General features: G+C 46.1%; 3 protein-coding genes across 3 annotated transcripts; all 3 read left to right on the top strand.

Moving 5' to 3' along the window:
* The first annotated feature begins 42,558 nt into the window (after window positions 1–42,558).
* On the top strand, window positions 42,559–183,444 carry PTPRQ (protein tyrosine phosphatase receptor type Q). The gene is made up of 45 exons (XM_054173787.1): window positions 42,559–42,612; window positions 43,678–43,789; window positions 45,629–45,855; window positions 47,861–47,930; window positions 50,294–50,493; window positions 51,662–51,911; window positions 53,642–53,770; window positions 55,725–55,871; window positions 58,880–59,052; window positions 62,999–63,209; window positions 65,415–65,567; window positions 65,702–65,881; window positions 67,289–67,396; window positions 70,159–70,440; window positions 73,178–73,360; window positions 73,846–73,947; window positions 77,908–78,028; window positions 83,884–84,044; window positions 88,353–88,498; window positions 93,683–93,848; window positions 94,666–94,959; window positions 95,543–95,818; window positions 97,441–97,592; window positions 99,295–99,436; window positions 101,062–101,331; window positions 116,701–117,033; window positions 126,037–126,158; window positions 133,752–133,938; window positions 137,246–137,490; window positions 139,362–139,428; window positions 140,610–140,768; window positions 142,512–142,734; window positions 143,299–143,372; window positions 146,696–146,795; window positions 148,083–148,211; window positions 156,509–156,535; window positions 157,228–157,309; window positions 161,778–161,868; window positions 166,237–166,313; window positions 170,030–170,164; window positions 170,277–170,402; window positions 173,894–174,042; window positions 176,458–176,593; window positions 181,516–181,639; window positions 183,219–183,444. Exons 1-45 carry the CDS (start codon window positions 42,559–42,561, stop codon window positions 183,254–183,256), a joined length of 6,933 nt encoding a protein of 2,310 aa, XP_054029762.1. The 3' UTR covers window positions 183,257–183,444.
* A 26,242-nt stretch (window positions 183,445–209,686) lies between these two features.
* Window positions 209,687–211,009, top strand: MYF6 (myogenic factor 6). The gene is made up of 3 exons (XM_009899429.2): window positions 209,687–210,272; window positions 210,523–210,613; window positions 210,831–211,009. Exons 1-3 carry the CDS (start codon window positions 209,754–209,756, stop codon window positions 210,947–210,949), a joined length of 729 nt encoding a protein of 242 aa, XP_009897731.1. The 5' UTR covers window positions 209,687–209,753; the 3' UTR covers window positions 210,950–211,009.
* A 6,500-nt stretch (window positions 211,010–217,509) lies between these two features.
* MYF5 (myogenic factor 5) lies at window positions 217,510–219,373 on the top strand. Its single transcript, XM_009899430.2, has 3 exons — window positions 217,510–218,093; window positions 218,583–218,658; window positions 218,812–219,373. The coding sequence occupies exons 1-3, from the start codon at window positions 217,587–217,589 to the stop codon at window positions 219,003–219,005; spliced, it is 777 nt and encodes a 258-aa protein (XP_009897732.2). The 5' UTR covers window positions 217,510–217,586; the 3' UTR covers window positions 219,006–219,373.
* The last annotated feature ends 7,459 nt before the right edge of the window (window positions 219,374–226,832 follow it).

The following is a 226,832-nucleotide window of genomic DNA, read 5'->3' as shown; positions in this document are numbered from 1 at the left end:
CTTAAGTCCCTAGCAGCCCTCCAAGCCGTTCCTAACCTAAGTCCCTAACACCAGTAACTTGCTCAGAGTGGCTGTTTCGATACTCTTTGTTATCAATCACTTAATCAGTAAAACCCAACCACATCTATAAGCTAAAATCTTTTCCCAATGAGAGGTTCCAGTGTGCCAAGCAGGTGGCTTCTGCAGCATGTTCCAATCCAAGGCTGCCAACATGAGGCTGCTGCTCTTGGCACCCATGGAATGCGATTGTTTTTCTCTAGGCAGTGTGCTAAGGACTTGGTCAGCTAAGGAATCCTCCACTCTGCAGGTGGCCAGCAGCTGCAACACTGAATTATGCTTTAAAACGCCACTTTTCACAGATTGGGTGGGAAGGGTGGAGTTTGTTCTTCACATTTCCTTTTAAAACATTGGCATGGGTGGAAAGAAAAACAGAAAGAGTTTTGAACAGGCTGTAAGTCAGCCATCATGGGGCTTTCTGGTGAGCTTTTGAGAGCTGGGAAGTGTCTGCTGCCAGTGTTGAAAAATGTTGGGTTGTGGCCACCTATCAACGTTCAGAATTTCTCAGTGGTTCTTTTCCTTAGAACCCTCAGGTAGAGAACCATCACTGGTCCCACGTTTAAATGGGAAAGGAGAATATTGGGGGGGTTGAGAATGACTGGGTTCATGTATTTTAAAGCAGTGGATGCAGCTGAAACATTATTTGATCTCACTGAGAAGTCCATTAAGCTGTTGTCAATGACTGAGCACTGGAACAGGCTGCTCAGAGAGGTTCTGGAACAGGCTCCTTGGGGAGATTGTGGAGTGTCCTTCTCTGGAGACTTGCAAAACCCACCTGGATGTGTTCCTGTGTGATCAGCCCTAGGTGACTCTGCTCTGGCAGGGGGGGTTGTACTGGATGAGCTCTGGACATCCCTTCCAGCCCCTAACATTCTGTGATTCTGTGGCTGGACTCTTCTTACACTGTAAATCACCAAGAAACACCACAGCCGTGGTCTGTAAGTCCCTGTAGTAAATCTCCAGCATGTAATAGAATCAGAATAATGTCTTTAAACCTCAGACATTCATTTAATCTTTATATACAAATAGGAAGTGTGCCTAGGCAAAGGCTGATGAGCTCGGGTCTTGGTGCCTTCATTAAAATGATCTAACAGCTGCTTCTGCTCTGAGGGATTTTATTTTCTCTCCATTTTGCAGTCTTCACAAATAAAAATCTCCCTGCCTACTAGCTAAAGAATAAGATTCCACCTCTGTCTGTGTGTGGGCATATATATATATAAATAAACAGGATACTGCACATTTTAACTGCTGGCAATGGGTCTCTTCCTTTCTTGTCCAGTTTGAAGGTTTGTGGTCAGTATACACAGTTGCATTATCGTGGTCTTCCAGTATTGATTGTGGCCATCCAGTATCTGAAAAGGGCATAGAGGAAAGCTGGGGAGGGACTTTTGAGGGTGTCAGGGAGTGATGGGACTGGGGGGAATGGAGCAAAACTAGAAATGGGGAGATTCAGATTGGATGTGAGGAAGAAGTTGTTCCCCATGAGGGCGGTGAGAGACTGGCACAGGTTGCCCAGGGAGGTGGTGGAAGCCTCATGCCTGGAGGTTTTTCAGGCCAGGCTGGATGTGGCTGTGAGCAACCTGCTGCAGTGTGAGGTGTCCCTGCCCATGGCAGGGGGGTTGGAACTGGATGCTCCTTGAGGTCCCTTCCAACCCTAACAATTCCATGATTATGTATAAACTTTGTGTACTCATAGAGCAAATGAACAGCACAACTTGAATGAGAAAAATACATCTTCAGGGCCCTTTGACATATCAGTTCAGAGACAGGAACCCTACATCTGCATCAAGGCAGTTTGCCCCCAGTCTTATTAGTGAGTTGAGCATGTGATAAATCACTGACATTCCTACCAGACAGCATGTTTGCCTGTACTGATTGAACACTTTGTGTGTTCTTAGGCAACAGCTGTGCTTTTAATAAGCCAGGTGCTTTTCTGCAGTCTAGAACTGTTCTTGAAATGAAAGAGAAAGCCATAAATGTCATTTGACAGAATGCTAACAAGGAAGTGTTGATGGAATTCATTTACCTGTGCAGGTAAAAAGAGTGATGCATGAAGATGCAAAATCTCTACAAACCTGCCATGTATACAAGCAGCTATGCTTAAGATGAGCTCATGATAACCTCTGATGTGAAGGATGCCATCAGAAGATCTTTTTGCCACTTACCCAGCTTTGCTTGGGAAAGGCAACCATCAGGAGGAACTGTTCTGGGATCCTTCCTGAAGCCTACAGCAAAAACTTACCTCTTCAGTGGAGCTGGAGGGAACTTTGATTTTACAATTAAGTTTCAAATCCAGGCTGCTTTGGACTGGGCAGAAAGTGAACCTCTATTAAAACTTGTGACCCAAGGATCAGAGCAGGGACCAGAGCTGTTCAATGCCCTGGGTGAGAGCACACTGGAAGCAAGGCTGCTGAGGACACCAACTGGGTGGCGTGGCAGACACAGGAAGGTTGAGCTGCCATTCAGCCAGACTGAGACAGGTTGAGAGCTGGGCAGGGAGAAATGGAATGAAGTTCAGTATGGTAAAGGGGAGAGTCTTGCACCTGAGAAAGAACAACCCCAGGGAGCAGTATGAGGAGAGCCTGAGGGAACTGAGGGCTCTGTAGCTTGGAAAGGAGCAGCCTGAGAGGGGACCTCATTCCTGTTGATAAAAATGTGCAGGGTGAGTGCCCAGAGGATGGAGCCAGGCTCTGCTAGGTGATGCCCAATGGCAGCACAAGGGGCAGTAGTGGAAGCTGAGGCAGAGGAAGCTCCATGTGAGCATAAGGAAGAAATTTTCCTAGTGAGGGTGACAGAACACTGGGAGAGGCTGCCCAGGGGAGGTTGTGGAGTCTCCCTCTCTGGAGATATTCAAGACCTTTGCTTAAAGGAGGATGCCAGTGAGGCATTCTCAGGTTTGTATCCTCACTACTGAATTCATTAATCATCTTCTCTTGTCTCCACCCTGCTCCCATGAAGACTCCTTACACTCATCTGTTAATCTAAGGGGTCATGCATGCTCTTCAGGAAGGGGTGCATTTAGGAGGATGTGTCAGGGGACAGCCTTTGGTTCGTTTGGAAAAGGCCTCATTTAAAAGCTGTACACAGAAACACAGAGCAGGGGCCTTGAGGAATGAGCATGTGTGATCACAACAGTGCTTGCTGGACACAACTGGAGACCTTCAGCTTCCATCGAGGAACAGAGACAGCTCTATTAACTCCATCTGCCAAAGAAGTGCCCAGCAATTAGCAGCCAAGAGCTAGGACTGTCTTTACACAGCCTGATGCCAGCACCCGTGGAGGATATTGGAGCAGTCATCAATCAGTGCCCTAACAACCGGGGGGCCAGCAGGCCCCCCGGCCTTTGTTGTCACCACCACCATCACCCAGTGTGCACCAGGGGCACTCACCAGTGATGAGAGGAGGATCCTCAGCCCAGATGGGCTCAGCTTAGGGCTGCTGCCCTTCCTGGTGGGATTAAATAGAGCAGTGGGTGGGCAGGGCCAAGTGGCCACACCTGGGGTGGGAGGAGACTCCAACAGAGCCCAGGTGCTCTGGGATTTGAGGGGAAAAAGGGGGGAAATGGGGTGGCAAAGGGGCAGATATGGTGGGAAAGGAGAGGTGGTGATGAAAGAAGGGGATTCTAAAATAACTTTATTTTCCATCAGTCTTCTATAATGCACAACTGCAGCTCATGGTTTGCTTTGCCTCCATGCAAAAGGAGCAAACCCATCAATGCTTCATAAAATAAAGCACAGTGGTGTCTATTACAATGAGATCTTTCCAGCAGTACCATTCTGCCTGGGGGGAAAATCTGTGCTTTGCAGATCAAGATGACAAGTTTCAGCAAAAAAAGAGTTCTGCAGGAGGGATTTTTTTCCCTAGATACCACCAGGATGACTGAGGGACTGGAAGACTGCCCTATGAGGAGAGGCTGAGAGCCCTGGGACTTTTTAGTCTGGAGAGGAGGAAACTAAGGGGATTTAACCAATGTTTATCAATATCTGAAGGCTGGGTGGGCAAGAGGGAGGGCACAAGCTCTGCTCACTTGCACAAGGAGTAATGGATATAAACCCCAGCCCAGGAGGTTCCACCTCAACATGAGGAGGAACTTCTTCACTGGGAGGGTCACAGAGCACTGGAGCAGGCTGCCCAGAGAGGTTGTGGAGTCTCCTTCTCTGGACACTTTCCAGCCCCATCTGGATGCCTTCCTGTGTGACCTGTCCTGGATTCTCTGGTCCTGCTCTGCCAGGGAGGTTGGACTTGCTGATCTTTGAAGGTCCCTTCGAACACCTAACATCCTATGATCCTATGACCTGCCTGGATGTGTTCCTGGGTGATCTGGCATAGGTGATGATGCTCTGGCAGGGAGCTGGACTGGATGATCCTTCAACATCCCTTCCAAGCCCCTAACATTCTGTGACTGTGTTTATCTGGCAGCCATCCCACCCCCATTTCCTCCATTGAAGTGACATTGCCATGATGTGTTACATTTTATATCATGTGAGTTATCCCTTGCGGGCCTTGAGGTGGGTAGAAGGCTTGAAAGAGCCAGCAGCATGGCAGGACTGTTCTGCTACAAACTTAAGCATAAACTTAATTATACATGTGGAAGCAGTTTGTAGTTCTGCCTAGGTTTCATCACCTCTCTTCAGCGCTGCTTTCCTGCCTCAAACCCCAGCCTCAAACTGTGTGTGAACCTGCCTGGCTTGTGGGCAGCTTTGGGAAGCTGACCCAGCTCAACCCCAACCCAGCTAAATACCAAAAGTCATTAGTTTGTTATTGACTAGAAGAACTTTTAAACCCACAGAGTTCCCTCCCTTCTACCCTCTCTGAAAGTAAGACTCAAGTAATTTCTCCTCCCCCAGAAGGATGGCTGAGAATGCCTGCCTCTCAGACTCCCACACTGGCACTGGAAGAGGGGAGGAAGCGGGGAGGAGCTGTGTGTGACGGAGCGCACATCCTGCTGTGCCCTGTCGCTTCCCCCACTCATCGCTGCTCCTTCACTCCGACATTTCTGCTGCTCTGCTCTCCTACTTGTGCTTGCAAAAGGAATTCCACAGCATAAAGACTTTCCCACAAAACTATGCAGATTGTTTTTTAAAAGGGATTAATGCAAATCTATCTCTCTACTTAGAATGGGATTGTAAGTGAATATGGTCTGGAGCCCTCAGTATAGGAAGGACATGGAGCTGATGGGGAAGATCCAGAGGAGGGCCACAGGAATGATCAGGGGGTTGGAGCAGCTCTGCTACAAGGACAGGCTGAGGGAGCTTGGTGTTATTCAGCCTGGAGAAGGGGAGTCTCCAGGGAGACCTAATAGCAGCCTGCCAGTACCTGAAGGGGGCTACAGGAAGGATGGAGAGAGACTGTTTGCAAAGGCCTGCAGGGACAGGATGAGAGGCAATGGCTTCAAACTAGAGCAGAGCAAATTTAGATTGGATGTGAGGAACAAGTTCTTTATCATGAGGGTGGTGGAAGACTGGCACAGGTTTCCCAGGGAGGTAGTTGAGGCTCCTTCCCTGGAGATCTTCAAGGTGAGGCTGGAGGAGGCCCTGGGCAGCCTGATCTAGCTGGGAATGTGCCTGCTGACTGCAGGGAGGTCAGACTGGATGAGCTCTGGAGGTCCCTTCCAACCCAGACCATTCCATGATTCTATGACTCTATGATTCTATTCCACTGCCTTCTTACCAGGTAATTTCTGAAGATCAATTCTTGCCCCAGGATGCAAGCCGAATTTAAGGCACAGCTTTGAAAATCGGGCTTCAGACAATTACTGAGTGTTTTCATTAACACAAGACCTTGAGTCTTGTACACACAGCTAATACTCACTTTTTTTAGCCAACCACATTTGTATACTAAAATCTGTAAGCAAGATTTAATACACATCCATGATTGTTTACTTTTCCAAGTTGCAGGCAGAGGGGGCACCAAGAAAGCAGGGGAGGGACTTTTGAGGGTGTCAGGGAGTGATAGGACTGGGGGGGAATGGAGCAAAACTAGAAATGGGTAGATTGAGATTGGATGTTAGGAAGAAGTTGTTCCCCATGAGGATGGTGAGAGACTGGCACAGGTTGCCCAGGGAGGTGGTGGAAGCCTCATGCCTGGAGGTTTTGAAGGCCAGGCTGGATGTGGCTGTGAGCAACCTGCTGTAGTGTGCCTGCTCCAGTCCCTCAATCATCCTGGTGTTGTCTGCTGGTATCCAGAGGAAAAAAATCCCTCCTGCAGAACTCTTTTTTTTTATTGAAACTTGTCATCTTGATCTGCAAAGCACAGATTTTCCCCCCAAGCAAAATGATACTGATGGAAAGATCTCATTGTAATAGACACCACTGTGCTTTATTTTATGAAGCATTGATGGGTTTGTTCCTTTTGCATGGAGGCAAAGCAAACCATGAGCTGCAGTTGTGCATTATGGAAGATTGAAGGAAAATAAAGTTATTTTAGAATCCCCTTCTTTCATCTCCACCTCTCCTTTCCCACTATATCTGCCCCTTTGCCACCCCATTTCCCCCCTTTTTCCCCTCAAACCCAGAGCACCTGGGCTCTGTTGGAGTCTCCTCCCACCCCAGGTGTGGCCACTTGGCCCTGCCCACCCACTGCCCTATTTAATCCCACCAGGAAGGGCAGCAGCCCTAAGCTGAGCCCATCTGGGCTGAGGATCCTCCTCTCATCGCTGGTGAGTGCCCCTGGTGCACACTGGGTGATGGTGGTGGTGACAACAAAGGCCGGGGGGCCTGGTGGCCCCCCGGTTGTTAGGGCACTGATTGATGACTGCTCCAATATCCTCCACGGGTGCTGGCATCAGGCTGTGTAAAGACAATCCTAGCTCTTGGCTGCTGATTGCTGAGCACTTGTTTTGCAGATGGAGTTAATAGAGCTGTCTCTGTTCCTCGATGGAAGCTGAAGGTCTCCAGTTGTGTCCAGCAAGCACTGTTGTGATCACACATGCTCATTCCTCAAGGCCCCTGCTCTGTGTTTCTGTGTACAGCTTTTAAATGAGGCCTTTTCCAAACGAACCAAAGGCTGTCCCCTGACACATCCTCCTAAATGCACCCCTTCCTGAAGAGCATGCATGACCCCTTAGATTAACAGATGAGTGTAAGGAGTCTTCGTGGGAGCAGGGTGGAGACAAGAGAAGATGATTAATGAATTCAGTAGTGAGGATACAAACCCGAGAATGCCTCACTGGCATCCTCCTTTAAGCAATGGTCTTGAATATCTCCAGTGAGGGAGACTCCACAACCTCACCTGGGCAGCCTCACAAGGAAAAATTCTTCCTCATGCTCACATGGAACTTCCTCGGCCTCAGTTTCCACTACTGCCCCTTGTGCTGGCATTGGGCATCACCCAGCAGAGCCTGGCTCCAGCCTCTGGGCACTCATCCTGCACATCTTTATCAACAGGAATGAGGTCCCCTCTCAGGCTGTTCCTCTCCAAGCTACAGAGCCCTCAGCTCCCTCAGGCTCTCCTCCTAAAGAAGATGGGCCATGCCCTTCATCATCTTTGAGGCTCTGTGCTGGACTCTCTATAGTATTTCCCTGTCCCTCTTGAATTGAGGGGCCCAGAACAGGACACAATACTCCAGATCCAGCCTCACCAGGGCAGAGTGAAGGGGGAGGAGAACCTCTCTCAACCTTCTCACCACAGCCCTTCTAATACTCCCCAGGATGCCATTTGCCTTCTTGGCCCCAAGAGCACATTGCTGGCTCATGGTCAATCTCCCATCCACCAGGACCCCCAGGTGTTTCTTAGTGATTTACCGTGTAAGAAGAGTCCAGCTACAGTACCACACAATGTTAGGGGCTGGAAGGGATGTCCTGAGCTCAACCAGTACAACCACCCTGCCAGAATGTCTTCCTAACATCCAATCTCAATCTCCCCATTTCTAGTTTTCCTCCATTCCCCCCAGTCCTGTCACTCCCTGACACCCTCAAAAGTCCCTCCCCAGCTTTCTTGTAGCCCCCTTCAGATCCTGGAAGGGCACAAGAAGGTCTCCTGGGAGCCTTCTCCTCTCCAGACTGAACAGCCCCAACTCCCTCAGTCTGTCTCCCTAGCAGAGCAGCTCCAGCCCTCTGCTCATCCTCGTGGCCCTTCTCTGGACACCTTCCAGCACCTCCAGATCCTTCTTGTAATAGGGGCTCCAGAACTGGAAGCAGTGCTCCAGGTGTGGGGAATGTGCAAGCTGCCTACAGAACTCAGAAACTTGGGAAATTATCTATTACTATTGACAACTCATCACAGTTTAGGGTAGTCCTATTTAGGACTGAAGCACTCCAGCAACTCCTGATGTGATTTACTGCCTCATTCTGGGCAGCCACATGCTGACCATTTCACACCTGACTTTTTGTTTTGCCTGTCTTGAATAATACTTCCACATATAGACCACCTGGGTGGTGATATGCCTGCTGAAATGAGTGGTGAAAGACTCCCTGAGCTCAGAGCTTTGGGAATCTCACTTCAAGGATGGTCTGGGGAGGAAATAGAAAATAAACCACAGTATCACCAAGGTTGGAAGAGACCTCAAAGATCATCAAGTCCAACCTGCCACCACAGACCTCATGACTAAACCATGGCACCAAGTGCCACATCCAATCCACTGTTGAACACCTCCAGGGACGGTGACTCCACCACCTCCCTGGGCAGCACATTCCAATGGCCAATTTCTCTTGCTGGGAAGAACTCTCTCCTCACCTCCAGCCTAAACTTCCCCTGGTGCAGCTTGGGACTGTGTCCTCTTGTTCTGGTGCTGGTTGCTTAAGAGACCAAATTATCCTAGACAGGTAGTTTCTCTTTTTACAATCATTTTGTGTATGAAGAATGAGGGAACCTGAGGAGCTGCTTCTGTGCTGATGTTGCCTTCTGGAGAAAATCAGTAGTTAATGGCGTTAATCACTGCAAGGAAAGTGGTTGTTTTGGGGAGTGTTCTTTTGATTAAGGTGGAATGTGCCATCAACACCTAATTTAATGAGCTTGAAACGGAGGGGTTCCTGCTGTTGTCTGGAAAATTGCCCACAATGAAGCCTCCCTTCTTACTCAGTGATTACAGAATACAGTGGGGGAGGGGGGGGGAAGGGAAAAAAAAAGGTCATATCTGCTTTGCAGAACAGCTGAATAGGCTGCAGCTCGCTTTTGACATCAATAGCTAAAAGTGCATACAGGGAACACACAATTGTGTGTGTTTCACAGGGAGAGACTGGCTCAGTGTTTTGAGATCAGAGGTTTCACATCAGCAGCTTTTGATTCACTATATCTGTCTTTGAGCCTGAGTAACATAAAGGCTCCAAGGAGGCGTTTTTCCTGGGAGATTAAGCCTGCCTTGTTTACTACAAGTTCCAGTAGGGCCTTAAGTAAAAATTGCACTCCTTATTTCAGAATGAAAGATTCAGTTGGATACTGATTTCTAGGGGAAAAATGAGGCACAGCCCGCTGAAGAAGAAGATACTATCTCAAGAGGGAAACAGTGTGATGAGAGTGCTTAAGAAAATGCACATTAAATAATAAAAGCATTGCTTCTTGTAATGCTACTAATACAGTGTGTGCCTTTGTGGGCAAGAGAGCCAATGGCATCCTGGGCTGCAGTAAGAGAAGTGTGGCCAGCAGGGCCAGGGAGGTTCTGCTCCCCCTCTGCTCTGCCCTGCTCAGACCACACCTGTGTCCAGTTCTGGGCTCCCCAGTTCAAGAAAGACAGAGACCTGCTGGAGAGAGTCCAAGGGAGAGCCAGAAGGATGCTCAGAGGACTTGAGCATCTCCTCTGTGAAGAGAGACTGAGAGCCCTGGGGCTGTTTAGTCTGGAGAAGAGAAGGCTGAGAGGGGATCTGATCAATCAATAGCTGAGGGGTGGGGGTCAAGGGGAGGGGGCCAAGCTCTTTTGGGTGGTGCACAGCAATAAGCCAAGAAACAATGGAGACAAACTTGACCAGAGAAGGTTTCAGCTCAGCATGAGGAGAAACTTCTTTGCAGTGAGGGTGACAGAGCCCTGGAGCAGGCTGCCCAGAGAGGTTGTGGAGTCTCCTTCTCTGGAGACTTTCCAACCCCCCATGGATCCATTTCTGTGCAGACTACCCTGGGTGATGCTGCTCTGGCAGGGGGGTTGGACTCCACCACCTCACTGGGCAGCACATTCCAATGGCCTTACCCATGAAGTGTGTGGTGCTGTACTGCTGTGCACCTGTCTCATGATGAGCAAATGTAACACATCCTCCCCCTCTACTCTGCCCTGGTGAGGCCACATCTGGAGTATTGTGTCCAGTTCTGGGCCCCTCAGTTCAGGAAGGACCTCAGAGAACTGCTTGAAAGAGTCCAGCACAGAAGCACAAAGATGATGAAGGCAGCGGAAGATCTTCCTTAGGAGGAGAGCCTGAGGGAGCTGAGGTCTCTGTAGCTTGGAGAGGAGGAGCCTGAGAGGTGACCTCATTGCTGTTGATCAAGATGTGCAGGGTGAGTGCCCAGAGGCTGGAGCCAGGCTCTGCTGGGTGATGCCCAATGCCAGCACAAGGGGCAGTGGTGGAAGCTGAAGCAGAGGGAAGTTCCATGGAAACAGGAGGAAGATTTTTTTTCCCTATAAGGGTGACAGAACACTGGAACAGGCTGCCCAGGTGGGGTTGTGGAGTCTCCCTCTCTGGAGCTATTCAAGACCCTCCTGAATGTGTTCCTGTGTGATCTGCTCTAGGTGATGCTGCTCTGGCAGGGGGGTTGGACTGGTTGAGCTTTCAAGCTCCCTTCCAGCCCCTTGCATTCTGTGAAATCATAACAACAACATGTACCAACAGCTTCTGTAGGTCTGCTTACAGTGTTTTAAGGCTTATTTTGAAAGCTGAGAAAGGGACATCTTGCTAGAAATGTGTCCTGTGGAATACAACCCAAGGGATCAGACAGATTTCAACACATTTTGAGCCACCAGTCACTAGCAAAATGTAAAAGCCCCTGATATATTTTTTTTTCTTTACACTAAGAGGTTTTTAAGTGACTGATGAACAACAGACACATCCACAGTGCAGTGAAGCTAAAGGGTCAGCCTGCTGCTGACCTTGGGAAACTTTCTGGGAGGCATGGGAAGAGGGAGGGCCAGTGCACACCAACCTGAAGTGCACCATTGGCTGCTGCTGTGTCTGTGTCAAGTATAAATATGTGTGCTAGGTTTTCCCTCCACGGCCCTTAGACATCCCAGCACAGTTTTGGTTTGGAGCTGTTGTGATCCAAACACATCAGAGGCACTGAAACTATTATCATTCTTTCTCTATGGATCAAGTAATTCTCCTCCTGCTTGTACTGGAATATTTGTTTAAGGTAAGAAAAGCCTTTCTTTGGTGGGGGTAGACAGATTTCCTGATTGAATTGATGTTTCATGATTGATTGTCCTTTTTTGTGGTTTTTGTAGTACAGGAAGGTCTCAGTTATTGCTACTGAGCATTCCCAGCCTGCCTTCTCTTCAGACCAGGGGCAATGGCTTCAGACTAGAGCAGAGCAGATTTAGATTGGATGTTAGGAACAAGTTCTTCACTGTGAGCGTGGTGGAACACTGGAAGAGGTTTCCCAGGGTGGTGGTTGAGGCTCCTTCCCTGGAGATATTCCAGGTGAGGCTGGAGGAGGCCCTGGGCAGCCTGATCTAGTCGAGGATGTCCCTGCTGAGTGCAGGGAGGTTGGACTGGATGAGCTTTGGAGGTCCCTTCTGGCCTGGACCTTTCCATGACTCTATAATATGAGAGTTAACCCATCTTGTGTTAATTTCCAGCCTCTTGGAGCTTAAGGACTTCTTGAAATGATGTAGTTGCAGTGCACTATTGTAAGCTTCAGTCTAGTTCTCTTTTGTGAAGGTGCCTTGCCCCCTCTGAAGTCCAGTAGATCTTTAAATACTCATTTTGAGCTTTGCCAGATGAACTGTTGCAAACTTTTGCCTCTTTTTGGATGTTTTGAATGTGGAGCAAACCAGCTACCTTTCACCCTTCACAGTTCTTGAAGAGACAGAGAGAAATCAATCTCTGCTCAACTCATTTGGCTGGTCAAGATATTATAGACCCCTGCTGCACCTCCCTTCAAGTGCCTCTTTTTTCAGACTGAGAAGGCTACTTGAGTCCTATGTTGAGAAGTACTTTGTACAAGTCAGTAAATGTTTGTTGTTTGGGTTTCCTGGTGGGTGTGTAACCAGCCTGAAGACAGGTGTGAAGCTTTGGTCTTTGTGGCCAATTTATTTACTTATTTGCTTGTTTGTTTGCTTAAATTGTTGCAGTCTTTGGATAAGGGCCTAAAAAAGTCCTGTTTACAAAATAGAGTCCAAAAAGTCAATGGTGCTCAGTGCAGCTGGAGAGCTGTAAGTAGTGGAGTTCTCCAGGGATCAGTGCTGGGTGCAGTGCTATTCAACATCTTCATCGGTGACATTGATGAGGGGACAGACAGACTGACTGACAGAGTCTGCTCAGCAAATTTGCTGCTGGTACCAAACTGGGAGGCTTGGCTGAGACACCTGAAGGCTGTGAGGCCATTCAGAGACTGGGACAGACTGAGAGCTGGGCAGAGAGGAACCTGATGAGGTTCAACAAGGCTCAATGCAGAGTCCTGCACCTGGGCAGGAAGAATAAACTGCACCAGTACAGGTTGGGAGGGGATCTGTGCAGAGCAGCCCTGTGGAGGGGGATCTGGGAATGCTGGTGGGCAACAAGTTCTGTATGGGACAGCAATGTGCCCTGGAGGCCAAGAAGGCCAATGGGGACCTGGGGTGCATTCAGAGGAGTGTGTCCAGCAGACCCAGGGAGGTTCTCCTCCCCCTCTACTCTGCCCTGCTGAGACCTCATCTGGAATATTGCATCCAGCTCTGGGCTCCCCAGTTCAGGAGGGACAGGGATCTGCTGCAGAGAGTCCAAGGGAGAGCTATGAGGATGCTGAAGGGACTGCAGCACTGCCTGGGGAGGAGAGGCTGAGAGCCCTGGGGCTGCTTAGTCTGGAGAGGAGAAAACTGAGAGGGGATTTAATAAATGTTTATAAATATCTGAGGGCTGGGGGTCAGGAGGGAGGGCACAGGCTCTGCTCACTTGCACCCTGGGATAGGACAAGGGACAATGGATAGAAACTCCAGCACAGGAGGTTCCACCTCAACATGAGGAGGAACTTCTTCACTGGGAGGGTCTCTGAGCACTGGAACAGTTGCCCATAGAGGTTATGGGGTCTCCTCCTCTGGAGACTTTGAAGCCCCATCCGGATGTGTTCCTGTGTGACCTGTGCTGGATTCTAAGTTACTAAGTTACACCCATGTGCGTTTCTGTGGCAGGGTTCAAAGTGTCTGGAGTGTGAGCAAGTGAAAAAGTCTACCAGAGTAGTTCTGCTGGAGTGGACTGAATTGCCTGAAGGAGAGGATCCAGACCATTACTTTGTAACCTATCAGCGTGCAGATGCCTTCAGTGTAAAAGTAAATCTCAGTAATCTCATTCATAAGTAGTGCCTTGTGGATCTAAGCTGTGGGTACCAGCTGTTAAGAGCATTGTGTGTTGTCTCCCTTCCCTCCCTTCCCTCCCTTCCCTCCCTTCCCTCCCTTCCCTCCCTTCCCTCCCTTCCCTCCCTTCCCTCCCTTCCCTCCCTTCCCTCCCTTCCCTCCCTTCCCTCCCTTCCCTCCCTTCCCTCCCTTCCCTCCCTTCCCTCCCTTTCCTCCCTTTCCTCCCTTTCCTCCCTTTCCTCCCTTCCCTCCCTTCCCTCCCTTCCCTCCCTTCCCTCCCTTCCCTCCCTTCCCTCCCTTCCCTCCCTTCCCTCCCTTCCCTCCCTTCCCTCCCTTCCCTCCCTTCCCTCCCCTCTTTCTCTCTCCCATCCTTCCTTCTTTTTTTTTTTTCTTTAAATGAAGTAAAACAGCAAATAAAGAAAACTGTTAGAACAAAATGTGCTGAATTCTGTAGCTTGTGTTATTTAAGTGCACTCTTGCAGGGTCCTATTGAAGCCAGTGGGACTTAAAAGACCCCCGAGTCTCCCATTTGGATAAGGATAGCCAGGCGTGTGTTCAGCTGAGAATATGCAGGTTCTGCTGGGCACATTGATTTGAAGGAGGAGTCTGACTTCTCCAGGAGAGGCAGGCATTATCCCCAGTTCTCTGTGGAAAGGCATTGCTCTTATTTTGTGCACAGGATGCGCTGGGACTTAAAGAGTACGTGAGAATTTTAATGGGATGGCGCTTGCTAAGAGTTTCATTCCTGAAAGGTTTTGTTATAAAATGCATTGAACATTTTGCAGTTGAACTGCAGCCTCAAGCTGGATGTGCTGCAATCTAAGCTGCCTCTCAAGAAACCTTCAGGCTGGGTGCCTCCTGGTACTGCCACATAAGCTACGCCTCCAGTGTCCCAAATGTCTAACCCAGTAGGTGGACACAGGAAGCAGCCTATTTCATACCCATAAATCCTGCACCCTATAAATCCATCTGCAAAGTCTTTCTCTTCCTCTTTCTTCCCTCTCTGCTCTGTGGGAGATGATCCCCATGAGGGAATGCTGGGGGAATATCACAAGGCCTCCTAGGCCTGGCTAAGCCTAATGCCAGGGGAAGAAGGGGGGGGAGGCAGTCTCAGACCTGGCCAGCCTGAGACCAGCCTAGCAGTAGGGGGGCAGAAGAAAGTGCCCTGGGGGTTTTGGGTATACCTTCAGGAGGGCAGAAGGGAAGGGCTGGGAGGTCTTTGGGTGTGCTATAGGGGACTCTGTAGGCTTTGGGATACTTTTGCCACTGTGCTTTGTAGCTTCTGTAAAACACTTACTGCTTCACATTTAAACTTTCCATCACTTCTGCAATCCATTTGTGTGATGGATGTCATTCTATTGCCCCTCTCAGGGGCAAGAGAGGATCTGTCCAGTCTCAGACCAGGACACCTTCACAGCTCACTTATGAATTGGTGTTGTTGTCGCTTTCACTACCCCTAGAAATTGTTCTAACTTGCAGAACGCAAGAAACGTTTCTAGAGGTGAAGAGAAATCTGTCAGTGCCACAGTGCTGCTGGAGGAAAATGAGAAGTACAATGTGACAATAGAGTCCCTGAAAAAGGGCCAAACCCTAAGTGAGAGATCATTTCAGACACGTAAGTAGAGGAGCGCAAAATAGTTTGGTGTCGTTACAGTTGAGCCTAATGCTGAAGATGAAAGAAGGAGGAGTTGAAATGCTGAGCTTCACTCATGCATTTGGAAACCTTGCAGCAATGCATTTTCAGCTATGAAGAGTAGAAGGAATAATTTTATACAGAATCACAGAGCTGTCTATCTAAAATTAATGTCTGTTCTACTTTGACCTTCTGCTTGAGTTTCCTCCTTGCAGCCTTTCTGTCACCACCTATTGGGATCATTCCCTAGCAGTCATGGTTTAAGATTTTTTAAAGTAGGGAGCCCTAAAATTAAATTCCTGAATCAGTCTGACCTGCTTTTTGGAGATACTGAGCAGAGACTTGCAGCAGTAGCTGAGGAGAAACTCTGCTGACAGGCAGCTCAGGATAATTTGGGAATATGGATTTAAGAGGCTGAGTGTAAGTGCGCATTTAGAATCATAGAATTGTCAGGGTTGGAAGGGACCTCGAGGATCTGCCAGCTCCAAACCCCCTGCCATGGGCAGGGACACCTCACACTACAGCAGGTTGCTCACAGCCACATTCAGCCTGGCCTGGAAAACCTCCAGGCATGAGGCTTCCACCACCTCCCTGGGCAACCTGTGCCAGTCTCTCACCACCCTCATGGGGAACAACTTCTTCCTAACATCCAATCTCAACCTACCCATTACAAGTTTTTTTCCCATTTCCCCCAGTCCTATCACTCCCTGGCACCCTAAACAGTCCCTCCCAGCTTTCTTGTAGCCCCCTTCAGAGACTGGAAGACCACAAGAAGGTCTCCTAGGAGCCTTCTCTTCTCCAGACTGCACAGCCCCAACTCCCTCAGTCTGTCTCCATAGCAGAGCAGCTCCAGCCCTCTGCTCATCCTCGTGGCCATTCTTTGGACACCTTCCAGCACCTCCAGATCCTTCCTGGAACAGAGGCTCCAGAACTGGACACAGTGCTCCAGGTAGTGTTTCACCAGAGCAGAGTAGAGGAGGAGAATCACCTCCCTGGCCCTGCTGGCCACACTTCTCTAGCTGCAGCCCAGGCTCTGCTTGGCTCTCTGGGCTGCAAGTGCTCACTGTTGGCTTCTGTTGAGCTTCTCATCCACCAGCTCCTTGTTTGGTTAGTGGAATACTTGTGCATTATAAGACTGATGCAGTAGTTTGGGAGATTTTGAAGTGTTAATGGCTTAGCTGTAAACAGAAATTTAAGGATGTGCATAGAAACCCTATCTTTAGGAAATAAATAAACTGGAATCACTGAAGCAGCTATTGACTGCTGAAAATGCCTTCAGCAAGCTACAGGAAGTAATTCATGGTTATGTTACTAATGTGTCACTGCACTTGGCATCTGTTAGTTAACTGACATTCTTCCAAGGCATGCATTTTTAACATGCTTTTTCACTTCTTGAATTGTGCACTTTCATTTCTGGTTGCTTCATACAGAAGTTCACATACCACGATTGGAGGGCATGTCTCCTGTGAGGACAGACTGAGGGAGTTGGAGCTGTTCGGTCTGCAGAAGGGAAGGCTCCCAGGAGACCTTCTTGTGGCCTTCCAGGATCTGTTGGGGGCTACAAGAAAGCTGGGGAGGGACTTTTGAGGGTGTCAGGGAGTGATAGGACTGGGGGGGATGGAGCAAAACTAGAAATGGGGAGATTGAGATTGGATGTCAGGAAGAAGTTGTTCCCCGTGAGGGTGGTGAGAGACTGGCACAGGTTGCCCAGGGAGATGGTGGAAGCCTCATGCCTGGAGGTTTTGAAGTCCAGTCTGGATGTGGCTGTGAGCAACCTGCTGTAGTGTGAGGTGTCCCTGCCCATGGCAGGGGGGTTGGAACTGGCTGGTCCTTGAGGTCCTTTCCAACCCTGACAATTCTGTGATTTTATGGTTCTATGACAACAGATCAGAGTTTTCATAATTGCTCAGTAAGACATTTTCTGTTTTCAGACTATTGTTGTGGTTTAAGCTTTCCCAGAGTCCAAAAGCCCAAATGGAACAGATTTAGATTGCCTCTCCTCTCCCTTTATCCCAGTACGGGGAAAGCAGACTAGTTAGGAGAGAGGTAAAATCACAGAAGAAAGGGTCTTGAATCTATTTGAAAGTGAAAAAACCAAAATATCTATGGCATTTGAGTGAGAGAATGGTTACAAAGATATAAGGAAAAAGGGTAAATGAAAATATATACAAACCCAGGCTCAAGCTGGCAATGGATTCTCTGGATGCAATGTGGATTCTCTTCAGATGCAGTCCTTGGGAGTTTGGATGCAGCATAGAACAGGCACCACCATGTGGTTACAGGAGCAGCAGGGAGCAGCATCTCAGGCAGGCCAGGCCAGGAGCAAAGGGGTTAAGATAGGAGCAAGAGAGCTAAGGCAAGAAATAGCTCCCCTTCAATAGGCTTGGGTGGCCAGGAAGTGAGACTGAAATAGACTTTAACTCGGGGACCCCTTCCCCTGGGAGTGGGGAGCCAAGTCTCTCTGCCCACCTGGGTCAGGTTTCTTTGTCCACCTGAGGCTAGGTTCTTTTCAGCCCACCCTCTCTTGGGCTGGCTGTAACCTGACACAACTACTATTATTTCCCTACGCCGTGCGTCCCTTGCCGCTTCTGAAGAGAAAATGAATTAATGAACAAGTTATGCAATAAAACTTTAAGATAATTATTCTCCTGTGGTAAAGTCCGTGGTTTTTGGTTGGGTTTGTTTGTTTCTTTCTTTCTTTCATGCCCTACTAGGTGCAATTTCAAGAAATGACATCAAAACAGTTGTGACCACCACTACAGTGTCTTTAAACTGGAGTGCAACGACCAAGGAATTTTCAGCTTCAGTTTCACTCGGTGATGGCTCCAAGAATATACAACCCCCCCAGGGATTCTTTGTATGGACCAACCTGACACCAGCCACCATGTACACATTTCAGTTGGTATTTGACCAATGGCATCTTCAGTTTATAAAAGTGTCTCAGTCACTGGATGTTGCAGCTGAAACAGGTACCTGCTAGAGTTTCTTGGCACAGTGAATGTGAGGAAGCACTGTGTATTTCTACAGAATACAGAATTAATCTGGTTGGAAAAGACCTTTGAGATCACAGAGTCCAATCTATCACCCAGCACCATCTAATCAACTAAACCATGGCACCAAGTGCCTCATCCAGGCTCTTTTAAAACACTTCCAATGATGGTGACTCCATCACCTCCCTGGAGGTCCCTTCCAACCCTAACTGTGAGCCTGTGATTGTATTTTTCCCTACAGCAGGGTGTGGATGTAGTCTACCTGGACTTCAGCAAGGCCCTTGACACTGTCCCCCACAGCAAACTACTGGCCAAGCTGTCAGCCCATGGCTTGGACAGCAACACTCTGTGCTGGGTTAGGAACTGGCTGGAGGGCTGAGCCCAGAGAGTGGTGCTGAATGGTGCCACATCCGGCTGGAGGCCAGTCACTAGTGGTGTGCCCCAGGAATCAGTGCTGGGCCCCATCCTGTTCAATATCTTCACTGATGATCTGGATGAGGGGATTGAGTCAGTCATCAACAAGTTTGCAGATGGCACCAAGTTGGGAGCAGATGTTGATCTCTTAGAGGGCAGAAGGGCTCTGCAGAGGGACCTCGACTGACTGGACAGATGGGCAGAGTCCAACAGGATGGCATTCAACAAATCCAAGTGCCAGGTGCTGCACTTCGGCCACAGCAACCCCATGCAGAGCTACAGGCTGGGGTCAGAGTGGCTGGAGAGCTGCCAAACAGAGAGGGACCTGGGGGTGCTGATTGACAGCCACCTAAACATGAGCCAGCAGTGTGCCCAGGTGGCCAAGAAGGTCAACAGCATCCTGGCCTGCATTAAGAATAGTGTGGCCAGCAGGAGCAGGGAAGTCATTCTGCCCCTGTGCTTAGCACTGGTTAGGCCACACCTTGAGACCTGTTTCCAGTTCTGGGCTTCTCAGTTTAAGAAGGGCATCGAAACACTTGAACGTGTCCAGAGAAAGGCAACGAGGCTGGGGAGAGGCCTTGAGCACAGCCCTGTGAGGAGAGGCTGAGGGAGCTGGGGTTGTTTAGCCTGGAGAAGAGGAGGCTCAGGGGAGACCTTATTGCTGTCAGGAGGGCGTTGGTCTCTTCTCTCAAGCAAGCAGCACCAGAACAAGAGGACACAGTCTCAAGCTGCACCAGGGGAAGTTTAGGCTGGAGGTGAGGAGAAAGTTCTTCACCGAGAGAGTCGTTCGCCATTGGAATGTGCTGCCCAGGGAGGTGGTGGAGTCACTGTCCCTGGAGGGGTTCAAGAGAGGATTGAATGTGGCACTTGGTGCCATGGTTTAGTCATGAGGTCTGTGGTGACAGGTTGGACTTGATGATCTTTGAGGTCTCTTCCAACCTTGGTGATTCTGTGATAAAAATTAATAGATCCCCCTTTTCTTTTCTTCTTTGCCTTAATAGGTTGTAGCTGATATTCTTGGGATTCAAGTGATCCTATTGTTTAGCACCCTGAGGATGTTTTAAGTATTGATTCATAACCCCTGAGTTTGGGGGCTTTGCAATTGCCAGTTAACCAAATGTTACCCTGATAAAGAAGTCTGTCTCATTATGAAACAACTTAAATTGCAGCAGTGCCATGAGTGGTACAGACTGCCCTTAAAATCCTGTCTTCCTCCACTCTAGGCACCTGTTCCCAAGGGTGGGTGGCTTTTCAAAGCAGCTGCTATCAACTGAGTAAGGAGAGCAAGCCTTGGAAGGTGGCACAGCAGATCTGTGAAAGATCTTCACGAGGGGCACATCTTCTTGACATAGGGAGTGAAGAAGAACACGGCTTTGTTTTGTCTTACCTCCAGATTATGAGTCAAATAATCCTGTTATGGACAGGTCTTAACGACCTAAAGGTCAGTCTGTTTTATCTCCTTTGCTATTCCATCTGTGGAACCAGGACAATGTTGATACATAAAGCCTAATCCTGTGGAACAAAAAAAAAAAAATATTACTTTCACAGTAAATTTGTTATTTGTTTTATCTCCAGGCAATTAGTCAAATAATCCCATTATGGATGGGTCTTAATGACCTAAAGGTCAGCCTGTTTTTTCTCCTTTTCTCCTATGGAATCCTCCTTTCCACCTATGGAATCAGGAGAATTTTGATGCACAAAGCCTGATTCTGTGGAATAAATAAGATACTTTCAGAGTAAATTTGTTATTTGTTTTATCTCCAGGCAATTAGTCAAATAATCCTATTATGGATGGGTCTTAATGGCCTAAAAGTCAGCCTGTTTTTTCTCCTTTCCTCCTATGGAATCCTCCTTTCCACCTATGGAATCAGGAGAATTTTGATGCACAAAGCCTGAGTCTGTGGGATAAATAAGATACTTTCAGAGTAAATTTGTTATTTTATTGGTTTTAATAGCTATCAATAGTTAGAAGAAGAATCATTATTTCTTTTTATTAAGAAATACTGAAAATCCTCAGCAGGCCATAGCTTGGGGGGGGAGGGGGGAAGAGACAAAGGAGACGTAATTTACGCATAACCTGTTGAAGTTATCTTTTGTTGTGAGTACTCCCCAGGGCTGTTGTTTTGCCTGCAGATGGTGCTGCATTCCCAGATTTTAAATCCCATTACTTCACTGTGGCTATCAAAGGCTGGGGTTGGCTTTCTCAGTTTTGAGGCAGGTCACAAATGTTGCTTGTGGAAACCCTGAAAGTCCGATGGAATTATGTTCATGCCGTTTAAAATCTTCACTCTCTTGGGAAGATGAAAGGCATCACAGTATTTGTGTCCAGAGAAGGCCCACAAGGATGAGCAGAGGGTTGGAGCACCTCTCCCATAGAGACAGATGGAGAGAGTTGGGGCTGTTCAGTCTGGAGGAGAGAAGGCTCCCAGGAGACCTAATTGTGGCCTTCCAGGATCTGAAGGGGGCTACAGGAAAGCTGGGGAGGGACTTTTGAAGGTGTCAGGGAGTGATGGGACTGGGGAGGATGGCAAAAAAAATAGAACTGGGGAGATTCAGATTGGGTGTTAGGAAGAAGTTCTTCCCCATGAGGGTGGTGAGAAACTGGCACAGGTTGCCCAGGAAGGTGATGAAAGCCTCATGCCTGGAGGTTTTAAGTCCAGCCTGGATGTGGCTGTGAGCAACCTGCTGTAGTGTGAGGTGTCGCTGGCCATGGCAGGGGGCTTGGAACTGGATGCTCCTTGAGGTCTCTTCCAACCCTGACAATTCTGTGATTAATTGAATGTATTTTTTTTCTTCAGTAAAACAGATTAATTGGAAAAACAAAACAGGCTCTCTAAACACACAGAATTTTGGGGGTTTTCTCAGAGAAATGTATAAAAATCCTTTTCTCCTCCTTCTCTCTGCTTTTGAGTGTCTTAACAAAATAGAAAAGCAATGGAAATCTTAAAATCACAGTCATGCCCCAGCTTTTCTCCTTCATGGTACTTAAAGCATTTGCTTAGGTTGTAGGAACACAGCGTTGCAAGCCCTGAAAGCACTTAGGATATTGGAGCTGAGAGTGCCCCAATGTCATGCCTAAATGTGTTGGATTTTCCATCAACCTTTTGTAAATGTTAGGAAACATTAGTACAGTGTAGGCTGGAACCTGGCTCCCACTAGAGGAGTCTCCTTTGCAAAGCTCTGAACGTGGTCTACAAACATCTTCCATCCAAACCACCACGCTGCCCCAGTTCAGTATGTGCAGAGCTCTGATGGAGAAACTGAAAGCAGCTCAAAGGTTAGGAACCTGGTGACAGGTCTGAGCGAGTGTCCTAACTGCTGAGCAGCCAGCAACAGGAGAAAGGGGGAAAGAGCAGCAATTCCTCATCTTATTATCAATCTAGCCCTGGATTTTTTCCTGCTCAACTATTTTTGCTTTCAAACTGAATTCCTGATTATATTTCACTGACTGCATTTTCCTTCAGTAACATTGTTCGAGAATTATCCATCCATGATTAGTAGATTATTTGATTGATCATCTGGTTTTTAATCAATTAGATTATTTGATTAATTATCTGGATTTTAAACAGTGAGTAGACTAATTGATTAATAAGCTGATGTTTAAACAGAGTAGATTATTTGACTAATAACCTGACATTTAAGCAATGAGTAGATTATTTGATTAATAATCTGGGCTTTAAACAATGAGTAGATAATTTGATTAATAACCTGATTTTTAAACAATTAGTAGACTATTTGATTAATAAACTGATATTTAAACAATGAGTAGATAATTTGATTGACTAATAACCTGATATTTAAGCAATTAGTAGATTATTTGATTAACAAACTGATATTTAATCAATTAGTAGATTATTTGATTAATATGTTTAAGCAATTAGTAGATTATTTGATTACTAAACTGATATTTAATCAATGAATAGATTATTTGACTAATAACCTGATATTTAAGCATTGAGTAGATTGTTTGATTAATAATCTGGGTTTTAAACAATGAGTAGATAGTTTGATTAATAATATGTTTAAGCAATTAGTAGATAATTTGATTAATAAACTGATATTTAATCAATGAGTAGATTATTTGACTAATAACCTGATATTTAAGCAATTACTAGATTATTTGATTAACAAACTGATACTTAATCAATTAGTAGATTATTTGATTAATAATATGTTTAAGCAATTAATAGATAATTTGATTAATACAATTAGATTATTTGATTAATAATCTGGGTTTTAAACAATGAGTAGATAATTTGATTAATAATATGTGTAAACAATTAGTAGTTTATTTGATTCATAACCAGATATTTAATCAATTAGTAGATTATTTGATTAATAACCTGATTTTTAATGGATTAGTAAATTATTTGATTAATAATTGGATTTTTAAAGGCTTGTTTGCAGCAGTCACTCCACAGTAGCCTCACGTGGCTTGTGTTGTCCTATTACTCCCTTGTAAACTTTTGTAGTAGAAGGGATAGAATTTGACCCTGTAGCATTTGCTTTTCCCTGTGGGCACAGTTTGGGTGTTTCAGAGTTAGGCTTGCACTGAGGAGAGCCTCCATGAGTCATCCAAAGAATGCTAAAATATCTGCAGCTTTTATTCTGGTTTGGTTTGGTTTGGGTTTTTTCAATGCAGGAAGAAGGTCAGCTCTCGTGGACAGATGGATCTCCTTATCTTCTCAAGGCTGATATCTCAGCGCTGGCAATGGTACCAAGGAATGAAACAGACTGCTATGCCCTTCAGAGAGATCCCACTGGTCCAGGCTTTGTCTTCACAGCCTTCTTCTGCTACATACAGCTACCATATATTTGTGAATATGAATGTAACTAGACATTTTTTCTCCCTCTCAATGTGGTAGTTTTAGGCTATGCCTTTAACATTTTTAAACAGATGTTGAGCAGAAAAGCAGTGAAATGGAAATAAATCACTCCTGGGTGTGAAAAGGAAAACAGAGATAATTCTAAACAATTCCATTGGAGAGATATCTACCAGAAGATTACTTGTACCAAACCAATTCTCTCTCTTTTCTTCTCTCTTCTTTGCTCTGGAGAGATACTAACTTGCTGCTGCTTGACCTTGGCTGCATTGTTTTGGCTAAGTCTAACAGCAACTCTCTCTGCTCCTTTCTCTTCTCCCTTTTGGACAGGGGGGTGGGGGGGGGCAGTAAAATGAGGAGCTAATAGCTTCCCCTGGTCCTTGACAAGGGGGGTTCTTGTACTCATTATTAATTGTAAATCCTTGTCAATACTGTAACTCCTGGATATTTTGTACACATTCATTGCATTCCATTGTAGAGTGTAGTCCTGCCTGTAAATACAGCTTCCATTTGCTTCCATGCTGAGCTGGTCTGGCAAAGTTCACGTTGAGGGGGAAATTTCCACCCACCACACCCAATCTTCTGCATTTATTTTTGAAAGCCTTTCCCTGATTACATTTACCTTTGAAAATACAAATATTAAAGGGAAAGGGAATGGAAAAAGGAAAGGGAATGGGAAAGGGAAAGGGAATGGGAATGGAAAAGGGAAAGGGAAAGGCAATGGGAAAGGGAAAGGGAAAGGCAATGGGAAAGGAAAAGGGAATGGGAAAAGAAAAGGGAAAGGGAAAGGCAGTGGGAAAGGGAAAGGAAAAGGGAAAGGGAAAGGCAGTGGGAAAGGGAAAGGGAAAGGCAATGGGAAAGGGAAAGGAAAAAGGAATGGGAAAGGGAAAGGGAACAGGAATGGGAAAGGGAATGGGAAAGGAAAAGGGAATGGGAAAGGGAAAGGGAATGGAAAAGGGAAAGGGAGAGGGAGAGAGACAGGGAAAGGGAATGCAAAAGGGAGAGGGAGAGGGAAAGGGAACGGAAAAGGGAGAGGGAAAGGAGAGGGAAAGGCAAAAAGGGAGAAGGGAAAGGAAAAGGGAAAAGGAACAGGGAAAGGGAAAGGTTTTCATGATTTTTTCAATGTGTGGGATTTTAAAAATCATTATATTTTTGATGTTCTTTTTCAGTACCCCTGGTCCCAGAAAGCTTCACCTTCAGTGTCCATGAGGTCAAGACAACTGAAGCAGTATTTATGTGGAGTAATACAGAGCGGTGGCTTAAGTCAGGCTTTGCACTTACAATGAAGTACTATTTTGATCAGCAGAAACCAATCACAATGAACTTGCCTGTGAATGCCACTCGAGCACACATAGTGCAGTTGTCTCCCGGCCTTTGCTATAATGTTTTACTGGCAGCACGAAACCCAGAAGGGGCACAGACTGTCTTAACTCCAATTCTGAAGGTAGAAACAAGTAAGTTACAAAACTTAATAGCAGTAAGAACCAGATGATGGGCTTTTAATTTTTTCCCCTTTAATTTCACTGTTCCTTATGTGATCAGAGTATCACAGTATCACAGAATGTTAGAGGTTGGAAGGCACCTGCAGAGAACATCTAGTTCCAACCCCCGTGCCAGAGCAGCATCACCTAGGGTAGGCCACACAGGAATGCATCCAGGTGGGTTTGGAAAGTCTCCAGAGAAGGAGACTCCACAACCTCTCTGGGCAGCCTGCTCCAGGGTTCTGTCACCCTCACTGCAAAGATGTTTCTCCTCATGCTGAGCTGAAACCTTCTCTGGTCAACTTTGTCTCCATTGTTCCTTGGCTTATTGCTGTGCACCATCCAAAAGAGCTTGACCCCCTCCACTTGACCCCCACCCCTCAGCTATTGATAGACATTGATCAGATCCCTTCTCAGCCTTCTATTCTCCAGACTGAACAGCCCCAGGGCTCTCAGTCTCTCTTCACAGGGCAGATGCTCAAGTCCCCTGAGCATCCTTCTGGCTCTCCCTTGGACTCTCTCCAGCAGGTCTCTGTCTCCCTTGATCTGGGGAGCCCAGAACTGGACACAGGATTGCAGCTGTGGTCTGAGCAGGGCAGAGCAGAGGGGGAGCAGAACCTCCCTAGCCCTGCTGGCCACACTTCTTGCTGCACCCCAGGATGCCATTGTCTCTCTTGGCCACCAGGGCACATTGCTGTCCCACGCAGAACTTGCTGATACTTCATCTGAAGATAAAAATACACCTGAATTTAAATTCAGAATCCAGGATTTGACAATTTGTCAAGTGGATTCCAGTGTCTTCTCACTTGGGTTAGGGACTTAGGTTAGGAATGGCTCGGGGAGGTTGGCACTGCTAGGGTCTTCTGCTTATGTCAGTTAGCTACTTCTGGCTTGGGCTTGGGTGCAGGGATGCTGCTAGGGGTATGCTCAGGACTTCTGTTAGCTGCTTTGTCTGTTAAGGGCTTCCAGGACTTCTGCTGAGACTCTGTAATGTTGGGGATTCTACAGTGCTGCAATAAAGGACTTGTGGGGGGACTTCTGAGATCCTCTGCTCTCTGCATTTCTGGAATTTCATTGCTATAGGCAACAGGGTTCCTGCCTTTGTTCATCACCTAATGGCCCCTGAATTGAGGACAGGACAACAAGGACCATTTTTAAACTGCTTGTCTTAATCTTGTTTCTGATGTGACTGAAGTACGATGGAGGGGACCTAAGTGAGGAGACCAAGCTCTGTATAAAAACCTGGGTGATTCAGAAAAGCTCTGTTAGTGCCAATATGCCCCTGGAGATCAGTATTGGGTAAATGGCCAAAAGTGCTTTCTTTCATTTAATTTAACACTGTGTACCACTTCTGTAAGTGTGCACTGCTAACTCTTTTTTAGGCTGTACTTGAAAAAAAACCACAGCACATTTGACATTGCTTAAAGATACTAGAAGCTATTATCCCCTTCCTATTCCTGATCTTACTCAACAGGACCACTGCACTCCCAGAAGCTGGAGGCTACACATGTTTCATCTACAGAAATACACTTGAAGTGGAAGCCTCCTCCACATTCACCCAGGGCTGCTTTTCATCACCACCTCCTCAATATTCTGGATGCTGAAACAAACATTTGTGAACAGTTTCCAGTTGAAAAAAGCAAGGCTTCAGTAGTCGTAGGAAATGTAAAACCTTACCATCAGTACCAAGTATATTTGCAGAATGTAGCTGAAAAGGGAGCCCTGAGCTGCCATGAGGAGCCTGTGTTAATCACAACAGGTGATGTATCCGTTTTCTGGAGGTTTCATTTCCCTAGGCACAGTTTCCATTGAAAATACAAGGCACAGATGTACTTTTAAGGCCATGCACACGCTGTGGTTTGTTGTCACGTAGTTGGGGAAAGCAAGGGGAGTTATTTCCTATTTCTATCTACTGATTCAAACCTTCACAACCCTCCAACAGAATGAAGATAGACTTCCCCCTACTTGTTTCTACACTTACTTAGAGCATATCAAGACATGATAAAGAAGGGACATTCCATTTGATGAATATTTATGCTTAGTTCATTTAATTTTAGTAGAGTGGAAACATGGCCATGTTGTCTCAAATTCTGGAGGTGAAGACAGATGAATCATTTTTCTGATCACAGCCACTCTGGCTCAGATTGTGTCACCTTTGTTGCTCTGTATGGATCCAGCAGAACAGAAAAAGTGCTTGTAAAAGAAGTCCCTGTTTGTTGTAACACAATGCAGGATCTGCTTGTGACAGGCAGCTGTCTGCAAACCCATTTTAAGGAAGAATTAAGTGAATTAGGAATTTAAAGTAACCCAAAAGGCATCACTGGGGAGTGAATTTGATCCATGGCTTTTTTTCACTGACATCTTTTTCTTTGATCAAGCTGTCAGTCCACCTACCACTGTTTATATTCAACCAGAGGACATACAAGAAGAAAGTGTCATCCTTCACTGGAAGCTGCCACAAGAAGGTCAGGAATCCTACATTGAAGTGAAACCTAAAGCAGACATGGGTGAAACTAAGAAGTTTTTATTAAACAATACAGAAGAATTTAAAGTTGACCTCCTGATTCCTGGAATGCTTTATGAAATAGGAGTGGCAAGTGTGAATAACAGGAATATCAGTGAACTGAAGATCATTCAATGCACTTTAAGTAAGACATCAATTATTTCTCTAGATTATTATCAGTTCTCTTGACTTACCCTCTTGGTGTGGTTGTGGCTGAAAAGGTAATTCACTGATGCCTTTGGAAACCTAACTTGCTTTGATTCATGAATCACAGAATCACAGAAGCCTTCAGGTTAGTAGAGACTCTCAGGATCACCAAGTCCAATCTAGAACCCTACCGTACATGGGTCATCCCTAAACCATAGCCCCAAGCACCACATCCAAACCACCTTTCAATACATCCAGGCTTGGTGACTCTATCACCTCCCTGGGCAGCACATTCCAATCCCTGACCACTCCTGTCCTGAAAAAATGTTTCCTAATGTCCAGTATAAAGCTACCCAGTGACAGCTTGAGGCCATTCCCTCTTGGTCTATCACTAATTACCTTTCAGAAAAGACCAGCAGTAGTCTCTCCACAAGGTCCTTTCAGGTAGCTGTAGACAGCAATGAGTTCTCCCCTCAGCCTCCTCTTTTTTCACACTAACCACTAACTGAAGCTCCTTCAGTTGCTCTTCATTAGATTTATTCTCCAGGACCTTCACAGCTTCCTTGCCCTCCTCTGCCCTGGCTCCAGCACCTCCACATCCCTCTTGCATTGAGGTGCCCAAAATTTGACACAATGCTCCTCACAGTGTGGCCTCCCCAGAGCTGAGTCCCAGGGGACAATCCCCTCCCCGCTCCTGCTGGACACAGCATTTCTGATCCCAGCCAGGATGCCTTTGGCTTTCTTGGCCACCTGGGCACACTGCTGGCTTCTCTTCAGCTGCTTGTCCCAGGTCCCTTTCTGCCAGCATCTTTCCAGCCACACTGCCCCAAGCCTGTAGCATTGCTTGGGGTTGTTGTGCCCCAAGTGCAGGACCTGGCATTTGGCCTTGTTGAAGCTCATCCTGTTAACGTTGGCCATGGATCCAATCTATCCAAGTCCTTCTGTAGAGCCTCCCTACCCTGGTTCAGATCAACACTGACACCTAACTTGGTGTCATCTGCAAACTTACTGCTGATGTTTGCCAGGTGCTTCAGGCTTCCAGCAATAAGCACCTGAGGATATCAGGTTGTTCCTTGTTTCCAAGCAGTGACATGATTTATTCAGTTGCTATTCTTTTTCACCGGGCACACGTATTTCTCAGGGAAGCTGCTTCAGATTTATTTTGTGGTTTCCAGTGAATTTATTTTCAACTGATCTAACACTTGGCAAATTTTCTTTCTTCTTTCAGAGCCCAAGCCTGTTCAAATTGTAGTTCCTTACGAGCTTCATACCAAGGCTGTGGTGTTATTTGTTCGCATGCCGGACGTCGGAGTATTCGACGGCGTCTCTGTTACAAGTCAAGGAGGACCTAATGCAACCTTCAGTTTAAAAAGTGATGGGAAAATCACAGTTGAAAACCTTACTGCAGGGACAGAATATGATTTCTTTGTCTTCACAAAGAGTGGCAAGATGCTGAGCTCCTTTTACCATGTGTCTGGGGTGAAAACATGTGAGTATTGTGAGCTTACTCCAATGAAGCTGCACCAGGTTACATTTTGAACTTAACCTTATTTCAGTGCAGTAGGAAAGGGCAGGTGGGTTAAAAATCACCTTGATGCGTCTGTGCCAGCCATTAGTAATTTACTAACAATAGCTGGGTTTTTAAACAAGCTTATGATGAGCTCTTACCAGTTCTAAACTTTATAATTTGTATTTTATCCTTTTTTTAATGTCTAGCAAGTGCTATAGAAATTTGGGCTGTGTTAAATTGTTGTCCCTGTAGGAAACAAGACACATTTTGGCTGAGGACATTAGTATCAATGGGTTTACTTCTGTGTCTTGAAATCAGTACATATAGTGCTCCTGGTACACCATTACACAAATGGTGGGTTGGGGTCAATGGGATGGAAGTTAGTTGAAGACCTCTGTCTAGTGGCATCCCTCAGGAGTCAGTGCTGGCACTAGTTCTATTCAGTAGAACCATCAGTGACCTGGATGAGGGCACAGAGAGCACTGGCAGCAAGTTTGCTGAGGACACAAACTGGGTGGAGTGGCTGACACAGGAGGGTTGTGCTGCCATTCAGCCAGACTGAGACAGGCTGAGAGCTGGGCAAGGAGAAAGTTCAACAAGGGTAAGGGAAGAGTCTTGCACCTGGGAAAGAACAACCCCATGGAGCAGTACAGTTTGGGGAATGAGCTGTTGGAGAGCAGTGAAGGGGAAAAGGACCTGGGGGTCCTGGTGGATGGGAGGTTGACCATGAGCCAGGGACCTCCAGAAATCATCCAGACCAACCCCCCTGCCAAAGCAGGATCACCCAGGGTAGTCTGCACAGGAATGCATCCAGGTAGGTTTGGAAAATCTCCAGAGCAGGAGACTCCACAACCTCTCTGGGCAGCCTGCTCCAGGGCTCTGTCACCCTCACTGCAAAGAAGTTTCTCCTCGTGTTGAGCTGAAACCTTCTCTGGTCAAGTTTGTCTCCATTGCTCCTCGGCTTATTGCTGTGCACCACCCAAAAGAGCTTGGCCCCCTCCACTTGACCCCCACCCCTCAGCTAGTGATAGGCATTGATCAGATCCCCTCTCAGCCTTCTCTTCTCCACACTAAACAGCCCCAGGGCTCTCAGTCTCTCTTCACAGGGGAGATGCTCAAGTCCCCTAGCATTCCCCTGGCTCTCCCTTGGACTCTCTCCAGCAGGTCTCTGTCTCTCTTGAACTGGGGAGCCCAGAACTGGACACAGGATTGCAGCTGTGGTCTGAGCAGGGCAGAGCAGAGGGGGAGCAGAACCTCCCTAGCCCTGCTGGCCACACTTTTCTTGCCACACCCCAGGATCCCACCTTGGCCACAAGGATGTGCTTGGAGGGATTAACTTCATTATAGAGGACTATGTCCCCTTGGAGTGGCAGCTCTATACTGGTGGAGAAATGCATGTTCAGCCCTATGTAATTTTAAGGTAAACCAGCAAGCCATTCCCTTCAGTTAGCAGCAATGAGATCTCTTTGGTCAGTTCCCATTTTCCTGTTTTGCAGTGTCTCTGTGTTTGTGTGCCAAAGAGGGCAGATTTTACCCTTGATTTGGCTGGGTCTTACTGATTGTCTTCAACTTTTCTGTCTCTAGAAAGCCTTGGATTTTTCAGTGCTATGTTTTATGTCCTCCTGTAGGTCTGGCAGCTCCAACCAACGTGTGGGAAGGCAATGTTACAGACACCTCAATAGAGGTTGCTTGGGACCGTGCTGAAGGAGATTTTCAGCAGTATGAAGTCACATGTGCAAACTGTGCAGCTGCTCCCAGGGTATGGTTTGTAAAAGACCACTTGTGTATGGGCAATGCAGTTCACTTTTCAAAGCCTTCTATTTACTAGCCAGAGAACTGTCTCCCATTAAAATACGTAGGTGGAGGAAGGCAAATTTTGCAAGCAGTTTTCACAGTATCACAGTATAGTATAACAGTATCACTAAGGTTGGAAGAGACCTCAAAGATCATCAAGTCCAACCTGTCACCACAGACCTCATGACTAGACCATGGCACCAAGTGCCACATCCAATCCCCTCTTGAACACCTCCAGGGACGGTGACTCCACCACTCCCTGGGCAGCACATTCCAATGTCGAACGACTCTCTCAGTGAAGAACTTTCTCCTCACCTCCATCCTAAACTTCCCCTGGCACAGCTTGAGACTGTGTCCCCTTGTTCTGGTGCTGGTTGCCTGGGAGAAGAGACCAACTCCCACCTGGCTACAACCACCTTTCAGGCAGTTGTAGAGAGCAATGAGGTCTCCCCTGAGCCTCCTCTTCTCCAGGCTAAACAACCCCAGCTCCCTCAGCCTCTCCTCACAGGGCTGTGCTCAAGGCCTCTCCCCAGCCTCGTTGCCCTTCTCTGGACACGTTCAAGTGTCTCAATGTCCTTCTTAAACTGAGGGGCCCAGAACTAGACACAGGACTCAAGGTGTGGCCTAACCAGTGCACAGTCCAGGGGCACAATGACTTCCCTGCTCCTGCTGGCCACACTATTCTTGATACCGGACAGGATGCCGTTGGTCTTCTTGGCCACCTGGGCACACTGCTGGCTCATGTTTAGTTGGCTGTCAATCAGCACCCCCAGGTCCCTCTCTGTTTGGGAGTTCTTCAGCCACTCCAACCCCAGCCTGTAGCTCTGCATGGGGTTGTTGTGGCCAAAGTGCAGCAGTTTTGTGAAAGCTGTCTTTGGTTTCCTAGGTCCAGAAGGTCAAGCAAGAGTCAGCAGTGTTTTCCCACCTTACTCCTGGTAAGCTGTACAGCTTTACAGTCCGAACAGAAAAGGAAGGCTTCAGAGACAGTGTTCTTGTGACAAAGGAAATAGAGACAGGTGAGAACACACTGCTGTCAACTGCAGCATTCATTGTACCCCAGTTGTATGTCTTGCTTTCTTCTTGAATTCTGGCCTGCAAGTGCATTCTTTGTCTCAACTAGAGACAGGCTGCTGAGCTGGGCCCAAGCCACACCTGATAACATGAGTTCTGTTGATGAGTAATGTATTTTAAATAGATATTGAAACTAACAGTTTGGGGATTTTTGTTTTGTTTTGGTTGGTTGGTTGGTTTGGTTTTTACTTCTCTTACAGTGCCAAGCGCGGTTGAATATCTGAACTACAGCAGAGACTCTGAATCAATAACTGTTACCTGGCCACCAGCCCAAAATATGTTTGATGGCTATGTTATTGCCATAAAAAGTGAGGTCTTCAGTGAAGACAAAATGTTGCCTTCTGGTGTAAGGTATGAGGACTACATGTAAAGAAAAACTATGGCTGCCATGAAGAGATGTTTCAGTGTGCAGTTAAATTAAGTGCCCTGTGGTGTCACTTGTATGTGATACTGCTATTTTAGTTGTTATGCATTACTACACCCATGTAACAAAACAAAGAAGATCATTTTAGGAATTGTATTTTCTCACAAATGACAAATCTCAAATCACAGAATTAACCAGGTTGGAAAGGACCTCGGAGAACATCAAGTCCAACCTATCACCCAACAGCATCTAATCAGCAAAACCATGGCACTGATTGCCTCATCCAGCCTCTTCCTAAACACTTCCAGGGATGGTGACTCCACCACCTTCCTGGGCAGCACATTCCAATGGCCAATTACTCTTGCTGGGAAGAACTTTCTCCTCACCTCCAGTCTAAACCTTCCCTGGCACAGCCTGAGACTGTGTCCTCTTGCTCTGGTGCTGGGTGCCTGGGAGAAGAGACCAACTCCCACCTGGCTACGACCTCCCTTCAGGTAGTTGTAGAGAGCAATTCTGATGTGTTTGTACAGAGAAGAGAGAATGAAATACTGCACTGGAATGAGCATCAGTAGAATCTACAACTCTATCTGCCCAGGGAGGTGGTGGAGTCACCATCCCTGGAGGTGTTCAAAAAAGGCTTGGACATGGCACTTGGAGCCATGGTTTAGTTGTCAGGAGGTGTTGGATGATAGGTTGGACTTGATGATCTCCAAGGTCTTTTCCAACCTTGTTGATTCTATGATTCATTCTGAGTGTTCAATCTTTTAAGACTCTCTATACTTGAACTTGCTGAGAACCACAGTGAGCTGCATCCTAGTTAAAATTTTATCCTACTAAAACAGGTTGGGGTTTTATTTATTTGCAACATATATGAATGCACACAGAATGTGTAAATAACACCCATATTAATCTAAAGAGTCAACATTGTGAAGATACAAGCCTATAAAATCCTAAAGAACACAATCTCCTTTCTTAATCTTTGTAGAGTTCACACCTTTGAGAGTCTTCTGCCAGGCACTGATTTTTTAATCACTATTGTGACAACCAATGGATTAAAAAGGAGTCGCCCCACTGCCCTCAAGACTAGCACCTGTAGGTTCACATTTATCACTGACCTTTTATGTGTGTATTCATGTTGCTATCATTAGAGTTGTTACACTTTAATCTATGGTACAGTTTAACGTATTAGCTAAGAAAACTATTCCCTATTAGATCAATGCATGTTAACAATGGCTGGTTGAATGTATAGGTGTCCTTCCTTTCAATATAAACATCCTTGAAAGTACATGAAAGCTCTTAAAAACCAGAAAAGTTTCTTAGGTAGCTAATGGAATGATGCTAGAAATCAAATCAGCATTAATATCATAGAATCATAGAATCAACCAGGTTGGAAAACACCTCAGAGCTCATCAAGTCCAACCTATTACCTAATACCTAACACCTCATGCCACATCCAATCCTTTTTTGAACACCTCCAGAGACGGTGACTCCACCACCTCCCTGGGCCACAAGGATGAGCAGAGGGCTGGAGCACCTCTCCTATGAGGACAGACAGAGGGAGTTGGGGCTATACAGTCTGGAGAAGAAAAGGTATCTGAGGAGACCTAATAGTGACCTTCTAGTATTTGAAGGGGGCTACAAAACAGCTGGGGAGGGACTTTTGAGGGTGTCAGGGAGTGACAGGACTGGGGGGAATGGAGCAAAACTAGAAATGGGGAGAGTCAGATTGGATGTTAGGAAGAAGTTCATCCCCATAAGGGTGGTGAGAGACTGGCACAGGTTGCCCAGAGAGGTGGTGGAAGCCTCATGCCTGGAGGTTTTTCAGGCCAGGCTGGATGTGGCCATGAGCAACCTGCTGTAGTGTGAGGTGTCCCTGCCCATGGCAGGGGGGTTGAAATTGGATGCTCCTTGATGTCCTTTCCAGCCCTGGGTATTCTGTGATTCTATGACAATGAATGACAGCAGTGTCTTCTGTAGTGTTAATTACCTTCAATGTAATAGAGATGATTTTTTTTGGTATTAAATTTTGTAACCCTTCCTGTCTTTATCTCAGATCCTGATCCACCAACTGATCTGCAGGTGTTTGGGCAAGAAGAAAACACAATCTATTTCTCTTGGAAACCACCAAGAGGAGGGTTTGATATGTTTCAGGTCAGAGAAGAACGGGAAGAAATCAATGCAATTCTCCAGATTGTTGAGTTCTGTTCTTGGGGTTTTGTTTGGCTGGTTTTTACTCCTCCATGGAATGACCATCCTGCATTGTACAGAAAGCCCAACAATAAATATTGGCCTTTATAATCCACATTTTCCTGTGGGAGATGATCAGCTAAATACACATTTCATTTATGTAACTTTTTTCTTTTTAAATATAATAAGATTCTATTTTTACAAGGCTTCAAAGAAGGATTTTGCAGCTAACATCCAATAGAAAAGAAGATTACAGGCCAGGCCAAGGGTGTAAGGCAACTGCAATGTCATTTTATATTTTTTTAATTAGCCTTCCCAATTTCTGGAGTCACCAAATCAACCAGGTTGGAAAAGACCTCAGAAATCAGAATCGTAGAATCAACAAGGCTGGAAAAGACCTCAGAGATCATCAAGTCCAACCTATCACCCAACACCTCATGACAACTAAACCATGGCTCCAAGTGCCACGTCCAATCCTTTTTTGAACAGCAATCTCGTTGGGTAGGACAGCATGAAAAAGGCAGAGTTAGGCACAGAGGAAAGCAAGAGAAGCCGCAGCAAGGTGAAAGCTATGTAAGGGAGCACAGAATGTAGTCGGGGGGGTTGCTAGGTGGATCACAGAGCAAAGGACACCAAAGGAACAGTGACCAGTTCCAACCTCTTCCAGCAGCAACCATGAGCCAGCTGGGATTGTCACCATGATCATCAAGTCCAACCAATTACCTAATACCCAACACCTCCTGACAACTAAACCATGGCTCCAAGTGCCACATCCAATCCCCTTTTGAACACCTCCAGGGACTGGTACTCCACCACCTCCCTGGGCAGCACATTCCAATGGCAAATCTCTCTTTCTGGAAAGAATTTCTTCCTAACATCCAGCCTAAACCTCCCCTGGTGCAGCTTGAGACTGTGTCCTCTTGTTCTGGTGCTGGTTGCCAGGGAGAAGAGACCAACCCCCACCTGGCTACAGCCTCTTTCATTAATTTCATTTAAAATTATTCTGGTTTGGGAACATCCTTGACCATTGTAACAATTGGACACAGTCTCAAGCTGTGCCAGAGGAAGTTTAGGCTGGAGGTGAGGACAAAGTTCTTCACTGAGGGAGTCGTTCGTCATTGGAATGTGCTGCCCAGGGAGGTGGTGGAGTCACCGTCCCTGGAGGTGTTTAGGAAGAGCCTGGATGAGGCACTTGGTGCCATGGTTTAGTTGATTAGACGGTGTTGGGTGAGAGGTTGGACTTGTTGATTTCAAAAGTCTTTTCCAACCTGGTTAATTCTGTATATATAAAATATATTATTGTGTGGCTCATGTGTCACTATGACATTCAATCAGTGTCACTATGACATTCAATCAGTCTCTCTTTTGTATCCTGTCTTTTGCAGTCTGTCTCACATTATCCTTTGCATTTTTCAGCTGCTCTGTGGACACAGCCATGGGGTCAATAAAACTTTGTGACCGTAACCTGTCCTTTAAGTATAGCATATGAACCAGTTAGGATTACTTACTTAACTTGCTTGTCTGGGATGTTCTGCAGTATGCAGCACTACCAAGAGACAAAGACTTGACTTTAATGTTCTCACAGAGTTTATACCCTGATATTACACTCTCCAGTTGTTTTCCTCCCCATTCTCCACAATTTGAATTATATCCTTATCCAAACCTCTGAGTTCTGAGTAGTCTTAGTATAGTTTTGTGAAATTTCTTCTCTCTTCATTGGTGCAAAGCTGCATTGATCTGAGTGGATGAGCAGTCAGTTAACCCATTCTTACAGTTTGAAGGGGGAATTTTAGCCTATATCCTAGCTGCAAAGAATGTCCAGTTCTGGGCCCCTCAGTTTAGGACAGATGTTGAGTTGCTGGAACGTGTCCAGAGAAGGGCAACAAAGCTGGGGAGGGGTTTGGAGCACAGCCCTGTGAGGAGAGGCTGAGGGAGGTTGTAGCCAGGTGGGGGTTGGTCTCTTCTCACCAGAACAAGAGGACACAGTCTCAAGCTGCCCCAAGGGAAGTTTAGGCTGGATGTTAGGAAGAAATTCTTCCCAGAAAGAGAGATAGGCTACTGGAATGTGCTACCCAGGGAGGTGGTGGAGTCATGATCCCTGGAAGTGTTTATGAAGAACCTTGATGAGGCACTTGGTGCCATGGTGGTTGGTTAGATGGTGTTGGGTGATAGGTTGGACTCAATGATCTCAAAGGTCTCTTCCAACCTGTTTATTCTATTCTATTCTATTCTATTCTATTCTATTCTATTCTATTCTATTCTGTTCTATTCTATTCTATTCTATTCTATTCTGTTCTGTTCTGTTCTGTTCTGTTCTGTTCTGTTCTGTTCTGTTCTATTCTATTCTATTCTATTCTGTTCTGTTCTGTTCTGTTCTGTTCTGTTCTGTTCTGTTCTGTTCTGTTCTGTTCTGTTCTGTTCTGTTCTGTTCTGTTCTGTTCTGTTCTGTTCTGTTCTGTTTCATTTTGTTCTGTTTCATTTTGTTCTGTTTCATTTTGTTCTGTTTCATTTTGTTCTGTTCCATTTTGTTCTGTTCCATTTTGTTCTGTTCCATTCTGTTCTCTTTCATTTTATTCTGTTCCGTTCTGTTCCATTCCGTTCCAAATAGAGCTCCATTTGCTTCCATCCCAAACTGGGCTAAGTCTGGCAATTCTATTTTGGGGGTTGGTTCTCTCAAATTATTTGAGGGTGGTGGCAATTTCAACCCACCACAGCAAAAAAAAAATAAATTATAATATCCTGGAGTATATTTACAGAGTTGAAAACAACCCCAAATGATCTCACTCATGTTTTGGACTGGTTCGAATGCACTTTGGTACGTGGGCAGGTTATTTTTACCACCCTGTGGAAAGTAGCTGTCATCTGGAATATTGATCTTTATGGCACACTGTTATTGTTTGGCATCTCATAGAAGGAGCAGGCCACATTAGACAGTGCTTTGTCCGAAGAAATGAGCTTATCTTTAAATCTTTAATGAGAAAGGCTTCGGTAGGCTGGTTGCTTAGTGAGGTGCACCTGCATAAAAAGGATCCTTTTACTAATCATTTAAAATTAATTGTCCCAGCTCAGCAACTTTCTATGCAATATAGTATAGTTTGTAGAGCAAAGAATGCACAAAGGGCGCTTCCCTGACAGGTTGAGTACTAGAGGTAGACCTTTAATCTGCAGCTTTGCTCCTACCACTTTATAGTGCTGTAATTCTAATGTGGTGATGACAGTCTTCAAGATTTAGTGTGTATTAACAGGTACTGTGCTGGTAAAACATACAGAGGAGAGATGGCTCATTCCTCCTCAAATGAACAGCAGCTGAACCACAGTGCTTTCAGGTCACTGCCATGTGTAGACTATGCCTCTTCTGCTGGAGGAAAGAACTGGTGGCAGGACAGGACACACTGATGTAGACCTGAGTATTTTTAGAGCATTTAACATCAGCTTAAATTCTCTTGCTTGTGTTTTGAACCAGCTGCAAACCTTTTTTGACCTGCCAGATCTGAGAAACCTGTGTGTGTGTGTGCTGGAGATGCTTGTCTAGAGCCCTCCTCTTCGAGGCAGACGTGGTGTGCATCTTGCCTTTCACCAGTACAGATACGAAGCAGTCTGCAGTAACTATTGTCTGTGCCCAAAGATAGAACTATCAGAGAATTTATTATTTTTTTTCTTTCCTTAGAGTTGTCTGGGGAGTTCAGAAGGAATCCTCAGAGCCTCTAGGAGCCAGGTGCTCAAATTTTCATTACTTGGTCTCCCCAGCACTATTACTCTCTGCGGTGGCTCTAAAGAAGTGAGTTTTCAGGGCGTACCAGAGGGCAGAGCTGAGTGATTCCTTGGGACTCTTTTCAGAATCTCAGCTCTGAGCACTGCATAGGTGTGGGCTGGTTTGGTTTGGTTTTGTTCTTTGGGTTTTCACTTTGTGCCAGAAAGGGAACACAGATTTTGGAAGGATCTCCCTTTTAGAGTACAAATGTGTTTATCTCATTCACTGATTCTTCTTCTTAGGCTGCTGCTCTTCTCCTTGGCTGTTCTCATTCCTTCTGTCTTATCTTGTAGTTAATTATGCAGCTCATCAACACAGCTGTGTGCCTGAGCAGGCAGAGTACACTACATTATCCTTCCAGGAGCAAAGAAAAGGTCACCTGTAAGGTCACCTTAGCCTTGCTTCCTCCATCTTCTTTTAAAGATCAAAGCCACCGTTTTCACTTCTGGGATATTAAGGACTCTTGAAGGACTGGAGCCTTGTGGGACACAACATAAAACTTAAGCTATATTCTTGGTTTATTCAATTAATTTTTGTCTTTAAAAGTATTTCTATAAGAATCTCTGGACATTACTTTTATGTAGCAAAATAATCTGATATAAGGAATAATTTTTCTTCCATAGCTTTCACATTGTCTGTTGAATAAGGAAAAGCTGCTTACCAGAGCTGTTCACGAGAGCAGAGCTGTAGTGCAAGACCTGGCCCCTGGGACAGAATACCTCTTTCAGTTAAGGACAGTTAGAGGCTCGGATTCCTCTGTGGCTGTGGAGAAAAAAGTCATCACAAGTAAGGAATTACATTATAATTTGTCCTGGGTTTGGGTTTCTGTCTGTTTGTTTGTTTACTGGAAACAGCAAATGTTAGGAGGCACTTAACTCACTTGATCTCAGTGGCTCAAGAGGATCACTTGGAGGGGGAAGTTCCACTTCCTGTTGTGAGAGTTGTTTGAATGGGAGCCTTGTGTGTAAATGCCTGGATTCATGTTGAGGAGTGTCAACATGCTAGCAGGTACCCCTTTGAGAAAAGAAATTGACTAAAAAAATGTTCTAGGTCTATCAAGACAAGATCTTGCCAGAATAGCATCCTATACTTAAAGAATTACAATTCATCTTGTTTCCAGTTGTGTCTGCATGTCCGAAATCCTTGCAGCCCCATAGCCTATGGTTCAAGGATTGCTGCCACATCCAGCTGGCAGCCAGGCACTAGTGGTGTCCCCCAGAGATCAGTGCTGGGCCCTATCCTGTTCAATGTCTTTATTGATGATCTGGATGAGGGCATTGAGTCCATCATCAGTTAACTTGCAGGTGACACGAAGCTGGGGGCAGGAGTTGATCTGTTAGAGGGTAAGAGAGCTCTGCAGAGGGACCTTGCCAGGCTGGACAGATGGGCAGAGTCCAAGGGCATGAGATTTAACACATCTAAGTTCCAGGTTCTACACACTGGCCACAACAATCCCATGCAGTGCTACAGGCTGGGGAAAGCCAGGAGGGGGTTGGTCTCTTCTCCCAGGCAAGCAGCACCAGAACAAGAGAACACAGTCTGAAGCTGTGCAGGGGGAGGTTTAGGCAGGATGTTAGGAAGAAGTTTTTCACAGAAAGAGAGATTGGCCATTGGAATGTGCTACCCAGGGAGGTGGTGGAGTCACCATCACTGGAGGTGTTTAGGAAGAGACTGGATGAGGCAATGGTGCCATGGTTTAGCTGATTAGATGGTGTTGGTTGATAGGTTGGACTTGATGATCTCAAAGGTCTTTTCCAACCTGGTTAATTGCATTCTATTCCATTCCATTCTATTCCATTCCATTCTATTCCATTCCATTCTATTCCATTCCATTCTATTCCATTCCATTCTATTCTATTCCATTCTATTCTATTCTATTCTATTCTATTCTATTCTATTCCATTCCATTCCATTCCATTCCATTCCATTCCATTCCATTCCATTCCATTCCATTCCATTCCATTCCATTCTTTCAAGAGTGCTGTGAATAGATCCAGTTATGTGGTTATATTATGGAGAGTTAATCATTTTAACAGCAAACTTCTCTGCTCTTTCTCATGCTTTATAATCCAGCCCTTACTGGGCTTATGCTCATCAGTATTTTACAGATGCCTTCCAACCAGATAAATCAATAAATCTAAAAGATCCAAAGGTTTTGAGTGGAATGGAGGCATTTTTTTCTTTTCTAATTGCACCTGTGCTGCACAGATGAATGGTGGTGTTATTTGTGAACAATTAACTGTGATTTTAGGAATCTTAGGATAACCAAAAGGAATATTTAAGACAGAAGAAAGGGAAAACCACTGAGAACATGCAATTATCCTGTGTCACCAACTGAACTGACTGAGAGTTTTCTGAAATTGTCTGGCCTGTGGTGCATTTTAGAAAGCATTTCAGTGAATAAAATCTCTCCTTTTTGGTTAAATAAAAACCTTTATTTGAATAGATGGCATTTGTCTTTTATTTTATGAACCATGCATTGTACAGGTTAGTTATTATTCTAACTACTTTTTACTGTAGAACCAGCTGGGATATGTGGTCTGGCCTTAAAAATGGTGAATACTTCATCTGCGACTCTGCTGTGGAATCCAACCAACACAAACTTCACTTTCTACAAAGCAACTTTGTCCAACACCACCTTTGTCAACCATTTTGAGATTCCAGGAGTGTTGACTGACTTCATTCTTACAGACCTGACTGCAGGGGGCAGGTATAATTTCACACTGCAAAGACTAAGGGGAAATATTGGAGGAGCTTCTGGTTTCATCGAAATCATTACAGGTCTGTATGGTTTCTGCCTTTTCTCTCCTTGCTGGAGGGGAATGAACTGTCAATAACTATGCACAGTTTGCTATGTACACCTATCTCACTTAGAATCATAGAACCACAGAATGGTTAGGGTTGGAAGGGACCTCAAGGAGCATCCAGTTCCAACCCCCCTGCCATGGGCAGGGACACCTCACACTACAGCAGGTTGCTCACAGCCACATCCAGCCTGGCTGCAAAAACCTCCAGGCATGAGGCTTCCACTACCTCCCTGGGCAACCTGTGCCAGTCTCTTACCACCCTCATGGGGATGAACTTCTTCCTAACATCCAATTTGAATCTACCCATTTCTAGTTTTGTTCCACTCCCCCCAGCTCTATCACTCCCTGACAACCCTAAGGCAGTTACACTTCATGTAGCAAGCAAGCTGTTTTTGAATGCTTTCTTATATTCAGTATACTAATGTATTTGGAAAGAAGATTATTTCATTATTTCATTTAATGCCTTTTATTCCACAATTCTCTTCCAGAACCTGAAAAGCCAGAAGGACTTCAATTCTTCAATGTTTCATCACATTCCTTTTCACTGTATTGGAGACTACCCTATGGACATGTAGACAGATTTCACGTGGATCTTATTCCTAATCATGGTTCTGTTGTTATCCTAGATCTTGGAGTTAGGGAGTATCAAGTATGTGCTTTTATACCAGGACTTGCATGACCAGCTTTTCCTTATGCACTGTGCTGATGAGAAATTCAAGCTTGCCTCCTTAGCTACTTGATGCAAATATGAGCGTTAAAGTGTTACTGAAAAATTGGTGAGAGCAAACTTATTCATAGAATAAGAATTGTTAGGGTTGGAAGGGACCTGAAGGAGCATCCAGTTCCAACCCCCCTGCCATGGGCAGGGACACCTCACACTACAGCAGGTTGCTCACAGCCACATCCAGCCTGGCCTTCAAAACCTTCAGGCATGAGGCTTCTACCACCTCCCTGGGCAACCTGTGCCAGTCTCTCACCACCCTCATGGGGAAAAACTTCTTCCTAACATCCAATCTCAATCTACCTATTTCTAGTTTTGCTCCATTCCCCCTAGTCCATTCACTCCCTGACACCCTCAAAAGTCCCTCCCTAGCTTTCTTGCAGCCCCCTTCAGATCCTGGAAGGCCACAAGAAGGTCTCCTGGGAGCCTTCTCCTCTCCAGACTGCACAGCCCCAACTCTCTCAGCCTGTCTCCACAGCAGAGCAGCTCCAACCCTCTGCTCATCCTCGTGGCCCTTCTCTGGACACCTTCCAGCACCTCCAGATCCTTCTTGTAATAGTGGCTCCAGAACTGGACACAGTGCTCCAGGTGGGGTCTCTCCAGAGCAGAGCAGAGGGGGAGTTTGTTGCACGACAACAGGTAGCGAATTCACTTCTTTAAACACCTGCTGGAAGGATGCAGCCAGGCATCCAAGGGTTCATGAATAGTTTAACAAAGGAAGGGCAGAGCTATTGAGTAATACAGACTCATTAATTGTGTACTCGCCGGGAAGAGCTGCGCTTAAATCATTCATGCAGGCAACGTTTCAGTGCTAAAGCCATCGAAAAGAAACAGCAGCACTTTTTTATTTTTTTTTTTTGCTTCTGCTCTCTGGGAAACAGAATAATATTAACAGAAATGATGCTCTTTCTGCTGGTTTTGCCTTTGTTTTTTATTGGAGCTGCAAAGATACAGGTATTTGGTATAAGTGCTTTCTAGAGAGTGGTTGATTGTGCTTATTGCAAGAATTGGGCTAGCTTAAGGCTCAGGCTCTTGTAACTTTTCCAGGCTGCTTTTGTGTTTATGCTTGCAAGAGAAGGAATGTTATGGTGCTTCATATTTACTTTGATGACAGGGATGATAGAGGTAGACCTCTAAGGATACACTGGTAGGTGATTCTGTGATGACATGCATAGTTTGTTTTGTTGTTCTTTAATACTGGATGTCGCACAAATCCAATGGAAGGTAGCTAAATAAGATGTCAAAAGGCCCTACTGCAGCTGACAGGTGTAAGCTACCATTTTTACTTTGGCAAATGCTGTTGTATTTCTAACAGCTTATTAAGAGATCACTTTCAGTAATACAATGCTTAAACTTTTGAGGGCTTGGCGTGGGGGGTTCTTGCTTTGCCTTGCCTTGCCTTCTCCTTTCCTTTTGTCTTCTCCTTTCCTTTTGTCTTCTCCTTTCCTTTTGTCTTCTCCTTTCCTTGCCCCTTCTCCTTTCCTTGCCCCTTCTCCTTTCTTTTTTGCCTTCTTCTTTCTTTTTTGCCTTCTCCTTTCTTTTTTGCCTTCTCCTTTCTTTTTTGCCTTCTCCTTTCTTTTTTGCCTTCTCCTTTCTTTTTTGCCTTCTCCTTTCTTTTTTGCCTTCTCCTTTCTTTTTTGCCTTCTCCTTTCTATTTTTGCCTTCTCCTTTCTTTTTTTGCCTTCTCCTTTCTTTTTTTGCCTTCTCCTTTCTTTTTTTGCCTTCTCCTTTCTTTTTTTGCCTTCTCCTTTCTTTTTTTTTGCCTTCTCCTTTCTGTTTTTTTGCCTTCTCCTTTCTTTTGTTGCCTTCTTTCTTTTTTGCCTTCTCCTTCCCTTCCCTCTTCTCCTTCCCTTCCCTCTTCTCCTTCCCTTCCCTCTTCTCCTTCCCTTCCCTCTTCTCCTTCCCTTCCCTCTTCTCCTTCCCTTCCCCCTTCTCCTTTCCCCTTTTCCTGTTTCCTATTGTTTGCTTGCTTGTTGTTACAATTCTTGGTAAAAGACTTAACCAAATGTCCTCTTCCAGGCTGATTTCTCTAATACTGTTCCTGGAACAACATACAACGTTACAGTGTCTGCAGTTTCTTCTTCAGTATACAGCTCACCTGCAAGCAGAACAGTGACAACAAATGTGACAAGTGAGTTAATGATGACTGATGAAAATGTGTTGATTTTTGTTTCCCTGGGAGTCTTTTTTTGCAGGGGGAGTATTCATTCTATGCATAGCAATATCTGACACAATGTAATTCAATGAGGAACAGCTGTTAGCATTTTTAATCTTCTTAACCATAAAGGAGTGCACTGAATCTGAGGTGTTCTATGACAGCGTGAGGGTTTGTCAGGTGATTTTAAGTGGCAGCCTTGCATGTGAGCTGCACTTGTGTTCATCTCTTCCCTGTGCTATGTAATATGCTTTTGAAATAACTTTTCAAAGGTTTAAAAAGCACTAAGGAGAACAATTTTATAAGTTTTTACCAATTTGTTGTGTTGTATCATGTAGTAAATATCACAGAATCACCAAGGTTGGAAGAGACCTCAAAGATCATCAACCTGTCAAAGTCCAACCTGTCACCACAGACCACCGACTAAATCATGGCACCAAGTGCCACGTCCAATCCCCTCTTGAACACCCCCAGGGATGGTGACTCCATCACCTCCCTGGAATATCCATACTCCAATGTACAGGAAGACTTTGGAGGTGTTGCCAAAAAGCCAGCAGCCAATCAGACACGTTTTGGAGGAGAATTCAGTTTGGTTCTGAGTGATCTCAGGGAAAGGAGAAGAAATTAAGCGGGCTAGAATACCTGAAATGTGAAAATGGCTTTAAACTCTGTTTTGTTCATGAAGCTTCTAAGTTGTTCTTATAGAAGGATGCCCCTGGTGTTCCAGAATTCATGGAATAATTTACTTACAGAAAAACAAAACCCAAACAAACAAACAAAAGGAACAACTAGCAGCTAGTTTATACTGGCAGATAGTTTAACTTTTTGTAGAAGCTGCCAAAGTGTCTCAGTTCTCTAGAAACCTAATTAATAACTGGAGTGTTTAGGTTCAGGCTGGATGTTAGGAAGAAGTTCTACACAAAGAGAGTGATTGCCCATTGGAATGGGCTGCCTGGGGAGGTGGTGGAGTCACCATCACAGGAGGTGTTCAGGAGGAGACTTGATAGGGTGCTTGGTGCCATGGGTTAGTTGTTTAGGTGGATGGGATTCATTGAAGGGTTGGACGAGATGATCTTGAAGGTCTCTTCCAACCTGGTCTATTCTGTTCTGTTCTGTTCTGTTCTGTTGTGTTCCGTTCCGTTCCATTCCGTTCCGTTCCATTCTGTTCTGTTAATACTTATATACAGAGAGAGAGACCAGAAAGAAGAAGGCCCTGGGTGGCTGGGAGTCAAAAAGCAGCTCTGCAGAGAAGGAACTGGGGGTGCTGGTGGGCAACAAGCTGCCCGTGAGCCAGCAATGTGCCCTCATGGCCAAGAAGGTCAATAGTCCAGAGAAGGGCAACAAAACTGGGGAGGGGTCTGGAGCACAGCCCTGTGAGGAGAGGCTGAGGGAGCTGAGGTTGCTTAGCCTGCAGAGGAGGAGGCTCAGGGGAGACCTTGCTGTCTACAGCTCCCTGAAGGGAGGTTGTAGCCGGGTGGGGGTTGGTCTCTTCTCCCAGGCAACCAGCACCAGAACAAGAGGACACAGTCTCAAGCTGTGCCAGGGGAGGTTTAGGCTTGAGGTGAGGGAAAGTTCTTCCCAGACAGATTGGCCATTGGAATGTGCTGCCTAGGGAGGTGGTGGAGTCACTGTCCCTGGAGGTGTTGAAAAGGGGATTGGATGTAGCACTTGGTGCCACGGTTTAGTTGATTAGATGGTGTTGGGTGATAGGTTGGACTTGATGATCTCTGAGGTCTTTTCCAACCTGCTTAATTCTGTATTCTCTATACAAAACTATTCACTTTATTTTTTTTTTTTATTTTTTTTTTTTTTTAGACCCTGGGCCCCCCATGTTCCTTGCAGGAGAAAGAGTGGGCTCTGCTGGGATTCTGCTGTCATGGAATGCACCACTGCATCCAAATGGGAGAATTCTCTCCTATATTGTTAAACACAGAGAGGTCTGCCCGTGGATGCAAACAGCTTACACACAGGTGGCAACAAAGCCAGACAGTTTGGAAGTCCTTCTTACCAGCCTTAATCCTGGAACAACTTATGAAATTATGGTAAAAGCTTTACAAATACCTTTGAGTGCTTTGATTTTGGATTCATTGTAAATTGTGAGAGTTTGTGTTAGGTGCACGCAGGGTCTTCTGGAGGCTCCTGCTAAGGTATCGAAATGGCATGCTCTCCTCTGCTGGGGTAGCCTTGAGCCCTAAAGAGAAAATTAATTGGCAGCCAGCTCTCAGTGCAGCACTGCAGGATGCTCCAAAGAGCTGGAAGTTCTGGGTAGGAGTTGGGACTGTGGCAGTGTGCTGGGTTGGACCAGCTGGGGAAAGATGTTGCTCCTTTAATGACATTGAGACACTTGAATGCATCCATAGAAAGGCAACAAGGCTGGGGACGGGTCTGGAGCACAGCCCTGTGAGGAGAGGCTGAGGGAGCTGGGGTTGCTTAGCCTGGAGAAGAGGAGGTTCAGGGCAGACCTTATTGCTGTCTACAACTCCCTGAAGGGAGGTTGTAGCCAGGCGGGGGTTGGTCTCTTCTCCCAGGCAGCCAGTAGCCAAACAAGAGGACACAGTCTCAAGCTGCGCCAGGGGAAGTTTAGGCTGGATGTTAGGAGGAAGTTCTTCCCAGACAGAGAGATTGGCCATTGGAATGTGCTGCCCAGGGTGGTGGTGGAGTCGCCGTCCCTGGAGGTGTTCAAAAGGGGATTGGATGTGGCACTTTGTGCCATGGTTTAGTTGGTTAGATAGCGTTGGGAGATAGGTTGGACTTGATGATCTCTGAGGTCTTTTCCAACCTGGTTGATGCTGTATTCTGTAAGTTTATCTCCATAAATTCTACCAAAGTCTCAAGGCAGTGCCCTTCTGCACAAAGATTCTGCTATGATTGTGAGCATTGAGGTACATCCACCACGAAGTGCATCTATAGTTCCCTGACCTGTTGTCTTTCTGCCAAAAGTGGGACTTTCCTTGGCTTCCTGTTCACAGGGAGTTTGACCTGCTCAGGCTATTCTTCAGGAGATCAAGAAATAGAATGTATTGTCCTTTTTGCTCTTTTACATTGTATTACGAGTAAAATGGGCATGGGAAGCTGGTTTAAGGGAATTGTGGTAAGGAAAAGGATTGTTACTGATACTATTCTTGCTGGTTTTAGTATGAAAGAGGGACACAAGCAAGCAGTGTGATCTTGCAGCACAGAAGGCAAATCTCAGCCTGGGCTGCATCCAAAGCAGCACTGCCAGCAGAGCCAGAGAGGTGATTCTGCCACTTCGCTCTGCTCTGCTGAGACCTCACCTGGAATACTGTGTGCAGGTCTGGAGCTCTCAATATAGGAAGGACTTGGACCTGATGGAGAAGGTCCAGAAGAGGGCCATGAAAATGATGAGGGGGTTGGAGCAGCTCTGCTACAAGGACAGGCTGAGGGAGCTGGGGTTGTTCAGCCTGGAGAAGAGGAGGCTCCAGGGAGACCTAATAGCAGCCTGCCAGTACCTGAAGGGGGCTACAGGAAGGATGCAGAAAGACTGTTTGCAGAGTCCTGCAGGGACAGGACCAGGGGCAATGGCTTCAAACTAGAGCAGATCAGATTTAGACTGGATGTTAGGAACAAGTTCTTTCCTATGAGGATGGTGGAAGACTGGCACAGGCTTCCCAGGGAGGTGCTTGAGTCTCCTTCCCTGGAGATCTTCCGGGTGAGGCTGGAGGAGGCCCTGGGCAGCCTGATCTAGTTGGGGATGTCCCTGCTGACTGTGGGAAGGTTGGATTGGATGAGCTCTGGAGGTCTCTTCCAACCCAACCCATTCTATGATTCTATGACACAGAACTTTCAAAGTTTGGATATCCACATGGGGTTTAATTTCTTACACAGTTTCACAGTTTTTCCACCTCATTTTTTTTATTCACAGTCAAACATTAAGTATAAATTAAACACCACAGCCATAAAAGGCAAGTTTGCTTGTATAGTTAGAGTTTAAAAGCTAGAAGGTCAATCTGTGTGCATCCTTGTCACTGAAACCACACATCCTATAGATTTTCTAATGTGGCACTTTGTTTTCCTCCCCCCCTGTAGGTTGCTGCTGAGAACAGTGCTGGTGTTGGAGTGTTCAGTGATCCTTTTCTTTTTCAGACTGCAGAAAGTGGTAATTTTTAACAGAGTTGCCAATTTATTTATGTATTCATTCATTTATTTTAATTGAGGCTGCTCTCATTTGTTCAGGTAAAATGTCCCTGGCACATTTGATACTTGAGCAATTTCTGATGCATTTCAAAACACAAGCCTAATTGTGTTTTTCTCCTCTCACTCGCTGGAAAAGGTGCACTTGGTCCTACTGCCCTGTGACAGCATTTAGGGTGTGCACCTGCTGGGGGTTTCCTGTGTCATTTTCTAGGTAGGCTGCTTCCAGAAAGCCAGGTCACAGGCATGCAGAGCTGCCTGGCAAGTGGACCCACCTGCTGTATCCTGCAGCAGTACTAGGAGACAGTTTGCTGTGGGATCAGCTCTGGCATTCACTACTTATGTCAAGCCATGTTTACTTGGTGCTGGAGTCAGGTGTTTTCTCCAAGAAGCCCAGCACAGAACTTATTGAGAGAGGTTCTGCTTCCTCTCTACTCTGTCCTGGTGAGGCCACATCTGGAATATTTGGTTCAGTTCTGGGCACCTCAGTTCAAGAAGGACCTCTGGGAATTGACAGGAGAGTTTTGCTAGCACATGCAAGCTCATTTAGATAGAATAGAATAGAATAGAATAGAATAGAATAGAATAGAATAGAATAGAATAGAATAGAATAGAATAGAATAGAATAGAATAGACCAGACCAGACCAGGTTGGGAGAGACCTTCAAGATCATCGCATCCAACCTATCATCCAACACCACCTAATCAACTAAACCATGCAACCAAGCATCCTGTCAAATCTCCTCCTGAACACCCCCAGCAATGGCAACCCCACCACCTCCTTGGGCCAGCCCATTCCAATGGGCAATCCCTCTGTGTAAAACTTTCTCCTAACCTCCAGCCTAAACCTCCCCTGGTGCAGCTGGAGACTGTTTCCTCTTGTTCTGGTACTGGTTGCCTGGGAGAAGAGACCAACCTCTGCCTGACTACAACCTCCCTTCAGGTAGTTGTAGACAGCAATAAGGTCACCCCTGAGCCTCCTCTTCTGCCGGCTAAGCAACCCCAGCTCCCTCAGTCTCTCCTCATAGGGCTGTGCTCCAAGCCCCTCACCAACTTTGTTGCCCTTAATTATGCTTCATCCCGTTGACTTTGTGCTGTTTGACACAGATGCTCTGACAAAAGGCCCCCAGAAGCTGTCACTGATATAAAGAACACCACCTTCTGCAGTAAGAGTGAATATTCAAATTGAATAGAGCTGCTATATAAAGCTACCAAAAAAATCTATATCCAGCTGAAACGATGACACAGGTAAAGTAAAATAGAGCACCCAGAGCTCCATCTGCTCTTAAACAAAAGTGGGCCACAATTGCTACTTCCAGCACAGTTATGATGAGTTGCTTCTAGAACAGTATTTTTCACTTCACAAAACCAATTACTGTATTATTATGAGACAGATATAATTCTATTTCTCACTTAAACTAGATCAGAAAAGAGCTGCTTGCATGTCAACTACTTTACATGAGTTTATATCACAGAATTACAGAACATTAGAGGCTGGAAGGGACCTCCAGAAACCATTTAGTCCAAGTCCCTGCCAAAGCAACATCACCCAGGGCAGTCTGCACAGGAATGCATCCAGGTGGGGTTGGAATGCATTCAGAGAAGGAGACTCCACAACCTCTCTGGGCAGCCTGCTCCAGGGCTCTGTCACCCTCACTCTATAGGAGTTTCTCCTCATGCTGACACCTTCTCTGCTCAAGTTTGTCTCCATTGTTCCTTGACTTCTTACTGTGCACCACCCAAAAGAGCTTGGCCCTCTCAGATCCCCTCTCAGCCTTCTCTCCTACAGACTAAACAGCCCCAGGGCTCTCAGTCTCTCTTCACAGGGGAGATGCTCAAGTCCCCTAAGCATTCTCCTGGCTCTCCCTTGGACTCTCTCCAGCAGGTCTCTGTCTCTCTTGAACTGAGTAGCCCAGAACTGGACACAGGATTGCAGGTGTGGTCTGAGCAGGGCAGAGCAGAGCGGGAGCAGAACCTCCCTAGCTCTGCTGGCCACACTTTTCTTGGTGCACCCCAGGATGCCATTGTCTCTCTTGGCCACCAGGGCACATTGCTGTCCCATGCAGAACTTGCTGTTTGCTAGGACTCCAAGGTCTTTCTCTGTGGAGCTGCCTTCCAGCAGGACAGCCTCTAACCTGTACTGGTGCCTGCAAACGGTTGTTATTTACTTCCCTCAGGTCTCAGAAGGTAGAGATAGCATTGTCAGAAAAAAAAGAAAATAAAATAACCAAAAAAAAAAAAAAAAAAAAAAAGAAAAATAAGGATCTTTTTTTCCCTGTGCTGAGAAGAAGAGAATGTCTCACTGCTTTTGTTTTGTTTTGTTTTCAAGCTCCAGGCAAAGTAGTGAATCTCACAGTTGAAGCCTTAAATTCTTCAGCTGTAAATCTGATCTGGTTTCTTCCTCGACAACCAAATGGCAAGATCAGAAGTTTCAAGATTAGTGTGAAACATGCAAGAAGTGGAATTGTAGTGAAAGATGTCTTGGTTAAAGTAGAGGACCTGCTGTCTAGGAGGTTACCAGAATGTAATGTAAGTGCTATAAACCTTTTAAATTAGACATAGGCTCAAGCCACAGGATACAGTTTGCATTTGAATTTTGAGACACAAAACATTGAAGGTTTGAAACCAGTTCCAAAGACTTCACAAACTGAGGCCCAAACTAGAATATAAAGGCTGAAGGAAAACCTTTCCATTCAAAGCAGTTTAAATGGAATACTTTTCCTCTTCAAGATTAGATTTAGCAAAGTAAAACTGTTAAGAAAAAAATAAATTGGACATCTTTTTAAGAGAAAAAAATGACATAGATAATTAATTAATAGTTTTTGCTTTCAGTTTTCTTTTTTTTAATATTTTTGGGTTTTTTTACTATACAAATTTCAGCTAGGGAAAGCAACAAATGGTGGCATTGTTTTGGTCACTGGAGACATATAGTAATGTTTATTGTGGTGTGCAGTATTGCTTTTCATCCTTATTCTGGTGTCAAGTTGTCTAACTCCCTCTCCCTCTCCCTCTCCCTCTCCCTCTCCCTCTCCCTCTCCCTCTCCCTCTCCCTCTCCCTCTCCCTCTCCCTCTCCCTCTCCCTCTCCCTCTCCCTCTCCCTCTCCCTCTCCCTCTCCCTCTCCCTCTCCCTCTCCCTCTCCCTCTCCCTCTCCCTCTCCCTCTCCCTCTCCCTCTCCCCCTTCCCTTCCCTTCCCTTCCCTTCCCTTCCCTTCCCTTCCCTTCCCTTCCCTTCCCTTCCCTTCCCTTCCCTTCCCTTCCCTTCCCTTCCCTTCCCTTCCCTTCCCTTCCCTTCCCTTCCCTTCCCTTCCCTTCCCTTCCCTTCCCTTCCCTTCCCTTCCCTTCCCTTCCCTTCCCTTCCCTTCCCTTCCCTTCCCTTCCCTTCCCTTCCCTTCCCTTCCCTTCCCTTCCCTTCGTTTAAATTTACTATTTCATTTATTTTATTTTATGCATTAATTTTATTGTTTCATTATTGTATGAAGTTACTTTATTAGTTTATTGGTTTCCTTTTATTGATTTATTTCTTTGGTTATTTTAATGTTTCATCTTTTATTTACATATTCTGTGAATGTATTTGATGGCTTCATTTTCTTATTCAATTTTTAAATCAGTTATTTAGTTATTTCATTTTAACCTCTATATCTTTACAATCAGGGCTTCTACATGCAGCTCTATCACGTTCTGCATCTTGTCTTTGTAGGATAACAGTGAATCGTTTTTGTGGAGCACTACCACTCCTTCAACAACTTTTGGCAGGCCCACTCTTCCTTCACAGGCTACAGCTACCCTGAGCCCAGAGGCACCAAGTCAGATGAGCTCTGCATGGAATGAGCCAATTAGCTTTGTCATAACTAACCTGAGGCCATACACCACCTACCTTTTTGAAGTCTCTGCAGTGACCACTGAAGCAGGCTACATCGACAGTGCAATTGCCCGGACACCAGAGTCTGGTATGTGCTGCTCCCAAATAGAAACTAAGTCCTCAGAGTTATAGGAAAACTACAAAAATATTAGGTTGAAGTTAGGTGGTAAGATACTTTAAACTGAATCCAACTTTATCTGTATCATCCTCTTAGTTTTGCATGTTTACTTGATTTTACCTGATGGAGTCAGCTGAAAGTGTATGGAACTATTCAAAGAATCATAGAATCATAGAACTGCCAGGGTTGGAAGGGACCTCAAGGATCATCCAGTTCCAACCCCCCTGCTGTGGGCAGGGACACCTCACACTACAGCAGGTTGCTCACAGCCACATCCAGCCTGGCTGCAAAAACCTCCAGGCATGAGGCTTCCATCACCTCCCTGGGCAGCCTGCCAGTGTCTCACCACCCTCATGGGGAACAATTTCTTCCTAACATCCAATCTGAATCTACCCATTTCTAGTTTTGTTTCATTCCTCCCACTCCTATCACTCCCTGACACCCTCAAAAGTCCCTCCCCAGCTTTCTTGTAGCCCCCTTCAGATACTGGAAAGCCACAAGAAGGTCTCCTTGGAGCCATCTCCTCTCCAGACTGAACAGCCCCAAGTCTTTCAGTCTGTCTGTCTGAATTATATCATGATGTAATCCATGTTAAACTTGTTACAGTCCCTGCCACCTTTGACTGCCAGAGATTATTTTCACACTAACTGCTCTCTTGAAACCTTTTGTTGGTGGGTGAGAAGCTCAACATGAACCAGCAGTGAGCACTTGCAGCCCAGAAAGCAAATCTCGTCCTTAGCTCCAGCAAGAGAAGCATAGCCAGCAGGTCAAGGGAAGTGATTCTCCCCCTCTGCTCCACTCTGGTGAGACCCAACCTGGAACTCTGTGTCCAGTTCTGGAGCCTCTATTACAAGAAGGATCTGGAGGTGCTTGAAGGTGTCCAGAGAAGGGACCCAAGGATGAGCAGAGGGCTGGAGCTGCTCTCCTATGGAGACAGACTGAGAGAGTTGGGGCTGTTCAGTCTGGAGGAGGCTCCCAGGAGCCCTTCTTGTGGCCTTCCAGTATCTGAAAGGGGGCTCCAAGAAAGCTGGGGAGGGACTTTTGAGGGTGTCAGGGAGTGATAGGACTGGGGGGAATGGAACAAAACTAGAAGTGGGGAGATTCAGAGTGGATGTTAGGAAGAAGTTGTTCGCCATGAGGGTGGTGAGAGACTGGCACAGGTTGCCCAGGGAGGTGGTGGAAGCCTCATGCCTGGAGGTTTTTCAGTCCAGGCTGGATGTGGCTGTGAGCAACCTGCTGTAGTGTGAGGTGTCCCTGCCCATGGCAGGGGGGTTGGAACTGGATGCTCCTTGAGGTCCCCTCCAACCCTGACAATTCTATGACTCTATGATACCCTTAAAAACCAAATGATATCCAAATACCATTTTAACATGTAATATATTAATGCACATTATAATATTATCATCATAATCAAATTATGGTAGGTTGGACACGATGATCTCGCAGGTCTCTTCCAGCCTGGTTTATTCTATCCTACTCTATTAACAAAATTGTGTAATAACAGAATTAATATTATAATATATCTATATCTAAAAGAAGACATTTTAATGAGATGTGTTTTTAACATATCTTCCCTTCAAGAATATTTAATGTTTCTATTTAGAAATGAGTTGTCTGTTTCTTGGAAATCTAAGGATGAATTATTTGATGTTCAAAGACTTATTTGCTTTTCTTTCCTTTTTTCTCTTTTCTTCTTCAAGTTCCAGAAGGTCCACCACAAAACTTTGCCAAGAGCAACATTACAGCAAAGACTTTCTTAGTGCTCTGGGACCCACCAACCATAGCAACAGGAAAGTTTAGCTACAGAGTTGAGCTATATGGACCATCTGGTAAGGTTTGAATTGATCTTTCTGTTTGCTTTTCTTCTTTTTTTTTCCCCTCCTTTTTTTTTTGGTCATTGTTTCCTTCCCATTGTATTCTCAGTGCCCCTACCAAACAAGAATTAACATTTAAAAGCTGTGCAATGCATCCCTTTTCCTATCAGACTTTTTATTACATTTGTGGTTACTTCTAGGGGGGAAGTCTGTTGATCATGAGGAAGAGTACATAATTAAATTCACTTAAATTAGAGTGGAGGAAACCAACTTTCCTCACTCTTTCAGAGAGATGACAGGCTAAGCTGGCACCTGAATTACAGTGCTTATGTATCCAATTCATCCTTTATCTTACCTTGACTCCTTTTCTTCTTCTTGTTGTTCTTCTTCTTCCTTCTTCTTCTTCTTTCTTCTTTTTTAGTTCTTCTTTTTCTTCTTTTCTTCCTTCTTCTTCTTTCTTCTTTTTCTTTCTTCTTCTTCTTCATCTTCTTCTTCTTTCTATTTTTCTTCTTTTTCTTCTTTTCTTCCTTCTTCTTTTTCTTCTTCTTCTTCTTTCTTCTTTTTTCTTTTTCTTTCTTCTTCTTCTTCTTCTTCTTTTCTTCCTTCTTCTTCCTTCTTCTTCCTTCTTCTTCCTTCTTTTTCCTTCTTTTTCCTTCTTCTTCCTTCTTCTTCCTTCTTCTTCCTTCTTCTTCCTTCTTCTTCCTTCTTCTTCCTTCTTCTTCCTTCTTCTTCCTTCTTCTTCCTTCTTCTTCCTTCTTTTTCCTTCTTCTTCCTTCTTCTTCCTTCTTCTTCCTTCTTCTTCCTTCTTCTTCCTTCTTCTTCCTTCTTCCTTCTTCTTCCTTCTTCTTCCTTCTTCTTCCTTCTTCTTTTTTCTTTTTCTTTCTCTTCTTCTTCTTCTCTTCTTCCTTCTTCTTCCTTCTTCTTCCTTCTTCTTCCTTCTTCTTCCTTCTTCTTCCTTCTTCTTCCTTCTTCTTCCTTCTTCTTTCTTTCTTCTTCTTTCTTTCTTCTTCTTTCTTCTTCTTCTTCTTCTTCCTTCTTCTTCCTTCTTCTTCCTTCTTCTTTCTTTCTTCTTCTTTCTTTCTTCTTCTTTCTTCTTCTTCTTCCTTCTTCTTCTTTCTTCTTCCTTCCTCTTCCTCTTAAAGATTTCTGCAGAATATTTCATTCCTGCATAATGTGCAATCAACTCTGTGAGTCTGTTGTGATGGTTTTGTTGGTTTTTTTCTAACTCAGACATAGAATCATAGAATAGTTTGAGTTGGAAGGGACCTCCAAAGGTCATCTAGTCTAAACTCCCTGCAGTGAGCAGGGACATCCTTCACCAGACCAGGTTGCCCAGAGCCCTGCTGAGCCTCACCTTGAGTATCTCCAAGGATGGGTCCTCAACCACCTCCCTTGGCACCCTGTTGCATTGTTCCACTACCCTCACAGTAAGGAACTTCCTCTTAACATCCAATCTAAATCTGCTCTTCTCTCATTTCAAACCATTGCCCCTCATCCTGTCACTGCAGGCCTTTGTAAACAGTCCCTCTGCAGCCTTCGTGTAGGTCCCCTTCAGGTACTGGGAAGTCTCTATTAGGTCTCTCTGGAGCCTTCTCTTCTCTGGGCTGAACAACCCAAACTCCCTCATCCTGTCCTCACAGGAGAGGTATGTAACTGCCTGTAGCTAAGTCAGAAGTTAATGAACTGTATACTAATTGCACCACATAGGAAAAGCAATTGCAATTAATTTAGAAACAAAGAAAACCCCTTCCTCTTGAACCCCAAACTTTCCTGAGGTGGCTTTTTTAGTTGCTTACCTGTTTTCACGTTTTTTTTTCCCCCCAGATATTCAGCATTACTTCCAATGAAGTTGGTGCCAAATTAGGGGTTTTTTAACAAATAAATTTGGCTTTTCATTGTTGACCATCTTGGAAAGCAGCTGCAGACTGTTCTCATTTTTGAGATAGAACCTCTTCATTTTTCATTCCAGGGCACATTCTGGAAAACAGTACAAAAGATCAGAAGTTTGTATTTAGTAACCTCGTGCCTTTTACCACCTATGATGTGTATGTCAGTGCTGAGACGAGTGCTGGAGTTGGGCCAAAGACTAACCTTACTGTTTTCACTCCTGCAGATGGTAAGTGAGCATACAGAAATGAGGTGAATGGGCTGTGCATGCTAATAGCTTTCACTACTCTCTTCAGGGTCTTTTAAATTCAGTCCATCATCAGTAAGTTTGCAGATGACACTAAGTTGGAGACAGGAGTTGGTCTGTTAGAGGGTAGGAGAGCTCTGCCGAGGGACCTTGACAGGCTGGACAGATGGGAGAGTCCAACAGGATGGCATTCAACAAGTACAAGGGCCAGGTTCCACACACCGCCCACAACAACCCCATGCAGTGCTACAGGCTGGGGTCAGAGTGGCTGGAGAGCAGCCAGGCAGAAAGGGACCTGAGGGTACTGGTTGACAGCAGCTGAACATGAGCCAGCAGTGTGCCCAGGTGGCCAAGAAGGCCAATGGCATCCTGGCCTGCATCAGGAACAGTGTGGCGAGCAGGAGCAGGGAACTCATTCTGCCCCTGTGCTCAGCACTGGTTAGGCCACACCTTGAGACCTGTGTCCAGTTCTGGGCTCCTCAGTTTAAGAAGGACATTGAGACTCTTGAATATGTCCATAGAACGGCAACGAGGCTGGGGAGAGGTCTGGAGCACAGCCCTGTGAGGAGAGGGAGCTGGGGTTGCTTAGCTTGGAGAAGAGGAGGCTCAGGGGAGACCTTATTGCTCTCTACAACTCCCTGAAGGGAGGTCGTAGCCAGGCAGGGGTTGGTCTCTTCTGCCAGGCAACCAGCACCAAAACAAGAGGACACAGTCTCCAGCTGTGCCAGGGGAGCTTTAGGCTGGAGATGAAGAGAAAGTTCTTCCCAGCAAGAGTAATTGGCCATTGGAATGTGCTGCCCAAGGAGGTGGTGAAGTCACCATCCCTGGAGGTGTTCAAAAAGGCTTGGATGTGGCACTTGGAGCCATGGTTTAGCTGTCAGGAGGTGTTAGGCATTAGGTGATAGGTTGGACTTGATGTTCTCTAAGAGTTTTTCCAACCTGGTTGGTTCTGTGATTCTATAAATACTTTGCTAATGAAAAACAGAACAAAACAACAAACCAAACCCCAAGTGTGTTAGTAAGAGTTTCCCAAGACAGGGATAAAAAGCTCATTGGGTAACATTTATTTTGCCAACTGATTAATCTATTTGTGTGCAGTATATCCCACGATCACTAAATTTGCTTGCTACCAGAAGCCTCCAGAGATTGTGGCAGGATTGTAGTTCTTACCTGGAAGCAAGTAGTTGCGTTCGGGTACTGTAATTGAGCTGCAGACCTCTCCGTTCGCCGTGAGATGGCAGCAAGTGGAAAAGAAAGAAGAGCGCAGGATTCCCCATGGCTGGCCGGTGCAGCCCCAGCGTCGTTATTAAACTTCTTGTTTGTCTAATTTTCACCAAATCCAAGCACCCCTCCCGTCTCTGATGGAGCCACCTGTACCAGAGACCTTATCTCTCTACAACTCCCTGAAGGGAGGTTGTAGCCAGGTGGGCGAAGAAAGAGCCCTGGGGTCTTTGGTGAACCCCAGGTGGAGAGAAGGGAAGTGCTGGGGGTTTGATCTGGTGTGAAGGAGCTTGTGTGTTAAGTTTAGACTGGGGATTTCGCTGAGCTTTGTAGGCTTTGCTGTGCTCACCACTATGCTTTGTAGTTTGTGTAGTACATGAATTGCTTTTCCATTGAAACTTTCCATTGCTATCCAATCCATTGGTGTGAGCCTTATTCTGTTGCCCCTTTGGGAGCAATGGAGCAATTTGTCCCACTCCAAACTGGAACACTGTTTGATGTGCACTTTTCAGCTATGCACTAAAACTATGGGCTGCTGTTTCTTGCTTGCACCCATCCTGACAGATTCTGACAGCCTCTCTCTCCCTCCCATGCTCTCTTTTGATTTTGAAACTACATTTTCTTCACTTTCATATATTTGGGGTTTGAGGTATTTAGTGCTAAGATTTCATTTTCAATATACTTAAGATTCCACCCAGGTAGCTAGCAAAGAGATAGCCAGCCATGCTGGCACTGACTTCAGTGGAGCTATCTTGATGGACATGATCTGAGGATCTGACCATAGTCATACATGTGCCATCTATGTCCAAAAAAAGGTGTGCATATTTTTAGAACTGTAGTTTGTTTGCTAATTAAAAATCCCAACACCTGAAGTAACTCTCCAGCTGCACAGAGGATCAAGAAGACCAAGTGCAAGGTCCTGCAGCTGTTTCAGGGCAATCCCAGGCACCAATATAGGCTGGGCAGGGACTGGCTTGTGAGCAAACCTGAAGAAAAGGCCTTGGGGGTGCTGGTGGAGGAGAAGCTCAACAGGAGCCAGCAGGGAGCACTTGCAGCCCAGAAAGCCAAGCAGAGCCTGGGCTGCAGCAAGAGAAGTGTGGCCAGCAGGTTGAGGCAGGTGATTCTCCCCCTCTGCTCCACTCTGCCGAGACCCAGCCTGGAGCATTGTGTCCAGTTCTGGAGCCTCTGTTCCAGGAAGGATCTGGAGGTGCTGGAAGGTGTCCAGAGAAGGGCCACGAGGATGAGCAGAGGGCTGGAGATGCTCTGCTAGGGAGACAGACTGAGGGAGTTGGGGCTGTTCAGTCTGGAGGAGAGAAGGCTCCCAGGAGCCCTTCCAGTATCTGAAGGGGGCTCCAAGAAAGCTGGGGAGGGACTTTTGAGGGTGTCAGGGAGTGACAGGACTGGGGGGAATGGAGCAAAACTAGAAACAGGTAGATTGAGATTGGATGTGAGGAAGAAGTTGTTCCCCATGAGGGTGGTGAGAGACTGGCACAGGTTGCCCAGGGAGGTGGTGGAAGCCTCATGCCTGGAGGTTTTTCAGGCCAGGCTGGATGTGGCTTTGAGCAACTTGATCTATTGTGAGGTGTCCCTGGCCATGGCAGTGGGGTTGGAACTGGATGATCCTTGAGGTCCCTTTCAACCCTAAGAATTCTATGAGTCTCTGATGTGACATTTGATTAGATTGTCTGTTTTACTTTGTACACAGTGCTGAAAAAGTTTGCAGTAATCAGAGGCTTGCAATTAAATCAAGTTTCTTGTCAAATATTTAGTCCCAGGTGCTGTCTCAGATTTACATCTAGCAGAAGTGGAAGCCACACAAATAAAAATCATATGGAGAAAGCCACAGCAACCAAACGGAATAATCACCCAGTACAGGGTTAAAGTACTCGTGCAGCAAACAGAGGAGACTCTGGAAAACACAATTCTTCAAGGGAAAAATAAGGTATTGGGTTGTTTGGGGTTTTTTTTTCATTCAGCTTTCTTATCTTCTCTGCCTTATTCAATAGGTACAGAATATAGAATTATCCACTACAGATGAGTGATCAGGGCTTTTGAATGCCACCTTCCTCACCTTACCTTCTGTCCACAACATAGAAACAAGAAATTGTTCTGGTAGAATTATCCATACTGTCTTAGCTACTGAAGGGAGGAAGCCATAGCCCATGGTGTTATCCTTTCTAGCCTTTGAGTTCTTTATAATACAGCCTGACCTAATAGCATGAATAGAGTTTTAGATTGATGCATGGCCCCTCAGGCAAACTCCTATGAAAAAGTAAATTCAACAGAAGGTCCCAAAGGCTTATTTAAGGGTTGACACCATCTCCCACAGCATCCTCACAGCTAAGCTGAGGCAGTGTGGTATGGATGATCAGGTAGTGAGGTGGATGGGAACCGGCAGAAGGAAGGAAGTCAGAGAGTTGTGGTCAGTGGGGCAGAGTCTAGTTGGAGGCCTCTGTCCAGTGGACCCTCAGGGGTCAGTACCAGTTCTGTTCAATATATTCACCAATGACCTGGATGAGGGCACAGAGAGCACTGGCAGCAAGTTTGCTGAGGACACAAACTGGGTGGAGTGGCTGACACAGGAGGGTTGTGCTGCCATTCAGCCAGACTGAGACAGGCTGAGAGCTGAGCAGGGGGAAATGGAATGAAATTCAGCAAGGGCAAGGGTAGAGTCTTGCACCTGGGAAAGAACAATCCCGTGGAGCAGGATGGGTTGGGGACTGAGCTGCTGGAGACAAGTGAAGGGGAAAAGGACCTGGGGGTCCCAGTGGATGAGAGGTTGACCATGAGCCAGCAATGTGCTCTTGTGGCCAGGAAGGCCAATGGCATCCTGGGGTGGATTAGAAGGGCTGTGGTGAGTAAGACAAAAGAGGTTCTCCTCCCTCTCTACTCTGCCCTGGTGAGGCCACCTCTGGAGTATTGTGTCCAGTCCTGGGCCCCTTGGTTCAAGAGTGACAGGGAGATACTAGAGAGAGTCCAGCACAGAGCCACAAAGATGATTAGGGGAGTGCTCCTGTGTGATCTGGTCTGGGCAATCCTGCTCTGGCAGGGGCTTTGGATTGAATGAGCTTTTGAGGTCCCTTTCAGCCCCTGGCATTCTGTGATTCAAGAATCAGTGCTTTCTGATCTGAATGTTGGACATAGGTGCACTAAGTTTGCATAATTCCTTTTTTTTTCCCCCTTTATTTTAGAAAAGTGCATGTTTTCTCTGAATCTGACACAGAATCTAGGCTTTTGATCCAGAGAGCAATGAAGGACTTAACTTTCAAGTGGAATGGTAAACATTAGTTAGAGCCCTGGAGCCAAACATTAAATGAGGAATAAGGGGGGAAAAAAGCCATAAGGATAAGGATCCACTCATTAAAGCAGGCAGGCATCCTTGGAGAATGACAGTATACAGCTCTATAATTAAAGATTGTATCTTTCTGTGCAGACACAGAATGTTGAAAACTGCCTGCACAGGCATGTTTTAATTATGGGATTTCCTAATTTCTGAGTTCTTAGTGTAGCATCATTGCTGCTTTGTTATAGTTTATTAGATGTAATTTTCTAATTAAAACTCTAAATGAATCATAATAAACACCACTTTATTTAGAGCCCCATTGACCCATGCTTACAGGATTCGAGCACTCAGATCCAGAATGCTGGCAGTACTCAGTACCTAGTGGCAGCAAAAAGATGTTGCCTTAGATGTGGGAAAGCCTCAGAAGCAGCATTTTCACCTGGGTTACTATTTTTCTGTGAAATGCTGAGGAAGATGAGACATATAGAGCTTCCACCTCTTGGTACTTACAGGATGTTAAAGGGTTGGAAGGGACTCAAAGAGATCATTGAGTCAAACCCCTCTTCCAGAGCAGGACCATACAATCTAGCTCAGGTCACAGAGGAATGCACCCAGACAGGCCTTGAATGTCTCCAGAGAAGGAGACTCCACAACCTCTCTGGGCAGCCTGCTCCAGGGCTCTGTGACCTTTACAGTAAAGAAGTTCTCCCTTGTGTTGAGGTGGAACCTCCTGTGCTGCAGCTTACATCCATTGCTCCTTGTACTGTCACAGGGAGCAAGTGAGCAGAGCCTGTCCCCTCCCTCCTAACTCGTAGCCCTGAGATATTTATAAACACTTATTAAATCCCCTCTCAGTCTTCTCCTCTCCACACTGATCAGCCCGAGGTCCCTCAGCCTCTCCTCACCAGGCAGTGCTCCAGTCACTTCAGCATCCTCATAGCCCTCTGCTGGACCCTCCCAGCAGGGGAGCCCTAAACTGAACGCAGTACTCTAGATGAGATCTCAGCAGGGCAGTGTAGAGAGGGAGGAGAACCTCCCTTGATCTGCTGGACATACTTAGGAGAAATCTATGTTGTATCTCTGCCCGTGGTTAATCACCCCCTAGTTCAAGCAGTAAAGAAGCTGTTTTACCCTCTCTCCACACAGAGTCTATAGGGAGAGAGCTAATGTGTATTAGTTACACCACTCTTAAAGTATCTCTTTCTGGCAGTGGAGAGCCTGTGTGTGAGTGGGGAGTGTTCACAGGTGACAGCAGAAAAATTTAGAAACACCAGAGTCCTGGATTTAGTGCCAGATTCCAAAGGAGCATAATGATGTGGTGCTTGCACTTCATTTTGTACCTGCACTCTAGCCTCTCTCTCTTTTGTCTTCTGCTCCCCCTGCACCCCAATCTCTTTGCACTTCTTGCTCCCCTTGTATCTGCCGCCATCTCGTTCCAACATTTGACATCTGCCCCTTCTATCCTTTGGAAGTTGAAGGTTGAAATTACCACCACCACCCCACCACCACCCCTCCCCAAAATGAAATTGCCAGAGCAGCTCAGTTGGAAAGCAAATGAAGCTCTATTTACAAGCACAACTACAACCTAAGAATAGGAAGTGCAATGGATATGTACAGAATGTGCAATATTTACATAGATTTACAATTTATAAACAGCACAAGAACCCCCCTGGACAAAACCAGGGGGTTGCCAACAGCTTACCCTTCCCTGCTCCCTTTTCCCACCCTATACAAGAGAAAGAGAAGAGCAGATGGCAGCTTGCTAGTACTTAGCCACAACAAGAACGCAGCCAAAGACAGCAACAGCCAAGCAAAAGCTGCCAGCTGGTATCTGCTAGAGCAAAGAAAGTGAAGAGAGGCAAGAGTGAGTTTATACAACTAACTTTCTGTTAGTTACCAGATCAGTGAGATTATTTAGACCTTATCATTACTTTCCCTTTATCCATCCACTGGTAATTCATTTACATTCTACCACTTTTCAATCTGTGGGAAATTTTCCTAGGCATCAGCCTAAAACTGCCACAGACTTCCATCTCTCTTACCTGCACACACACACACTCTATTTTCCCCTCTCCCCTTTCTTTCTGTTTTTCTCCTTCTCCCCTCCTTCTCTCTCAGTGATCTGGTCAACCTGTCATTCTGAGACATTTGAAAAGAGGAATGTGTTGTTTGTTTAACCAAAGAGAGTGGGTAGAAGGTTATAGGCTACCGGCAGCTGGGCTTTCAATGAGAAATGCTGTATGTTGCAAAGCTTATTGTGGTTGTAATGCAAGATAATGTTTGCATGTCAACATTTATATATATATATATGTGTGTGTGTGTTTTTAATACACATTTATATATATATAAATACATTTATATATATATTTATACATTTTTATATATATATATAAATATATATATACATTTATACATCTGTATATACATATATATAAATACACACACACACATATATATAAATACACATACACACACACATACATATATTTATATAGTGTGTATATATGCTCACATATGCAAGCCCTATTTCTCTATTCTCTATGAATGTCAATAATTTAATGATGACCAGGTCTGGTGATCTGTTTCAATACTTCTAATTCTTTAGTATTTGATTGATTCTTTGGAGCCCTTCGTGATAAACGACAACGTCCAACCTTCTCCCGCCTGGAATTCGGTGGAAGCAGCCGATGACTTATACGAAGGTTCAGCTGAAATGTTTCCCAGCAGGCAGACAACTCCCCCAGTGAAGTTTACAAGTGTACCAGGGGGTAATTTGCCTGCTGTAAACGGAGGTGCAGAATCACATTCTGCTTCGGGTAAGATATTTTCGGATCCTTTCCTACCTGCCCCTTTTGTCCTGCAGGAGCCCCATCGCTGGCCTAGATAGGATCTTTAGCACATGCCTCAAGCAGATTATGAATGGGTCATTTGCTGGAGTCACATTTTTTATTTTTCTTCTTCTTTTTTTTTTTCTTTTCCACTACCAAATAACCTTCTGAAGCAAATGGGAATGCCACACAGGCAGGAGCTAGCCCCCTCGTCACCCAGCTGACCTTCTTCCTAGTGAAAGGGGCACCCGAAAGCCATCAGCCAAGCTGCATAGACAATCAGTTATTACAGTTGCCAAAGCAGGTGTGATTGTCAGGGATTAACATATCCCCGAGCCCTTCAGAGACCTTGATTTCTCTAAGCCTTTTGACTAATAGGTTTCCAAATGTCAGGGAAGGTAAATAGGTCAAAAAGTTACAACTTTGCTATATGGGTGACAAACAGGTGGAGATGACCCCTTGCCATGGTGCTGTCATTAGCGTGTACACTTGTTCTGCACTATCAATGGAGCAGTGTTTCTTTACCAAGTATGGATATTTACAAACCATTAAGCAGGTCTCACTTGACAGACAGGGACTTAAAATACCACTCCACATTTTTACACTGAGTTTTGAGTGGTGGGGAGAAAGTCAACGTTGTTTTTTCTTTCTTGTCTTGTTTTAATTCTTAACTAAAGACGCTGAATTCCTCCATATGTGCCAGGACCTAAAGCCAGAGTTCAGTCCATGACTTTAAATCACAGTGATGTTTTCTGTGTTAATTTTAATCCTGGGGAATCTTCCTTCTTGTACAGGGGGAAAAAACAGACAGTGCTTTAAATGGCCATGTTTTAAACATGAATCTTCTTTTTTACAGCCTCATTTGGTTTGAGGCATGGAGCTGCTAAAAGATATCTGAGTTGCTGAAAAAGTGAAGGCTCCATCTGTTGCAGTCTGGCATATGAGTATTGTTCTGTAGTTGTTATTACAGTAGTTGAAGCTGTTGACAGGCAAATTTTCAACAGGGTCTGGTGGGTTTTAGATGCTCTCACTTTAATGCTGGTCTCACCAAGCTCTGAGCCTTCTACTCGGCTCTGTGAAGCAGCCACACTTCTTTGTGTTGCAGTGGCACGATGGCTGCCTTATAACCAAACATTTTGGCTAGCACAGAGAGACCGAGGTGACACAGAACTTGATTGCAGACACTCCAAAACCTCTTTGTGGATGTGTGTGACTTCCTCACTCTGCTGACTGCAACTCTTCTCCTAAAAACACTGTTATGAAAGGATCCATGGGGGGGGAGATATTTCAAGCATAATTGTTATAGCACCATCAAGGGAAGGGCAAGGGGGAGTGAATCTGTTTTTCTCAATGAAAAAACAAACAAACAAAGAATCCCAAACCAAAACAAACCAACCAACAAAAAACCACAACCCCACCCTGAAAAAAAACCACAAACAACAAAAACCCAAACCCAAAGAAAGTTCCAAAACAAAACACAAAAAGCCAAAACTAAACTAAAAAAAACCAACCCTGAAAACTCTATTAACCTAGGAGCCATGGTTCTGAAGTCACTGAAGAGCCAGAGCCATACAGGACAAGGGGTAATGGACATAAACTACCACACAGGAGGTTCCATCTCAACACAAGGAGGAATTTCTTCACTGGGAGCTCTGGAGCAGGCTGCCCAGAGAGGTTGTGGAGTCTCCTTCTCTGGAGACTTTCCAGCCCCATCCGGATGCATTCCTGTGTGACCTGTGCTGGATTCTGTGGTCCTGCTCTGGCAGGGGAAAGTTGGACTCGATGATCCCTGGAGGTCCCTTCCAACCCCTAATATCTGTGATCCTGTGAGATACAAATATTCCTTTTCTTAGTTGCTAGGGGATTTCTCTCAATTATTTGAGCTAGCTTTCAGTACCTAAACCCTTACAAGGTTATTTCTTGCCTGTCCATTCTTTCACCAAGACCAACCTGTCTATGGTAGCTAGGAGCACACATCTATAACGGCCTCTCCTTCAATGAATTAAAGGGCAGAGTGTCAACTTTTCTTTATTCTGTTGTATGAGTGTTGTATGAGTTTATTCTGTTGTATGAGTGTTCTTTTGCAATAAAATAGCTGCAGGTCACAGTGCCAAATTCAGTTTAGAGTGCAAAAGGGGCTGGGTGGGGGGGAAGGGAACTTATAAGTAACTTTATCTCTCCATTTCTTCACAGAAAATCAGTATACAATGGATATTTTAGCTGAAGAACTGGTTTATGTTATAAGTGGCCTCACACCTTTCACAGACTACACGATCAGTGTGTCTGCTTTCACTGCTGTTGGAGAAGGCCAACCAGCAATTCTTACAGTCAAGACACATGAGCAAGGTAACAGGTTGTAACACTGATATTATCCAAATTAGCATAAGTTACTTGTGTTTTCTTCACTGAACATTTTAATGATTTTTAATAACTTATTTACTGCTCTATTTAATTTCCCCCCCCCCCTGTTTTCATTTAAGTTCCAAGCTCAGTACAAAATATAGCTTACAAGAATGTTAGTTCCTCCTCTGTTTTGCTGTATTGGGATCCTCCAGCAAATCCTAATGGGAGAATCACTCATTACACTGTTTATGCAATGGAGCTGGATACAAAAAGGACTTTCCAGATGACAACTTCAAACAACAGCTTGCTTCTGAGAGGTACAGTGATGTTTGATTTAAAAACAACCACCACTTGCAAATGCATTCTGCAAAATTATTTCCTCCAGCGTCCTGCAGTGTAGTTATCTGCAGGGCAGGTGAGCCAGAGCTCCTTCATCTCTACACATCCACACACAGGCAGCACAACTGCATGGAAAGGCAAGGCTGTGAGACTCCTAACAGTCCTGTCAGCTGTGGGTGGGGATCTGGGGAATGTGAGGTAGGAAGAGAGGCCTGGGATAGATGAGCAATGACTTGTGAAATGTCCTGAGTGGTCACTTGTAAAACAGATTTCTCCTTGGAAGGTTATCCTCAGCCTTTTCTTTCCATGTGGGAAAATCTTCCTATTCTTCTTTTTTTTCAGAGTTGACAGTATTTGTCCAATATTAATAATTCTTTCAAGGTGACAATTCTGTATAGTAATTGCCTAAGATGCATTCCTCATGGTGCTTCAGGAACTTATGCTAATCGGAATGATGCATATACAAGAAAAAGAATGGTCTGGGGCCGAAGAGACCTCCAGAGCTCATCCAGATCAACCTCCCTGCAGTCAGCAGGGACATCCCCAACTAGATCAGGCTGCCCAGGGCCTCCTCCAGCCTCACCTTGATGATCTCCAGGGAAGGAGACTCAAGCCTGTGCCAGTCTTCCACAACCCTCATAGTAAAAAAGTTGTTCCTAACATCCAATCTAAATCTGCTCTGCTCTACTTTGAAGCCATTGACCCTGGTCCTGTCCCTGCAGGCCTTTGCAAACAGTCTCTCTGCAGCCTTCCTGTAGCCCCCTTCAGGTACTAGCAGGCTGCTCTTAGGTCTGCCTGGAGCCTCCTCTTCTCCAGGCTGAACACCCCCAACACCCTCAGCCTGTCCTCATAGCAGGGCTGCTCCAACCCCCTCATCATTCTCATGGCCCTCCTCTGGACCATCTCCTTCAGGTCCATGTCCTTCCTATATTGAGGGCTCCAGACCTGCACACAGCACTCCAGGTGAGGTCTCAGCAGAGCAGAGCAAAGTGGCAGAATCACCTCTCTGGCTCTGCTGGCAGTGCTGCTTTGGATGCAGCCCAGGCTGTGATTTGCCTTCTGTGCTGCAAGCTCACACTGCCTGCTCCTGGCCAGCTTCCCATCTCTGGATGTACACATGCACATTCTCCATTTTGATGAACAAATGAATAAAACTGTTTCTATCACTGCAGCTTGGTGACTACTTTCAGTATCTGTTCATTTCTCTGAGTGCTTCTTTGGGTCTCCCCAGCTAAGCAGTAGGATACATATTCTGTCCTCTAAGTAAGAAATGTGCATCAAACCCTCTTGGGACAGTAATGATCTTTATAATTTTATAAATAGCTGTGAGGAAAAAGATGTATTTAAGAAGTCAAGTTTTTTTTTCTTGTGTTTAATCTCTTCAGGTTTAAAAAAGTACACAAACTATAAGATGAGAGTGGCAGCCTCTACCATAATTGGAGAAAGTGCCTTGTCTGAAGAGAATGATGTGTTTGTGACAACCCCTGAAGATGGTAAATACATTCTTGCAATGATTGTTTGGCTTCTGCATTGAAGTTTGTGCTTCTTCAGAAGACTGGACACAGACCTATGGAGGGGAAGAGAGTGTAGAAATGGAATCAGTGTTTGTTGAAATTATTAGCTGTCTATCAGTCAGTGACTTTGGCCAGCCTGGTTTTAGGTAAATGCTAGAAATCATAGAATCACAGAATTGTTAGGGCTGGAAGGGACCTCAAGAATCACCTAGTTTCACCCCCCTGCCATGGGTGGGGACACCTCATACTACAGCAGGTTGCTCAGCCTAGCATCCAAAACCTCCAGGGAAGTGACTTCTACCACCTCCCTGGGCAACCTGTACCAGTCTCTCACCACCCTCATGGGGAACAACTTCTTCCTAACATCCAATCTCAATCTACCCATTTCTAGTTTTGCTCCATTCCTCCCAGTCCTATCACTCGCTGACACCCTCAAAAGTCCCTCTAAAAAGACACGCTAAAAAGACCCCAGCTTTCTTGTAGCCCCCTTCAGATCCTGGAAGGCCACAAGGTCTCCTGGGAGCCTTCTGCAGACTGAACAGCCCCAACTCTCTCAGTCTGTCTCCATAGCAGAGCAGCTCCAGCCCTCTGCTCATCCTCGTGGCCCTTCTCTGGACACCTTCCAGCACCTCCAGATCTTTCCTGGAACTGAGGCTCCAGACCTGGACACAGTGCTCCAGGTTGGGTCTCAGCAGAGTGGAGCAGAGGGGGAGAATCACCTGCCGGCTATGCTTCTCTTGCTGGAGCCCAGGATGTGATTTGCTTTCTGGGCTGCAAGTGCAGACTGGTGCTCTTGTGTTCTTCTTGCTGTTGTTCCTTGGTTTTCCTGAGGTACCTCAGGAGAAGAATTTGGCTGACATAAGAATGACATCTTGTTAGCCTATTGAAAAGAGAAATACTTCCAAAGGACACATCCACCACATCTGTCCTGGATAACATGTTAGGATGAAAGATACTAAGCTGCAGCACTTACATGTTTTACCACCTCAGATAAACTGCAGAATGCATTTTGGCTGAAGATTAAGCTTCTTCTCATGAGAAATACCCAGGTGGGCAGTTTTGTCATCCAGAGAGCAGTGATCTGTCACAGTTAATACTTTTTATTCGCAAGGCTCCGAAATCAGGAAGGAAAGTGGTTTGGGAGACCTGTAGGACAAAACAAAAACTACCCAAAAAACACAAAACATGAAAAGTCTGGAAGTACCTGGATTTGTACACAAGCTGAATCATGTCATCCTGGCTTCCTAGCACACTCTTCAAAGTGTTAAAGTTATTGCAGGGGTGATGAAACTTTCAGAGGAATCAAGGCTGACATTCAGGGTTGGTATGATTCCTAAGTGCAGCCCACTCACTCCTGTAATACTTCCACACATTATTAGCTCTTCTGAAGTCACATCAACTCATACATTGCCAGGAGATGCAGGGAGCTCACTGTGCCAGAGTTGGGCTTGCTCTTATGCATGACCTTCCCACCAGTGCCTGTGAGATTTGCACTGGGGTTTTCATGGTCATCAATTAGCAACTGCATCATAAAATAATAAAGGGAGGTGGTGGAGTCACCATCCCTGGAGGTGTTCAAGAGGAGATTGGATGTGGCACTTGGTGCCATGGTCTAGTCATGAGGTCTGTGGTGACAGGTTGGACTCGATGATCCTCAAGGTCTCTTCTAACCTTAGTGCTACTGTGATACTGTAATTTAGTTACAGTGCATGCAGTCCTTTCCTTGGTTCAGTGGCTGGCTGAATGAAATAAAATGGGTGGTTTTGGAAGCAAATGGAATGGAATGGAATGGAATGGAATGGAATGGAATGGAATGGAATGGAATGGAATGGAATGGAATGGAATGGAATAGAATAGAATAGAATAGAATAGAATAGAATAGAATAGAATAGAATAGAATAGAATAGACCAGGTTGGAAAAGACCTTTGAGATCATCAAGCCCAACCTATCACCCAACACCATCTGATCAACTAAACCATGGCACCAAGCACCCCATCAAGTCTCTTCCTAAAGACCTCCAGGGATGGTGACTCCACCACCTTCCTGGGCAGCACATTCCAATGGGCAATTACTCTTTCTATGAAGGACTTCCTCCTCACCTCCAACCTAAACCTCCCCTGGTGCAGCTTGAGACTGTGTCCTCTTGTTCTGGTGCTGGTTGTCTGGGAGAAGAGACCAACCCCCACCTGGCTACAACCTCTCTTCAGGTAGTTGCAGAGAGCAGTGAGTTCTCCCCTGAGCCTCCTCTTCTCCAGTAACCCCAGCTCCCTCAGCCTCTCCTCACAAGGCTTGGCACAGAGCTAAATAACGAACTTGCATTGGAGGAAAGCAGGGAGAGGACCTGGAGGATCAGTCTGGATGAGAGAAGTAGGGAGAGGAGGTTTCTTTCCTTCATAAAAGCAGTTTTGAGATGATTTATAAGTGGCTGAGAAAAGACATTCCAGAAAAGTTAGTGACTGGTGTGCAAAACCTGCTCGGTTTGTGAGTGGAAAAGGATACACAGAGAAATTAACTGAGATCAGAAGTGGTAAGGCTTTAAGAATGGTGGAGAGTGAGTGAGTGAGTGAGTGCGTGAATGAATGAGTGAATGAGTGTAGCCTTTTGGTACAGTTAGCTAATCTAAATGTTAGTGTCCAATAGGCTTATGAGCTCAGTCTTGTATTCAGTTGATTGAAAGTCTCAGGTTGGTTGGTTGGTTTTGTTATGTGGTTTTTTCCCCCCTTTTATTTCTGTGTTCCAGAACCAGGCTCCCCGCCTCGAAACTTAGAGCTAATAAATGTAACTGCAACAGAAATAAATCTAAGATGGTTACCTCCTGAGCAACCTAATGGTCTCATAACTCACTATGAAGTTCTCTACAGTGATTCCAATGATTTGTTCATTAAAAATGCCTCATCCCCAAGCATATCACTAAGTGAAATGAAGCCATATACTCTCTACAACATCACTGTAAGGGCATTCACCAGACTTGGCCATGGGAATCAGTCATCTCTTCCACTTCTGGTGAGAACTTTTGAGACTGGTGAGTATCCAGCAGCTTTTAAAAATGGTAAATTTTCCACAGTCAGTTGCCTGTTGTTGATCTTTGATGCCCAGGAGATCAGCTGAATTAACTGTAAAAGTGTGTGTTTGCTCTGAAAAGCAGTGAGGTTGAGCCCTGTTCCCCCCCACCTTATATACAAAGCAAAAGTAAGGAAAAAGTAAAGAAGGTAAAGAAGTAAAGGAAACAGTGGGAAGTTTTATGCCTGAGGGGATTCATCTATTTCACTCTTTGTCCTTGAAGATTCTTTGTGTCTTATAGGAAAGTACATTTTTGGGGGTAGGAAAATAGTGCTTTTGAATTCAAGTTATGAATGGAAATGTTGTAAGAATTCAATCCTAAAGGTTAACCTCCTCCCCCCCACCCCCCCCCCCAACCCCCGAATTCATAGAGAAATGAATTGTAGCAGGTAAAGTTGCTTATTTTACTAGAAATATTTTGGAGCAGGTACAGCTCAAACAAAATAGCAGAGGGTTAGAGTAGATTGAGTTGTTCCAAGAGACGAAAGTAAATTTAGTAAGTGAGGACTGGGAAGGATGAGCATTAGGAGTGTAATGAGGCAGGAGAAGAGACTTGAAATGAAGAAGTAGCTGTAAGGTAGGACAAAATAAGGAAGGGAATCTAAAACCTTGACAGAGGGGCATTAAACGTGTAGTGGATGTACTGGATTGAAAACTGAGGATTATGGGTTACATGGAGAAATAGATACCTGGGTTGGTCTGTAGACTCAGGAATGAAAGGTGGCTGGGGAGGCAGATGTAAAGGCTAATTTCCTTCAGGACTCTGCCACATCCAGGTAGTACTGGTATGATGATCATCTTTTTGGGGGGAACCTTCACCAGTTTGCTACCCCAGACAACTACCTGTTTCATCTGTCCCTGGAGCTAGTCCTGGAACTGAACCTGCTCTGTTTATCCCATTTTTCTCAGTAAAGAAAGCCATGTCTATACCTACATCTCTCAAAAGGGGCAGGGAGATGCTCTGGCTCATTGATTAAGATGCAAATGGATTCACAATGAATTCCTGCTCCTCCTTGCTTCTGAAATCATTTCCCTCCCCCCCCCCCTCCCCCCGTGAAGTAGTTGTGATCTAGGTCTGCTCAACCAGTCAAACTGTTAAAGAATGGGGACTCAAACAGTAGTCATTATAGAAGCACCAAGATATCTTTGCCAAGACACTGTACTACCTTTGAGGATTTCTTTTTGTCCAGTACAATAGGTGTGTGAGCACTGCCCAACTGACACAAAGTCCTTAGACATAGTATTTTTAATTGCCACATTTAACTTAGACACCCACCTTTTGCCTCAGTTGTATTTTAAGGCAGTTAGCTCTTTCTCAGTGACAACTCCCCTCATTCTCAGAACCAAAATTTGAATTCCAGCTGCCTGTGACACAGATGAGAAGCTGCAAAAATGTCCTCTGAGATAAGAAGAAGAAAACCAAGGGAAGCTCTTAAGATGAGAACAGAGCATTTTGAGTGAAACACAACCTATTAACAGATTGGTTTGCTTGGAGAGCTCTTGGGAGTTCTCTGTTACTATTCCACCATGAAATTAGGCAGAATTATGGCTGGTTTCACTGCCTCTCAAGACATTTATGACCTTTCTGGATATTGCAGAGTGTCAGTACATTTATAAGAACATTTAGGGCATTCTAAAAGAGAGCCATGCCCATGTCTTTACTTGGCCTTCTGGGCGAATTTTGTTACCACCGCATGATTGTGATCTCCTGAACAGGACATACTATGCCATCACTCCAATTTTAGGTATTGAAAAGCATACTTGTTTAATGTTTGGGGATGGACAAACAGATGTTGATGAGCCAGGTCTGAGCTTATAGCCAATAAAGTGATTTAGCAAGTTCAGTGACACTAACCAAGGCAGCGGAAACCCAGTGGTTGCTGAGCGGCTCTGTGGTGATGTGGCCAAGCTGAGGCATCAGCCCGCAGATCAGCGGGTCCATGGTCAGCCACAGCCTTGGATGTGATGCAGCAGGAGCTGTAGCTCAGACAGGGAAAAGTGAGAGGGCACTAGCTGAAAGCAGCTCCTGGGGAACAGCTCTGGTCAGCCCTGGCTGTGGTGTCACTGCAGCATTGCCTCGGAGAGTGTCACCAGCGAGGAGGAGGCAGCCCTTGGCTGTGTTACTGCTAAGGTGGCCCTGAGCCCCAGCAGCCAACCTTCCAAGAGGGGGAAATGCTTTGAGGAGTCACACAGCAATGTCTTAGACTCTCTTTGGTTTTCCATGCAAGTACTCATACAGTTGGTATAGCTCACCCAGGGGAAAGGAAGAAAATGCAGCTTGCTGATAAAAAGAGTTAATTATGGCAGTAGAACATGGCCCATTTCCTAACAACAGCTAATTTGAAGGATTGCAGTGATAGTTATGGAGTGTCAGAAGGAAAGCTTAGCATCATGCTCCAGATCTTGCTGTGGGATTCTTTTTTATGTAACATGTTAAGATGATTTCCATGATTTCCATGATTTTTTGGGTTGTTTTAAGTGACCCCACTGTTGTTGTTTTAGATGACCCTACTGTTGTTATAGCCTGCCATGTGGCTTTGACCTTCCAATCCAGCCTCTTTTAAAGTTGAGTTTGTACAAAAACTAGGATAAAAGTAAAGATGCCTCCAGTGTGTTTCATTTGATCCAGTTGAAGAGAAGGCTTCACAAACCAACAAAACTGACCAAAATCCTCTGTGAGTCTGAATTTTGTCTTCTAGTTCCTGATTCTGCACCAGAAAACATAAGCTATAGGAACATCTCCTCTGTGGAAATTGAATTATCGTTTTCTCCACCATCCATTCCCAATGGAATCATACAGACATACACAATCTATCTCCAGAGGACTAACGGAACTGAGCAGAGGGCCATAAACACTTCTCTGCTGACACTGTGCATTACAGGCCAGTATACAATGACCTGGGGCTTGTGGGAACTGTAGATTGTTCTGGGAAGGAACTGAGGTAGATCAATTGGTTAAATTGGCTGGAGATGAATCTTCTTGTCTTTAAAACTGTATGGGAGGTGGTGGAGTCACCATCACTGGAGGTGTTTAGCAAGAGCCGGGATGAGGCACTTGGTGCCATGGTTTAGGTGATTAGATGGTGTTGGGTGAGAGGATGGGCTTGATGAGCTCAAAGGTACTTTCCAGCCTGGTTAATTCTGTATTCTGTATGCTACCTGTCCTGAGCAATAGCCTGTTGTGTCCTGCCTAATGTGGAGGAACAGGCCATGGAGGGTATAATTCATATTTGCCTAATGCTTATTTCAGGCTCTAAAGAAGCAGATAATTGTTAGGTGATGGCACAATTCAGCCCTTCAGAACTACATTGAAGAACTTCATTAGGCCCCACTAAACTGCTGGTTTGTTCAATCCTTCTTTCTTTAGATCTGAAGAAATACACAGAATACACTGTAGAAGTGTCTGCCAGTACTGCAGTGGGGGAGGGCCGTCGTAGTCCACCTCTGCATATACTGACTGATGAAGATGGTAAGTCAGGACAGAAGCTGCAATGTGTCATTGTCCACCTGTAGTCTTAAAACCATCTCACACTTCCTGTCACATATATTTAGGCTTTTAAAAGGTTTTCTCTTTTTTTACAATTACATCTCTGTTTTGATATCTGTGTCCATCCATCTACATACAAGTATACTTATCTATCTGCCTATCTGACATGTAACACATTGACCAATACACGAGACCCAAAATGGCACAAGTACTGTGCATAAATATTTGGCCTTACCAATATCTAAGGAAATTGCTGGAAGGTGTCCAGAGGAGGGCCATGAAGATGAGCAGAGGGCTGGAGCTGCTCTGCTATGGAGACAGACTGAAGGAGATGGGGCTGTTCAGTTTGGAGAAGGCTCCCAGGAGACCTTCCTGTGTCCTTCCAGGATCTGAAGCGGGCTACAAGAAAGCTGGGGAGGGACTTTTGAGGGTGTCAGGGAGTGATAGGAAGGGGAAATGGAGCAAAACTAGAAACAGGTAGATTGAGATTGGATGTTAGGAAGAAGTTGTTCCCTGTGAGGGTGGTGAGAGACTGGCACAGGTTGCCCAGGCAGGTGGTGGAAGCCTCATGCCTGGAGGTTTTTGCAGCCAGGCTGGATGTGGCTGTGAGCAACCTGCTGTAGTGTGAGGTGTCCCTGCCCATGGCAGGGGGTTTGGAACTGGCTGATCCCTGAGGACCCTTCCAACCCTGACAATTCTGTGATTCTATGAATTTGAAGAATCTTAATTTATTAATATTACTCTTATCCAATACACCACATGCTAGAGTTAAATATTGTGCTCGGTTCTGCCTGTGAGAGCTGGAGAAAGGGCAAAAAAAACCACCAAAAGTCAGTCTGAATTGTCCAGGGACATTTCTGGTTCTTTGGTCTGGATATTTGTGGATTCTTTTAAAGAGTTGCATGTACAGATACATACATATATATGTGAAGAATTATTAACATTATGAAAATCTCAAAGTCCATGAGCCAGGCTCTTCTGGGTGATACCCAATGCCAGCACAAGGGGCAGTGGTGGAAACTGAGGCAGAGGAAGTTCCATGGAAACATGAGGAATGGTTTTTTTTTCCCTGTGAGGGTGACAGAACACTGGAAGAGGCTGCCCAGGGGGATTGTGGAGTCTCCCTCTGTGGAGATATTCAAGCCCTGCCTGGTTGTGTTCCTGTGTGATCTGCTCTAGGTGACTCTGCTCTGGCAGGGGAGTTGGGCTGAATGAGCTATCAAGGCCCCTTCCAGCCCCTAACATTCTGTGATTCTGTGATCTGTAGCACCAGACTTCCAAACTGATCAAGGGAGTATTCTGCACTGCAGGCTGAGAGTACAGCACAGGCATTGCATCCCCTGCTGATTAGTTTGGTGAGTCACGAATCAGCAGAGGAACCACAGAATGGTATTATACCCAGTTTAGTTCTGGGAAGCTACCATCACTCCCCTCTGTAGTTTCTGGAGGGAGAATCATTAGAAAGCCTGAAAGAATCTTAATGCAGGTGCTGTGACTCACATTTTGGAGGAGGCTGTTTCTGTCCCTCTCCAGCATCTAGGAAGGAATCTAAACTAACCTGGCACTGACACAAGCATCCCACCAGCCATTCCCAAATTAAGACTCTTAAAGTGTCTTAGGAAGCACTGACTTGCTTAAGATCCAGCTTTTGATGAGGAGGTTCTTTGCACATTTCCAAGGTATTGATGAGCTTATATTCACTCTGCAAATCTCCAAGATAGTGATGGTCCAATGTAAATAGGATGAGCTTCAACAAGGCCAAATGCCAGGTCCTGCACTTGGAGCACAACAACCTCAAGCATGGCTACAGGCTTGGGGCAGTGTGGCTGGAAAGCTGCTGGCAGAAAGGGACCTGGGGGTGCTAATGGACAAGCAGCTGAAGAGGAGCCAGCAGTGTGCCCAGGTGGCCAAGAAAGCCAAAGGCATCCTGGCTGGGATCAGAAATGCTGTGTCCAGCAGGAGCAGGGAGGTCATTGTGCCCTGGTACTCAGCTCTGGAAAGGCCACACCTGGAGTGCTGTGTCCAGTTTTGGGCATCTCAGTACAAGAGAGATGTGGAGGTGCTGGAGCTAGGGCAGAGGAGGACAAGGGAGCTGTGAAGGGCCTGGAGAATAAATCTGATGCAAAGCAACTGAAGGAGCTGGGGATGGTTAGTGTGAAACAGGAGGCTGAGGTGAGACCACATGGCTGTCTGGAACTATCTGAAAGCACCTTGTTGAGAGGCTGCTGCTGGTCTCTTCTCACAGGTAATTAGTGATAGACCAAGAGGGAATGGCTTCAAGCTGCCACTGGGTAGGTTTAGACTGGATATTAGGAAGAATTTTTTTCCCAGCAAGAGTGGTCAGGCATTGGAATGTGCTGCCCCAGGGAGGTGGTGAAGTCACCTGGCTGTGTTTAAAGGTGGTTTGGATGAGGTGCTTAGGGTTATGCTTTAGGGGTGACCCTTGCAGAGTAGGGTTCTGGGTTGGACTTGATGATCCTGAGGGTCTCTTCCAACCTGAATGCTTCTGTGATTCACTCTGTCAGTAACAAACCTTCGCTCAGGAGTAATGTTGCTGGAGCACACTGGGAACAGTTCGTTTGGATAAACCTGGGTTTTGCATGAAGCATTTTTAGTTGTGGCAGTGTGGATTCTATTCTTCAGCAAAAAATAATAATGATTTTTAAAAAAATCCCCTGAGTAAGAGCTGTAGGATGAGCTAGACATGCCAAAGAGACATGGCCATTCACAGGAGGACTGTTGTTATACAACCACTGAGGATAATACCACAAGCAAAGCACTAAATACAGCTGTCACCATTTTCCCTCAGTAAATACAGACATTCATCGAATTCAGTGAACCTTTGTTCATGAAACAGATTGGTTTATTTATTTATTTGTTCTGAAATGTACAGTCCTGAAGCCTTTATGCCAGCTTTTGAGGTAGTGAGAGAAGGGGCAGCCGCTGAGAAACAACAACAATTATGATACAACACATGTTCTTTATTCCCAGGAACACACTGTCCCAAGGTTCAGACCAAATGTTTCCTAGACTTACTAATAGCTATGCTCATATTCCCAATTTTCATGCATGACTACAGCTATGGCCTGAATTTTTAGTGCATGATGCTCTTTGCTTTTAATTTGAGGAAAGCAAAAGTGATTCTAATGTTACTTCGTTGTGATGCCCACATCCATGAACCCCCAAGAAGGAAAAGGGTGGCTTTTTTAGCAATATGCTCACACAAAGCAATATTTGTGTGAACTGGAGAATGAAATCACACACAGCCTAACATTTTCATTCACTTGACAATTTCCCTCCCTCCCCCACCCCCCCCCTACACAGTAGTGATGTGGTGTCACGTAGAGTTCATCTTGAAGTAAGTGTTAAGGGTTTCAGTCAGCGCCTGGCTTTATCTTTGCCCTCGTGACACGTTAAGTGTATGAATGTGGTCCTTATTTTGATGGAGTGAATAGGGTTCACTGCTGCCTACTCCCCACATTTTTATCATCTCTCAATGCTATGCTTATCCATTTTCCCACCTTTTGGTACTTTGTGTAATTCTTTACAGCACCCCAGTGCCCCTCAGGGGAACCGTTTGGCTGTATTTTACATGTGTTCATACCTCTCTCTTTATTAGAAAAAGAATTTTACAGCCATGTACTTGGACAGTAGGTGAATCGCTGTGACCTACCCCTTGCTCTGGTTTCTCATGAAGTACTTTTTCCATTGAATCACAGAAACAGATGTTCTAACCCCACCATGCAAAATCTTCTTTTGTCATCTGTCAGAAAAAGGAAAAGAAGCTGTGCCTTAACCAGTGCTTGATGGATACTGTACCAGGGTAGCACAAAGCCTGTTTCCCATCACAAATAGTTTAAAATCCACTTCGAGATTCTGTGTACCTCGTTGATCTTAGCTGTTTAAGGTGATGGTGTTGTGTCCTGTTCTCTCATTTTACAGCTCCGAGCTCGCCTCCCGAGTCCCTCTCCGTAAAACAGTTGTTGGGTGTCACTGTGAAGTTGTCATGGAAACCCCCACTGGAGCCAAATGGAATTATCCTCTATTACACAGTTTACATCTGGTAAGATTTTCTGGAAGTAGTTCTGAAGATAAATATTAATCTGTAGCCTACCAGGAATGTTGGGGGTTTCTTGCACAATGTGTTGATTACACTGTTCTGTTTATTTTTTCGAAGGACAAATGTTCATCCAGCACTTGAAAATGTTAGCCTTTAGGAGAGATGATGATGATGATAATAATAATAATAGTAATAATAATTGTGATATAATATAGTAGCTGACAAAAAAAACCCCAAACCACAAGGATATGAAATATCTTGAAAGAATTTGTAACATTTTTACTATGGATTCCAGTTTTAATTAGAGCACGGTGGCTTTTCCATTGCATTCTGATTGGATGACAGATTGGATGTTAAGAAGAAGTTGTCCCCCAGGAGGGTGGTGAGACACCAGCACAGGTTGCCCAGGGAGGTGGTGACAGCCTTATGTCTGGAGGTTTTGAAGGCCAGGCTGGATGTGGCTGTGAGCAACCTGCTGTAGTGTGAGGTGGCCCTGCCCATGGCAGGGGGGTTGGAACTGGATGATCCTTGAGGTCCCTTCCAACCCTAACAATTCTATGATTAAGCTGATTGTAAGGCAGGTCACAAACCTATGCTAAATTGTTAAGGAGCTTTTAAATAGGCTTAAAATAGAGAAATATTCCTTTTGGAGAAGGTGTGTAAGACCATTGTTAATACTCTTTGAAAGTGCCATCAGTTATGCCTCCAGTTATATTTGGTACTCATTATACTCACAGCTAATAAGGGGTTTTTAACTTGTTGCTGTTTACTGTGCTGTATTGTTGGGGATTTATGTCTGTCTATGCTGTCCTTTTCCCTGTGGTGTTGGTTTGGCTTGGTTTGGTTTTGCTTTGCTTTGTGGATTTTTTGTTTGGTTTGGGTTGTGGGGTTTTTTTGTTTGTTTATTTGATTGGTTGGTTGTTTTTGTTGTTGGTTTTGCTTGTTTCTTTGTTTCTGTCATCCCCCTAAAGGAGTTTTGTTACTTTAAATCTTGCAGCTTCTGCCTTGCTCTCTGCATAGCATAGTTTGGCTTAGCAGTGTGAGCTTTCTTCAAAGATCTGTGTATAAGAGAATGAAAAGAATTCATTATTGATGACTTTTAATGCATTGCATTTATGCTGCAGCATTTTACTGCCACTACTAAGGTGCAGGAAGTTTCCTGACGACTTTTAATGCATTGCATTTATGCTGCAGCATTTTACTGCCACTACTAAAGTGCTTGAAGGTCACTGATGACTTTTAATGCATTGTATTTATGCTGCAGCATTTTACTGCCACTACTAAGGTGCAGGTAGGCTCCTGATGACTTTTAATGCATTGCATTTATGCTGCAGCATTTTACTGCCACTACTAAAGTGCTTGAAGGTCACTGATGACTTTTAATGCATTGTATTTATGCTGTAGCACTTTACTGCCACTACTAAGGTGCAGAAAGAAAAAGCTCATGTGAGCTTTATGAGATATAAACCAGATGTACAAATCAGCAGTCGTGATAAACACACTACTGCTGAGCTGACATTTATTATTGTAATGATATTGAGAGTTTTGGGGTAGGGTTTGGCACCAGCTTCTATCTTTTCTTTTTCTTTTTGTTTTAAAGAATAGCTTCTAGTTAAACTGAACAGGAGCAAACTCCTCTCTCCAGAAGAGTTTGATTTGGTTTTGTCTCATATTCATGAGGTCTGTGGTGACAGGTTGGACTCGATGATCTTTGAGGTCTCTTCCAACCTTAGTGATACTGACTATTGAATACTGAATATTCCACGCTGTGCTAGCATGGTCTGCTGCTCTTAAGCCACACCAGACAATACAAATAAAAACTAAGGTCTATCTTCTGTCTAGGGAAGCATTATTTCACAATACAGATCATGGTTTTAACACAGGCAGTGTTCAAAGGCTTGAGGGGACAGAAATGTGACTTTTAATTCTTCTTATTGCCTGAAAGCTTACTGCTTTTGTTGTTATAACAAATGAGTTGGTAAGAGTCACTTCTTTAAAAGTGCTAATTGAGTCCTCTTTCTACATATTTGAATCAAGCAACCATGTACATTTTTGCACTAAGCCTTGTCCTTTTCCCTTCCATTTTCTCCTTGCTCTGTCTCCTCTGGCCTTAGTGTGCCACATCTAAAATTAGAGAGGCATTAGGTGTCATCTTGAGGCAAGGACACTGGAGAAAATCTGCTGTTGCCTTCAAAGGGGCTACAACTTCACTCCTGCCTAGGAGGGTTGTGGGTTTGGGGGTTTTTTTCATGGGGGAATGAGAGGAATTTAAAGTATTTAGCACAATTGTCTACATGATTTCATAAAATGCATTGCAGGGTGAGATTTAAGAAGGCAAACTGCTGAGACACAGTTGCTGTTTTTGAGGGGCATTTGATATATTTGGGGGGAGATTGATAGTCCCAGAGCTTCTCAGTAAAAGGCAATTATAGTATCTAGAAGAATTGTCTGCATTATTTCATAACATGCATTGCAGGGTGTGATTTAAGAAGGCAAACTGCTGAGCCATAGTTGCTGGGTTTTTGGGGGGCATTAGATATATTTTGGGGGAGATTGTTAGTCCCAGAGCTTCTCAATAAAGCAGAAAGAGAAAGGTTAATAGAGATGCTAAATGTTTCTTCCCTTAAATGTACTGCAACAGTTACAGAGAATTTGGTAACCTTTCTTTAAGGGACTGGGAACAAGAACTCACAGCCCCTGGAATACAAAGGATAGTATTTGTGATGCTTTCACTGTTAATATCTTTCATGGAATATGTCACAGGATGAGATGGGTATGTGTGTTAGCAGGTAGCAAAGCAACTGTCTGTGTGCTTTGAGTCTGCAAACACATACTCCCCAAGTTTGCAGTTCTAGAGTGTTAAAGGCATACTAACAAAACTGCTGAATTGTACATAGCTGTTGCCTGTTGGCACTATGCTGTTCAGCAAACTTTTGGGAGATAATTGCTGCCTAGATCTGCTTTGAGGTAGGGGTTTGAAAGAAAATAGGTGCTTGTCTTTGTCAAGAGAAAGCATGCCATTTCTTGGAGCCTCTTTTGTCTGGGTTTCTGAAAGATCTCATTAAAAAGTTAATATTCTTGTTCTCATTAATATTCCTTGGTTTAGCTTATTCTGCACCTTCTCATTGTCTGTGAAGACTGTACTCACTTTGATCAGGGTTTTCTTGTTAGTTTGGTTGCAATTTCAGTTGTTCCTGCACAGAAAAGCAACTTCTCTGTAAACACTCCAAGATTTTGTTCACCTAACTGTGCCTGATTGTGGAAAAAATGTTCCACATCAGATAAGAATGCAATTACTCAGAGCAGAAGCGTTTGCAGCACTTAGCTGTGGATTTGCCTCTTACTCAAGTTATAACCAGATACATTTTTCCATACTAAGAATATTTGGGGCAAGGATCCAAGAAAAGATGTCTTGTCTTTGCACAGAAGTCTGGAACTGCAGCTGCAAGGTTTTGTATCTCTTCACTGACTACTCAAAATGTCAGAAGTTTGGGGGAAATGTAAATGTTGTTTAACTTCCTCTGTTACCAAGAGCCTTTCCCACACCAAGAGACATTCCACCCAAAATCTGAACGGGGTTGGGAGAATTTAGCCTGCAGAAGAGGAGGCTCAGGGGAGACCTTCCTGCTCTCTACAAGTACCTGAAAGGAGGTTGTAGCCAGGTAGGCGTTGGTCTCTTCTCCCAGGCAGCCTGCACCAGAACAAGAGGATGCAGTCTCCAGCTGTGCCAGGGGAGGTTTAGGCTTGAGGTGAGGAGTAAGTTCTTCCCAGAAAGAGTAATTGGCCATTGGAATGTGCTGCCCAGGGAGTCACCATCCCTGGAAGTGTTCAGAAAAGGCTTGGATGTGGCACTTGAAGCCATGGTTTAGTTATCAGGAGGTGTCAGGTATTAGGTAATAGGTTGGACTTGATGATCTCTGAGGCCTTTTCCAACCAGGTTGAGTCTATGAATTTGGTTTTGTTTGGTTTTGTTTGATTTTGCTTTCATTCTGGTCTATCTTCTCATTCCAATTGTTTGTCGATGTGACTATTTCAGGAGTATCAGATGGTGCTTTTTACTTATGGGGCATTCAGTCAAGTATCAAATGATGACAGTCAGCCCATCTAGCAATTTTTAATCTGCCTTTCCCTCTTTTTATATTGTTTTTTAATTATTTATTTCAAGAGTTAGAACTCACTCTCTTGTTTTCCAAGAGCTCTACAGTGACTCCTGGAGCAAGATATTTGGGTTTACTTGTCAAATTACCATCCTTCTATGGAATCCCATTCAATACAGAGTGCACCCCCTGATACAGCAATCTTTGCAGGAATGGAATGTTAGATAGCCATTTTCCCTGGCTGGTTGGCTGGTGGTTTTGCCCCATGAAGGAGTGAATTAATTTAATGAGGAATAGCAGGCTTCTAAAACTCAGGTTAGTTATTTCTGTACCTTCTTTTACTTTCTGATAATCTTTTCATACCTATGCTAATGCCAGCATTTTATTAATGCTGTATCTTACAGTCTTTTCTAGGTGGGTTTTGACCTGACTGGAGTTCCATTCTGATCCCCTGCTACATTCCACCAGAATTAACTCAGCACCATCTAATTCCTGTTCCATATCATCTTCTGTTATTCCATTTATAGCTTCAGCCTTCTGACCAATTTCACAGAGTCACTGTAGGGCATGCTCCCTGCTATAATCTTTTTATATTTTGCTATTCCTGGCCAGGGAGACAATTTAGTTATGCCCTACTGTGTCCTTCCCAAGGGTAGACCATACCCATTTGATGGCAGTTAATGAGATGGGCAAGCTCCTCTTTGTTCTTGCATATAATCATTGCCTTTCCTGGTGTAATCTACAAATATATTTCTGTATCTGGGTTTCTTAAAAGCAAAATCAAGAGCCCTGTGTGATGCAACAGCACAAAACTGAGCCTTTCCACACAGAAGATAAATGTTACCCCCACAGCAAACTCCTGGTCAAGAGAAGAAGAGAGATTGTTTTGGTACAACCACTTTTGGTCCCTTATCTCTTCCAATGGGATTGTTTAGAACTATCTTTATTTTCCTTTTCACACCCAGCAGTGATGTAGTTACATTTTACTACTTTTCTGTTCACCACCTGGTGGATGTGGGGCAGGCTGTGGATGTAGTCTACCTGGACTTCAGCAAGGCTTTTGACACTGTCCCCCACAGCAAACTCCTGCCCAAACTGTCAGCCCCTGGCTTGGACAGCAGCACTCTGAGCTGGGTTAGGAACTGGCTGGAGGCTGAGCCCAGAGAGTGGTGGTGAATGGTGCCACATCCAGCTGGCAGCCAGGCACTAGTGGGGTCCCCCAAGGATCAGTGCTGGGCCCCATCCTGTTCAATATCTTTATTGATTATCTGGACGAGGTGATTGAGTCCATCATCAGTAAATTTGCAGATGACACCAAGCTGGGGGCAGGAGTTGACCTGTTAGAGAGTAAGAGAGCTCTGCAGAGGGACCTTGCCAGGCTGGACAGATGGGCAGAGTCCAAGGGCATGAGATTTAACGAGTCTGAGTGCCAGGTTGTACACATTGGCCACAACAACCCCATGCAGTGCTACAGGCTGGGGTCAGAGTGGCTGGAGAGCAGCCAAGCAGAAAAGGACCTGGGGGTAGTGGTTGACAGTGGCTGCCCAGAGAGGTGGTGGACTAACCATCACTGGAAGTGTTTAAGAGGGGGCTTGATGAGGCACTTGGTGCCAATGGTTTAGTTGATTAGGTGGTGTTGAGTGATAAGGTGGACATGATGATCTCAAAGGTCTTTTCCAACCTGCTTAATTCTGTATTCTGTGTTCTGTATACATACATAAATAGTATCTGCATATAATTAAGAAAATACTTTTTCTTTAGGAATAAAATGTCCAAAAGGAGTGTTAATGTAACAGAAACCTCACTGCAGCTCACAGACCTGGAATACAACTGTGAATATAGTGCTTACCTAACAGCAAGCACAAGATTTGGAGATGGCAACATAAAAAGTGATACCATAACATTCAGAACTTCTGAGGGAGGTAAGCTTATAGGCAGTGCCAATCTTTAATTTCATTCAGCCTTAAATTTCAGTTGCCTTGAGTTAAGCATTCTATGATTCGAAGTTAATAAGGCTACTGAGGTAGAAACTTCATTTGACTTGTTAAGAAGAGTCATTCTACCTGTCTATTTCTGTGTGTCTCTGTCATGGAATCATAGATTTGTCAGGGTTGGAAGAGACCTCAAGGAGCATCCAGTTCCAACCCCCCTGCCATGGGCAGGGACACCTCACACTACAGCAGGTTGCTCACAGCCACATCCAGCCTGGCCTGAAAAACCTCCAGGCATGAGGCTTCCACCACCTCCCTGGGCAACCTGTGCCAGTGTCTCAACAACCTCTTGGGGAAGAATTTCTTCCTGCCTTTGTGTGCACATTTATCTGTGGCTCTATAGATTCATAATGAGGCATGTCTGTTAACTTACTGAGCAAAACTTTGCATCTCCCTTCAAGGCAGGGACAATTAAAATACCTTCATTTTACATTTTGAAGTAAACCTGCCTGAGGGAGCAGGTTGGACTGGATGAGTTTTGAGATCCCTTCCAGCCCCTAACATTCTGTGATGCTGTCTATTCTATAACATATTTTATTAGCACTTTATCTTGCTGTGACACAACCTCTGACTCTTTAGATTCTCTCTCACAGGTCTGAAATAGTTTTAACTTGAAAATGTAACCTCTAAATGTACACTGCTTTGTTTATTCTGTCTTCATGATTTTATACTTCCAATGTGGGAGATGGATTTTATAAATGATTGTACTGTATTCTGTGCTTTGGAAGTCACTCAGCTTAACTATTGTTTCTGGGTTTCCCCATCAATTATATTACTACAATCTGTTCCAAAATGGATAAGCAGCAGACATACTTCAGAATCATCCTGGATTGATAAACTGACTTCCCAAAAAAAATCACTGTCAGCACTGTCAGTACTGTGCGCAGGTCCGGAGCCCTCAATACAGGAAGGACATGGACCTGATGGAGAGGGTCCAGAGGAGGGCCACAGGAATGATCAGGGGGCTGGAAAACATCTGCTACAAGGACAGACTGAGGGAGCTGGGGGTGTTCAGCCTGGGGAAGAGGGGGCTTCAGGGAGATGTAAGAGCAGCCTGCCAATACTTGAAGAATGGAGAGGATGGAGAGAGACTGTTTGCAAAGGCATGCAGGGACATGATGAGGGACAATGGCTGCAAACTAGAGCAGAGCAGATTTAGTTTGGATGTTAAGAACAAGTTCTTTCCCATGAGGGTGGTGGAACACTGAAACAGGCTGCCCAGGGAGGTGGTTGAGTCTCCTTCCCTGGAGATCTTGAAGGTGAGGCTGGAGGAGGCCCTGGGCAGCCTGATCTAGTTGGGGAAGTCCCTGCTGACTGCAGGGAGATTGGACTGGATGAGCTTTGGAGGTTCCTTCTGGCCCAGATCATTCTATGATTCTATGATTAGTGTCTATCCCAGCCTGTCTTTGACTACAGACTATAGGCTTTCCCAGTCTTTGCTACCAAAACAACTTTTTAGGACAGGCTTTTTAGGAACTCCAATTAATACTTTAGCAGTTTATAAAAACTAGGCCAGCAGACAGAAAGAGAGATGAAATAGTTTGCAGTGTTTAGCACTCTTCTGCATGTTGTGTAGAGAACATTCTTGGATGGAGAGAAGTTTGGACTGAAGTTCTCTTAAGGGATTGAAGTTGAATCTCCTACATCACTGTGCTACTGTGAAGGAACATGTGCTATCAGTCTTTAGAGGATATGTGGAGAGGATACATGAAGAAGGCTTTAAGAGTCCTTCTTACACATTTAATAGAATGAGGAAAGAAAAGCAACAAACTTAGAAATGATCATAGTGTCCAAGCTTAAAAGTCTAATTTACCACCAGGAGTTTGGAACTGAATAGCATAGCATAGCATAGAATAGAATAGAATTCATAGAATCAATAAGGTTGGAAAAGACCTCAAAGATCATCGAGTCCAACCTGTCACCCAACACCTCATGACTCCACCACCTCCCTGGGCAGCACATTCCAATGTTGAACAACTCTCTCAGTGAAGAACTTTCTCCTCACCTCCAGCCTAAACTTCCCCTGGAGCAGCTTGAGACTGTGTCCTCTTGTTCTGGTGCTGGTTGACTGGAAGAGTCCAACCCCCTCCTGGCTACAACCTCCCTTCAGGTAGCTGTGGAGAGCAATAAGGTCACCCCTGAGCCTCCTCTTCTCCAGGCTAAGCAACCCCAGCTCCCTCAGCCTCTCCTTCCAGGGCTGTGCTCCAGAGCCCTCCCTAGCCTTGTTGCCCTTCTCTGGACACCTTCAAGTGTCTCGATGTCCTTCTTAAACTGAGGGGCCCAGAACTGGACACAGGACTCAAGGTGTGGCCTAACCAGTGCTGAGCACAGGGGCAGAGTGACTTCCCTGCTCCTGCTGGCCACACTATTCTTGATCCAGGCCAGGATGCCATTGGCTTTCTTGGCCACCTGGGCACACTGCTGGCTCATGTTTAGGCAGCTGTCCATCAGCACCCCCAGGTCCCTTTCTGTCTAGCAGCTCTCCAGCCAAACAGAATTTTGTAAAACAAGAAAATTTCATAAGAAAAAATTAAACTAAGACTATGCATCACATTTGTCACAGTATCCCAGGATGGTATAGTTTGGAAGGGACCTCCAGATATCACCCAATCCAACTCCCCTGCCTGAGCAGGATTACCCAGAGTATTTGAATTGAATTGAATTGGATTGAATTGAACTGAATTGAATTGAACTGAAATGAATTGAATTGAATTGAACTGAACTGAACTGAACTGAACTGAACTGAATTGAATTGAATTGAATTGAATTGAATTGGCCAGGTTGGAAAAGACCTTTGAGATCATCAAGTCCAACCTAACACCCAACACCGTCTAATCAACTAAACCATGGCACCAAGTGACTCCACCACCTCCCTGAGCAGCCCATTCTGGAAAAAAAATCTGCTTGTAAGCAACAAAGAGAGAATAAGGCTTTTAATTTAGGTTTTCTGAAACAAACAAGATTTTTTTCCTATTAATTATTCATGGAGCATAGAGGCCAAACTCATTCAGTTTCTGTGCCTGCAGATTAGACTTTCATCGTGTCCAGAGCAGTAAGTACAGGAGAAATTCTATGAGAGGAGAGGATCTGTTTACAAAATGCAAGTCTGTTTGAAGACTTAGTTTTAAAAATATTATTGCTTGCATCTACTGTTTTATTTAACCATTTCCAGAAGCAGTTTTTATGCCATAGTCACAAATGCATTAGGCTGAACACTAGGAAGAAAATTTTCCCAGCAAGAATGGTCAGGGATTGGAATGTGCTGCCCAGGGAGGTGGTGGAGTCCCCAAGCCTGGCTGTGTTTGAAGGTGGTTTGGATGAGGTGCTTGAGGATATGGTTTAAGGGTGAGCCTTGTAGAGTAGGGTTCTGGGTTGGACTTGGTGATCCTGAGAGTCTCTTCCAACCTGAATGTTTCTGTGATTCTGTGAAGTGACAAATCAGCTGTTGTGATATTTGCTATCATGGTGTCCAAACCTCTCTGCCCTTTGTGGTTTAGAATTTCTTTATTACAATTTCTTCTCTTCAGAGGAAGGTGACAGTATCTCCTTGGACAGTACAAAATGGGTGAGGTTTTTCAGGGTAGAGAGAGTGCACAGATACTCTGAGAAGCATTATATAAAAGCCTCATGAATTGCCATCTCAGAATGGTAGTGGTTGGATAGGACCTCCGATGATCATCTGGTCCAACCCTCCTGCTAAGGCAAGTTCACCTAGAGCAGGTTGCACAAGATCATATCCTGTATATCTCCAGGGAAGGAGGCACTACATGACTGTAAAAATTTGAGTGAAATTAAATAAGGATGTGGACTATTAACCAGTCCTTGGCATCTCTATTGTGATTGCTTTGAAAGGAGAAAGGTGTGAAGGAGCTGTGACTTAGGCCACCCATTGAGGTTCTCAATTGTTCTACACTGTCCAGAGGCTCTGACCTAGGCTGGCTGCAGAAGGCCATAACTCCCCATGACAACTGCCTAAATAATGCAGGTTTCATGAGGTGAAGTCACCAAGCCTGGATGTGTTTAAAGGTGGTTTGAATATGGTACTTGGGGCTATGGTTTAGGGGTGACCCTTGTAGAGTAGGGTTCTGGGTTGGACTTGGTGATCCTGAATGTTTCTATGTTTCTGCATTTAATTTCACCTAGGAAATTGTAAATTCTATACCAGGTGTTTCTTGGGCACTAAAATGTGAAAAAAGCACCTTGAGTCAGGTATGCTAAAACCTAACATTTTTTTTCCAGCACCAAGTGATCCACCGAAAGACGTTGTGTACAGCAACCTTACTTCCACATCAATAAGGTTATTTTGGACTCCTCCTCAAAAGCCTAATGGAAATATTCTGTACTACTCAGTTTATTTCAAAAATAGCTCAGGACTGTTCACACAGGTAAGATTATTTTCAAGGTCTCCTTTTGTAGGATACAATCAAGTGGTCTAATCGTTCATTAAATATCACAGTATCACCAAGGAAGAGACCTCAAAGATCATCCAGTCCAACCTGTCACCACAGACCTCATGACTAGACCATGGCACCAAGTGCCACATCCAATCCCCTCCTGAACACCTCCAGGGATGGGGACTCCACCGCCTCCCTGGGCAGCACATTCCAATGGCCAATTGCTCTTTCTGGGAAGAACTTTCTTCTCACCTCCAGCCTAAACCTCCCCTGGTGCAGCTTGAGACTGTGTCCTCTTGTTCTGCTGCTGGTTACCTGGGAGAAGAGACCAACCCCCACCTGTCTACAACGTCCCTTCAGGTAGTTGTAGAGAGCAGTAAGGTCTCCCCTGAGCCTCCAGGCTAAAGCATAGACACTCACAGGTGTCCCAGTTTGAGCTGGGTGCCTTAAGAAAAAAACACGAAGTTACAGACCTCCAGTGTGCAGAGTGTCCAGACCAGCAAAAACTAGGTATTTCCCCCCATAAATCCTACATCATTATGAAGCTGGCTGAGAAATCAGTTCTCTCTCTTTCTTCCTCGGCACATCCCTGGATGAAGTGAGCTGCCTTATCTGGTGTGGGGGGAGGATGGTTCCAGTCTTATAGAATCATAGAATTGTCAGCATTGGAAGGGACCTCAAGGATCATCCAGTTCCAACCCCCCTGCCATGGGCAGGGACACCTCACACTACAGCAGGTTGCTCACAGCCACATCCAGCCTGGTCTGAAAAACCTCCAGGCATGAGGCTTCCACCACCTCCCTGGGCATCATCACGTCCACACTGTCACCCAGCACCATCTAATTGACTAAACCATTGGCATCAAGTGCCTCATCCAGTCTCTTTTTAAACACTTCCAGCACCTCCCTGGGAAGCACATGCCAGTCTTTCTTTCTGTGAAGAACTTTCTCCTCACCTCCAGCCTAAACCTCCCCTGGCACAGCTTGAGACTGTGTCCTCTTGTTCTGGTGCTGCTTGCCTGGGAGAAGAGACCAACCCCCTCCTGGCAACAACCTCCCTTCAGGTAGTTGTAGACAGCAATGAGGTCTCTCCTGAGCCTCCTCCTCTCTGGGTTAAGCAACCCCAGCTCCCTCAGCCTCTCCTCACAGGGCTGTGCTCCAGATCTCTCCCCAGCTTTGTTGCCCTTCTCTGGACACCTTCCAGCAACTCAACATCTTTCCTAAACTGAGGGGCCCAGAACTGGACACAGTCCTCAAGGTGTGGCCTAACCAGTGCTGAGTACAGGGTAGAACAACTTCCTTGCTTGTGCTGGCCACACTGTTCCTGATACAGGCCAGGATGCCCTTTGCCTTCCTGGCCACCTGGGCACACTGCTGGCTCATGTTCAGCTGCTGTCAACCAGTAACCCCAGGTCCCTCTCTGCCTGGCCGCTCTCCAGCCACTCTGTCCCCAGCCTGTAGCACTGCCTGGGGTTGTTGTGGCCAATGTGTACAACCTGGTACTTGGATGTTTTAAATCTCATGCCCTTGGACTCTGCCCATCTGTCCAGCCTGGCAAGGTCCCTCTGCAGAGTTCTCCTACCCTCTAACAGATCAAGTCCTGCCCCCACCTTGGTGTCATCTACAAATTTACTGATGATGGACTTAATCCCCTTGTCCAGATTATCAATAAAGATATTGAACAGGATGGGGCCCAGCACTGATCCCTGGGGGACCCCACTAATGCCTGGCTGCCAGCTGGATGTGGCACCATTCACCACCACTCTCTGGGCTCAGCCCTCCAGCCAGTTCCTAACCCAGCTCAGAGTGCTGCTGTCCAAGCCACGGGATGCCAGCTTGGCCAGGAGTTTGCTGTGTCCTCACTGTGTCACCCCTCTCCCCTGAATGCCAGAGTCAAATACGTGATGCTCTTAACTCCGAAAACAAAACCTCCAAAACCCAACAGTGCAATGCAATGAACTTAAAGAAGGAAACAGAGAAGGTGAGAAAGGTTACCAGTGAAGAACAGGAGCACTCTGTTTTCTGTGTACATTTAATTACAGCTTTATGCCACTGGAAATTTCTGCTGCTTCCGGAGGTGAGGAGGATGCCACTTTCTGCCTCCACTTTCATGGCCTGTGTGTATTGCTTACACTGAGCTGCTTTTAATCATCTGATACTTTGCTATGTCAAACTTTCTTTCATGTATGGATGAAGAAAGAGACAGAAGAAAGAATTTCTTCATCTGTAGCCAAAGATCCCAAGCTGTTTGCTTTCATCTGTGGCCACAGTTAATTGTACAACTTCCTATAGTGTTCTATCCCCAGGGTACAATTAGTGCAAGTTTCATCTTCTCCCAGTTTGAACCCACACAGATTTTCCTGCTGACCCTTACTCTTATCTTGGGCTCTTCTTGGGAAGGGGACTGCCTCTTAAAACAGCTTCAGTTGAGCTGCCAAAGAGCCAGTTACAGGCTTCGCATTGGCTCACTCAGCCCTTGGCTGGCAGACAGCTGAGTAAATTATAAAGGGATGCTTTTTTAAACTAAGAGTTTATAAATACACTCCCACTAAATCTAGAATCAAAACTTGATGTGGCAGCTGACATTTTTACCTAGAAAACTCAGGAAATTATTTAAGGTATTCAGGTTGGACTCAATGATCTTTGAGGTGTCTTCCAAACTTTGTGATACTGTGATACTGTATTTATTAGATATATTAGATATTAGATATATTAGATATTAGATATTCTCAGTGGCTAATTATTAATAATGGCAATATCTCTTGCCAAGAGGATAGTAGAATGATGTTTCTGGATCAGAAGGGTGGTGTTTGTTGCTGTTTTTTTTAATCAGACTGTGCTTAAACATCAGAAAGTTTAATTAAATGCTTCAGAATTTAACCCTTTCTTTCCTGTATCTCTGCCTTACCCAAGTATGCAGAAAAGCTCTTTCGAGCCTTTTCCAGTAAGTTATGTGAAGCATAGAATCACAGAATTGTTAAGGTTGGAAGGGACCTCAAGGATCATCCAGTTCCAACCCCTCTGCCATGGCCAGGGACACCTCACACTGCAGCAGGCTGCTCACAGCCACATCCAGCCTGGCTGCAAAAACTTCCAGGCATGAGGCTTCCACCACCTCCCTGGGCAACCTGTGCCAGTCTCTCACCACCCTCATGGGGAACAACTTCTTCCTCACATCCAATCTGAATCTCCCCATTTCTAGTTTTGCTCCATTCCCCCCAGTCCTATCACTCCCTGACACTCTAAAAAGTCCCTCCCCAGCTTTCTTGTAGCCCCTTCAGATCCTGGAAGGCCACAAGAAGGTGTCCTGGGAGCCTTCCCTTCTCCAGACTGAACAGTCCCAACTCTCTCAGTCTGTCTTCATAGGAGAGCAGCTCCAGCCCTCTGCTCATCCTTGTGGCCCTTCTCTGGACACCTTCCAGCACCTCCAGGTCCTTCCTGTACTAGGGGCTCCAGAACTGGACACAGTACTCCAGGTGTGGTCTCACCAGAGTGGAGCAGAGCAGGAGAATCACCTCGCTCGACCTGCTGGCTATTCTTCTCTTGCTGCAGCCCAGGCTCTGGTTGGCTCTCTGGGCTGCAAGTGCTCACTGCTGGCTCCTGTTGAGCTTCTCATCCACCAGCATCCCCAAGTCCTTTTCTTCAGGGCTTCTCTCAAGCCAGTTGCTGCCATATAAAACATAACAACAGCACAGGACCCCTCTGTACCTTTGATTCAGCTCCTTGTCCCCTCCTGGAGACAAAGGGACCCAAGATTCAAATCACACTCTCCCTCTCAGCTCCCTCTGTACTCAGTAGGTTTAGACTGGAAATTAGGAAACCTTTTTCAGGGCAAGAGTGGTCAGGGATTGGAATGTGCTGCCCAGGGAGTCACCAAGCCTGGATGTGTTTTAAGGTGGTTTGGACTATGGTTCTTGGGCTGTTTCAGGGCTGAACCTTGTAGAGCAGGGTTTGACTTGGTGATCCTGAAGGTCTTTTCCAACCTGAATGTTTCTGTGATTCTGTGATTTAGAATAGGCAAGACAATGACATGTGATCATGTCATCTATGAGCAATTAACAAATGATAGGGTTTGAGGGGGGTTATCTTCTTGATGCAGTATGGATAAACACATTGCAAAACTGTGGATTGAATGTGTTTTTAAGAAAGATGGGTTAGCATCCAACACCTCCAAACAACAGAAGGAAATCAATTATGTACCTGTAGTACTTACAGAGTAACAGTAGATATCACACAAGAAATTACTTGAGTACTTCAGTAAAACTCAGGACTTACTAGAGTAAAAGTATAGGCTTATGTCTCCTGTACACTATGGTCACAGGATCACAGGATGTCAGGGGTTGCAAGGGACCTCTAGAGATCATCCAGTCCAATCCCCCTGACAGAGCAGGACCATAGAATCTAGTGCAGGTCGCACAGGAATGCATCCAGAATGACCTTGAAAGTCTCCAGAGAAGGAGACTCCACAACCTCTCTGGGCAGCCTGTTCCAGGGCTCTGTGACTCTCACAGGAGGAACTTCTTGTCCCTGCTCACGTTGAGCTGGATCCTCCTGCACTGCTCCTTGTCCTACCACAGGGAGCAAGTGAGCAGAGCCTGTCCCCTCCCTCCTGACACCCAGCCCTCAGATATTTATAAGCATGTATTAAATCCCCTCTAAGTCTTCTCTTTTCCAGACTAAACAGCCCCAGGTCCTTCAGCCTATCATCACCAGGGAGTGTTCCAGTCCCCTTATCATCCTTGTAGACCTCCACTGGACCCGATCCAGCAGATCCCTGTCTCTCTTGAACTGGGGAGCCCAGAACTGAACACAGTAGTCAAGATGAGGTCTCAGCAAGACAGAGTAGAAGGGGAGGAGGACCTCCCTGGATCTGTTGGACACACTCTTCTTAATATACCCCAGGATCCCCTTGGCCTTCCTGCCCATCAGGGCACATTGCTGTCCCATGATGAACTTGTTATCCACCAGCACTCCCAGGTCACTCTCCACAGGGCTGCTCTGCAGCAAATCACCTCCCAACCTGTATTGGTGCAGTTCCTTATTCCTCCCCAGATGATGAATCATATCCCTTGATGGTAGTGATGGCTCAATGGAAAAGTAGACATAAAACCCATTGAATAAATGACATTTTCAATGGCTGTGCTTTAATTTTATTCTTTTTTTCCCCTCACTTTAGAATTTCACAAGCTATGGTAACAAGAGCAATGTCAGCATGTCCCACTCTGCAGTTCTGGATGAGCTGGCAAAATACAGCCATTACACCTTGTGGCTAACTGCAAGCACAGCCTTTGGAGATGGAAACCAAACCAGTGACATGATAGATGTGTATACAGATCAGGATAGTAAGTTGCTAACTTTTGTTTATTGTTTAGTGTATACCAGTGCTTCCATTGATTAAACACTCCTTCATTTGTAATAGTCATTTTCCTTCATTTGTAATATTCTTTTTGGGTTTTTTTCACTCCTATGATGGTAATGTTGAAAAAGAAAATACAATCCAGCAAACACTGTTTTCAGTATTGCAGTCATTTTCCTTTCAAGGAAGACATTGTGATCTGAGTTTTCACCCTGTAATAGTAAGTCCACAGAATCATAGAATGGTAAGGGTTGGAAGGGACCTCAAGCACCATCTGGTTCCAACCCCAATGCCATGGGCAGGGACACCTCACACTACAGCAGGTTGCTCACAGCCACATCCAGCCTGGCTGCAAAAACCTCCAGGCATGAGGCTTCCACCACCTCCCTGGGCAACCTGTGCCAGTCTCTCACTACCCTCATGGGAAACAACTTCTTCCTAACATCCAATCTCAATCTACCCATTTCTAGTTCTGCTCCACTCCCCCCAGTCCTATCACTCCCTGACACCCTCAAAAGTCCCTCCCCAGCTTTCTTGTCACCACAACTCCCAAGCTGCTGCTTCGGATATAAGCAACAAAAATTTTGTGTGAGGCCATCATCAAGACTAATTTAACCAATTACAACCTCTATGCCTTCAAAATATTTTGCTTTTCCTGGTAAAACAGAAGTGATTTTCAAAAGCCATGCAAGGGATTGCAAATGAGATTGACAGGCTAATCATGCTTCAAGGATTTATTTCTGTCTTGGATGCTTCGTTACTATTATCCATGCATTTATGTTTTTGCTTATTGTCTCTCGTAGTTCCAGATGGTTGTGTTGAAAATCTGCTCTATCAAAACATTTCCTCATCTTCTGTAAATGTAAGCTGGCTTCCACCATCCCAGCCAAATGGCTTAGTCTTCTTTCATGTTTCTCTAAGTTTACTGCAACCCGGAACCAATAAAATGGTGAAGTCTTTCCTTACTTACGCCACAAGCATCGTTTTGGACCAGCTGGAGAAATACACTGATTACATTCTGAAAATCACACCAGCCACTGAAAAGGGATCTTCTGAGCAGCATGCTCTCAGTCTGCTTATCAGAACAGATGAAGATGGTAAGAGAAGTAAATGTTATTCATTCCCAATGAAATGCAGGGCGGCGGGGCGGGGAGGAAAAGGCTTTCTAAAAGGAAAAGAAAAGATCATTGTATTTTTCTCATATTACTTACAACAATGTTTTATACAACAGCACAAAACTACTGCTACAACTGCTTCTGGGGAGAGACTTTTGAAGGTGTCAGGGAGTGATAGGATGGGGGGGAAAGGAGCACAACTAGAAATGGGTAGATTCAGAGTGGATGTCAGGAAGTTCTTCCCCATGAGGGTGGTGAGACACCAGCACAGGTTGCCCGGGGAGGTGGTGGAAGCCTCATGCCTGGAGGTTTTTGCAGCCAGGCTGGATGTGGCTGTGAGCAACCTGCTGTAGTGTGAGGTGTCCCTGCCCATGGCAGAGGGGCTGGAATTGGATGATCCTTGAGGTCCCTTCCAACCCTGACAATTCTATGGTTGTACACATTTCTATGTTGAGACCATAAATAGAAATTTCCCCTCAGAGCACAATTTTAACTGATAGCTAAACCACATTTTTCATTGTAATTCCTATTGTCCTCATTTTTTCTTTCTGGTTTCTTCATGTAGTCCCAGAATCAGCACCTATAATCAGAACATTTTCAAACCTCTCAACTACCTCAGTTATGCTTTCATGGGACCCTCCTGCTAAGCCATGTGGTGTTATAAGAAGTTATGATTTACATTTATTTGGGCCAGAAAAGAATAATTCACTCTCTACCACCAATAACTTTATCATCTTGGAGGACCTTCTACCATTCACATTATACAGCATTTATGCAGCTGCTAGAACAATAAAAGGACTTGGTCCATCTGCCATGCTTGAGTTCTACACAGATGAGTCAGGTGAGCAAATAAAACTGTGAGCAAGTCTGAAATATTGGCCCTGTGTTACTGTACCTATCTTAGATCTAAACATAGACATGAAGAGGGTTGAGATAAAGGGTTAATTTTCAGCTGGTCTGAGCATGAAGAGCTTTCAGAAGAAGGGCAACAAGGCTGGGGAGAGGTCTGGAGCACAACCCTGTGAGGAGAGGCTGAGGGAGCTGGGGTTGCTTAGCCTGGAGAAGAGGAGGCTCAGGGGAGACCTTATGCCTCTCTACAACTACCTGAAGGGATGTTGTGGACAGGAGGGGATTGGTCTCTTCTCCCAGGCACTCAGTGCTGGAACAAGAGGACACAGTCTCAAGCTGTGCCAGGGGAGGTTTAGGCTGGAGATGAGGAGAAAGTTCTTCCCAGAAAGAGTAATTTGCCATTGGAATGTGCTGCCCAGGGAGGTGGTGGAGTCACCATCACTGGAGGTGTTAAAAAAAGGCTTGGATGTGGCACTTGGAGCCATGGTTTAGTTGTCAGGAGGTGTTAGGTATTAGGTAATAGGTTGGACTTGTTGACCCCTGAGGGCTTTTCCAACCTGGTTGATCCTATGATTCTACAATTCTAAGGAAATACTGTAAGTAAAAGCCTTTTTGGAGTTACATTCCTCCCAGGACAACGTGCCAGAGGAAGACACATTCTGCATAGGATTCCAAAAATATCTCCCAAGGAGAAGTGGTCTTTGCTTTTGGAATGTGTGCCACTTTGGCAAGTGTCAGGGGGGTTGATGCAAGCAACAATACCTTTCTCTGCATCCCCTCATGCTGCTGGAAAATGACACAACATGGAAATATTTCTAACACATTGACATGGGCCTCCTTTCAGCTGCATGGTGAATGCCATGCTGTGGTGGGTTTAGGCTATGCCTTTAGAGTTTAGTTACAGATTTCGAGCAGAAAAGTACAACAATATAAATGAATCACTGTTGGGTGTAAAAAAGAAAACCAAAGATTGTTCCAAACAAATTCATTGGATAAATGTCTGGGGTAAGAGGAGCTGTGCCATAACAATTCTTCCCTTTTCCTCTTCTCTCCTGATCTCTGGCTGTTTTGCTTCACTCAGGAGAGATAATCTGCATGCTTTGGCTGGCCTTGGCCAAGTCTAACTTCTCTGTTCCTTTCTCTTCTCCCTTTTGCACAGGGGAATAAGGGGAGAGGCAGGGAGGGAGAAGCTAGGAGCTTCCCTTGGTCTTTAGCCAGGGGGATCCTTGTGCTACTTATGAATTTTTTATTATTAACTATTATTTATTATTATTTTTATTATTAACTTTGGTGCCATGGGTTAGTTGTTTGGGTGGTGTTGGATTGGTTGATGGGTTGGACGCGATGATCTTGAAGGTCTCTTCCAACCTGGTTTATTCTATGTATTCTATGTATTCTAATTGTAAATACCTCTACAACAGTGTAACTCCTGTATATCTTGTACAAATTCATTGCATTCCATTGCAGAGTGTAGTTTTTGCCTGTAAAATACAGCTTCATTTGCTTCTACCTGAGTTAGCCTGGCTAAAGTAAATGCTGGGGGAATGTTCAGCCCACCAGAGCTGGCTTGTTTGTAATCTGGAACTCAACTCAGTGGGATTTCTCTTTCTGCAGTGCCATTAGCTCCACCTCAGAATTTGACCGTCACCAACTACACTGCGGACTCCGTGTGGCTCAGATGGGCGCCAAGTCCCCAGCCAAACGGTGTTATTGTGAGATACAATTTTAAGATTTATAAGAACAACACTGAAAAACTCTTTTACCAGGTATGGTTTATCACTAACAGGGCCTCAGGTTTTAAATGCCTTTTTTTGTTGTGGGTTTTTTTTTTCCCTGCTTTAGGGGATTGAGTCTACCATTAGTGAATTTGCAGACAACACCAAGTTGGGAGCAAGTGTTGATCTGTTAGAGGGCAGGAGGGCTCTGCAGAGGGACCTTGACAGGCTGGATAGATGGTGAGAGGTCTCGAGCACAAGCCCTGTGAGGAGAAGCTGAGGGAGCTGGGGGTGTTTAGCCTGGAGAAGAGGAGACTCAGGGAAGACCTTATTGCTGTCTACAGCTACCTGAAGGGAGGTTGTAGCCAGGTGGGGCTTGGTCTCTTCTCCCAGGCAAGCAGCACCAGAACAAGAGGACACAGTCTCAAGCTGTGCCAAGGGAGGTTTAGGCTCGAGATGAGGAGAAAGTTCTTCCCAGAAAGAGAGATTGGCCATTGGAATGTGCTCCCCAGGGAGGTGGTGGAGTCACTGTCCCTGGAGGTGTTCAAGAGGGGATTGGATGAGCCATGATTTAGTTGTCAGAAGGTGTTAGGTACTAGGTAATAGGACATGATGATCTCTGAGGTCTTTTCCAACCTGCTTGATCGTATGATTCTATGAAATGAGATGCTATGACCTATAAACTTTCAGTTCTTGTATTCCCCCATCTCATGCAGATTGGAGACCTTGCTGGCTATGTGCCGCTCCCTGCTCTCACACAGGCAGCTCTAGGGTGCTGTGCTGCTGTAAAGCATCTTAGCCTAAACCTACCAAACCGAGGGGGGAACTGACCAGGACAGGAGATAGTCTTTATCTTACAGCACAAGAAAGACATGGACCAGTTGGAGCAGGTCTAGAGAAGGCCATAAAAATTGTCAGAGAGATGGAACAACTCTGCTGTGAGGATGGGCTGGGAAAGTGTGGGTTGTTCAGCCTGGAGAAGAGAAGGCTGCAAGGAGAGCTGGTTGAAAAATTTCAGTACTTAAAAGGGGCCTATAAGAACGATGGGGGTAGACTTTATAGCAGGGCCCATTGCAACAAAACAAGGGGGGGGAGGGGGGGAAGGGGGGGGAGGTGTTTGATTTTAAACTTAAAGAGGAAGATTTACATCAGTTGCAAGGAAGAAATTTTTTACAATGAAGGTGATGAAACCATGGCACAAGCTGCCCAGAGACGTTGTAGTTGCCCCAGTTCATGGAAACCTTCCAGGTCAGGTTGGATGGAGCTTTGAGCAACCTGAAGTTGAAGATATCCCTGCTCACTGCAGGGGGGGGTTGGACTAGATGACCTTTAAAGGTCTCTTCCAACTCAAACCAGTCTATGACTCTATGACCTCTTCTGTTGCAGAGGTGTAGTAACGAAGTAGAAGGTGAGAGGGGGCTTGATGTGGCTGTGTGGAGGTGACAGAAGTTTTCCACATAGGTTAACAAGGCATATGTGAAGTTCATCTGTTTCAGCAGTGATATTTATGATACCATCCTCTGGCATATCTTTCTCACAAGCCACAGTGAATCAGGGAGAGGGGAAGAGAAAGAAAGAATTTGACCCTGCATTCTTTCTGGTTGAGCTCAGGGACTACTTTGAATGAAAGCTACTCAGAGTAGAACAGGCAAGACTATCGCTCTAAATCTTCCCTGCATTTCTGGAGGTTCAAGGTGAGGCTCACAATATTTGCACAGATTAATTGCATACTAAAAATTTTTCCTCCCTCAAGAACGTTTCAGGTTCAAACCACGAGGCAAATCTTGTTGGATTAGAACCATTCAGCCCCTACTTGATCAGCGTCTCTGCGTTCACCAAGCTTGGGAATGGAAACCAGTTCAGTAACGCCGTCCAGTTCACAACAATGGAATCAGGTTAGAGGTGACCTCTTCTGAGCTGCAGTTCTGGTTGTGTGTCTGTTTTCCTTGTCTGGGTGAAGCACAGCCTTCCTCTTTCCTCCAAAGAAATCAGAGCACAGCACTCTCTCACTGCCCTCTGCCTGAGTCAAAGCCATTTCACATTCCTGCTGTACCGGATAGGCTGAGGTTGAAGTTTGACGTCGGAAGTGTAGAATTAGAAAGGTCCTCATCTGAAACGAGAGGCTTATAAGGCTACTATAAATCTTTTAATAGCATCACAGATAAAGGGAGGAAAATTCTACCATAAATCTTTTAATAGCATCACAGAGCATGGCAGGAAAAATTAGACAGATCTCAGTCTTCGCTGATCAAAGTGATCACTGGGATCCCTGTGAAAATAACTGAGACCTTTAGCAGTATCAAAAGGCTGGCAAATGAACTGGAAATTGCATTAAACACACACAAATGTTGGAATATTTTTAATAATTCATTTTAGGAAGGGAAGCTAGCCACTAAGTAAATGTTCTGATCCGTTGGATCATATTCTTCCTGACAGCTGGGGAGGACTACATGATATAGTTGGCTTAATTAATGAATTAGGTCCAATTCTGACTCAAGAAATTATTGTATCGTGTGAAAGAAGATGTTCAACATTCTACAGAGAGACCTTGGGAGCCCTGTGAGTTTGGGAAAGTGTGCAAAACTGTAGCAGATATGCACCAGGACAGGTTAGAGGCTGCCCTGCTGGGAAGCAGCTCCATGGAGAAAGACCTTGGAGTGCTGGTGGACAGCAAGTTCTGCATGGGACAGTAAAGTGCCCTTATGGCCAAGAGAGCCAATGGGATCCTGGGGTGCAACAAGAAAAGTGTGGCCAGCAGGGCTAGGGAGGTTCTGCTCCCCCTCTGCTCTGCCCTGCTCAGACCACAGCTGCAATCCTGTGTCCAGTTCTGGGCTCCCCAGTTTAACAGAGACAGACCTGCTGGAGAGAGTCCAAAGGAGAGCCAGGAGGATGCTTAGGGGACTTGAGCATCTCCCCTATGAAGAGAGACTGAGAGCCCTGGGGCTGTTCAGTCTGGAATCTGGGTGCCAAGTGCAGGGGGCCAAGCTCTTTTGGGTGGTGCACAGTAATAAGCCAAGGAACAATGGGTACAAACTTGGAACAGAGAAGGTTTCACCTCAACATGAGGAGAGACTTCTTCACTGGGAGGGTCACAGAGCCCTGGAGCAGGCTGCCCAGAGAGGTTGTGGAGTCTCCTTCTGTGGACACATTCAAAACCCACCTGGATGCATTCCAGTGTGGACTACTGTAGGTGATCCTGCTCTGGCATGGGGGTTGGTCTTGATGCTCTTTGGACATCCCTTCCAACCTCTAATGCACCGTGGTACTGTGAAATGAAGTTGGAGCACAGGACTAGGAAAAAACAGGATGGATGGCCTCTACTATTTCAAGTACCAGCAGTCCAGTGAGGACAAAGGCATGGTTTTGTTCTCTTGGTATGTTTCTTCTACCAGTTTGTCTGCCACTGGAATGCTTGACAGCCACTACCCACATCAGGTGTGCTTCTCTGACAATATGGTTCTGTGATTACTATTTTCATTGTGGGGAAATGTTCATCTTTGGTGCCTGTGTATCTTTCAAGTCCCAGAAGCTGTCCAGAATGTCCACTGCATTGCAACGAGCTGGCAATCAATCCTGGTGCAGTGGGACCCTCCTGCTTCATCCAATGGTATCATCACTCACTACACCATAACAGTTGGAGGAAATTCTACATCTCTTTCGCCATATGACACGGTGCAGACTTTCAGAAACCTGCTCTCCAATATGACTTACCAGTTTAGAGTGAAGGCTGCAACATCTGCTGGGGATGGTGAGGAACAGACCTGCAATGCCACTACACTGCTAGAAAAAGGTAACAGATTATTCCAGTTGGGGATTTTTGTTTAATTCAAATCAAGGCTGTGAAACAAGCGTGCTGGGGCAAGGCTAGATGCCTTCAAGAACCAGAGAGCTGACAAGTCCTCCAAGGGACTGGATAGGCACAGGAAACTGGAATCTCTGTTATTGCATCCCATCAGCCCTGTATCTGCTAGATAGAAGTTTCACACAGAGAGAGTGATTGCCCGCTGGAATGGGCTGCCTGAGGAGGTGGTGGGGTCACCGTCGCTGGGGGTGTTCAGGGCGAGGCTTGACAGGATGCTTGGTTGCATGGTTTAATTGATTGGGTGGTGTTGGATGATAGGTTGGACACGATGATCTCGAAGGTCTCTTCCAACCTGGTCTATTCTATTCTATTCTATTCTATTCTATTCTATTCTATTCTATTCTATTCTATTCTATTCTATTCTATTCTATTCTATTCTATTCTATTCTCTTGAGATAAGCTGAGTACAGAGATCATTCCATCCTTTTTCTGGTGGTTTTTCTGCTTCTCTCTCCCTTCTGAGCACAGATCCTTTATCTCTTGCAATGTGGGGGAGGTTTGCTGCCTGGCTCAGTCTTGGCAAAGATAGTTTTGTAGCAGAGCCATTCAGCCTAGTGTGGGGGGTAGGGAGGAAGGGTGGGAGGCCTGGGGGGGCATTGAAGCCTGGGCTTGTTGGAAGGCTTTTGGCTCACGGAGCCGCTTGTAAGCTGAAATGTGAATTGGGGTGTTTGGCATTCATGTAAACAGTGTAAAGATTTGTACAGAGTACATCCACTGAAATTTCCAAATCTGGGTGGAAAGTTTTTATTTTACTCCTTTTGAGAGGGGTAAAAAAATCTATTTTCTGTCTGCTCTGAGCTAAACTAAGACAAACAAGCAAGCCAGAAATAGCTGCTTCAACTCAGGCAACTCAGTTCTTCTGTTGTTTCAATTTGTTGCTGGCAGTGGTTGATGAGAAACAGGGCTACCTCTGTTCTGATTGGGACTGAATTAACGAGGTGGGAATTACAAGCAGAGAGTTATCTTTATTTTCCCCCAAAACCCCACTCCAAAATTATGTGCAGAACTGATTCAATTATTTACAGGTCCTATTGGGTCATGAATTCCACCAGGTCATGAATTCTACCAGGATGCTCATGGGCAACTTCAGTACAATTTAGAGAATGCAGAAAATGGAAAAGGCTAAGCCACAACATAGCTTCACCCCACTTATAACATCAGGGGCAAGCCGGGACCTTAGGGACAGTCTGGGAACGCCAGGTTGTACTCACCAGGATGGAGCAGGAACTTGGAGATGGTCCCTAGGACTCTCTTCGGTGGCAGGCTCCAGAACTGCAGGGTTTATAATGCGGTTTGTGGATAACGTGGCACAAATCCGAAGGAAAAGGGACCTGGCAGAATCAAAGTGTCCGTAGACACAGCTGCCACGGGGGGAAACTCCTGCAGCAGCGCTGTCTGAGCAGTGCAAGGAAAACTGCAGCTCATGGCAGGCAGGGTCACTCCAGCAGCAGGCAGGGAGCAGGACCCCAGGACAGGCAGGTCCCGGGAGACGGCAGGTCCCAGTGCTGGTTTCTCCAATCTCAATGCAGAGAGAGTCCAAGGTGAGCCAGAATGAGAGTGGAAAAACGACAGTGCCGAGCGCTTTCTGGTCACTCTGTTTAAGGCTTTCCTAGACAACGTGTCCAGTGCCAATGTATCCTGGGTGTGAAGAACCCAGGTGAGCACAGCTTCAAATCCCAGCAGGCTGCCCCCACAGGTGAGGGGACCTCCACCCTGGCAGGAGGAACGGAGCCTTTTAGAATAGAATAGAATAGAATAGAATTAACCAGGTTGGAAGAGACCTTCGAGATCATCGTGTCCAACCTATCATCCAACACCACCCAATCAACTAAACCATACAACCAAGCATCCTGTCAAGCCTCGCCCTGAACACCCCCAGCGTCGGCGACCCCACCACCTCCTCAGGCAGCCCATTCCAATGGGCAATCACTCTCTCTGTGTAAAACTTCCTCCTAACCTCCAGCCTAAACCTCCCCTGTTGCAGCCTGAGACTGTGTTCTCTTGTTCTGGTACTGGTTGCCTGGGAGAAGAGACCAACCTCTGCCTGTCTACAAGCCCCCTTCAGGTAGTTGTAGAGAGCAATAAGGTCACCCCTGAGTCTCCTCTTTACCTGCCCCCCAGTGAGAGAGGAAGGCGATTCCGCACCTTTGACTGTCCCCATTCAAACCTCTGCTGATGGAAGTGGGAAGGGGAGTTTGGAGCACCCTGTAACAACCTCTTTGTCCTGTTTTAAACTACACTTAGCGATGAGAATCAATTGCTAATAAAAAAAATAAAATGCACAGAATACTGGTATGGAAAATGGGAGAGCAAGTCAGGTGTCAGGGAGTGATAGGACTGGGGGGAATGGAGCAAAACTAGAAATGGGGAGATTGAGATTGGATGTGAGGAAGAAGTTGTGAGAGACTGGCGCAGGTTGCCCAGGGAGGTGGTGGAAGCCTCATGCCTGGAGGTTTTTCAGGCCAGGCTGGATGTGGCTGTGAGCAATCTCCTGCAGTGTGAGGTGTCCCTGCCCATGGCAGGAGGGGGTGGAACTGGCTGCTCCTTGAGGTTCCTTCCAACCCTGACAATTCTATGAAAGCCTGGAGAAGCTGTGGATGTGGTACTAAGCCTGGACTTGAGATTCAGGCTGCTAGTCTGTTGTGGTCTGTGTGACAGAGTGGTACAAGCAGGAGGGGAAATGCAAACTGTATTTCATTGCAACATATGGTTTCTCTGCCTTATCACTGGGAGTTTTTCTCAGTGAAGGATTTATATTAGAACACATCTAGGGTTTGCCACTTTACACTGCCCAGGCCCTTTCTTGCTGTTTTGGCGCTGGTTTACGCATTGTTGCTTAGTCATATTTACAACAAACCAGTTGTTATTATTAGGACTTTCCCTCAACTGTGTGTTTGCATGAATTGTTTTGCAATGACTGGATACTAGGGGTTGGAGATTCCTGGATGGGAATGGAAACAGCTTTATAGCTGTTGTCAGCTTCTTATTTATGGTGGTCTAAGATTAGTCACAGAATATGGAGCCAGCCCTGAGTCACTGACAATGCATTTATTCCTGACATAAAGTGAAATCAAATTTGGCTCAGTGTCTCACTGCATACTTTGACCTTTACATTCTTAGCAAGATCATTTGCCTTCTCTTCTCTTCTCTTCTCTTCTCTTCTCTTCTCTTCTCTTCTCTTCTCTTCTCTTCTCTTCTCTTCTCTTCTCTTCTCTTCTCTTCTCTTCTCTTCTCTTCTCTTCTCTTCTCTTCTCTTCTCTTCTCTTCTCTTCTTCTCTTCTCTTCTTTTTTTTTCTTTTCTTTTCTTTTTTCTTTTCTTTTTTCTTTTTCTTTTTCTTTTCCCTTCCCCCTTCCCCCTTCCCCCTTCCCCCTTCCCCCTTCCCCCTTCCCCCTTCCCCCTTCCCCCTTCCCCCTTCCCCCTTCCCTCTTCCCCCTTCCCCCTTCCCCCTTCCCCCTTCCCCCTTCCCCCTTCCCCCTTCCCCCTTCCCCTTCCCCTTCCCCTTCCCCTTCCCCTTCCCCTTCCCCTTCCCCTTCCCCTTCCCCTTCCCCTTCCCCTTCCCCTTCCCCTTCCCCTTCCCCTTCCCCTTCCCCTTCCCCTTCCCCTTCCCCTTCCCCTTCCCCTTCCCCTTCCCCTTCCCCTCCCCTCCCCTCCCCTCCCCTCCCCTCCCCTCCCCTCCCCTCCCCTCCCCTCCCCTCCCCTCCCCTCCCCTTCCCTTCCCTTCCCTTCCCTTCCCTTCCCTTCCCTTCCCTTCCCTTCCCTTCCCTTCCCTTCCCTTCCCTTCCCTTCCCTTCCCTTCCCTTCCCTTCCCTTCCCTTCCCTTCCCTTCCCTTCCCTTCCCTTCCCTTCCCTTCCCTTCCCTTCCCTTCCCTTCCCTTCCCTTCCCTTCCCTTCCCTTCCCTTCCCTTCTCTCTTCTTCCCTTCTCTCTTCTTCCCTTCTCTCTTCTTCCCTTCTCTCTTCTTCCCTTCTCTCTTCTTCCCTTCTCTCTTCTTCCCTTCTCTCTTCTTCCCTTCTCTCTTCTTCCCTTCTCTCTTCTTCCCTTCTCTCTTCTTCCCTTCTCTCTTCTTCCCTTCTCTCTTCTTCCCTTCTCTCTTCTTCCCTTCTCTCTTCTTCCCTTCTCTCTTCCCCCTTCTCTCTTCCCCCTTCTCTTTTCCCTTTCTTTTCTCTTTTCTTTCCTTTTCTTGAGGGAAATTTGTTCATATCAGGGTACAATTAACCAGGAATCACGAAGCTTAAATTCATGAGATGATTAACAGTGGTTTGTGACTAACCTAGCTTCCCTGTCATGGTCCTTTGAGAGGCTGCAGTATGTTATAAAAACTGTTGGCTTTCTAGTGGTGATATTACTTTGTGGGTAAATACTTCATGAAGGATATGAAAGAAGACATAACAAGTAAATAGTATAACAGTATCACCTCCAGCCTAAACTTCCCCTGGCACAGCTTGAGACTGTGTCCTCTTGTTCTGGTGCTGGTTGCTTGAGAGAAGAGACCAACTCCCTCCTGGCTACAACCACCTTTCAGGTAGTTGTAGAGAGCAATGAGGTCTCCCCTGAGCCTCCTCTTCTCCAGGCTAAGCAACCCCAGCTCCCTCAGCCTCTCCTCACAGGGCTGTGCTCAAGGCCTCTCCCCAGCCTCGTTGCCCTTCTCTGGACACGTTCAAGTGTCTCAATGTCCTTCTTAAACTGAGGGGCCCAGAACTGGACACAAGACTCAAGGTGTGGCCTAACCAGTGCAGAGTACAGGGGCACAATGACTTCAATTCAAGCACTGAAAAACTGCAGAGTGAATCATGACTGAGAGTCTTTGGAACATATCTTTCCCAGATGACTGAAACTGCTTTCCCCCAACCCCAGAGCTCAATTTTCTTTATACAATGTGATTTCTTTTTTTTTTTTCCCCAGATTTTCTGATTTGTTGTTGTGTCAAAAGGCTTTGATGCAAATCTCCACTAGACCAAATGCCTGCTGCCAGTGAAGTTGCATTGATGTTATTTTTGTAAGCAGATAAAAATAGATAGATAATAGGTAGAAAACAGATAGAAAATAGGTAGATAAAAATAGAAGAATCATATAGTGTAGGATGAAGGATTTTTCTTGTAAGGGCTAGGTCAGCTCTGTGTTAATGTGTAAGAGAAGTTAGAATAGAATGGTTTGTGTTGGAAGGCACCACCAAAAGTCATGTAGTCCAACTGCCCTGCAGTGAGCAGGGCCATCCTCCACTAGATCAGGTTGCTCAGAGCCTGACCACTCTTCCAGTAAATAATTGTTTCCTAATATCCAAGCCTCCCCTGGCACAGCCTGAGGCCAGTACCTCATGTTCCGTTGTTAGATACTTGGGAGAAGAGGCCAACACCAGCCTCACTGCAACCACTTTCCAGGCAGCTGTAGAGAGCAATAAGGTCTCCTCTCAACATGTCCCTGGAAATGTTCTCCACTCACTCCCTGTGGCAGGGATTGGTGCTGTTTTGTGGAGTTTGCAAGTTGTTAGCATATCACAGGCTCACAGGATGTTAGGGGTTAGAAGGGACCTCCAAAGATCATTGAGTTCAACCTCCCCTGCCAGAGCAGGAGCAGAGAATCCAGTACAGGTCACACAGGAAGGCATCCAGATGGGGCTGGAAAGGCTCCAGAGAAGGAGACTCCACAATCTCTCTGGGCAGCCTGTTCCAGTTCTCTGTGAGCCACCCAGTGAAGAAGTTCCTCCTCGAGGTGGAACCTCCTGTGCTGGAGTTTCTATCCATTGCCCCTTGTCCTATCCCAGGGTGCAAGTGAGCAGAGCCTGTGCCCTCCCTCTTGACCCCCAGACCTCAGTTATTCTAAAAAGAAATTGGGGCCCAGTTTTTTGGAAAGCTGAGCACTCTAATTTATGCCTCAAGAACTGACAGCTTTCCAGTACTTTTCTAAGCTTGGCTTAAAGGTGTGCATTTCTCCCTGGATGTGTAGCATTTGATTTTTTTCCAGTGCTTAGAACTCACACTTAGGTATTGGGTTTTCTCATGTGCTAAGGGCTAGGAAACTTGATCCAGAGAGGCTTTGGTAAGCCATGTTCTCAGCTGTGCAATTTCCTTTGAAGCATGTCTGATAGTATCAGGCCCAAGTCAGGGGGAAAAGGTTGGGGTTTTTTTACATAGTTGTGCTAGTAAAATCCCTTGGTACCTATTCTTTGAAGTTCTTGTTCTTGTTCATACTGAGCAGGACTTTATGTGGTGTTTGGTATAATCAAGGGTTATTAGAATAAGCCAGGGAACCACTTTGGGTACCTAATTCCCAGAAGCTAACAGGCACAACCAGTACAGAATATTGCTTTTCAGATACCTCCACTGCTGTAGTTTTAGGCTATGCCTTTAAAATTTTTCACAGATCTTGAACAGAAAAGTAGTGAAGTTGGAAATAAATCACTAGTGGGCGTGAAAAGTAAAGCAGAGATAATTCTAAACAATCCCTTTGGAAAGTTATCTACCAGAAGATTGGTTGTACCAAAACAATTCCCTCTCTCTCCTCTCTTCTTCGCTCTGGAGAGATGTTAACTTGCTTCTGCTTGACCTTGGTGCATTGTTTTGGTTAAGCCTAACAGCAACTTTCCCTGCTCCTCTCTCCCTTCTTTTGTACCGAGGGGTCTTGGGTAGGCAGGAAAGGAGAACCTAGTAGCTTCCCCTGGTCTTTGACCAGGGGGTGTCCTTGTGTTGTTTATCAATTGTAAATCCCTGTCAATATTGTAACTCCTGGATATTTTGTACACATTCATTGCATTCCATTGCAGAGTGTAGTTCTGCTTGTAAATACAGCTTCCATTTGCTTCCAACTGGGCTGGTCTGGCAAGGTTAATGTTGGGGGGGGGGGGTGAATTTCTGAAGGCTGTTTGTTGTGTGCCCACTACTGCCTGCTTCTGCTTTATTCTTCACTTTCCCCCTCTCGATGCTCTTAATACCACCCATCAGATTTTGAGGCTGCCGCTGTTCTTTTAATCCAAACTCCAGCTACAAGCAGCTGTTCTGTAGGCAGGGAGGGGTGGGTTTTTTTATTAACTATGCAGTATCAGATTACTGTCCTCTGTTCCTGACCTGTGCAGCTGTAGGCATTGCTTTCCACAGCAGCCTTTACAGAAAGCTGTAATTTCTCTCTTCCCTCAGTAGATCTCTTTGTGCGTGTCCTTTGGTGCCCTCAGGTTATCTTCACATTGTAAATATGATAATTCCCCCCCCCCCCCCCCACTGCGTATTGTTGTTCCAATGGCCCAGATCAACTTGATCTGAGCCTTTGCACAGTTCTGGTGCTTTGTTTTGTTTTGTTTTCAACCAGGAATTTCCTTGCATTGAGATTCTCAAATAAAAAGTTTGATCTCAGATGAACAGTGATAGAACCATAGAATTGTCAGGGTTGGAAGGGAACTCAAGGAGCATCCAGTTCCAACCCCCCTTACATGGGCAGGGACACCTCACACTACAGCAGGCTGCTCACAGCCACATCCAGCCTGGACTGAAAAACCTCCAGGCATGAGGCTTCCACCACCTCCCTGGGCAACCTGTGCCAGTCTCTCACCACCCTCATGGGGAACAACTTCTTCCTCACATCCAATCTGAATCAATCCATTTCTAATTTTGTTCCATTCCCCCCAGTCCTATCACTCCCTGACACCCTCAAAAGTCCCTTCCCAGCTTTCTTGTAGCCCCCTTCAGATACTGGAAGGCCACAATTTGGTCTCCTGGGATCCTTCTCTTCTCCAGACTTAATAGCCCCAACTCCCTCAGTCTGTCTCCATAGCAGAGCAGCTCCAGCCCTCTGCTCATCCTCGTGGCCCTTCTCTGGACAGGTTTTAGCATCTCCAGATAAATTCAATCTAATTCAAGAGGGAAAGGCTGTCAGGTATCTGCTGATGAGACTGAGGGGATGCTACCTGTGATTCCTGGGAAATTTTAGTGTGGGATGAGCATCAGAATTGCAGATAGCTGACCACAATGAAGTCCTAGAGATTTAGTGTCCTTCACCACCACAAACACAGCCCTTTGGTTTTTTCTCATGGCTTTTCTTCGAGTGCACCTTTCTGGAAACCAGGAATGATGATAAAGTTCCTGTCAGGCACATTTCAAAGCAGCAGTGTATAAAAGCAGGCACAGAAGTCTTGGTACAACTCCCATTTAATCTGAAAGCCTAATTGAGAAAGATGCAATTTTTGCTTGAATTGTTTTTAGTGTGAGGAGTGATCACTTCATCATAGTTGAGTCATGTTCAGAAAATTTCAACAAGCTGCATGATTACTCTAGGAAGCATGGAATGGTTTGCTCAAATTAATACCATCTGTGTAGAGGAAAAGATTGGGGGAGGTGGGGGGGGATGGAGGGCTGGAGGGGGGCGGTTTAGTCATTCCTGAGGAATGGAAATCTGATTTTCCATGCTAGAGTAATTGTAATCCTCTTTGTATCTGTAACCCAATAGCAGAGTTGTCTTGAAATTGTCTCATTGAGCACAACCATCAAGTGCAAGGGACAGTGAGCCACTGGGTGTCACTGCTCCTCGCTGCGGCCTTCGGAGCAGCCCTCTGGTCTGCTCCAGACTCAAATCACCTGCTTTGATTTGCTGCAATGAGAGATTGCATTGCTAGTTGTGTTGTCTATGCAAGCGACCAGCTAAAATGGACTAGCTTTTAAACTGGCTCTTGTTTAACTCTCTGACAGACTGGGAGCTGGCCAGAGAGGAACCTGATGAGGTTCAACAAGGCTCAGTGCAGAGTCCTGCACCTGAGAAGGAAGAATAAACTGCAGCAGGACAGGTTGGGAGGGGATCTGCTGCAGAGCAGCCCTGTGGAGAAGGACCTGGGAGTGCTGGTGGAGAAGAAGTTATCCATAGGACAGCATAGGCCCTGGTGGCCAAGAAGGCCAATGGGATTCTGAGGTGCAGAGGAGTGTGTCCAGCAGATCCAGGGAGGTTCTCCTCCCCCTCTATTCTGCCCTGCTGAGACCTCATCTGGAATACTGCAACCAGTTCTGGGCTCCCCAGTTCAGGAGGGACAGGGATCTGCTGGAGAGAGTCCAACAGAGGGCTACAAGGATGCTGAAGGGACTGCAGCACTGCCTGGTGAGGAGAGGCTGAGAGGGGATTTAATCAATGTCTATCAATATCTGAGGGCTGGGGGTCAGGAGGGAAGGCACAGGCTCTGCTCACTTGCACTCTGGGATAGGACAAGGGGCAATGGATAGAAACTCCAGCACAGGAGGTTCCACCTCAACATGAGGAGGAACTTCTTCACTGAGAGGGTCCCAGGGCCCTGGAACAGGCTGCCCAGAGAGGTTGTGGAGTCTCCTTCTCTGGAGCCTTTTCATCCCCATCTGGATGCATTCCAGTGTGACCTGTGCTGGATTCTCTGGTCCTGCTCTGGCAGGGGAGGTTGGACTTGATGATCTCCAGAAGTCCCTTCCAACTCCTAACATCCTGTGAGCCTGTGTGTAAGCAGTTTTCAGAAGGTGGAAGTTAGCAATGGTTGACTAAGAGACGTTAGAGACAGTTATTTCCATCTCCACATTGCATACTTTCACACTTTTATTCCAAGCCTACCAAGTCTGGCTGTTCCTATTACAGCAAGAGTTCCTGGTGTCAGGCACTTGGGAAGGTGAGGTCATACTGCTTATAAAAAAATTCAAAACAAGAAGAATCCCATCTGAGTGAGAAGGAGCAGAATCAAAATTTCCCAAAGAACAACCACATGGAGCAGGATAGGTTGGAGACTGAGTTGCTGGAGAGCAGTGAAGGGGAAAAGGACCTGGGGGTCCTGGTGGATGGGAGCTTGACCATGAGCCAGCAATGTGCTCTCGTGGCCAAGAAGGCCAACGGCATCCTGGGGTGGATTAGAAGGGCTGTGGTCAGTAGGTTGAGAGAGGTTCTCTTTCCCCTCTGGTCTGCTCTGGTGAGGCCACATCTGGAGTATTGTGTCCAGTTCTGGGCCCCTTAGTTCAAGAAGGACCTCAGGGAACTGCTTGAAAGAGTCCATCACAGAGCCACAAAGATGATGAAGGGAGTGGAACATCTTCCTTAGGAGGAGAGCCTGAGGGAGCTGAGGGCTCTGTAGCTCAGAGAGGAGATGTGGTAGTTTTAGGCTGTAGCTTTAACATTTTTCACAGACCTTGTACAGAAAGTGGTAAAATGTAAATAAATCTCTACTGGGTGTGAAAAGTAAAATAATGAGGAGTTCTAAGCAATCCAGTGGACAGATAACAAACATAAGCTAGCAATGAAAATAATCTTTCTCTCTTTTGGCTTCTTTGCTCTGGGAGATACTAACTTTGTGCTTCTGCTGGCTTCTGCCTGAACTTGGCTGCATTGTTTTGGCTAAGTCAAACATCTCCCTGCTCTGTCACTTGTCCCTTTACATCCAAGGGGTGGCACGGAGCAGGGCAGGGAGTGGAGAAGCTAGCAGCAGCTCCCCTGGTTTTTGGCCAGTGGGGTTATTGTGTTGTTAATTGTAAATGACTGTAAATATTGTGAACCCAGTGTGTTTTGTACATATTCATTGCACTTCATTGTAGATTATAGTTTTGCTTGTAAATATCACTTCATTTTCTTCCAACTGGGCTGCTCTGGCAAAGTTAATGTTGGAGGGGAGATTTTCAACCCACCACAGAAGGAGCCTGAGAGGTGACCTCATTCATGTTGATAAAGATGTGCAGGATGAGTGCCCAGAGGCTGGAGCCAGGCTCTGCTGGGTGATGCCCAATGCCAGCACAAGGGGCAATGGTGGAAGCTGGGGCAGAGGAAGTTCCATGTGAAAATGAGGAAGAATTTTTTCCCTGTGAGGGTGACAGAACCCTGGAAGAGGCTGCCCAGGGGAGCTGTGAAGTCTCCCTCTGTGGAGATATTCAAGCCCTGCCTGGATGTGTTCCTGTGTGATCTGCTCTAGGTGCTCCTGCTCTGGCAGGGGGGTTGGACTGGGTGGTCTCTTGAGGTCCCTTCCAGCCCCCAACATTCTGTGATTCTACAATTTCCCTTTTTTTCTGTTCTGATGTCTTTTGAATTGCTGAGTCTTTAATTCCTGGAATGTATAGTATTGAGCCTTAAAGATAGTTTTAAGTTCAGAGTAAGAGTGGCTGGCAACATCTATTTCACCTGAACAATTTTGCCCATTCAGTCCCACATTTTATCATCATCATCATCATAACTGAGTGTGTAAGACTCATATTCTTTGCAGAATCTTAACAGCTATTAATAGCTCATTTAACAATGGAGCAGAGGATTTTAAAAGCAAACCCATATAGGGTTTTATAGTAAGAGCTGAACATTTCTCTGCCTTTTCCATTAACTAATGGTCAAACTAAGCCATGCCTTGCAATTTACACAAGTAGCAAGTACAGATGATAGAGAGCTGGTACAAAAATATGGCTGAGTATTGCATCTCCAAAACTGTGATCAAGCAAAAGGGTTACTGCCTGGTTCTCTAGTTATTGACTTCTGCTCATGATTCTAATAGCACAACAAAACAACTTCAAATTTAATATCATGAAGTATGATGATGAAAAGTGTTTCTAGGAAAGATATATTGGTTTTTTCCTTAATTTGTTCTTGTTCTGTGTTTGGTTACTGTGGAGCAGGATGTGAGCCTATGAGGCTCTTGCATGCAGTGAAGTTGTGTGGATGTGCATGAGAGCAGAGTGAATCAGAGAATCACAGAATTGTTAGGGTTGGAAGGGACCTCAAGGAGCATCCCGTTCCAAATCCCCTGCCATGGGCAGGGACACCTCACACTACAGCAGGTTGCTCACAGCCACATCCAACTTGGCTGCAAAAACCTCCAGGCATGAGGCTTCCACCAGCTCCCTGGGCAACCTGTGCCAGTTTCTCACCACCCTCATGCGGAACAATTTCTTCCTAACATCCAATCTGAATCTCCCCATTTCTAGTTTTGCTCCATTCCCCCCAGTCCTATCACTCCCTGACACCTTCAGAAGTCCCTCCCCAGCTTTCTTGTAGACCCCTTCAGATCCTGGAAGGCCACAAGAAGATCTCCTGGGAGCCACCTACTCTCCAGACTGAACAGCCCCAACTCCCTCAGTCTGTCTCCATAGCAGAGCAGCTTCAGCCCTCTGCTCATCCTCGTGGCCCTTCTCTGACACCTTCCAGCACCTGCAGGTCCTTTCTGCAACAGGGACTGCAGAACTGGATGCAATACTCCAGGTGTGGTCTCACCAGAGTGGAGTAGAGGTGGAGAATCACCTCCCTGGCCCTGCTGGCCACACTTCTCTTGATGCAGCCCAGGCTGTGGTTGGCTTTTTGGGCTGCAAGTGCTCACTGCTGGCTCCTGTTGAGCTTCTCATCCACCAGCACCAAAAGTGGGTGGAGTGTGCCTTGTCCCTCTCCTGCAGGCTCCACCTGCTTTGAGATTATTTGAAGAGATCTGAATTTCCCAATCCTTCTGTTGTCACAGCTTGGTTGAGCTCAGAATTTATATCTCTTGTTGAATATTCCTATATAATGGACAAGCTTCAGGACCTGAAAGGACATTGTAGAGAGACTGGTGCTAGTCTCTTCTCACAGGTAATTAGTGACAGAAAAAGAATGGCCTCGAGCTGCCACTGGGTAGGTTTAGACTGGACTTTAGGAAACATTTCCTCAGGGCAAGAGTGGTCAGGGATTGGAATGTGCTGCCCAGGGAGGTGGTGGAGGCACCAAGCACGGATGTATTTAAAGGTGGTTTGGATGTGGTGCTTGGGACTATGGTTTAGGGGTGAACCTTGTAGAGTAGGGTTCTGAGTTGGACTTGGTGATCCTGAGGGTCTCTTCCAACCTGAATGTTTCTGTGACTCTGAGATGAAAGCAAAGTTTGGATATTCTCACAAGGACGATTTTCTCTTTCTTCCTTCTTGGTCTGGGATCCTTTATGTAAGCCTTGGGGCTTCTTCAGTTTCAGCTTGAGGATGTATCACATTTTTCTTTTACCAGCAATACCTCTTCCCCCTGAGACTCTAAAGCACTCTTGAAAGTGAAGTACACAGCATTTTTTGCTGAGCTGACTTCTCCGCACAATGTTTGCCCTAGAGAGTATTAGTATTATCTTACAGAGTCTTAGAGATAATAATAGCTTACTCTAGGTCTATGTGATATAGCACAAAACCATATGCTGCATCCAGTCTGTGAGAGCTAAGAGCAGGCTGTTGGCTTAAAATAGATATGGATAGATGTGTGTGCATGTGGGGATGTGCATGTTCGTACATACATGCACTGCTTTTAAGATCAAGATCATCCAGACCATCCAGTTCCAACCCCCCTGCCATGGGCAGGGACATCTCCACATAATCACAGAATCAACCAGGTTGGAAGAGACCTCCACAATCATCAGGTCCAACTGATCACCTGACCCTATCTAATCAACCAGACCATAGCACTAAGTGCTTCATCCAGGCTTTTCTTAAACACCTGCAGGGACACCAACCCCACCACCTCCCTGGGCAGCACATTCCAAGGGGCACTCACTCTTTCTGGGAAGAACTTCATTCCAAGATCAAGCCAACACCTCCCCCTACACAGCTTGAGACTGTGTCCTCTTGTTCTGGTGCTGGTTGCCTGGGAGAAGAGACCAACCCCCACCTGGCTACAATCTCCCTTCAGGGAGAGGTAGAGAGCAAGAAGGTCTCTTCTGAGCCTCCTCTTCTCCAGGTTAAAGAGGAGATCATGTCCCCATGCACAGGAATGGAATCTCTGTATCCCCACTTACATCTATCTACATAAATACATGGAAGAATAGTTTATGGGATATTTTTTCTCTTGCTTTGTATTTAGCTCTTCCTGTTGGCATCCTTTTAATCTGCTGCTTACTGAACGGTCTGCAAAGCACTTGCACAAAGACAGACAACCATACTGCAGGTATTGATACTTTCCACTCAGAAGGTGAAACAGGATGCTTATGAAACCTCGAGGGGATTTCATGTTACCAAGAGAGAGGGAGACAAATGAATATCTCTAAGTGAGAAGTGAGGAATCCCAGCTAGCAACAGCAGTTGAAGATGCTGTGCGTAGGCCAAAAATAACTTGGCTTGATTTTGCCTCCCTCGGCGGAGGCATAGCCCCAAATGCAGCACCAGCAATGTCACACCTCCCAAAGCTCCCAGTGTGCCACACCTAAAAGTATTTTCCTTTCTTTCAAAAGCTGGAGTAAATGTACACTACCCATGTGTGTGCAGGGGGGTTTATGCTCAGAGAATTGCTCCTCATTAACCAGATGAAACGGAGCCTCGTGGTGGTTCTGGGCTGTACCGTTACAATATCTTCCACAGATCTTGAACAGAAAGTGGTAGAATGTAATAAGATCACTCTTGGGGGTAAAAAGGAAAATAATGACAGTTCTAAGCAATCCCATTGGAAGAGATATCTACCATAAGAATTAGTTTGGTAAACTTTCTGTGTCTCTTTTGGTTTCCTTGCTCCGGAAGATACTAACTTTGTGCTTCTGCTGACCTTGGCTGCACTCTTTTGGCTAAGTTCTAATAACTCTCTGCTCTTTTCTCTTCTCCTTTTGTGTCCAGGGGGGTAAGGAGAGGGGTAGGGAGTGGGAAGCTAGTAGCAGCTCCCCTGCTTTTTGGCCAGGGGGGTTCTTGTGCTGTTTATTAATTGTAAATACCTGTAAATACTGTAAATCCTGTGGGTTTTGTACATATTCATTGCATTTCATTGTAGATTGTAGTTTTGCCTGTAAATACAGTTTCATTTGCTTCCAACTGGGCTGCTCTGGCAAATTTATTGTTATTGTTCAGCCCTCCACAGATCTTCATCATTAGACACACTTATTAAACCCTCTGTCTTTGCCTGTATGGTCAGGTATCCTGAGAAACCCACTGCCCAGCATGTAAGGCTGAGGGAGCTGGGATTGTTTAGCCTGGAGAAGAGGAGGCTCAGGGGAAACCTTACCGCTGTCTACAACTCCCTGAAGGGAGGATGTAGCCAGGTGGGGGTTGGTCTCTTCTCCCAGGCAACCAGCACCAGAACAAGAGGACACAGTCTCAAGCTGTGCCAGGGGAGGTTTAGGCTGGAGGTGAGGAGAAAGTTCTTCCCAGAAAGAGTAATTGACCATTGGAATATGCTGCCCAGGGAGGTGGTGGAGTCCCCATCCCTGGAGGTGTTCAAAAAGGCATTTGACGTGGCACTTGGAGCCACGAGTCATGAGATGTTGGGTGACAGGTTGGACTTGATGATCTCTGAGGTCTTTTCCAAGCTTATTGATTCTATGATTCTAAAAAAATAGAATTTTTCCACTCTGGATAAGAGTTGCAATCACTTTTCATTCCAATGAAGATCTCTTACAAGTGTTTTCATTTGCAGTTCCCACCGCTCCCAGGGACATTGTGTTTTCCAACGTGCAACCAACAAGCGTGACCTTGACTTGGAAGCCACCGAAATCCATCTTTGGCTACTTTCGCAACTACAGGATCACCACACAGCTACAGTCCACCCACTGCAGCGACTGGGAAGCCAAGGAGTGCATTGAGGATGAGATGCATCAATATTTGTATGACAATGTGGTGGATGAGTGGATAGAAGAGACAGTGTCTGGACTGAAAAAATACAGGTGGTACAGGTTTGCGGTGGCTGCCAGCACGAGCGCTGGTTACGGCAGTTCCTCGCCGTGGATTTCAACACAAACCCTTCCTGGCTGTAAGTTGCATGGTTTAGTTGACTAGGTGGTGTTGGATGATAGGTTGGACACAATGATCTTGAAGCTCTCTTCCAACCTGGTCTGGTCTATTCTATTCTATTCTATTCTATTCTATTCTATTCTATTCTATTCTATTCTATTCTATTCTATTCTATTCTATGGATGTCTGCCATGTGCTGTGCTAGAACAAGGCGGTGATCACCTAAAGGCTTCTGCCAGCCCCAACAATTCTGTGGTGTTTTTGGTGCTATGACATTTGCCACATGGCCACACCCTGAGTACTGTGTCCAGTTCTGGGCCCCTTGGTTTAGGAAGGATGTTGACGTGCTGGAAGGTGTCCAGAGAAGGGCAATGAAGTTGGAGAGGGGTTTGGAACACAGCCCTGTGAGGAGAGGCTGAGGGAGCTGGGGTTGCTTAGCCTGGAGAAGAGGAGTCACAGGGGTGACCTTATTGCTCTCTACAACTACCTGAAGGGAGGTTGTAGACAGGCAGGGGTTGGTCTCTCCTCCCAGGCAACCAGCACCAGAACAAGAGGACACAGTCTCAGGCTGCGCCAGGGGAGGTTTAGGCTGGTTGTTAGGAAGAGGTTCTACACAGAGAGAGTGATTGCCCATTGGAATGGGCTGCCTGGGGAGGTGGTGGAGTCACCATCATTGGAGGTGTTCAGGAGGAGACTTGATGGGGTGCTTGGTGCCATGGGTTAGTTGATTAGGTGGTGTTGGGTGATAGGTTGGACGTGATGATCTTGAAGGTCTCTTCCAACCTGGTTTATTCTATTCTATTTTATTTTGTAAAGGTTCTCAGCCCACTCTAGGTTGTATCAGGCTCTAATATTATACAGCTAAGGTACACTGATCCTCTAAAACCTTTAAAATTACCCTAAGACTGAGAGAGTTGGAGCTGTTCAGTCTGGAGAGGAGTAGGCTCCCAGGAGATCTAATTGTGGCCTTCCACTATCTGAAGGGGCTTACAAGAAGGTGGGGAGGGACTTCTGAAGGTGTCAGGGAGTGACAGTACTGGGGGGAATGGAACAAAACTAGAAATGGGGAGATTCAGACTGGATGTTAGGAAGAAGTTTTTCCCCATGAGGGTGGTGAGAGACTGGCACAGGTTGCCCAGGGAGGTGGTGGAAGCCTCATCCCTGGAGGTTTTGGAGGCCAGGCTGGATGTGGCTGTGAGCAACCTGCTGTAGAGTGAGGTGTCCCTGCCTATGGCAGGGGTCTTGGAACTGGATGATCCTTGATTTCCCTTCCAACCCTGACAATTCTGTGATTCTAGGATTAATTGTAATAGAGAAATTCGAAACCCCAAAGGGCAGAGAGGTTTGGAAACCACGATAGTGAATATCAGAACAGCAGATTTGTCACATCACAGAATCACAGAAGCATTCAGGTTGGAAAAGACCCTCAGGATCACCAAGTCCAACCCAGAACCCTACTCTACAAGGGTCAGCCTTAAACCATAGCCCCAAGCACCACATCCAAGCCACTTTTAAAGACATCCAGGCTTGGTGACTGAGCTTCCTCCCTGGGCAGCACATTACAATGCCTGTCCTTTCAACTAAGAAGTGCTGGAATCAGCTGCAGAGCAGTTTTTTTGCTTTCTTTGTGCTCTTATAGGGATGGTGTGCCTGGAAATTAATGAATTAATGAAAGAATGAGAAAAAAGAAATCCAACAGACCATGTAATCTCAGCTGGAGCAGAAAATAGCGAACAGAGGTTGTGCAGCTCTTGAGCCAGCAGCTCTGGGGAGATTTTTCACAAGCTCTCAGCTGCTGGCATATGTAAATACCTCTCTTGAAAAGAAATTGTTGCTGAATTTCTGAATGTCAGAGAGTTAGCCTGAACAGAGAGGCAGATAATGAAAACACACATAATCACATAAAGCTAGGATCCTCTCTATGATTTCCCCTCTGGATAGGGATTGGTTTAGGAGAGAACCAGTTTCCTAACAGTCCCACTGAGGAGACAGTTAATTAGAGTACACAAGCAGCCCAATACAGCACAGTTCCCCGCAGTAGGTGCTCCATGTGCTCTTTCAACTACCTTAGCAGTGGTGGGGTGGAAATTAAAGAAGCTCAACCAGTTCTTCCAGCCCAAGTGTCTGGGGGCTGCTTGCCTTTGTCTATGGTGAGGGGAGTGAGGAGCAACAAATTTGTTCTGGACTAAACCGGTGATGGGAGACAAGCTGCCTATAATACACAGCCCCATGGAGTCAAAGAAGCATGGGCACTGTTCCTGGTATCATGGCTGACTGATGGGCTTTTTCCTGCACTAATGGCAATCAGCTGGGGGGGAGGGGGGTGCAAAAAAAGGAAGGTGTCATGTCACAGCTGGGTAACCAGCTGGCAGTTCTGGCATGCTTCAGCAGCACTGGGGTCTCCCTGAGCAGTGGTTGACCTTTAGCAAGGACAGGTCTTTAGCTACCTGACCTGGTACATTCCAAAGGCTAGTCTTTGGAAATACTGTTTAAAAGATTAAAAACACCTTGGTTCTCCTCTCTCTTTTGTAAAGGGGACTGCCTGACACAGGAAAGACAAAATTAGGATACACAAACCAGATCCAGCACTCTGGGCAGCTTTGCAGAGTGCATCCAGAGAACAGGTGTCAGTTCCCCTCTCCTTTCCCTGGTGGAGAGGGCCAAGCATCCTCTGGATTAGCCTGCTGGGAGACAGCCAACATACAGGGTCTGTTAGGGCTTAAGGGTGCTTAGCTGCTATGTAAAATACCCTGAGTACTTAGACCCCAAAAAGCGTTGGAAGTTGTGTTTGCAGCCTTGAGGGCAGAAGGTAGCCACTGTTCCTGATTTTCCAGAACTGTCCCTGTAAGACATTGATTCTACCAAAGGGAAGGTTACCTTGCTTGTGAAATAACAGCCAAATTAATGTTCTTCAGACACAGCTCTCAGAAATTTGTTTTCCCTCAAGCCTAAAGAAAATGCTGCAGTCATGATACTCAGAGTCAGGAAAACTATTCAGCTGAAAACTATTTGACTCATTTCCCAGAATATAAGGAGGTGAAAATTACCTAGCAGAAACCCTAAACATCCTTTACAAGTGCTGGGGATTTGACTGTTGTGCCGAAGCAGAAATCCCTGATCATTCTCAATGGCCAGTGACTAAGGTGAGGATCTCAGCTATTTTCTTTTTCAGTTGCTACAGGAATTCTTTTTAAGACTTTTTTAACTCATTTGCATGTTTCAGACTAAAAATAGTGGCTGGGTTCTGCCCTGAAGGTGGTTATAGTGTCACACCACAGACAATGCCATAGAGGGTTCAGTACAGCCCAGTTCTCACATCACACAGATAAGCTGTTCAGCTTTCTGCCTTGCAGATTATCCTCAGTGGAATGGTCTTACTGCCTCTTAAAGTAGTTTGAAGGCACTGCTATTCCTTAGCTGATGGAATACCAAGAGCCAAATCTACTCTGCAAGATTAAATATCTTCAACATCACCTAGATTTATACAGTTGCCAGTGCAGAAGATCACAGTGCTGTGCCACAGGAAGGGAAAGGACTGTTTTCCCATAGCTAGGGAAACTTTATTCCCTCACTCCTGCACTTACCTCCAATTTCTCTTTTGCATTTTATAAAAGAATAAGATTGGCCAAACTTGTGCTTTCTAAGAGAAAAATCATTTTAGAAGGTCAGCTCTAGAGGGAAAATGAGGGGCAGTGAGATCACTGAGCTCATTTTTGACCTTGCACAGTTTGGATCCTGTACACAATGCAATTCTTCTTGGTAAACTGCCATGTCTTCTAAGGCCAGGATATGCATACAAAGGAAGATCTCAGATGTCCCATGAAGGCTAGGAAATGGATTCATGGGGCATAGGGTTATGCTTCTCTTCACAGCACCCTCTTCCACAATTCCTGCTGCTTGGTATACTTGAAGAAATGCTTCTGTGTGGTGAAAAACAACAGCATTTCAATGGCTTGTGGTATGCCTTTTCTTCTGGCAGGTTTTGACTGAGGGAGCTTGTTTGCCTTCGCTCCTTTAATTCTCTCAGAACTGAACACTGGATATATGGCCTAATGTAAGAGAGAAATGTTTAAAGGCAGGTTGAAGTGTCCTAAATGGAGGTAAAGGTAACCTAAATGCAGGTAAAAGTAACCTAAGTGGAGGTGAAGGCAACCTAAGTGGAGGTGAAGGTAACCTAAGTGGAGGTAAAGGTAACCTAAATGCAGGTAAAAGTGACCTAAATGTAGGTAAAAGTGACCTAAGTAATGATAGAAAAGAAATAAATGACCCTCCTAATTATTTTTTTGTTGGGAAAAATCAGAACCCAAAGAGCTGGTCTTAACCAGGCTGGCAAGCATGAATTTCTGTTAGAAGTCTGGGATATTCAGTCTTCTTTCTGAGGATTATGCTAAATGATGGGCTATCCAGACTTATCTCCAAGCTAACACACTTAACATCAGGACACAGATGGATGGGAAAGATGACCCTGACCTCCATAAGACCCACATTCCTGTGCAAGGATAGAAGCATGATAATCAGGAAATGATGGTTATTAGTTACAGAAAATGCATTATTGTGAAAACCAGGAGAAAAGTGCTTATGAGAGGAAGTGATTGGATTATGGGGGAATGAGAGAATAAGGCCAGGTCGTTTCTACAGAGTAAATTGCTGTGATTTATAAGCAAAAGGGAATAGTGATAGCATGGCCTCGTCCTGACTAGACTCATTTCACAAACAAACCTAAATCAGAACGTGGCAGTTGCCCACTGAAGCAAAGCCTCTGCAAAGATGGGGTTTGCCAGACATAATACTTGTTAGAAACACTTTATTTGCTTGCTTTATTTCCCGCCCCCCCCCCCCCCCCCCCCCTCTTTTCTTTCTAATTCTGCAGGTTGTCTCAGAATTTCAGACATTAAGTGAATGCTGCTTGGATTCAGGGATATTTTCTGAAATAAGCTGTATGACCTGAATTAGTTATTAAACCAAACCAGGCATTAATGCACAGATGTGCTTCAGAGAAGCATCTGAAGTGCAGTTTACTCAAGTAGCATTTTCTGGGAAAGATCTAAAGCTGCATCAAATACACTGCATAAGGAAATGATCTATGTAAATAACTTCAGTTTGCACAATCATCTTTGTCTAAAGCATTCCTCAAGTAGAATTTTCTTGCAAGGATCCAAAGCTGCATCAAATACACTGCATAAGGAAATGATCTATGTAAATAACTTCAGTTTGCACAATCATCTTTGTCTAAAGCATTCCTCAAGTAGAATTTTCTTGCAAAGATCCAAAGATGCATCAAATACACTGCATAAGGAAATGATCTATGTAAATAACTTTAGTTTGCACAATCATCTTTGTCCAATGCATTACTGAAGTAGAATTTTCTGGGAAAGATCTAAAGCTGCATCAAATACACTGCATAAGGAAATGATCTATGTAAATATATTCATTTTGCACAACCATCTTTGTCCAATGCATTCCTCAAGTGGAACTTTCTGGCAAAGATCTAAAGCTGCATCAAATACACTGCATAAGGAAATGATCTATGTAAATAACTTTAGTTTACACAATCATCTTTGTCCAATGCATTACTGAAGTAGAATTTTCTGGGAAAGATCTAAAGCTGCATCAAATACACTGCATAAGGAAATGATCTATGTAACTAACTTTAGTTTGCACAATCATCTTTGTCCAGTGCATTACTGAAGTAGAATTTTCTGGGAAAGATCTAAAGCTGCATCAAATACACTACATAAGGAAATGATCTATGTAACTAACTTTAGTTTGCACAATCATCTTTGTCCAATGCTTTACTGAAGTAGAATTTTCTGGGAAAGATCTAAAGCTGCATCAAATACACTGCATAAGGAAATGATCTATGTCTATAACTTCAGTTTGCACTACCATCTTTGTCTAAAGCATCCCTCAAGTAGAATTTTCTTGCAGAGATCCAAAGATGCATCAAATGCACTGCATAAGGAAACTACCTGTATAAACAACTTCAGTTTGCACAACCATCTTTGTCTAATGCATAAACCGATAGTGGGGGGGGGGGGGGGGGGGGGCAAGACTTAGTGTTGAGAGACTAAAATATTGAGACACCAAAAAATTAATGCTATAAAAAAAAAAAAAAGTAATGAAAAATTGGTTTTGGAAAGTTGCTGATTTGGAAACTAAAGCCTGGGAAGCTATGTATGTAATTTTATACTGTTTCCCAGGGAATTCATCTTGTGGTTAAATACCATGGCCCTAGTTTTGTTTACCCTAAAAGACACTGAGCAACAAGTCTGACATACACTACCTGCAGGAAAAAATAACCTAATTAATTTGCCCTGTTTTCTAGGGCACATGTTTTTGCTTGTCTTTTATCTGTTCTGGTTCCCCACTCGACAGTCAGCCTGCTCTGAGCGGTCTCATCTTTCACCACCCGTCCTGTGCTTTCAGAGTTCATTCAGTTACACTCTTCATTCAGTTGTTCCATGCTATTGAGTAGTTTTGAGGACTGCTTCCAATGATTGAACTTGATCCTGCCTACAAAGTCTACTATATTCCTGTTAATCCCAGCACAGCAAATCTGCCTCCTGCGTCCAGCACCCTAAACACCCCATAGCACCTTATAAACTCCCAAATCTCTCCATTTTATTCTGCAACTACAGTGATTATATTATTATTAGTAGTATTGTTATTATTACAATTACTATTATTACTATTATTATTATTATTTCTCCTTGTTACAGTTTGAAAGTGGAACTTTAGCCTAGTTCCTAACTGCAAAAATTTTGAGTAAAGAAAACAATAAATGAATTACCATAGGACACAGAACAATAACAACTGATAAGTATATATAGAATCATAGAATGGTCTGCTCCAGATGGGACCACCATCCAGTCCGACCTCCCCACAGTCAGCAGGGACATCCCCAGCTAGATCAGGCTGCCCAGGGCCTCCTCCAGCCTCACCTTGAAGATCTCCAGGGAAGGAGACTCAACCACCTCCCTGGGCAGCCTGTTCCAGGGTTCCACCACCCTCATAGGAAAGTACTTGTTCTTAACATCCAATCTAAATCTGCTCTGCTCTAGTTTGCAGCCATTGTCCCTCATTCTGTCCCTGCATGCCTTTGCAGACAGTCTCTCTCCAGTCTTCCTGTAGCCCCTTTCAGGTACTTAAAGGCTGCTCTTAGGTCTCCCTGGAGCCTCCTCTTCTCCAGGCTGAACACCCCCAGCTCCCTCAGCCCATCCTCTTAGCAGAGTTGCTCCAACCCCTGATTGTTTTCATGGTCCTCTATCAGGTTCATGTCCTTCCTGTATTGAGGGCTCCAGACCTGCACTCAGCACTCCAGGTGAGGTCTCAGCAGAGCAGAGCAAAGTGGCAGAATCACCTCTCTGGCTCTGCTGGCAATGCTGCTTTGGATGCAGCCCAGGATGTGTGATTTGCCTCCTGTGCTGCAAGCTCACACTGCCTGCTCCTGGCCATACTGTTCTATTCATTTGTTGAATAACTTATAACTGGTTTCACAGATGGTCTTTTTCCTCCTTCTGTCACTTCTGCTTGCAACTTCTCTCTCTCTCTTCCTTGGCGTTGCCCGGATAATCTCTATTTTGACTACTGTGTGAGGTACCAGGAAGGAGGGAGGGAGAGAGAGGGGAGGAGGTCGTGAACAATCCCCCTGGGCACTCCAGGGAGGTGATTCTGTACAAGGGGATCTTTGTAATTTTGTTTTTCTGGATTGTAAATATATTTTGTACATATTCATTGCATTTTATGATTCTAGATTTTTCTTGCTTTTTACACATAGCTTCATTCTGCTCCCAAGCCAACTGAGCTGGCCTGCTGATTTATTTTGGTGGTAATGCTCCAATTTGTTGGGGATTAATGTCAATCCATCACACACCTCCCTAACCTTTCACATGTAATATCAATAGCTACATACCTCCTCCCATACCATTTTTCCTTTTTCAAAGGAAGGAGGAGTGTGGTGAGACACTGGAACAGTTCTATGATTTTATGAATCTAAGATTCTGTGATTCCATGATTGTATGATTCTGTGATTCCATGTTTGTATGATTCTGTGATTCCATGATTCTATGATTCTGTGATTCTAAGATGCTGTGATTCTATGATTCTGTGATTGTATGATTCTGTTATTCTGTGATTCTCTGGTTCTATGATTCTATGATTGTTTGGTTCTGTGACTCTATGATTCTCTGATTCTGATTCTATGATTCTATGATTCTATGATTCTGGAACGTGTCCAGAGAAGGGCAACAAAGCTGGTGAGGGGCTTAGAAAACAAGCCCTATGAGGAGAGGCTGAGGGAGCTGGGGTTGCTTAGCCTGGAGAGGAGGAGGCTCAGGGAACACCTTATTGCTGTCTACAACTACCTGAAGGGAAGTTGTAGACAGGCAGGGCTTGGTCTCTTCTCCCAGGCAACCAGCACCAGAACAAGAGGACACAGTCTCAGGCTGCACCAGGGGAGGTTTAGGCTGGAGGTTAGGAAGAAGTTCTGCACTGAGAGAGTGATTGCCCATTGGAATGGGCTGCCCAGGGAGGTGGTGGAGTCACCATCACTGGAGGTGTTCAGGAGGAGACTTGATAGGGTGCTTGGTGCCATGGTTTAGTTGATTAGGTGGTGTTGGATGATGGGTTGGACATGATGATCTTGAAGGTCTCTTCCAACCTGGTCTATTCCATTCCATTCCATTCCATTCCATTCCATTCCATTCCATTCCATTCCATTCCATGATTGTTTGGTTCTGTGATTCTAAGACTCTGTGATTCTATGATTCTGTGATTCTATAATTCTATGATTCTATGGTTCTTTGATTCTGTGATTCTATGATTCTATGATTCTGTGATTCTATGATGCCATGAGCCACCTTAACATGCTCTATACATGAAAAAAAAGAGTATTATACATTTTCTTAGCAGTGTATAATGGTAAATAAGTCAAAAGATTTTCTTATCAAATTATAAAATAATCTCTAGTAGTAGTGATTCACTTCAATTGCTTTTGTTTGTTTGTTTGTTTGTTTTCTTACAGCTCCAGATAGTCCTCCAGAAAATGTGATTGTTTCAGCAACATCTCCTCACAGTATTAATATTAGCTGGAGTGAGCCTGTCATCATCACTGGACCAACATGCTACCTCATAGACATTGCCTCAGTAAGGCAACTCTTGTTTGATTGTTGGGGGTTTTACAGGTGTTTGGTGATGGAAATACCAGAGCAGATGTTCTTCTGGAAATCACAGGACACATAGCCATATTCCAGAGGTTCATTGATGACCTGGATGAGGGCACAGAGAGCACTGGCAGCAAGTTTGCTGCTGACAAAAACTGGGTGGAGTGGCTGACACAGGAGGGTTGTGCTGCTATTCAGCCAGGCTGAGAGCTGGGCAGAGAGAAATGGAATGAAGTTCAACAAGGGAAAGAGAAGAGTCTTGCACCTGGGAAAGAACAACCCCGTGGAGCAGGATAGGTTGGGGACTGAGCTGCTGGAGAGCAGTGAAGGGGAAAAGGACCTGGGGGTCCTGGTGGATGGGAGGTTGACCATGAGCCAGCAATGTGCTCTGGTGGCCAAGAAGGCGAATGGCATTCTGGGGTGATTAGAAGGGCTGTGGTCAGTAGGTCAAAAGAGGTTCTCCTCCCCCTCTACTCTGCTCTGCTGAGGCTGCATCTGGAGTATTGTGTCCAGTTCTGGGCCCCTTAGTTCAAGGTCCTCAGTGAACTGCTTGAGAAATTCCAGCACAGAGACACAAAAATGATGGAAGGAGTGGAAGAGCTTCCTTATGAGGAGAGCCTGAGGGATCTGAGGGCTCTGTAGCTTAGAGAGGAGGAGCCTGAGAGGTGACCTTCTTCATGATGATCAAGATGTGCAGGGTGAGTGCCCAGAGGCTGGAGCCAGGCTCTGCTGGGTGATGCCCAATGCCAGCACAAGGGGCAGTGGTGGAAGCTGAGGCACAGAAAGTTCCACGGAAACAGGAGGAAAAATGTTTTCCCTGTAAGGGTGACAGAACACTGGAAGAGGCTGCCCAGAGGGAGTTGTGGAGTCTCCCTGTCTGGAGATATTCAAGCCCTGCCTGGATGAGTTCCTGTGTGATCTGCTCTAGGTGCTTCTGCTCTAGCAGGGGGGTAGAACTGAGTGAGCTTTTGAGGTCCCTTCCAGCCCCTGGCGTTCTGTGATAAACCCAGCTAAAACCCAATAGGAATGTGTCTATTTTCATTCACACTCCAAATAAGAATTCCTGGTACACTTATAAAGTTCTTAATGGGAGAGAAATGAATTCCTTGATATTAAAAAATCTATGCTACGAAGAGGTCTTGAAGAGAACAAAAAAGGGCAGCTCTAAATGCACAAAGGATAACAGTAAGGGAGCTCTGTGGAAGGCTACCTCTGTAACAAATAGTGCTGCTGTTTACCAATAGAAATATTAGTTACTCTTTAAATTATTGTTATTCAAAGGCAGGAATTCACTGCCATGATTTTTACAAACCAGAGTAGAGACCCCAACAAAAGGACAAGTTGTAGTGCACCAGGTAGCAAACTTGACATGAGAGGTCTGACTTTCTACTTGGTTCTCTGTCCATCAGATTAGCTGTATTGTGGTAGCACTGCCATAACTCTTTTCTCCTTGACCTTTTTAAGTACAAAAAGGCTGGCATAAAATAAAAGCTTTAGTGACCTTTCTCTTTTCTTTCATCCTGTGCTACTCTTAGAGTGTTCCTTAAAACAAGCATTAATGAACCTCATTTCCTGCTCTGTGGCAAGACAGGAAACTCTGAGTTCAAGTTTTAAGCAGGATATAGGTTCCCTGTTCTGTTACAAGAAAATGGCTACCAATGAAAATGGGAAGCAGCTACCAGAACTTACCCAGAGAAACATCATACAATCAACCAGGTTGGAAAAGACCTCAGAGATCATCAAGTCCAACCTAATACCTAACACCTCCTGACAACTAAACCATGGCTCCAACTGCACATCCAAGCCTTTTTGGAACACCTCCAGGGACAGGGACTCCACCACCTCCCTGGGCAGCACATTCCAGTGGCAAATTACTCTTTCTGTGAAGAACTTTCATAGAATCATAGAATCAGTAAGGTTGGAAAAGACCTCAGAGATCATCAAGTCCAACCTGTCACCCAACACGTCATGACAACTAAACCTTGGCACCAAGTGCCACGTCCAATCCCCTCTTGAACACCTCCAGGGATGGGGACCCCACCACCTCCCTGGGCAGCATATTCCAATGGTTAACAACTCTCTTTGGGAAGAACTTTCTCCCCACCTCAAGCCTAAACCTCCCCTGGCAGAGCTTGAGACTGTGTCCTCTTGTTCTGGCTCTGGCAGAGAATTCAGCACAGGTCACACAGGAAGGCATCTAGATGGGGATGGAAAGACTCCAGAGAAGGAGACTCCACAACCTCTCTGGGCAGCCTGCTCCAGTGCTCTGTGACCCTCCCAGTGAAGAAGTTCCTCCTCATGTTGAGGTGGAACCTCCTGTGCTGGAGTTTCTATCCATTGCCCCTTGTCCTATGCCAGGGTGCAAGTGAGCAGAGCCTGTGCCCTCCCTCTTGCCCCCCAGCGCTCAGATATTGATAAACATTTATTAAATCCCCTCTCAGTCTTCTCTTCTCTGGACTAAACAGCCCCAAGGCTCTCAGCCTCTCCTCACCAGGCAGCCCTCCCTTGGACTCTCTCCAGCAGATCCCTGTCCTGCTTGAACTATTTGGTCATGAACACACCAGAGCAGTAGTGTGACAGGGGAAATGCCAACAGGGAAGGAATGGTTCCTTGTTTTGGTCACTAGAAACTACATAACCATTTTTATTTCCCCTTTACAAAAGTTAGAGAAGACTTCTTTCTTCTGAAGTTACTTTGGACTTAACAGTCAGCAGCCTTACAGAAAAAATCAACAGAAAAATCAACAGAAAAAAATGTTGCTTTCTTGCCTTTGATAAAACTTCCAAATTCCATGCTCAAAGCTTGGTTTGTGTGTGTGTAACATAGAATCGATTTGTTTTGGAACAGAATCACAGAATTGTTAGGTTTGGAAGGGACCTCAAGGAGCATCCAGTTCCAACTCCCCTGCCATGGGCAGGGACACTTCATACTACAGCAGGTTGCTCACAACCACATCCAGCCTGGCTGCAAAAACCTCCAGGCATGAGGCTTCCACCACCTCCCTGGGCAACCTGTGCCAGTCTCTCACCACCCTCATGGGGAACAACTCCTAACATCTAATCTCAATCTGCCCATTTCTAGTTTTGCTCCATTCCCCCCAGTCCTATCACTCCCTGACCCCCTCAAAAGTCCCTCCCCAGCTTTCTTGTAGCCCTGGAAGGACACAATTAGGTCTCCTGGGAGCCTTCTCTTGTCCAGGCTGAACAACCCCAACTCCCTCAGCCTGTACTCATAGGAGAGCAGCTCCAGCCCTCCGCTCATCCTCGTGGCCCTCCTCTGGACACCTTCCTATCCATCCTATGTTAACTCCTAAATTGCAATCCCGATGTCATTTGATTCTACACTATTAAAATGCTCTAAATGCCTTAACAGGTTATGTTATAGTAAAATTCTTAAAGTGAAGTATGGAATGTTTCCTGTGAGTCTGCCAGCATTTCTGAAGGAACTTAAAACCTTGGTTTGGAGGCTTTTGGCTTTGGTTTCAAAAAGTAGGTTTTGCTATGGTTCCCCCCCCCCCCCCCCCCCCCACCAATGTATTTCAGCTGTCTAGCTTTACGCTTGAGGATTCCTTGCAATCAGATGTTGTCTGTCTAATGATCAGTAAGTACAGGTGTCAGTTCTGTAGGTCTTGGAAGACAGATCTATTCCTTCTTAAAGGCCAATAAAGCTGTCACAGTCCTTTTCAGAGAAAATTTAACTGTACATTTTATTGTCCCAATGGGAAAGTTTCTATGAAGGCTCCAAATTCCACAAACACCCTCCCTATGTATATAACTTTACTCATTTTAATTCTCAGCTGAGTACCTTTAAAAATTGCTAAGAATAGGCTCACCTAACAGAACAACTTCAGATTTCTACTCCCTGATTCCCTTACTCTTAAAAGGCAGCAATTAGTATTCATCAGGTGATTTATTAGGGCTCTGTTTAAATTGCTAGGCTGTTCCTTGCAGTTTTATAGCTCAGAAGAACTCCCTCATCATTATTACCCCTCTGAGCTGTCTCAGTTTGTTTTGCTGCCTACGATAATTAGAAGGAGTCCTGAATCAAAGAATTGCTCAGAGTAAGGAAGATGGAACTGAAACATTTAACCTTGACCTTATTCTTCAAACTATCCAGTGCTGAAAATTGCTCAAAACCCCTCAATTACATTCTTTAAGGTTTTAACTAAATGTGTGGTTTTAGTTCCATATTGAGCTTTGGCAATTTTTAACTCTAATGATTTTTGCTGTCTACATTCTTTTTGTTCTATTTGTGTTTTCATGAGCACTGGAAATGATGAATTCTCTTCCACTTAGGAACTTCCTCTTTTCTATTTTCTTCTAGTTTTTTAACTAAACTTATAGTTTCAGTTACATATTGAAGCATATCATTGCAGCTTTGGTAGCTCTTAATTCTAATGAGAGAGATTCATTTAATGACCTAGCGCTGTGATTGTGTTTTAGCTCTTGTATAAATATTTGTTTGCCACATTTTGGACAGATAGGATAAAAAGAGTTTCAGCTCTTGATGGCTATTCCAGGAAATGAATGTCTGTTCAGGCCATCAGAAAGCTTGGTTCGGGTTAATTCTCTGTGGGGATAGATGCATATCTGTCAAATAAAAGGTATGCCTGAGCTGGTTTAATGTTTTAGCAGCTGCATTTAGTATGGATTTCATCCAGTGGGAAAACTACTGTACAGCTACCTGATCCTGTCCTCAAAGTACACACTGAAGAAACAAAATGAAAACCTCACTAGCTGAAGTAGTGGGAATAGATGTAAAAACTATTCTGTAAATTGCACTTAATCAAACACTAGAAAAACTCCCAACTTGTCATTTCTCTCCTTTTGTTTTCTAAGCTAGCAGTATGTGGTGGGTTGAAATCCCACCCCCATCCCCCCACCTCCCCCCCTTTAATTTTGCCAGAGCAGTTCAGTATGGAAGCAAATGGAAGCTGTATTTACAGGCAGAACTACAATCTACAATGGAATCCAATGAGTATATACAAAATACACAGGATTTACAGTATTTACAATTAACAAACAGCACAAGGGCCCCCCCTGGTCAAAAGAGAGAGGAAGGAGCAGAGAAAATTGCTGTTAGACTGAACCAAAACAATGCAGCCAAGGTCAAGCAGAAGCAAGTTAGTATCTCTTCAGAGTGAAGAAGCAAGAGGAGAGGAGAGGTGAGGAGAGGTTCATAGAGGAGAGCAGAGTTTCAGAGAGGAGAGGTTCAGAGAGGTTCGGAGAGGAGAGGTTAGGAGATGAGAGGAATTGGTTTGGGAACAAGAACTTGAATAGAATAGAATAGAATAGAATAGAATAGAATAGAATAGAATAGAATAGACCAGACCAGACCAGACCAGACCAGGTTGGAAGAGACCTTCAAGATCATCGTGTCCAACCTATCATCCAGCACCACCTAATCACTCCAATGGAATTCTTTAGAATGATCTTTATTTTCCTTTTCACAGCCAAGAGTGATTTATTTCCATTTTACTACTTTTCTGTTCGAGATCTGTGAAAAATTTTTAAAGGCATAGCCTAAAACTACCACACATGAGAAGTGATTAATTGGACATAAAGCCCAACACAGTAGGTTTTACTACAGGACTAAAGATTATTTGAGATGTAGGGATGATAGGGATCCCAGGACATCAAGCAGTCCATATCTTGCTCTGATACAAATACAAGTGCACTGAAAGTCCTTTCCCCAAGTGATTCATGACCTTGTTCTTTGAAATGTCCAGTGCTGAAAATTGCTCTAAATCCCTCAATACATTCTTCTAGTTTTTAACTAAATTTATAGCTTTAGTTCCACACTGAGCTTTGGTAATTTTTAATTCTAATCATTTTTGGTGTCTACTTTTTTGTTGTTGCTGTTGTTTCTATTTGTGTTTTCATGAGCACTGGAAACAATGAATTCTCTTCCACTTAGCAACTTCCTCTTTTCTGTTTTGAAGTTGTTACTATGTTTTCCACTGCTCTCCCTTTCCTAGGTTGAACCAAAATGATTTCTGCTTTTCAGCTCTTCTAGTGAGAGAGTTAGTCCCTCCCCACTGTCTTATAAGTAGTGCTTCTTTTAAACTCCTATGGAGACAGACTGAGGGAGTTGGGGCTGTTCAGTCTGGTGAAGAGAAGGCTCCAAGGAAACCTTCTTGTGGCCTTCCAGGATCTGAAGGGAGCTACAAGAAAGCTGGGGAGGGACTTTTGAGGGTGTCAGGGAGTGATAGGACAGGGGGGGATGGAACAAAACTAGACGTGGGTAGATTCAGATTGGATGTGAGGAAGAAGTTCTTCCTCATGAGGGTGGTGAGGTGGTGGAAGCCTCATGCCTGGAGGTTTTTCAGGCCAGGCTGGATGTGGCTGTGAGCAACCTGCTGTAGTGTGAGGTGTCCCTGCCCATGGCAGGGGAATTGGAACTGGATGCTCCTTGAGGTCTCTTCCAACCCTGACAATTCTATGACTCTAACTGCACCTTCTGCAGTTACACCAACATCAGATGTTGTTGCTAAATTTCCTTTTTGGTTTTGGATTCCAAACAATTCTCTGCTATACACTCGCTCATTGTCTGGATCTTTGCCTAGTTTGATTTCTGTTGCAGGTGACTGCCGCTCACCTAACCCAGCATCTACCAATCAGTTCATGTTTGCTTGGTGGAAGGCAGCACCAAGCTAACAGCCTGTTTCCTTAATCCCATACTGCCTGAAGTGGTGAAGAAGCAACACATAGGTGAAGTGGCAGCGCACTCACCTCTGCAGCTCTCTCGGCTTCATAGCCAGAGACTCTTTGTGAAAACTTCCATCTAAATGATTCTCCTCCCCGTCTACTCTGCCCTGCTGAGGCTGCATCTGGAGTACTGTGTCCAGTTCTGGGCCCCTCAGCTCAGGAAGGACCTCAGGGAACTGCTTGAAACAGTCCAGCAGGGAGCCACAAAAATGATGAAGGGAGTGGAAGATCTTCCTTATTAGGAGAGCCTGAGGGAGCTGAGGGCTCTGTAGCTTGGAGAGGAGGAGCCTGAGAGGTGACCTCCTTCATGTTGATAAAGATGTGCAGGGTGAGTGCCCAGAGGTTGGAGCCAGGCTCTGCTGGGTGATGCCCAATGCCAGCACAAGGGGCACTGGGTGGAAGCTGAGGCAGAGGAAGTTCCATGGAGACATGAGGATAACGGTTTTTTCCCTGTGAGGGTGACAGAGCCCTGGAAGAGGCTGCCCAGGGTGGTTGTGGAGTCTCCCTGTCTGGAGATACATAGAATACATAGAATAGAATACATAGAATAAACCAGGTTGGAAGAGACCTTCAAGATCATCGCGTCCAACCCATCAACCAATCCAACACCGCCCAAACAACTATTCAAGACCTGCCTGGATGTGTTCCTGTGTGATCTGCTCTAGGTGCTCCTGCTCTGGCAGGGGTGTTAGGCTGGATGAGCTTTCAAGCTCCCTTCCAGCCCCTGGCATTCTGTGTTTCTGTGAAAAGAAGAAAGATAAAAGCTAAGTAAGATGTTCAAATAATGATGTCCTGCTTTTGACTGTTTCAAGTCTTGTAATCGGCGTGGGGTGGGGTGTTCTGTTTTTGTTGTTGTTGTTATTTTACAGGTAGATAATGACAATTATAAAGCTCAATTTCTGAAGACAAATGACGAGGGCAAAGACTTAGAAGTCTCTGATTTAAAAGCATTTACAAGGTATTCCGTAGTGATCATTGCCTTTACGGGAGATGTTAACGCCGCACTCCTTGAGGGCAAGGCTAGCTCTCCAGTCATTGTCTCCACCTTTGAAGCAGGTTTGTATTTCTTTATTTTTTACCTACTTTATATCAGCTAAACTTTGCACTTTTTCTTTCATCTGATGAATCAGTGGCAGTTTTGATGGCTTGGTGCACTTCCAACGCAGACTTCTCCTCACGATGGTTTTTTCCTCTTACATTTACAAAGGTGGTAGTCAACAAAACAAGTGATGGTGGTGACAAACACTGAGATTTGGCTTTTGCAATGCAGAGACCTTAACTTGCTTAATGGCAAATATGGGTGCATAGAACACAGTCATCTGGATTACTTCTACAGTCCATGGAGACTATAGAATGAAGTCCTCTCTGTATTAGCATGGATACATAAGATAGGTGAAGGGACCTTCACTTGAGGGCACAATTTGTTTATTCTCAGTAGAATGAGGTTGCTAGTTAAGGCCCACAGGGATCTGCACTTGAGTCAGCTGTTCCACAGAGTCAAAGCTATCTGGAGAAGGAAGTTGATACTGAGGTGGCAGAAACTGCTAATGCTATTGAGTTACTCAGGAAAACAAAACTGGGATGAGAGATTTCATAAGGACCTCCTGACGCTGAGAGGTTGCGTTACAGAAAAGGAGATGGGATTTGCTTAGGACAATATAAACAGATGTGCATGGGGAAGATACAATCCTAGCTTTACATACACGCTTCCTGGCTAAGCTCTGTCTGTTTTCTTTGCTGGTTTGGAATTGTTTACTAAGGACATTTAAACAAACAGGCAAAAAAAAACCCAAAAAAGTATTTTCTGAAAAGGCATTGGAAGTTTTGTTTCAATCAAGCCAGTTATCAAGTGTGTATAACATACAGTTGTCTTATCTGCAGTGAGGTGAGGTGCAGGTCAGATTCTTTAGCTATATCTATTCAGGTTCATTTCAGACTTAGATATATTGTACTGTATTTGTCATTTATCTTCCCTTTGATGGATGAAAACCCAATGTCCCATATGATAGATATTATATGATCTATGTAGATATGATATGATAGATATTATATTATATACAGGTGATATGATAGATATGATATGATAGATATATGATAGATATAGATGTGATATGATAGATATAGATATAGATATGATATGATAGGTATAGATGTGATATGACAGATGTGATATGATAGATATATAGTATCATAGTATCAGTCAGGGTTCGAAGGGACCACAAGGAAACCAGCCTGGGTACCCAAAACACCTTCTTGCTCAAGACTAGGCTGAAACTCAAAGCTCTTGGCAGAACATCTTGATTGAAGAGAAAGAACACATGTCTTTTTGGGGGGAGCATTCTAGGCAGCTCTACTACACAGGATTCATGAAGTTCATAATGAGTCTTGGAAATAACAGATATAGATGTAGTCTGATATGATTAATATGATGTATATGATTGATATGACAGATTTGATATGATATTATTGATATGATACAATAGCTATGATATGGCTTTGTGTGTATATGTGTGTGTTTGTATATATGTAGACATATATAAATATAAACATATATATACAAATATATAAATATATATACACAAATCAATAAATCTATTACCTTTAATACATTAAATTATCAGGATTTCCTGACCTGTTCATATCCCTAGAGACTGATACAGTCTTTTGCTGTGGAAAAATGAATTAAGACTAAATTAGATGGTGGAGATCTGCTCCTTGATCTACCTTTTTTTTTCCCCCCACTTTTTGGGTAGCCCTTTCTCTTATGTTAAAATGTGATACATTAGGAGATGCAGCAACCTTGGAGAGGAACAGTTATTTTCTTCATCTCATCTTATCTTGTATAGTGTGTATAGTATACTTGTATAGTGTATATGTGTATATATATATATACACTATATGTATACACACACATATATATACTATAAGTGTGTATATATATATACACTATGTGTGTGTGTGTGTGTGTGTGTGTGTGCCTGAGTTAGGACCAGTTTATGCAGACTTACTTCAGGGCAGCCAGAGTAAGTCTTTATTTTTTTGGCTGGGGTGGAAAAAGACCTGGGAGGTATGACTACATCTAAATCCTTGGCTGAGAGAATGCTTTTACCTTCAGTTCCTTGATTTTCCTATTTAGATGTCACACTACAGCCTTGTCATGCTCAGGTAGGGCAATAAATATTTAGCTGCCTGGAAAGAATGTTATAGCCTTTCCTTTCAGATAGGGATGTTGGGAAAATGATTTATACCTCTGCTGTCTTGAGAATAAGCTACTGGAATAAGTGTTGTTTCAAAAAATTGGGACAAAAATGCATGCTGTGCTTCTCTCTGGGCATTGGCTAGGGGAAAGTTCTTCCTTAAATGTTAGCTGTGCTAATCAGAGACTCCTGGAAGCTTGTTTGTATGTTGGGAGGGAGCTTGCTGTTGACAGAGGGCTTTCAGAAAGGGATACTCAAGACTAACACTTGCTTCTTGCTTGTCAACCCATGCAAGGATTTGTTTACCCTAGATGTATTGCAAGGCATAATGATGCCTTCAGGCTTGCCAAGCAGGAACTCAGAAGAAACCTTTCTGAGCAGAGACTGATGAAGTTTATCCCAATGATTAAGGTGTGACCTCATTCCTGTTGATAGAGATGTGCAGGGTGAGTGCCAAGAGGCTGGAGCCAGGCTCTGCCGGGTGATGCCCAATGACACAGCACAAGGGACAGTGGTGGAAGTCGAGGCATAGGAAGTTCCAGGTGAACATGAGAATTATTGGGTTTTTTCCCTGTGAGGGTGACAGAGCACTGGAAGAGGCTGCCCAGAGGGAGTTGTGGAGTGTCCCTGTCTGGAGATATTCAAGCCCTGCCTGGATGAGTTCCTGTGTGATCTGCTCTAGGTGCTCCCACTCTGGCAGGGGGGTTGGACTGGATGAGCTTTTGAGGCCCCTTTCAGCCCCTGGCATTCTGTGATTCTGTGGTTTTCATGTTTGGAGATTTTTTTGTGTTCTGATGTCTTTTGAATTGCTGAATCTTTAATTCCTGGACTGTATAGTATGGAGCCTTAAAGATAATGTTAAGTTCAGGGTAAGACTGAGTGGAAGCATCTAATTCACTCGAATAATTTCACTTTCTGTGTTTCTCTGATTATTTTTGGTCTTTGTAGCATTGAAGGTTATCCATGAGAACAGGATTTCACAAACTACTGAACTTGTTACTGCCTTTATAAATATGCACACATGCAGCAAGTATTTGAGATGTTTCTAATAAAAGCAGTGAAATAACCAATGGCATAACAATGACATGCAAAAATGGTAGTGCTCGAGGGGGGGAGGGGGGTGTTAACTGTGATAGTAGTAAACTGATTAAGTAATCTGATTTCAGTGCCTGAAGACCCACCTAACAACATAACCTTCCAGAAGATACCAGATGAAGTAACAAAGTTCCAAGTAACCTTTGTGCCCCCATCTGAACCAAACGGGAACATCCAGGTGTATCAGGCTATGGTTTACAACGAGGACGACCCTGCTGCCATCCAGATCCACAACCTCAGTGTCATTGATAAAACAGATCAGTCAGTCACTGCCATGATAGAAGGGCTGAAAGGAGGAAATACCTACAATGTCAGCGTAAGAACTGGTGGTTTCTCTTTGTGTTTTGACTTTGATGTAAGTGAGAGATAAGTCTGGATCAGGAGCACAAAGATAGGCTGCACATGAGATTTTCGTGCTGAGAATGTCAGCTGTGGTGTGATGTGGTGGGTTGAAATTACACACACACACACACCTCCCCCCCAATTAATTTAGAGAAACTACCCCCAAAATAAATCACCAGATTTAGCTCTGTTTGGGATGGAAGCAAATGAAGCTCTATTTACGAGCAAACTTCAATCTAGAAATAGGAAATGCAATTAAATATCTACCAAATGTACAATGTAGATGTGGTTACAATCTATAAACGACACAGAAACTCCTCAGACTCCCCCTGGATGGATCCAGGGGGACTGTTCACCTCCTCCCTCACTCCCTCCCTCCTCCTGTTACCTCACACAGGAGTCAAAACAGAGATCCCCTAGCAAGGCCACAGGACAGAGAGAGGAAAGTTGTTGCAAGCAGAAGCAACAGAAGAAGAAAAGAGAGCAGGAAGTGTTTCTGCCTCTGCTCTATATCCCATTAGCAAGCCAATGAATTCTGTAGAACTTAGCATTGTTTTCCTGTTGCATCCAATGGTAATTTATTTGATTTTCAGTCTTTGCAGTCAGGATCTAGGCCAAAGTTTCCCCTTCAAACTGTGACATGTGAATAGAGACAAGTCTGAGGTATGAGAGGAGCAATGAAGAGGGCAGAGTGAGTGGGAGGAGGACTCTTCACTAGTGGTTGGCATTGTACCTTAATTCCAGTGCTAGCAAAGCAGCCTGCAACACATTATTACAGACTAGATGACCCTTAAAGGTCCCTTCCAACCCAAGACATTCTATGATACTAGGAGTATGAAGTCCTTTCAGAGCTTCAACAAGGCCAAATGCCATATCCTGTACTTGGGTCACAGCAACCCCAAACAGGCTTGGGGCAGTGTGGCTGGAAAGCTGCTGGCAGAATGGGACCTGGGGGTGCTCATGGACAAGCAGCAGAATAGGAGCCAGCAGTGTGCCCAGGTGGCCAAGAAGGCCAATGGCATCCTGGCTGGGATCAGCAATTCTGTGTCCAGGAGGAGCAGGGAGGAGATTGTGCCCTGGGACTCAGCTATGGTGAGGCCACACCTGGAGTGTTGTGTCCAGTTTTGGGCACCTCAATACAAGAGAGATGTGGAGGTGCTGGAGCCAGGGCAGAGGAGGGCAAGGAAGCTGTGAAGGGCCTGGAGAATAAATCTGATGAAGAGCAAGTGAAGGAGCTGGGGACGGTTAGTTTGAGAAATAGGAGGCTGAGAGGAGACCTCATTGCAGTCTACAACTATGTGAAAGGACCTTGTGGAGAGGCTGCTGCTGGTCTCTTCTCACAGGTCATTAGTGACAGAACAAGAGGGAACGGCCTCAAGCTGCCATTGCGTAGGTTTAGACTGGACAGTAGGAAAGCATTGGGACGTGATGCCCAGGGAGGTGATGGAGTCACCAAGCCTAGCTGTGTTGAAAGGTGGTTTGGATGTGGTGCTTGGGGCTATGGTTTAGGGGTGACCATTGTCGAGTAGGGTTCTCAGTGGGGTTTGGTGATCCTGAGGGTCTTTTCCAACCTGATTGTTTCTGTGATTCTGTGAATCAGAGTCTGGAATGTGAAAGGAAGCAACATAACTATTGAAGTGGGCTTATTTTTCTCCCTTTTGGGAGACCTGCATTACAAGTGCTGAAGTGCCACTGATTGTAAAGAAATAAGAAGTTGCAGCAAAGGGTGAACGACAAAAGGAGTGTTTCAGCATTCATTGTTGATTCAAATATATTGTTATTGCAGATACTATTACAAACATTCATTAAAACAAGTGTATGTGGGTTTTGTTTTGTTTTTTTAAGGTGTATGCAATTAATGGTGCAGGTGCAGGGCCAAAAATTCAATTGAAAATAACCATGGATATCAAAGGTATGTCTCCCAATGTACCCTTTTAGCTGAATCCTCCATAAATGCTGAAGAAATTGCTTTTCTACCTGTCAATACACAGCTGTGTGCCTTTGTCTGTTGTTTAGAGACCACATAATGGAGGAACAGGAGCACATCACTGATAGTCTGGAATTGCAGTGCTCAGTTTTGCTGTGTGCTATTGATTATTTGCTATTCATATGTGAATGACACTGTAAGCCCTGTGCAGAGTCAGGGAAGTGATCATATTGGCTTCAGCCTTTTAGTTACCATCAATGAAAAGCTCAGAAGAATGTCACAGAGATATAAAAAAGCAAGGAGTATTGCTGGGGAAGTGAGCCCAGAGGAGGGCCACAATGATCATCCAAGGGCTGTAAGACCTCTGCTATGAGGAGAGGCTGAGGGAGTTGGGAGACTTCAGCCTGGAGAAGAGAAAACTCCAGGGGAAATCTTCTAGCTGCCTTCCAGTACCTGAAGGGATGCTACAGGCAGGCTGAAGAGGGACTTTTCATAAGGGTGTCTAGCAGTAGGACAAGGGGGAATGGTTTGAACCTGAAGCAGACTGGATCTTATGGAGAAGTCCTTCAGCACATGGGTGGTGGGACCCCAGCCAGGGAGGCTGTTGATGTCTCCTCCATGGGGGTGTTGAAGGCCAGGCTGGATGAGGCCTTGAGCAGCTGAGTCTAGTTGTGAGGCATCCCTGCCCACGGTGGGGAGGTTGGAGTAGATGATCTCTAAGGTCCCTTCCAACCTAAGCCATACTATGATTCCATGACCACAATTGTGGAACAAAAACAGTCATTGATTGAAATGAATTGAAAAATTGCTGCCCAGGGACGTGGTTGAGTCACCAACCCTGGATGTGTTTAAAGGTTGTTTGGATGTGGTGCTTGGGGCTGCGGTTGGGGGGCGAACTTTGTAGAGCAGAGTTATTGGTTGGACTTGGTGATCCTGAGGGTCTTTTCCAGCCTGAATGCTTCTGTGATTCTGTGATTCAGTCTTTATTCCTGTGGTGCCTTTTAACTGAAAATTGGTATGCAGAAGCATTTATCAGGTTTTCAAAGCATGAAGTTGCCCCTGAAAATATGCCAAAGGTGTGTCTTGCGCAGCACAGCTACGTGCCTGAACTTGTCATGCAAGCGTTTTAAAACGAAGCTCTGTGGTCTATGTTTGTTCAAAACCAGAACCACCACGGCCCAAAAAGAAACCAGCACCAGTTTATGACAGCAATGGGGCGCTGCTCGTCACGGCCACCACGATTACAATCAGAATGCCAATATGTTATTACAGTGATGATCATGGCCCTATCAAGAAGATACAAGTTCTGGTTGTGGAAGCTGGAGGTAGGATGTTATGAGTCCTCTCAGATTTTTCCTTTTAATGTCTTTATTTTCAGGGTGTTTGTCTTCTCTCTTTTTTTATTCCTTGTCTTGGATCTCAGTAATTTCATGTTAGAAAACAACTAACAGAGACACTTCAGCTGTGGCAGGAGAGGAGAGGGAAAGGGAGAGGAGAGGAGAGGGAGAGGAGAGGAGAGGGAGAGGAGAGGGAGAGGAGAGGGAGAGGAGAGGGAGAGGAGAGGGAGAGGAGAGGGAGAGGAGAGGGAGAGGAGAGGGAGAGGAGAGGGAGAGGAGAGGAGAGGAGAGGAGAGGAGAGGAGAGGAGAGGAGAGGAGAGGAGAGGAGAGGAGAGGAGAGGAGAGGAGAGGAGAGGAGAGGAGAGGAGAGGAGAGGAGAGGAGAGGAGAGGAGAGGAGAGGAGAGGAGAGGAGAGGAGAGGAGAGGAGAGGAGAGGAGAGGAGGAATTGGAGAGAATTGTTTTGGTACAACCCATCTTATAGTAGATATCTTTCCAATGGGATTGTTTAGAATTTTCCCTATGCTAAGGTCAAAGATATCCTTCACAATACCTGTGGGCTGGTGAGATCAAAATTATCTTTCACAATACCTGTGGGCTGGTTAGTGGATTTTGGAAGCACTTGCCAACAAGGAGTCATCCATGCTAGTTGAAGTCACCAATATTATTCTGGCTTTGTTGTTAATATTATTCTGGCTCTGTTGTTATTAGTTACATTTATTTCCTGTTTCCTTGAAACAGACAAACAACAAAAAAAATGCATTGGGAATTTGTGAAAGGCGGAAATTTGGAGCTTTCTTTTCTTTAACAAGGTCATTCTCCTGTTGCTGTTACAGCTGGCTGTAGAAGAATGCAGTCATGTGCCACCGTTATTTCTATTTCATAACGGGGGCAGAAGGGGATTGATATAAATCCCTCCTGTAGACTGTGGGTTAGAATTGTGTATTCCCTTGTATGGACTGCTGAACATTTGCTCCCTGTGAACAGTGCCACGATGCTCTTTTGAGTAACTGCCTACCCATGAGAGTGGGAGGTTCATGAAAGGACATCGTATGGTCAGGCTTACTGTACCTAAGAAGGATAACTCACAGGTATTTAAATCCCTTGGTTTGGTTGCTTTCAAAGCAAGGAAGACAAATGACAGGCATTAAAGTCCCTTGGTTTGCTTGCTTTCAAAATAGAGAAGTAAAGCATTTGCATTAAGTGACTTCACATGCAGTTTCTCACCTCTTTCTGATTTTTCTGGTTTAGCACTAATCCTACAGACATTCACTACTTCACTGTAGCTGTGAAGGTTCTCTTGACCAGATAGATATCCAAATTAAGGGTGGAGGGGGTTTTTTTCTCCCCTTAGTTGCTGGGCACTGTCCATTTACAGAAATCTACTCATTTCATTATCAAACAGCCTTCACTGTCTTTAAACACTTTTTGCTGTCTTTGCTAGCCATGCTCAGAGTCAAGTGGCTCGCACGAATGAGATCCTCTACAGGCAGAGCTCATGTGTGAGGCTGTCCCTGAAATTTTCTGGTTGAGATTCATCTGACTTGTTCTCACTTAGGAAAACATGGAAGGTGTGTACATCAAGGAAGTCTGGGTTCAAGTGCAAGTACAGATGGAGACTTAGCTGTGTAAATGGTGCTGCTAGATGCTAAGCCCTTTAAAATTCAACTTCTTTAATTGAAGTCTGATTAGAAGGTAAATTGTTTCTGATTATTTCTTCTCTTGACAACAGCTCAGCATGATGGAAATGTTACTAAATGGCATGATGCCTACTTCAACAGACCAAGGCCATATTTCACAAATGAAGGCTTTCCAAACCCACCCTGTGTGGAAGGAAAAGAAGATCTGAGTGACAAAGATGAGACCTACGTCATAGGTGCTGATACTACCTGCCTGATACCAGGCAGTCAAGACAAAATATGCAATGGCCCACTAAAACCAAGAAAGCAGTACCTGTAAGTATGTTTGCTCATTCAAGAGGAAGATTTAGGTGAAATGTATGTTTATAACACATTCAAAATGTGTAGTTTGGTTGTGAAAAGGTAGAGGTAGAAATGATCTTCATGTGTTTCTGAATTTGGTTTTTTGGCTGAGCATAAATATGGATGTGGTGGGTTGAAATTTACACAATGTGAGGAAGAAGTTTTTCACCATGAGAGTGGTGAAGCCCTGGCATGGGTTGTCCAGGGAGGTGGTTGAGGCCCCATCCCTGGAGGTGTGTAAGTCCAGGCTGGATGAGGCTGTGGCCAGCCTGATCTAGTGTGGGGTGTCCCTGCCCATGGCAGGGGGGTTGGAACTAGATGGTCCTTGTGGTCCCTTCCAACCCTTGCTGATGCTATGATACTATGATATTGACACCGAAGTCCTTGATGTCTGCCACAACATCGCTTTAACAGGTGATTGATGATTCCAACTTGGATTAGACTAAAACTGAAAAGTAGCTTTTAGTATCTATGTGAAGCACTTAAGAAACTGCACAAAACTTTCATCTCATCAGTTGCCTTGTTTTTCTTTCACAGATTTAAGTTCAGAGCAACTAACGTTAAAGGACAGTTTACAGATTCTGACTACTCTGACCCTGTCAAAACATTAGGTAAGGAGAGTGTTGTTTACTGAAGTTATGTCCTCTGATTCCAAAGAAACTACACAACTCCATGTTTCTTTTTAGTATAGCATTTGCCCTGAAGTAAATAATAGCTGAGGAAACAATGGCTCGAAGTCCAGATGGAGAGCAGTGACAGTGGTGTCCCTCAGAGGTCGGTACTGGGACCTGTGCTCTTTAATATTTTTATCAGTGACACAGACAGTGAGATCGAGGCACAACCAGCAGTGTGCAGATGGCACCAAGCTGAGTGGTGCTATTGATACAGCAGAGGGACAGGATGGCATCCAGAGGGACCTGGACAAGCTGGAGAGAGAGGTGAACCTCATGAGGGTCAACAAGAGCGAGTGCAGAGTTCTGCACCTGGGCTGGAACAATCCTCACTGTCAGTACAGAATGGAGGAGGAGGTGAAAGAAAGCAGCCCTGAGGAAAAGGACCTGGGGCTGCTGGTGGATGAGAAGCTGGACAGGAGAAGGCAGTGTGAGCTTGCAGCCCAGAAGGCAAATCACAGCCTGGGCTGCATCCAAAGCAGCATGGCCAGCAGAGCCAGAGAGGTGATTCTGCCACTTTGCTCTACTCCTCACCTGGAGTACTGTGTGCAGATTTGGAGCCCTCAATACAGGAAGGACATGGAGCTGATAGAGAGGATCCAGAGGAGGCCATGAGAACGATCAGGGGGTTGGAGCAGCTCTGCTAAGAGGACAGGCTGAGGAAGGTGGGAGTGTTCAGCCTGGAGAAGAGGAGGCTCCAGGGACACCTAAGAGCAGCCTTTTACTACCTGAAGGTGGCCACAGGAAGGATGGAAAGAGACTGTTTGCAAAGACCTGCAGGGACAGGACAAGGGAGAATGGCTTCATACTAGAGCAGAGCAGATTTAGATTGGATGTTAGGAACAAGTTCCTATGAGGGTGGTGGAACACTGGAACAGGTTTCCCAGGCAGGTGGTTGAGTCTCCTTCCCTGGAGATCTCCAAGGTGATGCTGGAGGAGGCCCTGGGCAGCCTGATCTAGTTGGCGATGTCCCTGCTGAGTGCGAGGAGGTCGGACTGGATGAGCTCTGGAGGTCTCTTTTGGCCTGCACCATTCCATGAATCTAATGTAACCATAAATGAGTAAATGTCATAAGATTTTTTATTATTATTGTTATTTTTAGACATTTTCTCCAGACACACCAGCTGAGGAACATTGCCCAGGTGTTTGCTCCTAGAACATCCCTGGTTATTTGAACTTCAGACTTGCCCTAGAAACATAACCCAGAAAGCATCCCCAAAAACCCCATAGCTGTTAGGTACCTCTGTGGCCAAATAATTCTCTTCCACTTATGACTACAACATCTTTTCACAAGAATGTTTTGCTTCCTGAAATCAGAATTGCAATTTAATTTTAAATCAATTATTTTAGGTTGGGGGGGGGTTGCAATTACCAATTAAATTAGTGGTTTTCCAACATTACAGTTAAAGCACTAGTTGGAATTTGGGCAGAGATATTCAGTACAGTTCAAAGAAGCTTCCATTATTTTGGATTTAAGTCTACTTATGGAATAGTCTCCTTAGAATAAGGCTGACCTTGTATCTGTGCTATTTAATACTGCATGTTAAAGGTGTTTGAAGCAGAGAAAAGTTATGGAAAACCTGTGAGAGAGTTGTCTGCAACAGATGTCAGATGGTAATAGGAATTTATGGAGGAACATTGAAGCAGAAATTATTGGGCTAGGCAGCTGCAATCAGTTTTTTTTTAATCAAGGATACCTGTTAATATGGTGCTCCCACTCAGCCCTGCTTGGGGCACCACAACTCTCCCCTGGAGCTGGAGAAGTGGAGTTTTGTTCCTCATAACCCACGGCTGACATTGCAAAAGCAGTGTCCATGTGAAAGGTCAGGATTTTTCCATGAGCTAATTAAGATGTGGTGAGCAATATCATTTCAACTTCTAACACATCCAGGCAGCTTATAATCTTCTCATCAACTCTGAGAGCTGCTTCAGCAAATCGCTGCGGGGCAGCTGGGAATCCTGCTTAAGTGTACTCTGAAAAGTGTAAGGACTTTTCCCATGTGAAATAAAAAGTTGATGAGGCAGGAAATACCCAAAATGGGCTTTCCTGACACTGCCCTTTGCATAGAAAACTATATTTATGATATTTTTTTTTAATTGCAGCTTGTAATTGTCACATATTGAGTTGCAGTTGCTCAGAATTATACAACATGGTATCTTCTGTCTCTTTTCCCTTGCCCATGATCACAGCATCATAGCATTGTTAGGGTTGGAAGGGACTTCAAGGAGCATCTAGTTATAACCCCCCTGCCATGGGCAGGGACACCTCACACTACAGCAGGTTGCTCACAGCCACATCCAGCCTGCCCTTCAAAACCCCCAGGCATGAGGCTTCCACCATCTCCCTGGGCAACCTGTGCCAGTCTCTCACCACCCTCATGGGGACCAACTTCTTCCTGACATCCAGTATGAACCTACCCACTTCTAGTTTTGCTCCATTCCCCCCTGTGCTATCACTCCCTGACACCCTCAAAATTCCCTCCCCAGTTTTCTTGTAGCCCCCTTCATATAATGGAAGACCACAAGAAGGTCTCCTGGGAGCCTTCTCTTCTCCAAACTGAACAACCCCAACTCTCTGAGTCTGTCCTCATTGGAGAGGTGCTGAAGCCCTCTGATCATCCTCATGACTCAGAACACCAGCTCCTTTACCTTCTTATAAAGGCTTTTATGATTAATTTTGTCCTGCTCCTAACAACATCACCAATTCCCACATAGATAAAAATCATGAGTCCGTGAGGAGAGATTCATCCAGCAAGTTCAGATGTGATCACTGAAAGGGTTCCTTCAGTACCCTGAGGAGAATATCTCTCCCCAAAAAGCATCTTTTATTTTGTGCCTGTGAATGATAGCTGCAAGATTCATAGGTTTAAAGTTGTGACTTCCTTTTCCACTTCAGGAGTCTGATGACTCAGCTGTCAGAGCATTGTGCCTGCTCTTGGCTGCATAGAGACTGAAGCAGGAGCTCAGCTCTGGCTGGAGTTCAGATTAATGCAGTGTAGAGCTACCTTAACTTGTTTACCAAGTAAAACTGAAAAGCACCAGGGGATGGCTGCCCATATAGCTGCAGACATACACTACTAACCTTCTGTATTACGTAGATTAACAGTGCTTAGAAACCTTAACATAAATTGTTTCTGGGTTTCTTATACTTTCTAGCTGAGCAGCTCTTTGGCTGACAAGGAAATTCTCTCTGGTTCCATCCTGTCAGAACGGTAAGAATTAGAACAAATCATGAAACATTAGGCTTCTATTTTTTGTTGCAGGTGAAGGACCTCCAGGAAGATCTGTAGAAGTCATCCTTGCTGTTACTTTGTGTATACTTTCAGTTGTTCTTCTGGTAGCTGCAGTATATGCTTTTGCAAGGTAAGCTTTATGTAGCCTTGCCACACTGTGGTTGCAAGGACTCCAAAATGTTTTAAAGAAGAGTGGAACCAATAATGGAACAAATCTGTCAGCTGAAAATGTAGTATTTTTTTTCTTTTTTTTTTCTTTTATTTTTCTATTTTTTCTTTCTTTTTCTTTTTTTCCCTCTTTTTTCTCTTTCTCTTTCTCTCTCTTTCTCTTTCTCTTTCTCTTTCTCTTTCTCTTTCTCTTTCTCTTTCTCTTTCTTTCTCATTGTCTTTCTCCTTCTTTCTTTCTTTTTCTTTCTCTTCTTTCCCTTTCCCTTTCCCTTTCCCTTTCCTTTTCCCTTTCCTTCTTTCTTCCTCTTTCTCTTTCTTTCTCTTTCTCTTTCTCTTTCTCTTTCTCTTTCTCTTTCTCTTTCTCTTTCTCTTTCTCTTTCTCTTTCTCTTTCTCTTTCTCATTGTCTTTCTCTTTCTCATTGTCTTTCTCATTGTCTTTCTCCTTCTTTCTTTCTTTTTCTTTCTCTTCTTTCCCTTTCCCTTTCCCTTTCCCTTTCCCTTTCCCTTTCCCTTTCCCTTTCCCTTTCCCTTTCCCTTTCCCTTTCCCTTTCCCTTTCCCTTTCCCTTTCCCTTTCCCTTTCCCTTTCCCTTTCCCTTTCCCTTTCCCTTTCCCTTTCCTTCTCTCTTTCTCTCTCTCTTTCTCTTTCTCTTTCTCTTTCTCTTTCTCTTTCTCTTTCTTTCTCTTTCTCTTTCTTTCTCTTTCTCTTTCTTTCTCTTTCGCTTTCGCTTTCACTTTCGCTTTCTTTCTCTTCTTTTTTCCTTCCCTTTCCTTTTTCCCTTTCCCTTTCCCTTTCCCTTTCCCTTTCCCTTTCCCTTTCCCTTTCCCTTTCCCTTTCCCTTTCCCTTTCCCTTTCCCTTTCCCTTTCCCTTTCCCTTTCCCTTTCCCTTTCCCTTTCCCTTTCCCCTTCCTTCTTTCTCTTTCTCTTGTTCTTTCTCTTGTTCTTTCTTTCCCTTTCCCATTTTATTTTTCCTCTTTATTGACAGCCTGATATAAAGTAAATATTGCAAATTGTATTTTCAGGCATTAGTAATAACTTTATCAGTTAAATACTTCTAAGTCTCGTGTGTAAAGGATTGTAGATGTTGTAACTGCTGGATCTGACTAAATTACACAGTTGGAAGGGAGAATAATGACCAAGAAAGGACTCTTGGCAAGTGTTTTTTGTTTTCTGCCTGACTAATCAAAGCATTGACATACATGCCCTTTAAATTTTAATATTGATATTTTTTCCCCTTTTTTTCTGGTTAGAATCCGTCAAAAGCAAAAGGAGGGAGGCACATACTCCCCACGAGATGCTGAAATTATTGACACTAAGTTCAAACTGGATCAGTTGATCACAGTGGCAGACCTGGAGCTGAAGGATGAGAGATTTACACGGTAAGCATACTCCTTAGGCAAAACAGTAGTCCAAAGGGGCTGTAGCCATGACCCCTTTCTGACCTTTGCTTGTTTGGAAGTGTTTGTGGTGCTCTTATTTACACAGGTCACTGAGATCCTCTTTCAAAGTATGACCTCCATCCTCAAGACACTTCTCACTAGCTTTTAGAAAAATCACTTAATCTTCAGCTCTTTTTCCAACAAGATAAAGATCAAAGTGCAAATCACTGCTTAATTGTGTTAGCCAAGAAAAAAAAATCAAATAATAAATTGGCTGCCTGGTTTTAAACCTGCAGCATTTCTAAGTTTTTGAATGGCCCAGTGGTTTTGTACGCTGCAAACCCACATCAGCCTTTTGAAAGAGTCAAAATGCTCCCCAGAAGTCTCAGTCAACTCACTCAAGAAGAAATCTGTCACAGTCCAGCTGACATTTGTTTGTTTGTTCATTTCCACAAAGGGATTTGCATAACATCTGTGTTTCTGTGGAGCTCAGCACACTTGGCTATCCTGGCATCTACTCCTTTCAGGTGCACGTAACAATTCCAGGCTTTTCATATTTATTTTTTTTCTGTCCCACAAAGAATTTGCCACAGATATTTATCAGAAGGAAAACTGCTCTTTCTGATTGCCATGAATGTGGATATTATTCACCACATAAATACCGTGATGATTCTCAATAATAGATGGCATCCAGCTGAGTTAGAAATGTTTGATGAGCATTCTTTACCTGCCTGCATTTTCCCTGCTGTGTCCCAGATGAAACACTGTGGTAGGCAGTCTCCTTAAAGAGGAGAAGTCTAAAATAGTCTTCCCCTAGCATTCAGGCATCCTACTGTTGCAGGCTAGGAATAGCTGGAAGATGAAAGGTTGTGGCTGTTGACCTGTTTTGTCTGTGTGAGTGTGCACATGTCTATGTGTGGTATAGAGTGAGCTGCATGTACAAACCTGTTCAAAACAGTGCACAGGGGAATGGCTGCTTGTAACAGATGAGAAAACATACTGGGAATCATCTGGAAATCATCGAGGTGATGGATGTGGTATGCTCTGTGTGTGGCAGATGTCACTCCGCTAGCGCTGGTTGGTGCCCACTAATAGCAGGAAACAGTGGCTGAAAGCAGAAGCATTGCCAATGGATGCACTCTGATAGCTGTGACTCCTAGAAATGATTCTTGTTGCCAAGCTGTTAGCTGAATAAGAACAGTACTGACTTTGTTGATATACTAAAGTGTTAATGGATTTTGCTTCCAGATACTCTTCACTTTTCTTTAGACGCAAGGAGATATTTGTCATCCAGTAAGTCTTTGTATTCCTGAAGCAACCACGGTGTGTTTCCCACTCTGCTCTTCTAACCTGTGTGCTCCCATGCTCTGTTGACTAATACAGTTGATTGAAGTGAAGTGTCAGTCTCTGCAGCTATGCTAATGGCAAACCCTACTGTTTGTCATCGTGAAATCACATTTGAGTCTCTAATAGCAAGGTACAAACAGTTCTCTGACTCTTCTGCAATAAATCAGGGCTCCTCTCCTCTCCTCTCCTCTCCTCTCCTCTCCTCTCCTCTCCTCTCCTCTCCTCTCCTCTCCTCTCCTCTCCTCTCCTCTCCTCTCCTCTCCTCTCCTCTCCTCTCCTCTCCTCTCCTCTCCTCTCCTCTCCTCTCCCCTCCTCTCCTCTCCTCTCCTCTCCTCTCCTCTCCTCTCCTCTCCTCTCCTCTCCTCTCCTCTCCTCTCCTCTCCTCTCCTCTCCGCTCCGCTCCGCTCCTCTCCTCTCCGCTCCTCGCCTCGCCTCTCCAAACCTCTCCTCTCCCCTCCCTCACCTCACCTCTCTGAACCTCTCCTCTCCCCTCCCTCACCTCGCCTCTCTGAACCTCTCCTCTCCAAACCTCTCCTCTCTTCTTTCAACCTCTCTGAACCTCTCCTCTCCCCTCCCTTTCCCTCTCCTCCCCTCCCTTTCCCTCTCCTCCCCTCCCTTTCCCTCTCCTCCCCTCCCTTTCCCTCTCCTCCCCTCCCTTTCCCTCTCCTCCCCTCCCTTTCCCTCTCCTCCCCTCCCTTTCCCCTTCCCAATTTCCTTCTCTTACTGCCTTTTTCACTCATTTCCAATGAAGCTGTTTCATGCTATGCCACTACAATCTCAGCCACACAGCCAAATCCTTTATCAGTTTCTAGAGTACTCTTCTGCCACTTTTCTGTCTCAGTTATGTATAGTTTAGATTTGTACTGTCTTAAAATCTACAGAGCAATTGCAAGCTAATATTTCATACTTATTGTGAAATATTATGCATTTGATTATGTGCTTAATGCACATCAAGGCCTTTACTGAACAGTGTTTTAGGCATTTCATGAACCCTTATTTTAATGACATGGTCTCACGTTTGAACTTGCAATTTGTCACAGAATTCTAAAGTTGTCAGGGTTGGCAGGGACCTCAAGGATCATCCAGCTCCAACCCCCCTGCCATGGGCAGGGACACCTCACACTACAGCAGGTTGCTCACAGCCACATCCAGCCTGGCTTCAAAAATCTCTAGACATGAGGCTTCTACCACCTCCCTGGGCAACCTGTGCCAGTCTCTCACCACCCTCATGGGGAAGAATTTCTTCCTGACATCCAATCTGAATCTCCCCATTTCTAGTTTTGCTCCATTCCCCCCAGTCCTATCACTCCCTGACACCCTCAAAATTCCCTCTCCTGCTTTCTTGTAGCCCCCTACAGATACTGGAAGTCCACAAGAAGGTTTCCTTAGAGCATTCTCTTCACCAGACTGATAAGCCCCAACTCCCTCAGTCTGTCTCCATAGCTGTTTAAAAGAAGCACTACTTGTAAGACAGTGGGGAGGGACTAACTCTCTCACTAGAAGAGCTGGAAAGCAGAAATAATTTGGGTTCAACGTAGGAAAGGGAAAGCAGTGGAAAAGGTAGTAGTCTGAATCACAAGCCCTATGAGGAGAGACTGTGGGAGCTGGGGTTGGGTAGCCTGGAGAGGAGGAGACTCAGGGATGACCTTATTGCTCTCTACAACTACCTGAAGGGAGGGTGTAGACAGGCAGATGTTGGTTTCTTCTCCCAGGCAGCCAGCACCAGAACAAGAGGACACAGTCTCAGGCTGCACCAGGGGTGGTTCAGGTTGGATGTTAGGAAGAAGTTCTACACAGAGAGAGTGATTGCCCATTGGAATGGGCTGCCTGGGGAGGTGGTGGAGTCACCATCACTGGAGGTGTTCAGGAGGAGACTTGATAGGGTGCTTGGTGCCATGGGTTAGTTGATTAGGTGGGTTGGGTTGGTTGATGGGTTGGATGCAATGATCTTGAAGGTCTCTTCCAACCTGGTCTATTCTATTCTATTCTATTCTATTCTATTCTATTCTATTCTATTCTATTCTATTCTATTCTATTCTATTCTACCTGCCTGGATGTGTTCCTGGGTGATCTGCTCTAGGTGATCCTGCTCTGGCAGAGGGCTTGGACCGGATGAGCTTTTGAGGTCCCTTTCAGCCCCTGGTATTCTGTGATTCTGTGAAAATTAGTGTCTGATCTCAGCTTTCCTATATCTTGTGCATGTGACAGCTGTCTGTATTCGAGTTAATATATAGCACAGACATTACTTCTCCAGATCAGCCTGTTTCTTCTTTCTTTCAGTAGGGATAGACATGGCTCCTGCCTTGCCTTTTCCCTCAATAACGTTCCCTTTATTCATCAGCTACTAAAAGCAGGCTTCCTGAGCTTTGTGTCACAGGAGCAGGAGGTTTACAAGTGTACATGTCCTGGTACAAGGGAAGGAATGACCGTGTGTTCCCTTTCCTTAGGCCTTCAATATTGGCGGAGGGTTAAGCTCCATATAGCTTTAAATTAACTTGCTAAAAATTAGTTCCTCCATTGGTCCTAGGAAGTGTCAGCAGTGCTTATGAGTTAAGCCTTTTGCCTACACACTCATTCCTGGTTTTTTTTTTTTTTTTCCATGTGGATGAAGTTTGAATTCCCTCTGGATTTCAGATGATTGACCCAGAGAGAAAGGCGAGTCTGTGTGACAATACGGTCTTGGGTTACCACTGCCAACACAAATAAATGGCTTCTCTCTAGCTCTATCATGAGTAATCTGAGTGGGATTCAGATTTTTGATAGGCTTCACTCCCCCCCCAAAAAAAAAAAAAAATCCAAAAAAAAAAAGAGAGAAAATCCCCCACATGAAACAATACACTGTTTTAAAAGAAAATCAGATTTAAGGCAATAAAGCATCCTTTATCTTAGAGAATGTTTTTCCTTCCCAGTTTCAAAGTCAGACAAGTGGGAATCTGCAATTGCCCATCTGAAATCAGGAAATTTCCAGCTTCATGGTTTGAGTCCAAATTGTGCTCATGGAGATCTAGTGATATCTGTATTCTTGTGTTGCATGCAAAAGACTGAGAAATGTGGAGAACAAGGTTACAGGTAGATGGTTTGCTGTTGTTTTTCCCACTGGTGAAATCCTGTAACATTATTATTATTTTTATTATTATTATTATTATTATTATTATTATTATTGCACATTCCAAGTCAAGAAACTTGGAAAGAAATAACTGATTTTTGAAGCCTGAGGATGCTAAAACTGAGGATCGCTGCAAGCATTTAGTGAGCACGCAAAATTAATCTCTTCTGAAGATTCTTACACAAAGAAAGCCAACAGTCTTCAAGTTAGGCATTAATCCTCATATATAAACAATTAAAGAATCTGATGTTCACAGGCTCACAGGATGTTAGGGGTTGAAAAGGACCTCCAGAGATCATCAAGTCCAACCCCCCTGCCAGAGCAGGACCAGAGAATCCAGCACAGGGCACATAGGAATGCATCCAGATGGAGCTGGAAAGGCTCCACAACCTTTCGGGGCAGCCTGTTCCAGGGCTCTGTGACCCTCCCAGTGAAGAAGTTCCTCCTCATGTTGAGGTGGAACCTCCTGTGCTGGAGGTTCCATTGCCCCATGTTCTATCCCAGGGTGCAAGTGAGCAGAGCCTGTGCCCTCCCTCTTGACCCCCAGCCCTCAGATATTTATAGATATTTATTCAATCTCCTCTAAGTCTTCTCTTTTCCAGACTGAACAGCCCCAGGGCTCTCAGCCTCTCCTCATCAGGCAGTGATCCAGTCCCTTCAGCATCCTTGTATCCCTCCTTTGGACCTCTCTCCAGCAGATCCCTGTCCATCTTGAACTGGGGAGCCCAGTTGCTATACTACTGTAATGTACTTTTGCTACCAAAGAAAAACCCCAAACCATGAGAGGTCAGCAGCTCTAAAAAACAAGTTCTTCACTTCAATTCCCACCCACAGGTGAAAGAGACAATCTGTGTGTGCCTTCTCTAAGAATGTTTACTGCTTGTGAAAGCTAATCTATGATTACACCCTAAAACAAAATGCACCCTTTATTAATATTCAAAATTATTTAGAATGCAACATATGATATATCCTGGCCTGTATCAGGAATAGTGTGGCCAGCAGTAACAGGGAGGTCATTCTGCCCCTGGACTCAGCACTGGTCAGTCCACACCTTGAGTTCTGTGTCCAGTTCTGGGCCCCTCAGTTTAGAATCGTAGAATCATAGAATCACTCAGGGTTGGAAGGGACCACAAGGATCATCTAGTTCCAACCCCCCTGCCATATGCAGGGACACCTCACACTAGATCAGGCTGGCCACCTCCAGGGATGGGGCCTCAACCACTTCCCTGGACAACCCAGGCCAGGGCTTCACCACTCTCATGTTGAAGAACTTCCTCCTCACCTCCAGCCTGAATCTCCCCACCTCCAGCTTCATTCCATTCCCCCTGGTCCTATCACTACCTGATATCCTAAGAAGTCTCTCCCCAGCCTTCTTGTAGCCCCCTTCAGATACCGGAAGGCCACAATGAGGTCACCTCAGAGCCTTCTCTCCTCCAGACTGAACAACCCCAACTCTTTCAGTCTGTCCTCATAGGAGAGGTGCTCCAGCCCTCTGATCATCCTCATGGCTCTAGGAAAGATGTTGAGATGCTGGAAGGTGTCCAGAGAAGGGCAACAAAGCTGGGGAGGGGTCTGGAGCACAGCCCTGTGAGGAGAAGCTGAGGGAGCTGGAGTTGCTTAGCCTGGAGAAGAGGAGGCTCTTAGAGGAGGAGACCTTATTGCTTTCTACAACTACCTGAAGGGAGGTTGTAGCCAGGTGGGGGTTGATCTCTTCTCCCAGGCAACCAGCACCAGAACAAGAGGACACAGTCTCAAGCTGCACCAGGGGAGATTTAGGCTGGATGTTAAGAAGAAGTTCTTCCCAGCAAGACACATTTGCCATTGGAATGTGCTGCCCAGGGAGGTGGTGGAGTCACCATGACTGGAGGTGTTTAGGAAGAGCCTGGATGAGGCACTTGGTGCCACGGTTTAGTTGATTAGATGGTGTTGGGTGGTGGGTTGGACTTGATGATCTTTGAGGTCTTTTCCAACCTGGTTAATTCTATTTGATTCTATATGTAACACTGATGTTTAGTTCTTTTCTTGAGCTGTTTCAATGCTTTGCTTTCCTGCTGTTGGATCCACGTCCCTTCATCACTGGAGCTCTAACTGGCACACTCTGGTTGCATCTGTACAACATAGATGCAATTTTTATAGCCTAAGGACCAAACTATGTTTGCTTACTATAAATTGGGTACAGCAAGCCCCTAATTACTATGAATTCTAGAGGAGGAAAGGCAATACTAGGTGTCATCTGGGAGATGTCTTCTTTTCTGTTGTTCTTTAGTGAAGGTAGGGGAATTCAAATGAGAAGCAAATGTAGTTTCTTTTCAGAGACTGCTTGGAATATTGTCCTGAAAAAAAGGCCTAAACCAAGTTTACTTTCTGCAAGCAGTAGATCAGCACAGCTATTGAAAATGCCTTTTCTTCAGGAAACTGGCTCTGTAGTGGTGCCCAAGTCACTGGAAGGCAGTTTGACATATCACATCATGCAAACAACATCAGTGATACAATAAGCACTAGCTTGTGGTCTGAACATGAGTTGCATGCCTTGCTGTCCTACTGCTTTCTTTTTCACTCTGAAGCTCTCCTTTGAGTTGTTCTAGCAAACACTTCGAATTGGAGCCTTTTGCTGTGGATTCTTAGACTTCTTTTTACTGTAGTGGCATTGACCTGTGGCTTTCATAGCCATTTTTTTTTTCTTTGTTTGAAGAGAACTGTTGTAACAAAATCTGTACCACAAAGGCACCTTCAGTGGCTTTGAAACTGAATTCTCCAGTGAGTAATCATCAATGATTCAACGTTTGTATTCATCTCATTTTATTGCCTGATTTAAAATAAGATCACTTCATTAACCAAAGCATTTTGAAAGCAAGTAGTTGTGGTTTCTACTGAACTGATGGCAGCAGTAGACGTTTGCTTTCCAGAGCAGCTTTTGTGTTATTTGTATGTAAAGGATGCATGATTTGTTTTGAAGAGAGAGACATATAAAAGGTGTACTTAGAACTAGTTTTTAAACTGTATTACCTCAAACTCTCTGGCTTGGTCTTTCAGACAGCCTCTGTGAGTCTGAGTGACCAAAGTTTGGCTGCTAAAGACATTCTTCAAGTGAGTTCGGAGACAATTATGATGACCAAGCTTTAAGGGCCATCTCAAAGTCCTTTGAGCATAGATGCTCATCTAACATCCTCATCAAACCTGCTGTGGGATCAAGTTAAAGATGTAATATGCAGCACAGCTTTAAAAATTGTTATGCAGCAGAAGGAGCAGGGAGCATGTAGAAATGAACATGAGAACAGGCAGTCATTTCTAAAACCTTTAGAAAAGAGCCAGAGCTGTTCAGCTTCCTTAGAGGCACATCGGTAGCATGATTCATCTGTGATTTATTTTATGCATCTCCTTCAAATGAGATGAAATCACACCTATTTGTCTTCTTTGGTTGGAAATGGAATCTCAAGTATCTGGCTCAAGAATAGTTGTCTACATTCAGAGAGATGAATCCTATCCTTGTGCTCTGAAATGACCCTCAGAAGAATGATATCAAGTACATAGTGCAAAGCGAAGCTGTCGATGTATGTGAAGTGGTGTGCTGAAAGCAGGCATTTCCCAGGGCCACATGAACCCAGAGCACTGGGAAATCATCTGAAGGGAATGATAGGAGCTGTAACTACCATATCTGCCAGTGCCTGAGATGAACACTAAGCAAAACAATCACTCTGATCTGACATATAGTAATATTTGAATCCACGAGACAAATAAATTTGGTCATTTAGTTGCTTGAGTACTTAATCTAAAGCCTCTTGAGATGCACAGTATTGGTCAACTCTCAGCTTGCTACATTTAACAAAAAAAATCTCTGTTGCAGGTTACTTAGTTATAGGAAATCCATCAAGTAAGTTGATGAAAGTTTCTTTTTGTATGTTGTGGTCATTGGTGAGTCTCAATGTGTGGTTCCCTCCCCTCTGTTTATTAGAGAAGGACTCTGAGCTGCGTATAAATCATAAAAGCATGACTAATTGCATGGTAACAGGAGAAATGCTTTCTCTCTCTCTGGGGTGAAGCCTGCATGTCTGTGTTTTAGCTTGGGAAGTAATACAGGGATATTTAAACTCCTTGGGGTTTAAAAACCATGTCATTATGAGGATGAGGTCACCGCAATATTTTACCTCTCTAAAACCTTGCAATGTCTGCAATGTTTTCCGTGCGGCCAAGAAGGATTCTGTGCCTCCGGCACTGCCACGTTAACTTCACAAACTTTGCTTTACTGTCAAACCTTGCCTTGCAATGTTGTCCCCTACCAAATCGAATAAAACCCTGCTGTTATTAGCAACACGAAAAGCTTGGTGAAGGGGAGGAAATGTTTTTGTTCTAGATGACTGAAAACAACCTAAATAAGCCTGCAGTGAGCACTTTGTCCTTGCCTACCTACAAGCATCGGTTTCTCCGCAGCTGAAATTCAAGAGCTTATTAACAAACTCCAATTACACAAGAAATAAAAGCAAACAAAACCAAAGCAAACAAACAAACAAACAAAGGACAAAGAAATTCCCTGTAGGTTTCTAATTCTCCTGTCATTCCTTTCAGGCCCATCAGCAAGAAATCCTTCCTGCAGCACGTCGAAGAGCTTTGCACAAACAACAACCTAAAGTTTCAGGAAGAATTTTCGGTATGTTGCGAGCAGTTGTCACAACATGGCAAGACCTGTGGTCGTTTCATGTGTCACATTTCATGTCCATTTTAAGCAGGCAAGGCCGTGAAGGACTCTGGCCTTGATAATCAATACCCAATTACCAGCTCGATTGTTTAGAAAGTAATATTACCCTGATTGGGATTCTGCAGTCTACGCTGCAAGCCTGATCAGGATTATTCACCGAAGTGTCAGCAGAGCTATTCACCAAAGTATCAGCAGAGTTATTCACCAAAGTGAAGAGTTATTCACCAAATACAAACTTCAGCCAGCAATCTTTGCAAGCATGCCCATAGTATTCCTGTTTTTACATGTGGAGCAATGCAGAAGTAGTTTAGCTGAGGACAGCTGTGTCAGAAACAGTTTTCTAACCTAGATACAGAGGGAGCTGGGGTTGTTTAGCCTGGAAAAGAGGAGGCTCAGGGGTGACCTCATTGCCCTCTACAACTACCTGAAAGGTGGCTGTAGCCAGGAAGGGGTTGGTCTCCTCTCTCCAACAACCAGAACCAGAACAAGGGGACACAGTCTCAAGCTGTGCCAGGGGAAGTTTAGGCTGGAGGTGAGGAGAAAGTTCTTCACCAAGCGAGTCATTCGTCATTGGAATGGGCTGCCCAGGGAGGTGGTGGAGTCACCATCCCTGGAGGTGTTCAAGAGGAGATTGGACATGCTCTAGTCATGAGGTCTGTGGTGACAGGTTGGACTCGATGATCCTCGAGGTCTCTTCCAACCTTAGTGATACTGTGATACTGTATTTAGGTGTTTTAAGTGCCTTTTCCTGAGTGATAACAACCCCCAACAACACAGCTGACTTTTATTCTGTGAAGTATCCAGGCCCCATTCACACTGCCATGGGACTCAGAAATAGGTTTGTTTTTTTTTCTCAGAGATTTCAGTGAGGAAAGTAAAATTTTGAGCACAGTACTTTGGGTTTTATTCCTTTACATATACCAGGTCATGCTTCTGTGAACAGCTTGCATCCTCTTATGTGAGTAGATTACAGGCTCACAGGATGTCAAGGGTTGGAAGGGACCCACAGAGATCATCAAGTCCAACCCCTGTGCCAGAGCAGGACCATAGAATCTAGTGCAGGTCATAGAGGAATGCATCCAGACAGGCCTTGGAAGTCTCCAAAGAAGGAGACACCACAACCTCTCTGGGTAGCCTCTTCAAGGGCTCTGAGACCCTTACAGTAAAGCAGTTTCCCGTTGTGTTGAGGTGGAACTTCCTGCGCTGCAGCTTACATCCATTGCTCCTCGTCCTATCACAGGGAGCAAGTGAGCAGAGCCTGTCCCCTCCCTCCTGATCCCCAGCCCTCAGGTGTTTATAAACAGTTATTAAATCCCCTCTCAGTCTTCTCTTCCCCAGACTAAAAAGCCCCAGGTCCCTCAGCCTCTCCTCATAAGGCTAGATGAGCGCAGCAAGCCTGTCTTTCTTTCTGAACAGAGAGCAGCTCACAAAACATGCATTACACATAATGCACATGTCCTTTCAGACTTAAATCTCTTTTCTTCCCCTCTCTCTTTGTTCCCATTAAGTAACATTTTTACAGCTATCATGTTTTCCCTCAACACGATCTTCTCACTATCCCAGAATCAGCAGCGTCATCATCTTTTCAGCACATCGAGTCATTTGCCCTCACAACAAAAAATACAACAAACCAACCAGTTTGTCAGCCTCCAGTGACTTAATATCTTTTTTGGATGTATAGAGTAACCACAAATCGCTTACCAGTTGGACTGGCCAAAATGAGGGCTCAACAATTGGCTTTTCTTCTGATACATTGCAATATTTCAGTCTCCGAGGGAAAAACCATCAAGAGTGCGAAAAGATTAATGGTACTTCCTACAGCTTTTTTGTTATGCTCCTTAGGCAAAATTGGTCTGGGTTTAATAATGAGAAGCACCATAAAATTCTCTGAGCAATAAAGAAAGGAGAACTTCTTTCTTTCTCTTTTTTTTTTTGGTTCCCAAGAGCAGAGAGTTATTTCACTTGAGCAAGAGTGATTACCATTGCATTAGGCATGACTGAGCAGATGAAAAGTTTTACTGGCAATAACAGTTTCACATATTAACATTCATCACTGGAAGTTTCTAGTGTTACTTTCTGTAGGTGTGACCCACACTGGATAAGCCTTTCTGCCTTGTCATGCCTTAAGCAATAGTGTTTTAGCAAATCAAAATCTTGGCAATCAACTAGAAGTAGCTGAGGCCCTTGTTTGACTTATAGTCAACAGGTTTAGATGTCATTTGGGCTTCCTTTTTTTTCCTTTCTCTGAGCTTCAGCTTCCACATTTCAGCATTTCAGATGACTCAGCCAAGGGCAGGCAGAATTAAAAGGTAGATCTAGACGCTGATGTAGTGTATATCTCTAGTATCCACCTGGCAGCCTGTCACTGGTGATGTCCCCCCAGGGATCAGTGTTGGGCCCCATCCTGTTCGACATCTTTACTGATGATCTGGACAGGGGGATCTGGTCCACCATTAGTAAGTTTGCAATTGACACCAAGTTGGGATCAAGAGTAGGAGAGCTCTGCAGAGGGACCTTGACAGGCTGGACAGATGGGCAGACTCCAAGGGCATGAGATTTAACATGTCTGAGATTGGATGTGGCACTTGGAGCCACAGTTTAGCAGTCATGAGGTCTTGGGTGACAGGTTGGAACTGATGATCTTTCAGGTCTTTTCCAACCTTATTGATTCTATGATTCTATGTTGAATTAGACATGCAGATTGTAAAAGGTGATTCTGCCACTTTGTTCTGGTAAGACCTCACCTGAAGGACAGGGACCTGATGGAGAGGGTCCAGAGGAGGGCCACTAAGATGGCTGGGGGAGCTGGAACACCTCTGCTATGAGGACAGGCTGAGGGAGCTGGGGGTGTTGAGTCTGGAAAAGAAAAGGCTCCAGGGAGAACTAATAGCAGCCTGCCAGTACCTGAAGGGGGCTTGCAAGAAGGCTGCAGAGAGACTGTTTGCAGAAGCCTACAGTGATAGGCTGAGGGGCAATGGTTTGAAATTAGAGAAAAGTAGATGTTTGGAAATTAAAATTATAGAGGAGTAGATTTAGGTTGGATGTTAGGAACAAGTTCTGCACCGTGAAGGTGGTGGAACACTGGAACAGGTTGCCCATGGAGGGGGTTGAGTCCCCATCCCTGGAGATATTCAAGGTCAGGCTCAACAAGGCCCTGGGCAAAACCTCATCTAGTGGAGGATGTCCCTGCTCACTGTAAGGGGTGTTGGATTAGATGACATTTGGAGGTCACTCCATCCAAACCATTCTATGATTCTATATATAACCTTCCATAATGTCAAACCAAGGGGAAATCTATTGCAGCAAATGTAGTTATGAACTTAGAAATTCTGGGTAAATTCTAAGCTTTCTGAGTTTTCTGTTCTCTTATCACTCCTATGAGATCATCACATTCATAGGTTTTCTCCATTAAAAAGTTGTGAAATTGAGCTTCACTCAGCTTTGGAAGTGATCCCCATTTGTGTCCATGAATAACTTCCTCCATATGAATGATTTATCCATAAGGGGGGTTGTAGACAGGCAGAGGTTGGTCTCTTCTCCCAGACTACCAGTACCAGAACAAGAGGACACAGTCTCAGGCTGTGCCAGGGGAGGTTTAGGCTGGAGGTAAGGAGGGAGTTTTACACAGAGAGAGTGATTGCCCTTTGGAATGGGCTGCCTGAGGAGGTGGTGGAGTCACCGTCACTGGAGGTGTTCAGGAGGAGACTTGATAGGGTGCTTGGTTGCATGGTTTAGTTGATTAGGTGGTGTTGGATGATAGGTTGGACATGATGATCTTGAAGGTCTCTTCCAACCTGGTTTATTCTATTCTATTCTATTCTATTCTATTCTATTCTATTCTATTCTATTCTATTCTATTCTATGTCTGCCCTTTAGTAACAGAACTGATAACCACTTATGAAACAGCACTACAGCCCAAAATAACTCTTCCCACCCCCTTTCATAATCAGTCCTGTGAACAATAGCTATTTGCCAGTTGTCTCAACTTAATTTAATCCTCATTAATTCTCATGCTGTGGCAAGAACTCTCCCAAGCTACAAGAGCCAGGAAAAGGCATTATTCAGGAGTGAGACTGAGTCACCAGAGCATGGTAACCAAAGACATGATTTCATGAAAAGACAGAGGAGACCCACAAAAGGTGATAGGCTGGCTTCATCCAGCCTTGTAAAGGTGAAGGTTCATGCCAGGTTTAATGGTTCAACTTGACAGCCATGTCTGCAAGGCTGCATCTAGTACTGCTGTTGTGTCTGGGGGTTGGCAGTGGGGTGGGTTGCTCTGTAATGCTCCCAGCTGTCCTTAGAAATGCACTCTGGTGTAGAACTCAGGAGTTCTTCCTCTTACCAGATGATTGTGTCATTGTTTTATATTCAGTGAAGGTGAAATGCAAAGGTTTGCCAATAAACATTTATTCCTCTGCAGGAGCTCCCCAAGTTTCTTGAAGACCTTGCTTCAACTGATGCTGATCTGCCCTGGAACAGGTCTAAGAATCGTTTCCCAAACATAAAGCCATGTATGTGTGTTTCCTGTTCGCTTCCTCCGTTGTGCTCTCTGCCCTCAATAGTGCAACATACATTTGGAATGTGTCACACTTACAGGCTGATGCCTAGGAAATTTCCAGAGACCTTGAGTAGAAACTAGTAGAAAGTAAATAACATTACCATTGGGTGTAAAAGAAAGGTAATGATAAGGTCTAAATAGTTCCATTGGCTTGCTAACTGCAACAGAAGCTTGTTGCATGAACAATTCTTTCTCTTTTCAGCTTCTTCACTCTAGCTGCTACGTGCTGCTTGACTTTGCTGACCTTGGCTGTGTTCCTTCTTGTGACTTAGTACTAGCAGGTTATACTAACTCCTTTCTTCTCTTCTCCTCTTTCTCTTGGGGGGGGGGGAACTAAGGGGAATGGGGAGCAGAAAGAGACAGTTGGTAGCCCCCTGGCTTTCTCCAGAGGGGCTTTGTGTTGTTTATAAACTGTAAATATATATTCTCTTCTGTACACATCCATTGCATTTCATATTTCTAGATTTTAGTTTGCTTGTAAATATAGTTTAGTCTGCTTCCAAATCCTCCTGACCTAGTCTGGTGATTTATTTTGGGGGTAATTCTCCAAATTCACATTGTTTGCAAAGGGGGGGGGGGGGGGGGGGGGGAGGGTATGGATAATTTGGGTAATTTCTAAACCCACCACAGAATGCAACTGCTTTTCTGTTTGATCTGCCTCTGAGCTGTGTGGTAGTTCTAGGCTATGCCTTAAAATTTTTCACAGATCTTGAGCAGAAAAGTAGTAAAATGGAAATAAATCACTAGTGGGTGTGAAAAGGAAAATAGAGATAATTCTAAACAATCCCATTGGAGAGATATCTACCAGAAGATTGGTTGTACCAAAACAATTCCTCTTCTCTTCTCTTCTCTTCTCTTCTCTTCTCTTCTCTTCTCTTCTCTTCTCTTCTCTTCTCTTCTCTTCTCTTCTCTTCTCTTCTCTTCTCTTCTCTTCTCTTCTCTTCTCTTCTCTTCTCTTCTCTTCTCTTCTCTTCTCTTCTCTTCTCTTCTCTTCTCTTCTCTTCTCTTCTCTCTTCTTCACTGTGGAGGAATACTAACTTGCTTCTACTTGACCTTGGCTGCCTCATATTCATTAAGTCTAGCAGCAACTTTCTCTGCTCCTTTCTCCCTTCTTTGTGCAGGGTGGTAAGGGAGGGGCAGAAAATGAGAAGCCAGTAGTTCCCCCTGTTTTTTTGGGCTGGTTTGGGGTTTTTTTTTTGTGTGCTGTTTATTAATAGTAAATACCTGTAAATATTGTGTATTTTGTACATATTCATCACATTTCCTTGTAGATTGTTGTTTTGCCTGTAAACGCAGCTTTCATTTGCTTCCATACTGAGCTGGTTTGGCAAAGTTAACATTGGGGAGGGGGAGGGGGAGGGGGGGGAAATTTCAACCCACCACAAGCTGGCAGCACAGCATGCCTATATTATGAAATAATTTTCTGTCAAGTAGTCTATTTTTTAGTTTTGTTTTCTTTTGGAGCCAGTTTTATTTGCCCGTAGCTTTCCGCTGGCCCTCTCGCAAGCTTTACTATGCAGGTGCAAGGAATCGTTAACCTCGACAGCTTCTTAGCTCTGTAATTCAAGCCATGCAGCACACTCTTTAACATTCTTCCTCCTTTTTCTCCCCTTTAGTGAGAAGTTATTTTATCTTCTCTTTTAAAACATCCAAAATCCATATGTTTGTGTAGCCAGCTACCTCAGGAGCCTGGGCGGACTTTCTGCTGGCTGTGTACAGATGTGCCGCAAAGGTTCCACAGAAGATCAGAGTGACTGTATGAGAACTTCTAAGCCAAGGGTAGATTTTATCACAGGAGACAGAAGTCTGTCTCTCTGTAGTCAACACTGCTTCATTTTTCAGTTAATAAGACAAGAAACGTCATTATTATTTTAGGCATTAGCTGTGATGTGAGCTGGGAGCGTGGCATTCCGTGCTTAATAATGCTACATTCTGTGCTATTAACTTTTCAGAGCAGCTGTTCCTGCTATCTGCTGCCTTTCTCAAGACATACTTTAACTCACAGCCACTAAAAACTGACATTCGTGACACACAGTGAAATATGAAGATAAGTTTCATAAATCTTGGACTTGTCATCTGATTATTTATATATGTGAGGGCAGACTGAGGGAGTTGGGGCTGTTCAGTCTGGAGAAGAGAAGGCTCCCAGGAGACCTTCTTGTGGCCTTCCATGATCTGAAGGGGGCTCCAAGAAAGCTGGGGAGGGACTTTTGAGGGTGTCAGGGGGTGATAGGACTGGGGGGAAAGGAGCACAACTAGAAATGGGTAGATTGAGATTGGATGTTAGGAAGGAGTTGTTCCCCATGAGGGTGGTGAGAGACTGGCACAGGTTGCCGAGGGAGGTGGTGGAAGCCTCATCCCTGGAGGATTTTCAGGCCGGGCTGGATGTGGCTGTGAGCAACCTGCTGTAGTGTGAAGTGTCCCTGCAGGGGGGCTGGAACTGGATGCTCCTTGAGGTCCCTTCCAACCCTGACAGTTCTATGATTCTATTATTTTTAATTATTATTTTTTTCTTACCAAGTTGAGGACCAAACATTCAAATTGGTAATTTTTGCTTCCAGCATTTACCTATTCACATATGACATCTTCCTTGGCTTTTGTCATGTCTGCATATGTGCCATATGCCCACACTGTAAACCCTCAATTCATTTTTAACTTCTCTGTGGTAATGAGCTTACCTTATGTAAAAGAAGTAAAAGTATGGAAAAGTGCCTTGATCTGGCTCAGATCTTTGACCTGGGCAGCAAGGCTATAGGAAAGCCTGTCAGACCCGTGACCCTGCTGTCTGAAGTCACACAGAGGTTGTCTGTTGCATGGCTTCAAGTACACAGCCACTTTTAGGCAGAGCATCCTCTCAACCACACAGCAAATTGGAGGCTCTGGCACATTCACCACTTTACTTAAAAACTATTACATTAAAATATCTCTGGAATGTTAAAGGATGGTGTGGCAGTGTGGAGCTAGTCCCCAACCTGTCACTAGGAATTTCTAGAGGCTTCTGAATATAAGAGAAATAATGAAGGGATTGGATCTGGAACAATAAGTTAATATAATTCCCATTGGATTGGAGTATTGAAAGCCTTGTGTCTTGCAGCAGAGTTATTGTGCTCTCTCTGGGCTCTTGGCTGCTGGATCTTGCTGCCTTCACTTGTGGGCTTCAGGCTGTGCTATCTTCCTGCTGACCTCGGGTGTTTTCTGTTTGGTTTCTGTAAGAGGTACAAGGGGAAGGGGGAGGCCAAGCTTTTCCTGGGGCCCTTTGTCCCTAAGGGGGAGGGGTGGCAAGGGAAACTTGTGCAACCTGTTAAACTGTGTAAATATGTGTAAATATATTTTGTACATGTTTATTGCATTTTGATACTGTTCTGTTTAGTTCCTTTTGCACATACAATTCCATTTTCACTTCCAGATTCTGAGTGTGGTAGATTTGCTCTCTGGGGGTAGATTTACCAAAAGATAAATTATTGGGGGGAGGATAATCTAATTCAACCTGTAACAGATGGCTAAAGGCAATGGAAATTATAGAATCATAGAATTGTTAGGTTTGGAAGGGACCTCAAGGTTCATCCAGTTCCAAGCCCATGGCAGGGGGACACCTCACACTACAGCAGGTTGCTCACAGCCACATCCAGCCTGGCTGCAAAAACCTCCAGGCATGAGGCTTCCACCACCTCCCTGGGCAACCTCTGCCAGTCTCTCACCACCCTCATGGGGAACAACTTCCTCCTAACATCCAATCTCAATCTACCCATTTCTAGTTTTCCTTCATTCCCCCCAGTCCTGTCACTCCCTGACACCCTCTAAAGTCCCTCCCCAGCTTTCTTGTAGCCCCCTTCAGATCCTGGAAGGCCACAATTAGGTCTCCTGGGAGCCTTCTCCTCTCCAGACTGAACAGCCCCAACTCTCTCAGTCTGTCTCCATAGCAGAGCAGCTCCAGCCCTCTGCTCATCCTTGTGGCCCTTCTCTGGACACCTTCCAGCACCTCCAGATCCTTTCTGTAACAGGGGCTCCAGAGCAGGATGCAGTGCTCCAGTTAGGGTCTCACCAGAGCGCAGCAGAGGGGGAAAATCACCTCCCTGGCCCTGCTGGCTATGTTTCTCTTGATGCAGCCCAGGCTCTGGTTGGCTTTCCGGGCTGCAAGTGCCCACTGGTGGCTCATGGTGGACAAATAGCCTCTGTAATCATAGTTGTGCTGTGTCAAGTACTGTCAGATAAGAGACAGTAACAGTGCTTTTGATTTCTCAGCACTCCAGGCACACTTGTTACATGCACCAATGGTTTCTGAACAGCTCTTTTAGTAAACTGGACTTTCTTTCTCTGGTAGATAACAACAACAGAGTAAAGCTGATGCCTGATGCTGGTATTCCTGGATCTGACTACATTAATGCCAGCTACGTGTCTGTAAGTACAAAGTCCCTCACATTTTTGCTATATTTGTTTTCTGCTACATGAGAGGGTCAGAAAATAACTGGCAAGAAGAACAGGATTCTAATTTTTCTTCCATTTACTACATCTGCTCTTGCTGTGGCATTGTTCAAGTGGCTCCTGTTGAATGTCCACTGAATGCTAACAATATGCATTATCCCAATTTCATTGCTCAGCAATGGTTTCCAGTAATAAAACTATGTCCAGCAAATTACTTTCTATAATCAGCCTCCTACCATTATCATTAAAGGCAACAGTGAAACTCCACTGAGAACAATTGCTGAGACAGACATTATCTGGTTCTTTGCTTCAGGAGTAGGAACTATTGTATATGAACAGGAAAATGTAAAGATAACTGAACTGAAAAGTTTCATGGACATAGCTAATAATTTTGGTGAGTGGGACTGGTATGTCTTATGAAAGATGTGATGGAGAGAAATGCAAGTAGGCTTCTGGGAGAAGGCTGAAAGGACCTTGTGGAGAAGCTGCTGCTGTTCTCTTCTCACAGGTCATTAGTGACAGAACAAGAGGGAATGGCCTCAAGCTGCCCCTGGGTAGCTTTAGACTGGACATTAGGAAACATTTTATCAGGGCAAGAGTGGTCAGGGATTCGAATGTGCTGCCCAGGGAGGTGGTGGAGGCACCAACCCTGGATGTCTTTAAAGGTGGTTTGGATGTGGTGCTTGGGGCTATGGTTTAGGGGTGACCCTTGTAGAGTAGGGTTCTGGGTTGGACTTGGTGATCCTGAGGGTCTTTTCCAACTTGAATGTTTCTGTGATTCTGAGAATAAACTAATATTGTATTTCTCATCCTCAGGTTTCTTCCTAGACCTTATATTTTCTAACTGTGTTCTCAGAAGACAATTTTTATCTATATTTTTATCTTGGCTTTTTTTCTGTCAAAGCTCAACCTGTTACTTATGTATTTAACTTGTAACAGAGTCTGGTAGTCTTATGTGAGCCCAACACTTGGCTTTGCACTAAGCACTATTGAAACACAGAGCAAGATATGCAGACTGTCTAAACAGATAACACAGTGGTAACTAGAAAAATAGTTATTTCCAGGTAACTAAGTAACATTAGAATCACAGAATTGTTAGGGCTGGAAGGCACCTCAAGGAGCATCCAGTTCCAACCCCCCTGCCATGTGCAGGAACACCTCATACTGCAGCAGGTTGCTCATAGCCACATCCAGCCTGGCCTGAAAATCCTCCAGGCATGAGGTTTCCACCACCTCCCTGGGCAACCTGTGCCAGTCTCTCACCACCCTCATGGGGAACAACTTCTTCCTAACATCCAATCTCAATCTACCCATTTCTAGTTTTGCTCCATCCCCCCAGTCCTATCACTCCCTGCTACTCTAAAAATTCCCTCCCCAGCTTTCTTGTAGCCCCCTTCAGATACTGGAAGGCCACAATTAGGTCTCCTGGGAGCCTTCTCTTCTCCAGACTGAACAGCCCCAACAATCTCTGTCTCCATAGCAGAGCAGCTCCAGCCTATGGAGCCCTTCACTGGTTACTTCCAAAAAGCTGCAGGGAAAGGCAGCTGCAAAGAGTGTTCCCTGGAGAGATTTTGCTTGTGTTTGCTGCATACAGACATCTCACTTTAGGTCACCATTCACCAGTGAGCAGACAAATGTAGTGTTACCATTACTCAAGGCTAAAGCTTCACCCTCTGGGTGCTCTCACTTTGTCCTGTTTATGGATGTGTGAATGCCTAAGCACACACAGCTGTAAATGTACAATATGTGCCTGTGCAGGCATTGAGATACCTGCCTGTCTAGGTGTATATACAGATAAAGAGAGGGAAGAAGGGGTCTTGTTATGCACCTTTAGCCAACGGGAGCTTGGCTGCTACTTTTGTCCTCACTGGTGAAACAAGAGAAAGTCAAACTGAACCGCAAAGTTTGCTTCCCTGAATTAGAGTTTTTCACCTCACTCTGAAGCTAGGGAGCATTAACATAGTTTCCCACTGCCACCTGTTCTGTATATTACAGATGGAGTAAGCACCAGGCAGCTGTGAATTATAGGGCTATAATTCCAACAAGGAGCTTCGGCGGTGCTATAAAGCAGCTCTGTCCGTTGCTTTGTGCCGCAAGCAGAGCTCTCTGCTGTTGCAGACCGCGAGCTCTGCAGCACAAATTTATTGCTGCTGTTGTTATTTTAGACTGTCTGAAGAACAGAAACCTTCCTGTAGGGTGGAGTTGGTGTCTCTGAGAAAACAGATCCAGGGGAACCCAGGCCCTGACAGTGTTTAGAGGAAACAGCATGTCGACAAACTGGCGTCTTGCCAAGCTTGGCGTCGATTTGTAAATTAACCAAGCACCACAAGGCAGCACTCAAACAAAAGTCAGCTTCTGTAGTAGATTTCTTGAAGGCCTTTTATCAGAGTATCATTTATTTGAGTAAGCTCCCTCCCTAAGTCCTAGAATAGAATCATAGAATCAATAAGGTTGGAAAAGACTTCAGAGATCATCAAGTCCAACCTACCACCCAACACCTCATGACCATGGCTCCAAGTGCCACATCCAAGCCTTTTTTGAACACCTCCAGGGATGGGGACTCCACCACCTCCCTGGGCAGCACATTCCAATGGCCAATTACTCTTTCTGGGAAGAACTTTCTCCTCACCTCCAGCCTAAACCTCCCCTGGTGCAGCCTGAGACTGTGTCCTCTTGTTCTGGTGCTGGTTGCCTGGGAGAAGAGACCAACCCCCACCTGGCTACAACCTCCCTTCAGGGAGCTGTAGAGAGCAATAAGGTCTCCCTTGAGCCTCCTCTTCTCCAGGCTAAGCAACCCCAGCTCCCTCAGCCTCTCCTCACAGGGCTGTGCTCCAGACCCCTCACCAGCCTCATTGCCCTTCTCTGGACACCTTCCAGCATCTCAACATCTTTCTTACCCTGAGGAGCCCAGAACTGGACACAGGACTCGAGGTGTGGCCTAACCAGTGCTGAGTACAGGGCAGAATGAATTCCCTGCTCCTGCTGGCCTGGATGCTGGCCAGGATGCCATCAGATCCCTGACCATCACTGGAAGGTCCAGGTCATCAGTGTGTTGTGCAGCTTGCACTAGCTCTCAGACCTCTCCCTAGCTGTTTTCCTGGCTCGCTGCTTCTTAGCACCATTTAATTCTACTTTGCTGGCCACTCTCTGACATCCTTCTTGGTGCTCTCCATCTGCATCTACAATCTTCACAGAGAGAGTAATTGGCCATTGGAATGTGCTGCCCAGGGAGGTGGTGGAGTCACCATCCCTGGAGGTGCTTAAAAAGAGACTGGATGAGGCACTTGGTGCCATGGTTGAGTTGATTAGATGGTGCTGGGTGATAGGTTGGACTTGATCTCGAAGGTCTTTTCCAACCTGGTTAATTCTGTAATTCTGTAAAGGGTATCACGAAGGCCTAAGTCTTTTTAACTGGGAGTTGCTGACATGAGACCCCTGCATTTCTCTTAGGATGGCATTTCCCAAACTTGGTTCTTGACTGATCCACACAGTGGGAGAAGTGTCATGCCATCCTTAGGTTTCCAAGGCCATCTGCCATGCACTGATTAGTCAGGTCTGTGCCAAAGTGTTTAGTAAGCCTGACGAAGTTTTAGCCTCAGGCACAGTAGATACCAGCAGCACTAGGAGTCAGATGCAGCCCCTTTTTTATTCCCTTGCCAAGCATTATGTATCAACTGTTTTCTTTTTCTTAGGGTTACCTATGTCCAAATGAGTTTATTGCAACTCAGGGTCCATTACCAGGAACGGTGGGGGATTTCTGGAGGATGGTGTGGGAGACCAGAGCAAAAACACTTGTGATGCTGACACAGTGCTTCGAGAAAGGACGGGTAAGTGACCAGGGGGCTCATTAACAGCACCTGATAGCACTGGAAATTCCATATGTAGCTTCTGTCAGTGTTACAACCTGGACATTGTTAACTAGTAATCATTTCCCTGCAGATAAGATGTCATCAGTACTGGCCCGAAGATAACAAACCAGTGACTGTGTTTGGGGATATAGTGATTACTAAATTGATGGAGGAGATTCAAATAGACTGGACCATCAGAGATTTAAAAATTGAAAGGGTAAGCCAGAACTGGAAGCTGACTGAATAAAACCCATCTGAAGCCTCAAAAAAAAGCCCATCTGCTGTGCTCCATCCCACCCAACTACCCTTCAGTGCTCTTCTTTTCATCTTTCAGTATGTGTGCACTGTACCACCTGGTGTTCCCTGCATTTTATTTTCATTCCTGTTTGGGGTTGGTTGGGTTGGGTTGGTTTGGGTTGGTTTAGTTTGGTTTGGTTTGGGTTTTTTTTCAGGAGAATTTTCTCTAGTTTTGGTCACAAAGAGCTCATACACTGAGGTTACTGAGCCTCTGGTCTGGTGGGAGGTGAAGTTTCTATTTGGACACCTCAGTTGCCTCTTCCAGAAAGGAGTAATCCTAACCATTCTGGGATCAGACAAATCCCTTTGAATGTATCCCTCTCAGATTAAAGGGCAAGATTCTCTGGTGCAGGGCAGCTGTTTTGCATTGTACCACCAGCTGCAGTGGCCTCCACCCCCAGGAGATTCACCCAATATAAATGAGAATCATCAGTAGTACTCCCACTCTTTGTGCAGGGGAGGGAGGTGGGAGGTACAGCATAGATCTTCCTCTTTGTCATGTTCCACAACTGTAGTTTCCACTCATTGGAAAACATAGTACCCAGCATTAAGTCAGACCAGCAGGTAGACTCGGAAAGCAATCTGGGCACCATGACCCAAGATGAAGTCAGCTTTCATTTGCACTCCCACCACTGACCTGTGTTGTATGTATGCAGCCAGACCCCAGGGCCTGGTCTCAGCTGCCAGATACATCCATTGCCATCCTGTGGCACGTGCCTGTGACAAAAGGAGCACAGCAGTGAGGGCACTGTGTCAGTGGTGACCCCATAAGGTTATGCACCCTCAGGAGGTTTGCTGATGACACCAAGCTGTGTGGGGCAGCTGACAGCTGGAGGGAAGGGATCCATCCAGAGGGACCTGGACAGGCTGCAGAGCTGGGCCCAAGACAACCTCGTTAGGTTCCACAAGACCAAGTGCAAGGTCCTGCAGCTGGGTCAGGGCAATCCCAAGCACCGATATAGGCTGGGCAGGGACTGGCTTGAAAGCAGCCCTGAAGAAAAGGCCTTGGGGGTGCTGGTGAAGGACAAGCTCAAAAGGAGCCAGCAGTGAGCACTTGCAGCCCAGAAAGCCAACCAGAGCCTGGGCTGCATACATACATACATACATAGAATACATACATAGAATAAACCAGGTTGGAAGAGACCTTCAAGATCATCGCGTCCAACCCATCAACCAATCCAACTCCGCCCAAGCAACTAACCCACAGCACCAAGTACCCTGTCAAGTCTTCTCCTAAAAACCTCCAGTGATGGTGACTCCACCACCTCCCCAGGCAGCCCATTCCAATGTGCAATCACTCTTTCTGTATAGAACTTTTTTCTAACATCCAGCCTGTATCTCCCCTGGCGCAGCCTGAGACTGTGTCCTCTTGTTCTGGTACTGCTTGCCTGGGAGAAGAGACCAACATCCGTCTGTCTACAACCTCCCTTCAGGTAGTTGTAGAGAGTAATAAGGTCACCCCTCAGTCTCCTCTTCTCCAGGCTAAGCAACCCCAGCTCCCTCAGCCTCTCCTCATAGGGCTTATGTTCCAAACCCCTCACCAACTTTGTTGCTCTTCTCTGGACTCGTTCCAGCAAGTCAACATCCTTCCTAAACTGAGGGGCCCAGAACTGGACACAGTACTCGAGGTGCGGCCTAACCAGTGCAGTGTACAGGGGCAGAATGACCTCCCTGCTCCTGCTGGCCACACTGTTCCTGATGCAGGCCAGGATGCCATTGGCCCTCTTAGCTGCCTGGGCACACTGCAGGCTCATGTTCAGTCTACTGTCGACCAGCACCCCCAGGTCCCTCTCAGCCTGACTGCTCTCCAGCCACTCTGACCCTAGCCTGTAGCTCTGCATGGGGTTGTTGTGGCCAATGTGCAGAACCCGGCATTTGGATGTGTTAAATCTCATGCCGTTGGACTCTGCCCATCTGCCCAGCCTGTCGAGGTCCCTCTGCAGAGCCTCTCTACCCTCCAGCAGATCAACTCCTGCCCCCTATGCTTCAAGAGAAGCATAGCCAGCAGGTTGAGGCAGGTGATTCTCCCCCTCTGCTCCACCCTGGTGAGACCACACCTGGAGCACTGTGTCCAGTTCTGGAGCCCCTAGTACAGGAAGGATCTGGAGGTGCGGAATGTGTCCAGAGAAAGGCGATGAGGATGATCAAAGGGCTGGAGCTTCCAGGATCTGCAGGGGACTACAAGAAAGCTGGGGAGGGACTTTTGAGGGTGTCAGGGAGTGATAAGAGTGGGGGGAATGGAGCAAAACTAGAAGTGGGGAGATTCAGATTGGATATTAGGAAGAAGTTGTTCCCCATGAGGGTGGTGAGAGACTGGCACAGGTTGCCCAGGGAGGTGGTAGAAGCCTCATCCCTGGAGGTATGGAGGCCAGGCTGGATGTGGCTGTGAGCAACCTGCTGTAGTGTGAGGTGTCCCTGCCCATGGCAGAGGAGTTGGAACTGGATGCTCCTTGAGGTCCCTTCCAGCCCTAACAATTCTACGATTCTGTGATTCTCTTATTCTAGGGAGGTCAGACTGGATGAGCTTTGCAGGTCCTTTCCAGCCTGCACCTTTCTATGATTAATTCTATGATTCTGTGAGGAGCAGCTGAGGGAGCTGGGGCTGCTTAGCCTGGAGAAGAGGAGGCTCAGTAGAGACCTTATTGATGTCTACAAGTCCCTGAAAGGAGTTTGTAGCCAGGTGGGGGTTGGTCTCTTCTCCCAGGCAACCAGCACCAGAACAAGAGGACACAGTCTCAAGCTGTGCCAGGGGAGGTTTAGGCTGGATGTTAGGAAGAAATTCTGTGCAGAAAGAGAGATGGGCTGTTGGAACGTGCTGCCCAGGGAGGTGGTGGAGTCGCCATCACTGGAAGTGTTTAGGAAGAGCCTGGATGAGGCACTTGGTGCCATGGTTCAGTTGATTAGATGGTGCTGGGTGATAGGTTGGACTCTGTGATCTCAAAGGTCTTCTCCAACCTGGTTAATTCTATGATTCTGTGATTCAGTTCTTATGTCCTACTATAAGATCTGTGCGCAGCAAAACATTTTCTTGCTACAAGTTGATCTTATAATTACTGGGTTCCAAGCTGCACCAGGGGAGGCTCAGGCTGGATATTAGGAAATATTTCTTCACTGAAAGGGTTCTCAAACTTTGGAATGCTCTGTCCAGGGTGGTGGTGGAGTCACCATCCCTGGGGGTGCTCAAGCAGCCTGTGGACCTGGCACTTAGAGACATGGTTTAGTGTTGACCCTTTAGTGCTAGGTGGAGGGTTGCATTCGCTGAGCTTGGAGGCCTCTTCCAAGCAGACAGATTCTGTGATTCTCTGCTTTTGCCTGGTTTTTCACAAGAACCTGCTGAAAAGGTTGCATGCAGCTTGCTGGTTCTTCTGTCAAGTTTCTTGGGTGAACACTGCCTCACTTTGTGTTTTTCAGCATGGGGACTGCATGATGGTGAGGCAGTGCAACTTTACTTCTTGGCCAGAACACGGAGTGCCTGAAACCACCGCACCAATTATCCATTTCGTGAAGCTCATCCGCGCAAGTCGAGCACACGATAATACACCCATGGTGGTTCACTGCAGGTGAGCATGGTCACCAAATCATCAGTTAGTGCAATATCAAGCACTTCTTAGTGCTCCAGGGAAGCTGCCAGAAGAGCAATAAAACAGTTTGGGGCTCCCGAGTTCAAGAGGGACAGGGAACTGCTTGAAAGAGTTCCACAGAGACCTACAAGGATGGTTAAGGGACAGGAATATCTCTCTAAGGAGGAAAGACTGAGAGACCTGGGGCTATTTAGTCTGGAGAGGAGAAGGCTGTCTACAAATATCTGTGGGGTGGCTGGCAGGAGGGTGGAGCCAGTCTTTTTCAGTGATACCTGGTGATAGGATGAGGAGCAATGGACATAAACTCAGTCACACCATGAGCCAGCAATGTGCTCTTGTGGCCAAGGAGGCCAATGCCATTCTGGGGTGGATTACAAGGGCTGTGGTTAGTAGGTCAAGAGAGGTTCTCCTCCCCCTCTACTCTGCCCTGGTGAGGCCACATCTGGAGTATTGTGTTCAGTTCTGGGCCCCTCAATTTAGGAAGGACCTCAGGGAACTGCTTGAGAAAGTCCAGCACAGAGCCACAAAGATGATTAGGGGAGTGGAAGATCTTCCTTAGGAGGAGAGCCTGAGGGAGCTGAGGGCTCTGTAGATTGGAGTGGAGGAGCCTGAGAGGTGACCTCCTTCATGTTGATAAAGATGTTCAGAGGCTGGAGCCAGGCTCTGCTGGGTGATGCCAAATGCCAGCACAAGGGGCAGTTGTGGAAGCTGAGGCAGAGGAAGTTCCATGGAGACATGAGGAAAACATTTTTTTTTCCCTGTGAGGGTGACAGAACCCTGGAAGAGGCTGCCCAGGGGGTTGTGGAGTCTCCCTCTGTGGAGATATTCAAGCCCTGCCTGGATGTGTTCCTGTGTGATCTGCTCTAGGCGATCCTGCTCTGGCAGGGGGGTTGGGCTTGGATGAGTCTTTGAGGTCCCTTCCAGCCCCTAACATTCTGTGATTATTTGCAGCTGTATCCTCTGCATTTATCACACCAACTGATTTTGATAAAATCCTGTTAATTTTCAAACCTTTAAATAAAGCATCACTAGTTACCAGCATGTCATTCTCCTTTTCAATGTATTTTCTTTAATGTGTTTTGCTAGATCCAAAGGTTTGGGGGTTTTTTTTGGTCCCAAATACCAAAATCATCACAGAATCCAGCTGTAATTTCACAAAAACCTTGAGATCATTTTATTTCACTTGAATTTTCTGAGGTCTAGGAAAGTTGTAGGACCAGTTATCCACTTCTACAGGTTTGTTTTGGGTTATAGAATAGAATAGAATAGAATAGACCAGGCTGGAAGAGACCTTCAAGATCATCCAGTCCAACCTAGCACCAACACCATCTGATCAACTAAACCATGGCACCAAGTGCCTCATCCAGGCTCTTCCTAAACACCTCCAGTGATGGTGACTCCACCACCTCCCTGGGCAGCACATCCAATGGCCAATCTCTCTTTCTGGGAAGAACTTCTTCCTAACATCCAATCTGAACCTCCCCTGGTGCAGCCTGAGACTGTGTCCTCTTGTTCTGGTGCTGCTTGCCTGGGAGAAGAGCCCAGCCCCTGCCTGGCTACAACCTTCCTTCAGGTAGTTGTAGAGGGCAAGAAGGTCTCCCCTGAGCCTCCTCTTCTCCAGGCTAAGCAACCCCAGCTCCCTCAGCCTCTCCTCACAGGGCTGTGCTCCAGACCCCTCCCCAGCTTTGTTGCCCTTCTCTGGACACCTTCCAGCATCTCCACATCTTTCCTAAACTGAGGAGCCCAGAACTGGACACAGGACTCAAGGTGTGGCCTAACCATCGCTGAGCACGGGGCAGAATGACTTCCCTGCTCCTGCTGGCCACACTGTTCATGATTCAGGCCAGGATGCCCTTGGCCTTCTTGGCCAGCTGGGCACACTCTGGCTCATGTTCAGCCTACTGTCAACCAGTTCCTCCAGGTCCCTCTCTGCCTGGCCGCTCTCAGCCACTCTGACCCCAGCCTGTAGCACTGCATGGGGTTGTTGTGGCCAATGTGTAGAACCTGGCACTTGGATGTGTTCAATCTCATGCCCTTGGACTCTGCCCATCTGTCCAGACTGTCAAAGTCCCTCTGCAGAGCTCTCCTAGCCTCTAACAGATCAACTCCTGCCCCCAGCTTGGTGTCATCTGCAAACTTACTGATGATGGACTCAATCCCCTCATCCAGAGAATGCAGCTCTGGTATCACTTGTTCCCATTCAGCCAGGGCACACAGAAACAGAAAAATAAGTACTAAGGTGGAAGGGGTGGGTGGGAGGGATGGTCATATTTTTCTGCAGTGTCCTTTTCACAATAAGCTGAAGCAAGCAGAGTATTCTGAGGGAATATTTACTACTACAATAAATGAAATAAAGAATTCATTAACATGAAAACTTCCCTTTCCATCTTGCAGCGCTGGTGTTGGAAGAACAGGGGTGTATATTGCACTTGACCATTTAACCCAGCATGTAAATGACCATGATTTTGTGGACATCTATGGACTGGTAGCAGAGTTAAGGAGTGAAAGAATGTGCATGGTACAGAACCTGGTAAGGTTTCAATAACTACCTCTTGTGTTTTCCTGCCGTTGAGGAGTCGGTCCTCTGATCACCTGATCTCCTGCAAAGCAAGACTAGAAAGCTGTTGTAGCTTGAGGGGAATCCAGAGTTAATTGGTATAACCACAAAGAAAAAGTCCTCCAGAGGCTAGAATGTCCCAGGGGGGCAGGCAGCTCATTCCAAGATATTGTCATCTGTTATTTCATTCCATTTTCCTCTATATATTTAAGGGGGTGTACAGCCACAACTCTCTCTCTTCTCTTTGTTTCTGCCATGTGTGCCTTGTCTTGATGGTGTGTGGAAGAGAGGCTTTCTCCTGCCCTTGGCTGGCAGGGAATTTCCAGCTACACCACTGGGCCTGGGTCTAAGGGGGAAGCAGTTTGGCTGTGCTTGGGGCTGCTGAGGCTGAGTGGGGTGGAGGTTTCCAGAAGGCTCTGGAGGGTTTGGGGCTGGTAAGCCCAGGGGAAGCACTGAGCCTCATTTGTGAATGTATTCCTCTTACCTGAGTGCCTTTTGTATATATTTGTAAATAGAATTTCCATTTGAACTTCCAATCCAGTGTGGAGCATTTCTATCTTACTCCTTGGGAAGGGGTAAATATCTATTCTGTTCTTTTGCCCTGGGCAGCTCATGGCTCAAAACTAGGACAAAAGGTCCCTAAAAAAAGAGAACAAAAGCAAGAACAATCAGCTCTCTAATGCATTTGCTACCAAATCCTGCTTTGATCTGCATTTATGGCACTGTGTAAATGTATGGTGTGTATCTATTTGTGTGTATTGGGCCAGCAAAGTCTTGACAAGTGCTGAAAGGAGTGGTGAGGTATGTAATTATTAGAACCTAAATTATGATTTCTCAACCACTGAGAAAGTTAATTTCAAGTTTGGAGGCTTTGAGGCTATTCTGGAGAAGAGGAGGCTCAGGGGAGACCTTATTGCTCTCTACAACTACCTGAAAGGAGGTTGTAGCCAGGGAGGTCTCTTCTCCCAGGCAACTAGTGACAGAAGGAGAGGACACAGTCTCAAGCTGCACCAGGGGAGGTTTAGGCTGGATGTTAGGAAGAAATTCTGCACAGAAAGAGAGATTTGCCATTGGAATGTGCTGCCCAGGGAGGTGGTGGAGTCACCATCACTGGAGGTGCTCAAGAGGGGATTGGACATGGCACTTGGTGCCATGGTTTAGTTGTCAGGAGGTGTTAGGTATTAGGTAATAGGTTGGACTTGGTGATCCCTGAGGTCTTTTCCAACCTGGTTGATTCTGTGACTGTGAGTGAAGAACACTTGTAAAGCAAAAGATGGCTTATGCACTAATTAAGTTGACTTTATTTAGTACTTAACTGTAGTTTGTGTGTGTGTGTGCATATATGTAGCACAGTCCTCCCAAGTTTTAAATATTCATTTACCTTTAGCCTCATTGATACTTCATTGATTCTTTTATAATTGCTTCAAATAAACCAACAAATAGGAGTAGAATCAAGCACAGACTTCAGAGTTTGCAAAATCAAGGCAGTGGTGGTTTTGAGGTCTTAAAAAGTGCCCTTCTGGCAGACTTATGCAGTATGGATGTAAGCTGGTGATGACCTGCTGGTAAAGAAGGCCTGTGCTGTGATCTAGTGATCTGGGTTTATGTAAAGGAATGACAGCAGAATGTGATAGAATCACAGAATTGTCAGGGTTGCTCAGCCACAGGATGATCCTTGAGGTCCCTTACAGCCCTGACCATTGCATGATTCTAAGTACCCTGCTTCTTTCTCCCCTGGCAAACCACGAAAGGTTTTCACTGCTACAGGCTCACAAGTAGCTGTATGAATGCAAGAGGGTTTTGAGCCTTCAAAATGTGCCTTCTGGATTGGAATAAGCAGTCTGAAGTCCATTGAAACTTAAGACTTTCATTCTGGAAATTCATCTTTGTGCAGTGGATGTCGAAGTTTATCATCTCCCCAAGCCTAGCACAGACACAGTTTGTAATGCCATGCTCTTGCCTTAGGGGTCTGTGTAAGTTTGTTCTAACTCCCCATGGCCCTGGAGCTGTGACCATTACATATCCACGTAAGCAAATGTCTCTTCTGAATCTGAGACACTTGAACTGCTGAAAATTTAGGGCAGTTCTGAAACAAAATAGCAGTTATTGAGCAGGGGAGGGGGGGGAAGGAAGACAAGAATCTATGTATTCCTGCAAAAGTCAAAGGAGCAAAAGCTGTTTTGGCTGTTTCCTTCTGTGGGCATATCCAAACCCCACCTGGACAAGGTCCCAGGCAATGTGCTTTAGCTGACCCTCCTTGAGCAGTGGAGGATTGCATCAGGGTCATCTCCCAGTCTGAACAAGTCTGTGATACTATCATCTGCTTCATTGTCTGCATCTAATCAAACACAGTACTTCTGCTGTGTGGAGATACACTTAGAGTAGAGTGGAGTGGAGTGGAGTGGAGTGGAGTGGAGTGGAATGGAATGGAATGGAATGGAATGGAATGGAATGGAATGGAATGGAATAGACTAGACTAGACTAGACTAGACTAGACTAGACTAGAATAGAATAGAATAGAATAGAAGAATAGACCAGGTTGGAAGAGACCTTCAAGATCATCGAGTCCAACCTACCATCCAACACCACCTAATCAACTAAACCAAGCAACCAAGCACCCTATCAAGTCTCCTCCTAAACACCTCCAGTGATGGTGACTCCACCACCTCCCCAGGCAGCCCATTCCAATGGGCAATCACTCTCTCTGTGTAGAATTTCTTCCTAACATCCAGCCTGAACCTTCCCTGGCGCAGCTTGAGACTGTGTCCTCTTGTTCTGGTGCTGGTTGCCTGGGAGAAGAGACCAGCCCCCACCTGTCTGCAACCTCCCTTCAGGTACTTCATCACTTTGGTTTCTTTCTACCTGGTTTCATTGATTCATTTCATTCTTTCTTTCATTGTTTTACACTGCCTTATTTTGGGTTTCCTTTTTCAGCAATCACTATCCAAAGCTGTCCTTGAAAGTGACAAATTACCTTAGGTTGCCCACTCTTTGCATTATAGTATGCTAAAAGTGATGCTACAGCTCAAGAAGTATTACTGAAAATCACAGAATGTTAGGGGCTGGAAGGGACCTTGAAAGCTCATCCAGCCCAACCCCCCTGCCAGAGCAGGAGCACCTAGAGCAGGTCACACAGGAACACATCCAGGCAGGGCTTGAATATCTCCACAGAGGGAGACTCCACAACCCCCCTGAGCAGCCTCTTCCAGGGCTTTGTCACCCTCACAGGGAAAAAACTCTTCCTCCTATTCGCATGGAACTTCCTCTGCCTCAGCTTCCACCACTGCCCCTTGTGCTGGCATTGGGCATCACCCAGCAGAGCCTGGCTCCAGCCTCTGGGCACTCACCCTGCACATCTTTATCAACAGCAATGAGGTCACCTCTCAGGCTGCTCCTCTTCAATCTGCAGAGCCCTCAGCTCTCTCAGGCTCTCCTCATAAAGGAGAAAATAATGTGGGGGGTTTATTTTGCTCTTAGCAATATTGCATTCTCCTAGAACATGTAGATTGAGATTTACTTGAACTTTTGCATTTGAGTGCACCCTGCTGGTTTTCTTGAAGCTAGAAAGAGGAAAATATTCTTCTCTAAATATCCCATTTGTGTGGTTCAGTTTCTTCAGTCTGAATATAGGAACAAAAAAAAAGTAATCAATAAATCTTTTCACAGAACACATCTTTACAGAAAGTTGTGTGACAGCCTATTTCATTGTCTGATTTCATATATCTTCGATGTTTTCACAATCATTAACATGTAATACCTCGTAACCACAGGGTCACAGGATGTTGGGGCTTGAAAGGGACCTCCAGAGATCAATAAGTCCAACCCCCCTGCCTGAGCAAGACCAAAGAATCCAGCACAGGTCACACAGGAACACATCCAGATGGGGCTTGAAAGGCTCCAGAGAAGGAGACTCCACAACCTCTCTGGGCAGCCTGCTCCAGGGCTCTGTGACTCTCCCAGTCAAGAGGTTCCTCCTCATGCTGGAGTTTCTATCCATTGCCCCTTGTCCTGTCACAGGGTACAAGTGGTCAGAGCCTGTCCCCTCCCTCCTGACTCCTATCCCTCAGATATTTATAGATAATAATTAAATCCCCTCTCAGTATTCTCTTGTGACTAAACAGCCCCAGGGCTCTCAGCCTCTCCTCACCAGACAGTGCTGCAGTCCCTTCAGCATCCTCATAGCCCTCCATTGGACTCTGTCAAGGAGATGACCGTCCCTCCTGAACTGGGGAGCCCAGAACTGGATGCAGTCTGGACAAGACAAGGCTCCCAGGAGACCTAGTTGTGGCCTTTCAGAATCTGAAGTGGGCTGTAAGAAAGCTGGGGAGGGACTTTTGAGGGTGTCAGGGAGTGATAGGACTGGGGGGAATGGAGCAAAACTAGAAGTGGGGAGATTCAGCTTGGATGTTAGGAAGAAGTTGTTCCCCATGAGGGTGGTGAGAGCTTGGCACAGGTTGCCCAGGGAGGTGGTGGAAGCCTCATCCCTGGAGGTTTTTCAGGCCAGGCTGGATGTGGCTGTGAGCAACCTGCTATAGTGTGAGGTGTCCCTGCCCATGGCAGGGGGGTTGGAACTGGCTGATCCTTGAGGTCCCTTCCAGCCCTGACAATTCTATGATTCTATAACACACTCCTCTTAATCCTCACCCCAGGATCTCATTGGCCCTCTTGGCCACCAGGGCACATTGCTGTCCCATGGAGAACTTGAAATCAGGTCAGGTGTATATGACATAGTCATTGAAGTATTGAGATTGCTGAGTTACACTGCAGTTGTTTGGAGAACATCCAGATGCTGTGTTAAAAACCAAACAAACAAACAGAAACAAAACCCAGAAAGTTTTTGATATCAGAAGAACTTTTTTCCTCTGCTCAAACGTCTCTCATTTCACACTTTGCAGGCACAATACATATTTTTGCATCAATGTGTGTTGGATCTGTTGGCAAGCAGGGGAAGCAGTCAGCCCATATGTTTTGTAAATTACTCAGCACTGCAGAAGATGGACTCTCTGGATGCCATGGAAGGTAAGGAGATACACACTGTCACAAAATTCTCTCTTCAGAGCAGGTGCATTGACTTGTGCAGACTAAGCAGCAGTAAATCATGACTTTGAGATGCACATTTTTGCTTTACAACTTGTGGTGGGCTGCAATTTCCCACCCTGCCACCCCACCCCCTCCCCCCCAACATTATCTTTCCCAGACCAGCTCAGTTGTAAGCAAATGAAAGCTGTGTTCACAGGCAGAACTCCAATCTACAATGGAATGAAATGAATGTGTACAAAATATCCAGGAGTTACAATATGTAAAGGGATTTGCAATTAACAAACAGCACAAGGACCTCCCTGGTCAAAGACTAGAGGAAGCTACCAGCTTATCCTTTTCTGCCCCCTTCCCCACTCCCCTGTACAAAAAAGGGAGAATGGAGCAGAGAAAGTTGCTGTTGAACTTTACCAAAGCAATGCAGCCAAGGTCAAGCAGAAGCAAGTTAGCATCTCTCCAAAGTGAAGAAGCGAGAAGAGAAGAGAAGAGAAGAGAAGAGAAGAGAAGAGAAGAGAAGAGAAGAGAAGAGAAGAGAAGAGAAGAGAAGAGAAGAGAAGAGAAGAGAAGAGAAGAGAAGAGAAGAGAAGAGAAGAGAAGAGAAGAGAAGAGAAGAGAAGAGAAGAGAAGAGAAGAGGAAGAGAAGAGAAGAGAAGAGAAGAGAAAATTGTTTTGGTACAACCAATCTTCTGGTAGATATCTCTCCAGTGGGGCTGTTTAGAATTACTTTTGTTTTCCTTTTCACACCCACTAGTGATTTATTTCCATTTTACTACTTTTCTGCTCAAGATCTGTGAAAAATTTTAAAGGCATAGCCTAAAACTACCACACAAGTGTAAATGTCCAGCATGTTGCTGCTCTTTAGTTTCCTTTGCAGTAACAGGCAGTGATGTTTTCCACTTTCCTCCCCACAAGAACTTTTAAATGCAGCCCAAATAGTGACCTGCCAGCAGTTATGATGTGTTTACAAGCTATAGGTTAATGTAATGTGTCTGTTTCTTTTGTAGGTTTTGTTGTTTCTTTTGCTTAGGCCACACCTTGAGCCCTGTGTCCAGTTCTGGGCTCCTCAGTTTAGGAAAGATGTTGAGATGCTGGAAGGTGTCCAGAGAAGGGCAACAAAGCTGGGGAGGGGTTTGGAACACAGCCCTGTGAGGAGAGGCTGAGGGAGCTGGGGTTGCTTAGCCTGGAGAAGAGGAGGCTCTTAGAGGAGGAGACCTTATTGCTGTCTACAGCTACCTGAAGGGAGATTGTAGCCGAGTGGGGGCTGGTCTCTTCTCCCAGGCAACCAGCACCAGAACAAGAGGACACAGTCTCAAGCTGTGCCAGCAGAGGTTTAGGCTGGAGATGAGGCGAAAGTTCTTCCCAGCAAGACAGATTGGCCAGTGGAATGTGCTGCCCAGGGAGGTGGGGGAGTCACCATCACTGGAGGTGTTTAGGAAGAGACTGGATGGGGCATTTGGTGCCGTGTAGTTGATTGGATGGTGCTGGGTGATAGGTTGGACTTGATGATCTCAAAGGTCTTTTCCAAGCTGGTTAATTCTGTATTTATTTTTATTTTTCTTAGGTGATGTGGAGCTGGAATGGGAAGAAACCACCATGTAAATGCTGAGGCTAAATAACCCAGATACTGAGCTTTTGAAAGTCAAAGTCCTATTTTTCTAAGCACAGGGGCCAAAGTGAATTCCCCTATTTTGATGACTAAAACAAAGGCAGAGGACTGAGATCTCCTTTCTTCTATCAATGTGCCTTCATAAACCTTCAAGCATCTCATTCAGATCACTGAGCAATGATGATTTGGAGTCCTTTTTTGCACAGACCACCCTTCTGGCGTTACAGCAACACTTGCATTCAGTATGGCTTGAGATAGAAAGTGTGCTTCAACATAGTCCCTTTTTTTTTCTTCCCTTTTCCTGCTTATCTTTGTAAAAGAAGTAAAAAAAAAAATGAGCCAAATATGTAAAAAGAAACAACCCAAACCCACAACATTTGTATTCCCCTTGAATTTATTTTGGTGTGACATTGCTGTGGGGTTTTGTGCTTTGGCTTTAAGTAAAAGCTGCAGTTCCTTGAATCCTCTTTGCTAGATTGGTCTCAGTGTTGTCAGCTCTTGCAGAGTAATTCCGAGGCCATCACAGTGACCTTTACCTAACTGCACCTTCTTGTGGCTTGAATCTTCTTTGGTTTTTATGAGTGGCAACATAGCAGCTCATGATCCTGAACAGCTGAAGAGTCACCTTCTGACATGGGCAGGCTTATTCAGCTTTCACACAGCACACAGTAGCTCTGTAGGGACACTTGGGGCTATTTAAGCTCTTTTCTAATCAGCTGGTTGTTTGGAGCGTGTTGGTTTTCAGTCCACAACGGTGATGGCACATGGTGAGGGCTGCAGAAAGTACATCTACATTCCTGCTAGTTTTTCATGCAGATAAAATGAAGCAACACTATAAATTTATTACAGAATGCAAGGCCTGTTAGATTGACTTGAGCAATAGAGTGTTTATAGCTTGAAGTCACATTTGTCCACTATAACACTGCTCCCTGTTTGGAAAGGGTACTCCAAACTGACTGACAATCTATTTCATAATACAGAGTTGTTAATCATAGAATTGTTAGGGTTGGAAAGGACCTCAAGGATCATCTAGTTCCAACCCCCCTACCATGGGGACGTGTACAGAATCACAGAATCACCGAGGTTGGAAGAGACCTCAAGGATCATCAAGTCCAACCTGTCACCACAGACCTCATGACTAGACCATGGCACCAAGTGCCACATCCAATCCCCTCTTGAACACCTCCAGGGATGGTGACTCCACCACCTCCCTGGGCAGCATATTCCAATGGCTAACAACTCTCTCAGTGAAGAACTTTCTCCTCACCATGAGCCTAAACTTCCCCTGGTGCGTCTTGAGACTGTGTCCTCTTGTTCTGGTGCTGGTTGTTTGAGAGAAGAGACCAACCCCTTCCTGGCTACAACCACCTTTCAGGTAGTTGTAGAGAGCAATAAGGTCTCCCCTGAGCCTCCTGTTCTCCAGGCTAAGCAACCCCAGCTCCCTCAGCCTCTCCTCACAGGGCTGTGCTCAAGGCCTCCCCCCAGCCTCGTTGCCCTTCTCTGGACATGTTCAAGTGTCTCAATGTCCTTCCTAAACTGAGGGGCCCAGAACTGGACACCTCACACTACAGCAGGTTGCTCACCACCACATCCAGCCTGCCCTTCAAAACCTCCAGGGATGAGGTTTCCACCACCTCCCTGGGCAACCTGTGCCAGTCTCTCACCACCCTCATGGCAAAGAACTTCTTCCTAACATCCAATCTGAATCTACCCATTTGTAGTTTTGCTCCATTCCCCCCAGTCCTATCACTCCCTGACACCCTCAAAAGTCCCTCCCCAGCTTTCTTCTAAGCCTCTTGCTGCTTCCTCAGGGTTGACAAGAGGGAAGGGTTGATTGTTAAGGGTTTTTTTCAGTTTAAAGGAATATACAGTTCTGAATAATGGTAAAGCTGTGACCTTAATCTGAGATGCAAAACATAACGGCAAAGAGACTTTGGAGCTGCCATCTTACACTCTGCTTAGAGGCAGTCAGATAAACCTCTTTAAAAGCCTGGAGAAGAGGAGGCTCAGGGGAGACCTTCTTGCTCTCTACAACTACCTCAAGGGAGGTTGTAGCCAGGTGGGGCTTGGTCTCTTCTCTCAGGCAACCAGCACCAGAACAAGAGGACACAGTCTCAAGCTGTGCCAGAGGAGGTTCAGGCTGGATGTTAGGAAGAAATTCTTCCCAGAAAGAGATATTGGCCATTGGAATGGGCTGCCCAGGGAGGTGGTGGAGTCACCATCCCTGGAGGTGTTTAGGAAGAGCCTGGATGAGGCACTTGGTGCCATTGTTTAGTTGGTTAGATGGTGTTGGGTGATAAGTTGGGCTTGATGATCTTGAAGGTCTTTTCCAACCTGGTTAACTCCTGTTCTCTTCTCTTCTCTTCTCTTCTCTTCTCTTCTCTTCTCTTCTCTTCTCTTCTCTTCTCTTCTCTTCTCTTCTCTTCTCTTCTCTTCTCTTCTCTTCTCTTCTCTTCTCTTCTCTTCTCTTCTCTTCTCTTCTCTTCTCTTCCCTTCCCTTCCCTTCCCTTCCCTTCCCTTCCCTTCCCTTCCCTTCCCTTCCCTTCCCTTCCCTTCCCTTCCCTTCCCTTCCCTTCCCTTCCCTTCCCTTCCCTTCCCTTCCCTTCCCTTCCCTTCCCTTCCCTTCCCTTCCCTTCCCTTCCCTTCCCTTCCCTTCCCTTCCCTTCCCTTCCCTTCCCTTCCCTTCCCTTCCCTTCCCTTCCCTTCCCTTCCCTTCTATCCTATCCTATCCTATCCTATCCTATCCTATCCTATCCTTTCCTATCCTATCCTACATTCCATTCTATTCTATTCTATTCTACTCTATTCTATTCTATTCCATTCCATTCCATTCCATTCCATTCCATCCAATTCCATTCCATTCCATAAAACCTTGGAAGATGCACCTGTGTGTGTGATTGAGAGCAGAGCACGATGTGGGCAAAGCTCTCCATCCCTGAGCTGTCGCTATCAGATAGCAAATGCAGCGCAGTGTGTAACCTGATAGTGTTTCCTGAGCAAACAGCAAGTAGGTGTTTGAGATCTTCGTAGAAGCTGGCAAGGATGGCACTGGGAGGACCCTTTGCAACTCAGCAAAAAGTGCCACATACCTAAGGTGGAAATGAAGACAGCAGTGAAGGAGAGGGCGACGATCTCCGGAGATATTTCGGGCACTCTGTCTCCCAGAAGGAGCGCCGGTATTGTAAACATCACCTGTCATGTTGTAAAGAAAACAATGCCTTTTAAAGCTGCCTGGAGGCAGAGAGAGAGAGGTGATGTCCACAGCTGTTCAAGTCTCTGGCAAAGCATTCGCTGCAGCTCTGGTTTCATTGGGTGCCTATGAAACATGTGTTCTTCATTTATTATACATGGGCTTGAAAGTATCCTGACAAATCGCTTCTGGGGGCTTACAGATGTTTTTCATGAGTTGTGTTTGTACTTGGTAGCAAGAAGCAGGCAGCACTGTGATAAATTGACATTATAGAGTCATAATCTTGTATAATCTCAGAGCCACACTGGTGGAATTCCTGGAGGTGTGTCATTCAGTTGGGAGGGGAAAAAAAATCTAAGCCTTATGCAATTTACAGATGAACTCCAGAAGTTCCAAATGTGCTCGAGTGTTTCTGGTCCACAAAATCCTTACCAATGAAGATTCCTACATCCTCCCCTTGGAGACTTCCCTGTGGTCAAATACTACATTCAACAACTTATTAAGGCACTAGAAAATGTGACTCTCTTGCTTGTAGAGGCAAAGTGAAAAGCAAGAAAGTGATTTGAGTGGTTTATTGCACAATTTGATGTGAGTAATATGATACATGCTACCTTGCCACATCTTGTATCAGGGTTTAGGGTTTAGAGTTGGGGCTGTTCAGTCTGGAGAAGAGAAGGCTCTGAGGAGACCTTCTTGTAGCCTTCCAGTATCTGAAAGGGAGCTCCAAGAAAGCTGGGGAGAGACTTTTGAGGGTGTCAGGCAGTGATAGGAGTGGGGGGGAATGGAGCAAAACTAGCAATGGGTAGATTCAGATTGGATGTCAGGAAGAAGTTGTTCCCCATGAGGGTGGTGAGAAACTGGCACAGGTTGCCCAGGCAGGTGGTGGAAGCCTCATGCCTGGAGGTTTTTCAGGCCAGGCTGGATGTGGCTGTGAGCAACCTGCTGTAGTGTGAGGTGTCCCTGCCCATGGCAGGGGGGTTGGAACTGGATGCTCCTTGAGGTTCTTTCCAAACCTAACAATTCTATGATTCTATATTGCCTCCAGAGTAAGTCAATATTCAGCATAAACTGCTCAAAATTCATAAGATATAAATGTCTCCAAGCAATTCTCTCAAAGAAGTGGTTTTCAGTGCAAATACAGCAGGAGCTCGCAGACTTCCTCATGTGCCTGGCAGTGATTTCCAGGGATAGGGGAGCATCTATACATCAGGAGATGCCCCAGACTCCTGTTCGGTCTGGAGGGAAGAATTTCCACGTAGTCACTTGTCTTCCATCCCTTCTTCCTTTCTGCCATGGCCCCTAAGGCTATGCTGCTAACAGAAACAGGGAGCTGGAGGCAAGCAGAGTTTGTGCAATTGCTATTTTAAGACTATTATCTATGTATAAAGCAGCACACTGTTTTCATTTTTAATGTTGCCACTCCATTTTATACAGGTTCTTGGAGCTACCAACAGAGCGAGAGTGTACTCTATCCACATCAGAAACTGCTGAGACCCCACCTGGAGCACTGTGTCCAGTTCTGGAGCCCCTAGTACAGGAAGGAGCTGGAGGTGCTGGAAGGGGTCCAGAGAAAGGCCACAAGGATGAGCAGAGAGCTGGAGCTGCTCTGCTATGAGGACAGACTGAAGGAGTTGGGGCTGTTCAGTCTGGACAAGAGAAGGCTCCCAGGAGACCCAGTTGTGGCCTTCCAGAATCTGAAGGGGGCTCCAATAAAGCTGGGGAGGAACTTTCTAGGGTGTCAGGGAGTGATAGGACTGGGGTGGGGTGGAACAAAACTAGAAATGGGGAGATTCAGATTGGATGAAAGGAAGAAGTTCTTCCCCATGAGGGTGGTGAGAGACTGGCACAGGTTGCCCAGGGAGGTGGTGGAAGCCTCATGCCTGGAGGTTTTTCAGGCCAGGCTGGATGTGGCTGTGAGCAACCTGCTGTAGTGTGAGGTGTCCCTGCCCATGGCACAGAGCTTGGAACTGGATGATCCTTGAGGTCCTTTCCAATCCTGACAATTCTGTGATTCTATAAGAATAAAACGTGGAGCAGAACACACAGATGATTACAATTTGGGTTGAAATTAGGTCATGCTGCATTAAATTATTTGGGGTGTGTCTATAGAGCCTGACTTATCTCCATGCATAGAAGGAACAGCCTTTATATCCAGTTCTGTTGGACATCATTAGATGAGGTTCCTGCCAGGGCCCTTAAAAACTGATCCATTCTGTTTACAGAAGTAAGAGAAAGGCAGTAGAACATCACCTTCATGTTGAATTTAAAGTGCTTTTGTACTGCTAAAGAAGCTGATAAAAACCACTGTGTATTCAAACTCGTGCTTTTATTGTAGATGTGGATCTAGTCAGTAATTTAACTTCATAACCTGAGAGGAAAAGTTACTAGCCTGTAGTAAACTGTGTGACACCATCCCTGTGCTGCTGCAACACGAAGTGTGCTCCTAGGCAGTACTGAGACAAAGCAGCAACAAGCAATGGATCCATCACATTTCATACTAAGGTAAGCTGCTGGGGAGTGGCCAGTGCAGAGCCACAAAGATGATCAAAGAATGTTGGGGGCTGGAAGGGACATCAAAAGCTCATCCAGTCCAACCCCCCTGCCAGAGCAGGTTCACCTGGAGCAGGTCACAGAGGAACACATCCAGGTGAGTTTTGAATATCTCCACAGAGGGAGACTCCACAAACCCCCTGGGCAGCCTCTTTCAGGCTTTTGTCACCCTCACAGGGTAAAAATTCTTCCTCCTGTTCACATGGAACTTCCTCAGCCTCCACCACTGCCCCTTGTGCTGGCATTGGGCATCACCCAGCAGAGCCTGGCTCCAGTCTCTGGACAGTCTCCCTGCAAATCTTTATCAACAGCAATGAGGTCACCTCTCAGGCTCCTCCTCTCCAAGCTACAGAGCCCTCAGCTCCCTGAGGCTCTCCTCATAAAGAAGATGTTCCCCTCCTTTGCCCTGACTGTTTCATCACAGTTCTGTGTATGGTGTTGAAAAGACCAAGTTCTCTCTGCATTGTTCTCCAGGTTTTGCTCTGTTTTCTCGTGCTGTGTTGCTTGTCTGTATGTGGCTGAATTAGAAGAAATTGCAGACAGTAGTATGGATCATCTGCATTCAGATATTGCAGGCATGATCCACAGGCACACATCATTCCTGGGTAAGATGTGTACTGCTCTTCAAAGCTTCTTACTATCCCTTTCCCTATGGGTTGATTTCCAGATGACATCATGGAATGTCAGCTGCATTTTCTTTTGTGTGTGCTGGCTCTTGCCCAGAATACATTTTCTGCCCTGTCCCCTGTGTGGTTGTGGTTACAAGGTATGAGACAAATGTGCTCCTACTTCTGTGCTGAGCTGAGCTGTGGCCTTCCAGTATCTGAAGGGGGCTACAAGAAAGCTGGGGAGGGACTCTTGTGTCCAGTTCTGGAGCCCCTAGTACAGGAAGGATCTGGAGGTGCTGGAAGGTGTCCAGAGAAGGGCCACAAGGATGAGCAGAGGGCTGGAGCTGCTCTGCTATGTGGACAGGCTGAGGGAGTTGGGGTTGTTCAGTCTGGAGAAGAGAAGGATCCCAGAAGACCTAATTGTGGCCTTCTGGTATCTGAAGGGGGCTCCAAGAGAGCTGGGGAGGGACTTTTGAGGGTGTCAGGGAGTGATAGGACTGGGAGGAATGGAGCAAAACTAGAAATGGGGAGATTGAGATTGGATGTTAGGAAGAAGTTCTGCCCCATGAGGGTGGTGTTGTTCAATGTCAGCTGAAGCCAGCAAGTTGGATCCAGTGTTTGGTGCTCTGCATGGTGATTCTCTTTTCCCAGTAAGTTTTCCCAAGCAATGCTGAACTAATTACTCTATTTATTTATTTATTTATTTATTTATTTATTTATTTATTCTCACAGCTCCTGTACTGTGTAGGCCCTTTCTCAGATTCCACTCTGTAAAGAAAACTGAAGCTCAATGGCTTTTCAACACTGAAGAACATCCCTGGTGCTTTTCCAGACCCCACATCACCAGGCAGAGTTCACCATGAAGGCTGTGCCTCTGTATTTAAGTTGAAAGACAACATTTAGAAGGTTTCAGTTAGATTGGGATCATCTTACTCTGCTTGTTGGTTGGTGTTACCAGGGTGATCTTTTTGTAGGATGACAGCTGCACCCAGCTATTCACTGTCACCATGAATAAACCATTCCAGTACTCTTTACAGTCAGTAATGAGCTGAAGGAGGCTTCACAAGGATGTTCCCAAAATATTTTGCAGGAGATGGAGTTCTGAATGATATAAAAACAATGCTTGGGTTCTGGAAACCTAATATGCAAGCAAAGCTCTGCCATTCCCAGCTGCATTCCACGAAGCCTGCTGAGCAAGAAGTGTGTCCCAGAGAGCATGCAGAGCATATTTGGGACACTGTAACACCACCCTTGAACCATAGAATTGTTAGGGTTGGAAGGGACCTCAAGGATCATCCAGTTCCAATCCCCCTGCCCCTGGCAGGGACACCTCACACTACAGCAAGTTGTTCACAGCCACATCCAGCCTGGCTGCAAAAACCTCCAGGCATGAGGCTTCCACCACCTCCCTGGGCAACCTGTGCCAGTCTCTCACCACCCTCATGGGGAACAACTTCTTCCTAACATCCAACCTGAATCTCCCCATTTCTAGTTTGGCTCCATTGCCCCCCGTCCTATCACTCCCTGACACCCTCAAAAGTCCCTCCCCAGCTAAGCACTGCAAGATCCAGGACACTCTTGCCCTGCATGCAGCTACCCATTGAAATAAGCTTTCCTGTTAAACATCCCTGGCTCACTGGAAAAAAAAACCACATATACAGGAAACACCTCTTGGGACAGCTGGCAACACCCTTTGTGATTCAAGTTAGTGCTAGGGGTCTACCCTACTTAACCAGTACTTTCACCAAAATGCATAAACAAATATTTTGCTATCACACCTGTGGAATGTGAGCAGAGGATCGACTTACACTAATGGAGGGAGAAGCAGAAAAAGAACTAACACCTCTACGTCTCTCTCTGTCCCACAGTCTGCTGTCTGCATCTGCTTACCAGCTGGGGATAGCTACAGATAAACAAAATGTATCCACTTTTGCTTTGATTCATACATTGGTAATCCCTTCCACAGCATCACAGCTCACAGGATGTTAGGGGCTAGAAGGGACCTTCAAAAATCATCGAATCCAACCCCGCTGCCAGAGCAGGAGCAGAGAATCCAGCACAGGGCACACAGGAAGGCATCCAGATGGGGCTGGAAAGGCTCCAGAGAAGGAGACTCCACAGCCTCTCTGGGCAGCCTGTTCCAGGGCCCTGTGAGCCTCCCAGTGAAGAAGTTCCTCCTCATGTGGAGGTGGAACCTCCTGTGCTGGAGTTTCTATCCATTGCCCCATGTCCTATCCCAGGGTGCAAGTGAGCAGAGCCTGTGCCCTGCCTCTTGCCCCCCAGCCCTCAGCTATTGATAGACATTTATTAAATCCCCTCTCAGTCTTCTCCTCTTGTGACTAAGCAGCCCCAGGGCTCTCAGCCTCTCCTTATAGGACAGTGCTCCAGTCCCTTCAGCATCCTTTCTCAGAACCTAGCACACAGCAGTTACAGAACTGTGTCCTTTCATGTATCAGTCTTCTTCTGGCACTCACTATGGCTCCATTTAACTCTTTTCCTTACAGAATCTTACTCAACAGAAGACATAAATGATCAAGTCTTCCCCAGGAAGCTTTGGATAATTGCTGTGACAAAGTTAATAACTCATCAATGAGGTTATGTGGTGCTGGCAGTGCAATGGAGAACAATGGAGATGTCCTCCTTCTGGAGGCACTTGGAAGAGAAGCAGCTTATCAGGAGTAGTCAGCATGGATTTACCAAGGGGAAATCATGCTTGACTAATATGATAGCCTTCTATGATGCCATAGAAGATTCAGGGAGACCAGTGGATGTAGTCTACCTTGACCTTAGCAAGGCCTTTGACAATCCCATGACATCCTAGTGAGCAAGCTCAGGAAGTGTGGGATGGAAGAGCAGACAGTGAGGTGGATTAGGAACTGGTTACAAGATAGTTTAAAGTGTGGTGGTCAATGGTGCTAGGTCCAGCTGGAAAGCTGTAACCAGTGGAGTCCCCCAGGGATCAGTGCTGGGTTCGGTGCTGTTCAACATCTTCATCAATGCCATTGATGAGGGGACAGACAGAGAGAGTCTGCTCAGCAAGTTTGCTGATGATACTAAACTGGGAGGCTTGGCTGAGACACCTGAAGGCTGTGAGGCCATTCAGAGACTTGGACAGACTGAGAGCTGGGCAGAGAGGAACCTAAGGAGGTTCAGCAAGGATCAATGCAGAGTCCTGCAGCTGGGGAGGAAGAATAACCTGCAGCAGTACAGGTTGGGAGGGGACCTTTCCACTCTCTATAACTACCTCAAAGGAAGTTGTAGTCAGGCTCTTCTCCCAGGCATCTTGTGACAGAACAAGAAAGCACAGCCTGAAGCTGTGCCAGGAGAGGCTTAGGTTGGATGTTAGGAAGCACTTCCTCACAGAAAGGCTCATTAGGCACTGGGATGGACTGCCCAGGGACATGGTGGAGTCACCATCCCTGGAGGTCCTTAAGAAAAGCTTGGATGTGGCACTTGGTGGCAGGGTTTAGTTGATGTGGTGGTGTTAGCTCACAGGCTGGACTTGATCTCAGAGATCTGTTCCAGCCTCAATAATTCTGTGAGTCTGTGATTACAGAACCAATTCACATAGTGTGAGCCTGAGCTTGCACACTGAGCACAGAATCCTTAACTGAGCCACAGTAAGACAGGCTTGGCCAGTTCCAACCCCCCTGTGTGAGGGACACCTCACACTACAGCAGGTTGCTCACAGCCACATCCAGCCTGGCCTGAAAAACCTCCAGGCATGAGGCTTCCACCACCTCCCTGGGCAACCTGTGCCAGTCTCTCACCACCCTCATGGGGAACAGCTTCTTCCTAACATCCAATCTGAATCTCACCATTTCTAGTTTTGCTCCATCCCCCCCAGTCCTATCCTATCACTCCCTGACACCCTAAAAAGTCCCTCCCCAGCTTTCTTGTAGCCCCCCTCAGATACTGGAAGGCCACAAGAAGGGCTCCTCAGAGCCTTCTCCTCTCCAGACTGAACAGCCCCATCTCCTTCAGTCTGTCTCCATAGCAGAGCAGCTCCAGCCCTCTGCTCATCCTCGTGGCCCTTCTCTGGACACCTTCCAACACTTAGCAAGAACTTCTTTCTAACATCTAATCTGAATCTGATTCTGATTGAAAACCAACCAACCAACCAACCCTGAATGGGTCAGATTGAAGCTTTCCCTTTCTGAATGTGCCCTGGAACAACTGAAAAGCTGATTTGGTGGAGCTGTGAAATACTCTGGGCTGCTGTATTACCTGGCTCTCCAATACTAGGGGGAAAAAAAAAGTACTCAGCAGGGTATTGCAAAGAGACTTTGTGAAATATGAAATTGCTACAACAGCTGAAAGAAGAAGAATGCTTCCATTGAGAGGAAACTAATGAACAAGTGTCAAACTAGACAGTTGGTGTCAGTTCCAGAAGGATTTAAAGCTATGTCAATAGAGTCAATATTTGCATGAAAAGAACTTTGTGCTTAACAAAAAAAACCCCACAACATTGTGAGCAATGTGTTTGGCATAGCTTTTATTGAAGTGTTTAGGAGACAATTCATTAAGTACAGAAGTGCATTAATTGATCGCATACAGAAGTGCATTGATTAAATACAGAAAGACTATGCCCAACTGCTATCCAGCATCATGTGATGTGTTTTCCTTTCTTCTGAGAAAGAAATTCCAAACTTAAGTCAGAGTTCAGTATTTTAGTCCCAAAAAAATCATCTTTCACAGAGTCACAGAATTGCATCACAGAATGTTAGGGGTTGGAAGGGACCTCCAAAGCTCATCCAGTTCAACCCCCCTGCCAGAGCAGGAGCACCTAGAGCAGATCACACAGGAACACATCCAGGCAGGGCTTGAACATCTCCACAGAGGGAGACTCCACAACCCCCCTGGGCAGCCTCTTCCAGGGTTCTGTCACCCTCATAGGGGAAAAGTTCTTCCTCCTGTTTCCATGGACCTTCCTCTGCCTCAGCTTCCATCACTGCCCCTTGTGCTGGCATTGGGCATCACCCAGCAGAACCTGGCTCCAGCCTCTGGGCACTCTCTGTGGCAGTTTTCAGCTGATGCCTAGGAAATTACTCACAGATTGAGTAGAAAAGTGGTAGAATGTAAATAAATTACCATTGGATGTAAAAGGGAAAATAAAGGTAAGGTCTAAATAACCCCATTGCTCTGACAACTAACAGAAAGTTGGTTGTATAAACTCACTCTTTCCTCTCTTCATCTTTTTTGCTCTAGCAGATACCAGCTGGCAGCTTTTGCTTGGCTGTTACTGACCTTGGCTGCGCTCTTGTTGTGGCTGAGTACTAACAAGCTGCCATCTGCTCTTCTCTTTCTCCTCCCCTTGTCCAGGAGGGGAGACAGAGAAGTTATTGGTAGCCCCCTGGTTTTGTCCAGGGGGGTTCTTGTGTTGGTTATGAATTGTAAATCTATGTCAATATTGTACATAGTGCACATACTCATTGCATTTCCTATCTCTAGATTGCAGTTGTGCTTGTAAACAGAGCTTCATTTGCTTTCCAGCTGAGCTGCTCTGGCAATTTTATTTTGGGGGTATTTTCTCCAAATTAAAAAGGGTAATTTTCAACTCAACACACCAACCCTGCACATCTTTATCAATATGAATGAGGTCACTTCTCAGTCTCTTCTCCAAGCTACAGGGCCCTCAGCTCCCTCAGGCTCCCCTAATCATTTTTGTGACTCTGGGCTGGACTCTTTCAAGCAGTTCCCTGAGGTCCTTCGTAAGCTGAGGGGCCCAGAACTGGACACAATACTCCAGATGCAGCCTCAGCAGGGCAGAGTAGAGGGGGAGGAGAACCTCTCTTGACCTACTCACCACAGCCCTTCTAATCCACCCCAGGATGCCATTGGCCTTCTTGGCCACCAGAGCACATTGCTGGCTCATGGTCAACCTCCCATGCACTAGGACCCCCAGGTCCTTTTCCCCTTCACTGCTCTCTAACAGCTCAGTCCCCAGCCTGTGCTGCTCCATGGGATTGCTCTTTTCCAGGTGCAAGACTCTTCCCTTGCCCTTGTTGAATGTCATTCCATTTCTCCCTGCCCAGGTCTCCAGCCTGACTAAGTCTGGCTCAAGTACATCAGTGAGAAAGCCCTCATGGTTTGTTTTGGTTTTTTTTTCCTAAGAGACTACAAATAAAATGGATTTGTATTTCCTGTTGTTATTATTTTTCAATTACTCTTTGTGTTCTGTATAGAATATTTTCAATAATGCTCAGGGAATCAAGAGAATCTACAGAATCACAGAAACAGTCAGGTTGGAAGAGACCCTCAGGAACACTAAGTCCAACCCAGAACCCTACTCTACAAGGGTCACCCCTAAACCATAGCCCCAAGCACCACATCCAAACCACCTTTAAACACAGCCAGGCTTGGTGACTCCACCACCTCCCTGGGCAGCACATTCCAATCCCTGACCACTCTTGCCCTGAGAAAGCATTTCCTAATGTCCAGTGCAGAAGAACTTGCATAGTTCTTAGAGAAGGGCTGCAGGAACCGTTTTAGCCTTTACATCTCAGCAGAGACTGCCCTTGTGTCACCTAACAGCTTGCACACAATTCAGACAACCTTTCCATGCCAAAGAGACTATCACTTGACTAGCAACGAGGGGCTGCTGGCACTGCCGGGAAATCCAAACCCCTGGCTCTGGGAGTGAGCCAGTGGAGGGTGTCGTGGCCAACATCATTCAAATAGCACAGCCACCCAGCCCCCTCCTGTTGCACAGTGGAGCAGGGAGAGTGCAGGGCAACCAGTGCCAGCTCCTGCATGCCAGCCTTCCCAAATGTACCCTCTTCTCCTTCTGGTTTCTGCTCCAGAGGCACTTGTGTGGCTTTCAGGCACAAGAAGGTTTCAGTATGCAGACCAGACAGGTCTAGATTCTATGGTCATGCTCTGGTGGAGGGGGAAGTTGGACTTGATGATCTTTGGAGATCCCTTCCAACCCCTAACATACAGAATACAGAATTAACCAGGTTCTTTGAAAGAATCCCTGTGGTATTGCTGAGGAAGGAGCTGTCTATATCCTTTACCTTCACTGTGTTTTCACAGCTTCCACTTCCAAGCCACTGTCATCACAGCTGTGCATGAAGATCAGTGGCTCTCACAAAAATCTTATGTGAGCCCCAGAGAACTAAGCTGTGATTTTTCACAGCATCACAGAAATAACCAGCTTGGAAAAGACCTTCCAGATCATCCAGCCCAACCTATCACCCAGCACCTTCTAATCAACTAAACCATGGCACCAAGTGCCTCATCCAGGCTCCTCTTGAACACCTCCAGTGATGGTGACTCCGCCACCTCCCTGGGCAGCACATTCCAATGGACTGTCTCTCTGTCTGTGAAGAATTTCTTCTTCACCTCCAGCCTAAACCTCCCCTGGCACAGCTGGAGACTGTGTCCTCTTGTTCTGGTGCTGGTTGCCTGGGAGAAGAGACCCACCTGGCTACAACCTCCCTTCAGGTAGTTGTAGACAGCAAGAAGGTCTCCCCTGAGCCTCCTCTTCTCCAGGCTAAGCAACCTCAGCTCCCTCAGCCTCTCCTCACAGGGCTGTGCTCCAAACCCCTCCCCAGCCTCATTGGCCTTCTCTGGACACATTCCAGCATTTCAATGTCCTTGTTAATTTGAGGAGCCCAGAACTGGACACAGGACTCAAGGTGTGACCTAACCAGTGCTGAGTACAGGGCACAATGACTTCCCTGCTCCTTCTGGCCACACTGTTCCTGATGCAGGACAGGATGCCATTTGCCTTCATGGCCAGCTGGGCACTCTGCAGGCTCACATTCTGTCAACCATTACCCCCAGGTCCCTCTCTTCCTGGCTGCTCTCCAGCCACTCTGACCCCAGCCTGTAACACTGCCTGGAGCTGTCGTGGCCAATGTGTAGAACCTGGCACTCACACATCCTGTGAGCCTGTGAACTCTGGTGACTCTGTTCCCAGTTCGGTGCAATTTCTCCCTGTCTTGGGGCTGGGAGGACTACAGCTTAGAATTGCAAGCGACTCCCAGCCATCTAGTGCCATCAATCCTTTTACCCCTCCCTGCCCACCCACTGAAAGCTGCTCTGTGTTTTTTGTACAGAGAAACAATTTCTACCTTTCTTTCACTCCAGCTTACAATCCACTGCATATTCCACAGAGGTGTTTTGTGTGTGGCAGCCAGGCTCTGCTGAGGTATCAAGGGCTACAACGATTCCTGCTGTCCTTCTCTAAGAACCATGTGAGTTCCTCTGCAGTGAATATTCTCTTGATTTTCTAAATAGAACACAAAGAATCCTTTTTAAAATAATAATAATAATAATAATAATAATAATAATAATAATAATAATAATAATAATAATAATAATAATAATAATAATAATAATAATAATAATAATAGAAAATAGTGTTTCTTTTCCTTTATTTTTTCTCTTTGTTTTTTTGGTTGGTTGGTGGTTGTTTCCTTTGGGTTGGGTTTGGTTGGGATTTTTGGTTGGATGGTTGGGTGGTTGGTGGATGTTTTCTTTGGATTGGTTGGGGGGTGTTGTGATTGCTTGGTTGGTTGGCTTCTATCTATTTTCTTTGGGTTGGGGTTATTGTGGTTGGGTGGTTGCTGGTTGTTTTCTTTGGGGTGGGTTGGGGTTTTTTGGTTGGGTGGTTGTTCTTTGGATTGGAATGGGGGGCTTTTTGATTGCTTGGTTGCTTGGCTTTTGTCTGTTTTCTTTGGGTTGGATTGGGATTTTTGGTTGGATGGGTGGGTGGTTGGTGGTTGTTTTCTTTGGATTGGGATGGGGGCTTTTTGATTGCTGGGTTGGTTGGCTTTTGTCTGTTTTCTTAGGGTTGGGTTTTTTGGTTGGGTGGTTGGGTGGTGTTTATTTTCTTTGGGTTGGGTAGGGGTTATTTTGGTTGGGTGGTTGGTGGTTGTTTCCTTTGGGTTGGGTTTGGTTGGGATTTTTGGTTGGATGGGTGGGTGGTTGGTGGTTGTTTTCTTTGGATTGGGATGGGGGCTTTTTGATTGCTGGGTTGGTTGGCTTTTGTCTGTTTTCTTTGGGTTGGGTTTTTTGGTTGGGTGGTTGGGTGGTGTTTATTTTCTTTGGGTTGGGTTGGGGTTATTTTGGTTGGGTGGTTGGTGGTTGTTTTCTTTGGGTTGGGTTTGGTTGGGATTTTTTGGTTGGATGGTTGGGTGGTTGGTGGTTGTTTTCTTTGGATTGGTTGGGGGGTGTTTTGATTGCTTGGTTGGTTGGCTTTTACCTATTTTCTTTGGGTTGGGTTGGGGTTATTTTGGTTGGGTGGTTGTTTTCTTTGGGTTGGAATGGGGGGCTTTTTGATTGCTTGGGTGGTTGACTTTTGTCTGTTTTCTGCGGGTTGGGGTTTTTTGGTTGGGTGGTTGGTGGTTGTTTTCTCTGGGTTGGTTTTGGTTGGGGTTTTTCTGGTTGGGTGGTTGGTGGTTATTTCCTTTAGGTTGGTTGGTGCTTGTTTGCAGTGGTTTGTGTGTTTTTTGGTTGGTTGGTTGTTTTCTTTGGGTTGGGCTGGGGTTTTTTTGGTTGGTTGGTTGGTTGGTTGGTTGGTTGGTGGATGTTTTCTTTGATTTGGGTTGTGGTTGGTTGTTTTCTTTGGGTTGGGTTGGGTTGAGTTGGGTTGGGGAGTTTTTTTTGGTTGGGTGGTTGGGGCTTTTGTGGTTGGTGATAGTTTTCTTAGGTTTGGGATGGGGTTTGGTTGGTTGGTTGGTTGGAGGCTGTCTGGTTTGGGTTGGGGCTGGTTTGAATTGGTTGGAGGTTGTTGTTTGTTGTCTTTGGTTTGGGTTGAGTTGGGGTTTTTTTGGTTGGTTGTTTTCTGTCTTTGGGTTGGGCTGGGATTCTTTTTTGGTTGGGTGGTTGGTGGTTTTTTATTTTCTTTGGTTTGGCTTGGGTTTTTTCTTGGTTGGTTGGTATTTAAGGTCATTTAAGGTGCATGCCTGGAAGCAAGGCTGGTGACCTGTGATTGTCAGTGCAAGAACTGCAGCAGTCTATAGTGCACTCCTTCACCTTCCCTGCTCTGCTCTCAGGATCTGTTCTGCTACAGAAAGAGGCTAGGCTCTTACTCTTTGGTTTTCTGTCAATATCAATTCACACAGAAAATCTTCTGACCTAGTTGGGTAGTATACTCAGGTAAGAGTGGTTGGCATGGTTGGGGACATGTGTCCACATTCATGTTTTCACTGGATCAGAGGATGTTAGGGGTTGGAAGGGATCTCTGGAGATCTTTGAGTCCAAGCTCCCTGCCAGAGCAGGAGCAGAGAATCCAGCACAGGTCACACAGGAACGCATCCAGATGGTGCTGGAAAGTCTCCAGAGAAGGAGACTCCACAACCTCTCTGGGCAGCCTGTTCCAGTGCTCTGTGACCCTCCCAGTGAAGAAGCTCCTCCTCATGTTGAGGTGCAATATATACAAAATATATCATGCTCATTTCCAAATATCTAAGAACTTAGTAACATCTGCCTATTTATAAACTAAGATTCACTTGTTTGGAGTCTCCTGAAGGCTCACAAATATGTGCTTTCGAATACACTGGGAGCTAGATGCCATAAGGTGGTTTCCTGAACACATCTTGAGCATGTGGCACAAAGAGAATCTGCAAATTGGTGATCAGTTGCTTCAGATTTTTGAAGTAAGTAAATGGGCATTGAAAAAAGCGAAAGGATTTATTTCAGAGAAACCAGGCAGACCATCAAGAGAACAAGAGGACACAGTCTCAAGCAGTGCCAGGGGAGGTTTAGGCCAAATGTCAGGAAGAAATTCTTTACAAACAGAGAGATTGGCCATTGGAATGTGCTGCCCAGGGAGGTGGTGGAGTCACCATCACTGGAGGTGTTTAAGAGGAGACTGGATGAGGCACTTGGTGCCATGGTTGAGTTGATCAGATGGTCGTTTAACCAGGTCTTTTCCAACCTGGTTAATTCAATTCAATTCAATTCAATTCTATCCTATCCTATCCTATCCTATCCTATCCTATCCTATCCTATCCTATCCTATCCTATCCTATCCTTCCCTCTCTGCCTGCAAAAAAGCCACCAAAGCAAAGCAAAGCAAAGCAAACCACCACCACCAATAACAACAACAATCCCCCCAAAAACTCACCCCAAAATACCCCAACTCCCCCCAAAAACCCCACAAAACAAACAAACAAGCAAACAAAAAACCCAAGAAGAAGAAAGACTTCAACTGAACTGATGTAACTGTTAGAATTCTTGGAGCAAAGTGTATTAATTATCATGGTGGGGTGGGTGGGTGTACTTGGTTGTTTAATTGGATAATTAGCCATTGAGGAAAAAGTTCTGAAGAGAGAAATGCAGTCTCTTCCACTTAGATGAAGGACCTATGGAAGAGCAATTGCAGCCCTGTGTCCTGAAGCTGGTGAGCAGACCAACATGTAGGCTATATTTAGACTTAGAGAAAATAGTGAGAAAATATTTCTGGCTGGCTTATAACACAACCTGCTGACCTGCACTGCCCTTGTTTGTCAACAACATTTGGGTATTGCAGCAGCCTAATGAAAATATTTGGCTGGAAGTGCTAAGCATTACAATTCCTGCTTTGAAATCTTATTATTGACCACTATCATAACTGAAAGATCAGAAGTAATTGTGCACTGCTGTTGTTCTACCCCTGGTTCAGGAGCCGTTGGGTGATGAATGAAGGCAGGAACCCTGTCGCCATACAGCAACGAGATTCCAGAAATGCAGAGAGCAGAGCATCTCAGAAGTCCTCCCACAAGGCCTTTATTGCTGCACTGTGGAATCCCCAACATTACAGAGTCTCAGAGTTCCTTAACAGCACAAGTCCTGGAAGCCCTTAACAGACAAAGCAGCTAACAGAAGTCCTGAGCAGATCCCCAGCAGCATCCCTGCACCCAAACCCTAGCCAGAAGTAGCTAACTGACAGAAGCAGAAGTCCCTAGCAGCCCTAACTCCCCCAAGCTGTTCCTAACCTAAGCCATTAACCCAGGTAACTCTAGCTCAGAGTGGCTGTTTCTATACTCTCTGTTATCATAGAATCACAGAACTGTCAGGGTTGAAAGGGACTTCAAGGATCATCCAGTTCCAACCCCCCTGACATGAGCAGGGACACCTCACACTACAGCAGGTTGCTCACAGCCACATCCAGCCTGGCTGGAAAAACCTCCAGGGATGAGGCTTCCACCATTCATGACTTATAATTATCTCATTTAAACACTAGCCCAAAGCACACAGAGGCTCCCATGACCAGGCTGTGGACCTATCAAATTAAAACTAATTAATTATTTGTAATTTAAAGTTTACATAGGTACTGCTGGTGCATTGCTGCAGCCCCTGTGCTGAGGGCAGCTGCTGGCCACCTGCAGAGTGGAGGATTTCTTAGCTGACCAATTCCTTAGCACACTGCCTGGAGCAAAACAACCACATTCCATGGGTGCCAAGAGCAGCAGCCTCACTTTGGCAGACTTGGATTGGAACATGCTGCAGAAGCAACCTCCTTGGCACACTGGAACGACTGATTGGGAAAAGATTTTAGCTTAGAGTTGTGGTTGGGTTTTACTGGTTAAGGGATTGACAAGTGATTCAGATTGGATGCTAGGAAGAAGTTCTTCCCCATGAGGGTGGTAAGAGACTGGCACAGGTTGCCCAGGGAGGTGGTGGAAGCCTCATCCCTGGAGGTATGGAGGCCAGGCTGGGTGTGGCTGTGAGCAACCTGCTGTAGTGTGAGGTGTCCCTGCCCATGGCAGGGGCGTTGGAACTGGCTGATCCTTGAGGTCCCTTCCAACCCTGACAATTCTATGATTCCCTTTGGCCTTCCTCAGCATCAAGAACTTTCCAGTCAGAGGTGTTACAGGGTACACCCCTGCTTAGTTCTGTTGGTGTCTGTTTACAGACATGCTGTCCATGAATGCATCTAATCCCTTTCTGAACATCCCAACAGTGTCTCACCTCCCAGAGTATGCTTTGTAATTGCTTACATCTGCTGGGGCATGCAGGATCAGCTCCCAAAGGACAGGCCAGTGAAGGAAAGCCTAGATCGAGAATCCTTCTTGGACAAGCCATGAGAAGGGTCTCTGAGATGCCAAGAGACATCAAGAAATGAGTAGGTTAGCACATGCTAATTAGCAGCAAAGCCATCAAGGGAATATTGTGTCCAGTTCTGGGCCCCTCAATTCAAGAAAGACAGTGAGCTACTTGAAAGAGCCCAGTGCAAAGCCACGAGGATGATGAAGGGAGTGGAACAGCTTCCTTAGGAGGAGAGCCTGAGGGAGCTGAGGGCTCTGTAGCTTGGAGAGGAGCAGCCTGAGAGGTGACCTCATTGCTGTTGATAAAGATGTGCAGGGTGAGTGCCCAGAGGCTGGAGCCAGACTCTGCTGGGTGATGCCCAATGCCAGCACAAGGGGCAGTGGTGGAAGCTGAGGCAGAGGAAGTTCCATGGAAACAGGAGGAAGAACTTTTCCCCTATGAGGGTGACAGAACCCTGGAAGAGGCTGCCCAGGGGGGTTGTGGAGTCTCCCTCTGTGGAGATGTTCAAGCCCTGCCTGGATGTGTTCCTGTGTGATCTGCTCTAGGTGCTCCTGCTCTGGCAGGGGGGTTGGACTGGATGAGCTTTTGAGGTCCCTTTCAGCCCCTGGCATTCTGTGATTCCACAAGGCACTCATGTGTCTGTGTCTAAATTCACAACGCAGATTTTCAGACCCTGCTGCAAAAGCACAGAGATACCTGAAAATCAAATGTGCCTTAAGGAAATTTCCAGTGGTATCTAAACATCATCTCCTGGGTGCACACAGAAATACCTCTCTGTCTGCACAGCAGAGCAGCCAGGTGCATCATTTTGAGCTGCTTCTGCCTGGCATATTGATAGGGCTTAAAAGAGATGGATACAGAACACACTCTCTAGACTGGGCCTTGAGCACATCTTCAGAGGCATTTTACATAGTGGCTCAGGATTTGCCACGATGCCATTGTCCTGGGTGGGATGTAACTGGATGGAGCATTCAGTGGATAAAGAACTGGCCACACCCAAAGGGTGGCTGTCAATGGGTCCATGTCCAAGTGGAGGCCAGTGACAAGTAGAGTCCCTCAGGGATCAGCGTGGGGACCAGGCTTGGTTAACATCATTGTTGGCCACGTGGACAGTGGCACTGAGTGCACCCTCAGCAAGTTCAGCAACGACACCAAGCTGTGCGGTGCAGCTGACAGCTGGAGGGAAGGGACCTGGACAGCCTGCAGAGCTGTGCCCATGACAATCTCATGAGGTTCAACAAGACCAAGTGCAAAGTCTTGCAGCTGGGTTGGGGCAATCCCAAAGACTGATGTAGGCTGGGCAGGGACTGGCTTGAGAGCAGCCCTGAAGAAAAGGCCTTGGGGGTGCTGGTGGATGAGAAGCTCAACAGGAGCCAGCAGTGAGCACTTGCAGCCCAGAAAGCCAACCAGAGCCTGGGCTGCATCAGGAGAAGCATAGCCAGCAGGGCGAGAGGTGTGATTGTCCCCCTCTGCTCCACTCTGCTGAGACCACACCTGGAGCTCTGTGTCCAGTTCTGGAGCCTCTGTTCCAAGAAGGATCTGGAGGTGCTGGAAGGTGTCCAGAGAAGGGCCACGAGGATGAGCAGAGGGCTGGAGCTGCTCTGCTGTGGAAACAGATGGAGGGAGTTGTTCAGTCTGGAGAAGAGAAAGCTCCCAGGAGCCCTTCTTATGGCCTTCCAGTATCTGAAGGGGGCTACAAGAAAGCTGGGGAGGGACTTTTGAGAGTGTCAGGGAGTGACAGGACTAGAGGTAATGGAGCAAAACTAGAAATGGATAGATTGAGATTGGATGTTAGGAAGAAGTTTTTCCCCATGAGGGTGGTGAGAGACTGGCACAGGTTGCCCAGGGAGGTGGTGGAAGCCTCATGCCTGGAGGTTTTGAAGATGGATGTAGTATAAATGTCCTTGAGATTCTCTAGCACAAGCCAGCTCCTATTTGACTCCCTTGCTCTTTTCTCAAGATCTCATTGATTTCCAGATCGAAAAACCAAACCAACAAAGAAAGCCCCAACCAGCCCACCAACCAACCCACAAAACTCCAACTCAACCCTACCTAAACTGAAAGAAAACAACCAGCCACCAATGAACCAACCAAAAAAGAACCCCAACCCAAAGCAAGGAAAATTTGTATTTCAGTGATTAGAAGGAGCCAGCAGATATAGAGCATGTAAGGGGCACAAAAGGTCCTCACGATACACTAACTAGTGTACCAGCACAAACTAAGTGGAGATTATTACAAGAAGGATCTGGAGTTGCTGGAAGGTGTCCAGAGAAGGCCCACAAGGATGAGCAGAGGGCTGGAACTGCTCTGCTATGGGGACAGACTGAGAGAGTTGGGACTGCTCAGTCTGGAGTGGAGAAGGCCCCCAGGAGACTTTCTTGTGGCCTTCCAGTATCTGAAGGGGGCTACAAGAAAGGTGGGGAGGGACTTTTGAGGGTGTCAGACCTGGTTAAAAGACCATCTGATCAACTCAACCATGGCACCAAGTGCCTCATCCAGGCTCCTCTTGAACACCTCCAGTGATGGTGACTCCACCACCTCCCTAGCAGCACATTCCAATGGACTGTCTCTCTGTCTGTGAAGAATTTCTTCCTCACCTCCAGCCTAAACCTCCCCTGGCACAGCTCGAGACTGTGTCCTCTTGTTCTGGTGCTGATTGCCTGGGAGAAAAGACCAACCCCCACCTGGCTACAACCACCACAGTCTGAGCCCCAAGTTCTATTCCAGTCCATGTAGAGAAGGGATGTGATTAGCCGGAGTGCTAGATACAGAACTCTCTCTCTGCTCTCCTCTTCCTTCCTTTCACTTGCACAATTAAAATGAATGTGTATTTTAATTAACAGCAGTGGCTATGCTTTAGCTATTGCTCTTTCAGCCAGGTTTGCATGTCACAGTCATCATGTTGGGAAAGTAGCCAGTGTGCCATGCACTCTACGCCTCTGGTGCTTTCTAGTGTAAACAAACAGGGAGACCTCTGCAGAAATGACCTTTCAGGTAACTGCCAATAAATGTGGTGGCAAAAGCATGATTGTATAGCACAGGATGTGTCTTGTACTCATCACAGCTCATGCCCCTCATCTTTTGCCTAATCCCAAGCAGAAGACTTCTGTCAATTGTTGCTGCCTTTCTTCCTGCCTCCTTGTGCACAGAACCATGGAAAATGCTTGTCCCAGCCAGCAGCAGGCCTGTGGTTACTGACTGGCACTGCCTCCTCCCCAGGAAAGCATCTTGTAGTAAATTACATGTGTTTGTGCAGTGGTGACTATTTGTCACTGCAGACCCTGACACCGGCATTAAGGCATCTGCCATTTAGAGCTGTGCCTCATAACTGCCCAACATGAGAGCTGTAATGAAATCCTACCTGGCCATGTTGAACTAGAGGAGTCTGTTTAGTTAGCAAGGTTGTGCCTCCCAGATACTAACAGGACTGTAACTGATCTGAACACTAAAGTCCATACCCAATCAAAGGAAAACAGCAATAATTTGCAGCAGCTACCCAGCCAAGGCCTCTGTGAATAGGAATTTTTAAATCTTCCCCCACAGAGACCATAAAACTATACCAAGTTGACTTTTAAGGGTTTCTACCTCTCTGGCTTCCCAGCTCCAGGGCATTTACTACACCACTCACTACTTCACAAACTTGCATTTGAGGAGAGGCTGAGAGCCCTGGGGCTGCTTAGTCACAAGACTAGGAGGGGATTTAATAAATGTTTGTCAATAGCTGAGGGCTGGGGGGCAAGAGGGAGGGGACAGGCTCTGCTCACTTGCACCCTGGGATAAGACAAGGGGCAGTGGATAGAAACTCCAGCACAGGAGGTTCCACCTCAGCATGAGGAGGAACTTCTTCACTGGGAGGCTCACAGAGCCCTGGAACAGACTGCCCAGAGAGGTTGTGGAGTCTCCTTCTCTGGAGACTTTCCAGAGCCATCTGGATGCCTTCCTGTGTGACCTGTGCTGGATTCTCTGTTCCTGCTCTGGCAGGGGGGTTGGACTCGATGATCTCTGGTGGTCCATTCCAACCCCTACCATCCTCTGATCCAGTGAAAACATGAATGTGGACAAGTGCAGGGTCCTGCACCTGGGGAGGAATAACAGCAGGCACCAGGACAGGTTAGAGGCTGCCCTGCTGAAAAGCAGCTCCACAGAGAAAGACCTTGGAGTGCTGGAGGGCAGCAAGTTCTGCAGGGGACAGCAATGTGCCCTTGTGACCAAGAGAGCCAATGGCATCCTGGGGTGCAGCAAGAAAAGTGTGGCCAGCAGGGCTAGGGAGATTCTGCTCCCCCTCTGCTCTGCCCTGCTCAGACCACACCTGCAATCCTGTGTCCAGTTTTGGGCTCCCCAGTTCAAGAGAGACAGAGACCTTCTGCAGGGAGTTCAAGTGAGTGCCACGAGGATGCTTAGGGGACTTGAGCATCTCCCCTGTGAAGAGAGACTGAGAGCCCTGGGGCTGTTTAGTCTGGAGAAGAGAAGGCTGAGAGGGGATCTGATCAATGTCTATCAATAGCTGAGGGGTGGGTGTCAAGGGGAGGGGGCCAAGCTCTTTTGGGTGGTGCACAGTGATAAGACAAGGAACAGTGGAGACGAACTTGACCAGAGAAGGTTTCACCTCAGTGTGAGGAGAAACTTCTTTAGAGTGAGGGTGACAGAGTCCTGGAGCAGGCTGCCCAGAGAGGTTGTGGAGTCTCCTTCTCTGGACACATTCCAAACCCACCTGGATGCATTCCTATGTGGAGTACCCTGGGTGATGCTGCTGTGGCAGGGGGGTTGGACTGGATGATCTCTGGAGGTCCCTTCCAGCCTCTAATGTACTGTGATACTGTGAGATGTGAAGTAGAATATGGGTGTAACAAAGACAGGAGGAAAATTTTGTCTTTGCCCAGGTGCCCTTTCTGAGTGCCACATAGGAATGGAAATGCCTCATCCACACTACAAATAAGTGTTGTAGACATCAAAGACTAAAAACATCCATGGCCTGTGGCTGGAAGAATCTTGAGGAGAAAAAATGAGGCACTTGGGAGGGGTGAGGGATGACTGACAAAGTATTTCTTTGTAGTGCTGGACTGAGAATATGCTTAAACTGTAGGGTGTGAGTTCCAGGTTCAGGTTCCAGGTTCAGGCAGGTTCCAGGTTCATTATTCAACCACAATTATCCAGAAATATTTATGTGGAAAAGTGAATTTGGAGGGATCAAAGTTCTGGAGATCAGTTGTGCCTTAAAATGGAGCATGTCTTTATTTGATTTTGGTAATGATGACCACTGATTGATTTTACCACTCAAGACTTACTCATACCCCACCTGCAGTACTTTGTCCAGTTCTGGAGCCCCTGTTACAAAAAGAATCTGGAGGTGCTGGAACATGTCAAGAGAAGGGCCAGGAGGATGAGCAGAGGGCTGGAGCTGCTCTGCTATGGAGACAGACTGAGAGAGTTGGGTCTGTTAGGTCTGGAGAAGAGAAGGCTTCTAGGAGATCTAATTGTGGCCTTCCAGGATCTGAAGGGGGCTCCAAGAAAGCTGGGGAGGGACTTTTGAGGGTGTCAGGGAGTGATAGGACTGGGGGGAATGGAGCAAAACTAGAAATGGGCAGATTGAGATTGGATATTAGGAAGAAGTTGCTCCCCATGAGGGTGGTGAGAGACTGGCACAGGTTGCCCAGGGAGGTGGTGGAAGCCTCATGCCTGGAGGTTTTTCAGGCCAGGCTGGATGTGGCTGTGAGCAACCTGCTGCAGTGTGAGGCGTCCCTGGCCATGGCAGGGGGGTTGGAACCGGATGGTCCTTGAGGTGCCTTCCAACCCTAACAATTCTGTGAGTCTATGTTTCAGCCACTCTCCATATGTTTTTGTGAGTTTCTGTGGAAAAGTGTGCACACACTCACAGAAATGTACTTACTTGTCCCCATGAATATAGATATGTGTGGGGCTATATATATGGACACACACAGATGTATATACACACGAATACATACATAGAGAGAAATTAAGTAGGATCTAAGAAACACAAGGTACCCAGGGAAAGAGGCAAACAAGGCATTTTCCTGTATCTACTCTTTCCTGGTGTGAGGGAAGCCTTGTATGATGTGATGTTATGGTACACACTATCAGAGAGTGGACACCAGCTCTGTTTCTGTCTCAGGGGCTAGGAAGCTCTACATCCCTTGCCAGGCCTAAAGGATTAAACTGCAGTTTCACCACATGCTTGGGCTTTACTTGCCCTGAACACTGCCAAGGACAGGGACTGTCTGAAGAGCCCTGCCATGTTGCAACCCACTCACCTGGGCTCATTCCTGTCACCTCATGGGCAACACGGGGAAATTCAGATTAAAAGCCTGAGCCAAGGTGCAATAACCTTGGGTCCTTCAGCACGGCAGCAAGCTTCTGCCCTGGCAGCCTTCCCCCTGTATGTGGAGGAACAGTGAGCTTGGCTTCTAACCTTGGGCTGGCCCGGGTGGCTTGGGTGACAGGAATAGCATGCTTTGGGGGAGGGAGAGGGGAAGAGCAGGGGCTTTTTCTGAAACTATTAACCCGTCTATTTGGAGGGTGGTGGCTGCCTTTGAAATCTCTCCCTATAGATCTATACTTAGCACTGGAGCAAGGAGTGTGTGCCGAGGAGGGGGGAGGGGGTGAGGAGTGTGAGGGGTGTGCTAGGGGAGGGCTCCCTGTGAAGTCCCACACCTTTGTCCTCCAGCCGTGCCCCCGCGGGCTCAGCAGAGGGGACGGGGCCACCCGCCGCGCCCGGGCACGGCTCCCGTGCCCCTACCTCTTGTCCCTTTGCTGCATCCCGTGCTCACGGGATTTCAAGGAGGGGAGAAGTTAGGTTGTATCTTGTACCTTTCTTTTTCTTGATTATTTTTTTTTTAATCTGCCCTCTTCCACTGGTGCCACCCCCACCAAACGTATCCCACTGCCCCCCCCTTCCGCCTCCCCACCCCCCCCTTACTTTCTAAATAGGAGATGTTCTCAGGACAGCGCCCAGGAGACTGGCTGGAATCAGTTTTGGAGGGTGATGCACCGCGACAGCTAAAAGTTGGATAGGGTTTCAGCAGTTCCTATATAAAGCAGGGAGGACTTATGTCACTGCACTAATTAAATTCCATCTGGGTTGTTCCTCGGGGTGTTTTTGAGCCTGCCACCCAACTCAAGCAGGCAGAGAGGCCAGGGGACAGCATGATGATGGACCTTTTTGAAACTGGCTCCTATTTCTTCTATTTGGACGGGGAGAATGGAGCCCTACAGCAGCTGGAGATGGCCGAGGGATCCCCACTGTACCCAGGCAGTGACGGCACCTTGTCGCCCTGTCAGGACCAAATGCCACCAGAGGCTGGTAGTGACAGCAGCGGAGAGGAGCATGTGCTGGCACCCCCTGGACTACAACCCCCCCACTGCCCCGGCCAGTGTTTGATCTGGGCTTGTAAAACTTGCAAAAGAAAGTCGGCCCCCACGGACAGACGGAAAGCAGCCACCCTGCGGGAGAGGAGGAGACTGAAGAAGATCAACGAAGCCTTCGAGGCTCTGAAAAGGCGGACTGTGGCGAACCCAAATCAGAGGCTGCCCAAGGTGGAGATCCTGAGGAGCGCCATCAGCTACATCGAGAGACTGCAGGACCTCTTACACAGGCTGGATCAGCAGGAGAAAATGCAGGAAATCGGGGGGGACCCTTTCAGCTTCAGCCCCAAGCAGGGAAATGTAAGCACTGCTGCTTGATTCATCACGCCGCCCTGGCTTGCAGCTGCGAAACCTCCGTGCCCGTCTGTCCTCCTCGGCGCGGCCTCTGCGGCGGCCCTGGCGGCCGTGCGGGCTGACGGGCGCGGAGGAGAAGCGTGCGGGCTCCTGGGGCTCCCCAGCAGCAGCTGGCCCACCCCGGGGAGACGCGGTCCGCCTTATTTAATGCCCATCCTCTCCCTGTGTCTCCCGCCCCCGCGTGTGTGTGCCGCAGATCCCCAGTTCAGACTTCCTGAGCACCTGCAGTTCCGACTGGCAAAGCGTTTCTGACCATTCCCGAGCCCTGGGGATCAGCCCCAAGGAAGGTAACTCGAACTGCGGCCGCCGTCCTCCGTGTGCGCGGCGGAACGGCCGCCGCGGGGCCGTGCTCCCCGGTGCCTTTCTCCTGCCCCAGCGGTCGCAGTCCCTATCGGTGTCTCACCCCCTCCGGCGCCCGGGCTCTTCGCCTGCCGCCAGTCCTGCTCCGCAGGCCCGGCAGGGAGGAACCGTTTGCTCTTTAATCCCTTTTCTCTCTTCGAGCAGGAGGCTCCATCGTCGAGTCGTCAGCCTCCAGCAGCCTTCGCTGCCTCTCTTCCATAGTCGACAGTATTTCTTCCGACGAGCCCAAACTGACCAGCGTGGAGGAAGTGGTGGAGAAATAAATCGGGCTGCTCTGGTAGTATATATCTAAGGGAGACGGAGTCCCCATCCCTTCCCTCTAAACGAAGTAATGCAGCAAATTAACACAGTGGAAAGCCCAGGCAGGGACCTTGGTAAGGTCGCATCAAGGTACACCTAACCTCCCCCCCAAGAAAAAATGGCTCTCACTGACTCGAGTCAAACAGACTTCCCCCCTTTTTCTTTCCTCATTCCCCCTCTCCCCGTCGAGTTTTGTTTCCTTTAAATTGTGTTGCGTAGACCACCCCTTCTCTCTCTCTTTTTTTTTTCTTTTTTTTCTTTTTTTTTTTTTTTTGGTGTGGTTTTGTTTCGTTTCGTTTCGTTTTAATTTAAAACACTTACCTGTACGCTGGTGATCCACTCTCGCTGAGACTCACCGGAAAGTTCATTCCTGTCTGAGTGAAGCTGTTTGGTTGCGTTTCATGTTAGTCGTATTTAAAGGGTTCCCACCCCTCGGTTTTTTTTTCCTTCCTGTAAATAATTTTAGTACTGTCTTCTTTTCTTTTTCTTTATTTTTTTCTTTTGTAAACATAACAAATATATATATTTAAATGGTGGGATGTGATATTGTATATAAGAACAGGCGGATTTCTCGGATTGTAAAATAAAGCTCTTTGTGTTACAGCGTTTTTACCCCGCTTCGTAATTAAATAATAACCCGGAGCTAAAACCCATCACCAACTTTGAGGGACCAGACATGTGTAGCCAAGACACGACCCGTGTGACTGGAGGCAGCACCCAGGACAGATTTTTTTCCCCCCTCGTTCTCTCCTGGAAGGAGCGTCTGTCCATTATCTAGGTCCACAGCGGCGGCGTTAATTACCCTCCCGCCCTCCCGCTCCCAGAGCAAACCAGGCAGGCACGAGTGGCTGCGTCGGCAGGGCCTGCAGCGATCCCGTGGCCGGTTTCCTCGCCGTGCTTGTGGAATGTTTGCCCCCCGAGAAAGCGGTACTGCGGTACTGCTCCCCCCTCACACGCCCGGCAGTGCCGCTTGCCTAGTTAGCCAGGCAGGGACGCTCCTTTGTCCTTGTCCTGCACAGGCTGGGTGGGCTTCGAAAGGGAAACCGCGAAGAGCCCCTCACCCTAGTCCTTGGGAAGAAGGAGGCTCAGCGCATCTCACCTTTTCCTCTCGGCACGGGAGGACGTGAACCCCAGGCCCTGCCTGCTGCCAAACTGATGAGCCTGCTAGCCTCCCGGGGCGGCAAAAGGCTGTGACGGGAGTCCTCTCCCCAGGGGGCTGTGATTTCTTCCCAGGAAAGGTAACTCCCCTTTGACTTCCTTCAGCCTGAGGGAGAAGAGAGCGAGGCCCCTCAGGGAGGAGAGAGTTAAGCGGACTAAAAGAAGTCGGGGAGGGGGAGAGGGGGTTAACAGCATACGAAGTTTTTCACTCAGTGATGTTAAAAAAAAAAAAAAACACACCAACCACCAGAGCCTCTCCAAGGACTGTGGAGCGGAGCTACTCGCAGGCAGAGCGTTACGGTCTGTAACGGATTGTTTATCCCCCCGGGAAGGAGCGACCACCGGGGAACTGCCCTGCACACACACACACACACACGGCTCGCTGGACAGCTGGCAAAAAGCAAAGGGACGCTGCCTTCACTGCCCGCGGGCGCTCTGCTCGTCAGCTTTAACCCTTGATTTGATTTGATTTTGATTTTTGGTTGGGTTTTGTGTGTGTGTGTGCGCGCGTGTGTGCTTTTTGAAACGTCACAGCCACCTTTGTGGAAGGTGTTACCCTTCTCAGCCGGTCCGGGCATGGGTGGATCCGCCTGAAGAAGAGACTGCTCCAAGAGCTGGCTCTCCCTCCCGTCGCGGTGGCCTCTCTCGTCCACCTGCCACCGCGGCCAGGCTGGGTTTTTTTCAAACGGGTTGATTACTTGCTCTAATAGCTCTCTAATGAGTAAGGAGCAATTGCGGGTCCCCCCTTTTTCTCGTTTCAAACACCTCTTTGCCTCGGGGAAGTCTCGGGCCCTTCAGAAAGCGAGCGCGGGTTCTTGAGGCCGAAGGAGCGAAAATGTTACGGTTCACTTCTGTAGCGAAGGGACTGGATCAGCAACAGTGTGTGTCAGACCGCGTTAGCAGCAAGTCGCCTTCCCTAACAATTTGTTCGATCCCCGACGGGTGAGAGAGAAGGGCCGCACGAAGCTGACGTGTCTGAGGCAGCACCGTCCGAACCGAGCCCCGCAGGACCCGCTTCCCGCAGTGGGGCAGGAGAGGAGCTGAAGCACCCCCGAAACCACCGTGTCACGTCGGCCACTCTATTGTCACGTTTGCCCTCAGCCCAGCGTACTGGTCCGTCCGCCCGGTAGGACCCCCACGGCAGGTCTCCTCCAGCAGCTGGGTAACTTGAGCGGTTGTTTGGAGTAAGCTTGTCTAAGGAGGTTGTGGTTAGGTATTTTGGTGGGAGGGTTTTGGTTGTGGGTTGGGTTTTTTTCTGGTTGTTTTTTGTCTGTTTATTCGTTTTGTTTTCTTTTTTTCTTTGGGGGGGGTGGTGGTGTTTGGTTGGTTTGGGATATATTTGGGGGGGGGCGGTTGTTTTGTTATGTTTTGATTTGATTAAATAAAGAAAATACCTCCCGAAGAGGCTCTCTGTGATGTGACCTCGCGGCCGCGGCTGACATCTCGGGCTTCTCGGGGAAGGTGTGTTTGCAATTAAAATGTTTGTGTTTGATATTAATAACGATAATCTTTACTTAAGTCCCCAGCCAAAGCAAACAGTGCCTGTAATCACAAAATCAAAGCTTAATACTGGGTAAGGACAAGAGGCCTGTGATTTAATCAAGTCCTTTTCCGGAGGGGCCACGCACAAAGTCATGGAAGTGTTCACACGAATGCAAATGCTCCCTCCTGCTCCCTCCCCGCCACAGTTTTGTCTACCAGAGAGCCGCCCGGAGCACTGCTCCCGGAAAGCTGAGCGCTGGCCTGTGCCTGCTCCGCTCCCCAAGAAGCGGAGGGGTACGGGAGCCCCGGGGGCCAGCATGGGATGCCCTGCCCAGCCCAGTGCGCCCCGGAGCGCACCGCCGCCCGCCCCAGCTGCCTGCGGGTCCGGAGGGCGATTGATGGGGGCAGACGGGATGTCTGCAGCGCACCTACGTCCTCACCGCTCTCCTCCGAAGTGTTTAAATGATTAGTATTAGTAGTAGTGTATTAGTATTATTAACGACGTTATAATTAGTGTTATTATTTTCCTCCATAAACCAGCCCACAACCTAGAGAGAGAGGGCACCCGGCAGCGGGCTTGCCTTGTTTTCTGGGGTCGAAGGAGAGAAGCGCAGGCGTCGACCCAGCAGCTATTTCCAAGAGGAAAATTCCTGTTGGGATCACTGCTGCCTAGGGGAACTCATACGTTTCTTTAATTCCCCCCCCCCCCCCCCTCCCCCGAGAGCTTCTACCTTTCTGTGGACAACGAATTACGGAATGGGAGAGGGGGGCAGGGGCGGGAGGAGGTTGAATAATTGAGCCATGTGCTCGCTGAGACGTTCCTCCGATAGCAGGAACTAGCAACTTTTCCCAGTCTCAAGGCTGCTAAAAATCCCCTCGTGTGCCTTTGATCTCTCTTGGGAGTCCCAGGGTGCCAGCAGAGGCCAATGCCTTCTTCAGCTGCCTTCTATACAAATCCCTCTGGCAGGTACTAATGTGTTTACTTAGGTGCGCCCGGTTCCCAGCGCTGGGGGGAACCAAACGTTTCTCACACGGCTGGACGCGCACGGCCCCACCAAGCCAACTGGGAAACAGTTTTGCTGTCGGGGCGGTGCGGAGGAGCCCTCGCCTCGGGCACCCACCGACGGCGGGAGGGGAGAGGCGGGGGCAGCACGGAGCGGCTGGACGCACCGGTCCCGCACGCACCGTTAAGTAAAATGCATCCCTGCATGACACTCTCGTTGCCCGTTGCTCTCCCCAGAGCCTCGCCGGAGCGGACGTCGGGGCCGGGCACTTCGAAGAGCGCTCGGGTGGGCCCCGAACACCTCTCAGGTCCCTGCCCGGTGACTTATGGTTTCGGTGGGATTTTCTTTGCTTAAATAGAGAGGTATGGACCTAGGAAAAAGCTCGCATGTGGGATTGAATCCCTCCTGAAATAGGTGCGGCACGGCGAGTGCTGCGGAACGGGAAGAGTTGGGGTGAGAAACAGCGTTTAAAATTGGTCCCGACACATTCAGCGTTCCCTTTCTGCCCGTCCATAGGAGCAGTGCCTGATGCTCAGGCTGTTCCCGCTTTTCGAACTTCAGCTTCCTGAAATATAGCCCTACCTACCCGCCCCCACCTTAAGTCCTCGTCTCGCCCCCCCGTCCCGTCCCCCAGCAGCCTCATCATCCAGCCTTGGAGTTTGCGCTTTCTGCTCCCTTTCTTTAGTTCCACTCGCCTACTGCACTTTTGCAAACTTGGTTTGAGATCACTTTGCTAGAGGGGCCGGGGGCTTCTAAGGGATACTAATTACAGATTATGATTTTTTTTTTACTTCCTGAGTGACAGGCTCTTCCACTCTTTCTTCTCCTTCCCCCAAAATATTCAAAGAAAAAGGAAACAAATTTCCCTAGCTCCTCAAAGACTTCGGGGGAAAAGCACGTTTCTTAACAACCCCAGCCCTGCTGGATTAAGCGTTAAAGCTGGGAGCTAAAGCTCAGCACGCCAGGAGAGTGGGACCAAGGGGCTTGGCATTCTGCACCGGGAGATCCACACTTGCTTGAAGAGAAATTCCTGAAAGGTGATCGGAGCTGCACTTTAAAGATCAAGTTTATTTGTGCACAAAGCATAAATCTGTAAACAGGTCTATTTTAGCCAGTGCGAACGTGGTAAATAAAAGTAAGTGTGTGTCTCTGTGTGTGTGTGTGTGTGCACGCCGCAAGTCAGTGAAGAGTTCAAGTTACCGCCAGGCAGAACCTTTTCTGGCTGACGGTTTCTTGGGAAAACAATAGAGGATTGCCCTCTTTCAGATGTGGCCCAACTAAACAGCAACCTGCACCTCGGAGCGGCAGAAAGCTTGAAATTCTGAGCTTTCCCCTTTCTGTAACTTTACTCCTTTATCAACTCCCTGCTTTTCTACAGTATTCATTTCAAAGAGGGCTCCCCCCGTTTATAGCCCCAAATAAACCGAAGCAGTGCAGATGTAGCCTTCTCCAGCCTTTTAGACAATTATGCCCCGGCTCGTAGGAAGAAGAAGGGTGTGTGCACGGAGGGTTGTTCTTTGGGGTTTTTTTCCTCAAGAAAAGTTTTAGCCTGAGAGTGGAAATCCACTTTTTGAGGTTGTGAAGCCGCCTTGTTCACTTGAAGAGCGGCTCCTTGAGACAACCGAATAGCCGTGCCCTCCGCGTTACCTCTTCCTGAAGTGAAGAAGCCTTTTTCCTGGGCACACAGACCGGCTCCATAGCATTTGAACGGCGGATAGGTCACTTGCTCTCCGCCCGAACTAACCCAGGTCACATAATTTTATTCCCAGGTAGGGAAAGTTTCCTTCGCCTTGTCGTAACGTTTTCTTCAACTACAAAAGCCACCTGGATGAAACAAAAGGATTCCTGCGCCTTATCAAATGCCTGTTAAATGGCTTCATTACCACTCTAATGACCCTTGCACCGCTCCACTCAGCTACTGCTGCGGCTGGAGCTCTGCAAAGCTTTTGTCCCCGGCTTGTGTAAAGTTACTTAGGGATTGTGGGGTTAGAAATTTTACACTTCCAGGAGGGGTTTGTTGCACTGGCAGCTGGGACGCATCTGTAACGGTACAAGTTTGCCTGAAAGCAGAAAATTAGCAAGCCCAAAGCAGTGCTCGACTGTTGTGTCTCTAGCAGGACCGGGTCACACGAACAGGACAAAGAGTGGGAAGGGGATTTGTGTGGGAGCAAAACACACACATTTTTCTTTTGTGGCTGCCTTTCCCTTCGACGTGAGCCGACAGCACTAAAATCTGGGTCTCCGCACTCCTTGCCACACGTAGCTGTGCGGTTTTGACCCCCGGTTTGTAAATTTAAAAGGTTAGTGACACAGCTTTAGTTGCAGGACTCAAGATAAATTAACAAATATTAGGTCTGCAAACAGGAATAAATCGTTTGAAGCTAGACCTGGACCATGGGCCACGGGGAATAATGCTACCCAAGTAGACACTGTGGATGCTGTGGGGGGACCCTTAGGGTAACTCTCCCATAGGGAGAGCTGGGGTCTTTCCCGCTGCAGCCTGTGATGGGAGATGGGGAGAGAGGGACAAGGAACGACTCCGTAGGGAATGTCAGCGGGCCATGCGTATCCGCTGCCTCTCCTTCTCTTTTCATAGCACAACTGCAAATTCCCAGATTTGCTTTAAACTTAGGAGATACCACAGTCAGTTCTGGGGAGGTCGTTCATAAGAGAATTGCCCGACTCAAGGCTCTCTGAAGGAGCGGTGCGGAGCAAATTGTCTCCTGGGGACTGGAAGGGGTTTGCCCAGACAGCCCCCGGCAGGGGATGTGGTGGGATATGCTAATAAAGACTGGCCGCTGCGGACCAGCCTCCCTTTACATGTGTATATAAGGGCCCCCTGCATCAGCCAAAGGACACTTCATCTCAGATCGCTAATTACTGGGGAAATTGCCCCAGAGCGCTGCGGAGCGCCTCGCCGAGAGCCGGTGGCTGCACTGACGCCTCCTCTACAGAGATGGAGCTGATGGACAGCTGCCAGTTCTCTCCGTCCGAGCTCTTCTATGACAGCTCCTGCCTCTCCTCCCCGGAGGGCGAGTTCCCGGAGGATTTTGAGCCCAGGGATCTGCCTCCTTTCGGAGCCCCCGAGCCCCCCGAGCCCGCCTGCTCCGAGGAAGAGGAGCATGTCCGAGCTCCCACCGGCCACCACCAGGCCGGCCACTGCCTCATGTGGGCTTGCAAAGCCTGCAAGAGAAAATCTACCACAATGGACCGGCGAAAGGCGGCCACCATGAGGGAGAGGAGGAGGCTGAAGAAAGTGAACCAGGCTTTTGAGACCCTGAAGAGATGCACCACTGCCAACCCCAACCAAAGACTCCCCAAAGTAGAGATCCTGAGAAACGCCATCAGATACATCGAGAGCCTCCAGGAACTCTTGAGGGAACAGGTAGAAAACTACTATCACCTGCCAGGACAGAGCTGTTCCGAACCGACCAGCCCCACTTCTAGCTGCTCGGATGGGATGGTAAGAGAGGGGCAGGAGCAATGGGGTTGTGGGGATTTCAGGAAGGCCCGCGGGCAGGTCCATCCCGACGTCGTGGGACCGGTGCCATGGGTGTGGGACGGGCCGGAAACAACCGGACATCAGGGAAAGGTGAACGGTTTGCTTCAAACCAGGCCCCTTCCCAGATCTAATACACGGGCTTTCCGGGAACGCATGGGGGAACGGTAACGCTGCCAGAGGGCACCCAGCAAGCACCCCGGCCCCCGGGGGCTCGCCTTCCCACTCCCCTCAGCTTAGTGCGGTGCAGCAGAGGGGTTAGGTGTGGAGCAGGGGAGAGAAGGGGAGATGGCGAAGGTGCTGCGTAGCGCCAGCCCGGCAGGGCACTCTGCCCGCAGCGTTGCAGCTCCCTCCTTGACGGGTTTTAAGGCCCTTTCCATCTGGGGAGAAAGTTCCACCGGCCCCGAGATGGGAATGGCCGTGCCTACACACTCGCCCCTCGCTGTCTTGCAGGCCGACTGCGGCAGCCCCGTCTGGTCAGCGAGAGGCAGCAGCTTCGATGCCGTTTACTGCTCCGACATAGCCCACGGTAAGCCCGGTCCACCATCAGCCCAGGGCGGGGGGATGGAAGCGGGGTCCGACGGGGCCGCCCTGCTCTCCTGGGCACTCGGGGGATGCAGCGCTGGGCCCCGCTGTAACGCGGTGCCGTCCTCGCCCCGGTCCGTCCCCTCCCCGGCCGCAGGGTATGCCACCGAGCAGAGCAGCGCCCTGTCCAGCCTGGACTGCCTCTCGAGCATCGTGGACCGCCTCTCTCCGGCGGAGGAGCCGGGTTTGTCCCGGCGCGACGCCGACTCCCTCTCGCCTAGCGCCAGCATCGACTCGGGGCCGGGTACGCCCGGGACGCCGCCTCCCCGACGGACCTACCAGGCGCTATGAGGGGCCCGAAGGGGCCAGCACCTCACGCCTGCCGCCGCCTCCGCGGCCGCTCTGCTCCCGCCCGGGGCCGCCTTCCTCGCTCAGCCGCACCCTGTAAACGCTTCTCGGGGCGAGAGGGGCGGCCCCGGCGCCTCTTGTCCCGCCGCTTCCCTCCGGGGCTGGGGTCAAAGCGCCCCATCTGGCCCCGGCCCGGGCCCCGCCGCCCCGGCCCAGGGCAGACAGACCCTGGGGCTCGGGACGAGCGCTCCCCTGACACCCCGCTGCAAATAAAGCGTGCCTTGAGAGAGCTGTCTGGCCTGCTGCTTCTTTAAGGGCATTCCCTGGTATTGTGGAGGGCAGCGAGCCCCTGCTGCCCGCTGTCCGCCAGAGCCCGTGTTCAGCCGCAGCCCAGGCGAGGGCACTGCTGACTCCTGCCTGCGTGGGGACCTGCCTCCTCACGGCCGTCTTGGGAGCGTCTTGCTGGGCTGGGGTCTGGGAGCTTTTTTCTCCCATCACCAGTGGGTATTACTCTGAGCCGACTCACGAAGGAGCAAAAACGTGGAGGGTCCATTCCTCTCCTGCTCTAGAAATGGTTTACTTTATTTTCTGCAAGAGTGAAATATTTTCTCGTAATCTTTCTTGCCCATCCCTGCCTTTCACCCCAGGAAAGCCTTTGTTTTATTTTCCCTGAGGATGAAGACAGAAGATGTATTCTAGGATTTGGTCCTAAATTTGCATGGTGACTCCTCAGTAAAAAAAACCAGAACAAAACTGTTGTAGCGTGATGGTTTAACCCACCCACATTAACAAAACAAAACAAAACAAAACAAACCAGACAAGACAAATAAACAAAACCCCAAACAAACAAACAAAAACCCCACCCTCAAAACCTAAACAAACAACGACCAAAAAAAAAGCATCAAGCAAAAAGAAAAGCAAAACCCCCACAACAAACTGCATGATCTAGCTCTGATATCCTGCTGGGGAATTTTACTCTGTCACTCTCAATGCTCTGGCAAAACAAATTAAGTGAAGTTAGTGAGAACAAGCCACAAGTATCTCTTCCACAATCCAGGAGGAGCCTTTCACAATATTCATTAAGCAATATACATCTATTTGCTCCTGAAGACTTTAGTCCCACCAGCCAGGGTGAAAATTCATTGCTCTTATTGGCATGGGTCTAGAAATAGCTGGGTCAAGCCTGTGGGAGTTTCAGAGGTAACAAGGTTTGTTTTCCAGGTGCTAAATCGAAGTCTTTCCACCATGATAGATCTCCAGGTCTTTGCACTGCTTTAGTTGTAATCCAAAACTTTTCTATCCTCCTCCTCCCCTAAAAAAAAAAAAAAAAGAGAGAGATAGGGTCCTCCAGTGCATCCAGAAATGTGCCCTGTGTTAAGCTGGACAGGGATATGCACCTCACTGGCATGGAATAAGGATGTATCTGTCACTTGTGTTTATGTTGTTAGCCCTGGGTGGCCAAGGGACCTGGAAGTGGTATTTCACCTCTGATAAAATGTTCACTTGAACCCAGCCCAGCTTCATCATGTCACCAAAAGTTACCACCTGATTGCTCTTGGGCAGCATCTATGAATTGTGGATGAAGGAAACCTACTCTAGGCATGGCCCTATCCTTGTAGCACCCTGAGGGGCCACATGCCCCATGAAGGGCTGCAGGGATGTTGAGGTGGCACCTATCTTCCCTAGCTGCTCCTCTATCTGGACAGGAGGCGGCTTGCCCACTCCTGTGCAGCCACTTCCCTCAAAATCCCTTTCTGCCCTTGCTGTGTAACTTTGAGGTAAGTTTTTTTCTTTCCCACAGCATAATTCCTGAGAAGGATTTTCCTGGATGGTCTCTATGTATAGGTAGGTAGGTCCTGAGTAATCACTGAGGAGTTAAAGTGGTTTGAAAACCCTGGACGTACAGAGGTACAAATGAGGTATTTGCATACTCTGGTCATACTCTTGCCATACTCTTGCTTCAGGAGTATGCAGGTGTCTTAACTCACAGACACACTTCCTTGGCAGCAGCTAACCACTTCCTGAGCCTTTCTGTTCATAAAAATCCCTATGCAAGACTGTGGAATATAAGAATTTTTAGGGTTGGAAGGGACCTCAAGGCTCATCCAGTTCCAACCCCCCTGCCACAGGGCTGGGACCCCTCAAGCCAGCTCAGGTTGCTCAGAGCCACATCCAAGCCTGGCCTTAAAACCCCCCAGGGATGGGGCTTCTACCATCTCCTTGGGCAACCTGTGCCAGTGTCTCACCACCCTCACGGTGAAAAACTTCTTCCTAACACCCAGTCTGAATCTACCCCATATCACTTTTTTTGTTCATGATTTCTCACACCTTGCTGCAGCACTCACTCCTCTCCACTAAAATAATATCTTCCCAGGGATGCTGCTTATGGCCAGGCTCTAACAGAGTGCTGATGTTTTCAAACGGTGGTTTAAAATGCGCTGAGCGGGAGAACTTCCAGCATTTCGCTCCGCCGCTCTGTGCTGACCTTGGCAAGGGATCGCCTGCAGAGTATGCAGAGCAACACCAGCAAATCACATGTTGGTAATGTACACCTCTCCTTGGCTGGCAGACATTTTAAGAGTTGCAAAAAGGTCAATACCTCTGAGAAGTGGCTTTTCAGAGGGTGGGAAGAAGTGTCCCATCTGTGGCATGTTTGTCTGCAGCCGCCTCGGCCCTACTAGACCGTATTACAGTCTAAGTGTTTTGCTGTGCATGCCAAGGAAGTAAACAAAAGTTAATTAAAGGGCATCTGTAAGCAAAGCTCCTGGGAGCTGAAATGCGCTGCAGTCCTCAGAAGAAGTGGAAGTTAGCACCTTTAGCTCATGGGTTGGGAAGAATAAGATGCAACAGGCTGTTGTTTTGGGAGGCACACGTTTAGGGTCGGATTTTGCATATTCAGTAATAAGAGCGACTGAAAAAACACAGGATGCAAATCACAGCCGTTTAAGGAAGGCTGTGCCCACAGATACGTGGGATGATGGTCTAGAAAACCTGAGCTCCACCTCTCTCAACTCCTACTACCTGTGGCTGCGTGCTGTAGGCTCTTGTAATGCCCTGCAGGGATCTCGTGGGCAGGCAGACAGGCGGAGGGATACCTCATAGTGTCACAATTAAACACAGAAGCTGCAAGTTTTCTGTTACTCACTGCAATGAAAGGCATAATTCTGTGCAATTAACTCCCTCCCTTCCTCCCCTCCCCTCTCCCCCAAACTAAGTTTTCTTGGCTTAGATTCTGACTGGGGGGGGGTAGCTGCGCTTTGTGTGTGTGTGTGCTTGTGAAGAACTTCCTGTATCTCTTTTCTTTTGTTGAGAAACCAAGCAGAGCTCTTCAGTGAAATGCATATTTTCATCTCAGATCAAAGGGCCCACTGCACACTACAAAACTAACCAAAGAACCTGGCATATGTCTCTTAAATACAGCATCTGCTTGCTCTGTGTTTGTATTTCTGTGCTGCTGGTGTGGAAAACCACTTGTTTTCCCTGTAGGAAAAAGGTCAACCTCTTTCTTCTCCTGTGCTAAAGCTTAATTAAAACTGATAAACCTTTTGTCATTAATTTTTGGAGAATGAAGGAGTCTGAACTGACACTGCTCCAAATTCATGGCTGCATCTGGGGGGAGTTTCAGTATCTTTGCCTTCCCAACTCAGCCTGCTTGTCAGGACCAGCCAGGCTTAACCACACCAGGCAACTGATTTTTCCCACTCTAGACCCCTTCCCTCTCCTCATCTTCCTCTGTGGAGCCCTTGACTCGCTCATCACTTCTCCTTACTCCTCTCAGCTAGTCCTTGGGGTCCCATAGGAGAACCCACAGCTGGCCAGCTGATGACTGCTGACCTTTGGCAGGTACTGACTTGTGTATCAATCTTGCAGCTGGCCACAACTGCCTTCCTGGCAGCTAAAGACCTAATGAGCTTGGTCAGCTGGAGACTGGGCTGGGATCCTGCTAGATAATTTGACCCTGTTCGAGGGACAGAAGAATTCCCTCCCAAATACAGAAGGGGTGAGTGGTGCATCTGTCCACATGCTGCCCTGGGACATCAGGGCCAGGGTCCTCCTGTAGCCAACTGGATTAGTGGAATAAGTGAAAAAAAGAGGTGGCAGGGATGTTTTTCTTGTGCTGTATTTGAGTTTCCTGTTGAGTATTAGCTTAGGATTCACTGGTGGCCTTCTTTGCCCTTACTACATCACACAGCTTGCTCCATTCAGCTCAAGAGATACACCCATCCACCAGACGAGGGCTGGACCAAGGGAGTCTCAAACACAGCATGATACATGTCCTCTCCATTCAGCAAGTACCCCACTTTTCTTCCTCCAGAAGATTATGCATCCTGGTTGCTCATGGACCTCAGTATCACAGCACATCAGAGGTTGGAAGGGACCTCCAGAGATCATCTGGTCCGACTCCCCTTGCCAGAGCAGGATCACCCAGGGCAGGTGGGTTTGGAATGTGTCCACATAAGGAGACGCCACAACCTCTCTGGGCAGCCTGCTCCAGGACTCTGTCACCCTCACTCTAAAGAAGTTTCTCCTCACACTGAGGTGAAACCTTCTCTGGTCAAGTTTGTCTCCATTGTTCCTTGTCTTATTCCTGTGCACCACCCAAAAGAGCTTGGCCCCCTCCACTTGACACCCACCCCTCAGCTAGTGATAGACATTGATCAGATCCCTTCTCAGCCTTCTCTTCTCCAGAATAAACAGCCCCAGGGCTCTCAGTCTCTCTTCCCAGGGGAGATGCTCAACTCCCCTAAGCATCCTCATAGCCTCTGTTGGACTCTGCAGCAGGTCTCTGTCTCTCTTGAACTGGGGAGCCTGGAACTGGACACAGGATTGCAGCTGTGGTCTGAACAGGGCAGAGCAGATGAGGAGCAGAACCTCCCTAGCCCTGCTGACCACACTTTTCTTGCTGCACCCCAGGTGCATCAAAAAAATACAGGTAACTTTTCAAAGGTCTTCTGCTTTCTGCTCACCAGACCAGCTGATGGGCACCATCCAGTCCTGGAACCTGGTGTCATTTTCAGCACTGGTAACATTGAGGAACTGCCTTGCAATCTGATGGAAGCTGTGGTGCCAAAGGCATTGCTCAGCTTGAATAAGGTGCTGGTGGGCATGGTCTCTTCCAGCCTAAAGAATTCTATGGTTCTATGACATATGGGGGTCAGCAAACTCCCTGAGAAATCCGAATGGTGGCCAAAGGTTTGCTTTAAATGAAGTGCATCTAAATCTCATGCTCTCTGAGTGGCCTTCAAACTTGGAGTAGCAGTAGAGGAATAAATGTGTGGGTTTTCTCTTTGTTTCTAGGAATGTATGCTTCTGGTTTTATATTCTGCTTTAAAAATCTTTATAACATGTGTCCTAAGTACAAATTAAACCCTACAAAGAAGACCTGAAAGATTTACTTCTGGGTTTGGTTTGGTTTTGGTTTGGTTCTGGTTTAGTTTTGGTTTGGTCCGGTTTAATTTTGTTTAGTTTGGTTTGGTTTAGTTTAGGTTTGGTTTGGTTTGTTTAAGTTTGGTTTAGTTTAGTTTTGGTTTGGTCTGGTTTAATTTTGTTTAGTTTAGTTTTGGTTTGGTTTAGATTAGTTTTGTTTAGGTTTGGTTTTGTTTAGTTTAGTTTTGGTTTGGTCTGGTTTAATTTTGTTTAGTTTAGTTTTGGTTTGGTTTCGATTAGTTTTGGTTTTGTTTAGTTTAGGTTTGGTCTGGTTTAATTTTGTTTAGTTTAGTTTTGGTTTGGTTTAGATTAGTTTTGTTTAGGTTTGGTTTGGTTTTGTTTAGTTTTGGTTTGGTCTGGTTTAATTTTGTTTAGTTTAGTTTTGGTTTGGTTTAGATTAGTTTTGTTTAGGTTTGGTTTTGTTTAGTTTAGTTTTGGTTTGGTCTGGTTTAATTTTGTTTAGTTTAGTTTTGGTTTGGTTTAGATTAGTTTTGTTTAGGTTTGGTTTTGTTTAGTTTAGTTTTGGTTTGGTCTGGTTTAATTTTGTTTAGTTTAGTTTTGGTTTGGTTTAGATTAGTTTTGTTTAGGTTTGGTTTTGTTTAGTTTAGTTTTGGTTTGGTCTGGTTTAATTTTGTTTAGTTTAGTTTTGGTTTGGTTTAGATTAGTTTTGTTTAGGTTTGGTTTTGTTTAGTTTAGGTTTGGTTTGGTTTGTCTTGTTTTGGTTTGGGTTTTTAAGTGTCAAATCCTACTGCTTGCAGTGGGATTCAGTCACATAGCAGGGACACAGGCTGCAATATAAAACTCAAGGCTTATACTACATTACAGGAAGCCACGCTGGGGATTAAATCAGATTTGAATCCAAGTGTCCACTCCTTTTGATGGTTGATTCTTCATTCATTTATTAAATGAATGAAGAGCTACTTAATTAATGACAAGCAAACAATGACTCTAACTTCAGCCACACCTGTATCTCAGTGCAAAGAGCTTGTCAGCAAAGGCATCACTACTCCAGTAAAAAAGGTCATTTTCAAAATGGTTTGAAGCATTTGAACTTGATGAAATCTCGTTCTGCTCCTCTCATTTCCATATTTGAAGAAGCTGTACATGGAGGGTGCTCTGAATTTCTTTGTTTGACCAACAAGAGAAAATAATAGATTGGTTTCCCTTCCTGTCCATTCTGTGATGCTCTCAATAATCACAGAATCATAGAATGGGCTCGGCCGGAAGGGACCTCCAAAGCTCATCCAGTCCGACCTCCCCGCAGTCAGCAGGGACAGCCCCAGCTAGATCAGGCTGCCCAGGGCCTCCTCCAGCATCACCCTGAAGATCTCCAGGGAAGGAGCCTCAACCACCTCCCTGGGCAACCTGTTTCAGTCTTCCACCACCCTCATAACGAAGAGCTTGTTCCTAACATCCAATTTAAATCTGCTCTGCTCTAGTGTGAAGCCATTGCCCCTGGTCCTATCCCTGCAGGCCTTTGCAAACAGTCTCTCTGCAGCCTTCCTATAGTCCCTTTCAGGTACTGGCAGGCTGCTGTTAGGTCTCCCCAGAGCCTCCTCTTCTCCAGGCTGAACACCCCCAGCTCCCTCAGCCTGCCCTCATAGCAGAGCTGCTCCAACCCCCTGATCATTCTCATGGCCTCCTCTGGACCCTCTCCATCAGGTCCATGTCCTTCCTATACTGAAGGCTCCAGAGCTGTACACAGCAATCCAGGTGAGGTCTCAGCAGAGCAGAAATAGAACAACAAATGGAATTTCTGTTTTGAGAAGTATTTATTTCCACAGCTGCTCTTTTGGAGCATGTTCCCATTGGTGCAGTTCTGCATCTTGCTGCCTGAATGCTTTGAAAAACAGAGGAGCAAACATCTCTGCTGGCTGTGCTAAAGGTGCATCCATAGCACGAGTCTGAAATCCCTTCCCTCGAATTTCAGTCTTGTGTAGATCTGTGGCAAATGCCTTTACCAAAAAAAATATAAACTAAAACTATTGTTTCTTAGACTGAACTGAATTATCTCAGTGACTTGAAAAGGTAGCTTTATAACATTAAAACTCCTGGAGTAGAGACAGTCAGGTATCTGGGAGATGGGTGCCTGTGCTCTGGTTGTCTTCTCTCTTCGTTGGGTAGTATTAAACTGTTACTAGGAGCAGAGGACTGAACTCCTTTCTCTCCTGAGTGTGTACATGTCAAAAGTTTGCCATTCTGGTCCTATGACTCCTACATTTCATTAAAGCTGTTTCTCAAATTCACAGCTAGGGGTCCTCCAGGCCTCTTTTTTCTCAGGTGTATAGAATCCCAGAATCACAGAATGTTAGGAGGTGGAAAGGACCTTCAAGATCATCGAGTCCAACCTAGCACCTAGCACCATCTAATCAACTCAACCATGGCACCAAGTGCCTCATCCAG

Source organism: Dryobates pubescens, chromosome 27 (assembly GCF_014839835.1).
Source record: "Dryobates pubescens isolate bDryPub1 chromosome 27, bDryPub1.pri, whole genome shotgun sequence".
Lineage (NCBI taxonomy): Eukaryota > Metazoa > Chordata > Aves > Piciformes > Picidae > Dryobates > Dryobates pubescens.
The sequence above is the reverse complement of the archived record's forward strand: the minus strand, read 5'-3'. Positions and strand labels throughout refer to the sequence as shown.

Bases quoted from the DNA above. Each gene is read 5' to 3' on its own strand.
- PTPRQ (XM_054173787.1), top strand. From the start codon at position 42,559: ATGCTCTTTCTGCTGGTTTTGCCTTTGTTTTTTATTGGAGCTGCAAAG. The intron at 78,029-83,883 runs GTAAGATTTTCT...CTTTTTCTTTAG, and splicing joins TATTACACAGTTTACATCTG to GAATAAAATGTCCAAAAGGA. The intron at 161,869-166,236 runs GTATGTGTGTTT...TTTCTCTGGTAG, and splicing joins TTTCCCAAACATAAAGCCAT to ATAACAACAACAGAGTAAAG.
- MYF6 (XM_009899429.2), top strand. From the start codon at position 209,754: ATGATGATGGACCTTTTTGAAACTGGCTCCTATTTCTTCTATTTGGAC. The intron at 210,273-210,522 runs GTAAGCACTGCT...TGTGTGCCGCAG, and splicing joins TCAGCCCCAAGCAGGGAAAT to ATCCCCAGTTCAGACTTCCT. The intron at 210,614-210,830 runs GTAACTCGAACT...CTCTTCGAGCAG, and splicing joins GGGGATCAGCCCCAAGGAAG to GAGGCTCCATCGTCGAGTCG.
- MYF5 (XM_009899430.2), top strand. From the start codon at position 217,587: ATGGAGCTGATGGACAGCTGCCAGTTCTCTCCGTCCGAGCTCTTCTAT. The intron at 218,094-218,582 runs GTAAGAGAGGGG...GCTGTCTTGCAG, and splicing joins CTAGCTGCTCGGATGGGATG to GCCGACTGCGGCAGCCCCGT. The intron at 218,659-218,811 runs GTAAGCCCGGTC...CCCCGGCCGCAG, and splicing joins CTGCTCCGACATAGCCCACG to GGTATGCCACCGAGCAGAGC.